General features: G+C 36.8%; 12 protein-coding genes and 1 long non-coding RNA gene across 23 annotated transcripts in view; 6 read left to right on the top strand and 7 right to left on the bottom strand.

Moving 5' to 3' along the window:
* Nucleotides 1–2,654, top strand: part of LOC125253616 — a 31,031-nt gene extending 28,377 nt beyond the window's left edge. For all 4 annotated transcript variants that reach the window (XR_007181486.1, XR_007181487.1, XR_007181489.1 and 1 more), the window contains one exon: nt 1,854–2,654. This is a non-coding gene — a long non-coding RNA (uncharacterized LOC125253616). The remainder of the gene's footprint in view (nt 1–1,853) is intronic.
* Nucleotides 2,655–10,138: 7,484 nt separating this feature from the next.
* tbca (tubulin cofactor a) lies at nt 10,139–24,817 on the top strand. The gene is made up of 4 exons (XM_048165796.1): nt 10,139–10,372; nt 17,262–17,367; nt 19,247–19,333; nt 24,493–24,817. Exons 1-4 carry the CDS (start codon nt 10,320–10,322, stop codon nt 24,571–24,573), a joined length of 327 nt encoding a protein of 108 aa, XP_048021753.1. The 5' UTR covers nt 10,139–10,319; the 3' UTR covers nt 24,574–24,817.
* Nucleotides 24,818–32,848: 8,031 nt separating this feature from the next.
* On the top strand, nt 32,849–37,968 carry otpa (orthopedia homeobox a). 2 transcript variants are annotated; one of them, XM_048165794.1, is made up of 3 exons: nt 32,849–33,387; nt 33,809–34,209; nt 36,676–37,968. In XM_048165794.1, exons 1-3 carry the CDS (start codon nt 33,312–33,314, stop codon nt 37,195–37,197), a joined length of 999 nt encoding a protein of 332 aa, XP_048021751.1. In that variant the 5' UTR covers nt 32,849–33,311; the 3' UTR covers nt 37,198–37,968. The 2 variants fall into 2 exon arrangements, with proteins under 2 accessions (XP_048021751.1, XP_048021752.1); XM_048165795.1 differs by having other exon boundaries at nt 32,851–33,348.
* A 7,394-nt stretch (nt 37,969–45,362) lies between these two features.
* Nucleotides 45,363–65,211, top strand: wdr41 (WD repeat domain 41). 2 transcript variants are annotated; one of them, XM_048167541.1, is made up of 13 exons: nt 45,363–45,889; nt 48,631–48,746; nt 49,652–49,700; nt 53,387–53,515; nt 53,588–53,650; nt 53,798–53,909; nt 55,457–55,519; nt 55,695–55,796; nt 55,922–56,106; nt 56,178–56,299; nt 56,376–56,461; nt 60,744–60,880; nt 64,504–65,211. In XM_048167541.1, the coding sequence occupies exons 1-13, from the start codon at nt 45,842–45,844 to the stop codon at nt 64,642–64,644; spliced, it is 1,353 nt and encodes a 450-aa protein (XP_048023498.1). In that variant the 5' UTR covers nt 45,363–45,841; the 3' UTR covers nt 64,645–65,211. The 2 variants fall into 2 exon arrangements, with proteins under 2 accessions (XP_048023498.1, XP_048023499.1); XM_048167542.1 differs by lacking the exon at nt 48,631–48,746.
* A 13-nt stretch (nt 65,212–65,224) lies between these two features.
* On the bottom strand, nt 65,225–131,301 carry pde8b (phosphodiesterase 8B). Of its 3 annotated transcripts, none has more exons than XM_048167539.1 (22): nt 130,854–131,301; nt 105,255–105,311; nt 100,091–100,281; nt 98,584–98,643; nt 98,429–98,486; nt 96,608–96,696; nt 96,433–96,511; nt 95,047–95,187; nt 94,804–94,892; nt 94,635–94,689; nt 91,324–91,375; nt 85,354–85,431; nt 84,965–85,041; nt 81,058–81,222; nt 78,569–78,626; nt 77,898–78,027; nt 77,577–77,775; nt 76,095–76,312; nt 75,875–76,013; nt 75,621–75,788; nt 74,650–74,779; nt 65,225–71,978 (listed from the first exon to the last, which is right to left on the bottom strand). In XM_048167539.1, the coding sequence occupies exons 1-22, from the start codon at nt 130,896–130,898 to the stop codon at nt 71,869–71,871; spliced, it is 2,388 nt and encodes a 795-aa protein (XP_048023496.1). In that variant the 5' UTR covers nt 130,899–131,301; the 3' UTR covers nt 65,225–71,868. The 3 variants fall into 3 exon arrangements, with proteins under 3 accessions (XP_048023496.1, XP_048023495.1, XP_048023497.1); XM_048167538.1 differs by lacking the exon at nt 130,854–131,301 and adding an exon at nt 122,759–123,561; XM_048167540.1 differs by lacking the exon at nt 130,854–131,301 and adding an exon at nt 105,398–106,344.
* A 1,706-nt stretch (nt 131,302–133,007) lies between these two features.
* aggf1 (angiogenic factor with G patch and FHA domains 1) lies at nt 133,008–147,086 on the bottom strand. Of its 3 annotated transcripts, none has more exons than XM_048166412.1 (16): nt 146,956–147,086; nt 146,813–146,869; nt 146,103–146,323; nt 145,877–145,976; nt 145,114–145,301; nt 143,795–143,932; nt 143,493–143,693; nt 143,075–143,141; nt 138,649–138,751; nt 138,514–138,565; nt 136,357–136,458; nt 136,092–136,257; nt 135,887–135,966; nt 133,718–133,845; nt 133,497–133,596; nt 133,008–133,406 (listed from the first exon to the last, which is right to left on the bottom strand). In XM_048166412.1, exons 3-16 carry the CDS (start codon nt 146,304–146,306, stop codon nt 133,200–133,202), a joined length of 1,836 nt encoding a protein of 611 aa, XP_048022369.1. In that variant the 5' UTR covers nt 146,307–146,323; nt 146,813–146,869; nt 146,956–147,086; the 3' UTR covers nt 133,008–133,199. The 3 variants fall into 3 exon arrangements, with proteins under 3 accessions (XP_048022369.1, XP_048022367.1, XP_048022368.1); XM_048166410.1 differs by lacking the exon at nt 143,075–143,141 and adding an exon at nt 138,920–139,430 and having other exon boundaries at nt 146,956–147,083; XM_048166411.1 differs by lacking the exon at nt 143,075–143,141 and adding an exon at nt 138,920–139,430 and having other exon boundaries at nt 146,813–147,024.
* A 26,013-nt stretch (nt 147,087–173,099) lies between these two features.
* Nucleotides 173,100–176,781, top strand: LOC125253348 (corticotropin releasing hormone binding protein). 2 transcript variants are annotated; one of them, XM_048167286.1, is made up of 7 exons: nt 173,100–173,303; nt 173,868–173,961; nt 174,205–174,362; nt 175,426–175,636; nt 175,806–175,960; nt 176,048–176,165; nt 176,252–176,781. In XM_048167286.1, exons 1-7 carry the CDS (start codon nt 173,217–173,219, stop codon nt 176,404–176,406), a joined length of 978 nt encoding a protein of 325 aa, XP_048023243.1. In that variant the 5' UTR covers nt 173,100–173,216; the 3' UTR covers nt 176,407–176,781. The 2 variants fall into 2 exon arrangements, with proteins under 2 accessions (XP_048023243.1, XP_048023244.1); XM_048167287.1 differs by having other exon boundaries at nt 173,107–173,303; nt 175,806–175,948.
* A 20,417-nt stretch (nt 176,782–197,198) lies between these two features.
* On the bottom strand, nt 197,199–220,828 carry s100z (S100 calcium binding protein Z). The gene is made up of 7 exons (XM_048165976.1): nt 220,676–220,828; nt 219,467–219,581; nt 218,092–218,196; nt 211,802–211,969; nt 204,932–205,123; nt 204,424–204,580; nt 197,199–197,703 (listed from the first exon to the last, which is right to left on the bottom strand). Exons 6-7 carry the CDS (start codon nt 204,562–204,564, stop codon nt 197,545–197,547), a joined length of 300 nt encoding a protein of 99 aa, XP_048021933.1. The 5' UTR covers nt 204,565–204,580; nt 204,932–205,123; nt 211,802–211,969; nt 218,092–218,196; nt 219,467–219,581; nt 220,676–220,828; the 3' UTR covers nt 197,199–197,544.
* ch25hl2 (cholesterol 25-hydroxylase like 2) lies at nt 215,352–217,383 on the top strand. Its single transcript, XM_048165975.1, has one exon. The coding sequence runs from the start codon at nt 216,098–216,100 to the stop codon at nt 216,968–216,970; it is 873 nt and encodes a 290-aa protein (XP_048021932.1). The 5' UTR covers nt 215,352–216,097; the 3' UTR covers nt 216,971–217,383.
* Nucleotides 220,829–241,967: 21,139 nt separating the features above from the next.
* f2rl1.2 (coagulation factor II (thrombin) receptor-like 1, tandem duplicate 2) lies at nt 241,968–243,834 on the bottom strand. Its single transcript, XM_048166611.1, has 2 exons — nt 243,592–243,834; nt 241,968–243,475 (listed from the first exon to the last, which is right to left on the bottom strand). The coding sequence occupies exons 1-2, from the start codon at nt 243,665–243,667 to the stop codon at nt 242,376–242,378; spliced, it is 1,176 nt and encodes a 391-aa protein (XP_048022568.1). The 5' UTR covers nt 243,668–243,834; the 3' UTR covers nt 241,968–242,375.
* Nucleotides 243,835–245,236: 1,402 nt separating this feature from the next.
* Nucleotides 245,237–247,884, bottom strand: f2rl1.1 (coagulation factor II (thrombin) receptor-like 1, tandem duplicate 1). Its single transcript, XM_048166613.1, has 2 exons — nt 247,598–247,884; nt 245,237–247,165 (listed from the first exon to the last, which is right to left on the bottom strand). Exons 1-2 carry the CDS (start codon nt 247,662–247,664, stop codon nt 246,099–246,101), a joined length of 1,134 nt encoding a protein of 377 aa, XP_048022570.1. The 5' UTR covers nt 247,665–247,884; the 3' UTR covers nt 245,237–246,098.
* Nucleotides 247,885–252,023: 4,139 nt separating this feature from the next.
* LOC125252937 (proteinase-activated receptor 1-like) lies at nt 252,024–254,161 on the bottom strand. Its single transcript, XM_048166616.1, has one exon. It carries the CDS (start codon nt 254,085–254,087, stop codon nt 253,026–253,028), a length of 1,062 nt encoding a protein of 353 aa, XP_048022573.1. The 5' UTR covers nt 254,088–254,161; the 3' UTR covers nt 252,024–253,025.
* A 7,278-nt stretch (nt 254,162–261,439) lies between these two features.
* LOC125252296 (proteinase-activated receptor 1-like) lies at nt 261,440–263,145 on the bottom strand. Its single transcript, XM_048165483.1, has 2 exons — nt 263,073–263,145; nt 261,440–262,649 (listed from the first exon to the last, which is right to left on the bottom strand). The coding sequence occupies exons 1-2, from the start codon at nt 263,143–263,145 to the stop codon at nt 261,589–261,591; spliced, it is 1,134 nt and encodes a 377-aa protein (XP_048021440.1). The 3' UTR covers nt 261,440–261,588.
* Nucleotides 263,146–269,086: the final 5,941 nt, after the last annotated feature.

The raw sequence follows: 269,086 nt of genomic DNA on the forward strand, positions 1-269,086 counted from the left end.
ATATATACACACACACACATACATACATATTGCAAAAATATTCAGATATTATGTAATTCATATAAAAATAAGATTATTATTATTATTATTATTATTATTATTATTATTATTATAAAACACATACCCTATTTTCCTGAAGTGCATCAAACAAAAAATGTTTTAGGCATACTTATATTTTTACATCATGGTAGTGGTTGATTCAAAATATTGCATATTAATATTTTTTTCCAAAAAATATTTATTTAGTATGTAATTCATATAAGAAAAAGAATATTATTATCATTAGCATCATGATAGTGGTTGATTCAACTTAGTGGTTGATTAACATAGTGTATATTAATATATTTTTAAAAAATATTCATATAGTATATCCTTCATATAAGATTAAGAATATTATCATTACATACATATTTTTTAACAAAAAATGTAAATATTTTTTTTAAAGATTTGTTATTCTTTGCATTGCTCTTAAACAAAGCGTCTTCATGCGACCTAAAGGCCAGGAAGGTGATCCGTGGAAAAGCGCGTTCATCTTGCTCACCTGTTCTCGGCCAACGTATGTGTGATTTGTTTAATCCGTGGAAATGGTCTCAGCGCTGTAAACAAGCCGCGCGCGGAATGAGGGCAGCCATCCACGCGTGGCAGCGCTGCCTATTTGTCAAAAAATCTTCCATAAACAAATGGTGGGCCGGGCGGGATAGGTGATGTCTCCATTTTAAACAGGGGCTTAAACTCGGAGGGCACATGAAAGAGCATCATTCAGAGGTGACTGTTTAACTCCATAAATCACGTAGATGAGGTTTGGGAACATGTATGACAGTTTCTTTTCACACGCAATCTCTTCATTTGAAAATTGGTCATTAGTGAAAATCTGTATTTTACAGCCAGTATAAAAGGCTTTGTTTTTGTCATTTTTTACAAGGGAACGCACCGAGATGGGGAGGTCCTCAGATATGTCTAATGTTTAATTCAATGCCATGGTCGCTAAGTATTTTTTAATTGACAAATTAGCGAGTTCTAATATACTGGAATTTAATCCTAATTAGTTAAGCGGCTGCTCAAGGTTTGAACATTGCACCATTTATTAAGAGGTCAATTTATTATTTGTTAAGAAGGCTTTATGAAATGAAAGGGCTATTTTTCAAATCGCTCCGCCCTTTAACCGTGTCGTGCTGTTTGCTGTAGTCATTATGAATTCACTTTGATTTCAATCCCACAATAATATGGTCACTAATGGCTCTGATATTGACGCTAATTGTAAGAGTCAATATTGAGGCACAGCGGGAAGCCTCAGTCGGGTCGGGTCTGTGCTGCAGTCCTACACACCGCTGCTGACTTGTTTCTTTATTTGCATTTATTTCATGTCATTTTTAAATACCTGTAAATTGAGACAATTAAGGCTACATCTTTTATTTTTCCTTTTATATTTTTTAGTTTAAACCAACTGCAGCCAATTAACTCAAAAAAGTTAATGTGTTTACAAAGCACACCTGCTTTATCAGATCTTTATCAGATTGCATCATTTTTAATTGTAAGTAAATTAAACACATAAGCTTGCTCTTTGGGGACTATAAATGGACTCCAAAAGTATAGTAGCTTCCAAGTAAAACCTCAAAATACTTTGTGTAGCGTAAACCAACCTTGAGACATTATTACGGCCTTTTAATTCCACAAAGACTATTTTTATTCATTTTTGTTTTATTGTTACTATTTTATTATATATTTATTTATTTATTTTGTAAAAATCTATAATTTCCAAAGAATTTAGCAAATTATTATTATTATTTAAATAAGATTTCATGTTTAAAGCAAAAACATGCATGTGTTAACCAATGCATATTTTGTGTTTACAGGACTCTCTCTCGCTCTCTCTCTCTCTCTCACACACACATATTTTAGGACACCAGTCCCTGGTTCCCTCGTCCCCCATCCGTACACAATGTCCTTCGGCTCTTGCAGGCGCATCATGTGCCGCCGGAGCGGACAGATGAAGAAGAGGATATTAAGTGACTCTATCTAACATCCAGGACACAATGGCGGTGATTGATGGAGGACAAAGTAGGAACAGCAGGACGGAGGATGGGGAGGGGGGTGTCCGTTGGGGGTCTCTGTCGAGAGCTGGTGCGCCGTCCCCGTCCGCCGTGTTTACTCACTGATGCTCTCGACAAGACAGCCATTGACACTCGGATGGATGAGTCCCGATCCGCCGCACGGAGCCAGAGGTTACCGGGGCTGGAATATAGAGCTCCTCCATGACACGCTCCCTTCACCTAATCTTCCGGCAAAATATTTATCATTATCAATTGGGGCCTGCTCTCTGACATTAGAATACCACGTATGGATAAACCTCGGGAGGATTATCGATCCGCCCGACAGCAGGCTCACACAGGCGGCCGTGAAAGACTTGGGGTCATACGGGACAATACGAATAAAAGCATGGTATATCCAGCACTCCGCTCGGGTTTATTAAGTAAAACAATGAGCCAAATCACACCTCCGTGACATACGTACGCAGCCCACAAATGCTTCTGGAGGAAGGCAGCGCTGCACATTTACTTTTTTTACACACTGGTTTACACTACCAGTCAAAAATTTTGTTCAAAAATTTATTTTTTTATGTTTTTGAAAGAAGTCTCTATGGTGCACCCTGTAAATGATTTATCACAACATTTTTTCTTTTGTCAAATCAACTTCAATAATGAATCTGGTTCAGATAACATCATATTTTAAACCAACTGCCTTCATTGTATTAACTCAGTTTTTTAATTTCAATGAACTCAAATTTTAAAGCAACCAGGTAACTTTTTTAAGTTAAACCAACAATTCTTTTTTTTTCAGTGCATTTATTTGATCAAAAATCCAGTAATATTGTGAAATATTTTTACAATTTAAAATAACTGTTTTCTATCTGAATATATGTTAAAATACAATTTATTCCTGTGGTGGAAAAGCTGAATTTTCAGCATCATTACTCCAGTCTTCAGTGTCACATGATCCTTCAGAAATCATTCTAATATGCTGATTTGCTGCTCAAGAAACATTTCTTATTATTATCAATGTTGAAAAATGTTCTTCATATTTTTGGGAAAGCCGTCATACACTACCATTCATACGTTTGGGCTGAGTAAGATTTAAAAAAGAAAAGAAAAGAAATGTAAAAAATTAATACTAATTAATGCATTAAATTGTTCAAAAGTGACAGTAAAAACATTTATAATGTTACAAAAGATTTCACAAAAGATATTTTCAAATGAATGCTGTTCTTTTGAACTGTCTTCATCAAAGAATCCTGAAAAAAAAAAAAATTAGGCCGCAAAAAAAAAATTCTACATTGATAATAAGAAGTATATTATAATTAAGAACAAACAATAATTGATAATAACTGAGCAGCAAATCAGTAATGACTGCTGAAAATTCAGCTTTGCATCACAGAAATAAATTAAGTTTTAAAATATATTTGAACAGAAACGTATTTTTTTTAAATTGTAATAATATATCACAATATTACTGTTTTTACAGTATTTTTGATCAAATAAATGCAATCTTGGTGAGCATAATAGGCTTCTTCTAATTTCAGTTATTCCAAAATGTTTGTATATCATCATCTCATTAACTGATTGTGTCAGATAAGGGGAACCCCCAAAATGTACAGCGCTGGGATGAAGCAAAACAAAATAATGTTAGAGGATGGTTGGTAAAACATTTGAAGAGGATATTTCATGTTTCCTCCTTCAGACTGAAACAGATGTAAAACCTAAATTCACATTGTGCGATGTGTATTTTGTCTCCTGTAGACCCGGTCTGGGTGGAATTGAGAAGATGGCAGGTCGATATTAGAAATGTCTGTTATGTATCTGTCATATTTCCAACTTTATTTCTTCTGAAGTGGAGAGAGAGAGAGAGAGAGAGAGAGAAACAGAGCGCTCGGGATGAATGGCAGCAGGTGCCAGCGGCTTCTCGCCTCCCGAGCGCTAATTGACCGACAGCGTTCATACACACATTCTCACTAATTTTACATTTGCTATTCCAGTGGGGTAACCAGGCACGTCTCAAGGAATACATAGTATTCACTCTTACCGTGCAGGCCATTGACGATCTTTAAAAAAAAGGGAACAAAATTAGCAGCTTTGTTTGATAACAAGGCCTCTAAGATTCAGACTCGTTTTTGCAATTTTTGCCAAACACAAACACACCAGAAAGGCTCATTCTTCTTTTTCAGAATTTGTAAATGGAAAAATTGCAACAAAGAAATCATCTGTTGATGTTTCTATGACAGGAATCTGTGATTTTATTGTGGGAACTGAGGAGAATTAAAACATTTTTTGCGGTTGTTTTGCACTTTTAGATAATATTCGGTATCTGATTCATATTAAAGCAGTTCAGAAATCTACAACTGTGCAAATTAGTGTCAAGTACAAAGAGGTAATCTGGTTACGTAACTCACATTACTTGTAATTTGTTACCCCCAAAACTGGTAACCGTACCCTATGTGTACAGTATAGGTGCACTGTAACAAGGACAACCTAAAATAAAGTGTTTTTTTGTTTGTTTTTTACAATTTTAAAAACATTTATTAAAACATACTTGTTTAGAATAATTATTATGCTATCCACCATCCACATCCCACCCCATCTAATTTTAATTTATGCATTTTAATAAAATGATACTAATAATAATTATAGTAAAATACATAGCTTTATTGGCTTAAACACTGTCCCATTTTGTTCAATTGTATGGGTCCAATAGAAGTAAGGAAAATTGGGAAATAAGTGGTGTAACAACACTTGCTGTGTGCTCAGTCATGATATGCCTATTTGGTTTTGTTTTTCATTGTGGATGATATATAGTAATAACTAAACAAGAACCTGCTGAATCGGATGATGCTAGTTCTGTCATTTAACATGTCAAATCAAATTATAATTTAGAAGTTACATTTATATTTTTATGCAGAGACTTCTGTCACTTCAGGATGGTGGTGGATATGTATGATGGTTCACAACACTCTCTGGTGTCTTTTGAATTTTTCAGTTCAATAGCTTAGGTTTTCCTTATCCTCAGCTCTAATTATTAGTGGAGTACCTCAGGGTTCTGTCCTGGGCCCGTTTCTTTTTAACTTGTATATGCTTCTACTTTGGAGAATTATTTGATAATGTTTCTTTTCATTTTTATGCTGATGATACCCAGCTTTATTTGCCATTGAAAGCTGGCGATTCCATTCACCCTTTGCTGAGTCACCTCAAACCAGTCACCTTCATTGTATTAACTCAAATTTTTATTTTCATTGAACTCAAAATTTTAAGACAACCAGGTAACTTACTTTTTTAAAGTTATACCAACAATTCTTTTTTACAGTGTACTGTAGATTGATTCTTTCATACTAAATACTATTTTTGACTGAATAAAACAGTTGATTTAGACATTACCGCATGAATCATATTTTACGAATTATATGTGCATATATTTTTCATACAGCAGATAGAATGCAGACATATGTCTGATTTGCATAACATCATCATAACATGATGTTATTGTTTTGCAATACGTATCTTTTTAATATATAATTATTTTCATGTTTATTACCCTGAAGCTGCTTTGAAACATCTGTTTCGCATATAGAAATATAGAAATAAAAAATATATTTGATTGCTTTTAAATAGCATATAATAAAACCAAGCTATATGGGTTTGCATTGATCAGTACTTTAATCCACATTTGGAGAATAGAATAGAATAGAATAGAATAGAATAGAATAGAATAGAATAGAATAGAATAGGTCAGCATTTTGTTGGTGGTTTGTATAGTCTGACTCCTACAGGCCTATTCACAGAGCCTATATAACTCATCCTCAGCTCCAATTATTAGTGGAGTACCTCAGGGTTCTATCCTGGGCCCGTTTCTTTTTAACTTGTATATGCTTCCACTTTGGAGTATTATTAGCAAGCATAATGTTTCTTTTCATTTTTATGCTGATGATACCCAGCTTTATTTGCCATTGAAAGCTGGCGATTCCATTCACCCTTTGCTGGACTGTCTTGAGGACATAAAACAGTGGCTGTAAACTTTCTCCAACTCAAAAAAAAAACAAAACTGAAATAATCATCTTTAGTCCCCCGAAATTGAGAGGTGGTCTTATCAATGTGCTCATTAATCATTTCCCTTCAATTTAGTCTCAGGAAAGAAAACTTGGTGTCTTTCTGGACTTATTTTGCTTAATTTGTTAAGAATAGCTTTTATCACTTACTAAATTAAAACATTTTTGACCTTTCAAGATTCGGAGAAGGTTATTCATGCTTATTTCATGTCTAGACTATTGTAATTCCCTTTCTTTTGGTCTTCCTCATTCATCCCTTTCACCCCTTCTGATGGTTCAAAATAAAGCTCCAAGGCTGTTGACTAGGGCAAAGAAATATAACCGTGTCAACCCAATTTTAGCACCTCTCCATTGGCTTCTGGTCCATTTTAGGATCTAACTCAAGATTTTGTTGTTTCTTTCCAAAGCTCTTAATGACCAGGCTCCATCTTATCTTAAAGATCTTCTCATCCCATATACATCTAGTAGACCTTTAAAATCTTCTGACATGGCATTATTGTACGTCCCATGATCATGTCTAAAAGCTAAGGGTGATAGAGCCTTCTGTTGGCGCCCCTTGCTTGACAGCCACCTTGCACCTTCCATTATCATTTTTAAAAGGAGTCTGAAAATGTATCTTTACTCCCAGGTATTCTTTATATTGTTTTATATTATTGTATTGTATTCTTGTATGAAATTAATTGAAATTTACTTAACTAGCAATCAACATGCCATGACATAAATTCCCACAACGAGTGCCTTTTTTGTCAAACAAACTTGAAATTCATTGCAGAACCCTTCAGGAGGAAAGAGAGAGAGCCAGCGGAGGTGTTCAGAAACAGATGCACATCACTGCTTTGTTTTATGTGAACTAGTCAGTAAACGAATTAGCCACTATCGGGTTTATGTGATCAAATATACTGTCTGGTATGACAGACATTCTTCATGCTTTAGAACATTGATTTACATTATTAAATGTTTAATTGAATATTAGAAAGGGGGGCCTTTGTTGAAAGCAAGTGCAGTTGAGACACACACACACACACTGATTTTGAAAACTCCAAAGTCATCCAGTTTGCTCTAATCACCACAATTAGTCCTGAATTATCACCGGACTCTGACAGACGTTCCTTGTAACTCTCTTTTATTTCCAGGCAGCGCTAATCAGCCGCTCTCATTACTGACGCTGATTAAACTGCAAATTAGCCAGCAGTGGCCCCGTTCAGCCTCCCCGCGACTCGCTCAATATCAATTAGGCCCAGCAGCTTGTCTGCGGCTCTCTGGGCGCTTCCAAATGCTTGATAGTGCCACTTATTAGTTTGGAAAACTAGGAAAATACCAATAATCAACGAGTCAGAGAAAGAGGGAGAGGGAAAGAAAGAAAAAACGGCTCTTTTTTTATTTTATTTCAGCTCAGGGGCCAGTTTTAGGAGGCTGTCACATCAGACCGGAGCACGGGTCGCCCCTTATCAGGGTGTCAGCAGGGAAGAAAAATGTATTAGACAAGGTAATGTCTAGGCTTTTTGAAGTCACTTTTAGATATAATGAATCGCATTAAGGCGTGACAAATCTGAAATCCTACATCATTAGGTCGTTCCGGTAGCAGTGAGAATGAATAAGTATTTTTTCTCTCCTTCTAACCTCCTGGAACTGGAGTTAATGACAGTTTATTTTATTTATTTATTTCATTAAAGTGAAATCATCTAATAAGCCCGCAATTATTTTCCTCTGGTCCCTTGTAAAAAGTGTCCAAGCAATAAAGGCAAACATAAAATGGTGGGAATTCAGAAGCCCGATGTTTTAGTTTCTCATTAAGCACGGTAATTTGTGAATGAATGGCGTATAAGCTGGAATCACAGTAAATGATTATTGCAGTAAACAATATCAATGGCGAGTATACGGCTCAATCGCAGGCAGCGCTTTGGAGCTTTGTGGAAATTTTCAGTGCATTGGATTGTGGTTAATTCACCATTCCCCTCTGATCAAAGAGTCTGAACACCATTTTATCACTTTATCAGTCAATAATATCTGACTAAATCTGTACAAAAAGCGACAGTGTGCAGTTGTATCTCAAGAAGCTATTTGACCTTCGACCTGCATGATGTAAAAATTATTTTTGTGATTTATCACAACATTTTTTTCTTTTGTCAAATCAACTTAAATAATTAATTTGGTTCAGATAACATAATATTTTGAGTTTCTGTTGATTAAACCAATCGCCTTCATTGTATTAACTCAAATTTCTAATTTCAACCATAACTTATTTTTTTAAGTTTAACCAACAATTCTTTTTTACAGTGTATTGTAGATTGATTCTTTCATACTAAATACTATTTTTGACTGAATAAAACCACTTAATTAGACATTAATGCATGAATCACATTTTAAAAATGATATGTGCAAAAATGTTTAATACAGCAGAGAGAATGCAGACATATGTCTGATTTGCGTAACATCAACATACGTGACACTATTGTTTTGCAATCTTTTCAATATATAAATATTTTCATGTTTATTACCATGAAGCTGCTTTGAAACATCTGTTTCGCATTAAGCAATTTATAAATAAAAATTACAATTGATGGCTTTTAAATAGCATAAAATATAATGTCTAATAAAACCAAACCATCTCTGACTGGGTTGAACAATATTGGTTTGCATCGATCAGTTCTTTAATCCACATTTGGATACACCCTTGAATAGAATAGAATCTTGAATAGAATAGAATAGAATAGAATAGAATAGAACCTAGCAAGGTCAGCATTTTTATTTATTTTTTTGGGTGGCGAACTAGTTTCTATAGTCTGACTCCTACAGGCCTATATATATATATATATATATATATATATATAGAATATATATATATATATATATATATATTGTTTATATATATATTGTTATAATGTATATTGTACACACACACACACATATATATACATAGAGAGAGTGATTGGAATTGGGGAGAAAAAAAAAAAAAATATATATATATATATATGTGTGTGTGTGTGTGTGTGTGTGTGTGTGTGTGTATATATATATATATATATATATATATATATATATATATATATATATATATATATATATATGTATCTGTTATTTACATGGTTTGTATTGGACTGGAGGCCAGTACAAGGGTGTTCTGTCCTGATGGCATCCAGCTTTGCTACAGCTGACCCTTTTTTATGATCAATAACCATAAATGAGTCGATTTAGCGATATGATCATGAATCACGCGCGTCTCAATCTTCACCGGACAGTACTGCTTCGCGTGCAGTCTTTCTAGGTTACCTGGGTGACAGGACCGGCATCTCTGCTCGTGGGCTCCGGTGGTGATGACATTCATCATTCCCGGCGCGTTGTCTGCAGTTTGACAACTCCTGACACGTGTGACATATCTCACTTTACCTGCTCCAGCCTAAAACATTACCTCCGGCAATCGAGGTGTCTATGATGTCCACTGTGCTTCCAGTGGCTGTGAGGAGTAGATCACACAGTCGACAGTCCAGCCCGGTCACACCACTGACCAAAGCAATGACAGTCTACTAATACAACAACAGTAATGAAGTAAAACAATAAAATATTGATGTATAAATTAATAAATGTTACTTTTTAAAGCCTAACCCACATAAATAATTAAGACAATTGTTGGCAAATAATATAATTTATGCCGTAATTAACAGGTCTGTTTACATATAGGTCTATTAAATGTTTATTTTAATTATTAATGGTAGCAACATATGATTTTGCCTACATGTAATACGAAAATAACAGATTCAGTAGGCTAATAATCAGTTGTAGAATAAAAACGAAATTATATATACCTTTATATACATTATATATAATATATATACCCGACATTATATATACCATAGTACTAAATTCATAAGCTACTGTGATATTTACATAATACTTTAGCCTACCTGTACAATTAAAAAAGCATAATATAACAATGATACCCGTATGTTTACTTTTTTAGTGTATTATTTCATTATTTTTATCAGCCTGTGTGGGCAAACAACCTATATAAATTGCATTATAAAATGTACTAAAATTAAAAACGGAGTTGATCTTTGAACTGCTGTCACATGCTCTGTTCTATCTACGCATGCGCACACTTTCTGCTGTGTGTTGGTGTGTCACTGTGCTATCAGGCTAATCTCAGCTGCGCGCTTCTGCTGTTACTATCTAATTGTTAACATATTTATCCGCTTTTCCTTCCGCTTTACTGTTTCAAACAACACGGACAATGGCGGATCCAAGAATACGACAAATAAAAATCAAGACCGGTGTGGTTAAACGGTAAGAAGGCTGAATAATCAGATTTCTTTTATGTGCGACGGGAAGGCCGCAGGTTCACCGCGCCATTCTGCAGGCATACGCAGCAGATGAGTGAGTTCTGTGGCAGAGGCTGTAAATATAGCCCGGTGCTTTGACAGCTGCAGGAACATTGTCCAGATGTCAAGTTAAAGACTCCGGTCACTTTCGGTGCAGTGAAATCTATGAATGTTATGTAATTCATAAGTGTTATTTGTTAGTTTGTATTTGTGTGTTATGAGTCCAATAGACCAAAGAATAAGTAGACAAGTAGTCAAAATGAGGTATTGAATGAAGAATAGGAGGCTTTGTTAGTGCCATGTGTAACTTAATATATATTTATTTCTGTATCATCTGGACTATAATAAAAGAGAACTCCGTTATGCTGCTTGATATTGCAAATAAAATTAATTTTTAATTTATTAACGTAGTCATACACACTAGTTTGTAGCTTACATTATTTTATCATTTACAGCATCTATCTGTCTATACACATACACACACACATTATATATATATATATAATATTATGAATATAGTATTATATATTATATAAATCAGATTTATTCAGATATTATATTGTATGAATAAGGATGGGTGATACCACTTATTTTCTTTTCGATACAATACCGATACCTTCAAGGCCAATATCGCTGATATCGATACCGATACAATACCTCTAATCTGAATTTGTGAATTTTAAAATTTCTTAAATTATTGAATTACGAAGAGTAAAATGGGTATTGATACCCACTTAACATTATATTTGAAAGTTATTTTAACATTCAATATACCATAATTGCAACTTATTCTATTGTAGTTTTGTTTAAACATGGTTAAAATGTTTATTTGTAGTGATAACCATGGAATTATACAAATACTATAGGCCTAGCTGAACTGTGATCACAGTAGTAATGCTTCATTTTCATAAGGGACTGTCAGTGACAGGCTGTTGCACCCGTAAAATACATCCTTTGTATTGTGGCAGTGTATCAACATTAGTTACAGAATATAACCAAAGTCCCTTTAAGTGTTATTCTATAGTCTTTGATAGATCATCAATATGAACTTTTAATGCTCAATTTAAATAAATGTAATTGCACTAACTATGTAGGCTACTATTTCGTTTTGTTTATTGTGAAATAACTTTACTCAAACATTTTTGGTTTGTACAACTGACAGTCCCCAGTAAGACCAGAAGCGCTTAACGAATGTTAGACTCGTATTAAAGTTGGTCATTTGTGTTCTGCGAGTGTCTCTGTTCTTGCCTCATCCTCTCTTCATCCCCTCCCTTTCTCTGCTCTCCCCTCCAATCCCCACCTGACTGCTGTTTGCATTGATTGACCAGATGAGGGGCTGATTGAGATGGGCCTGTTTGATAGGGCTGGTAATGGAAGTGTGGGAATGATTCTCAGTGGGATTGAGAAAGAGAGAGGGTTAGGAAACAACTCGCACACCATGCCAACACAGGAGACAACATCGTAATGAGCCGCGCCACGATAAGAACCCAACGTTTGGCCTGTCAAACTCAGCTGATGTTCACATGAGGGACCAATCACATCTTGGTGTCTGAATTCATTTATGCTGAATTTGCTTATTGCATCGGCACCGTTGGCGTCAATTGATTGTTTTATGATGGAACATTCCTGCTGTTAGGCCCAGCGACGGCAGACACATCGTTCGTGTCTCTTAGACATGTTTCTTCTGGATTTCCCATCTGTTTTTGGCTCTCTGTGTGGACGGTCCAGCCTTCGTATCGATTAGAGCAGTGCAAGTTGCTTTGTTTTCTTTCAGCTGGGTCTTTAGGTCCTATAGATTTCTCTCAAATTTCTCTCCCCATGCGAGCGCAGGCCTCTGTGGTTCACTCAGACCGGGGCTTCTCCGCTTCAGGTCAGATAATTGATTTTGTCCACCTTTGAACGCTGTATTGCTGAATTGCATTTCTTCATTTGTCAGGCCTGTGAGGTGTGGGCTTCTTGATGGTCACCTGGTTTACTCGCTTTAAGTCTGTCTGTTTGTATGTTTGCTCTAAGCTTGGCCTCTATGTAACAGTGTGTTTCAATGAGTGCTGAAATAGAAAGATGATTCCTGATACTGTCAATGTAGGACAGAATATCATTTTTGATGTTGGACCAATATGGAGCATTTATTTTTTTAATGTCCATCTTCTGACAAAATGCGGAGTTCAAACCAGAATTCAAAAACTCAAACAGTAGTAGAGCATGGTGCTTGCAATGCCAAGGCCATGGGTTCGATTCTCAGGGAATGCAAAAAGTGAAAAAGTGTCTACCAAATGCTTAAATGAAAACTGTAAATGTGCATTATCCATTGACAAGGCTTAAGATTTTAGGAACTGGGGTTGCATAGCCATTGACAGCTATGCAACTACCACTTTCAAGCCCAGAAAGGTAGTAAAGACATCATAAAGTACTCCATGTGACTCCAGTAGTTTACCCTCAGTTTTATGAAGCAACGCGAGTACTTTGTGCATAAAAAATATGTATAAAATCTCCAACAGTATGTTTTAAACCACTGGAGTCACATGGAGTACTTTAATGATGTATTTAATACCTTACTGGGCTTGAAAGTGGTATTTGCGTAGACTGTCAGTGTAGGGACAGAAATCACTTGGATTTCATTAAAAATATCTTAATTTGTGTTCCGAAGATGAACAAAGTTCTTACAGGTGTGGAACGACATGAGGGTGAGTAATTAATGACAGAATTTTTGGGTGAACTAACCCTTTAATGGTAAGAAATCAGCAATTTGACTGGTAATAATATTATATTTTATTGCTAATATATTGTGGCGGGCAATATGTTGGTTAAAACTATATACTGCACTTTTAAAAATATATTTTTTTTTACAAAAAAAATCCTGCAGTAAAAACCTATAAACTGATATCTTACCATATATGGTGAAACATTGTAAAAGGTTTAACATCACTTTATCCGTAATTTTACTGTACAAAACTGTGAATTTCTTTCTTTCTTTTTTTTTCTGTTTTGTTTTACCACCTGTATGGTTATCAGTATGTTTTAAGGTAAAAAGCAGATTTTTGTAGTTCAAGTAGATGATCAAAGGGTTAGTTCACCCAAAAATGAAAATTCTGTCATTAATTACTCACCCTCATGTCGTTACAAACCAGTAAGACCTTCGTTCATCTTCAGAACACAAATTAAGATATTTTTGATCATCCGAGAGCTGTCTGACCCCTCCATAGACAGCAATTTAATTATTACTTTCAAGGCCCAGAAAGGTAGTAAAGATATTGTTAAAATAGTCCATTTGAATGCAGTGGTTCAACCGTAAAGGATTAACCCCACCGAAGCCGTTTGGAGCACACATTTATGATGGATGGATGTAGATGGAAGCACTTTCTTCAGCTCATACTCATTGATCCCCATCACTGCCATTATAAAGCTCAGATGTGTCAGGATATTTATTAATATTTCTCAGATTATGTTCATCAGAAAGAAGAAAGTTTTATATACACCTAGGATGGCTTGAGGGTGAGTAAAGGTTGGGCTAATTTTCATTTTAAAGTGAATTAATCCTTTAATGTTGTGAAGCAATGAGAATACTTTTTGTGTGCAAAAAACAAACAAAAATAATGACTTTATTCTCTATCTCCTATGTTGTTCGCATAGTAAACACAGTGCAGCGCTTCCAGGTTCTACGTCAGAACCACTGTAGTCACATGGACTATTTTAATGATGTCTTTACTACCTTTCTGGGCCTTGAAAGTGTTAACATTGCAGTCTATCAGAGGTCAGAAAGCTCTCGTATTTCGTCAAAAACATCTTAATTTGTGTTCCGAAGATGAACTTCCAAAGGTCTTATGGTTACAGGTTTGATGAAGATGAAGGTCTTGCGTGTTTGGAACAACATGTGTGTGTGAGTAATTAATGACAGAATTTTCATTTCTGGATGAACTAACCCTTTAACAGTGTTGTGATGTGGTCACCCTTTCCACCAATGACAGCTGTTCACTGTTTGGTGATGCAGGGCTATGAAGAGTTATCCTGAGGTGATGTGTCAATGCTAGAAACTGTTGTACACGTGGATGCTTGTAATGTCAGTTAATTACCACCTTCGGGTCAAGCCCCTCTCATACAGCTACATCCCACGTTTTCAAAAGCCTCAAGGGGGTTCCTGAAACACCCTATGAAGAAGTGGTCAAGATCTCATGCCAAATGTTGGCTGCTCAGCCTTGGTTCTGAAAAGCATTAAGGCCAAATGTTTCTCAAAACATCCACTTTTCACCAATATATTCATTCGGTGAAGAAATTAGCTATTTTTCCAAAACTTTCTCTCCGTCTTGGCCTTGACAACTGGATGGCGTTGGTCTGAACGAACCGCCAGCCAATTTTGCATCTCGCCGTCTTCAACCATCCCTTTTTACCCTTCACTTGCCGTTTTCTTTTTTCTTTGCTTCTTTTTGGTGATGTATTCCAGTCAGTGTTTTCTGGCCTAGCTCAGCGGATGCACTTAATAAAATGACAGACGTAATTTGCTTTTGTCACCGGGTCTCGCCGCCGGCCCGCCGCCTCAAAAATACAGTATTAGAGGGGAGAGAATGTGTGTGTCGAGTCTAATTCTTTTCTCTATTTTCCAGAGAGATGCTTTTTCCATTAAGCTGAAGGAAGCAGCCCTGGCAGCCCCATTTACAGCTGCCCAGCTCCGCCCCTGCTATAAGCAGCTCCCACATCACCCTGCAGAAACAAGAAATTAACATCAGCATGACACTTTTTCATTAGCCTGTCCCTCACTTTTATTAGAATTATGCTACACCCCGATCTTTCCACCCCTCTGGCTTCCTTGCTGGTTGCACCCCCCATTCCTTTTCCTGTGGTCTAATTTTTGCGCGCGTGTCAAAGAAAGCCTTACCTTGAGCATATGTAGAGAATTGCACCATGGCGTCGTGATTGAAGCCTGTTAAAACCGCCGTAATTGACGTAAAATATGACATATTGTCGCAGGCGGAGACGGATCTTACGGCACGCGGCCCGGGCTGGCAGCGCGTTTGATTAATGGAGAAGCGTCTCGTGCTCTCCCTCTCTTTTTCTCGCTGTCTAACACACACACATACACAGCTGATTTTATGAAAAATGAATTCCGCAACGCCATGTCGTCCCGACAAGCGAGCAGGCCGCAGACGGAAAGCGGCTATTAGCTAGAATCATTATCAGTAGTGATATTTTCAAACTCCATTACGGCAATCAGGCCGTGAATTTATTCAGTGCGTTTAGTTCATTTGGCCATAATTGATAAATAATCAAAATTTATCAATGTACTCGCACTGCGTTTTCACTAACAATCAAGCAAAAGTGGCCCATTTGCCACCTGACTTAGTCCAAATTAGGGACTAAATTGATGATCAATTAATCCTAGTAGGGGCAGTACAGTGTCTTTGTGAGTGTGTGTGAGGGAGAGGGAGACAGATGCGGTTAAAAGACAGATTAGCGTAGCGATCAGGATGTTGCTGATGCAGTTTTTCACTGTGGCTAACAAGCATGCAGCTTTTCTGAGACTGACATTAAGGAAGAGAGAATTGGGAGGTAGGAAATGTTGGGATAGACGTTGTTGACAATAAGATACAGTAGAATGAATAAGTATTTGTTCATGGGTTGAAATTATGTGGGGAATCAGAAGTTTGTTAGTGGTAGTTTTGTCTAAGTGTGTTTCACCAGTTTGTTGTTTCAAAGTTAACAGTGATAACTAGTGATTTATATAGACTCGAGATGGGGTGGTATGACTGAAATATTTAATCATGATGTGAGGTGTTTTATGATTCAACACAAAAATGTTTTATATATCACATATTAACATTTTTGTTTTTTTTGGTGCAACTTGATGGACATACCAAGTTTAGCAAAGTATAAAACCACTGGTTTTGAGTTAATAGAACTGCTAGTTTCTCCTTGTATAGCGAGTTTTGTTCGTTTTGAGCAGTAAGTACAATACTAAAGGTTTGGGGTTGTTGGTACGGTTTTCTTTTTTTTTATGTTATTAAAGAAGTCTCATGCTCACCAAGGCTGCATTTATTTGATAAATACAGTAAAAAGTAATCTTGTTAAATATTTTTACTATTTAAAATAATGAAGTTATTTTAAATAGTAAAAATATTTAACAATTTTTCTTTTTACTGTTTTTTTTTAATATATATTAAAATGTAATTTATTCCTGTGATCAAAGCTGAATTTTCAGCATCATTACTCCAGTCTTCAGTGTCACATGCTCCTTCAGAAACCATTCTAATATGCTGATCTGCTGCTCAAGAAACTTTTCTTATTATTATCAGTTGAAAAAAGTTGTTCTGCTTAATATTTTTGTGGAAAATGTAATGCATACATTTAGAAAGTTCAAGAGAACATCATTTATTTAAAATAAATCTTTTGTAACATTATAAATGTATTTACTATAATTTCTGATCAATATAATGCATCCTTGCTGATTAAAAGTATTTAAAAAAAAAAAAAAAAAATCTACAAACCCCAAACTTTTGAACGGTAGTGTATTTGTTCAAATTCTGCAATATTGTCTACATCTACATCATCTTTTTATATATATTTCAACCTAATTAAAAATATACTTGCATTGTTTAAATTAATATATATTTAGATGCAATTAAAAAAGATTAGTAATGTGAAACGTCAGGACATTAGAAGTTGATTCTCTGGTTTTGGGCCCTTGTAAGTTGCTTATTTGTATTTTGAGAGATCTGAAAGTTAGCTAGTTGTTTGACTTCTTGGCGGTAAATTCCTGACAGCATCGGTTGGACAAATAAGTATTGAGATTTAAAGGGTAAAACTCACCCCTCTCTATCCATTCTCATTCTTGCTTTCTCTATCTCTCTCTCTCCCTCTCTCAGTTTGGCCAAAGAGGAGGTGTTGTACATAAAGGAGGCAAAGCAGCAGGAAGAGAAGATTGAGCGTCTCAAGGCGGAGGCAGGAGACGAGTATGTAATCAAGAAACAGGTAAGAAGAATAAACCACCTAAAATAACACACAACCTGATGAGACTCACTCATTTAAAGGACCATAAGAGTACTATGATTGGGTCCAGAACTGAGGAAATTCAAGGTTTTGTAAAACTCCAGTCAGGGACATAGTTATTTATTTTAATTTAAAATATTTTCATGTTTCTGACAGACGGCACAGTTCATTGCATATCATATGAGATGTGTTGGTCTCGTGTTTTTTTTTTTTTTTTTTGCTTTGGTAGCTTAAAGTGAGAAATATTCCACGTGTCAACAATGAAAAATACTTCAGGCATCCTAGATAAACTTTCGATGATAAATATTCCACAGAAGTGAAAGAATCACTCGTATCACTGACATCAGAATTCTGTAACATTTATTTAAAGCTGATTATGTAAGGAGTAATGTCCCTGAAAATGATTGCACACCTTAGATCTTAGATCAGATTCAAGCATTCAACAGCCCTGTATAAAGTTACCAGCCAACTGGTCAATAATACAAAGTCAATTTTAGTCACTTTTAGCACTTTGTAAGAGTTAAAGGGTTAGTTCACCCAAAAATGAAAATTCTGTCATTTATTGCTCACGCCGGAATCTTCGGAACACAAATTGAGATATTTTTGTTGAAATCCGATGGCTCAGTGAGGCCTGCATAGGGAGCAATGACATTTCCTCTCTCAAGATCCATTAATGTACTAAAAACATATTTAAATCAGTTCATGTGAGTACAGTGGTTCAATATTAATATTATAAAGCGACGAGAATATTTTTGGAGCGCCAAAAAAAAACAAAATAACAAATTATTTAGTGATGGCCAATTTCAAAACGCTTCCTCAGGAAACTTCGGAGCATAATGAATCAACGTGTCGCATCCGCATTTCGGAGCGCCAAAGTCACATGATTTCAGCAGTTTGGCGGTTTGACACGCGATCCGAATCATGATTCGATACGCTGATTCATTATGCTCCGAAGCTTCCTGAAGCAGTGTTTTGAAATCAGTCATCACTATATAAGTCGTTATTTTGTTTTGTTTTTTGGCGCACCAAAAATATTCTCGTCGCTTTATAATATTAATATTGAACCACTGTACTCACATGAACTGATTTAAATATGTTTTTAGTACATTAATGGATCTTGAGAGAGGAAATGTCATTGCTGGCTATGGAGGCCTCACCGAGTCATTGGATTTCAACACAAATACCTTAATTTGTGTTCCAAAGATCAACGAAGGTCTTACGGGTGTAAAACGGCACGAGGGTGAGTAATTCATGACAGAATTTTCATTTTTGGGTGAACTAACCCTTTAATTTTGCCCCCTGGATGTAGAACATTGTCTGACTGTAAAGAGAGTAAGTCATCAGAGTTAATATCTGAACGCTGGTACCAGTCGGTTGTTCTGCCTTAAAAGGAACAGAGCTGATTCAGTATGGCAGCGCTGTGGGTGAGATCAGGGTTAGTTTTAATGTGCTGATGCAAAATTAATGATGTTATGTAACTTTAGAGGAGTTTTGTAATTAACAACACATGCTGCTAATTTAGAGGATCTTGAGGAGTAGTGGACCATGTTCTCTCTCTGTCCTCATTCTCTACTTCATCTTCTCTCTGGAGTGAATGCATATACAGCTCTGTTTTAAAGGGATTGATCCTGTCATGATTTGTTCATCTTCATATCTGATGAGTTGAGGATGGGGCCAGTTTTTGGTTGCAGCAGCTGATCGCTCGACAAGCAGTTTTTCCATTGAGCTAGACATACAAAAGTTCTTTCTCAATCTCAGGGAGGATTTGGTTTTCTAGGTGATGTTTTTATGTGAAAGAAATAATTCTTCTGTTTTTATAATACTGCAAAATCCAGTAAAATCTCTTAAATGTCTTAAACAGTTGGAGGTGTTGCAAGAGTCAAGAATGATGATCCCAGACTGCCATCGTCGTTTAGCTATGGCCCACGCTGACCTACAACAGCTGTTGGTGAGAATATCAAATACACACACACACACTGACAAACTGAAAAGTCTGTCACACACTGACCTAGAAGTCTTATCTAGTATTCAGTTTGTCAGCTATTTTTATGTTTAGTCTTATAATCTTAGTCCTTTGTCAAATGTACTTTTAGTTTTTATCATATTTAGTCAACCTTGTCCTGTTTTTGTTTAGTCAAGTTTTAGTCGTCTAAATGATCATTTTAGTCAACGAAAACTTAGTCACACTTTCGCCATGCTGCATAATGGTTAAGTTGATAATTATGAATATTTTGCTCAATTTGAGCCAGATTGCGTAGATTAAGTAAAACATTAGCCAAAAAATTTATCCTTTTAACAGATTGGGTGATTTAAGCTTGAGATATCTATCGGAGTAGAGGCTTGTTGAGCTGTCTTTAATATTTTGTCCTTTTTTTTTTTCTACAACAATAAAGAGCTTTTGGTAATTTTTTTTATTTTTTAACTACATTTTAGTCCTGTCTCTTTTCGTCAATGATATTGCTTCTTAATATAGTCACAGTTATCGTTTAATGACGTTGGTGTCTTGCCCATGGAAAAAGGTCATTGACGAACATTTTCCGTCATACTTTTCGTTAACAAAATTAACACTAGTCCTACCTGAAAGGCTTTAAATCAATGCATTGATCATGACAACATTGGCACATCTGTATTTTACAGCAGCATTTACATTACTTGTCTGTGATTGGTTACAATGATCAACGCTTCAAAAACATGTTGTAAATAGACCTCTTTGATGCTCTTCACCGAGCGCTTACACAGATACACATAAGATCGTTTGAAAGTAGGTGTCTATCAGCAGATACCTAGTAATAAGACGGATCCGCTGATAGTGCTTGGTGAAGGGCATCAAAGATTTACAACATGTTTTTTAAAGTGTAGATCATTGTAGCCAATCACAGACATATCTGTTGAGTGCATGAACATAATGGCCAATCAGAGGTGTTTAAGAATCCTTTCCACAGCGCTCAAAATGCTAGGGGGAAATGCTGTTATCGTCACATTATTAAAATTTCAGTACTGACTTGGTACCAAAGTCCGTACTTTTGATAATTTTCTTACATTTTTGGCTGAAAACCAACAACAACAACAGCTTTATCCCATTTTTAGACAATTTACACATTAAAAAAAATCACACATTTAGAAAGTCTTCAGTGGCTAAAATGCCTGTGCATCCCGACCAAAAATGCATATAGTTTGTCTTCTCACATTCCTAGCCTTGAAAAGGATTAGCCATACAAAGCAGTAATAACAATAATACATATTGTCTAAAAAAGGGTATTCATCGACTGAATATGGGCAGAACAGGTGTTTGGATCAGTTCTAAGCACAGGGCATCATGACATGGCAGGTTTATGTGTGTGAGAAAGATGTCTGTTCATGAGATTTGCACAGGGGAGACAGTGCCATCCGCTTCCTATTTATTGACGTTTAGAGGAAGTACAGGATTACAGGGGTCACATTAATTAACAGAAAAAAGTGAGATGAAATGAAAAGCTGTGATGGCACAGGTGCGCTCCTGTTAGTGTGTTTCAATAAAAATGGTTTCTACTATTTTGTGTCAGTGTAAAACTTACTGTCAGGTGCACACCAGCTCACTGAGGCTACACACACACACACACATTTCAGTTCATTAGTAATGTTGTCACGGCAATGGCCTCCATAGAAACCGTCGTCGATCGATTAGCATTGATATGACCTACTCCTCTCAATGCCTCCATTACATTTTCACACTGTGTTACGTGTGTGAGTGTGTTTGTTTGTCTGAGGTGGTTGTGTGTGTGATTATCTGACCGGTTCACTGAGTGGATTAGCTGTATTTGGAGATGTAGTTAGTCTCTCTCATTGTGTTACTGTGATCTGATTTAAAAACTCCCACTCTATTCAGCCTCTCTGTACACTTCAGGTTTGCATGTGTTTCATGTCATTTTAAGGCTGTTATAACAGCTACAGCTACATTATCATAAAAATGTAAATATTTAATTAAATATTTGATGACTAAAATTATGCAGTTCATCAAGAAATCTGAGGTTTGGTTCAATCAGATTATTTAATATGAATTATATAAATTTTTTAGTTTTTTTTTTTTTTTATCTGAAAATGTCAATATTTTGAAAAAGAAATTGTATAATACTTAAGTATGGACTCAGTATGCAAAGACCTTTTCGTGTGCGTTTTCGTATTTGTCACGCATGGAAACCTTGCACACCGAGTCTGTTGCGTATAGCAAAATGATACAAAATGGAGTCTTCAAGCAGTGAGGATGATTTTGTTGTCCTCTCCCTTCTTAAAAAGAGAAAAAGAAAGGAAATATTGAGTCCATCCAATCCTGAGATTGCATAGAAAGGAAGGAGAGTTCCACCTCCTTAGCAAGGAGCTGCGGGATTATCCCAAAACAATCAGTGTAGGTGTAGGAAATACTGGTGTTTAAACGTATTCATAACTTTTATATTCCGTCTCTTTGTATTCCACACTTTGTTTGTCATAAAGTGCTTTGTGCTGCGAGACGAAGTGGATCAACTTTTTTTTGCCGTTCGCTTGTACAGTGGCTCTGAATTGTCGAATCACTTATGTTACCAGTAAAAAGTGGCCTACTATTATTTTAAATATATCTAGTCAGTGACAGAGTGCAAGCATATTCGTCTAAAAAAATTCTGTATTTTCAGCTTTAGAATCATGAATATTTTTGTTCTGGTGTCAACGTTGGGTTACCAGCACCAAGTCCAAGCCTATTCATTTCCACCACCAATGTAATACCAAATTTAGCATTTTAATTATTTTTTTTAACTGCCTATTTTGGGGCATCATTAACTATGCACCGATTCAGGCTGCGGCCCCTTTAAATCGGCCCCTTTAAATTGTCTCCGTGAATACAGTAATAAACGATGGTAACTTTAACCACATTTAACAGTACATTAGCAACATGCTAACGAAACATTTAGAAAGACAATTTACAAATATCACTAAAAATATCATGTAATCATGGATCATGTCAGTTATTATTGCTCCATCTGCCATTTTTTGCTATTGTCCTTGCTTGCTTACCTAGTCTGATGATTCACCTGTGCACAGATCCAGACGTTAATACTAGCTGCCCTTGTGTAATGCCTTGAACATGGGCTGGCATATGCAAATATTGGGGGCGTACATATTAAAGGTCCCGTTTTTTGTGGTTTTTTGAAGCTTTGATTGTGTTTATAGTGTGCAATATAACATGTGTTCATGTTTCGCGTGTAAAAAAACACAGTATTTTTCACATAATTTACTTATCTGTATACCGCTGTTTCCACTGTCATAAAAACGGGCTGATGACTTCCTTGTTCTATGAAGTCCCTCCTTCAGAAATACGTAACGAGTTCTGATTGTGCCAGCGGTTCCTGTGTTGTGATTCGACAGCTCTGAGCGCACCGTGCCCGGAAAGGTCACGCCTCTTACCATAACGTGGAGATGCATGCGCTCAGTGTTATTGTAAACATGTCTTTAATTTTGCCCTATCAATTTGAGCCAGAATCAGACCCGGTGATTAGACTGCGGGATGAAAATAACAGCGTTTCGACGACATGGCGACAAACACACTCTACAAACGCAACTCTTGTGTATTCCTGTGGGCGGAGGTTAGTCAAAAAACTGTTTTAGTGACGTCATTAAAGAAGGAAGTAGAGGGATGTAGTCCAAACTGGCCGTTCGATGTAGGCGACTTCTGTTAAATAAAATATCTTCGCTTGGCATTGAACTTTGAGCTTTAAAATTTTACAGATTTTATTTATACTCTAACAACAACATTACACGCTAACTAAAGTTTGAAACATGGGATCACGAAGAATGGGACCTTTAATGATCCCGACTGTTACGTAACAGTCAGTGTTATGTTGAGATTCGCCTGTTCTTCGGAGGTCTTTTAAACAAATGAGTTTTATATAAGAAGGAGGAAACAATGGAGTTTGAGACTCACTGTATGTCATTTCCATGTACTGAACTCTTGTTATTTCAACTATGCCGAGGTAAATTCAATTTTTGATTCTAGGGCACCTTTAAGAAACTCCAGTTTGGTTCTAGATCAGGGCCGTAACCACCATAGACATCGAGGGGGACAAGTCTCCCTAAATTATTAGAAATGGTCATTGTCCCTCCCAAACCAGTTTACCAGTTTAACTTTGAAAGAAAGTGAGGTAAGATGTAAATAGTAGGGGTGTAACAATATATTTTGTCACAATATATATTGCAATACAAAAATGCAACAAAATGTGTTGTGGATTGTGACAATGTGTGTTGTCCATAGTTCACCCAAAATTCAAGTTTACAGAGTTTGTTTCAGTACTTCATTAAACTACTATATATAATGTTGGATATAATGTATAAATTATGCAATGGGGGAATATTTGTGGGTCCTGATAATGCCCAGTGTCTTATGTTACCAGTAAAAAGTGGCCTACTATTATTTTAAATATATCTAGTCAGTGACAGAGTGCAAGCATATTCGTCTAAAAAAATTCTGTATTTTCAGCTTTAGAATCATGAATATTTTTGTTCTGGTGTCAACGTTGGGTTACCAGCACCAAGTCCAAGCCTATTCATTTCCACCACCAATGTAATACCAAATTTAGCATTTTAATCATGAGTTCATTTTTTTGTTAACCTTTTACCATATGTCTTGGAGTATCGCAATAATATCGTATCGAATCGTGACATGAGGGTATCGGTACACCCTTGGTAAATAGCGAAACATTTAATACATGTTTTGTGATAGAAATGTTAAACAACAGTAACATCCAGTAATGCAAACTAGTTGACTTTTTTTTTTTCTTAAATACGGCGGAATTGAAAATAGGCATTTATATGATTCATGCAGTTCCTATTCAGCGTGACGGGACACTTTTGCATTTTTGAAACATTAGGCATACAAATAAAAGTAGCCTACATGTTATGCATATTTTAATGCAAGTTAATTCAAATATTATTTGCAAATAGTTGAAAAATGTTTATTGTCCAACTAGAATTAGACCTAGAATTTCCTTCACTATTCTGTTGATTTATGCTTTATAAAAAATTGGTCCCCCCCACTCAGTGTTCAAGACATGGTTATGGCCTTGGTCTAGATAGTGACTTTAAAACTTTTTTTTTTCTTCTTAGGAAACAGAAGAGGAACTGGCTGAAATGGAAGAATACAAGGAGGCCAGAACTGTTTTAGAGTCAGTCAAGCTGGAAGGATGATGGACACAAACGAACAAACACCCACAGACGCTAACGTACACCCTGACATCCAGCTGTCCATTCCATTTCTTCTGACTTGTTCAGCATTTCAGAAGCAAGGCGATGTGTTTACTGATTGCTTATGTTTGCATTTCCATGATTTTTTTTTTTATTGATTCATAATTTAATGGCACTGTTTTTCCCCAAGCCTTCTGTGAAGAAATTTACACAATCATGAAATAAAGTTTCATTTTATTATTTCAAACCCCTGTTTCATCATTGATTATCTAGGAAAACTTAGCTAATATTAAATATTTGTGTTCTTGCTCAGCTCTGTATCTCCAGCCTATTACAGAATTTTAACTATAGATTATAGTGACATCTTTAATATCGTGTAAGCCTTTCACATTTATTCCTGCTGCAGATGCGTGTAGTTAAAGACTACACAAAGCTTAATTAATATGTAAAATGCGGGCTTGAGTTATCATATAAAATGCCATATGTTTCCCTTCTCATAGGGCTGCAGTAATTAATGCAGAAAGTGAACCTGGACGTCAGTCACATGGACAGGCTTTTGCTTTCCTGCATGCAGAGGGAGACAGGTATAGCACAAAAAAAATAATGTATGATGAGAACATATTTCCAGCTCTCCTGAAAGGACACTGACCTCCGCTGGCCAGACTCTCTCATGCAAGCACGGGACTGTTGTGCTGCACATGCATTGACCCATTTGCTGCAGTAACACTGAGTGCATAAATATATTTTGCAGTGCAACATAATTACATGATTTGAATTCGAGGTGTATTTTGTCTAGGCTATGACTGTGTCTTTTTTTAATAGCTATGAATATTTGATAATGGAGGGCCTGTTACTGGTCCTTTGGGAGAGATTGCATCAATCTTTTCTCTGTGTCTCAGATTTTGAAATCTGCATTATCAAGGTAAATCCTGAAATTGGAAGAAAAAAATGGATAAAACACCGCTTTCTGGACAGAACTATATGATAGCATACAGGGGCCAACTCTTCAGTAGTCCATATAGATGTTGTTTATAATAACTTCATGTTTCATTGGCTTTTTTTCATTTTTACAGTCATCCCAAATACTATTTAAAGGCACACTATGTAGTTTTTCGCCGCTAGAGGTTCGCTTATTCAAAATAAGCGCCTTGATTTTGAGGAATCACGGAAGGTGTTGTCTTCACGTGTACAGCCGGTGGACAGGAATCAGGACAGGACTCGGGCAGAAATCATATTTATTGATGAGATTATTAACATTACTGTAGTATGTCGCAGAGCAGGGCCAAGTGAGGTGTGAACAGAAAAGAGGCCGCTGGAGAGCAGTGGAGCTTTTATTATGCCGCAGTCGCCGCTTCCGCTTCTTCCTGTCGTGTATGTGGGGTAACGTAGCACTGTTTATCATATTAGATACATTTGTGTGTTGAAAGTTGTTATAATGCTACTCTGTGTTCGCTCTGCAGCTGCTATGAGACACTTGTTGCACACTGCAGTAAGCTAGATCGACATTAGGCATGGTAAAACACGGTAAATCAAGAAAACGAGATTTAAACAATAAGACCAAACGTGTTGAGCTATATATAACTTCAAAACAGTTGCTCACCTGTCTAATAAAACATCATATTATATTAAAGCATCTTTGGTTTTTACATGGTTTCTACAAAATAAAACCGTTTCAGAAATTGAGGGTAACGCGGGTATTATGTCATTGATAGGCGACGCACAGACACGTCCTGTCATGGTTAAAATTGCTTATTTCTCTAGATTGAAACATTGTTGGAAACATTTGGGATAATGTAAGTATACAAGTCAACAAAAAAATAACATTTGTGGTTTTTGGATATTTTAATTGAAAAATCTTACACATTGTGCCTTTAAACATATGAATATCATTGCATTAGAAAAAATATCAAACCAGGTGATGTTTATTTTTAAGAAAGATGGCATTATCACAGTTTTAAAGCAAACCACTCCACAATAAGAATTTTGTTTTAATAAAAAGATATATTGTTTAAACGAAGGCAAAAAATAAAATAAAAAATTAATTAATTAAAAAAAGGGAAAATTTTGGACACTTTGTGGTTGTCAAATGTTAGTAGAACATATTTCATGTGTAAGCATCGTCAGTGTAAACTAAAAATGATTGATCCACTATACATTTTATATATATATAATACATACACACACACACACAGTCAAACCAAAATGTATTCAGACACCTTGAACATTTCATTCATTAATACAGTTTATTCATTATAGTTAAAAAAAATGGTAATAAAATATGACAAGATCTCAGAGTTAAACTGTGTCAGAAAAAATTAATCTTCATTATGTCAGATAACACTTAATCAAAACATGGTCAGGTCAAAGTGTCTGAATAATTTTTGGTCCCAATTTTTTATCAATTTTACTGGTAGTCCACTGAATGAAGAATTTTTGGGTATAATATGTCACAGTTTACTTTATTTTACATAAATGAACTATAGTGTCCTGCACCCACTAGTAAAAATATATAAAAAATGTCTGAATAATTTTTGGTTTGACTGTGTATATATATATATATATATATATATATATATATATATATATATATATATATATATATATATATATATATAAAAGTGTGTTTATAGTATGTTATCCGATGCTGTGACATTCATTCATTTTTGTGGTATGATTAAAATACTTTTTGGGATCATAGGCCTGTATCTAAAAATGAAAAGCCACTACAACATTACTACAGTAATGTTAATAATTGAGCCACCATTTTTTGGATATCTGTATGTTTGAATATGCCTCTAAGAATAAAAAAAAAAAAAAAAAAGTTCCTTCAAAGGAAAGTATCTTATGGAACTTTTTTTGTAAGTTCTCCAAAAGGTTTCTCCTGTGTGGCAATCTGAGGAACTCCAAATGCCTCAAACTTCTTTCCATATTTGCAGTGCCCTACAACTTAAAACAAATATCTATTTAGGCATTTCCTAAAGTTGCACTGTTGTGATTAGGAGTTGTTTCAATGCTGTCCCTTTTCAAAGAGTGTTTCCTCACTGACATGATAATCAGGTTCATCCCTGAATCGCATTTCCTCTGAAGTCTATATAGTTTCGCCTAATTCGGTGTGTTTTAAAATGTGTTTTAGTTTTTTTTTTTGAAAGCCGAAGGAGCAGATGAATTCGGGTTCCATTTGGCTTGGTCTTCATTCTACAGATTTCGATAATTATCGGGTTCACCCCGAAGCCTCATTATAGCGCTAATGAGGCGCCGCCACTCCGTGACACCCAACCGCTCCATCTCGTTAAGGAAATCGCTCTTCAATGCTGATTATTTTATTTGGAGCCATAATTATATTTCTTTCGGATAAATCACGGTCTAATCGAGTCCGTTCGGAGGGCAGCGCCTCTAATTGGAGCATGAGATGCGGCGGCGGGCGCGCGCTACCTGAGCCTGCTCGCGCGACCGGAGGAACCGAGCACCTGATGGATGTTGGGGTGGGGGTGGGGTTCTTCATCACCCCCTCCTCCTCCTCCTCTTCCTCCAGCTAAAACACAACAACTTATTACCTTTAATCCCCCCGACTGTCACCGCATCACCTGCACGAAACAAGAATCTAATTTGTTAAACTGGCATTTCTGCAGATGGACGATCGATTTTCTCTTTAGAATTCTCTAATTGAGTGAATATAGACGCCCCGTGAATCACATTCCGGCGTGGAACTGCATGAGCGGAGAAAGAGGCCGTTATGCTGCATCTGTAAGGGTGTGGAGCTGGGTTTGCCTGTATTGTGTGGACCGAATGTCCCCACAAGGATAGTGAGACCTGAAATCACGAAGTAAATAGATCTTTAACACAAATCTAAACATGCAGAAATATGAGCTAGATCAGTATAAGAAGATAAGGAAAGGTCGATAATATTTGTGCGTCATTAGGAGTAAAATTGCACCTTTTGTGGTCGCCTCAGATGGAAAAGTGGTTTAAAAATATTTCCCCAAAAACTGCATGATAATAATAACAATAATAGGCTGTTACTGTTGTTGAAACGAAGTATCCCTATTTTATGGCTGAATATGCTGAAATATTACTGATATTCTAATTTAATAATAATTAAAGTCGATTGGAAGTTATTTAAATGTTCTTTACCTGAACACACTTTGAGAACAGAATTTTTTTGGTTGAACAAATCTGAATAACTCCATAATGAGTGGTTAATAAATACGCTATAATGTGTTTTGTTTTTGTTGTAGGCCTATTATTATTATTTCTAACCTAGATTTATGTAAGTATGAATGCACACAGAATGAAAAAAAAAAATCCTTTCTGGAACGTCATCTTAGGGAAAAGTTCATAAATACACGTTATTATTATTATTTTCAAATGAATGTATTTGGAGTAGTTCCATATAGTTATTATACTTGAACAATGTAGAAATTAACAAAGCGTAAGATTATGTCACAGTTTGGAGGGAAAATCGCTGAAAATGTCACTTTTTTTTACATGCACCACGTAATTTTCAATGCGACAAGTTGAGTTTGAGGAGGCCTAAATCATTTCTTTTTTATAATATATAATTTCTTTTTTATAATCTATTTTAATAGCTTTATCATAAAATTGTATCCTTATATGCGCAAATGGTCGATTGTTATTCTGTAATTATGCCCTCAAATTGACTCCTAAACGTGTTTGTATGTGTTGGTGGAGAAGGAAAATGAAGTGGACTATGTGTGGAAATGTGGAAACGGCATGTCAGTGTACCTTGTGGGACAAATGTGATGGTGGATATGAAGGCTAGATGGTGACAGTCAAACAAAAGAAAATCCCTGCACAATGAGGAGTGAGGGAGCAGAATTCTCTCAGCTCCAGACCGCGTTCAGAATTACATTTGTTTTTTCTTGTGATTTTATTAAAAGTCACTCCTCATCTCCAGAGCGCGTGAAAATGTCTACTTTCCACTCAGATGCGCCGCATTAACTTGCAGGGCGCGAGTTTGTTTGTTTGTCTATTTTTATTTATATGCAGTGTAAGATTGATGCGAGCTTGTTATCGCTATCTGGTGGGAGAGAGAGATACAACTCAGCTTTGCTTCTGAATCACCTCCCAAATTACCCTCTTCTCTCTCTCTCTCTCTCTCTCTCTCTCTCTCTCTCTCTCTCTTTCGTGTGTAGACACACACACACACACACACACACACACACACACACACACACACACACACACACACACACAGTATCACTCATGCATAACTTTTGTAATTTCTGTGCACAAAGGACTCATAAAGTAGCTTTTATTTTAGAAAATTAGTAACTATTATACATGTATTAATAATAATAATACATATTTTATAATAATATATTGTTTTGAAGTTATAAATTATTGCTGTTACAACTGTTAAATGTGTTTGTTTTAACTTTACACTGATTTATCAATACCAAATGTTCCAAATGTTTTGAACGTCTTCGAATTTATAATTTAATTCTATAGTTTTTTGTAGATATTTTCAATTATTTGGAGAAAAACAACTCTAAAGAGCTCTGTCTGCTGGCCTAATTTTTGGGTAATGCAATTATTATAATATTATATTATATTTATGTTTTATATTACATATTTACATTATTTGTAGTGTTTTGTGTGCATAAAAATCATAATATATTTAAATATCTTGTATATTATTTGTCTACATCATAATGTAAATATCTAATGGTGTTATATTACTATCAGTGTGGACGTTTTGATAATTGTTAAATACTGCTGGTACACTGTAAAAAAGAATTGTTGGTTAAACTTAAAAAAATAAGTTGGATCGCTTAAATTTTTAGTTCATTGAAATTAAAAAATTGAGTTAATACAATGAAGGCCATTGATTTAATCAACATAAACTCAAAATATTATGTTATCTGAACCACATTAATTATTGAAGTTGATTTGACAAAAGTATAAAATGTGATAAATCATGAAAAATATTTTTTTACAGTGTAGTACTATGGGTTTTTATTCTTGAACTTTAGTTATAATCGCCACCTTTTGCTGCAGCTCAGAGGACCTAGAGTTTTTTTTTTCTTTCTTCCTTTTTCATTACTGGTGAGGTCAGGAAACAGTTGTGTATCCCCCCTCAAATGCATTTAATAAAATGTTTTGCTTCGCTTCGCGTTTCACAAATAAAGCTTGAAATCCCCTTGCTGGCTTCAGGCCGGGTATTGGTGTACAGAAATTCAATCTGTACATTTTGTACGAGGTAAACAGACTGAATGAATTGCATTAGAGCAAGCCAATGTATTTTCAACCAGCCAGTTTTCAGCCCTTGCTCTGTTTGTGTGCAACAGTCTAAAACTTATTTATTAGGGAAAAAAAAAACACTTGATCCGAGGCACAAAAAAACCTCTTACAGCCGAATAAAGACAAAAGCAAGCGATATAAGGATTTTAATTGAGGGTCACACTATATTTGTTCATATTTTATGAAGTTTAGGCAGCCCTTCATTCATATGCCCCCTGAAAGCATCGTTAAGCGTCTGTCGCACTTTTAGCCCGTTAAATATGACCGTGTGCCTCCTGAAGAGTGATTCACTTCTGTTTGTACAGCTATAAAAGGACCGAGCTATTGAAAAGTCGTAAAATGAAGCGCGCTATCAATCACGCGGCCCAAACAATGTTGTAATGATCGTTATTGTTGAGGTAATGCATTTGTTTAGTTTTTTCTCGTGTGGAAAAATACACATGCGAGCAGCGATAACAAAAGTGTTCATAATTTTCATAGATATCTTAAACATCAACCGTACACTCGTAAAAATAAAGATTCCACTTTGAACCAGAAAAAAGAAGAACTTGTTTGTACTCTACAGAATCGAATAAACTGATCTTAAATGCGACATCAACAACGTTTTTAATCTATAAAGAACCAACTCAAGCTGGTAGCTATTTGAAAATAAGATGGTTCTTTGAATAGAACAATCGAGGAACCTTTATTTTTTAAGGGTGTGTAGGATAAAATTATCACAACTCCAGCAAGATAAAACAACACAACCGTGTTCGATTTATATTTACGTCTCTGGTATAAAGCCATATCCACATCCCAATTCAAAAAGCCCCGTACACAAAACAGTCTATTTCCTGGCCAAAAAAGAAAGTGTGAGATGAACACAAACCCGAGATCTTCCATTACGCGCCCGGTGCCTCGTTCGCCTTCTCTGACATTTCGGATATCAAAACGCAGCGCAAGAACAATTGTTTCCAAATTGAATCCGCACTCTCTTCCTTTCCTCATTTTCAGCGAGGCATATACATTTCCCCGGCGAGTCAAGAGTCGCATCTGACCCGGCGACTGGAGGCGAGCACTCTTGTTCTTACCAGCAGATTGGTGGCTTGTCAAAGAAAAAAAAGAGTCGAAAGTTTCTCGCTCGGACGCGTCCTTTGTGTGCAGTGAAAAGACACTATTCACTCTTGCAAATAAAGGAGTACTTTAAACCATCCCACTGACATCTGCTTAGAGTCTGTTTGCACTGATATTTTTCATCGGTTCCATGTATGACAAAAGCTATTGTGCTAATTGGAGTAAATGCAGGTTCGTTTATTGGCGGGCTACACCGGCAGTTGAGTGTTCTTTGCATGAAATAAATCAAGTTAATTTGGGGCAATTGGATGAAAAATCAATGCAACGAATACAATTTGTCAGTGTAGGGTGTTTAAAGTCTAAATGTATCTATTTTGGTGCGAAAGTCCTAGCACTCCCCCTTTCCTTTCGTGGGGGTATCCCTGTTCCTGGAAGCACATTTCTGACTGACTTTCCACCGAATTATGCACCTAATTTGCTCACATATCATTTACTCCAAGTTCCTCCCGCCGTGACAGTCGGGCCTAAACACTACTAAATCAGCCCTAATTTATACTGATCTCGCTAATAATCGTAATAAAAAGCTTATAGATTTGGGACTAATTACATAAAAGCCTAATGATGTTGAAAATTACCCTGGTTTGAGATATATGGCTAATCTAAACTTTGTTGTTGGCTGCCCCGGGCTACTAGAAACATTAGAAGAGGTTCACTTCGTCTCCAAAAGGCGAGAGTTGGACACGAAGGCCTTTTTTTCCACGAGGAAACGTGAAATTATCTCTAACGATTAAGTGACAGAAGCGGGAAATCTCGGGGCTGCGAAAGAAGAAGTTTATAATTAAAATGGCGGCGTTGTTTTTGGATCTAATAGAAGCGCATAAAAATCAAGCAAATGGCTTCATATAATAAAGAGAGCACGGTTTCATCGTTTAGTCCTGTAATAAACTTTGGGAAGCCATTACTAAACCATATGGCTTTGATAAGGATGACACGTTTATATAACAATAGTTTAATTCGCTGTTTCTCCTCAAATAATCAGGTCTCCTCAATGATTCTGGCATCACGCTCAATTAAACCAATTCTGAGGGAGTTTCTCCGAGAGATTTCTGAAAGAGGTCATTTTAAAGGTTATAATTTGGGAGTCGGGATCAAAAACGAGGAGAGATGAACTTGGGAGGGCGGCAAGAGAGGCTTCGCGCGTCTGACACCTCCAGGCTTCAACGCTGATTGGCTCTTATTTGAAGGAGCTCATGGGTTCATTCAACTATTAAGCGCCTCCCAGTTCCTCTAAAGGACATTATAATGCAAGGAACCTCCTTTTTAACCACAAACCGAATTTGCTTTCATTTAGGCCATATATATTTTTTAAATAGTTTAAAGTCATAGAGATTTTTTTGGAAAAGCATTTCGCCCTGGAGCGGTGCGCGATGCTTTCGCACGCCGACCTGCTGGATGCTCGCCTCGGTGAGTTATCAACGCCAAACTCCGGTCTGCAACTCTACTGTAAGCTGGAGGACTCTTTTTCATCTAAATCAAGCAGAGAAAATTGACAATTTGTCTCTTATTTTATCTTAATTCGATTTAAGCGAACTAATTCATTGGAAAAGTAATCATTATTATTATATTACGCAGTAATTTGATTTAGTCGTTTTCCAAGATATTGGGGGGAATCAAATGGAATTAGTTTTTTTTTTTTAAAGATGTCATTCTGTTGTGTTATTGTTCTGAGCTAGTCTTGAAAAATAACATTATTTAACATTATTTGCACGTTATGGATGTAATGATAGTAGTCTTTCTGCTTTAGAATAGTGCTTGCCCGTGACTGTCTAGGAAAATGATATTCTGCACTAACATTTCTCTCTTTTTCAGCAGTGCTTGGTGTTACTTTTGAGCTCACTCAGTTTGGCCAATTTTTTTGTTTCAGGGATGAAGGATGCCGCGGCCGAGCTTCTGGGTCACAGGGAGGCATTGAAATGCAGGCTGGGCGGCGGCGGAACTGACCCGGGCCACCCCGGAGAACTCGCCCCGGTCTCCGATGCGGTGGAAGGGGCCACCCTTCTTCCCGGAGACGATATCAACAGTGCTGGATCCAATCCGCCGGGTGTAACGGTGAACAGTAAGGAACAGGAGAAGCAACAGCAGCAGCAACAGAACCCCACCCAGTCCGGCGGGCAGCAGAGTCAGAAACAGAAACGGCACCGGACTCGCTTTACTCCGGCTCAGCTTAACGAGCTGGAACGCAGCTTCGCCAAAACCCACTATCCGGACATCTTCATGCGGGAGGAGCTCGCGCTCCGGATCGGCTTGACGGAATCACGCGTGCAGGTGAGTGGAGAATGATCATCACAGGTTTCGGATTGGTTTATTAACATTATTGAATAGACAGTAACATTGTATTAACTCTTTAAAAAATATATATAGGCCTATATATATCAATACAAAAGAAGAGTTATTGCAGGCTGCAGTTAAGTTTGAAATGAAAAAAGGTACATATAAAGCAAGATATTATTATTACTATTCGGATATGCTTACTAAAATGACATATCAAATATTGTCTGTTGTGAACACTATAATTTATGCTAAATATTGATCATAAAGGTTATTCAAATAGCCTACAAATTTTCTATTTTTGGAAATACAAAGGTTAAGAGTCCTACAAACACCAGGAAATGATAACGCGTTATAACTTAATTTTTTTTAAAAAGTACTCAACTTAATTTAAAAAAAAATACCAAATTCAGCCTTTTTTAAATTATAGAGTAACGAGAATTTGCATTTCTGTTTGTTTACACGATGAGTCGAGATTTAAAGTTTGTCAACAGAACATGAGCAAAAAAGAAATGCATGAAATAAATCGTTTAAAATGTGTTGTTTATGAAAACGCTCTTCAAGGTCGTGAAAAAATGAGCTCTATCATCACATGCATGAAAAAAAATCAAAATAATTCTAAAAATGAAAAGGAACTGTCATAACTGTTAATTCATATTGATATTCTGCGTAAACAATCACGATGCTCGGGTGTTTTAAATGAGACAGTATGTCCTATTTATTTATTTTTTCTTATCAATAGCATCGCATTTTCTCATTTTATTTTATATTTTAAAATAACATAAACATTAGATATTTTAATCCCAATCACACGAATTTGCTTTATGATTATAAAATAGTATTTATCACATCTGCAGTCCAAAATACTACCATCATATAGGTTTTATTGTATTATTATTATTATTGTATTTTATGTATTATTATTGCTGCTACATAGCTATTACTAGGCATATTTGATTCAGTTACGTTTATCAACATTTTCTTGTTTTTTGAATGTGCACCCATTTAAAACATGGAGCGATTCTCATGATTATTTAATGTTCAGGTCATCTTCCTTTTACAATAGCATTATTGTTATCCCAGCCATCGGAGCAGACCGATATCTTAATCACTTTTATAAGATTATGACTCGTGCTGCTGCTGTGATTGGTCAGTCGCAAATGCAGCGGTAAATGAACCCGAGAGATAAATGTAGGACGCAACGAGCGCGCGCGGCATTCCAGCGCTCTCTCTCTCCCTCTTTGATGTATAGAGGCTCATTATATATGTATAGCTTTTCAAGTTGATAGTGCAATAAAATCAAGACCATTATTATCAACCAATTTCAAAATTATTTATAACTTAACAGGCTTATTAAGCTCAATGCGCAAGACTGTTCTGCGTAAAATAATAATCATCATAATTAGCAGGCCCGAGCTCGGATGCAACTATTTTACTTGCATAAAAAATGAATTAGTGACACGATGACCGCGCGGTGATCTTCTATAAGCACATCTGAAACAGCACACTAGGTTTGTTTTGCGGTCTCGTGAAATAGGTCTGTCAGCGTGCACGTCTTAATGGCCTGCGCGCGGATGGTGCTCTGTCTTTTTTTAATGGTATGAGAAATTGCATTTTCTTTTATCCTCTGAAGTGTAATGCATTTGAGGCCGGATTTCACGGCTGGCTGCGTGGAGTGGGATTCGGGGATCTAATATGAACCCCTTCGCATTTTTTCTCCCCTTTTCGTTGGGTCAGAATCTGCTCGTTAATCATTGTGAGCGCGCATGAGATCTCTATAAACCTGAAGGACCTCGGGAAATAAACACCGCGTGAGCCATTTACGGTCCAGGGTGGGCCTTTTTACGCCCTGGTGTTTTAAAATCGAGCACATAATAATGGAGTCTAAATATTACGTTTCCTTATCATTTCAGTCAGAATTTATAGTGTTGATTTTGTGATGTCGAGACAAGAAAAAGACAAATAACAAAAAATCTTAATAAAAATACATTTTTGTATATATATATATATATATTACTCATGCAAACAAACAATCTATTGCATAAGTGACAAAATAATGCAAAAAAAAAAAAGTATCCGGTATGTAAAGTGTAGGTAATTTTTTTGCGTATTTATATATTTTTTAGCATCTTTAAAACAATTCGTTTTATTTTATGCGTTTTATTCTCTATATTTTAAAGTGGCCAAAAGCCAAACATTGATTAAATCATCAATAATGCGACATATAAGAACTTTTGGTTCTTGTTTTAAACACACACACACACACACAATATGTTGTGTTTTGAGATTTCTTTATTGTCTGCTTATTTTATAGTGTATATATTTTATTATATATTTTATAGTTTCTCATTGGGAAATCTTGGAGGCCATGTTAAATTTCTGTTTTATTAAACGCAGACATTCTTTCTTTTGGAATGTAAGCATAATTTTGAAAGCTCTTTTTGTTGTTCCCTCTACTTGCAGGTTTGGTTTCAGAACCGTCGCGCCAAATGGAAGAAGCGCAAGAAGACCACCAACGTGTTTCGCGCTCCGGGCACTTTGCTGCCCACTCACCACGGCCTACCGCAGTTCCCCTCCGCCGCGGCGGCCGCTGCAGCCATGGGCGACAGCTTGTGCTCTTTTCACGCTAATGACACCCGCTGGGCGGCTGCTGGGATGCCGGGAGTCTCGCAGCTGCAGTTACCGCCCGCCCTAGGCCGACAACAAGCCATGGCACAGTCTCTATCCCAGTGCAGCCTGGGCGCCGGACCGCCGCCCAACTCCATGAGCCTGTCCAACATGTCCTCCAATGGGTCCGGGCTCCAGTCCCACCTCTACCAACCCACCTTCCCCGGTATGGTGCCAGCGTCGCTCTCTGGCCCCACCAATGTGACCGGCTCGCCTCAGCTGTGTAGCTCCCCGGACACTGACGTCTGGAGAGGGACGAGCATCGCGTCCCTGCGCCGCAAAGCGCTCGAGCACACAGTGTCCATGAGTTTCACCTAATACTTTGACGTGCTGATCACCTCCTGTTTCTCGTCCACCCATCATTTCTGGCTCAGTGACGCACACGGAAGTGTAAGGATACGACTGTCCTCTAGTAAACGAACTGTGCGCGCCTGATGGAAATAAAACCTAAAGCAGTATTTATTTATTTATTTATTTACTTATTTATTTATTTCATTAGCACTTTCTTTTTGCAAATTTAATATGTCAACGCCCTGGACAGAAAATAATCTGCACTTTTGCAATGTATTTGTTTGCATTTGATCTCAGAGAAACAAGCCGAGCGACGGTGCACTCGTTTTTAGTATTCTTCTTCTTATTATTATTATTATCATCGTCATTATTATTATTATTATTATTATTATGGAAGAAATCGTTCACATTTTAAGACTGTTTTATGAAACGGTGGAAGAAAGGAAGGAAAATATCTCAAAAAGAATTAAGAAACTTGACTGCATGTGTCGACCACCAAGGTAAACAACATCATCAACATAAACAACAACAACAACAACAACAACAACGGGGAAATGTCATTTAAAAGAAAAGTATGACTTTGTTATATGCTGTTATATAGGATGTTTTGTGTAGATAAAGCATTCTTAACCTGTTCCCATTCGGTCAGTTTGTGATATGTTCTAAGTTAATGTATGTGCTTATACCAATATAAATTTCTTAAATGTTTGATCTTCTTCTTAACGGCTGTTTTGTTTCCTGAACATGTTTATAACGATTGAATGTAAATTAACGAATAAAATCATTTTCAATATGTCATTATTGACAACTCGCATCTTCTGTTGTTCTTGTGGGGGGGGGGGGGGGGGGGGACAGATCTTGTTTGTGAAACGTTTATTTGTTTTTGTTTATTATTGTGTAAAACGTCATACACCTTTTAATGTAGCTAGTAAAAATCCATATGATTGTATTAGCTGCTTAACTGACGTATGCCTAATCCATATTCAAATTAGTTAGAAATGTCGCAAAACCTTTATTTTAATATTTTCATTCGTTCATGATCTTGTCTGCTAATGGTTTATTATTGAAAGTTATTAAGTGTTTTCAAATCGACTCATTATCTCTCCCAGCACTATTTTCCAATGTTGTAGGGGTTGACATTAACTCGCTCTCTGATTGGCTCTTGGGCTCTTGGCATTATGACCTCATAGATGAGAAATCAGGACTCAGCCAAATACAATATCAAGAGCGCGCCATCACTGTCTGTCGAACAGACCGACGCGATAATAATACAATCATGTATATGGCGCAATGACTGCTGTACGAGAACTCCTGAAATAATTCATAACTCATGCATCCAGAACGCCCAAAAAAGGGATTTCTTATTGAGGCATTTTACTGTAAAAAAAAAATTCATGATTTGTTATCACAACATTTGTTCTTTTGTCAAATTAACTTATGCTATCTGAACCACATAGAATATGTGGTTCAGATAGCATAATATTTTGCGTTTCTGTTGATTAAACAAATCGCCTTCATTGTATTAACTAAAGGTTTTAATTTCAATTAACTCAAAATTTGAAGGCAACCAGGTAACTTACTTTTTTAAGTTAAACCAACAATTCTTTTTTACAATGTAGGCCTATATTCCCACATAAATATATTTTTATCTTATATACACCAATGGACAGTTATGGTGAACTGTTATTTAGGCTATTTATTATTATTAATTATTAGGCTAGGTAAAAGAAGTGAATTCCTAAAGAGACATATTTAGGCTGATGCTAAAATTATCAGCATGAAATTAATTACATTTGGTCATTAAATCATAATGTTAGAACGTTGTTGCCTACATTTATAGCTATTACAAAAATGTCCAATCTTCAGTTATACCTTGTGGCTCAAATTATATGAGGTTAAAAGCAATGACATATAACTGTGATGAGGCATTGCAAATTATAGAATATAATCAACACTCCCTGAGCTCCGCAATAACCAACCCGCAGTGGAAATAGTCATGGTAGTGTTTGAAAATCAGGAATCGTATAAAATACAAGTGGTTTACTGCATGTTTGAACGCGTAATAGTGAGGAGGCAGGTTGTATTTGTGAGCGCGTGCATGCGTCTAAAAGAGAGATCAGGTGATACGGATGTGCTCCTTGCAAACAGATGCGAAATGATATTACATAAATATTATAATTTGTCTCAGTACCTGCCGGGTTAATTAGTTTGTGGAAATGCGAAGGCCGTTCCTCGTTAGCTAATTTGTCACACGCTGACTAGAGAGGGGAACACTGACCCGCCACAATGCATTGCGGGAGAGAGCCGAGCGGAGAATGTGGCGCGGAGGCCGCCTGCTTATCTCCAATCCATCTCTTGCAAATAAATGAAATCAGTCAATAAAGCATCGGAGGGTGAATATAGCTCTCTCTGCCTGGGTTATGAATGAGAACTCATTAATTTTCCAGGCCTAAAAAGTGTGCGTGCGTGTTTGCGCGAGCGCATGTGAACGTATGTAGGCTATGTCTGAAAGAGAGACTACAGGCATGCAGTTAAGAGAGAGAGAGAGAGAGAGAGAGAGAGATAAAGAATATAAAGATCAGATTACAGGATTACATGCTAGAAATACAACATTAAATGGAAAATTCTGTCATCATTTAGCCTACTCACTCTCAAATCCGTATTAACCAAACAGTTGATGGGTCACATTGACTTCCATGGTATGGAGAGAGAGAGAGAGAAAAAAAAATCAAACCAGCTGTTTGGTTACCCGCATTCTTCCAAATATCTTCTTTTGTGTTCAGCAGAATAAAGAAACTCATACAGGTTTGGAACTACTTGAGAGTGAGTAAATGATAACAGAATTTTCATTTTTGGGTGAACTGTCCCTTTAATGCATAATTAGAAAACATGACGCATAACTTATAGACAATATATACACAACATTATGCAAAACTAGGTCTACAAATATGCTTGCATAGCTATGAAATACATAAATCTTCTTTATATGAAAGCGCCAAAAATCCGCAGCGTTCTGCAGTCTGTAAGTTTTGCCTATTTGTCGCCATCTCTGTTTGAAACCTGCAATTGCAGTTATTTGCGTAATTATTATGTTCTCAGTGTTCTCAGCGCGGATGAATCTAATGTTTTGAGGAAAATGTGTGGCTGTCAGTCACCTCACCGGTGGATACTGTACTTCGTAATCACAGATTGTAGTCTTGGAAGTATGGCCAAAATAAGAATTTTCACCGGAACAAGTAAAACACATGTCTGCCACTTTTGTTCTGACCAACTGAGAAAAAAAAGCATTACAATAAATCGCGATACCAATCCAAAGATCACTTAGCTCACACCAAACCATGCAAAGTATTATTATTGTTATACTTTGTCCTCAAATTGTTAATGTTAACAACATCAGCATTGCCTGACTATGTGCATTTAGTAGCGTTAACTGTAGGTTTCAATTTCTGTAGTCTAATCTCTAACGTCAATTTATCATACCATACAATCCGCCATCAAAGTGATGTTTAATTATTCCAGATGCTGTGAGAAAAAGCTATAAATGATCCGCTTCACATGCGAATATAGCCTACTAGCTGGGACTCATCCTTTATTTAAACAGACGTGACATAATGAGGCAAAGACCAATAGCGGTATGCTCGAATTTCCCGCGGAAATCTACCAGTACCATTCGAATGATAAAACATGTTTACAAGCTTCCCGTTTTGAATCGGGCTAAGGTAAGGAGATAGTTTTGAACACTGGCTGGTTATGTACTTGCTCAAAAATTGATTTTGGATAATTAAAAAAAAAAAAAAAAAAGTCACGGAATGCAGCTTTAAATACAATATTTATGCTAAGTTCAGTCACATACCGAAACAAGAAAACAATGTAAAATCTGTCTCGATTCTTTATATTGGAATAGCCTACATTATTATTCTATGCATATTTTCTGTATGTATGGAATATCCAGAGGACATCAGCCAAAATGTGCAATAAAAATCCAAGCTGCATTGGGTAGCCTACTATATCTCATAATGCTAAACAATCAACTTGAAATAGGCTTCTTCCAAAATCACATACTCTCTTGGTACTTATTTTGGAAAAAGTAATTAGTTCATGACCACTAAAAAAGTATGTTCTATATAGTATGAGTGTGTGTGTTATGAATGTACATGTTACCTGCCAGAGTACATTATGAGTACTTTGAATCCAGACATACTTCTTTTGTCACACTGTTTTTCGCAAAGTACCTTTTCCAGGATGATGAATGAACCGGACATAATATAATTGAATGGACTGCAAAATGTTGACATTTTTTATGCTAAATAATCACTTTTATTTCTAAGATGATACCTTGGTACCATTTGCTGAATTAATTTAACATATTGAGGTCATGGGAGACGCAATGTAGCAAACAAATTGTACAAACCGACAAAATATTTACATTTTTACATGTGCATTTTTGTTGCTGCATGCCATAGGAATGAGAAGCAACAAAATACAGTTGTTTTATCACACAACAACAGTCATGAAAGGATTGCATTCCTATGTTAGATGTGATTAATTGTGATTAATTGATTTGACTAAATTAATTAAGCAATAAAAATGATTACTTTGGTGTTTCAGAGGGGATAAAAACAAAAATAAAACTGTATAGATTTTCACATTTTCTGAAGATTTGTCATCGCCATGATGCTAGAGTGTTGTGGGTGGTTGCCAGGGTGTTGCTATGTGGTAGCTATTGTGTTCATGGTTGCTAGGGCATTGTTTGGCGCTTTCCAGAAAGTTAAGCTGATGCTTTTTTTCCAAAATGCATGTGCAATAGTGATTCAGTAGCTATATTTTGCACCTATATTTGCTTGGTAGGCGAAAAACATACACACTGCACACAAATCCCCCAAAGTGTTGCTGTTGTTTGTGTGTGTGTGTAAAGCAGAATTTAGTGTGTGGGTAATACAGGAGGACAGGGTTGTGTGTTGCTCATAAACGAGTTCGTCTTCTCTACTCCGTCTCTGTATGGGAAAGCCTTATTGAACATCACACGCATTCCCCCTACAGTTTATAGCTGAAATCAGCACCTTTTAGAATAACCATCTATTCTGCTCTCGCCGGATGGACAGACCCAGAGAGAGGAGAGGAGAAGGAATGAGAGAGAGAGAGCAGGAGGATCTTATCTTGTTCTCTTATCTCTCTGAGCAGTGAATTGATCGAGTCTGACATGATTTCACTATAGTGACCAGGTGTTTTTATATTTGTGAGCACAAAATTTAATTTTCAAAGTACTGTATTGAATTTCCTCCTATTTTTGAATACCCCCCAATTAACTTTAGTTAGTGTGTAATGTTGCTGTTTGAGCATAAACAACATCCACAAAGTTATGACGCTCAAAGTTCAATGCAAAGTGTGATATTTTCTTTTACAGAAATCGCTGTTAAGGACTATAACAAATGGCAGGTAGGGACTACAACGAGCTTGTTCCCGGGTTGGTGACATCACTAACCCCAAAATTTACATAAACCCTGCCCCCAAGAACACGCAACAAAGGGGGTGAGGCCATGTTGGGCTGCTTTAGAGAAGAGGAAGAGTTGTTGTAGTAGAGTGTTGTTACCATGCCGTCATTTAACGCCGGACTGCTTCACAAACGAGGGTCAGTTCAATGCTGGATTGGCAGAAAAAAATTAACATGACGGCACATGCGAGTCGATCAGTTGAATCAACTCCACAGCAACTGCATACATTTATCCGCTAACCATTCAGAAATGTCCAAATTCATTCTAAAAGTTGTAACTTCTTCCTGAGTCTCTCCATCAGTGTCCAACTCCGGTTTGAACAACGTAAGGCTGAACAACCGTTACTGAGTGACAATCCTCATTTTGTCTGCGTGAGATTCTCCAGCATTGTTGTTGTTGAGCAACCGAAGCGTGAGCTGTTAAAGCAATATAACAATAACGATAACTATATTCACACCAATGCACAATGATGTAGGCCTATGGTTTATGCCCTGAGTATACTTTGTTTTTTAACTCTTACGCACAGCCTTGGAAAGTATACTTCACTTGACTTGTAAACGTACACAGGCATACATTGCGCAATCTCTCACCATGAGTTACAACCCATGTAAACATCTTTGAATTCTTTCATGCTAGAGTTGTACAAATGCGGATACTTTGCACAACCTCTTCGCACAGTCTCTCTTCTATGTAGGCCTCCATTGTCACTGTAGCTTGCATGCGTTCCGGTCTGTTCTGTGTATGCAGTTTTTCTTTGACTTCGTTGCCACCTAGTGGATAAACTAATTACTGCAAAAAAAATTAAATTAAATGCGCATGTGTTACCTGCACGTGGTTACAAAAATCCGACAGTGCATACTCTTCTGAGTCATGCACACTGTACACTGTCGAATCATGATTAGGTTTGCATGTCAAACTGCTGAAAACATGTGACTTTGGCGCTCCGATCCGCTGATTCGACACTAAAGATTCATAACGCTCCGAAGCTTCATGAAGCATTGTTTTGAAATAGGCCATCACTATATAAGTCATTATTTAGTTTTTTTTTGGCGAACCAAAAATATTCTCATCTCTTTATAATATTAATATTGAACCACTGTACTCACATGAACTGATTTAAATATGTTTTTAGTACATTAATGGATCTTGAGAGAGGAAATGTCATTGCTGGCTATGCAGGCCTCACTGAGCCATCGGATTTCAACAAAAATATCTTAATTTGTGTTCTGAAGATGAATGAATGAATCGTTGTAATCACTTTCAGAACGATTTTTTTTTTACCAGCTGATGAACAATAAAAACTTTGACAGCCAATCAGAATCCATAAGACTTTAAAGCGCTCGAGCATTTAAAGTGACAGACGATAAAACTGCGGCACAAGCTTAGAATAAACAGAACGAAAAAGTCCTAGTATCGTTATATCTTTATAGTTATCGTTCTTGGTGTGAATGTTCTTCAGGAAATGTAAATTAACTTTTATTGCCAAAATTTCTCTACTTTAATTTCTTGTGCATTTTGACATTTCTGTTGTTTCGTGGCCCTTGTTCAGATAACCATAGTTACATCTCCCTCCATCTCCTCCCCTCCCCTCTCTCTCTGCCCTTGAGTTTTTCTATTACCTTGTGGAAAGCACCTCGCCTGGCATGACAAGCGCAGCGGATTGACACTAAATCAGAAATCAACGCTAGAGCTCAGCATGAAGGTCACACTCGCTCACACACTCGTCTCTATCTGAGAACACACGCGATTCGCTCATCTGTGAGTGTGAGCCTGTATCTCTCTCTCTCTCTCTGTCTGTGTGTGTGTGTGTGTGTGTGTGTGTGTGTGCGTGCGCGCGTGCCCTGTGGGATTTTGAGAGGGGCCACATCTCTGTAAGGTGAAGAGGTGATGGTAATCCTCAAATAATTACTCAGCATATACACACAGAGTCCATCACTCTCACTCTTTTGAAGACCTGAGGCAGAGAGAACTTTAATCCGTTTACTTGATTATTCACTAGATGGCATACTGTAGCCAAATGCCATACTATTGCCTTTATGCGTGTGAATAATACATTTGGGAAGATATCATAGACATTTATGATCGAATATACTGAATTTAATCCCTGAAGCTGTGGATAACCTCGTTAGACTCTCAGTGTACAGGGATGTACGGCCTCAACAACAGGGTTTTCGAGTTGGTTCATACTGCCATCTAGCGGTTCCGTGATGAACCACAAGAACAGAAATATTTAAAATAGACCTAATAATAACATACATTTAATTTCAGTTTTCTGCTAGAATGTTCTTACAGAACAATTACACAGTATTGCAGATAATGTTTTGTTTTATAAATATACAAAACCAGCAATAGCCTACATTTTTAAATTATTATTAATAATAATAATAATATAAAAATAACAAAATATCAATTCTCTAAAAGAATTTGCATGCAGAAAAAATACAGGTACTATGACTGATTATGTTTTGTTTTTATAAAAACAATGAAATCATGATGATAAAAACACAACAAATAATAATTTAAAGCATAAAAAATGATGATGAGTTTGCTTGCAGGAAAAAAAAAAAAAATATGCACACATAATATCACAGATTGTGTTTGTTTTTATATGCTGCTTAATTTGTTTTAATTTGAGACTGTTACATCCAGAAACCAACTTGAATGATCAAATGTAGAGCTTTGGCGTTTTTCACTTCGAAAACACTGCGGGTCACGTGTGTCCCTTCGAAGCTTCCGTAGTTAGTCACATGAGTTCGCAGATTGTTTGCAGCAGCAGCTGATTCGAAGCTGTCATAGATCAGTGACAAATCTCTCAGAGTGATATAAAAGATGATTTTATGTGAACGTTTCCGAACATCGACAGTGATTTGACTCCTTTATCCGCTCTAACTGTAGAGTTTTTAGATCAAAAGCAGAACCGGAGCAAAACATTGTATCAGACGCGACGCGTGACGCGTCCTGTCAATCAAATCTCGCTACAATGTTTCGATGTGTTACAGTTGTAAATATATCACAGTAGAGATTCAGTTGAGGAGACTGATTTTGTGTTTTAATTAATAAAGAGTATCAACAGAACGCAGCGCGCGTCTCTGTCAGGCGGTTTCGCAACATGCAGCTACACTGATTTGTCTTATTATTTATTTGCATGTAAAATCAGTGGCTCTTTTTAAAGGACCAACATGCTGCGATGGATTTTGGGGGGTCGAGAGGCTCAGGGGACAGTGGAGGTGAGTACAAGCCACAATAAACCACAGCTAGAGTATGTGGGTGTCTCTATGAAAGTGCTGTCTTATTCATTTCCAAAACAGATTTCTTTAAGACTCACATAGAGAATGTCGTTAAGTGTTCATAAATTGCATTGTAACATCTATTAATATATGTAAAGATACAGCTGTACCCGGATTGACAGTTCAGACATGCTAGTTGTCCATAAAGTCTCAGAAAGTGGTTTATTAAAACATAATTGCAAGTAGGCCTGTTACAGTAGCCTATATATATAGTGCTGTCAGATCAATTAATCACGATTAATCATCTAACATAAAAGCACTATATATATATATATTAGTGCTGTCAAATCAATTAATCATGATTAATCGCAACTAACAAAAGTTTTTAATATACAGTACTGATCAAAAGTTTGGAAACATTACTATTTTTAATGTTTTTTAAAGAAGGATGCATTGGATCAAAAACAGTAAAAACTGTAATATTGTGAAATATTATTACTATTTAAAATAATGGTTTTCTATTTTAATATACTTTAAAATATTTATTCCTGTTATCAAAGCTGAATTTTCAGCATTATTACTCCAGCCTTCAGTGTCACATGATCTTTCAGAAATCATAATATGCTGATTTATTATCAATGTTGGAAATAGTTGTGCTGCTTAACAATTTTATAACATGTGATACTATTATTAGGATACTCTGATGAATAAAAAGTTAAAGGTACCATCGAACGTTTTTTTTTACAAGATGTAATATAAGTCTAAGGTGTCCCCTGAATGTGTCTGTGAAGTTTCAGCTCAAAATACCCCATAGATTTTTTTTAAATAATTTTTTTTTAACTGCCTATTTTGGGGCATAATTAGAAATGCGCCGATTCATGCTGCGGCCCCTTTAAATCAGCCCCTTTAAAACCCCCTGCTACACTGTTAGAGAGATTTATAAAGAATGAAGTTGTGTTTATGAATTATACAGACTGCAAGTGTTTAAAAATGAAAATAGCGACGGCTCTTGTCTCCGTGAATACAGTAATAAACGATGGTAACTTTAACAACATTTAACAGTACATTAGCAATGTGCTAATGAAACATTTAGAAAGATAATTTACAAATATCACTAAAAATATCATGATATCAATGATCATGTCAGTTATTATTGCTCCATCTGCCATTTTTCACTATTGTTCTTGCTTGCTTACCTAGTCTGATGATTCAGCTGTGCACATCCAGACGTTAATACTGGCTGCCCTTGTGTAATGCCTTGAACATGAGCTGGCATGTGCAAATATTGGGGGTGTACATATTAATGATCCCGACTGTTACGTAACAGTCGATGTTATGTTGAAATTTGCCTGTTCTTCAGAGGTCGTTTAAACAAATGAGATTTATATAAGAATGAGGAAACAATGGAGTTTGAGACTCACTGTATGTCATTTCCATGTACTGAACTCTTGTTATTCAACTATGCCGAAGTAAATTAAATTTTCAATTCGATGGCACCTTTAAAAAAGAACAACATTTTTTAAAATAGAAATCTTTTGTAACAATACACACTACCGTTCAAAAGTTTGGGTTCAGTAGTTTTTTCCCTTTCTATTTTTTTTTTTTTTAAAGAAATTAATACTTTTATACAGCAAATACATTTTAAATTGATAAAAAAATGATAGTAAACACTTATATTGTTATAAAAGATTATTTTGAATAAATAATGGCTGATGAAAATTCATCTTTGCATCACAGAAATAAATTATATTTTAAATTATATAAAATTAGAAAAGCGTTAATTTAAATTGTAATAATATTTCACAATATTTCTGTTTATTCTGTATTTTTTATCAAATAAATGCAGCCTTGAGACTTCTTTCAATGCATATATATATATATATATATATATATATATATATATATATATATATATATATATATATATATATATATATATGTAATGAGTCAAACAAAATTTTTTTCAGAAAATTAAACATTTCATTCATTAATACAATTTATTCACTCTAGTTTAAAAAATGGTAATAAAATATGACACTTCAGCAAAACATGGTCAGGTCAAAGTGTCTGAATAATTTTTGGTTCCAAATTTTTATCAGTTTTACTGGTAGTCCACTGTTTGAAGAATTTTTGGGTATAATATGTCACAGTTTACTTTATTTTGCTATCCTCACTTACATAAATGAACTATAGTGTCCTGCACCCACTAGTAAAAATATATCAAAAATGTCTGAATAATTTTTGGTTTGACTGTATATATATATATATATACATACACACACACACACACACACACACACACACACACACACACACACACACACACACACACTAGTGCTTTTATGTTAGATGCAATTAATTGTGATTAATCGATTTGACAGCACTAATGTATATATAGTTAAAATGTATTTTATTTAATACAGTAAGGAAAAGTTAGGCTGGACAAAAAAGACTGAAAAAAAAGAAGCTGGTATCAGCCATACATGATAAAAGTCACAAAAAGTCCAGTTTTGCAACATAAGCCATGTCCATTTTGTTTCCATTATTTACCAATAAGCAGAAGATAAGAAGCAAGTTTCAGTGTCCAGTTCTCCTAAAGACTGGTCTTATAGTTGCACGAGTGCAGAGCATGTATCAGAGAGACAAGCCGACGCAGTCGAGCAAACAGCAGTCATTTCAGCACATTCTGTGCTAGATTGAAGCAATGATTCGTTTGTCTATTATATTCGCTCCGTGGGCAGAAGAGCGCGGCGCTGTTCATTGGCGAGGAACAGCCCAAAAACTGTTTCACGGAGATGCAGGTGCTGAAAGGACACTTTGACATTGTTCGATTTCTGGTGCAGATTGATGACTTAAGGTAAGCAATCCTCTTCTCCTCTTCTTCTGCCTCTGACCAGTGATTGACAGCTAAGACTGAGCCAGATCCTCTCCAAAAGCAAACTTACAGAGCGTGACAAGAGCTTAATCATCACAGCTTGAGGGAGTTTGGTGTGTGTGCACTTCAACATCCACTTGATAGTGTCCATCAGTTCTGGGCCTGTCCGCATTAACCGCCGCTTTAAAAAAGCTCATGTATATACAAACACGCAGCACAGGGCAGTGTAACGCAGGGTTTATTTCTCTTGAAGTGTGTGTGTGTGTGTGTGTGTGTGTGTGTGTGTGTGTTACGGCTGGCTGCTCCCGGTGATCTCGTTGCAGTAGGAGAGTTTCAGGTGAGGGCAGTGTGCAGAACGTCGCTGATTGCTTTTAGAGTCCTGAGTCCTGTTTCTCTTCTGTGAGCCCTTCCATACTTCCTGGTCTCATCCCTTTATCATAGTTTCATTCTCCTGTTCTTCCTGCAGACAATTCATTTCTGAGCTCAAGAGGTCAAAGGTGACCTCTGCAATTGTTAAAATCCAATCAGAAGAGAAAAACTGTCATAGTGCATGCTTTTTATTTCACCCAGGCAATGTTGGTGGTAGCACTTTATTTTACAGTCCTGTTTCACATGTACATACTATGTACTTATTGTAGTAATGACACTGAGTAATAAATAGATACTATCCCTTAAAGCTAACCTTAATCCATGTAGTTACCTTACATTACTCAGTAGTTTTGTGGGTAAGTAAGTACACTGTAAGTACATTGAAAGTGCATGTACTGTAAAATAAATTGCAACTGCGATGTTTGATACATTTTGTGCTTTATTGTTTGATTTAACCATTCAAATAGTCAATGCAAAAAAAAAGTAACATGCCATCTGTGTGTTTTTGTGATTGGCAGGTTTGCATCTGCAGGAGACGACGGTCTGGTGCTGATTTGGAATGTTGAGGTGAGCAGAACGGAACTTTATGAATATGCTAATCGTTTGTTAATGATATGGTAAATACATGAAATAGGTCAGCCTGGTGCAGGTTGATATTCTTTTGGCATAAATAGTGTAATAAATAAAATTACTAATAATATTATTAGTATAATAATATTAGAATTAATAATAATTGATTGTTATTAATAATGCCTAATTTTAAGACCTTTGCATTGTGACACCACAGTTCTGTATACACATACACAAACTTTTATGTTAGATGCAATTAATCGCGAATAATCGATTCGACAGCACTAATATGTGTGTACACGCATACACATATATTATATATTTACAAACTTTTATGTTAGATGTGATTAATCACGATTAATCGAGACGACAGCACTAATATAAATACACACTATATATTTACATTTTTGTTAGATGCAATTAATAATTAATTGATTTGACAGTACTAACACACATACATTATATATTTACAGACTTTTATTAGATGCAGTTAATCACGATTAATCGATTTGACAGCACTAATATATACACACACATATCTTTATAAACTTTTGTTTAGATGCAAGTAATCATGATTAATCGATTTGACAGCATTAACACACACACACACACACACACACACACACACACACACACACACACACACACACACACACACTAGATATTTACAAACTTTTATGTTAGATGTGATTAATCACGATTAATCGAGACGACAGCACTAATATAAATACACACACTATATATTTACATTTTTGTTAGATGCAATTAATCACAATTAATTGATTTGACAGTACTAACACACATACATTATATATTTACAGACTTTTATTAGATGCAGTTAATCACGATTAATCGATTTGACAGCACTAATATATACACACACATATCTTTATAAACTTTTGTTTAGATGCAAGTAATCATGATTAATCGATTTGACAGCATTAACACACACACACACACACACACACACACACACACACACACACACACACACACACACACACACACACACACACACACACACACTAGATATTTACAAACTTTTATGTTAGATGCGATTAATCACGATTAATTGAGACGACAGCACTAATATAAATACACACACTATATATTTACATTTTTGTTAGATGCAATTAATCACAATTAATTGATTTGACAGTACTAACACACATACATTATATATTACAGACTTTTATTAGATGCAGTTAATCGCGATTAATTGATTTGACAGCACTAATATATACACACACACATCTTTATAAACTTTTGTTTAGATGCAAGTAATCATGATTAATCGATTTGACAGCATTAACACACACACACACACACACACACTAGATATTTACAAACTTTTATGTCGGATGCTATTAATCACGATTAATCAAGTTGACAGCACTAATTTAAACACATATTTACAGACTTATGTTAGATGCAATTAATTGCGATTAATCAAGTTGACAGCACTATTTTAAGCACACACATATTATATATTTACAGACTTTTGTTTGATGCAGTTAATTGCGATTAATCAAGTTGACAGCACTATTTTAAGCACACACATATTATATATTTACAGACTTTTGTTTGATGCAGTTAATCGCGATTAATCAAGTCGACTGCACTAATTTAAACACACATATATTTACAAACTTTTGTTAGATGCAATTGATCACGATAAATCGATTTGACACCACTAATATAGATGCAATTAATCGCGAATAATCGATTCGACAGCACTAATATGTGTGTACACGCGTACACATATATTATATATTTACAAACTTTTATGTTAGATGTGATTAATCATGATTAATCGAGACGACAGCACTAATATAAATACACACTATATATTTACATTTTTGTTAGATGCAATTCATAATTAATTGATTTGACAGTACTAACACACATACATTATATATTTACAGACTTTTATTAGATGCAGTTAATCGCGATTAATCGATTTGACAGCACTAATATATACACACACACACATATCTTTATAAACTTTTGTTTAGATGCAAGTAATCATGATTAATCGATTTGACAGCATTAACAAACACACACACACACACACACACACACACACACACACACACACACACACACACACACACACACTAGATATTTACAAACTTTTATGTTAGATGCGATTAATCATGATTAATCCAGTCAACAGCACTAATTTAAACACATATATTTACAAACTTTTATGTCGGATGCTATTAATCACGATTAATCAAGTTGACAGCACTAATTTAAACACATATTTACAGACTTATGTTAGATGCAATTAATTGCGATTAATCAAGTTGACAGCACTATTTTAAGCACACACATATTATATATTTACAGACTTTTGTTTGATGCAGTTAATCGCGATTAATCAAGTCGACTGCACTAATTTAAACACACATATATTTACAAACTTTTGTTAGATGCAATTGATCATGATAAATTGATTTGACACCACTAATATAGACACACATTATATATTTACAAACTTTTATGTTAGATGCTATTAATCACGATTAATCAAGTTGACAGCACTAATTTAAACGCATATTTACAGACTTTTGTTTGATGCAGTTAATCGCGATTAATCAAGTCGACAGCAGACTTTTATGTTGGATGCAATTAGTCACAATTAATCGATTTGACAGCACTAATATACAAGCATATTTACAAACTTTTATGTTAGATGCGATTAATCATGATTAATCCAGTCAGCAGCACTAATTTAAACACACATATATTTACAAACTTTTGTTAGATGCAATTGATCACGATTAATCAAGTTGACAGCACTAATTTAAACATATTTACAGACTTATGTTAGATGCAATTAATTGCGATTAATCAAGTCGACAGCACTATTTTAAGCAAACACATATATATTTACAGACTTTTGTTTGATGCAGTTAATCGCGATTAATCAAGTCGACAGCACTAATTTAAACACACACATACTATATATTTACAGACTTTTATGTTAGATGCAATTAGTCACAATTAATCGATTTGACAGCACTAATATACAAACATATATATTTACAAACTTTTATGTTATATGCGATTAATCACAATGAATCAAGTCAACAGCGCTAATTTAAACACAAACTTTTATGTTAGATGCAATTAATTGCAATTAATCGATTCGATAGCACTAATATAGACATATATTTACATTCTTTTATGTTAGATGTGATTAATCACGATTAATCGAGTCAACAGCACTAATTTAAACACACACACACACACACACACACACACACACACACACACACACACACACACACACAAATTTACAAACTTTTATGTTAGATGCAATTATCATGATTAATCGATTTATATATATATATATATATATATATATATATATATATATATATACACACACACATACATACATAATATACTGAAACTAGTAACAATTTAATTAACAATGTACATTATTAATTAAATAGTATATTAGTATATTTTCAAATATTCATCAATACTGAAGCTTTTCTGTTCACAATATTGAGTTGTATGTATTCATATTTTGCAGCTGGTGTTATTCTTTGTTCACACATTAATAAAATAAAGAAAAATGTACTTTTTAATCGATTGCTGCCATATTACTATATAACTGTATTTACTCTGACCTCAAGCTCAATATCAGCATTTGTTTGTGTGTGTTTCAGACTGGTGAATGTTTGTTGGAGTTGCGCGGCCATACGCAGCAGATCACTGCAATGACATCATATACCTTCATCAGAGGCGGAACCGCACACACGGCGCTCATCACAGCCTCATCAGACCGAACACTCAGTGTATCCTTCTACACACATGTGCTGAAGTGTATGTGCGCTTTGTGTTGACGGTTGTCCTTAATTCTACAGCAGTTATGGGATCCAGATTCAGGAAACCGAGTGCAGAATATATCTGATCTCCAGTCCTCTGTGAAGGTACAGTATGTGAAGCGGGTTTGTGGCCACCTTCCTGTTTCAGTGTGCAGTGGTTTGGATTGTGTGTGTAAACAGGTCTGTTCCTCTTTCAGTGTGTGTCGGTGGATTCTGTGTGTTTGCACACTGATTAATGTGTCTGTTTTTCAGTGTTTGCTGGTGTTGGATCGGTTGAACGTTTGGCTCTCGGGAGGAAATGAACTGTGTGTTTGGAACAGAGACTTTGAGCTGCAGTGTAAAATGGTTCATCACAGTGATGCAGGTACACACACACACACACACATACGTTTGTTTTTGTGAATTGTGGGGTCATTCCATAGTTGTAATGGTTTTTATACTGTGCAAACCGTATTTTCTATCCCCCTACACTACCCCTACCCCTACCCCTAAACCTACCCATCACAGGAAACTGTGCACATTTTTACTTTCTCAAAAAAACTCATTCTGTATGATTTATAAGCCTTTTGAAAAGTGGGGACATGGGGAATGTCCTCATAAGTCACCTCTTTTTGTAATACCTATGTCATACCCATGTCATTATACACATTTGTGTCCTGATATGTCACAAAAACATGCGCACACACACACACACACACACACACACACACACACACACACACACACACACACACACACACACACAAACACACACACACACGAATGAGGTTCATGCAAAACAAAGACAACACAGACAGGAACTTCTGTCAAAGACCTGAAACTGTCTACATAACACACAATAACTTTAATGCAGCACATATTACTAGTATTTTTATGAACTTAAAGTGGCAACATGTAATTTCTGCAACACCGCATGTGACCCTGGACCACAAAACCAGTCATAAGTCGCACGGGTATATTTGTAGCAATAGCCAACAATACATTTGTATGGGTCAAAATGAATGAATTATCGAAGTAAAGATGAAGATACTTTGTAAATTTCATACTGTAAATATATAAAAAAATGTATTTTTGTGAGTGGATATGCATTGCTAAGGACTTCGTTTGTACAACTTTAAAGGTGATTTTCTCAATATTCTGATTTTTTTTTTTTTTTGCGCCCTCACATTCCAGATTTTCAAATAATTTTCAAATCTCTGCCAAACATTGTCCTATCCTAACAAACCATACATCAATGGAAACCTTTTTTATTCAGCTTTCAGATGATGTATACCTCTCAATTTTTAATGACCCTTATGACTGGTTTTGAACTGCCAAAATAATTGTTTTCAAACTACTTTAAAAATGTCTATTCTGCTCACCAAGGCTGCATTTTTTTTATATCTAAAATACAGTAAAAATAGTAATATTGTTAAGATATTATTACTGTTTAAAATAACTGTTTTCTATTTGAATAGATTTTCAAATGTAATTTATTCCTGTGATGTAAAGCAGAATTTTCAGCATCATTACTCCAGTCTTCAGTGTCACATGATCCTTTGAAATCATTCTAATATGCTGATTTACTGCTCAAAAAAAAAAAAACATTTTTTTATTATGATCAATGTTGAAAACAGTTGTGCTGCTTAATATTTTTTTTGTGTGAAAACTGTGATACATTCAGATTTTCAGGATTCTTTGATGAAATGAAAGATCTTTTGAATAGTAATAGAAATAGATGAATAGAAATCTTTTGTAATGCTATACATGTCTTAACTGTCACTTTAGACCAATTTAATGCACTCTTGCTGAATAAAAGTGTTAATTTCTTAAAAAAAAAAAAAAAAATCTTACTGACCCCAGTCTTTCAAACAGTATATGTACAGTGTATTTAAAGAATTATTTTAATACATCTTCTGCTTCATTCTGAAGGAATCTCAGCCATGGTGGAGTTACCGAAGAACTTCATTGCAGCTGCCATGGATAAAGAGATTGGTAACTGAAAAATAATTTTATATCTAAAATAAATTAATGGTACATTCAACAAATATGTTTCAAAAGATTTACACTCAAGTACAGTTCAGTTTAAAAATCCTCTGAGTAGTAAAAACTTTTATGTTTTAGCTAAAGCTATTTTTTTTAGTTAAATGAATGATTTCTGATGTTTCAGTGATTTTTAAGTTGAACATGTCTGGCTCAGACATTGCGGTTATGGCCATGCGTCATCTAGCTGACCATCACGACACCATCCATTCTCTCATCAACATCAACGGTGAGACATTTGATAGCAATCAATACCAATTTTCATTTCTCATACACACATTAAGATCGTTTTGTATCTACTACCAGCTTGTGTTGAGTATTGTTGTGCTTAGTGCTGGTTATTGTTCATCTCAGACGGCTTGTTTGCGAGTGGCTCTCATATCGGTGAGCTCATCATCTGGGATTCAGTTGATTGGACGATCCAGGCTTATGAGCTCATTCTGTGGGAGGAGCCAGCAGGAGAAAGCCAATCGGAGGTCAGACTGACTCACCAGAAACAGATCGAGAGGTCGATTCAACACATGAGCTCAGATGGAGAGGTAAAGGAGCGTTTACCTTCCATTGCATTTATGTATGATAATTTGCCTTACATAGTTCAAACCTCTTTCAGTTTATAGTGGCAGCTGTAGGCAGTGGTCTGTTTGTTTATAATGTGCCGATGAAGAGTGTGGTGGCGTACAGGAAGATGGCCCACGATTCGAATGTCTTGCACACCATGCTGCAGGAGGACGGGTATGAAAGGCATCAAATACTTTCTCAAATACATCTTTCATGAAGCATTTCAAAGTGTTTTATATTTGTTTTGCAGGCACTTGATGTCGTGCTCCGAGGACGGTAGTGTGAGAATGTGGGAGTTACAGGACCTCCCCCTCCCTGCTGAACCCGCCTCCTCAGGTGAGCAGGACACGCCTCCTTTTGACAGCGCAAACACCTTCAGATCTCATTTCAGCTTCTGTTTTATCTCTTAAAGGACCCCCATGTCATCCAAGATGTCTTTCTTTCTTCAGTCGAAAAGAAATTAAGGTTTTTGAGGAACATATGCCAGGATTTTTCTCCATATAGTGGATTTCACTGGGGTTTAGTGTTGTTTTTGGCGGCCTGTTTTAATTTTAGTCTCTTTAGTCTGATTTTAGTCAATGAAAATTGTATTTTAGTCTCTTTTTAGTAATGCAATTCTATTTAACACAGTCAATATAGTATAAGTACTTAATAATACAGACAAAACCAAAATTTTCTTTTAGCCAAATCCATTTTAAACAGTTATCTTATTATATTATTGTTACCTTATAGATAATACCTTATAATGCCTTGAGATGTCTCTTAACCCTTTAAGACCCGAAGGCTTTTTAGAGTGTTTTTTTGTTTTTTTTTCTGAGCGACAAACACAAAAGTAAAGACTCATAACTCAAAAGGTCAAAAGGTAGGTATCATTTGATAGAACACTTTTTAATTTTTTAGAAAATATAAATTACATTACATTTAGACATTTTCATGCTGAAAAACTGCTGATAAAAGACAAAAAAATATATATATATTTTTATAATTTTTATTTTTTTGTTTGACATGGAATAACTCAGGAAAGCAATAAGATCAGAGAAAAATAATTTTTTGACCATTGGATACACACTGCATCCCGGAAAGATGAGACACGTTTTTAGCCAAGTATGTTAAATCATTTCCTGTGTAATATCTTGTGAACAACGCAATATATTATGTTGAGTTTGGATTCATTTCGTAAGAATCTGCTTTAAATAATGATGTGCATTTTCTATGATCTGTGCATTTTTTATGAAGTTATGAGCACGTGAAATCTACATATTTCCCTACATATCGGTCCCTTTCTCTGTGTCAGACTTAACTTTGTTTGTTGTCATTTATGCTAAACTCACCGCAGCTACATCTTCTAAATAATGCCGCAAATCGGGCTTGAGAAAGTGACGTCGCCTGCGTCTGCGCAGTGCGACCTGATGCAGCTCCTGAAGTGAGACACAGGAAACAAATACTGCAAAATAATAATAATAACGTAACTAAACGAGACGAAATAACGTTATAACATTTCGTCTCATCTCATCTCGTTTTGGTCAACGAAAATTAAGAGACATTTTAGCATAGTTTTTATTTTGTAAACCACATTTAGTCTCGTTTTTATTCGTCAACAGTATTGCATTATACGTTTAATTATAGTCATCGTCACATGACCAGCATTCACTCCGCGTCTCTTTTTCGTCACGTGATAAAGGTTCGTTGACGACGATATTTAGTCATAATTTTCGTTGACGAAAGCAACACTACTGCCCACTGAGCAAATTACGTCCAGAAGACGTCTTTTTGAGGTCTTGTCTCAGGTTGAAAAGACGTCCACTGAGGGGCCAGAATGAAAGTTTTTATGACGTCTTTTTTTGACGTCTTCTGGACATCCGATATAGACGAACACGCGGAATCACCAAAGGAGAAAAATCAAAATTTTTAAGCCACCATCGTGGAGATGAGTCTTTAGTTGGGCTCTTGACCCTTGCCTTATTAATATTAGAGTTTGTTTGGGCAGTTAACTGAGTCATAACAAGGGATTGAAGGTCCAAATGTCAGTTTCAGTGCAGCTTCAAAGAGCTCTACACGATCCTAGATGAGGAATAGGAGTCTTATCTAGCAAAACGATCATTTAAAAAAAAAAATGACATACTTTTTAACCACAAAATGCTTGTCTTGCACGTGTGACATTGGGCAAAAAACATCTCATTTTCTCCTCCAACTTCAAAATCGTCCGTCATCTTTGTTTTACCTTTTTTGTAAAGGCCGTTTGACTTAGTCTTTGCATGATCACTTTGTAAACACTGGATCGGTACTTCCGTCCACGTCACAAGTGACCTTTCCAACACGATTACGTAATGCGTGGAGCATCGCAGAGCAGTGCACGATGAGCATTTGTGGTTAAAAAGTATATAAAAATGTATTTTCTTTACAAAATGACCAATCGTTTCACTAGATAAGACCCTTATTCCTCGGCTGGGATCGTGTGGAGTCCTTTGAAGCTGCACTTCGGACCTTCAACCCGTTGGTAGCCGGTGAAGTCCACTATATGGAGACAAAATCCAGGAATGTTTTCCTCAAAAACCTTAATTTCGTTTCAACTGAAGAAAAACAGACATAAAAATTTTGGATGACATGGGGGTGAGTAAATGATCAGGTCCTAATCCTAATCCTTTAAATACCTTCTCACCCCTTTCCCCGTACCATCACAAGCCACATCCTTCCTTCCCTCTTTCTGAAATTGATCCAGATGTTCTCGTATCATCATTTGTTTCATCATCCTGTGTGGAGAATGTGTGTGTTTGTGTGGGTGGTTCAGTCCAGCTGCTGTAAAATTATTACCTGAGTACAAACACCAATATTTAAATAGCCAATAGAAAAACAGCTTTATATCTTTCTGATGTTCTTAAATTGCACATAATTCAAATGCTATTAATAATAAACTATGATAATAAATGTTATTATAATATAATAAATGATAGTATAAAATATTATACTATTTATATTTATTAATCTGGGATGCTTGATTCTGATTGGTCTATTGCAGAAATTGTAATTTGGGGATAATGTCTATCTGACTGTATCCTTTGCTTATAAATTGTAAATATACCTTTTAATATTATAATTATTTAGTTATAATAGTTAGACTTTACAATAAGGTTTCATTAGTTAACTACATTAGTTAACATGAACTGAGAATGAAGAATACTTCTACAGCATTTATTAATCTTAGTTAATGTTAATTTCAAAATTTACTAATACATTTTTAAAATCAAAAGTTGTATTTGTTAAAGGGTTAGTTCACCCAAAAATGAAAATGATGTCATTAATGACTCGCCCTCATGTCGTTCCAAACCCGTAAGACCTCCGTTCATCTTCGGAACACAGTTTAAGATATTTTAGATTTAGTCCGAGAGCTTTCTGTCCCTCCATTGAAAGTGTATGTACGGTATACTGTCCATGTCCAGAAAGGTAATAAAAACATCATCAAAGTAGTCCATGTGACATCAGTGGGTTAGTTAGAAGTTTTTGAAGCATCAAAAATACATTTTGGTCCAAAAATAACAAAAACTACGACTTTATTCAGCATTGTATTCTCTTCCGGGTCTGTTGTCAATCCGGGTTCACGACTCCGCAGTGATGCTGCTGACGTAAGACGCTGCTGACGCGTTATCTGGTGCTCCCGAGCTTCGTTTACAGTCTGAGGGAGACGCACGCTGTATTCAAGCTATTCTACATTGTTTGTATTTTGGTATTGCTATATTTTTTTAAAATGGTGCATAAGTGTGCATGTCGCACATGTCCTAATCGCCAAAAACAACTACGTAAAAGTGCATTACCAGCGCCGACAGATGAAAGGATTCAATGGAATCAATTCAATGGAATCAATTCAATAGAAAGGATTCCGGAAGAGAAGAAAATGCTGAATAAAGTCGTAGTTTTTGTTATTTTTGGACCAAAATGTATTTTAGATGCTTCAAAAACTTCTAACTAACCCACTGATGTCACATGGACTACTTTGATGATGTTTTTATTACCTTTCTGGACATGGACAGTCTACCGTACATACATTTTCAATGGAGGGACAGAAAGCTCTCGGACTAAATCTAAAATATCTTAAACTGTGTTCAGAAGATGAACGAAGGTCTTACGGGTTTGGAACGACATGAGGGTGAGTCATTAATGACATCGTTTTCATTTTTGGGTGAACTAACCCTTTAACATGAGTTAATGAAATGTGAACTAACATGATAATGAACATTTTTATTAACTAACATTAACAAAGATTAATAATTGTAAAAAGATATAATGCTCATAGCTGGTTCATCTTAGTTAATACATGAATGTTAACAAATGCGACCTTATTTTGCCCGTTTTATGTATGCAAAATAAATTATATCTCATATAAGAGCCAGCGGCAAATCCCCGTAGCACTGGCCGAAATGAAGCTGTTCTCGGCGGGTACACGAGCACTGAACGGCCGCTACATATATATTTAATGTGTGACAGTCTCTCATTGAATGAAATGATTTATGACTGAAAACAGATGCTTGTGGGTTTCTTTTAAAGTTAAATACATTATTATGATATTACATTATCACCAGTTTTGGGTGGTTTGGGCAATTCAGATGTTTGCTTTCTCTTTCAGGGTTTTTTGGCATGTTTGGCACTTTTGGCAGGTCCAGTAAGCAGTCATGCCCTCCTGCCAAAAAAATCCCAGAAGTCCCTGGTCTGCGCTCACTGGAACTGACCGGTGATCTGATTGGTCACTCTGGAGCTGTGCAGGTACAGTAATGTGGCATGGATGATTTTTCTTTGACTAGTGTAATTGAGTGTTTTTCTCGACCTAGTTTCATGAACTAGTTTTAGATGAAAGCTTTTGATCTTATGAGTAGAAATAGTGTCTTATTAGAAGTCATCGATCCTGGATGGAGCAGAGAATCGTTCTGACCTGCAGTTTAATTAAACTTTCTGACAGAGTGAAGGATGTGATCTACATACAAGTCAACTTTCGCATCGATCATCTGACATGTAGTCTGTTTCGCCAGCACACCCATCACATTAGCATTACGTTATTATTCATATTGCATGTTTCTATCAACTTCAGCGAGTTTTATTATTTGCTTATCTCAATGTGATTTAGGCATGCATATAAAAACAAGTCGGTGAGTAACTGATAACTGTTCTTTTAAGGCATGTACAATGTCTTATACATTCCCATCTGAGTTTGACAGAACTTTTCTTTTTCTTTAATTTTTTTTTTATTTGACCTAAAAACCTCTTCTCTGACAATAAAGGTTTGTTTGGCCAAGGCAGTGTAGGCTAACAGGAGCCCTGATTTGACTTACAGTAGCATTTTTAACCCTGAAACATAGAAACGCCGGAAGAAAGAGGATGAGAGGGGTGGAGGACAGGAAAAGAGGCGAATAGAGACTTCATCTAATGACCTACACTTCTATTATTAGTTCTGTGTATAAAGTTTAAGAATGTTGTAGTTCCTGTAGCTGGTAGAGATTCGGCTCCAGCAATGCCAAGGTCATGGGTTCAACTCTCAGGGAGCTCACATACTGATCAAATGTTTGCTGGATTTCTTGCTCAGTGGTATTTTTTTAGTCATGTTTTAGTCATGGTTTTTGTCTTTAACTGAAATGAATGACAAGATAATACTGAATAAAATAAAGTTTATTTTTATGTAGTTTCCACCTTACTCAGTATTTTTTTTCTTTCTTTCCAGTGCAAATAAACTTTCTTAAATAATGATACTTTTACTTGAGATGCAAAATGATAAGTGAGTTTATGCTTAAAACATGAACAAATATCTGCCAGTGGTGTCAGAAAAAATAATCTTGTTTTCCCTTTGAATTAAAGGGATAGTTCACCCAAAAATGAAAATTATCCCATGATTTAGTCATCCTCAAGTCATCCTAGGTGTATATGACTATGTTCTTTCAGACGAACACAGTAGGAGATATATTATAAAATATCCTGGCTCTTCTAAGCTTAAAATGGTAATGAATGGGGCTCCTGATTTTGAAGTTTAAAAAAGTGCATCCATCCATCATAAAAATAATCCCTACAGCTCCAAAGGGTTAAAGGGATAGTTCAGCCAAAAATGTAAATTGGATGTTTATCTGCTTACCTCCAGGGCATCCAAGATATATGTGACTTTGTTTCTTCAGCAGAACACAAATGATGATTTTTAACCCCAACCGTTGCCGTCTGTCAGTCAACTAATGGGAGTGAATGGGAACTCTATCAATAAGAGTTGAAAAAACACGCACAGACAAATCCAAATTAAACCCTGCGACTCGTGACGACACATTGATGTCCTAAGACATGAAACGATCGGTTTGTGCGAGAAACCGAACAGTATTTATAGCATTTTTTACCTCTAATACACCACTATGTCCAACTGCGTTCAGCATTCGCTTAGTTAGGTCTGATCGCACTCTGACAGCGGAAGTGATGTCTCGCGCATATACTTCAATGAGTGCGTCTTCAGTTTCGTGTCTTAGTACATCAATGTGTCGTCACGAGCCGCAGGGTTTAATTTGGATTTGTCTGTGCATGTTTTTTCGACTAATTTTCGACAGATAAACATCAAATTTTCATTTTTGGGTGAACTATCCCTTTTTATAAAGGCCTTCTGAAGAGAAGCGATTGGTTTTTGTAAGAAAAATATCCATATTTAAAACTTTCTTGTTTTAGACTTCTAATTTGTGACCGGTGTTTTGTTTTGCTCTATCACTTCCGCTTTTATCATACGTCAGGTCAGAGGTTAGTCTTTTGGCGTAAGTCGATTTGTGTTCGCCATCTGCCGGAAGCTAGTTATTTTAGTTTATAAAGATTTAAATATGGATATTTTTCTTACAAAAACCCATCAATTCACTTTGGAAGGCCTTTTTTTTAACCCCCTGGAGCCGTATGGATTACTTTTATGATGGATGGATGCACTTTTATGGACTTCAAAATCTTGAGCACCATTCACTCCCATTATAAAGCTTGAAAGAGCCAGGATATTTTATAATATAACTCTGTCTAAAAAAAGAGATATACACCTAGGATGGCTTGAGGATGTGTAAATTATGGGATCATTTTCATTTTTGGGTGAACTATCCCTTTTAAGTTTATTTTTCTGACCCTATTAGTAAAAGATATTTGTTCTGGTTTAAGTATAAATTCACTTGATTTTAATCAACTTTTACAGAAAACAAGACTATAATATAAAGTAATTTTGCTTCTCAAGTAAATGCCTTCATTTAAGAATTTTTAGATATTTGTACTGAAACACAAGATAAAAATACTAAGATAATCTTTACTTGCAGTGTAATCTAATTTTAGTCAATTTTAGCTGTTGTGAAATTTCAAACCAAATATTCAAACATGTCAATTCTTTCTGCTTTAGTTATACTAAAGACTGTAGAATAACACAAGACGCGTGACTCGTACTGTTTTGAATGGAAGAAAGTGCAACGCACAATATGGCGGAATAAGTCCCGCCTGAATAAGAGCCAATCGCCGATTGGTAAAGTCATCGCGTCACTGCAGCGGCCGTTAGAATCACCGGAAACAGTCAGACACGCGCCTCCGAAATGAGGCACAAGAGACACGCATTTAGGACTGCGTGTGAGAATTAGCTTGAGCCAGCATGAAAAATACAGTTTTTTGTCATGATTTGAGTGTTTAGAAACAAAATTTATGAGACAGTTGTTGTCAGATTTCATTGGTGATTTCAAATATGAAATTTAATCGAAAGCTTGGCGAACAGTTTTGGAGAATTTGGTGTTTCCCCATTCAAAGAGAGAGGAGCTGCGCTTGCATGACTGAGAGGCGTTTCAAATATGGTCGGCGAGTGAAATGACTTGTCTTAAAGGGACTTTGGTTATACTCACTGTAAGTTATGTAAAAACAAGTATTTTATGAAGTGACAATGAAACTTACAATTTTTAGAAAAAATGTAAGCATGAAGGTCCAATCCTAAACCTAATTATCAGTGAGAATATTGAGATCTTATTATAACTTAAGATTCTACGAATTAGCCACCATTTCGCTAAAAACATAAAATAGTGTGTTGGAAAGAACTTACGTAATTTTTCTGATCCTGGAACAACATTCCTGTCCAAAAATGTATTCCTACCCCTAAACCTAACCCTACCTGTTTGTTATTCCTAAAATCAAAGGGAAATGATGTGTGAATAACACTAATGTAGAAGCTCCTAACCCTGCTTTTAAGCCTAAACTTGAAGCAAACTGTAAACTTGGAGCGTTGTTCCAGGATCAACAGAGATGTTGATACAGGAACGTGTTGTATATGGTGAAATCAAGTTACTAAAAAGGCTTTTAGTAATGTGGATACGTTATGATGGAGGTCTCTGTAAATAAAGGACTCATTGTGGCTTGTGTTCCAGATGTTTCTGAGTTTTAAGGAGAAGGGTCTGGTCACCTGCTCCACGGATCACCTGCTCATCGTGTGGAAGGATGGAGAGCTGCAGTCTCAACTCCGCAGTCTCGCCGTCTTCCAGAAACTGGAGGAAAACCAGGAACTGTGATCTAAGCCGCAAAAGGTTGTGTTTTAAATATGAACACCTTTCTTTGCCTTACTAAACATTTGCAAAGCCGCATCACATCAATGTTTTAACTTTGATTGTTTCAGTATGATAAAATGCGTACAATGTTGTGATTTTAATTTGTTGGTTTTATGAGTGGCTGTTAAATCTGTTGATTTGTATATATTGTGTGATTGATGTGAGTTTGTCATTTTAAAACTGAATTTTTAAAAGTGCAATGATGACAATAAAGTCTTATTTGTTAACGTTAGTTAATTCGGAACTAATGAGGATCTTTTTGTTACCGCATGTATTAACCTTTGTTAATGTTAGTTAATATAAATAGTTGTTCATGTTAGTTCACAGTGCATGAACTGATGCATACAACTTTTGATTTGAATGTATTAGTAAATGTTGAAATACGCAGAATTGCTCATTTTTGGTTGATGTTATTGAATCTAGATAACTTAAATGAAAGCAAAATAGTGTTTTCAGTGTGATTCTTGAACGTATGCTTCCTTTTTGACGAAAGCGCAGTTGATTAAAGCTTGGCGTGTCCAAGTAAATTCAGATCACAGACATGTTATTGCAAATTTTTATTTTTTATATGTGTCTTACAAACACAATGGTTTCAGAGTTGGAGTGACATCTCCAAATGACAGCAGATGTAGAGACAGAATCAAACCATAGTTTTATGCTATTTTCTATACAACTGACGACAAAAACCTGTTGAATGGCATGTGACCACTTTTACTTTCAGTGATGTATTTGTTCAATAAAAAATAATTCATATACATTTGCGCAAGGATAATGCTCGTGTGCACTCCCAGAACTTCAAAAATACAGTAATTGGCACAGAATCTGCACCCATCGATACAGTTCACGCGTGCTAATCGACCAGGCTGCGTCTCATCCGGTTCTCAGAGCAAGACCCGCCCCCGGCTATGATGTCACTGTGAGGTCATAATGGTGTGCCAATAAGAGAGCCCTTTGATCGTGAGGGTGAAGTGTGAAGGATGAGACGTTGAAAAGATTCACAGCAACGTTCAAATATGACCACGGACTGATCCGCCACGAAATATTTAAATTAATACTTTAGGTAGTTAGGTAAAGTTGTTTTATAACACAACATGATGCTGTACTGACAGTAGCTATGTTTCCATCCAAAGTTGTGAATTTAACTACATTTGAATATTGCGTAAAACATCTGCGAATAAAGCACCGTTTCCATGTGTTCAAGAAAACAAAACTGAAAATTGCCGCAAAATATCCAACTAAAATGGAAGTTGCTACAATCAGGGAAGCCACTGTGGCTCCTTTTTCCGCCATCATAAATTGACTCGGAGCGAGCAGACGAACGTAATAAACGCTGTCATGTGATCTTGCGTTCAGATACCTGGTGTGTATAAACACAATCATGTGAGATGCTTCTCGGAGAGAATTAAACCAAATCATTTTACTGACAGACTTTCCCAGACAGCAACATAGTGTTGGCACACGTGAATTCCACACCAGTTGTGGCCCGGATCTGGGCCGACATTATGTTGCTGTCTGGGTTGGCTTAGGCATTTCAGAATGATCAAACCAACATTTGAGATACTGTGTGATGCGATTGGTCCACTGGTTAGTCCAGTTATCCAATCACATCCACTGTTGAGGCAAAGTCACGTGAGTCTGTTGTTGCGCATCAAGGGATTTATTCGGTAAATGTGTTTCCGTCGTAGTTTAAGCGCATGTCTTCTTATCGATAAAAAGGTATCCGCCTCAATCGAGCTCATACATTTTTAATATTTCTGCGCATAAAAACAGGTGGATGGAAACATAGCTAGCGATAATGGATGGAGCATGAGCACTTCCCAAAAGCCTGAGCGTTTCTATTACTTAACATAGAGATTCTCAATTTAAATCTGAAATAAGATGCAAAAATAAGATACAGCTGAAATGAACACAACAAACGAATGAACACAACCATATCTAATCATATCTAATATCTAATAGAAATATTTTGCCTCAATTTCTCAACAGCACTGATGTCCTAATATTGACTTCAAAGCAAAAATAATTGTGACTTATGCCTCTCTTAAAAAAAAAGGAAGGATTGTTAAAATATGCATAAGGAGACCAAAAATCAATCACAAAAATGACATTGGTAATACTCAAATAGATGTTCATCCACCTATAAAGTAGTTCCAGCTGGAAAAGCATGACTTACAGTTTTACAGGTACAATAATATTATAAATCATCATAAATTTATTTAAAAAAATAAATATTATAAATCATAAATATGAGCTGTATGTTTCTGATTTTAAACTAGGGGTGCATGATATATCGGCCACCATATCGGTATCAGCCGCTATATTCATTTTTAATTAGAGATGCACCGATAATAATGGTTAACGGCTGATAGTGTGAAAATTTGCTTTTATCGACCAATATCGGTTACTGGCCGATATATCAGTGCCTCTCTAATTAAAAATGAATATAGCGATATATCGATAGGTTAAAAACAGCCGATAATCAGGGACGATATATCCTGTCAATCAAAAGGACAGGAAAATGCACTGAATTTGTGCTTTGTAAAAAGAAAATGCTAAGAAACCAGTTTGATGTTCAATATTAATAGTATTTATATGAATTAATAACATTCAGAAAGACATTAATTTAATCTTCAGAATTTAGTTAATGCGTGTCAATATTAATTTGAGTAATGTGTTTGTTTATAACTGATACCAGTTACTCTGAAAGTTGGATAGAATGGACAGAATAAAGTTTTTATTTGCATTTCTTTCAAAATATAATTCAAATATAATGATTAATTATTACTTATAATGAAATTATCATTAATTTAAAAGAAGGTATAAAATGCAGAACCCCCAAACTATCGGTATCGTTATTGGTATCGGCAGATATCACTCTGAATCATCAGTATCGGTGGAGAAATGTAGTATCTGTGCATCTTTATTTTTAATGTTATTGTTTGAATTGCTTGAAATATGATTGAAATAATAAAGTCTGTCATATAGGCTTCATAAAATTATAATGCGAATGTAATAATTGTGTGCTTGGGACTTTGGTGAAACTAATCAGCCTCTCAAAAATTATATACAAATTTTGATTTAAACTTATTAGCCAATATATCGGTTATCGGCTTTCAAATATAAAGAGTTATCGGCCAAAATTTTCATATCGGTGCATCCCTATTTTAAACCCTTTGTAACTTTTAAGTACACTACTGTATATGGGATATTTGCTTTGCTTTTTAAAAAAAAATAAATACAGAGAGACGAGTCAAAATAATTTTCTATTGTAATCGAAATTATGCCCCAAATACTGTTGATAAAACTTGTACATCATCACTAAACATTCAACAATAAACAATAACTAAATTATCCAACAACCTCCGGAACAACTAATAATCCTCATGTTAATATTACAATGGATCACATGGTCTCGTCATATTTTAAATCTGCTGTAGAATCTCATCATCAGTGCTGAGTGAATGAGGGCCGGTTTAACCCACCGCATGTCTATAACAGAGATTAAGGCATGAACCTGAATACGCTCTCTAAACTCTACATAGTAATATCTGTAAAAGAGTCCATAAAAATTCATAGTCAAAACATCTGAGCTTAAAAAGGGACTTTCCCTGGAACATTTTGTACTTTAAATTACCTATAAAGCCTGTGTGTGACAACGCAATGAAATGTTTTGTTACAAAGCAGGATAATGCAGGCCTACAGTAGTCAGGAAGAGAGAGGATGAGCGGGGTGGAGGACAGGAAAAGAGGGAATAGATACATCATCTTCTGACCTACACTTCCATTATTAGTTCTAAAATGGTCTATGGCTTATCTCTGTCGGCTCCAATCCCAAAATCACACCAGATCAAGACTCGCCTGAGATTATCGAAATTCTTTGTTCACTGAGCGAATCTCATTTTAAACCATGTCGTTTGATTTCGCACTACAGGATGTCAAAACTGTCAGTGACATATAGCTAACCACTAATATTATACCCTGAACATCTACATGACAGAACATCACTGAATAAAATTTACTATTACACAATAAATGAAAGCATGTCCTGTCCATAAAGTGTACTCTACCAGTCAAAAGTTTGGACAAGTTCAAGTGTGTCCAAGCATTTGACTGGTAGTGTCATGAGAAACTTTGTTTGTTGTACTTTTTTTGGCTACTGATCACAAGGACCTTAGGGAACATGATTATAATGCTATAAAAAAAAATCAACAAAGCAATTTTTCCTAAGAAATAAACAAACACGAGCTCATAGTTACGCAAAATGCAAATACAAAACACCATCAATGGAGTTAAAGGGATAGTTCATCCAAAACTCATCATTTACTCACCCTCAAATTGGTCCCTACACTGTAAAAAAGAATTGTTGGCTTAACTTAAAAAAATAAGTTTTGAGTTCATTGAAAATTGAAAATTTGAGTTAATACAATGAAGGCGATTGAAACTCAAAATATTATGTTATCTGAACCACATTAATTATCTAAGCTAATTTGACAAAAGAACAAATGTTGTGATAAGAATTTTTTTTTTTACAGTGCATTGACTTCCATAGTATGGAAAAAAAATACTATGTAACTCAATGGGGACCATCAACTGTTTGTTACACAAATTCCCAAAAATATCTTCTTTTGTGTTCAGCAAATGAAATAAATTCATACAGGTTTGGAACAACTTGAGGGTGAGTAAATGACAGAATTTTAATTTATGGGTGAACTATCCCTTTAAATAATGTGTACGGTTCTTTAGATTTACCACTAGATGGTGACAAGAGCATCCGCCATAATTTGTACTGCAGCATTAATATCTGAAGAGCTGTAAATAATAAAAAAAAATGGGTGAAAGAAAATAGTATAATATCTATTAAGCATGCATATATAGTATATTATAAAAGAATTCTTAATGCATTTATATAATACATCAGTTGTAGGTTCTTGTACAAAATTGTAACTACAGTTGCAATATAAATTACAGTTATACCTTTAAAAAGTATAATGCCTTAAAAATTCCTAATCATAACCCAATTTCAGAGTTTTTTTTTTAAAGTGCAAAAATAATCCTTGACATTATCTGCTAAAAAATATTGTCTGATTTAGCTCAATAATTTAAAAATGTCAATATTAAGCAATACCCACTGATATAGCATGCATTCAGAATACTTTATATAATACATTACATATACAGGCTTCAAAAGTGCTACCAAAACCACTGTTCTACCCTTGTGACCACATAAAAGCAACAAGAAAAAAGGGAGGGAAACAGATAGAATCAGGAAGGATGAGAGAACAGGAAAGAGGAAAATCAAAACCCTGCGAGCTGCTGAATGTGCACCGCATGCCTTTAACTGCACAAGCGCTTAAAAACAGTCACTGTGATGCACTGCCAACCGAAGAACAACAAAAACAGCTGCTGCCATTCTTACGAGGGCATTGTAGAATCAGAACTGTTGATGTCATAATGATGTCATCACAGTCGGAACACTCGTGCTGGTGGGTTCTAGAACTAGAACGGTCGCTGTGAAGTCATCGTGAAGACGAAGCTCTCAAGAGCTTCTTTCCAATCACGTCTACACAATGTGTAAAGAGTAAAAGGGCGTCAACCGAGTTATAAACATTCCTACTAAGCCTGTCCGTGAGCCAATGCAGTTCAGCTACGCGTCCAACTGTAATCCGGCAAAAATGAGGTGCCATGACACTAACAGCTACGCTTAATAAAACATATGGGTTAAAAAAAACAAACTTCTCAGCGATCGGTCAGCGTGACTGATTTCAAGAAATCTAAACTAGGTCTTTTTTTTCAGTCGGAACGGCTTCAGCCAAACATCTGTTTAAAACTCATCATCGTGCTTGATTATAAACGCACCTTTGGCACTGGATGCTTTTTGGCCTACAAAAGGTGAACGTTTGAAGCTTGTCGGCGATGTGCGTCTATGGTAAAGCAGACCCGCGATTATGGAAGCGATATACAGCCGAGCTCATTTTGTAAATAAATAATACTTAAAAATGGTGTAACACTTACAATACGTGCGAGTTCACCAGTCAGCATGAGCAAACGTGTCAGTGGTCTCGTCATGAGGCTGTGCTGGAGTTTAGGTTTACACATAGATTAGGGAATGTCGCATCCGTACGGACCATTGCGTGAAGTAGGAATGTTAACTGCCATGTGTAAAATACATTTAACACTAAGCAAATCATATCACACACTCGCTCTCTCGCTCTCACACACACACGTCGTCAAGCTTCACGTTATTACAGTATGTGTCTGGATATACAGTGTTTCTGAGAAATATATTCTTTGTTATTATTGGCTATTTATATCAAAATTATTGATTATTATACACCAGTCCTTGGAGTCTGAGAAAGGCTTCTGATACAGAAAACGCTGGAATAATGACAGCCCGCGGCGGGCTGATCCGTTGCAGTTTTTACATTCTCACACACTGAATCGTTTTCAGTGCTGGTCAATACCAATTCATTGTCCGAATACTTCAGTTCTTCCGGTTTGGCAACTTGACATTTGTTTCTCGTGACAACATTCTGTCAAAATATTCCATCTGCACTGATCAAATCAATAAGGGGGAAGATGTGGCAGGACCGAAGGGAGTGCCTCAGGGCTCCCTACTGGGTCCTTTTTGTGGTTTCCAAAGTAGTTTAGTCCCACTGACACACAGTTTTCCTCCTTATAACTGCTTCAGAGTCCAAATAAAGCCCTTTTCGCATTTGGATCTACAATCCCACATGTCTGTTAATATTATATGTGCATGTGTATAGTTACAGACCTCTCTGAGCATACACGTTTCAGTCCCAGTGTATATCCCATAGTTTAGCGCATATAGTATATACAGTCCTCTGCTGGACTAAGATCAGTCTTTATCTTCTTGTGTCAGACATTAAAAAAAAAAAATCGCTGTCCAGAAATCACTAAAAACAGCTGAAAGAACACAGAGGATTTAAAAAAAGAGAAGAGAAGAAAGTGAAAAGATGCTGGAAGAGGATTGTATGATGATAAAGTGCATTCATTTTGTCGTTGGTTTGTATTTTACCCTCGTTACCGGGCGATTGTCGCTAGGGGTGGAGCGTCGTTGGAAAAACAGGGCTGCTGATCTGTGTTCAGTGGATGGAATCTTTGAGGACCGGCAGAGATGCTACATTCAACCTCTGATCTTTGACCTCGAGGGTAAGGGGGTCATGAGGGTTCACGGAGGAGGTGGAGGCCGCAGGCTTTTACATTTCATCTCATCCAAGTTCTTCCAGTATTTGTAGTTCTCCGCCAAATGCTCCATCAGACCTGGCAAACTGGCAAATGCTTGAGAGAGAGAGAGAGAGAGAGAGTACAAAATTAAGTCTATGCAATTAACAATAATTGACAGCCTGTAATTTAAAAAAAATGAATACTTTTATTCAGCTTGCATCAAAGTGATTATTAGTGACAGTAAAGACATGGTACAAAATATTTCTATTTCAAATAAATTGATGTTCTTTTGAACTTTATATTCTTTAAAGAATCATGAAAAAATTAAGGATTGCGCAGCACAACTGTTTTCAACATTGATAATAATAAGAAATGCTTCCTGAGCAGCAAATCAGCATATTAGAATGATTTCTGAAGGATCATGTGACACTGAAGACTGGAGTAATGATGCTGAAAATTCAGCTTTGATCACAGGAATAAATTACTTTTTAAAATGTATTCAAATAGAAAAAAGTTGTTTTAAATTGTAATAACATCCCACAACATTACTCTTTTTACTGTCTTTTTGATCAAATAAATGCAGCCTTGGTGAGCAGAATGAAGTCTTTTTTCATAACAGTAAGCAAATGTTGTTCATTCTGATGTTTTTCTTTTTCCTCATATTACCATCTGTTTGGTTGCATTGGTTTCTGGCAGACGGACTACAGACGGTAGACTGTGTGTGTTTTTGTTTGCATGAGTGTAAATATGGCAATTTGTATGTTCACACATATGCACACACTCTCAGATTTCTAGTACATCTTCTTGAGGATGTTTTCAGTGCCCCCCGCTGAATCTGTCACACACACACACACACACACACACACACACACACACACACACACACACACACACACACACACACACATTTGTTTTTGTGAATTGTGGGGACATTCCATAGACGTAATGGTTTTTATACTGTACAAACTGTATTTTCTATCGCCCCACACCAACCCTACCCCTAAACCTACCCATCACAGGAAACTGCACACTTTTACTTTCTCAAAAAATCTCATTCTGTATGATTTATAAGCCTTTTGAAAAATAGGGACATGGGGTAATGTCCTCATAAGGCACCCTCTCCTTGTAATACCTATGTCATACCCATGTCATTCTACAAATTTGTGTCCTGATATGTCACAAAAACACGCACGCACGCACGCGCACACACACACACACACACACACACACAAGCAGCTCCTCTATGATAAACTGACCTGATCGTGACCTTGGGAACTAAATCTGTGGAGAGCTCAAGAGATTCTGCTTCACTGCATCCTGACCCCAGACTACGGAAATCAAAGACACACACACAGATGCACATTCTTTCTCTCTCTCTCTCTCTCTCTCGCACACACACACACACACACACACACAAAATCACCCCTGCCCCTCTCCATCATTTTTAAAGTTTCCGTGACATCATGGCTGTTGTGTGTTGACAGTAAGCAGGTTTATTCTCTGGGGTTCAGCTCAGTGGGAAACAGAACCTAAAGTTTCCAAAGCTCACCACAATCAACTCAACCTCTGGATAACATTATCACAACCTCTCAGCAACCATCTAATAGACCCCCGTGCTTCACCCCTCCAGTCCAACATCTTCTGCTGCTAATGGACCATTTCATCTCTTTTAGGAGAACCAGATGAGTCAAAAGATGCCTGGGAAAGTATTCTCGCTCGCTCTCTCTCAAACTCAGACAAACATACTGTACGTAATACTTCTTCATTATTATGTACCAGAATGATCATTTTTACTCAGTGTTTGGTGAATTTTTCCCATATTTCTAGTGCCTGGATTTTTCATAGAGCCGAGTGAAATATGTGATATTTATGTTATATATTTATCACAATCAATATTTATGTCCGTTACTTATAATAAAATAAACATTAACTGAAATAAAATATAAAAACCTTTGAAGTATTTTATTTCAGCTAGTTGCCAAGGAAACATTGTTCATGTTCATTTAGTTTATCTTGACATATTAAAAATATACCAAAAGTATAACTGATATGAAAATGAATAAAACTATAGAAACTAACTAAACTAAACTACTAAAAATGATGAAAAAAACAGCAAATAATTTAAAATTTTAACTGAAATTACAATGAAAGTAAGAAAATATAAAACTAAAAACGATTCAAAATATTAATAAAAATCATAACAGTATTTCAGTAATACTAAAATAACACACTACTGTTGCTAAAAGCAAATACATTTATATTGAGATAAATATCAAAATATTGTCAAAAGGCTAAATAATAATTATATATATTTTTTGATCTATACAGCACAACCCTAATATTTGTGAAAATGGTAAGAAGCAGGGACGCAAACAGATGAGGAGGAAAAAAGGTGAGAACATTGCGCGGGGCGGAGGCATGCCGTGCACGTAATTTTTTAAAAAGTTATTTGCTTTACATGCTCATTTGTAGTTACTTACAGGGTAATAAATAATAAATGTAAAAATCCCTTAAATGTTCAAAACTGCAATTTTTCTTGCAAAAAATTAACATATTGTTGCAACATTTGACCAAAAATCAACATTTGGTTAAAATCTCATGTTATAAATAACGAAATGCTATGCAGGATACCCTTGTAAGACCCCCCCCTACCCCCCATAAAACACTTTCTCATTAGATATATGCAAATCCTATAGGTGACCTATTTTGATCTCAAAAAGGTGAGGAGTTTGCATCTATGAAGAAATCACCAATGTATTGCATATGGGAATATGTTTATATTTACCATCCCAGGCATCAAACATGTCCGTGATGAAATAGTCGATAAATGAGATCTGGGATTTAGGAATACTGCAGGTATTCCGGTCAAACACTGGCATGACAACCGGCAAACCTTGTCTTTTCTCCTCATCAGTCTAGGGAAAGAGGGAGATCGCAAACACAGAAAGCATACGATTAAAGAGTGGAAATATTTGTAAAAAATATTTCAACATTTTACTTTAGTCGAATATATATATATATATATATACTACTGTTCAAAAGTATGATTTTTTTAATGTTTTGAGATTTTTTCTCACCAAGTCTGCATTGATTTGATCACAAATACAGTAAAAACAGTAATGTTGTGGAATATTATTACAATTTAAAAGAATCATTTTTTATTTGAATACATTTTAAAATGTAATTTGTTGGTATAATGGTAAAGCTGAATTTTCAGCATCATTCCTCCAGTCTTCAGTGTCACATGATCCTTCAGAAATCATTCTAATATGCTGATTTGCTGCTCAAGAAATTATTATCAGTGCTGAAAACAGTTGTGCTGATTAATATTTTTATGGAAACCATGATACGTTTTTTTTCTCCAGGATTCTTTGATGAATAGAAAGTTCAAAAGAACAGCATTTATTTGAAATAGAAATGTTTTGTAACATTATAAATGCTTTACTGTCACTTTTGATCAATTTAACGCATCCTTGAAGAATAAAAATATGAATTTCTTTCAAAAAAATTAAAGCACAAAACATACTGACCCCAAACTGCTGAAAGGTATTGTATATATATATATATATATATATATATATATATATATATATATATACACACACAATATACATATACATATATTCACACCATATATATCAAAATGCAGTAACTTCTTAACACTTCATTTGAAAATACATTGCGTTATGAAAGTTAAATGACATTGTAAGCATGTGCATGACGGAATGAAGTGCATATGTGACTGAATGTGTTTACCTGAGCAAAGTACTCCTCTGAAATGCGACCAGCCCATTCGATGCAGAGCTCCAGAGGTCTGCAGGGATTGGCCACATCAGCACATTTAATCAGCATCCGTTTAATCAACAGACGGTTCTCAGGAGAGTTGCGAATACTGGCCTGTCCCTCACAATCACTGCCTTCACTCTGTTTCACATGCAGATCAGCAGTGGTTAGATTTCACTCTTACATACAGTAAGTACAGTATGGAAACACAGTAACGTGTGTCTTACATTGGAGCTCGTCTCCTCAATGGCACTCATGGGTTTATTGATGCTGTTTACGAACTTATTGACGTGTTCAAAGTGTCGAGTCATTTCTGTTGCCAACACCATGTCAATTATGGCCTGCCGTAGGGTCCGAAACTGAGTCCTGAATATTGAGAGGTTGAGAGAGTTTAGTACTGGACCAATGTGAGTCATGTAAAATGCATGATTAAGCAGACACTGATACCTTTCCATGTTTTTGAAGATGTTGCACTTGCTGTCTCGTACAGTAAGCTGGAAAGCAAGAGCGGCGTGGTGGCTCTCCAGGACGGCTGTGTCGTTGTACAGAATCGCTAGCTCACTCCCTGCATTGCATAGGAATGAGTTGGTACGGCCCGGGTGATCGACGTCATGGACCGTGGCTGCCAATAGTGCTGCAACTTCATCTAACTGGTCAAGACTGCCCTGCAAACACAGCAGAGACACTGTTGGTGAAGGCAAGTTCTAAAAGTGACCCAAAATGGTTTAGCTCAATATTAGTGACTGTGCGTTTAATAATCATTCATTCTGAGATTAACAGCATCAGTCAATAACTGAGGAAACTTAACTGGCTTCATCAATAAATACTGTACAAATTCTGTTTCAAATATTTTAGAGTGAATTTTGAATAATTATTAAGGTTTAATTACTATTAAATGTTACAAATTGATGTTAAATATGAATATTAAATGTATGATTTTAATTTCAGCACTTGTACTTGAAATTCTATTTGGCATTTATTTAACATTTATTAAAAAGAAATGTTTTAAAACAGTTAAATTTGTATTTTATATTAATTTTATTTTATTTTAATATTTAATATCAATTTCTTTCAAAAAAAACCCAAAACAAAACAAACATACTGTATTTGGAATTTGAATAATCAATGAATATTTTTTGTATGTCATATCAAATATAATATACTAATATAATATAATAAAATAAAATATACTATAATAATAAAAGTATATTTTTAATTTTTATTAAAAATAATACTTCAATTTTGATAAAATTCTGTTTCAATCCATTTTACATTTTGATTTTATTTGGCAACTGTAACAGTTTATTTAACATTTATTTATAAAGACATTTTTAAAACAGTTAAAATTGTATTTTATATTAATTTCATATTATTTTAATACTTAATATAATTTAATAATTTTTTTAAGAAATGTTTAACAATGTATTTGAATAATCAAATCATATTATTTTTGCATACTATAATATAATATAACAATTATATTGATATTATTTAGAAAAAAATATATGCATAAAATGATTAATTATTGAGAAATATAAGTCAACCACTATTTGACATAATTCAGTCTGGATAGTTTTGATAAAAGTCAGATTCGATCCAGTTTATATTTTGATTTCATCTGGCAACTTTAACAGTATGGCACAACGTTATTATTATATTTAATTTGTAGAATTATATTATAAATGATACATTTATTTATAAAAAAAATATTTTAGAATAATATAGTACTTAATATAATTTAACAAATCATTTATTTATTTAGAAATTTATAACAATGTACAATATACTCTTGAATCTGTGCAAGTAAACAAAATAAGTCTAAGCACTTCTGGAAGGCTCTCCTTACCTTTGACCATATTTTTCAATTTTGGATGAAAGTATGAATTTAGACATTTCTGTTTCTGTGTTCTGATTGGTTGTCAGGGTTACCTTGACTCTGTCCTTGCGCAGGAAGTAGGCTGTGGCGTGCAGAACGTCTGCGGCGTGTGTTGAGTTGTGGTAGGAGTTGGAGGCGTGGTAATTAGCCTCGATCACCTGCAGCCACGAGCGCAACGTGGCCTCTGTGCAGTTCAGGAACTCACACACACCAAAAGCAGAGAAAATCTTCAGACCCAGGTATGACAGCGGCCTGCACACACACACACACACACACACACACACACACACACACACACACACACACTAAAGCATTCAGAAAAATAAAGTTTTACACAAAGAAATAAACAGAATAATGATCAAACTTTCTGGTACCTCTTGTGTGTAGCTGCTTCCAGCTCCAGGATATTGAATTCCCAGCGTTCCTCCTCGTTGAGCAGCTCTGCGATGGATGGCGGGATGTCGTTTAATGGCACAGGTACTGCCAGCTGACTCTGACTCATATCTGAGGGGTCAAAGGTTCAAGTTCAAGATGGAATATGGCAGAAAGACACAAAAACATAATTCAGAAACTTTAAAAAGCTATGAGAGAAAACGTTTTTACTTGCATTATCACCCAAAAATGTACAACAAACACAGTGTGTGGCATTTTACGTATCAAGTAAAACAGATATTTAATATTAATTTGTAATATTTGATAGTAATATCTTTATAGTAAAAAGTCACCTCAAAAATATTTTATGTATTTTGAAATTTATTCTTTGTATATCAAATAATATAACAAACTTTTTAACTATATGTAGCTTTTCATTTTCTTTCTGTTAAACATTTTCTAGCCTTTTTCTGCATGATCTAATTGCAATTAATAATGTTTAAGTGAGTATTATATCCTATGATACTATATCATATAAGGTATGATCAAAGAAGGTAAATAGGGTGAATTTTAAATCCATACTGTCTTTAATAACAGTTTATTCAAAGTTAGTTTACAACGTCCAACTTTTCATCCGACCTGTATAATAACAATTTTTAAGGCTAGAACTTACTGTGTAAAGCACTTTTGGAGAAGACATACTCATTCCCAGAGAGCCTTCTGAGTCCATCCTGAATTAAAGAAAAATACACATCAATACATCTGACTGAAATGAAAGAAAAAAAAAAAAAGACTTGAGGAAGCCAAAATATTGTTTCCAGCCAACATAATCATAACAACAGACTTAAGCACAGCACTACCACGCTACCCATAACTCACTCAAGCTTGCTCTCATGAGAAAAGCCGTTTATCAGGCCTGGAGGATATTAAACACACAGAAAACAGATCCAGATTCAAATAGACTCATCCAGTACTTAAAACAAACTCTGTCTGAGATGTTGCAGGCGTAGGATAATAGAACTGTACATGCATAAATATGACACACACACACATCCCGTCTGTAATGATCACAGGCTTCCAGCTGCACTATCTCAACTCGGATATTTCACTGCGTGATTGACCTCTGACCTCTCCCTCAAAAGGTCACCCACCAAAAAGGTCATTTAAACTCTTGAGGTTTGTGCATCGCATCCGCTTGACCTTCATGTAACAGAAAAAAAGTGACATTACAAAAGGAAGCAGCCTGAATCTAGCTTGTAGTTAATTTGAATTTTTAAGATTCTACCATTTAAAGGTTTGGGGTCAGTAAGATTTTTAAATGTTTTTCAAAGAAGTCTCTAGGCATTTATTTTTAAAATTTAGTGGTGAAAACAAGCTTCCATATAATACAGCGGTTATGGGAGTGAAGGTAAAAATAACAACTTTCTCTCTTCTGACTGCCGTTATCAATCTCTCTCTATTTTTTTTCCTCTTTTTGAAAGTTGTGGAAACACTATTGTGGAGTTTTTCTTTTGCTATTTGAGCAAATTAGAATACAAAAAATAGCCAACTATGATGACTTCCGCTTCTGACAAACCCGGAAATGTGAAAAGGGTCAGTAAAAGCATTAATTACTTTCACAAAAAATTTTTACTGACCCACATTTTTGAACAGTACTGTGGAAATGATTCAAATCTGCCTCAAATGAATATTCCAGATTAAATACAACTCTGTTTACAGCATCTTGCTGAGTCAAATGTTGATTACCATAGAAAATAATTCCATAATTTAATTTGTGTAACCATGTGTTTACAGTAAAAGCCTTTTGTTTACAACAAAAGTAAAAATAATGTAAAAAACATAAAAATATGCTTCTATCATACTATTTTAAACGTTTATCACAGTTTTGAAAGTATAAAAATGTACATATATTCAATGTTATCTCTCAATTAATAGGTCATAAACATTCCTACATAATAACTATAAAATAATTAGCAAAATGCTGTTTTACTCGATGTACAGCATATTTTTCCCCACACTAGTGACTTTTCCACGACTTTTCCCAGTTGTGATGACTAGAATTAGAATTAGAATTAGAACTAGAAGATCAGAATTTTAAAAAATCTTCTTTGCATAATTCATAGAAAGAAATAGTTTGGAACTAAGTATAATTAGAAATTTCAAATTTATTTCCATGATTTGTCCTGGCCTGATATCGCTAAGCTTTCAAGGACTGTGGGAACCCTGCCAAATAACAATCTTCTAACTCGTGTTTGCAGCCAAAAAGTTAACCTTTTAAACTTCTTGGTATTTGTATCCAACTATATCAGGAAGACGGATAATTTAAGCTCGACTGCACGGTAGTCACTGCATCACTATGCATTGACATACTGCTCAACATACTGCTCAACTGCACCAACTCTCAAATCAGTGCCTTCTGTTCTGCGTGTCCCTGCAAATCTCTCTCTGTGTGAAGACTCCTTCAGTCTAACAACTCTTTTCTTGTCTAAAACATTTTAAATCTGGTTTAAAAGTGGAATACTTTCAAAGGGGGAGACGTGGAGATGGCAGACAGCGAGACCGCTGTGTAAACAAGTGCGGCACTGTCGTCACAGACGGCTGGCTAACTGTGAAACACCCCGTGCCAGGCAGCATGGAGCTTAATGCATCTGTGCCACAAAAACAAGAGCATTCACATCTACTGACTGCTACTGACATACAGTCACACACTGTAGATAAGAACTCTTTCCTGGCAGAGCACGTCTGAAAATCTCCCGTAATGATGATTCTCTGCTGAAAAAATCTGCTCTAGTTTTTGTTTACGTACAGGAAATCAGTCTGTGGAATTTCTCGGCTGTTTGATATTGATTTGTACAGTTTATGATGTTTTTGTACTGTATGTGTTTGAAGAGGATTTTAAAGCTATTTCTGTGTATCATGTGGTTTGAGATGACTTGTAGTCTGTTGTGCCATTTAATTCCAAACAGGAGTCATATGATGGAATCAAGCTTGCCTTGCTCTTTTGACATAAAAATATAAAATAAAACAGTTTTTTCTTAGTAATTAAATTTTATTTTAGTACTAAATTAGTTAGTAATAAAATAAAATTAAATAGCTTTGAGAATAAACGGTGAATGCTTGGAAGTAAGAGACATGCCGAATGACCCCTGAACCTTCACTTACACTCATGAGACCCCCCACCAGGTCATTGGTGTGAGGGTCGTCTTCTTTTGAGGCCAGTTGGGGTGAGTACAGTTCGGTGGTCCGCAAAATCTCCAGAACACGATCCAGAGCTTCCGCTACTGTCACGGGACTGCTCTCCTGTGCTGCGTTAATGATATTTATCACCTATAAAGGCAACAAAATACAGGAAGACTGAAGACAGAGGGTGAGAGACAACAACAAACCACTAATCAAAGGTTTAGATCCATAAATATTTTGGTAAAGAATTTCCTCTTTTGGCATCTGTTTTGCTTCCATTGTCACAAAAAAATCCTGAGTCATGACCAAATAATCATAAATATACAACCGCAGACAGACAAAGGTGTTTGGTGTGTATCTCAGGGATGTGTGCCAGCTGAACTGAATTAGAATTGAGGTGGCAGACAGGATTCAAAGTTTGCATTTGAATTTGAATGGATGGATGTGACATTTAAATTAATTGAAATTTGACAATATTTTTTAACTAGAAAAGCAAAGTTTGTAAAGACTGAATAATAGCTTGATAGGCTTGTTTGAAAGTTTGAAAAGTTTAAAAAGCCTTGAAACTTAAATTTACTAAGTTTATAGACCTTAGGTATGAAGAAAATGAGAGTTAGATAGATAGTCAGAAAGACAGATAGTCAGACAGACAGATGGAAAGACATACATATAGATAGACAGACAGATAAACAGTCAGTCAGACTGATGGACAGACAGACAGCTAGTTAGACAGATAGACAGACAGATAGATAGACAGACAGACAGGCGGACAAACAGATAGACAGACAGACAGACAGACAGACAGACAGATAGATAGATAGATAGATAGAGAGACAGATAAATAGATAGATAGTCAGAAAGACAGATAGACAGATAGTCAGACAGACAGATGGAAAGACATACATATAGATAGACAGACAGATAAACAGTCAGTCAGACTGATGGACAGACAGACAGCTAGTTAGACAGATAGACAGACAGATAGATAGACAGACAGACAGTCAGGCGGACAAACAGATAGACAGACAGACAGACAGATAGATAGATAGATAGATAGATAGATAGACAGAGAGACAGATAATTAGATAGATAGATGGACAGATAGACAGTCAGACAGACAGATGGACAGACAGTCAGACAGACAGACAGACATAGATAGTCAGACAGACAGACAGACAGACAGATAGTCAGAAAGACATATAGATAGTCAGAAAGGCAGACAGATAGACAGACAGACAGACAGATAGTCAGACAGACCGATAGATAGTCTGACAGACCAATAGATAGTCAGAAAGACAGATAGTCAGACAGACAGATGGAAAGACATACATATAGATAGACAGACAGATAAACAGTCAGTCAGACTGATGGACAGACAGACAGATAGATAGATAGACAGAGAGACAGATAAATAGATAGATAGATGGACAGATAGACAGTCAGACAGACAGATGGACAGACAGTCAGACAGACAGACAGACATAGATAGTCAGACAGACAGACAGACAGACAGATAGTCAGAAAGACATATAGATAGTCAGAAAGGCAGACAGATAGACAGACAGACAGACAGATAGTCAGACAGACCGATAGATAGTCTGACAGACCAATAGATAGTCAGAAAGACAGATAGTCAGACAGACAGATGGAAAGACATACATATAGATAGACAGACAGATAAACAGTCAGTCAGACTGATGGACAGACAGACAGCTAGTTAGACAGATAGACAGACAGATAGATAGACAGACAGACAGTCAGGCGGACAAACAGATAGACAGACAGACAGACAGACAGATAGATAGATAGATAGATAGATAGATAGATAGATAGATAGATAGATAGATAGATAGATAGATAGACAGAGAGACAGATAAATAGATAGATAGATGGACAGATAGACAGTCAGACAGACAGATGGACAGACAGTCAGACAGACAGACAGACATAGATAGTCAGACAGACAGACAGACAGACAGATAGTCAGAAAGACATATAGATAGATAGATAGATAGATAGATAGATAGATAGATAGATAGATAGATAGATAGATAGATAGTCAGAAAGACAGATAGATAGATAGTCAGAAAGACAGATGGACAGTCAGACAGACAGACATAGATAGTCAGACAGACAGACAGACAGATAGTCAGAAAGACATATAGATAGATAGATAGATAGATAGTCAGACAGACCGATAGATAGTCTGACAGACCAATAGATAGTCAGAAAGACAGATAGATAGACAGACAGACAGATAGTCAGAAAGGCAGACAGATAGACAGACAGACAGACAGACAGATAGTCAGACAGACCGATAGATAGTCTGACAGACCAATAGATAGTCAGAAAGACAGATAGTCAGACAGACAGATGGAAAGACATACATATAGATAGACAGACAGACAGATAAACAGTCAGTCAGACTGATGGACAGACAGACAGCTAGTTAGACAGATAGACAGACAGATAGATAGACAGACAGACAGGCGGACAAACAGATAGACAGACAGACAGACAGACAGACAGATAGATAGATAGATAGATAGATAGATAGATAGATAGATAGAGAGACAGATAAATAGATAGATAGTCAGAAAGACAGATAGACAGATAGTCAGACAGACAGATGGAAAGACATACATATAGATAGACAGACAGATAAACAGTCAGTCAGACTGATGGACAGACAGACAGCTAGTTAGACAGATAGACAGACAGATAGATAGACAGACAGACAGTCAGGCGGACAAACAGATAGACAGACAGACAGACAGACAGACAGACAGATAGATAGATAGATAGATAGATAGATAGACAGAGAGACAGATAAATAGATAGATAGATGGACAGATAGACAGATAGACAGTCAGACAGACAGATGGACAGACAGTCAGACAGACAGACATAGATAGTCAGACAGACAGACAGACAGACAGACAGATAGTCAGAAAGACATATAGATAGATAGATAGATAGATAGATAGATAGATAGATAGATAGTCAGAAAGACAGATAGATAGATAGTCAGAAAGACAGATGGACAGTCAGACAGACAGACATAGATAGTCAGACAGACAGACAGATAGTCAGAAAGACATATAGATAGATAGATAGATAGATAGATAGATAGTCAGACAGACCGATAGATAGTCTGACAGACCAATAGATAGTCAGAAAGACAGATAGATAGACAGACAGACAGATAGTCAGAAAGGCAGACAGATAGACAGACAGACAGACAGATAGTCAGACAGACCGATAGATAGTCTGACAGACCAATAGATAGTCAGAAAGACAGATAGATAGTCAGACAGACAGACAGATAGTCAGAAAGGCAGACAGATAGACAGACAGACAGACAGATAGTCAGACAGACAGACCGATAGATAGTCTGACAGACCAATAGATAGTCAGAAAGACAGATAGTCAGACAGACTGATAGATAGTCAGACAGACCAATAGATAGTCAGACAGACCAATAGATAGTCAGAAAGACAGATAGATAGACAGACAGATAGATAGGCAGATAGATAGATAGTCAGAAAGGCATACAGATAGACAGACAGACAGACAGACAGATAGATAGATAGATAGATAGTCAGACAGATGGAAAGAGACAGATAGATAGACAGACAGACAGATAAACAATCAGTCAGACAGACAGACAGACAGACAGATAGACAGTCAGATGGACAGAGAGACAGACAGACAGACAGACAGACAGACAGATAGATAGATAGATAGATAGATAGATAGATAGATAGATAGATAGATAGATAGATAGTGGCTTATAAAGGTCAGAGTGTATAAGTGGTTGTTATCTTCAGTAAAGCAAGGGGTTACAAAGGTCTTTGGGCATTTTGTATTCATGATAATGCAGGTGTACCTTAGTGATCGGAGCCTCAATAGTCATGGAGTGGATTCGGGCCATAGAGGAATATCTGCGATTCTGTAGACTGGGAGCTGAAAGAGAGAAAGAGAGAGAAGAAAAGAGCTCTTTAAATAGCTCCGTCTGCGTCAGAGTGCACTGAGGCTGTGGGTGTGCTGATGTCATCAAACTACGTCACAAAAAGCCCCTCTTAGCCGGAGCTCACACACACACTGACTCAATAACAAATACATTATAAACACACACACGCATAGACACACACACACAAGCACAAATCTCTCGTTTTTGTTTCCATTTCTCTTCATAATTACTTCTAAACTGTTAAAGTGATTCACTTTCCATCATTAGAGTGTATTCTGATGAAACACATCCTCTCTTCCTCTTACCATCGCTGCTGTGAGAGCTGATAGATCTGACGTCCACAGACTCTTTCCTCCGGTCCTTGTGACGCAAGGAATTGCACTCTGGATAAAGACAAAGAGGAATGAGTGCACATATACATAAAGACGTAACTACATTAATAATCTCTTATCTAAACACAGCCAATCACTATTTTTACCTGCATCATCATTATTATTATGATCAACATCATCACAAGCAAAGCAGTAATTTCATGAAGCAACTGAGACAAATCACACACTTTCCTTTCTCAGAATAATAAAAAAGACTAGATGCTCATGAAAAAAATAAATAAAAAGCTGCCAAGTATTGGGTGGCTGCCAGGGTGTTGTTATGCAGTTGCTAAGGTGTATTATGTAGGTTTTTATTGCATTGCTATACAGCTGATAAGGTCTACAAGGTTACAGGGTGTTGCCAAGTGGTTGCTATGGTGCTCTGGGTTGTTGCTAGGTTGCTAAGTAATTGCTTACTCTGATGTTTTGGTATGTTGAAATCTGCAAAACAAAAATTGTAAGTCTGATCGCTTAGAAAAGGGATAGCACACATTTCCTCAATAAGTTTCAAGATTTAAGGTGTAATTCATGTCCACACATTTTTCTGCAATTAATCGCGATTAATCGCACCTAACATTAGTTTTTAAAATAATTTTATATAGTAATAATTTCACATTTAATCACCAAATTAATGTAGAAAAAAACATGGATATATATATATATATATATATATATATATATATATATATATATATACACAGGTGCTGGTCATATAATTAGAATATCATCAAAAAGATGATTTATTTCACTAATTCCATTCAAAAAGTCAAACATTCATTTTTTACACACAGACTGATATATTTCAAATGTTTATTTCTTTTAATTTTGATGATTATAACTGACAACTAAGGAAAATCCCAAATTCAGTATCTCAGAAAATTTGAATATTGTGAAAAGGTTCAATATTGAAGACACCTGGTGCCACACTCTAATCAGCTAATTAACTCAGTCTAGTTCTGTAGGCTACACAATCATGGGGAAGACTGCTGACTTGACAGTTGTCCAAAAGGCGAACATTGACACCCTGCACAAGGAGGGCAAGTGACAAAAGGTCATTGCAAAAGAGGCTGGCTGTTCACAGAGCTCTGTGTCCAAGCACATTAATAGAGAGGCGAAGGGAAGGAAAAGATGTGGTAGAAAAAAGTGTACAACAATAGGGATAACCGCACCCTGGAGAGGATTGTGAAACAAAACTCATTCAAAAATGTGGGGGAGATTCACAAAGAGTGGACTGCAGCTGGAGTCAGTGCTTCAAGAACCACTACACACAGACGTATGCAAGACATGGGTTTCAGCTGTCGCATTCCTTGGGTCAAGCCACTCTTGACCAACAGACAGCGTCAGAAGCGTCTCGCCTGGGCTAAAGACAAAAAGGACTGGACCGCTGCTGAGTGGTCCAAAGTTACGTTCTCTGATGAAAGCAAATTTTGCATTTCCTTTGGAAATCAGGGTCCCAGAGTCTGGAGGAAGAGAGGGGAGGCACACAATCCACGTTGCTTGAGGTCCAGTGTAAAGTTTCCACAGTCAGTGATGGTTTGGGGTGCCATGTCATCTGCTGCTGTTGGTCCACTGTGTTTTCTGAAGTCCAAGGTCAATGCAGCCGTATACCAGGAAGTTTTAGAGCACTCCATGCTTCCTGCTGCTGACCAACTTTATGGAGATGCAGATTTCATTTTCCAACAGGACTTGGCACCTGCACACAGTGCCAAAGCTACCAGAACCTGGTTTAAGGACCATGGTATCCCTGTTCTTAATTGGCCAGCAAACTCGCCCTAACCTTAACCCCATAGAAAATCTATGGGGTATTGTGAAGAGGAAGATGCGATATGCCAGACCCAACAATGCAGAAGAGCTGAAGGCCACTATCAGAGCAACCTGGGCTCTCATAACACCTGAGCAGTGCCACAGACTGATCGACTCCATGCCACGCCGCATTGCTGCAGTAATTCAGGCAAAAGAAGCCCCAACTAAGTATTGAGTGCTGTACATGCTCATACTTTTCATGTTCATACTTTTCAGTTGGCCAAGATTTCTAAAAATCCTTTCTTTGTATTGGTCTTAAGTAATAATTATATGACCAGCACCTGTATGTATATATATATATATATATATATATATATATATATATATATATATACACACACACCGATCAGGCATAACATTAATATTCCTAATATTGTGTTGGTCCCCTTTTGCTGCCAAAACAGCCCTGACCCGTTGAGGCATGGACTCCACTAGACCCCTGAAGGTGTGCTGTGGTATCTGCACCAAGATGTTAGCAAATCCTTTAAGTCCTGTAAGTTGCAAGGTGGGGCCTCCATGGATCGGGCTTGTTTGTTCAGCACATCCCACAGATGCTCGATTTGATTGAGATCTGGGGAATTTGGAGGCCAACTTAACACCTCAAACATTTTGTTGTGCTACTCAAACCATTCCTGAACCATATTTGCTTTGTGGCAGGGTGCAATATCCTGCTGAAAGAGGCCACAGACACCAAGGAATACCGTTTCCATGAAAGGGTGTACACGGTCTGTAACAATGCTTAGGTAGGTGGTACGTGTCAAAGTAACATACACATGGATGCCAGGACCCCAAGGTTTCCCAGCAGAACATTGCCCAAAGCATCACACCTCCACCAGCTTGCCTTCTTCCCATAGTGCATCCTGGTGCAATGTGTTCACCAGGTATGTGACGCACACGTACCCGGCCATCCACGTCATGTAAAAGAAAACGTGATTCATCAGACCAGGCCACCTTCTTCCATTGCTCCATGGTCCAATTCTGAAACTGCAATGCACTGTGTATTCTGGCACCTTTCTATCAGAACCAGCATTAACTATTTGAGCTACAGTAGCTCGTCTGTTGGATTGGACCACACAGGCCAGCCTTCGCTCCCCACGTGCATCAATGAGCCTTGGCCACCCATGACCCTGTCACCGGTTCACCACTGTTCGTTCCTTGGACCACTTTTGATAGATTCTGAAGATTCTGACTGCAGACCGGGAACACCCCACAAGAGCTGCAGTTTTGGAGATGCTCTGCCCCAGTCGTCTAGCCTTGTCAAACTTGCTCAAATCCTTACACTTGCCCATTTTTACTGGACAACTTTGAGGACAAAATGTTCTCTTGCTGCCTAATATATCCCACCCACTAACAGGTGCCGTGATGAAGAGATAATCAGTGTTATTCACTTCAGCTGTCAGTGGTCATAATGCTATGTCTGATCGGTATATATATATATATATATATATATATATATATATATATATATATATATATATATATACACTATATTGCCAAAAGTATTCAGACACCCCTCCTAATCATTGAATTCAGGTATTCCAATCACTTCCATGGCCACAGATGTATAAAATCAAGCACCTAGGCATGCAGACTGCTTCTACAAACATTAGTGAAAGAATGGGTCGCTCTCAGGAGCTCAGTGAATTCAAGCGTGGTACCGTGATAGGTTGCCACCTGTGCAATAAGTCCATTCGTGAAATTTCCTCACTACTAAATATTCCACGGTCAACTGTTAGTGGTATCATAACAAAGTGGAAGCAATTGGGAACAACAGCAACTCAGCCACGAAGTGGTCGGCCACGTAAAATCACAGAGCGGGGTCAGCGCATGCTGATGCAGACAGTGCGCAGAAGGCGCCAACTTTCTGCAGAGTCAATAGCTACAGACCTCCAAACTTGGCGTGGCCTTCAGATTAGCTCAAGAACAGTGCGTAGAGAGCTTCATGGAATGGGTTTCCATGGCCGAGCAGCTGCATCCAAGTCTTACATCATCAAGTGCAATGCAAAGCGTCGGATGCAGTGGTGTAAAGCACGCCACCACTGGACATGTTCTCTGGATGAATCATGCTTCTCTGTCTGGCAATCTGATGGTCGAGTCTGGGTTTGGCGGTTGCCAGTAGAATGGTACTTGGCTGACTGCATTGTGCCAAGTGTAAAGTTTGTTTGAGGGGGGATTATGGTGTGGGGTTGTTTTTCAGGGGTTGGGCTTTCCGCCCCTTAGTTGCAGTGAAAGGAACTCTTAATGCTTCATCATACCAAGACATTTTGGACAATTTCATGCTCCCAACTTTGTGGGAACAGTTTGGGGATGGTCCCTTCCTGTTCCAACATGACTGTGCACCAGTGCACAAAGCAAGGTCCATAAAGACATGGATGAGCGAGTTTGGTATGGAGGAACTTGACTGGCCTGCACAGAGTCCTGACCTCAACCCCATAGAACACCTTTGGGATGAATTAGAGCGTAGACTGCGAGCCAGGCCTTCTTGTCCAACATCACTGCCTGACCTCAAAAAAGCGCTTCTAGAAGAATGGTCAAAAATTCCCATAAACACACTCCTAAACCTTGTGGAAAGCCTTCCCAGAAGATTTGAAGCTGTAATAGCTGCAAAGGGTGGGCCAACTCCATATTAAACCCTACGGATTAAGAATGGGATGTCATTAATGTTCATGTGCATGTAAAGGAAGGCATCCCAAAACTTTTGGCTAGGGATGCACCAGTATCGGTATTGGGCCCGATAACACACAACTGCATGCAAATCGCGCTGAATGACACAGACTAAAAGCGTGCTCTCTCTCTTCTTGCGCACGATCCCAGTTCCAGACAGCGCGCAATCCCAGTTCTCATCAGACAGCGCACGATCAGTTCTCCTTGCGCCTGAATGGTCAAATGCACAAATAGTTGTCAAAATGTCCATTGTGAGCATTTCACGTAAATACAGTCGGTTATGGCTTAAGTGGATGTAAACAGGTGGGTGAAAACAGGATATGTGTCAGTATAAAGTGACAGTAGCCTAATAAAATATTTGTCTGTTATTAATGTTAATAAAACAACAAGATGTTAAATGAATGTATATATACAGATATCATGAAATAAAATTTCTCATATCGTGGTCATATTGTCCACTCGTCCTGTATTCCACCATGAGAAATCTGGTCACCCTAGGTTGTGTTTACATTGGTTTACAGTGTTATGTTATAAACATTTGTTCTGTAATATTTGTTTAGCACTTTTTGAAAGGCAGGTTAAAAAAGACAATTTTTTTAGTTAGTTTTTTATTATGAATTTGGTAATTATGCCCTTTGAAGGTTATTGGACACTGTGAAATTTGTGCTTTAAGTTTGTGACAAGCACATAAAAATGATTACTTTTTCATTGGAAAAGATGTGGAAAGCACATTGTGTTGTGCTTGGAAAACTGCCACATCATCATCAAAAAAAAAAAAAAAATAAAATAAAATGTGATAATAAATGTATAGGCATCGGTATTGGCCAGTACCAGAAAAAAAATATTGGTACTCGCACTCTGTCCTTAAAAAATGGTATCGGTGCATCCCTACTTTTGGCAATATAGTGTATATATGAGAGATTTACATTTTTTACATTTAAATGATACATTTTTTATTTGAATTAAACACTCTTTAATAAACATTTTCTCTTTCATTTTAGACCATTTTTAATGTAGTATGAACAAAAGTAATTGTGATTCTTAGCCCTAGAAAACTGCATGTGAAATGGGGACTGCTGATACTTTTATTGTGTCACGTAACATATGCACATGCACGCAAATATATTGGCAGGCAAATTATTATGGCTAATTTTACCAGTCTGACAGTCCCAGGGTGCACTGCAGCCATCTGTCTGTTGTGCAGCATGACGTATCTCTGTCTCTTCTCTCGACTTCTCAATACTGCATTGATCTATGCATTTTCAGTCACGCTTTTGTTTGCTTCACAGCATGTCACACAAACTAAATCTATAAAGATCTATTATGGGTTACAGTGTGCTAATTAAGCAATAGTGCATGAGGGATTCAAACACAAACAGTAAACAAACAAACAAACAAACAAACAAACAGATAAAGACAGACGGTCTGGTACTGTACCTGATTGTGAATGTTCACCAGAGCATTTGTCTTCTTTGCTCAACTTATGAACCTGCAAACACAGATTTCTGATCAGTGCTCTCTCTCTCTCTCTCTCTCTCTCACACACACGCACGCAGGCACACACGCACGCACACACATGTTAAGTTTTTATGTTTTATGGGGATTTTCCATAGACATAATGATTTTTATACTGTAAAACTGGTATATTCTGTCCCCTAACCCTAAACCTCCCCATCACAGAAAACTTTCTGCATTTTTAAATTTTCAAAAAACATCAGTTAGTATGATTTATAAGCCTCATGGGACCAAAAAAATGTCATACAAGGACAAGGATTTCGGATATTGCCATCTATGTGGGGAATTTTTTTGTCCCTATAGCGTAGGGTTTACCAGGACCACATAAACACACACACACACACACACACACACACACACACACACACACTGATCTCCACTTGTTTCAGCTCTCACTGATCTCTAGCAACAATACAACAATAGCAAATGTGCAAATAATGTCAGGTGACAATTAGAGGGTGATTATCTTTTGTGTGGAATAAAGAAGGTAAATTTAGAGAGTTTTCAGACAATTCCCAGCTTCAGACATGCTTGGTTGTTAAAATATTGGTCAGATGTCCCCTTCTTCTCTAAGTGGGTGGTTCTTGGCCAGAATAAGCCACAATATGCCATGGAGTTGACACAATACCAACATTTTAGTAGCCCATACCAATGCCAGTCAATACTTATTACTAATTTCAATACCACAGAAATGCTATTGAACAAACTCTTCTATTTAAAAAGTGAAATATTAAAAATAAATATGAATGCATTAAATATGATTAAATATAATATTTAATTAAATGACTAAATTGTTAAATGTAATTAAATATAAATGTAATTTTGAGGTACAATATACACTACCATTCAAAAGTTTTAAGTCAGTAAGTTTTTTTATTCAGCAAAGATGCCTTAAATTGACTAAAAGTGACAGTAAAGACATTTATACTGTTACAAAATAATTAATGAGTCTAGCCTTGGTGAGCAAAAGAGACTTCTTACTGACCCCAAACATTTAAATGGGTGTGTAAATATTAATATAAATCCTTTTACAATGAAAAAACATATTTGATGTTCAATCACACATTGTGACTGAAAACCAAGTAACTAACAAAATGTCTTGTTGCCTGTCATTTGTTGCGGCTGGTCAGGATAGAGATTCAGATAAACTTTGAACAGACAGGATTTATCCTCTTGTCACTATATGTCGAGTTTGTGCCTGCTCAGAACATGGGTTAAGCATTTGTTAAGTTCACCTAGGTGGAAGTCCTGCAAACCGCAATCCATTTAATCCTTTTAACATGATCAAGTTTTGAATGAATGAACCAGGATTTTAAGTCTTAGATTAGAGATTAGAGAGCATTGCCAAAAAATGAATCTATGCAGGGTAATGGTAAAATTACGTGCTATGACAGAAACAGAATATGGCTATATTGCATGTACTTTCACACTTATACATGTGCACAAACACACACTCAAAAATAGAAGCCATGTAGGTAAGAGGATAAAAGAGCCCAGTTACATGGTCCTGAAAGATGAGGTCACAAAATCTGATTAACCGAGACCACAGGTTTTATAACAAACACTCTCAATGCACCACAGGAGAAGATTTACAGCATGGCATCTGATAATTAGTGCATTACTTTCTTCTTGGTTAATTCGGCGGAATTTTGTAATGTGCATTTAATTTCATTAAAGGGGATCTATTATTCCCCTTTTACAAGATGTAATATAAGTCTGTGGTGTCTCCAGAATGTGTCTGTGAAGTTTCAGCTCAAAATACCCCACAGATCATTTATTATAGCTTGTCAAATTTGCCCCTATTTGGGTGTGAGCAAAAACATGCCGTTTTTGTGTGTGTCCCTTTAAATACAAATGAGCTCCAAAAGAGGGCGGAGCTTTAACAGCTCACGCTTCAGTTGCTCAACAACAACAAAACTGGAAAATCTCACGCAGCCAAAATGAGGATTGTCAGTAACGGTGTTCAGCCTTACATTGTTCAAACCGGAGTCGACACTGATGGAGAGACTCAGGAAGAAGTTACAACTTTAGAATGTAACTGGACGTTTCTGAACGGTTAGTGGATAAATTTATGTAGTTGCTGTGGAGTTGATTCAACTCATCGACTAGCATGTGCCGTCATGTTAATCTTTTTCTGCCAATCCAGCGTTGAATTGACCCTCGTTTGTGAAGCAGTCCGGCGTAAAATGACGGCATGGTAACAACACTCTACTACAACAACTCTTCCTCTTCTCTAAAGCAGCCCAACATGGCCTCACAGCCTTTGTTGCGTGTTCTCGGGGGCGGGGTTTATGTAAATTTTAGGGTTTGTGATGTCACTAACCCGGGAAGAAGCTCATTGTAGTCCCTACCAGATGTTTGTTGTGGCCCTTAAAAAGCGATTTCTTTAAAAGAAAATATCTCCGTTTGCATTGAACTTTGAGCGTCGTAACTTTGCAGATGTTGTTTATGCTCAAACAGCAACATTACACACTAACTAAAGTTAAAAAAGTGAAATCATAATCAAGGACCCCTTTAATATCTCTGTCATGTTTTCCAGTAAAAATATCTTGTTACCAAAAAAAAAGCATTTGCTAATAAGGTAAATTATATTCTCTGACCACAAGCCATATTATTTTTGTTTTTCAAATAAATGTATCTTGTGTTTAGTATAAATGTATTTCGTGTGTATTTTTGTTGAATAACAAGACAAAAACACTTTCTAAATGCCTCATGAAAGCTACTTAACAAAAGCTTCCATTGACCCAATTGGCCTAGTCTAGTCTAGTATCCACTGCATTTTGACAGAAACTATGGTTAGTTACCATGGTCGATTTTTGTAAGGCTTGTAACAGACACAGATGCGAGTGAGTGTGCGAACAGTAATACTAACACCAGTGAGTAAAGCTACAGCTATTTCACACACGCGTCAGTGTGTCTGTTTCTCACAGGCCTTTCTGATCAGCAGCTCCACCTAATGCTAGAACTAACAGCAGGGTTTAGACTTGAGCCTGTGGAGGGTTATTAATAACCCTGACGCCCGTCTGGCTCTCTGACACCGGCCTGTCAGGATGGATGGTTTAGCGTAGCAAACATTTCTGCCCGGTGCCGTCCCCACGAGCCTTGCACACTTTAAGTTTTGGTGCTAATTTGGGAGCTCAATTGATAGCTTGCTCAATATTTATTGGATACTCACGGATTAAAAAAGGAATCTTAATGAAAAAATCACCTGGAAAAGCAGATAAGAAATGTACCTGTCTGTGGTTGTCACTGTAAGGCCTCTTGATGGACACAAAATGGCGAATTTTTCTAGAAGAGAAGATAACAGTTTACTTATTTATTGTAACTGATTTGTACATATAATAAAAACAGCAAAAATATTATTTACATTTCTATCACTTTTTTTACAATCACGTGACTTACCCTCCCTGGCCAATCACAGGAGTGATTCTGACATATTGCTGAATACTGTCCCCTGATTTCCTCCGTGAGAAATAGATCCCCTGCCATTCCTAAGCAAGCAAGCAAACACATACATATTTTTCTTTTTTTTTAAATCAGCTAATAATTGAACTAATGAATAAGTATTATAATGCTTATAAAAAGTGGCACATTACTAATCTAATATTATGACCCTCATAAATCAGTGTGCTATGGCCGGCTGACCTTTCCTTTCTTGATGCAGGTGTTGATGGTGTCCAGCAGGTCGGCGCTGTTCTTGTCACTCTTGGGTAGTTCAGTCAACTCTTTACCGATCAGTTCGCCTCTATGATAGCCCATCATCTTTTCAAATGCTGGATTTACATACTAAAAACACACAGAACAATAAATATAATCATATAACCAAGGGGAAAGCATCATTATATTGTATTCTTATTTCATGATCTTTTTGTCACAATACACAGATGAGAAGTTTGACATGTGACATGAACGTTCAAGAGTTTAAACGGCCTGCCTTAAAATGCATAAGAGTGAAAAGAAAATTAGAATAGGAATACACTACTATTAAAGGTCCCATTTTTCATGTTTTTTTGAAGCTTTGATTGTGTTTATAGTGTGCAATATAACATGTGTTCATGTTTCGCGTGTAAAAAAACACAGTATTTTTCACATAATTTACTTATCTGTATACCGCTGTTTCCACTGTCATAAAAACGGGCTGATGACTTCCTTGTTCTATGAAGTCCCTCCTTCAGAAATACGTAACGAGTTCTGATTGTGCCAGCGGTTCATGTGTTGTGATTCGACAGCAGCTTAGCGAACCTTGCCCGGAAAGGTCACGTCTCTTACCATAACGTGGAGATGCATGCGCTCAGTGGATTATAATTTTCGGGAACCGAGTTAAACATAAATTGTAACCATTGATCTCTAAGTACAGCGTCCCTGGGAAGGCCAAACAAAGGTGATTGGACTGCGGGATGAAAATAACAGCGTTTCGACGACATGGTGACAAACACACTCTACAAACGCAACTCTTGCTCTTCTCAGTGGGAGCGCAACAAGACCACGCCCCTTTTTTGTGTATTCCTGTGGGCGGAGGTTAGTCAAAAAAACTGTTTTAGTGACGTCATTAAAGAAGGAAGTAGAGGGATGTAGTCCAAACTGGCCGTTCGATGTAGGCGACTTCTGTTAAATAAAATATCTCGCTTGGCATTGAACTTTGAGCTTTAAAATTTTACAGATTTTATTTATACTCTAACAACAACATTACACACTAACTAAAGTTTGAAACTTGGGATCACGAAGAACGGGACCTTTAAATGAATCCTGTTAATCTCAATTATTTTTATGACAATTAATCAGAAGCAAAATAACTGTGAAAATAAAGTTATAACTGTGACAACCTTACACAATCATTTTGGATTTACAAAACATCAAAAATCAAAGTCATGAAAATCTTGCTGTCAAAAATGACGTGGGTTCACTTTAGTTTCAGGCCACTTCACTGTTCTCTAGAGGGCGGTCCTTGAAGGATGTTGATTTGAACAAAAAGAGCCTGCTTAAATGTAACCAGAGCCCTGTGGGATGATCTGTTTGGATACCAAAACTCACTTGAATGACATGATCTTCACTGCTGATCTCCACAGCTTCCTGACACTGTTCTAATGCAGTAAACAAAGAGTTACAAGCCCTGCAACAACAGAAACACAAACAAATATTATATATATATATATATCTTACACAATCTTCTTCAGTTCTGGAATTGAAGCTGAAGCTTGAGACTTACCTCAGTTTGAACTGAGCTCGAACCTCTCCGTGTTCTAATTGGATTAACTCATTATAGCAGGCCGACACACTGCTGTTCTCCAGGTACCTCTGAAAGACAGAGAGGCATATAGCTGTCTCATACAGCACTGCATATATCACACAGTATGCATGCTGTCCTATTTTTCTACTGCCTGCTAAAGTTGAGTCAAGATTTTCCGGCAGGGATCAGTAAACAAACTTATCTGCTCTGGATATTTATATTGAGGAACATCTGGGAAGTCTATGGGACATGACATTGAACTGAGATGAATGTTAAAATGCACATTGTTAATTGTGAGAGTAATCACTTAACAACTTTGTCTGAGCAAAATGATATCCAAATCATGACCATGAGCAAACTACAGTTACAATTATTCAAATTGGAAGCACAAATAATAATTTATTTTTATATTGTATAATTAAAAAAAGGGACAAGTAAAAAAATTCTGTGGTAATCAACAGTAAAAATGCTGCCGAAAGCAGTCCTTTAAGAAATATTTGGTACATCTTAGCCTGAACATGAAACGCCCACAGCCATATATGTTCAGCCCTGCCCTCTGCTTGCCCCGCCTATGTAGAAGAGCAGATATCCCCGTTTTAAGGCCCCAACATACTTCAAGCGGAACTGAAGAACAAACTGGTGTGACATCATTTTGAACAAAATCAGGCCAAAACGAAGTTAGTTTTGGGAGTTTGAAACAGCTTGCCAAAGTGAAGTTTGCTCTGGCTAGTAAACTGTCTGTGGTGATTCTGCACACTAAAAAATAATTTGTTCACCCAAAAAAAAAAAAAAAAAAAAAAAAATTAAGGCAACAATTTGCATCAATTTTTTAAGTTACGAAAACTTTACGTTTAAATTTACGTTCAACCAGCATGCTACATTGAGTTAGAGGAACTTAATAATTTGTAGCATAAACACAAACCTTTAAGTTGATTACTCAAAAAAAATTAAGTTTCTCCAACTACCAGAGTTGTAGCCCTGGAACCAATTAATCTTATCTATTTCAGTTCAAATCAACAGCAATCATAGCACATGCTAAATGTAACTTATTTAAGATGTATATTTAATGAACAAGATATTACTTGTCACATATTTCAAACTTATTTTCACACCTAAGCGAAGAACGAAAAAGAACTTTGCAATAGAGCTGCATGATTTTGCATGATTTTTGGTTTCAAATAGAGATCACGATTCTCTCACGATTCTGAATAGACAACTAAACAAAATAATGTAATTTACTAAAGGTTCTGACAAAATATTAATTGCTGGACTTTAATTGCTGAAAAATGTTTGAATGAATTATTTAAAAATGGTTTTGAATTAATTCAATGACTCATTAATATATACTTGTTTCATTACAGGATGAAGCAGTGTTTTTCAACGAATCTTTTGAATGAATGATTCAATGACAAATACATTTTTTAACAGTCACTTGTCGCCACCTAGTGGCATAAGATGTAACTGATACAACCGTTCATACAACCGTGTACAACAGTGACGTGCCGAGTTCGTTTCAAAAAGTGGGTTGCTCTATTTTGATCGCTATCGCAGACATCAGTGTTTATACGCTAACTTTAAACTTTTATATCAGTACTTCTGTGATAATTTGGATATTTGTAACACAGAAATAACTACGGTGTGGTTCAAAACTGTTCTCCCTGGCTTTGGGTGGGTGAATTGTTGTCATTAATAAAATAAGATAGCGTGGGTGCTTGAATCGAGATCGCGATCTTTTATAAATTAATCGTACAGCTCTACTTCGCAATAAGTATATCGGGGCCTTTAGAGTAAAATACTCACTCTGGAAAAGCCAGCAGAGAGAAGAGGAAGGACAGATGGTTCCTCCTGATCTGAGGGACTGCAAGAGAGAGGAGAGAGCAAGAGCAGTAGGAGAAATATGATGGACATCCGTAACACATGGATAATAGATAAAAGTGTTCTGAGGTAAACCTTACGTTTGTGGCATCACTGCCAAAATAACAGTGTGTTCAGAAGGCTTGGTCGCTCGAATCATCCTGTTTAAAAACACATACAATAATATAAATAGGTTTTTATATTTTCTATCATGACAAATGCAACAGTGAAATCAAGCATCTCGTACACATTTCTCTCTGTCTTGCACACACACAACTCCAAGAGACTCTCCCGCACACACTCAGACGTCTACTGGGAAAAAAGTGATTTGGCAACAACTAGATTTGGCAGAGAGTTGCCAGCTTTGAATGTGTGTGTGTGTGTGTGTGTGTGTGCACGTGCATTTAAACCTCTGTGCAGGAATTAAACCCGCCACCAATAAAATGCAGGCCACTTCCTCCGCAGTTGAGAGTAGTTTTCCCTTATTTACCTGCCAGCCACTGTGTTGGGCAACATGTAACTGGTCTTAAAGTGTTCTTAAAGATTGACAAATTATTGATTCTAATTAACCCATTTTTTTTTTTAGTTAAGCAAAAACATACAGTTGCAGCCCAATTTTTTTCACACACAACCATTCAAAAGTTTGGGGTCTGTAAGATTTTTTTAATGAAAGAAGTTTCTTTTGAAATTCTTATCAAGGCTGCATTTATTTGATCAAAAAATATAGTAAAAACGGTAATATTATGAAATATTATTACAATTTAAAAGAGTTATTTTCTATTTGAATATATTTTAAAATGCTATTTATTCCTGTGATGCAAAGCTGAATTTTCAGCATCATTACTCCAGTCTTCAGTGTCACATGATCCCTAAGAAATCATTCTAATATGCTGATCTGCTGCTCAAGAAATTATCATCAATGTTGTTTATTATTATCAATGATTATCAACAGTGTGCTGCTTAATATTTTTGTGGAAACCATGATATTTTTTTCAGCATTCGTTGATGAATAGAAAGTTAAAAAGTACAGCATTTGAAATAAAAATGTTTTCTAACATTATAAATGTCTGTGACTTTTGATCAATTTACTGCATTCTTGCTGAATAAAAGTATTAATTTCTTAATAAAAAAAGCATTAATTTCTTAATAATAAAAAAAAATAATTTCTTAATAAAAAATCATTTTGGCCCCAGACTTTTGAAGAGTAGTGTAAGCAAAATGCACATTATAACTAAAAATATACCCAAATGAATTAGAATCAAATCGAAATGAATCAAATTTGGAATTCTGTACTTTCAACCCTAGTGAAAACATTAAGTATTTGTATAATTTCATATATATAATGAGTTATTTTACACTCCTTTTCCCCATGTACATACTATGTACTTACTTATTATAGTAATTGCAGTAACTGAGTGATAACTAGGTACTGAACCAACCCCTAAACCTAACCTTAACCCATGTAGTTACCTTATATTACCCAGTACTTTCTTAGGTAAGTACATGTACTGTAAAGTAAAGTACAACCAAGTTATTAATTGCATTGAAAAAATGTCTATCTAACTGTGTATAAGAGAGAGAGATGATGGATGGTTTGCTTGTACCCACCTGCAGACGGCTTCAGCCTCAAAGTACCGTGAGTGCCGCCCATCAATGATGACGATCTCGTGGTGTTTATCCAAGAAACACTCCACCGCAGACTCAGGTGTTCGTGCGATGTTACACCTGAAGCCCGCCCGCTCACACGCCCACCAGAACGCATCGCTCTGACTGTCCTCTTTAGCGAAGACCAGTAACACCTGAGCGAGAGAGAGACGGAGAGAGAGAGAGAGGTGCTGTTGTTGGTTGCGTGTGAAAGGTCAACAGTCTTTCATCCTTTTGAGCATTGTGTAACCATGGAGCTGCGATGTGAAATTCCACATGGCCCAGGTCGTTCAGGACGCCTCTGCCGCCGCTACCTCACTCTAGAGGCCTACTGTGCAGCGTCGCATGTCCACCTACAGGGGGCGGAGTGACCTCACCCGCTCACACACTAATGCTGCATCCCAATTCACCTACTTATGCTATGCCCTACTCTTTTTGTGAAGAAAAAGTAGATTTTTTTGGAGTGTGTAGCAGAAGAATAGGTAAGCTTTGGGAGATTTAGTCAGTTAGCTTTGGGCATTTTGTCACATAGTTTACATGCATTCTGTCACCGTAATCCGGAATGTCAATCTTCCAGTCACAGTTAACATCCTCATAGCTCACACAGCAACAGAATATGGTTGATACAGTTGACCATGTGTCCAGTGTTTCCCCTACATTGATTTATTTGTGGCAGCCCGCCACAATATCAACAATGACCGCCACAAATAGATTTCAGTCCTTCCCTTTCATTAATTAGACTATAGTGGCCGGAAAATATATTTAAACGGTTAGTTCACCCAAAAATGAAATTTCTGTCATTAAGTACTCGCCCTCATGTCATTCCACATTTGTAAGACCTTCGTTCATCTTCAGAACACAAATTAAGATATTTTTTGATGAAATCCATTTTTTATGCCCCATAGAAAGCAACGTAATTACCACATTCAAGGTCCAGAAAAGTAGTAAAAACATTGTTAAAATAGTCCATGTGACTAAACTGGTTCAACCTTAATGTTATGAAGGGATGAGAATACTTTTAGTATGCAAAAACAAAAAAATAACAACTTTATTCAACAAATTTGGGTCTTCCTTGTCATACCGTTATGCTATTTTCGTTGTAGAGTTTTAGTGTTTACGTCCAAACGGCGGCTCAGTATTGGCCAGGGACAGACAAATTTGTTGAATAAAGTTATTTTTGTTTTGTTTTTGCACACAAAAAGTATTCTCGTCACCTCTGTAGTCACGTCGATGGTTTTAATGTCTTTAGTACCTTTCTGGACCTCAAAAGGTACAATGATGTTACTGCCTATATTTGCTTCAGAAACCCTCAGATTTCATCAAAAATATCTTAATTTGTGTTCTGAAGATGAACGAAGGTTTTACTGGTTTGGGATGACACGAGGGTGAGCAATTAATGACAGAAATTTCATTTTTGGGTGAACTAACCCTTTAACTAAAATTAAAGTGAAAACAGAAAATATAAAAATAAAAATATTAACAAAAACTATAATAGTATTTCAATGATACTAAAATAACACTGGAACTCAGAGAGTGTGTAAGCGGGTGGATTTGTTTCTAAAGTCAATTCAATTTCAAAAGACTCTAAAAAAGGATGACAGGTGATTAATTTGTAAAATCAATCTTGATTGATTTCCACAGTTACATTAGCTGAATCTGACTCACAGAAACAGAGATTACATAAACGGCCTAAGTTTACCGTGACTGACAAGCGGCAGTCAGTCATTAGGTTAACATTACATACACTTTCTTTCACAATTCCACTTCTAGTTAACCATAATTCCCACTAATACCACACACTAATACACACACATGCCAATGCACACACACACACAAGCACACAGGATAATCTCTGTGTCAATCCCCTGAGACATCTCAAGATTATCCCAGAGGTCCCAAGTCCAGGTTAAAGGGATAGCTCACCCCAAAATGAAAATTTTGTCATCACTCACCCTCATGTTTACCCAAACTTGTAATATTTTCTTTCTTCTAAATTAGATATTTACACAAATATCTTAACAAAAGAATATATTTAAAAGAATTTTGGTAATCAAACAGTTGACGGTAGCCATTGACTTCCATAGTAGAAAAAAAAAAAATCTGCAATTTTAACGAAACTACCACTGATAAAGGTGTTGTGTTTTGTTTACAGCTGCTTTGCATTGTGTGCTCTTGAAGTGTTGCCACGTCCTCTTAATTTAAGCGTTTTTGGGCTTGTTATGCTGTGTTTTTTTTTAAGTGGGTAGATAAAGGTTGTGATATTTTGGTGTTATTTTCAATATAAAAAAAATGTTTTTATTTCAGTTTATTATGTGCTTGTTCTTGTTTGCTGTTTTATTTCAAGATCTGGCAACACGTATGAGTCAATGCTTATACCTCTTTCCCTGTGATTGCTTGCACTGCACATAAAAAAGAGAGAAAGATTCTAAATATGTTATTAACAACTAGTAGTTCAGTTCCGCAAACACTGTATAGAGTTTTTGTAAATGTGGTTGTCACTAACGGCATTTTCCAGGAGTTTGGGTTGTAGAATGTTACAATCATTATATTCAGTAAACCTCACTGCAAAACTATGCTAACATGGAATAATGACAAAATTGCTATAAGCTATGTATTTTATAGTGTTTATCCAATTTGTTTATGTTTTTAATGGTTGGTGCAGACATTTAGAGAGTGCTAACAAATTGCTGAAATCAAATTAATTTACTGAATATATTTACTTAATATTCACATTAAAAATTGTATTATCCATTGACAAGGTCGAAACAGGAGAATCCAACACTTCTGATGTTTGCCAAGCTAGAACAGTGCACATGATATACTAATTTGTTCCCTCGATTTACATTTCGTGCACATGATTTAGCAAATCGAGGGAATAAATTAGTAAATCGTGCACATGACTCAGTAAATCGAGGGAATGAAATAGTAAATCATAGGGCCCTACATTTATTTCGCATACCCCCTGGCTATGGATTTTTTTAACTGCCTATTTTGAGGCATAATTAGAAATGCGCCGATTCAGGCTGCGGCCCCTTTAATTGCTCGCGGTCTCCGCCCCCTCCCGAGCTCTCGACTCTATCATTGCATAAACAAAGTTCACACAGCTAATATAACCCTCAAAATGGATCTTTACAAAGTGTTCATCATGCAGCATGTCGAATCGCGTAAGTATGGTATTTATTTGGATGTTTACATTTGATTCTGAATGAGTTTGATAGTGCTCCGTGGCTAACGGCTAATGCTACACTGTTGGAGAGATTTATAAAGAATGAAGTTGTGTTTATGAATTATACAGACTGCAAGTGTTTAAAAATGAAAATAGCGACGGCTCTTGTCTCCGTGAATACAGTAAGAAATGATGGTAACTTTAACCACATTTAACAGTACATTAGCAACATGCTAATGAAACATTTAGAAAGACAATTCACAAATATGACTAAAAATATCATGTTATCATGGATCATGTCAGTTATTATTGCTTCATCTGCCATTTTTCGCTGTTGTCCTTGCTTGCTTACCTAGTCTGATGATTCAGCTGTGCACATCCAGATGTTAATACTGGCTGCCCTTGTGTAATGCCTTGAACATGAGCTGGCATATGCAAATATTGGGGGCGTACATATTAATGATCCTGATACGTAACAGTCGGTGTTATGTTGAGATTCGCCTGTTCTTTGGAGGTCTTTTAAACAAATGAGATTTATATGAGGAAACAATGGTGTTTGAGACTCACTGTATGTCATTTCCATGTACTGAACTCTTGTTATTTAAGTATGCCAAGGTAAATTCAATTTTCAATTTGATGGCACCTTTGAGTCTTTTATTTAGCTGCAGTCCGTAAGTTTTGCCTCTTTGTCGCCATCACTGTTTGAAATCTGCAAATGCAGTTATTTGCGAAATCATCTTCTTTACGTGGGTTGTGCATCTGCACGGCTCCTCCGCGCGGATGAATCTACCGTTTTGAGGAGAAATTGTGGCTGTCAGTCACTGCACCGGTGGATACTGTACAGGTACTTCGGAATCGCACATTGTAGTCTTGGAAGTGTGACCAAAATAAGAATTTCACTGGAAAATGTTTTTTGAACAAGTAACAAATCTGCCAGTTTTGTTCGGACCAACTGAGAAAAAAGCATAACAATAAACCATGCTACCAATGGTGATTAAATCTAATGATCACTTAGCTCAAATCACATCAAACCGTGCAAATGATTATTATTGTTATACTTTGTTTTCAAATTGTTAATGTTAACAACATCAGTATTGCGTGACTATGTGTATTTAGTATGTATTAGCGTCTGAAATCTTTTGACTATGGGTGAATCTCCACTTGTCACTTATGATTGTCGTTTGGACCTTTCTGGATTATAATCCGCCATCAAAATGACAAGTTTAATTACTCCAGCTGCTGTGAGAAAAGGCTATAAATAATCCGCCACCTGCAGCATCCAGGACTCCTTCTTCTTTATGTATACAGAACTCATATTTCCCACGGAAACCTACCAGTACCACTCAAATTAAAAAAAACATTATTAAAAGCTTACCGTTGTGAATCGGGCTAAGGTAAAGAGATAGTTTTGAACACTGGCTGGTTATGTACTTGCTCAAAATTTGATTTTGGATCATTTTTAACCAAAAAAAGTTATGGACCGCAGCTTTAAATTGATCAGAAGTGACAGTAAAGACATTTATAATGTTACAAAAGATTTCTATTTCAAATAAATACGGTTCTTATGAAATTTCTATTCATCAAAGAATCCTAAAAAAGAAAGTGTCACGGTTTCCACAAAAATATTAAGCAGCATTCAATAATTTCTTTTGCACTAAATCATCATATCAGAATGATTTCTGAAGGATCATGTGACACTGAAGACTGGAGTAATTCAGCTTTGCATCACAAAAATAAATTACATTTTAGAATATATTACAATAGAAAATAGCTCTTTTAAATTGTAATAATATTTCACAATTTAACAGTTTGTACTGTTTTTTTGATCAAATAAACGCAGCCTTAATGAGCAGAAGAGACTTCTTTCAAAAACACAAAAAAAAACGTACCGACTCCAAACTTTTGAATGCACAGGCATTCATTTTCCAGCAATCACACAATGATTAAACATCAGGACTATACCTGAATGGGCTCCTGTGTCAGTCGCATCGGCCCCAGACGCTCTTCTGCAGCAGACACCTGGGAGAGATTGAGAAAAACAGGTAAATTTTGTTTTCAAATGAGGTTACAAAGGGAAACAAATTTAAGAATGTATTCGGTTTTACCATTTCAGAGCCCTGAAGCAACATTTTGACATGCCTAGCCTGTTTTTAATCACACATTGTTTGCACATGTGCTTGAATGTCCACCAGTTCAACCATTTACGCAAACTAGACGAGACAATGTCAATCCACTGAAGAAATAACGTTTCACAGATTGAACTAATGTCGATGTGATCGCAAGACAGATTTAGCCATCCTGATCAGCATGAACTCCAATCCAACCGTGTTATCCAGCTGATTTGAGCATGGTTATCCATATTCCTATTGTCAAACAGTTTTAAGCACTGTTTTAAAGCTATGATGTAGATATGATGTACATTGTAAAAAAAGTAAAAGGCTATTTTTTATAGCGTTGTCCAAATGGTACGGCAGCATTGTTGCAATGACAGAGAGCAGGTGGCTCAAAGCCTTCTGCGTCATCCACTTTAACACTACACATAAGCCTCTCAGCAGGAATAAACACACTCACACACAAACACACATGTACAAAAAGCCTTCACAAGCTAAATACGGATCAAAATCACTATAAAAGCACCATATGTAATTCACATTTTATTTTGCAAGAAGGCTAAAGAAATGAGTAAAGAAATTTAGATGCACTGCAAAAACTGAATTCTTTGTTTTGATTGTTTTTCAGTAAAAAGATCTATTTTTTTTAAACAAAATCAATTTTCTCTCTTTCACTCTTTTGTAAATTGCAAAGCATAAATTTGCTTTGGTTATCTTCCTGTTTTATGTTAATTTTGCCCATTGAGAGGTCATCTACACTCAAGAGCTTCTATTCCTGACAACACACACACACACACACACATACACTGTTTATTTGGACAGACCTACAGTCGCAATGTAATCACTATCTCTGAAGAGACACAATTACAGTTTCAACAACTGCAATTAACAATTACAAACATCACAGGTAGTAAAACACACTGAGGGTACATTTACACAACAATTATGTAGCCTACTAAAAACTGAAAAAGTTTTCGTGTTTTTTTGGCGTACAGACTACAACATTGTCAAAACGAAATGATTAAAACAGCTGTATTATTCATGCTAGGCCAGTAGTTGTCACCATTTTCACAAATCCACGTTTTGTAGTTTACACAGAGATGATAATGGTGTCCTTTTCAAAAGCTTGCACTTTGAAACCCGTTTTCAAAAGTTTGCATTTTCAGGCCCTCAAATCGCCATTGTCGTGTAAATGAACGGCCAAACGCATAAAACGTTTTCCGTTTTTAGTTGAAAACGGTGTCGTGTAAATTTCTGCAGGTTCCTTAGTTGAGCCTCTGAAGTCCATCTAGTTTTCTATGAAACCATTTGGGTCCACTTATAATATTATTATTTTTATAATATAACATAATATTAATTGTTATAACACTCTACATTTTAATTACAGAATTTAATGTTGGGTTATTTTGTTTTTCAAGACCACTTTACACTTTCCTAAGTTTTGAAGTCTGAAAGTTACACTATGTTTACTTGGTACTTCAAACTATTAGTTGAAGAGATTAAGGAAATGCTACAACCCCTTTAAAAGAGAGAAAGACACTGGCACTCCAATTCTTGACAAATAAAGCTGAAATGTGCTGCAGTAGTAACTAGCTTTAATTCACTCCAGAGACAATCGGCATCAACACTGCTCCCTATTTTCCAGCCAAAGGGCATTACTGGAACCAGTTACACAAGACAACACAAGACAAAAAAAGTAAAGAACGTTTGAACCTGTGTTTAAATCCATTATAATACAATTTAAAAATGAAACACTTCCTACATTGTCTCGTAATTGATAATTGATGTTTTTTAACTCTCATGAACACACACACACACACAGCCAGCAGCTAAAGCCTGAGCATTAAGTCCACAAAATTCCTATTCAATTAGCTAAATCTACCATGCAGAATTTACTGTCACTCTTTACACTTAACCTAACAGCTGCCGTCAGATTGAATATTAAGTATGACGCATCTAAGTGAACCAATAACTGCACAAATACAGAATTAACGAGTTTGTTTGCCCATATAATCTTTAAAGGTCCCGTTTTTCGTGGTTTTTTGAAGCTTTGATTGTGTTTATAGTGTGGAATATAACATGTGTTCATGTTTCGCGTGTAAAAAAAACACAGTATTTTTCACATAATTTACTTATCTGTATACCGCTGTTTCCACTGTCATAAAAACGGGCTGATGACTTCCTTGTTCTATGAAGTCCCTCCTTCAGAAATACGTAACGAGTTCTGATTGTGCCAGCGGTTCCTGTGTTGTGATTCGACAGCAGCTTAGCGAACGAACCTTGCCCGGAAAGGTCACGCCTCTTACCATAACGTGGAGATGCACGCGCTCAGTGTTATTGTAAACATGTCTTTAATTTTACCCTATCAATTTGAGCCGGAATCAGACCCGGTGATTGGACTGCGGGATGAAAATAACAGCGTTTCGACGACATGGCGACAAACACACTCTACAAACGCAACTCTTGTGTATTCCTGTGGGTGGGGGTCAGTCAAAAAACTGTTTTAGTGACGTCATTAAAGAAGGAAGTAGAGGGATGTAGTCCAAACTGGCCGTTCGATGTAGGCGACTTCTGTTAAATAAAATATCTCGCTTGGCATTGAACTTTGAGCTTTAAAATTGTACAGATTTTATTTATACTCTAACAACAACATTACACACTAACTAAAGTTTGAAACTTGGGATCACGAAGAACAGGACCTTTAAAATATTAGATTAAACTTATTTGGCTTGCTGTCCACTGATGAGGGGCTCGATGAAGCAGCTTCAACTCAAGCTCTGATAAACCCCCACACTGACTAAATATAGGATTAGGATATGATTACATAGGGCAAGGTACCTAAGATGGAGGTGGAGGGATGCTGGAACAGCTGAGACTGAAGAGAGGTAAGCAGCTGTTTATATACTCTGGCTGTTGATTGAAAGATTAGATGGGCTCGCTCCTCCCTAACTTACGTTTAGGAACTTCATTTGCAAAAAATGTACTTAAGAAAAGTTCAAAACCCATTTTGATGGTTGCCCGGGTGTTGCTAGGTGTTTGCATACTGGTCTAAAAAAATGTATGGGATCTATTTTTTGCCTGTTTTATTATCTGCCAGGCAAAAATAGGTATGTGTAATAGCACACCTCCTACGGACTTAATGTCCGTACAGTAAAAACAGTGCTGGAAAAATTACACATCTGAAGTCTAATAACAGGTTTCCCAAACACCCCTTTTAGGTCATCCTGTCTCAGAGTTAAAAGACTCTTTCAAACACTCCCATGTGTATCATTGTAAGCGCTCGGTGAAGATCATCACTGATGTCTATTTACAACATGTTTTTGAAGCGTTGATCATTGTAGCCAATCACAGACATATCTGATGAGCCGTGAACACAATGGCCAATCAGAGGTGTTTACGAATCCACTCAACAGCGCTCAAAGCATCACATTTTTTAAATTTCAGTACTGACTTGGTATCGCAGTCGGTACTGTTGACAACACTAATTAGTAAAACGAATTGTTAATTCATTGCCACCATAAACATTTTGTTTATGCGCGGGGCTACATATCGTGACTTATATCTGAGTGAAACGGCTTCTTAAATTAGACAAAATGTAGGGTGGGACTTAATTTTGACTACTGGGAATTGGTTGGATGATTGTGATTTGCTATTGGTGGATCTCATGTGATTGACAGGTTGTCCCGCCCTCGCGCCAGTAAACACATCATCAGAGAAGAGAAGAGATGTCACTTCAAGAGGGAGGGGAAGTTATTTTGATAAATGATTACGATGACACAATGTGCACAGATGAATCATTTATAATAAATAGTTGACAAATGACATACTTTACCTTTAAGGAATGACAAATGCAGTAAAATGATGTGATGGTCAGTAGTGATACAGAGATCATAAAGCGTTTGATGGCTGTGTCAATAAACAAACCAAGCATTTTACTTCTTCAAATTTCTCTTAATTATCTTTAAGTGACTCCACACGCTTCATTTCAGTCTCTCTCTCGTCGTGAGCTCTTCAAAGAGAGACGGTAGCTTTCAGCTCCTCTCATGCTGCAGATCTCTCCAGGATAAAAGATCTGTGCTACTCTCCTAGATTTTAAACACACACACACACACACACACACATGATTTCTGACACTAAAACAGAGGTGCTGAATGAATTCTGGGCTCATCTGAGGTCTTTAGAAACTAATCTTTGAAGTATCTGACTATCACTGTCAAGGACCTCCAACCTGATCCTATGATTTCTGCCAAATTTACCACAGTTATAAATATAAAACTTAAATCAATGAATAGAGGACTCCTTAGTGACTCTTATTGAACTTATTTTATTTGAATTTATTGAGAGGAAAGCCCCTTGAGATGTAACATCTCATTTTCAAGGGGGTCCTAAAAACACATAAACAGAATATTTCAACACAAACAAAACAAATTCACAAAAATATACACACTACAAATATACAAAACAAATGAAATGCTCAACCTGTCCCCCACAAACGAAAACTGAATTACAAGAACTCAACATCATACATCAGTAACATCCACATTAGACCAATTATTAACAGAAAATCCTCAAATTCAAGTTATTTTAAGATGAGAAAATAAAGATAGCCTAAAGCGATTAAAAGAGGTAAAAGATCTCAAAGAAAGAGGAAGATTATTCCAAACAAAAGAAGCTTTATACTGAAATGACCTGCGACCAACTTCCCTGAAAATGTTAGGAGCAAGAAAAAAAGGATATTGCATAAGTGAATAAGAAGATCTATATGGAATCAAAAACTATTTCAAATAAAAAGGTCAATCAAAATAAACACATTTAAAAATAAACAGAAACCAATGAAATTGTCTTCTAGATTTAGGATGCAACCAGTTAAGCAATTCAATTTTATTAAGGACATTGGTGGCTAATATTAAGATTTTATTGTGGTACAAACTATTGGAGTGAGTGAATGGAGGTATCTTGGCGGAATCTATGGTTACCATGATAAATATCTCTAAGGGCCATTTCTAGAGATGTGACATTATAAAAAGTGTTAATATCCAGACCAATGTAGAGCAAATCTAGGCAATGATATGCAGTAGTCAGTTTTAATAGCTGATGACAATATCAACATCTACAAAACAAAGTAGCTATAAAATAAAGTGTCCACTACTGTTCAAAAGTTTTTATTCTTTTGATTAAGAAGTCTCTTTTGTCATCTTAATCTTATTTTAAACTCTTTCATCTCTTGTATTTTCAAGCATCCCGAGTCTCTCTCTCTATTTCTCTCCTGGTGTGTTCCTCTTCCCAGCACATTGTGTGTGTTTTGACTCAGTCATGTGCTTTTATTGAGGACAACGAACACACACACACACACACCGAGAGACATAAAACCACATACAGAACAAAGGCCTTCCTTCACAGAGTATGGGGTCACGATAAAATATGATCCCCGCTATATTTAGAACCCCCAGATGACAGTAGGCAAGCAGCACTGCTGCTTTATTGATTCAGATTTTCTTATCACGTGTTACATAAGATATCACCTAGATAGTGTTTCTGTCCTATTACCTCAGAGGAATCACACGGTAGATTGACTTGAAGATGGAAGAATCAAATCACATTCTCATGGGTGCAAACTTGAGGTGGACAATACAAGTTTTTTTATTTAAGAAAAAGTATATATTAATATATTATTTATAACAATGGCGCTTTAACATGCTTAGCTTTAGCTTTGGACATTTTGAACAATAACCACGAAAAAGTTATCTCATCTTGTTGCAAGCGTCCTACTTTTTAGTATATATATATTTTTATGTAATGTTTTGTATTTTAAGGTGACACAAATTAATGCATTTTAAATTATACTTAACCTTATATAAGAAAAGCTATAAATGGTCGATCTAAAAATATGTTATATGTGTTGTCAGTTTGTTTTTGTTTAATACCACCAACCCATCATATTCTATGTGCTACACTCCATACATTTTACGTATCTTAATGGGTGCAAGTTAGAGACTTTTATTTCATGTATAAAGCTCATCATACTACTCAATAACCCTAGAAAAAGAAATATGTAAAATATATAAAAAATATTAATATATACACACACTGTAAAAAAAAAAACCCTCAACTCCTTACATTTTTTCTCCTTATTTTCATGAGATTTTGAGAAGTGTTTCATTTTATCAGATCAAATACACTGGAAAAATCAGTTGGATAAACACAGTAAATTAAGTTAAGTTTACTAAAACCAAAAGTTACAGTATATATATATATATATATATATATATATATATATATATATATATATATATATATATACCAGTCAATCAAATGGCAGCAACTCAATATATTTATGCATGTAGACATGGTCAAGAACTATTGAAGTTCAAACTGAGCATCAGAATGGGGAAGAAAGGTGATTTAAGTGACTTTGAAAACTTTGAATGTGGCATGGTTGTTGGTCTGGTCTGATTATTTCAGAAACTGCTGTTCTACTGGGATTTTCACACACAACCATCTCTAGGATTTGCAGAGAATGGTCTGAAAAAGAAAAACTATCCAGTGAGTGGCAGTTCTGTGGGCAAAAAATGCCTTGTTGATGCCAGAGGTCAGAGGAGAATGGCCAGACTGGTTTGAGCTGATAGAAAGGCAACAGAAGGACAATAGAAGATTGGGAAAAAAGTCGCCTGGTCTGATGAGTCTCAATTTCTGCTGCAGCATTCAGACGGTAGGGTCAGAATTTGGGGTGAACAACATAAAAGCATGGCTCCATCCTGCCTTGTATCAACAGCAATTGTGTGATGCTATTATGTCAATATAGACCCAAATCTCAGAGGACGCTTTTCAGCACCTTGTTGAATCTATGCCACTGAAGAATTAGGGCAGTTCGAAAGGCAAAAGGGGCTCTAACCCGGTACTAGCAAGGGGTATGTATGTATGTATCTATCTATAACTTATTTATAAATTATATGAATGTATGTTTTCCAATTGAAGATGTCTCTGTAAGTCTCCAAAGGACAGTTTTGTCAAATTTAGCTCACTTCTTCTGTGGACAAATTTGGCTACAGAGTGTAGCTAAGTGAACACACACACACACACACACGCACATGCATGCACACACACACACATATACACACACACAATGTATGCAAGTGTATGACTGCGATCTTAAGACCGCGTGTGATGCAGTGTGCTGCTTTTATCAGTGGTGTCCATCAGTACAGGGTCATTAGGCAATCATTCAAAGATCTCTTTAAAGTCTTCACTCACTGACACCAACAAAAAGGTCAAATAGATTTGCGTGTAGCCAACACAACAAGAACATCTCTTACGGCAAGTTACCATAGTTCTTTACATGGTGACCACAGTTAACTCCTCTTTACCAAGCTTTTTAAAGATTATTTGTTATGATATTTGATATGAAAAATAGTATACTGCACAGTTAGAAACTGTTGTTTACCTGTTCTGAAGCAAAAATCAAATGTAAAATTGTTAAAGGGTTAGTTAGTTCACCCCAAAATGAAAACGATCCCATGATTTACTCAACCTCAAGCCATAGGTGTATATGACTATCTTCTTAGTTCTTTCAGATGAACAACTTTTTTTAAAAACTTTATTAACTATAATAACTAGCTTCCAGTAGACAGCCGTACGCATGGATTTGCGGTGCAAGAGAGACCTCTAACCCAACGCATGACATAATGATGAGCGCGGAAACACAGATGATAGAGCAAAACAAAACGCCGGTCACGAATTAGAAGTCTAAAATGAGAGTTTTTAAAGAGAAATTTCAGAGGATTTTGAAATAAGAGAAGAGAAGCTTGAGTTTGTTGTCCAGCCCTATTTGTTTAAACCATGAGAGGCGTCTAAACTTATGATACTGCTACATCCTACGTCATACACTGCGTCAGGGGTTACTCATTTGGCGCAAGTCGACTTGCGCAGTATGCGTACGGTCGTCCATTGGAAGCTTGTTATTTGAATTTATAAAGTTTTAAATATGGATATTTTTCTTACAAAAACACATCGCTTCACTTCAAAAGGCCTTTATTAATTTTATTATCCTATAGTACTATAGTAAATATAGTCGGTTATGTCAAGTGAACGTAAGCGTTCGAGAAAGACAAGACCTGTTTAACAGTATTAGTGTGTTGGATCCGTGCATTATGACTTAAAGTGACAGCAGCCTAATATTCCTGCTACTGTCTGTGTTTTTAATGTTAATCAAACAACAAACTCACTGCAAAAAAATCACTTAATGCTCTTGACTGAATGACTTTTGTAACTTTAATAAGGATTTGTCTATATGAATTTTATACAGTGAAGACTAGATTACTTTATTCAATTTGTGTACATAAACTACTGTTAGATCTTCCTGAAAACCCCAAAAAGCACTGTTCCTTTAATTTGCATCTTTGTTCTATTGTGTGTAATTGTGCTATTGCTTGTAGTTTATTTGTTTGTATTTTATTACAGACTGTTTATTTATATTGTATTATTTATATATATATAAAAAAATTTCTTTCATTTGCAGTGTTCTTGCATTTCATGGAAGAAGTCTAATGTGTCCATAGAGGGTTTTTCTGCCTAAATCCCCTTGGATTGCTTTCAACTCTCATGATTCCACGCTCGTTCATGGCGCCATCAAGCTATGCCTGTGTTATTGGTTTTGAATAAGTGACAGCTAGCGGCCAAACTTACATAGTGTGCCTTGTTTCTTGTATGTTATGTGTGCACAAGCAATAAGTTGCTGAAAAAATACCCTGAAAAAATGCGATAATGCCCACCTAATATGTCAATGCCACATTCAAAAATGCCTTAGTGAAGGATATAAAATACATTTGCCACTGCAGAAACAGACTGAAGTAAATGACAGGTTATGTGAGCACAAAAAAAAAAGCTCATTAGCACAGGCTATATTAAAACATGATATAATTGGCAAGTCTGAAACATTTTTCAGCATTTCAACAAGACATACATGCTCTCTGAAGGACAAACTGAGGACTGTGAAACGCAAAGTAACTATGAATCAATTTGGGTTGAAAAAATAAATACTTAAAAATCACATCATGCTGGAATGTGCAACATTGTCAAAGTTTTTAGATGACTTTTTTCTTGTTTACTTTCAAATTGTTACTTCAAGATCCCCTAATCATGTTCAGCAGCTACATTTTTCCCCTGAGCCAATCGTGCTTATTTTTTCATTGTAAATAGTAAATACATGAAATATTCACAAAAATAAGACCACAAACAAAGCGGTTTATGAACTGAATATCTATCATTCAATAACCACTGATAAGAGCTTCCCGATACAGATATAATTCAAAGTGTCAATACTGGTGTAAAACGAGAGTTTTCTCTCGTGAGTTCCTCTAAACTGGGCTATAAATAACCTCATAAAACAGAGTGTTATCTATGAATATACAACTTGCCAGCTGAGTGACTAATCAGTTCATCTTCCTGAAGTTGTAACTCAACATGCACAGCTAAGGCAACCAGAAGAGGTCAAGATGTACACAAATTCACTTCAAGCCATATACACCGAAAGTAAACAACAAAATCTATAAATCTTCACAATGGTATATAAGAATATGTCTAATCTATCTGTTGTAAAACTATAAATCATACAAATTAGATCAAGTTTATCCCTTCATAGTGACCTTTTCATGACTTTCCAGTTGTATGTAATTGCAACTCACAAAGAGAATTTTCTAATCCAGTCTGTAGCTATCTATCCAAAGATGCGAATTTAACTTGGAATATCACATAAAATATTTGTGAATAAAGCAACGTTTATCCCATGTCTTCATGAGAACGAAATAGTCACCTCCTGGGAATTTGGCGCAAAATACCTGTACTAAAATGTGTTGCTTTTTCTACATCATAATGACCTTATTCAACTTACGGAACGAACGCGGCGCCAGTTCCGTTTTTTCCGTAAGTAGAATAGGAAAGGGTAGGACATACAGCATAAGCTTTTTGAAGAATACAGAAAGCAGAAGCACATGCAGGGTGATCATTTTTTGTCTATAAATTATAAACATTTGCATTTTTGTAGAAAATGACAGATCGTTTCGCTAGATAAGACCCTCATTCCTCATCTGGTATCGTTTAAAGCCCTTTGAAGCTGCACTGAAACTGTCATTTTGACCTTCAGCCATATGGAGGCCATTGAAGTCCACTATAAGGAGAATAATCCTGGAATTTTCATCAAAAACCTTAATTTCTTTTCGACCGAAGAAAGAAAGACATGAACATCTTGTATGACATGGGGGTGAGTAAATTGTCAGGAAAATTTTATTTGAAAGTGGATTAATCCTTTAAACTACGCCAGAGCGCGTACACACCTCATGCACCGGATGCCGTGCGCAATGCAGTTGGACATAGTGGTGTGTTAGAGGTAAAAAATTATATAAATACTGTTCGGTTTCTCGCACAAACCAATCGTTTTGTGTCTTAGGACATCAATGTGTCGTCACGAGCCGCAGGGTTTAATTTGGATTTATCTGTGTGTTTTTTTTTACTCTTATAGATTGTGTTTCCTTTGACATGCATTATATGACTGACAGACAGCAACAGTTGGAATTAAAAATCATCATTTGTGTTCTACTGAAGAAACAAAGTCACATACATCTTGGATGCCCTGGGGGTAAGCAGATAAACATCAAATTTTCTTTTTTGGGTGAACTATCCCTTTAAAAACTGACCGAGAGAATGAGACAGAGGGGGAGGAGAGAGGGAGAGAGAGATGCTGGTTGAGGGAGAAACGGATGGTCATTAGTAGATAAACAGGCACAATAAGATGTCTGATGACACAGACAGAGTAATAAATTGTAAGTGGGAATATGTGATAAAAATGAGAGGTTCGTGATTCTTTAGCTGTGGGTAGCAGTTATGACTTGTGTTAACGTCAACACTACAGCAAAACCAATATCCTAGTGACACCTCAGTGTCACAAATCAAATACATCACCATAACTGTATTTGGGAGAAATGTTATTTTTAAAGTCCCCCTGTGGTGAAAGTCAAGTATTAATGTTGTTTATATGTCTATATGTGGTGTTTTTATATTCTTTTTATGTGCTTTAAGACAAACCATGTGCAAATTCATAAGTCAGTGCCATTGCTGAGTATTTTCTATTTAAAACTGCAGTGATCTAAATACAGTTTCAAAAACGCAGTTTGAAATCGTTGGTGTCTGTGACGTCACAAACTACCTTGTAACCAATCACGTCATGCGTCGGCGGGCTTTAGCATATCATTAACAATGACCAATCTAATGCAGGGGAGTCTCAAGAGAAGGTTATCCCGGTATATTTTTGGTAGATTTAGCAATATAGCAGGTTTATGATGTATATTACAATGTTATGATGAACTATATGCCTTTCTCCACTGACGTTCTGAGTTGTTTAAAGCATTTCTAAGGATACTGATTTTTAGAAGACAGCTGCCGGACTTGCAAATGGGAATATGGTTTGTGTAACATTAGCAACACATTATTAGCTGTTAGTGATGCCGTCACATATCACATACCCAACACTTGATTAGTTCTCCTTTTTTTTTTTAATTTCTCACGGATTTGTTGTGCCTTCATTGCTGCTTAACAGGTGAACCCCACAATTGCGTCTGCAAATTAGTGCCTGACGAAAAATTACAATAAGTATTAAGCTATTAAGCAATATCTCATGTACATTTTCTTCCTTTGTGTTCTATAATGTCCACTAGGTGTTGCTCTCAGCAAATGTTTTTCTTTATTGGTTTTCCCTTTATTGTTTTTGAAAACGAAAGTAAGCATGATGCACGTTCATTGCGTCTTACCGTAAAATGAGAGTTTGTGTCTTTATTAAAATCAACACATTCATGGTTTATCTCTCATCTGCCCGCGACCCACCCGTAATTAATTGAATGTTATTTTTTATCACCTGACCCACGGGTTATCCGTGGCGCCCGCGGATATAACATATGATAAAAAAATCATATGTTTTTTTTTTTTTTTTTTTTTTTGAGTTTAAAGAGTAGCTTGTAGCTTGGGAAAGTAAAGTTTCAGAGCATCTCCACCAATCTTGCATCCTAATAAAACGAATAAACTCAACATTATAGCTCTTGCTGTCTGTTAGCAGAGCTCCTCTTTGTGCGTCCAGCTTGTAAACCAGAATGTTTCACATTTAAACATATTTCAAACAATCTGTTCCCATCCTGTAAGACCCTACATACTCCCACGATGCTTTCAAGTGTTTACAAAAAACTCCCAGATGATAAACAACGTTACTAATGCCACCATCATGGACTACTTTGGAGTTCTGTTGCTCTCGCTGACTGAGAGAACACAGTCTGTAACACAACTTCACACACACACACACACACACACACACACACAGAAATGAAAGGAAAGCACTCACACGTGAACAAACAGAGAAAAAATGTCTAATTTTAGTTTCCTGTCAAACCTGAAAAACTCACTATTTGGCACCAGTTAGTAATTTTCATACTAGAACCGACAGCAGTATCCCACACATGTAGCAGATGCACCATAATCAAGCTAGTCAATGCTATCAGTCATGGTATGGGGAATCTGAGGTCACAACCTCAGAGCATGACAGGAAAATGATCTTGTGTATCATGTTAACCTTGTGTACATGTCTTATGATTGGTTCTGACAATGAAAGCCATCATGAAGCAATATTTTATTTTACTCTACTCTTATTAGAATAAAACAGCTTTCTCTGGATCTGGTAAAAATAGATATCAGCCAAGCTGATAAATTAGACAGTATTGGCTATTTTCTTGTCTGCCCCCAATGAATCAGTTCCATCTACAGCCTTATTTTATCAATATATCATTTTAGTTTATGGTGAACTGTACAAATATTATGTGCATACTATTTACTGAAATTAAATTATAGTATGTGTACTACCATTCAAGTTTGGGGTGGGTAAGATTTTTTTTTTGGGATATTTTTAAAGTATCTTATTCAAAAATAGAGTAATAATGGTACAATTGTGAAATATTATTACAATTTAAAATAACTGTCTTCTATTTGAATATATTTTAAAATGTAATTTATTTTTGAATGATAAAAAGTAAATGCTGATATCTAGTGTATATATATATATATATATATATATATATATGGGTCACTGAGGAATAAGGTTTTTAAAAGTGCAAAAAAAAACAATGGAGATATAATTAATTTTGAAGTTTTATTGAGTGTTCACAGTGATATTATGTGATTTTATAATCAATTAACACTGCTTTTGTCATTTTTTACAAGATGGACAAAATTTGTCACCAAATTTTTTTTAAATGCTCATTTACTGAAAACCTTCTGGGGTTTACACAGGACACATGATCTTTTTCTAATGGAGAGGACAGAACATCTTCAGATACGCTGGAGAATAACGTCACTGCATTACTACTACAGAGATAAATAAAAGCAGCCATCTGAGGGATAGATTCATATCTTCATCTTTATTTGGTACAAATGTGTCCTAATGTGTCCCCTGTTAGCAAACGCAAAGAATTCTGCTATAAGTAGATGATGAAAACTCATGGGACAGACGCTGTAGGATGGCACTTATCAGCGGGGAGAGATTTCATGCTGTTATCTAAATGTTCCTGACCTCCCGAGGGAAGCCGCGGCCAATCAGATTGTACTTTGCGTTAGGCTACATTGTGACAGTGATTTGTCCCTATGTCAGTCGAGACCGCGGATGCCCTGCTACATGTCTCAGGGCATCTCTTGCCGCGATGCCTCACTCTAACCATGTGTGTGTATCTGGTCTGAGATTCATCAGCCTTTTTGCATGTGATAGTTCACACCGTGCAGAGCTCACAGCCAGAGGGGTAAACAAACTCAGTGGCCTGAACACACACAAATGCATACAAAGAAACACAAAATCGCTCTTTCTTTAACACAGGGCCTCTATCTCTTGCAAAGACGTTGAGATGCACAGACACACAGAAGTGAGCAGGACCGCTCTCTCACACGCATATTCAATTCAATTCACTGATATCGGCTCTGTTGCTGTCAACACAATGAGAATGTGTGTGAGTGATAGAGAGCCGTACAGAGTTACACGCACTTCAATGGCATCATTGAGTTTCTCGCCAGTCTAGCAGAGTGTACCAAAATCGCTACGTCTCCTTTCATACTGACAGATGACCAAAATACAGCTGGCCACACACACAAAGTGCCCTCTAAAAGTCATTATATAAATCTATCCACAGATCTATAAACTGTCCTTGTAGGATTTTAAAATTACATTAGTAATTGATTTGTGTTGCGTAACACAAATACCATCGATTTGGCTGGTTTTAAAATCCCATTGATTTGGCAGGTTTTATTTGGACGAATCAGTCCAAGTAAACCGCTGACCATGATTTTATCATTCTCTGACAGGAAAAATGTAATCATTCTTCGACAAAACTAACAAAAAAGTGTGTGTTTATTACAGGTCTAAGAGAGTGCGCTCACCTGCAGTGTGAGAACGTTTCTAATATTCTACATGCGATCTGACTGTAAACACTTTAACTCAGATAAGGCTGATGGTCATTCTAAACATGGCAGGAATTACGGCGTTCCGGTCAACAGCCTTCCAACATCATCTCCAGAATGTAAGCAAACTGTAAAGGAAAGATATCCCAGAAAGAGACAAAAAATAAAGATACATTTTTCAACAATAAATCTCAATGCTACATTCAAGCACTCTGAAGCAGATGGTGAAGAGTCTAGCCTTGCAAAAAAATACTATAGTGTAGGAGGGCTCACTGTATGTAGCTCAAAAGAGATGAAAAAGACGACATGTTTACGAACAAAATTTTTGTAGGGGGATCTGGAGACATCCTCCCCCAGGAGAACATTTTTAGTAAAATATGTAGCTTCCGTCAGACCGCCTTCCATACTCAAGTTACCAAGAAAGTGTAAACTGGCTAAAGTTGAATAGGGATGGCGTAGGACGTAGCATAAGCTTTTTGAACTGGAAAAGTTTTACACTTTCTTTGTATGTTGAATACGGAAGGCGGTCTGGTGGAAGCTAGATATTTTCCTACACAGACACATTGCTTCGCTTCAGAAGGCCTTTATTAACTCCCTGGAGCCGAGTATGTTTATGATGGATGGAAGCACTTTCTTCAGCTCATACTCGTGACCCCTGTTCACTGCCATTATAAAGCTTGGATGCATCAGGATATTTATTAAAATATCTCAGATTCTGTCAGAAAGAAGAAAGTCATATACACTTAGGATGGCTTGAGGGTGAGTAAAGCTTGGGATAATTTACAGCATTCATAATTTGAAGTGGATCAAAACCTTCTTCTTAGGACATCTTTGATTAACTTTTTTGATCTACTTCAAATGTTGACTACTATATTTAGCAAAATGCTCCTCTCTAAGTTCATTTTTGTAGCTGACTAATGAGTTTTTAGACATTGAATGGCTTTTCTAAAGTAAATGTGAGGTAAACACAAGCTGTTTTATTGATGCCTTTCCGTGGGTGAACACTGATTTATCGATTACACGGTAAGTTGTACTGTATCTTTCAACATGCCTTCGGATGTTCATTCATGGTTATTTCGTGTTGTAACTAGTAAAGCCGCAAAGATGATGGGTTGAACTGAACCGCGACAACGATCTGTCGTGCCACCCCCTCCCTCCTCTTCAGATCTACACGATTCACATAAAATCGAGACCCAGATTTTACTTTAATTGCCTGGTGACCCAAATCAGTAACAAAATTGTTTATCATGTAAAATGTCAACAAAAACGTCCATAAAATCAAACATAAAACAATATGCCAAATTTTATTAGCATGCATGGTCCTGTTCGATAAATCCGGTCTGACTCGTTTAATACAAAGGCTGTGATCCGAACCAGGCACACATTAAAATAAATCTACTACATAAGGTAGAGCAAAACTGATACACTGTAAAAAATGATTATTTTCATGATTTGTTATCACAACATTTTTTCTTTTGTCAAATCAACTTAGATAATTAATGTGGTTCAGATAACATAATATTTTGAGTTTCTGTTGATTAAACCAATCGTCTTCATTGTATTAACTCAAATTTTTAATTTCAATGAACTCAAAATTAAGGCAACCAGGTAACTTACTTTTTTAAGTTAAACCAACAATTATTTTTTACAGTGTGGTTTTGCAGTGCGGAAATTACATGCGTCATGTTCACAGATGCAGGACATTTAATGAGTTTGAAAGGTGTATAAAGGTGCATAAAAGGATTAAATAAACTAATATAACAAATGAACATTTGGCATTTGAAAATACAGTGCTGTATTTTCATACCAAACTAAAGCAGTTTGACTGGACGCACTGCCTTTGAAGTAAAAAAAACTAAATGTGTTTTCTCCGTCCTATATAAATTTGAAAAGCTACCATGAGTTAATATTTCACTGTCATAAAAAAATGATGTTGTTAGTTGCATTTTATGTAACTTGTTTTCTTCTCTGCTGACCATTAGCATATACCTTTTACTGTAGAGCATGATGCTAGCAACACCAAGGTCATGGGTTCGATTCCCAGGGAAGCATGAACAGTTACTGAAATTATGAAACTGTATACCTTGAATGCATTTTAGGTCTGCCAAATTCATAAATGTAAATGTGACTATATCAAAACAAACCTGAGGGCCATTTTTAGTTGCGACCCACCAGTTGAACATACCTGCTATAAGGACCATCATGGTATACAAACTATGTTCCCACACATCAGCTCCCAGCAGGGTCAAAAACATAAGGGTTCAGAGCAAAAATGCTCCACATACTTTCCTCCTTTTTATCTGTTATCTAACATTTGATATAATATTCAATACCTAAATGGGTTTAGTGCCTCTGCACACACCATAGTGACATTATCATCCATCTTTAGATCAAAATCTGCTCTGACTGCTGCTGAGAGATCAGCCAGTCATGTAAACACCAGCAACAGATTACAACATCTGGCACATCAACAATATCTACTTTATATTTAATATTCATTACATAAGCAACAGCAACAACTGTTCATCAATACACTGATTCAATTGAAATATTTGACATAAATAGATGGCATGATGTGGTTTACCGCATAAAGGTAAATAATGCCCCTTAAAATCACATCCACAGGGCAAAAATTCTGGCTCCCACCTGTTTGAAGTTTGAGAATGAGCAAAACTCATTCACTTAACCTACATTTGTACAGTATAGGAAGTGTAATCCATAAACATCAAACAATAAGCATATGGCAGCAATAAGCATCCAGCTGATGATTCACAACAACATGCAGGAATGACACTAAAACACTGAATGAATGACAAGATGGTGGAAATAAATAATGCGAGATAAAGATCTAAAATTTTGCCATTCATTCATTCCTCGTACCTTGACGCTGGTTCTGCTGGTTTGAGTCTCGGCCTCTGTGCACATGTGTCCGCCGCTGTTCTCTTTCCGCTCCCGATGAGAGCTGGTCCGTGTGTGCCTGCTCTGGTACGCGATCACGGAGGGGATGGTGTCCGCCGCGTCGGTCTTGATGAAGAGGCCGTGCAGGGTGGTCGCCGTGCCCTGCGAGATGGTGGTGGTCTGGTGCGGCGAGTTGGACTCGTCCGAGTCGCGGCAGTAGATCACCCCGCTCTGCGAGACGTGGATGCTGGGAGCGCAGCCCATCGTTCCCCGCGCCTCGCTGCGTAAAACCCGGAGGAACTGATCTCAAGACCGCCGCCGCCGCCGCCGCTGCCGCTGCCGGGCCGCTGTCACGCCGCCGTTCCCCCGGTACATTGGCCGATGTTCGCGCTGCTCAGTTCCGCCTGCCTCCCGCGCGCGTCAAGGAAAAAACGTAGAGGAGATCCATCTCGCCGCGTTATTTATCAGTGATCATATCAGATCAGATCAATGACACCTCGGCTGTCCAACCGTGAGCCCGTTGCGCTTGTGCCATGACACATTTTGGATAAATTAAATTACACCCTCATTTCACCTCGGCGTAAGAGACTACAGGTTCAGGCTGCTCGATACGATCCATTTTCTCTCGGTATTGATAATCTGTATGTTCATCACGACGCCGGGGCTCTTAAATAACAGGCGCAAAGTATCAGACTCCCAGAATATGTCTCAAACTTAACTTATGGTCCTTTAAGACACACGAGCGTCATCAGTGACAGACACGAACATCAATGACTCCCTCTTCCCATGAAACACACACACACACACACACACACACACACACACACACACACACACACACACACACACACACACACTCTCTCTCTCTCTCTCTCTCTCTCTGTCTGCCTATTAATTCAGTCTGGAATAATGCTGGATTCATCTTTTGCTGTTTGCAGAGTTTAGACGATGAACTTGAGCAGAGAGACACTGATATTCATGACTAATCCCATTTAATAGCATGCAAATGCACAAACAAGACTAGTGATTGACTCAACAAATGATACCATGGAGATATCTGGACAGCAGGGTGGCCGATAAATGCAGATATAATTGAATGAAAGCAATTAAAGTATGCAATGTTGCTTAACACTTACAAGTCCTGAAAATAAAAGTTCCAAAAATGGGTTTTCACAGCAATGTAATAGAAAATTGTGTGCCATTGAAGAATCTTTCAGTGAACAGCTCTTGAAAGATCCATTTTAATAATCTAAAGAACCTTTTTCCACAAAAGAAGCTTTTGTGCATTTAAAAGCTTCCATGGATATTAAAAGGTTCTTCACACAATATTTATTTATAATTCACTCAAAAAGAAACAGAAAATATGTTATAAATCCATGCAGCTGGAGGAAATACAACTCAAGTGGGCACGCTTATCAGACGATAATTTAAAAAAGGCCATACTTTAGGTCTATCACTAAAAAAGATCATGCAATTGACCTTCACATTGACTCATCAAAAATGCTTTGAACATTCTGAATGTTCATAAACTATGGAAGCTTGTTTCTGCCATGAAATTAAAATAAAAAAGGTAATTGTGACTTTTTTCCTCACAATTGTGTGTTTATATCTCACAATTCAGACTTTTCTTAGAATTGCGATATAAACTCACTATTGCGATTTATAAATACAGAATTACATGATATAAAGTCAGAATTGCGTGTTATAAAGTCAGAATTGAGTGTTATAAAGTCAGAATTGCGTGATATAAAGTCAGAATTGAGTGATATAAAGTCAGAATTGAGTGATATAAAGTCAGAATTGCTTGTTATAAAGTCAGAATTGCGTGTTATAAAGTCAGAATTGAGTGATATAAAGTCTTGCGTGATATAAAGTCAGAATTGCGTGTTATAAAGTCAGAATTGAGTGATATAAAGTCAGAATTGAGTGATATAAAGTCAGAATTGCTTGTTATAACGTCAGAATTGCATGTTATAAAGTCAGAATTGAGTGATATAAAGTCAGAATCGCTTGTTATAAAGTCAGAATTGCGTGATATAAAGTCAGAATTGCGTGTTATAAAGTCAGAATTGAGTGATATAAAGTCAGAATTGCGTGATATAAAGTCAGAATTGCGAGATATAAAGTCAGAATTGTGAGATATAAAGTCAGAATTGCGTGATATAAAGTCAGAATTGCGTGTTATAAAGTCAGAATTGAGTGATATAAAGTCAGAATTGCATGTTATAAAGTCAGAATTGCGTGTTATAAAGTCAGAATTGAGTGATATAAAGTCAGAATTGCGTGATATAAAGTCAGAATTGTGAGATATAAAGTCAGAATTGCGTGTTATAAAGTCAGAATTGCGTGTTATAAAATCAGAATTGAGTGATATAAAGTCAGAATTGCGTGTTATAAAGTCAGAATTGCGTGATATAAAGTCAGAATTGCGTGATATAAAGTCAGAATTGCGTTATAAAGTCAGAATTGCTTGTTATAAAGTCAGAATTGCGTGTTATAAAGTCAAAATTGCTTGTTATAAAGTCAGAATTGCGTGATATAAAGTCAGAATTGAGTGATATAAAGTCAGAATTGAGTGCTATAAAGTCAGAATTGAGTGATATAAAGTCAGAACTGCGTGATATAAAGTCAGAATTGAGTGATATAAAGTCAGAATTGCTTGTTATAAAGTCAGAATTGCGTGTTATAAAGTCAGAATTGAGTGATATAAAGTCTTGCGTGATATAAAGTCAGAATTGAGTGATATAAAGTCTTGCGTGATATAAAGTCAGAATTGCGTGTTATAAAGTCAGAATTGCTTGTTATAAAGTCAGAATTGCGTGTTATAAAGTCAGAATTGCGTGATATAAAGTCAGAATTGCGTGTTATAAAGTCAGAATTGAGTGATATAAAGTCAGAATTGAGTGATATAAAGTCAGAATTGCTTGTTATAACGTCAGAATTGCATGTTATAAAGTCAGAATTGAGTGATATAAAGTCAGAATCGTTGTTATAAAGTCAGAATTGCATGTTATAAAGTCAGAATTGCGTGTTATAAAGTCAGAATTGAGTGATATAAAGTCAGAATTGCGTGATATAAAGTCAGAATTGTGAGATATAAAGTCAGAATTGCGTGTTATAAAGTCAGAATTGCTTGTTATAAAGTCAGAATTGCGTGATATAAAGTCAGAATTGAGTGATATAAAGTCAGAATTGAGTGTTATAAAGTCAGAATTGAGTGATATAAAGTCAGAATTGAGTGATATAAAGTCAGAATTGCTTGTTATAAAGTCAGAATTGCTTGTTATAAAGTCAGAATTGCGTGTTATAAAGTCAGAATTGAGTGTTATAAAGTCAGAATTGCGTGTTATAAAGTCAGAATTGCGTGTTATAAAGTCAGAATTGTGAGATATAAAGTCAGAATTGCGTGTTATAAAGTCAGAATTGAGTGTTATAAAGTCAGAATTGCGTGTTATAAAGTCAGAATTGCGTGTTATAAAGTCAGAATTGAGTGTTATAAAGTCAGAATTGCGTGATATAAAGTCAGAATTGAGTGATATAAAGTCAGAATTGAGTGATATAAAGTCAGAATTGCTTGTTATAAAGTCAGAATTGCGTGTTATAAAGTCAGAATTGAGTGATATAAAGTCTTGCGTGATATAAAGTCAGAATTGCGTGTTATAAAGTCAGAATTGCTTGTTATAAAGTCAGAATTGCGTGTTATAAAGTCAGAATTGCGTGATATAAAGTCAGAATTGAGTGATATAAAGTCAGAATTGAGTGATATAAAGTCAGAATTGCTTGTTATAACGTCAGAATTGCATGTTATAAAGTCAGAATTGAGTGATATAAAGTCAGAATCGCTTGTTATAAAGTCAGAATTGCGTGATATAAAGTCAGAATTGCGTGTTATAAAGTCAGAATTGAGTGATATAAAGTCAGAATTGCGTGATATAAAGTCAGAATTGCGAGATATAAAGTCAGAATTGTGAGATATAAAGTCAGAATTGCGTGATATAAAGTCAGAATTGCGTGTTATAAAGTCAGAATTGAGTGATATAAAGTCAGAATTGCATGTTATAAAGTCAGAATTGCGTGTTATAAAGTCAGAATTGAGTGATATAAAGTCAGAATTGCGTGATATAAAGTCAGAATTGTGAGATATAAAGTCAGAATTGCGTGTTATAAAGTCAGAATTGCTTGTTATAAAGTCAGAATTGCGTGATATAAAGTCAGAATTGAGTGATATAAAGTCAGAATTGAGTGTTATAAAGTCAGAATTGAGTGATATAAAGTCAGAATTGAGTGATATAAAGTCAGAATTGCTTGTTATAAAGTCAGAATTGCTTGTTATAAAGTCAGAATTGCGTGTTATAAAGTCAGAATTGAGTGTTATAAAGTCAGAATTGCGTGTTATAAAGTCAGAATTGTGAGATATAAAGTCAGAATTGCGTGTTATAAAGTCAGAATTGCGTGTTATAAAGTCAGAATTGCGTGTTATAAAGTCAGAATTGCATGTTATAAAGTCAGAATTGAGTGTTATAAAGTCAGAATTGCGTGTTATAAAGTCAGAATTGCGTGTTATAAAGTCAGAATTGCGTGTTATAAAGTCAGAAATGCTTGTTATAAAGTCAGAATTGCGTGTTATAAAGTCAGAATTGCGTGTTATAAAGTCAGAATTGAGTGTTATAAAGTCAGAATTGAGTGTTATAAAGTCAGAATTGCGTGTTATAAAGTCAGAATTGAGTGTTATAAAGTCAGAATTGCGTGTTATAAAGTCAGAATTGCGTGTTATAAAGTCAGAATTGAGTGTTATAAAGTCAGAATTGCGTGTTATAAAGTCAGAATTGAGTGTTATAAAGTCAGAATTGCGTGTTATAAAGTCAGAATTGCGTGTTATAAAGTCAGAATTGAGTGTTATAAAGTCAGAAATGCTTGTTATAAAGTCAGAATTGCTTGTTATAAAGTCAGAATTGCGTGTTATAAAGTCAGAATTGAGTGTTATAAAGTCAGAATTGCGTGTTATAAAGTCAGAATTGTGAGATATAAAGTCAGAATTGAGTGATATAAAGTCAGAATTGAGTGTTATAAAGTCAGAATTGCGTGTTATAAAGTCAGAATTGTGAGTTATAAATTCAGAATTGCAAGATATAAAGTCATATTCTGACTTTTTTCTCGAAATTGAGAGTTTTTAATCACGTAATTCTGACTTTATAACATGCAATTCTGACTTTTTTTCTCAGAATTGTGAGATAGAAACTTGCAACTGTGTGTTATAATGTTCAACTGTGAGAGGAAAAGACTGATGTTTTTTCTCAGAGTTGCAAGGTTATATCTCCCAATTCTGAGAAAGTCAGAATTACGTAATAAAAACTCACAATTTCGAGAAAAAATTTTAGAATTGTGACTTTATATCTCCCAATTCTGAATTTATATCACGCAATTCTGAGGAAAAAAAGTCAGAATTGTGAGATAAAAAGTCGCAATTACCTTTTTTATTTAGTGGCGTAAACAAGCTTTCATAATAAATAATGACTTCAAAGCTCTTCAAAGATTAGAATGGTAGAGCATGGCCAAGGGTTCAATTCCCAGAGAGTGCATGAACCAATAAAATATGAATGTAATAAGTCACTTACAGCAAATGCCAAATGCATAAAATGTACAGTGTAAGACTCCAGGATCAGTGATAGCACATCTGGGTTTCCAAATGTTTGCATATTACAGATCCAAGCTGTAAAATCTTCCAAACATCTTTAAATGACTGATAAGCCCATATGATTTTATAGGACTAAAGTGACCTTTTATCGTACTGGAGTTTACTTAACAGATTCTTGCTTGGGTGGGAAAAAATGTTTTTGGCCCAAGTCACTCTGCACACGTGCCATCCATATGTATGCAAAATAATCAATAGTCATAATGCAATTGTGTTTGACATTGCATATTCTGGAAATGCCAATAATTTCTCAGATGCGCTATTCTGATAAACTAAATACACAGCAGTTAAACATTTACATAACCAGCGGGAAATTCTACTCACAGGGAGTGCGCTTTACTATGGTTTGAATTTTGCACTATACCCAAATTACATGTAGTGCATACAGATTTTTGAATGAAGATGATTTGTGTCTTTAAAAAAATTATTTAGTGCAATTATTGTAGACACATTTTTTGGTCAGTCCAATTGAGTCACGCCTTCCACAGATTGTTTACTTAAACTGAAAAATCTACCCACCCTTATATATCTCGAAACTCATGTGACTTTCCCCCCATGAAACACAAACTAAGTTATTACCAAAATGTCCATTCAAAGAAAACACGTGACATTGCATTGCAAAAAATGTACCATGTTGTTATTAATGTTTTCTGGACAAAATACAGTAAATCAGACACCATGTAAATGCCATGTTATATAAATATGGTAATCATCCAGTACCAAGGTATAAATCAAAAATACAAAGGCAGTAATAAAACAGGCAGTGGTTAAACATTTATATAACCAGTGGGAAATCTTCAGGTTGTCAACTCATGCTGAATAGAGCAATTAAAAGTGATTTTTTTTTTTTTTTCCCCAGGTTGCAATGCTACATTTTTACACCTCTTCAGCTTGTAGCAGATTCATTATGCATCAACTGTCAATGTGATTGTTAAGTATGCTTTAATCACCTATTCTTAATGGAATTGCACAGCGCTACAGTGCAATTACAAAATGAAAAATGTGGATTAGATTAGCTGTGAAAATTATCCTTTGAAATATCTTATAAGGGTTGTAGCTGGAAGCTTCGGCTGAGGTATTTGCTGTAATCTTTGCTTTAAACAAAACACCTAATCTCTCCAGCAGCCTGTGGAGTTCAACAGATTACAACACCCCACCTTTATCAAAGAAATAAAACTTTCTACCGTACCCCAGCATGTGACTGTTGACCTGACCTTCTGCTCTATAATACACAAACCACCCATGACCGCCCTCTGCTGGAGAACTTAATTACTGTCCAGGTGAAATGACGGCAATTGTAATCTCCTGACACTTAACATGTAGAATGTAACGGGAATGCTTACTTAGTGTAACATTCGCGTAACGCTTCAATTACTAATAATGACAGCAATGAGAAGTGAAAGAACAAACACAACTACTTTAAAGAACAAACGGTGGGCAAAATGATCGATGCTCATCGTTAAGCCACTATTAATTTGCACATACAATTAAAAGAGCCTTATGCTAGGAAAATGCACAATAATATTAAGACAGAGCCAATCAAAGCTACTTGTGGTTAAATAGGCTGATAAACATTTTTTTTTTTTTTTTTTTTGCCAAAAACATTATTAAATTTACATTTTTATAGTACATTAAATACCTTAACTTATTATTTAATTTACATGACATTTTACGTGGCAAATAAATAAGTTTTATGTCAAAGCAAATGTATTCTGGTCTCTGTATATTTAATATATTATGCTGGTGATTCACCGATGTATAAAAATTTGTATAAATCATTTTAATAATCCTGACCAGATATTCAGATTTGTATTTAAAATGCACATTTCTCAAGCATTCCCCAGTGACTTAACCTAAACACTGGTCAAGTTCACTTCACTTTTTTTTTTTTTTTTGGCAGTGTCATATTTTTAGGGCCCTAAATAGGGACTTTAATTTCAAGTCAAGACATATTTTATTGCCTTTATTTCAGTAGATAACAAATAACTGAAATATATTTGGGTGTAGCCTATTAGTGCTATTTCTGTCACTTCTCTTTGCCTAAAGTGTCCCAACTTACCCCACTCCCCCATACTGTGAACGAACTGAAAGCTGTCATGAAGAGCACAGACTAACGGACTAAGCAGAACAGGTCAAATTAATTATTCAGCCATTTAAACTTCTCATAAACTGATTCTTTCACATGCAGAGTCGAGTTATTCCCTGTTGCCGTTTCAAAACGGTCACATTGCTTGAACTTAATCTAGTTAAACTACTCTTTTTAAAACGACAAACACATAGTTATGAAACGACCTTCGACAGCCAGATAAAAAGCTAAGCCGTGTTTTATAAGAAACCTATAAACGTTGGATCCGAAGGTTGCGAAGCGATCAAAGTGAATCTCACCTCTCTCCTTGGTCCGTTGGACAGCAGCTGTGTGCTCGCGCTCATCTCTGTCGGTCCGAACTAACCTGAGAGGTTCGGTTACATGAAATCCCGCCTATTTAGAGGTAAAACCTCGCGGAAAGCACATTTTGACAGCATTCTCTCCACCACATCACATCGATAGGCAAAGCTGTCTGGGAAGTTTTTGAGGTTTTAGGTAGGCGACGTTTCTCTGAACTTTTTCACCCACACGAACAAGAACGGACAACTGCGCGGTCCTAGCGCCGCCGGATCTGCGCGCTCTGCTGCGAAGTAAGAGAAATCTCGCGGTCACATTTCAACTCAAAATAATATAAAAACAATTTTCATAAAGATCATTTATTAATTTGGAGAATTACCGATTATTTGCCGAGTTGTTTGTAATTCTCAATTACTGTTACATGATTCCAGACTTTAGTTATTGCTAACTAAAACAAAGCCATAAAACATTTTCATTACTTGAAATAAAATAGAATATATATTTTTTGCAGGTAGCTGCCAAGGCAACATTTCTCATTTTCGTTATGTTGAAGTACTGAATACAACTAAAACATAATTACATATTTAAAAACAAAAAAAAAATTAAAATAATGACAAACACATAACGAAATTACTAAAACTTTAAAGGGTTAGTTCACCCAAAAATGAAAATTCTGTCATTAATTACTCACCCTCATGCCGTTTCACACCCGATGAGATACTGAGATATTTTTTGTTGAAATCTGATGACTCTGTGAGGCCTGCATAGGAAGCAGTGACATTTCCTTTCTCAAGATCCATAAAGGTACTAAAACACATCTAAATCAGTTCATGTGAGTACAGTGGTTCAATATTAATATTATAAAGCGAAGAGAATATTTTTGGTGCGGCAAAAAAACAAAATAACGACTTATATAGTGATGGCCGATTTCAAAACACTGCTTCAGGAAGCATCGGAGCGTTATGAATCAGCTTATCAAATCATGATTCGGACCGCGCGTCAAACTGCCAAACGGCTGAAATCACGTGACTTTGACGGTCCGAACAGCAGATTCGATACACTGATTCATTTATGCTCCGATGCTTCCTGAAGCAGTATTTTGAATCGGCCATCACTATACAAGTCGTTATTTCGTTTTTTTGGCGTACCAAAAATATTGTCGTCGATTTATAATATTAATATTGAACCACTGTACTCACATGAACTGATTTAAAAATGTTTTTAGTACATTAATGGATCTTGAGAGATGAAATGTCATTGCTGGCTATGAAGGCCTCACTGAGCCATCGGATTTCAACTAAAATATCTTAATTACGGGTGTGGAACGACATGAGGGTGAGTAATAAATGACAGAATTTTAATTTTTGGGTGAACTAACCCTTTAACTAAAACAGAAAATATAAAAAAATTAATTCAAAATATTAACAAAACCATAATAACAAATCAGTGATACTAAAATAACACTGTTCCAGACATTTTGGCTTGTTTTAATTTAGTATAAGGGCAATGATTGTTAACATATATGTTTCCTAATTTAAACACATTTTTGGGAATGCTTATAATAAAGATTTTAATTCTAATGCTAATAATAACAACAATAACTATTATTATTTTAATAAACATCATGTTTTAACAGGTGATCTGATGATAATCACCACTGAGAATGAGAATTACAAAGAACACCAAAAGTAAAACATCAAGGTCCATTACGTTATTGAGAATTTGGGGAAAAATAGTGTCCTAATGCAACAAACTTCTAGCCTAAAAATATCCTTTTGCAATGCTTTCTCTTTTGATTTTGAGCAGAGATGTGACGCAAACATGAGGTTGATACAATAAAGACAAACAAACTGGCCACAACCACTTTATGTGTAGACCAATATGTGTTGATACCAAGGTAACTGCTTCACAATAACAACACATGGGTTTTTGTTTCCTATTCCGTAACTGATTATTTGTTGTCCGTAGACAAGCAGCAGTAGCAAAACTATAAGACTATAAAAGCAGTTGCACAACTAGTTTTGCTACAACATGATCCACAAAACGTGACTACTATATGGCAACCTTTTGCACATATGCAACCTTTAGCAAGCATCTTACAGAGCAATTTAATTTTATAGCGAACACTAATATAAATGTATAAACTGGAAAGCATGTATTGTTTTGTATTGTTTATTTGTCCAAGATATTCATCATTATTGAATTTCACTGTAAACAAAAAACCAGCAATCTTTAAAACAAACTTATGTCTATTTACAAACCTTTTAAGAATAAGGTCTTCCACTGAAATGATTAAAAAAAGTTAACCAAAATAATGCCCGGAATCAGACCAAATTATCACTAAGAAGTCACTCTGTATCCTGACTTTTGACCCAGGCTTTAGGCGATTGGCTCGTTTCAGGATGGGCGGAGTCAGCCTGGCAGGCTCCAGAGAAGCGTTCCCGTGCACGTTCCCAGTTCCTCTGGGTTTTGGTTCTGGCGAGTGAGGCGTCCTCTACTGACACGGCAGCTCCAGAACCAAGACCAGACTGGGCCTTGCGCACATGCAGCTGAATCTACGACGCACACACAAAGGGAAGTAAGCGTAAATCTCATGCGCTTGCGTACATGACACTGCGTAAACAAATGGGGAGAAATTATATTACCGGATCCTTCATTCCAGCTCCGTCCTTGCCGAGTCCTTCTCCTCGTTTCCAGCCCATCTTCTCCAGCATCTGTCTACCCTTATTCTCATCTCCGATTTCACTATATACAAACAAACACGGTGAGAAAAAGCATCTTTAAAATTCCATTTTGTTATGCAAGAACGCTACTGCAGTTCAGATCTGTTTACAGGTGTAAATGTTTGACTGAAAAGGTTACGTACACATGAACAGAAGCAGGAGCATCGTCTCTCTGGAACGTTCCCTCGCTTCCGACTGTCTGCCGGCGGTTTTCTGCTCTATCCTTATACCTGCTGTTCTTCAGGGCCTTCTGCTCCTCATAATCACTGCTCTGAAACACACACGCAAGTCTTCGTGTAAAACAAGAATCCTTTTATTATGATTTCACTATTTTAACTTGATGTTTCTGTTTGAGCATAAACAACATCTGCAAATTTACAACACTCAAAGTTCAATGCAAAGTGAGATATTTTCTTTTATAGGAATCACTTTTTAAGGACTACAACGAGCTTCTCCCCAGGCTGGTGACATCACAAACCCTAAAATTTACATAAACCCCGCCCCCGAGAACACGCAACAAAGGCTGTGAGGCCATGTTGGGCTGCTTTAGAGAAGAGGAAGAGTTGTTGTAGTAGAGTGTTGTTGCCATGCCGTCATTTTACACCGGACTGCTTCACAAACGAGGGTCAATTCAACGCTGGATTTGCACAAAAGATTAACATGACGGCACAAGCTAGTCGATGAGTTGAATCAACTCCACAGCAACTACATAAATTCATCCACTAACCATTCAGAAATGTCCAGATTCATTCTAAAAGTTGTAACTTCTTCCTGCATCTCTCCATCAGTGTCCGACTCCGGTTTGAGCAATGTAAGGTTGAACAGCGTTACTGACAATGATAATTTTGGCTGCGTGAGATTCTCCAGCTTTGTTGTTGTTGAGAAACCGAAGCGTGAGCTGTTAAATCTCGGCCCTCTTCTAGAAAGTGGGCCGGGAGCAGCAGCTCATTTGCATTTAAAGGGACACACACAAAAAACGGCATGTTTTTGCTCACACCCAAATAAAGGCGAATTTGACAAGCTATAAGAAATGATCTGTGGGGTATTTTGAGCTGAAACTTCACAGACACATTCTGGAGACACCAGAGACTTATATTACATCTTGTGAAAGAGGCATTATATATATCACCTTTAAAGTCACAACCAGTAGACCAATAGCAGTGCTGAAATTATAAACGTCTTTAAACAAAACAACAACAAAATGAAGAACATTTTCTGAATTATGCCTATGAAATATATAATACAACAACCACCAAAAAGCAATGGCATTGTAACAATACTTAAACACTTATTGGTTATTACTAGGGTGTTACTAAGCAGTTGCTTCCTGTAAGTAATAAAGTATCATTCATTTTATAAATAATCTAACTCTAATAAAAATTTCAATGCTAAATAATATATAAAATCAAGATATGAAATCATTCCCCTGAACTGAAGAACATGCAAAATGCCTGAAACCACAAACTGAATTCTGGTTAATTAATTTATTATATTAATATGCTTAGTTTTTGGTGAAAGTTTGAAAAGCAGTTGTCAATTACAGCAGAAATATCACTAATATTTTAGACTATATGAGATGGGTCACTGAATATTGTGTTGGACACAGGGTTATTATCGTTAACTAAAACTAAAACCAAAACCACAAAATACATTTCCATTACTTGAAATAAAATAAACATTAACTGAAACTTTTTTTTTTTTTTTAAATCATCAAGTTGCCAAAGCAACACTTCTCATTTTCATCTAGTTTTAGTTAAAAGAACTAAAACAAAATAAAATAAAACATAAAAACTATACAGAAAAAAAAAAATAAATAAAAAATGACAAAACCACTAAAACTTTAAAATTAAAATGAAAACAGAAAATCTGATCCAAAAATATTAACAAAAATTATAGCATACCAGTGATCATTTAAAAAAAAACAAAAAACAAAAAAAACTGGCTGGACAACAGGGTGCCTTCAAGTTAAAAAAAGTCAAGAACCACTGAGTAGCACAAATATTGCAGGAAGTTATGCGCCAATGTTCAATACTTGGCGTTAATGATTTAAAATAAACCCTTGGACAGAGTAGACAATAATAATAGTGATGCTTGTCATAGCATGATTTCTTGGATGACAGGAGCATTGTTTTAGTGGTTAAATATTGTACCTGTTATAGCTTGCAATTTGCAACACCCAGGAATAGTGTGATTGTCTACTTGCTGACCAGAAGAGGGCAGCACACAATTAGCAAACCAAATTAACACACCTGACTTGAGCTTTAAAACATAATTCATCACCAAAAGAGCTTGTACATGATATAAAAACTTACTTTAAGACCATATTTAACCTTCATCATCTTCAGTTCCTTCTGTCTTTGAACCTCCTTGTCTTCTTTACTCAGAACAGTTCCTGAAACACACATGCATTCACATGTATTGCAAAAGAATGTAAGCTGCAACTGATTCACAGTAAAGCAGTTCAAAGATGTGCATAAGATAGCAGAAGAAGTTGTTTTTGTCAATGTGAATGCATACCAGAGGTCTCATCTCTCTTATGGCGGCTCAGGTGTGCTATGATCTGTCCTGGTTCACAGCCGTCACATGTGTCTGTTCCTGTGTGGATGTGGAAGGACAACACCGTTTCTCCCATCTTCACTTCATCCCCGTGAGTCAGAGGGCAAGGGTCACAGCGAACTTTGGGCTGTAGGGACACAGAAAACACTTTTTACAATTCCATTAAACATCTTTATATTGAGATATGTTCAAAAGGATGCTGGGAAACAACAGTTGTTTGTGTTACCTGTAGTATTCTGTTCCCGTTGAGGACGGTGCCATTCTGACTGCCCTGATCTATTAACATATAACACTGCTGGTCCTGGTCAAAATAAACTTCTGCATGGGACTATATACACACACACACACACACACACACACACACACACACACACACACACACACACACAGAGTCAGGGAGAAATAGAAAAAAAATTAACGATTAGTTAATATGCCGTTAAAATTCATTAAAATTGGGCTCATTTACTTTTTTATACATGTTCCTGGTCTTATTATTACTACCCTATTTCACTCAGAAATACACTGATCAGTGTTGCCAAGTCCGCAGTTTTGGGCTAGCAATTGGGCGGGTTTTGTTGTGAAAACCTGGCAACCCTGACACTGATGTTCAAAAGTTTGAGATCAGTAAGATTTTTTTGGAAAAGAAATTAAAAATTTTATTCAGCAAGGTGCATTAAATTGATCAAAAATGACAGTGGAGAATAATTTCAAATAAATGCTTAAATGTTTATTTAAAGAATCCTAAAAAAAAAAAAAAAAAAAAAAAAAAAAAAAAAAAAAGGATTTGTTTTCAACATTGATAAATATAAAAAAATGTTTCTTGAGCAGCAAATCAGCATATTACAATGATTTCTGAAGGATCATGTGACACTGAAGACACTGATGCTGAAAATTCAGCTTTGCATCACAGAAATTAAAAATATATTAAAAATGTAAATTATGTAAAAAGTCTTATTACAAAAGCAAAATGTTATGCAATTGATGTTTTAAAATACTTAGACAAAATATTTTTAAAAATAAATATATAGAAATAAAAAAAAAAAATTGAACTAAAATAAAATATATAAAAAAAAAACTATTTGAGCTAGTAATAAGAAAACATCTCCCATTTTGTAAAAAAAATAAAAAATAAAATAAAAGTGTAGACATTTTAAAGAAAAGCAAAAACTGATTAAAAAACAATACTAGAGAAAAATGACAATAGCTGGCATTTGGATGTAAACACGGTAGCGCTGCATTATTTACTACGTCAACAGCGTAAAAAACTGACATAAAAGAGAAGAAATTGTTGAATAAATTTGTTATTTTTGTTGTGTTATAGCACAATAAGTATTCTCATCGCATCTTAATATTAAGGTTGAACCACTGCAGTCACATGGACTATTTTAATGGCGTCTTTAAAGGATAAGTTCACTTTCAAATGAAAATTAGCCCAAGCTTTACTCGTGCCCTCAAGCCATCCTAGGTGTATATGACTTTCTTCTTTCTGATGAACATAAAGAAATATTAATAAATATCCTGATGCATCTGAGCTTTATAATGGCAGTGAACGGGACCCACGAGTATGAGCTGAAGAAAGTGCTTCCATCCACATCCATCCATCATAAACGTGTATTCCACACGGCTCTGGGGGGTTAATAAAGGCCTTCTGAAGCGAAGTGATGCGTTTGAATAAAAAAATATCCATATTTAAACAAGTTATGAAATCAAATATCGACCTTCCGCCAGATCGCCTTCCGTATTCAAATTATGGAAAAACGGAACTGGCGCCGCGTTAATTCTGTAAGTTGAATAGTGAAGGTGTAGCACACGGAAGGCGGTCTGGCGGAAGCACTTGTAAGGTGAGCATGTGTGTTTATAAACCATATACATTTTTATTTTTTTTCGAAAATGACCGATCATGTCGCTAGATAAGACCCTTATTCCTCGTCTGGTATCGTTTAAAGCCCTTTTAAGCTGCACTGAAACTGTAATTTTGACCTTCAACTGTTTGGAGGCCATTGAAGTCCACTATAAGGAGAAGAATCCTGGAATGTTTTCATCAAAAACCTTAATTTCTTTTCGACTGACAAACATCTTGGATGACATGGGGGTGAGTAAATTGTCAGGAAATTTTAAATCTGAAGTAAACTAATCCTAATACTTTCTGGACCTTATGTTGCTCAGAAACCTCTTGGATTTCATCAAAAATATCTTAATTTGTGTTCCGAAGATGAACGAAGGTCTTACGGGTCTAACTGAAAACCATCACCAATAAGACATTAGGCCACAAAAAAGTCTCAGTACTTTAGATTGTTTAATGTCATAGTAAAGTGAGTGCTTTTGGTCAAGAATGTGCGTTTGATTTGAGTGTTTTTGTATAGTTTGTTTAGTTTTGTTTTACCTTACTGACTCCCATCTCAGGGATCCTGATGGCATGATTCATGTCCTTCTCTCTGCGAACAAATACACAAACATGTTAAAGAACACAACAGATGAAGAGAACCACACACACACACACACAGCAAACTATACCGACCGGCCGATAGTGGCAACCGTGTCAGCCGTGAGGATGAAGAGCGTTCCGGTCTGCAGAACAGGAGAGCGAACCACAGTTACCCGAACACATGGCGGCCAGGCTTCTGAAATATAAAAATCGCACAAATTACGGATACACAAAAATAAAATCATACAGTAGTGTGCGCATTGACCTGACACACATTCCATTTAACACTGCATCTACAAACGACCAATAACAAACAGCCACCCGGGGGCGTAGTGTTCACTTCCCTCTGAATGTGTCTCCTCACCTTCCTCCTGTATCTGCATTTCCAGTTCTCTTTCAGGACTGTCATGTGCTGGTTGGACAGGAGATGTAACCGAGGATGATGAAGAAGGTTCGTTCCCTCCATCCGACTCTGTGATCTCGCCCTCTTCCGGCTCACTCTCACCGCTCATGTTATCGGAGCGTGACTTCCTGTCTCTGCAAGTCACGGAACGTGACCTCTTCCTCTCTCTCCTCTTCTTCTTCCTCTTCCCGCTGTGCGTGTCATCCGAATGCGACCCGTTCTCTCTCCGCCTCCTGCTGTGAGAGTCATCAGAATGCGATCCGCTCCGCCTCCGGGTTTTCTTTCTGTTCGTAGAGCGCTCTCTGCTTCTGTCTCGGCTCTTGGTCCGTCTGGGTCGTTCTGTACCACTGGGTCTCTGGGGGCTTCGGGACCGAGACTTTCGTCCTTTTTTAAGTGATGACGCATCATCCTTCTTACCTCTGTTGTGGTTTTCAGACTGTCTGTCAATCTCAGACCCCGCCTCTTTATGGTCCTGTCAGTGAGCAAACACTTAGCCAATCAGGACGTCGCCAATAGTGTCTCCACATTGTTTTGATGTGAAAATATAAGATTTGTTTTGGCTTTCAAGGTTCATTTGAGTCTCAGTTTTGAGTTAGTTCAAGAAAATGTAATATATGATGCAAAACCACCAACATCCCAACAGCGCTTTCCAGTCTTGCTCAAGCCTGGATGTTTATATAATTCTTGTCGTTTTCACCACTTTATTGACAAAATTCAGGTAGAGAAGAGTTCGGCATGGGATAAGAAAATCAGATTTGAGGAAACAAGCATGTGCGCAAACTGCTAGGCCACAGCTCTGACACCACATGTCCTGGCCCAGTCAAAACACAACCAATAAATAAACAGACGAGATCCAATAGGGTCCTCGCACTTTGGTGCTCGGGCCCATATATATATATATATATATATATATATATATATATAAAATTCATTCCTGTGATGCAAAGCAGAATTTTCAGCATCATTACTCCAGTCTTCAGTGTCACATGATCCTTTAGAAATAATTCTAATATGCTGATTTGCTGCTCAAGAAAGTTCAAAAGGACAGCATTTATTCAAAATAGATGTTTTTGTAACAATATAAATCTCTTTAATGGTCAATTTAATGCATTCTTGCTGAATACAAGTATTAATACCTTAAAAAGAATTAACTGACCCCAAACCTTTGAACAGTAGTGTATTTAGTCAAAGCGGCCCTGACTGACTTTAGTTTGTTATAACTAGGGCTGTCACTAACGATTATTTTGGTAACTGAGTAATCAATCGATTATTTTGACGATTAATCAATTAGATTTTTTTTGTGGTAATAAAAATAGAAAGTGCATTATGTATTATAACAATTGCCTGCAGAGGGCGCCAACGACCTAGTGATGATTGTTGTTACGCAGCAGATCAAATTCTTAATATTGGCCAAATGTTTAATATTTGGCCACTTCTTTACAACGTAAATGCTACAGCTACTGTGATTTCTTGAATAAGAACATGTGGACATCAAAACATGCAAACTTTTCTTTTGAAATCGTGATTAACAGTTTGCATATTTAGAAACATATGTATTCTCCTGTGTTTGCTTAGGTTTACAAGTGATTTACGCTACAAATCTGATGAAATGGTGCACATTGCTTTCCCAGATGAACGTTATAAGTAGACATGTGCCGATATTCGGTAATGCGATATATCACGATAATGAATATGCACAATATTGTTATCGTGGGCACTTCGAAATACCGTAAATAATAATTTATTACCAATTATTAAAATATGCATTTAAGAATACTTTCCCCATCAACCGTATAAAATGCACAACTGTATTCTGCGTCAAAGGGACGCACTCAGATGTAAACAAACCCAACATGCATGAGAAGCACATGGCAGAACGAGTGAAGGAAACGCGCTGAATGAAAGTACACGTTCACTCTCTGAAAGCAGAGGCCGCTGATGGAACAGCAAAATGCAGCGGTTACCCCGGAAAAGCATTAATTATTCTTAGTTAATGTTAATTTCTTAGTTACTGTTTAATAATATTACTAAAATCAAAAGAACTTATTTAATGGACCTGAGATAAAACCAATGATCAGTTGTATTTCTTAACTAACATTAACAAAAAATAATACTTTCTGTAACAAATGTAGCCATTGCTTAATCTTAGTTAATGCATTAAATAATGAGACCTTATTGTAAAGTGTTACCTGTTGTTCTTTATAGCCTAATTCTTTTGCACTTTAATCTGTTTGAAAATTTTACTTTATATATTTGTGTATTGTGTTATTGTATTTAAACATTCAGAGTTCTTTTTGTTATTACAAAAAGAGTTCTTAAACCTGTTATACTATGACAACACTTTTTTTGCAACTTATTTCAATATCGTGATAATACCGTATACTAGAGCTGTAACAATATGCGATATGAAACTGAAATCGCGATACGCAGGTCCACGAACCTGTATCGCGATGTGAGAAGGCAGAATCGCGACACACACACCTTCCAACTTCCAGAGTTATCCTTCCTGTCCAGATCCAATGCTACCACATTTTTAAATTACTATAAGTATTAGGGGTGTAACGATTTATCGTAGATGGTGTGTCTCAATCAAAAGTGTTTCGGGCACACATTGAATCTTGCAAGCAGGTTTAAACGTTTCTCATGTCAGTCTCTTGCATGGTCGCGTGAGAAAAGTCGTGGCTTTCTTTCACCGCAGTGCACAGCAACAGCTGTGCTCACAGAAAAGCAAAAGACGCTTGCGATACTTTGCTTTAAGCTAGGGGCTGTTCACATATTGCGTCTTTTCCGCGTGCAAGTCAGTTATTATTTTCAAATGTAGCCGGGCGGCAGGCGCGCTCATAATGGGATCAACGCGGTCGCGACGCGCATGCAATTCTCAACTTCTCAGAATGCCGCAAGCGCACCGCAGGTCGTGTGACAAGAATCAACTGATCAGCTATGGCCTTTCCGTAACAAAACATCAAAAGCTCAGCCGAACAGCTGATCATAGCTGATCATAGCTGTTCATGGTAGTTTTTATATCTTATCTCCATCAATATATCTCGTAGTAAAACTAATGCAAGGGCTAGAAATCATTTATCCTTTGCAGAAACATCCTGATCCTCTTGGAGAGCTCAGTTCATGGTTGCATAGCAACGACCGACGCCACAGGAGCGCAAGCGCTTTGGAAAGAAGGAGAAGAGGTGCGGCCGCGCCTTCCACGCGTTGTTAGACGCGATATGTGAACGGCCCCTATTCATAATTCATGTTAAAAGTTCATGTTAAATTTAAAAAATTTTTTCAGTGACAGACAGCCCTATTCAACTGTTAATTTGAATACAGAAGGTTTTTATTAAAATTGTATATTTATTTATTTTATTGAAATGTGATCTTGTATGTACAAGGAAAATTATTGAAATTTGTTCATGTTTTTTTAATAAATCTTGTTTGAATTTCAGTTTCATTTTGTTCAAAATATCGTGATACGTATCGTATCGTGAACTCTGTATCGAGATACGTACCGTATCGTGACCTGAGCGTATCGTTACACCCCTACCGTATACCGTGATATAAGCTTCAGTAATTAATTGCAACATGAAAATTTGATACCGTCACATGCCTACTTATAAGCAACCCAAACTCACAGAATATGTAGAAATGGAGAAGCACTCCTTGAATGTAAAACAGTGCAACACTTCGTATGAAACACAAAGCATGTCAGACGTTACGCATTCCCAAAAGCATGTTATTGGAAACCCAAACAAACAAACAGCACATGCAGAGATCAAGTTTCTATGAAACTAACAACCTGCACGCGTTTAAATAAAGCGTCACGCTTCACCCTCAGTGCATATATTTAATGGAATTCGCAGTCTTTATGATTTCACAATAGCACAATACTATATTATCATTTTTAAATGGTTTTAATGCATTGTGCAGCCTTCAAAAATGGTCTAATAATGCGGTTCATGGATTCTCATCCGAGGAATCCACTTCCGGTATTTTGCTGGTTACTCAACACAAATTGCAACACTCGAATTGAATCGAGGAATCGTGACAGCCCTAGTTATGACCATTTAGGGGGAAAAAATACTAAAATTCTATATAACTTTAAAGCTATAAACAAGTGCGTACCTCTTACTCCAACCAGTCTCAAATGTTCTATCTTCAACTGAGCCATTGAGCAAGTCAAATCCTGAACCTACAGCGAAAGGAAGAGCACACGGTCAGCTCCACCAGGCATCAAATCTTCAGAATTGCTCGACGGACCCCCTTCTAAGACCCCAGACTGTTCTACGGACCCTCACAATCATCAATTGCTATTCAATGAGAGCAAGAACCAGACACCAAAAAGTTGAAACAATACTGAAAACTGAGACTCAAGATGGTAAAAAAAAGAAAGAAAGAAAAAAAAAAGGTTTAATTGAAAAACTGAATTTGAACTTGAAATGGAAAATCAAGTTGAGGAAGGTAAGAGGGATTCAGAGTTAACCACTAAATCTCTGTGATTACAAAACTATGTAAAGACAGTGTGTGTCTGTGTGCATCTCACCCCTCCATCGGGACAGGAAGCTCTATCTGTGTTCTTCACCGACTTCCTGTTTTTCCAATCTTTGGTCTTCCTCTGTGGCGTCTGCTCCACTTCGGGGTGTGCTGTAGGCACCTCTATCCTAGAGTGGAACTGGTATTTTCCGCTTTCTGGATCGTAGTAATAGTACATGCCTGTGTTGGCATCATAGTACAGCTGACTGGACTGGGGGAAGAGGAAAAAACACATTAACACAGGCGATTAAGATTACACATGTCGATTACACAATAACAGTAGTCAAACGTCCCCAGAGAAGAACAACTTACAGAGTCGTAGTAAAATCCAGTGCCGTGGTCGTAGTACATGCCGGAACTTTCATCAAACACAAAGTTGGTCTGGTTCAATGCTTCCTCTGCTGTTGCTCTCAGCATGTCTGCTATAGAGCCGCCTTCTCCAGAGGCCTCCTGAGAACAAATACAGTGTTTACACAGCCAAGAAACTGGCTAATAATTATATAAACATTATATGTTTGAAAAATTTGGCCATATTTTATACTGTTTTGGCTGAAAGTTGGGCTACTGTGGCCTCATTTGAAACTTCTGCCAATGTGTTAGATTAACACATTGGCTATAATTTAGATTATTTTAGATTATTTTGGCCTTATTTTAGATTTCTGGTGATATGTTAGAATAACTTAATTATATTTTATTCTATTTTGGCTATATTTTGGCCATATTTCAATTGGTTTGTGATAAGTTGTATTATATAAAATAACTAAAATTTAAATGATATAAAATATATATATATATGAGCCATATTTAGATTCTTGTGCACTAGTCAAAGAGATCAAGTTTAATCCATTTATATATAAAAACAGATTTTTTCTATATTTTATTATATTGGCCATATTTTAGACATTGGCCTTAATTTGGCTTTTAGTAATGTTCAATTATGTAACCTTTATTTTATTCTGCTTTAGCTAAATGTTGAATTATTTTTTGCCAAAAAAAAAAAAAAAAAAATGTGTTAGCAAATTTTGGCCATTTTTCACATTTTTTTTTGGTGATGTTACATTATTTTAGCCATAATATAGATTGTTTTGTTATGACTATATTTCAGATTATGTTGTCCATATTTCAGACATTCTGCAATAGGTTGGATTAATTTGGCCTTGGTTTTATTTTGCATAGTGCCGTTTTATTTTGGCCATATTTTAGGCTGTTTTGGCTATATTTTGGCCATATTTTGATGCTTTGTGAAATATTATCTTAGCAATAATATAAATAGCTTTGGCAATATTTCAGATTATATTGGCCATATTTTAGACATATTTGTTGATGTGTTGGATGAATCTGGTTTTAATATAAACTACCCGAGTTATATTTTACACTGTGCTGGATTATTTTAGCCATATTTTTTTGCTAGACATTGGAGTTTGACTGAACTAGCCAGCAGAGAGAAGACATCATTCACATTTTAAACACTTTTTAGAAACTAAATTTCTGAATGACATACAACAACAGGTTTTGTAGAATTCATTTGAATATGCAACACATACAAACCAGGTCAATACCCACATTAATAAACACCTAGATCTGTTATCAGAATTAAAAAACACTTAAATAATTACTAACATTTTTCATACCTCTGTTTGTGGAAAGTCACTTGATTCATTTGGTTGCTCAGGATTGGCTGGTGCCATCTCAGCTGTTATGGGATGCTCCTCATTGTGTTCAGAACACTCTTGAGATTCCATGACAACATTCTCCTGTGTTTCTACTGTCGTCTCTGTTCCTGACTGGTAGTATCCGCCATAGTAATAATTATAATAATCTGTTTCAGGAAGAAAAAAAAACATTTAAACCTCACAAACATTCTAGATGATTGGTATATTTCAGGGTTAGTTCACCCAAAAATGAAAATTCTGTCATCATTTACTCACTCTCATGTTGTTCCACACCCAGAAGACTTTAGTTCATCTTCAGAACACAAATTTAAAATATTTTTAATAAAATCTGAGAGATTTCTGTCTCAGAAAGTCTGCTCACCCAATACTCTGATGCTTTAAAACTTTCATAAAGAGACAAGCAAATCTGACTGAGCTTCTGTTTATGTTTGTTGATCATTAGTTATATGAGAATAAAAGCCTAAATTACATCTGTTCATCATATAAAGTGATCATGTCTCTTCAGGAGATTTGGACTAACGGCTCAATCCAGTGTAGACATGCTGTGAATGGACTTTCAATGGAGGGACAGAAATGTCTCAGATTTCATTAAAATATCTTTGTATTCCAAAAATGAACTGAAGTCTTATGGGTTTGGAACGACTTGATGGTGAGTAAATAATGAAAAAATTTTAATTTTTGCGTGAACTATCCCTTTAACAGTAAAATAAAAGAGGTTAACCTGTCTCTGTCCAGGTATACTCCTCTGTCTGAGTCTCAGCATCCACTTTCTCCCTCTCTCTTTTCTTTCGCTCATGGATTTCTGCACTCAGTTTGTCAACCTAAATCACAGAGATCAAAAGCAACATATTTATCATAATGTTATCAACAATGTTCTTGTGCTGGCAAGTTTTGAGAGTACACCAATCATAAAAAATAGCCTAAAAATGTAACCGTCATGTTTTCACCTGCTGTCTGAGATCTTCATTGTAGCTTTCTGTGGTCTTTTGAAGTCGTTCGCTTTGGCTGAGCTGTTTCTGTAACTTCTGAAGTTCATCCTTACATGCCTTCAGCTCCTGTCGCAGCGCCTCTGCTTGTGATTTCAAAGACACAAGTTCTGCTTGCAAACCCTGATCATTGGGTTCAGAGTCTGGTTTTCCTTCTGCAGCCATTGCTGAGGATGTTCTACCTAAAATGTAGATTAGAATAAGAAAGTACAGTTGACTAAAAATAAAATATTCTCATTTTTTAGATTCAAATCACCATGTAATACATGTTACATATAGTAATACACCACAGAAGTTTTTACCAATTAAGTTTTTCTCTTACAGGTCATTTAATTTGTCTCTATATTCAATCTAAATCTGAGAAAAAAATAATTCTTAAAAACAGGCCTTTAAACGTGAAAATATAGCTACATTTATATAGTTCAGGAAGTGAGCTCTTATCATATTTGGGCATCAAAAGATTTGAAAAATAACTAGATCAACCAATCAGTGAAGGACACGGTGAATATGCATAAACTGAAAAAATTAAACGACCATAAGCAAAACAATCAAACAAATGACTCCTCTAATTTTATATTCAGCATAAGAAGATATAACAATAGTATGTTAATAAACAGATAAGTTATGTTTTGTATTAGGAAACGTGTGATTTTATTGCACATTATCCTCACCGATTTAAACCACCCGTTTTCTCTGCGCGTTCCCAGATTTCCTGCGCGCGCGTCAATCTGCAAATCAAAGATAAACATCATATGACCAGCTTGCATTGGACACATATTCGTGTAGAAGTTTGTGTTATCGTAAAGTGCGTTACAGGGAACAAACGCGATGAACTTTAGTCCCACTTCAACGGACGCTGCCATACTTTCACTTTGTGATGTCATGGCTTACTTACTACTGCGTCACTTCCGCTTTTTCTAGAGCACCACAGCACCCCTAGTGTAGAACTCTGTCACCAAAATGTTTGGCTAATACAGCTTTTTCTTTTTCAATATGCGAATAAATAAACCATTTAAAGACTTACAGTTGCCCATGATTTACAATCAAAATGTGTAAGTATGCTTATGTAGCCTATAATATAAACAAAACCATTCTGTAAGAGCTGCAAATACAAATACAACACATTAAAATAATTTGTAAAGATCTGTTTCAACCTTAATCGGTTACAAAGTGTCTAAGAAGAAAATTAGTCTGAAACCTAAAGGACTGCATGAGGCCTGATTCAATAAAATATAAATATATAAATAAATTCACCTTTTTTTCCCTCAAGTGACCCCTTTAAAGGGTTAGTTCACCCAAAAATGAAAATTCTGTCATTAATTACTCTCCCTCATGCCGTTCCACACCCAGAAGACCTTCGTTAATCTTCAGAACACAAATTAAGATATTTCAGTTGAAATCTGATGGCTCCGTGAGGCCTGCATAGCCAGCAATGACATTTCCTCTCTCAAGATCCATTAATGTACTAAAAACATATTTAAATCAGTTCATGTGAGTACAGTGGTTCAATATTTATATTATAAAGCGACGAGAATATTTTTGGTGCGGCAAAAAAACAAAATAACGACTTATATAGTGATGGCCGATTTCAAGCTTCGGAGCGCTTTGAATCAGTGTATCGAATCATGATTCAGATCGCGTGTCAAACTGCCAACGGCTGAAATCACGTGACTTTGGTGCTCCGAACAGCAGATTCGATACACTGATTCATCTGTGCTCCGAAGCTTCATGAAGCAGTGTTTTGAAATCGGCCATCACTATATAAGTTGTTATTTTGTTTTTTTTGGCGCTCCAAAAATATTCTCGTCGCTTTATAATATTAATATTGAACCACTGTACTCACATGAACTGATTTAAATATGTTTTTTAGTACCTTTATGGATCTTGAGAGAGGAAGTGTCATTGCTCCCCACATGGAAAGAACCTATATGTGGATATATGCGCATATATGAAACCTATATGCAGTGTATATGTACATATATGCTGCATATATGCACATATATGATAATATATATGCTGCATATATGCGCATATATACTGCATATATGCTATATATATGCTGCATATATGCGTATATATACTGCATATATGTGTATATGCAGTATATATAAATAAAAAAATAAAAAGTATATATGCCACATATAGGCAAAATTGAGGTGCATATATGTGCATATACAGGAAATATAGGTCTCCTGTATTGCTTCTTCATATCCATATATATGCCCTATACATACAAGATATGTCTTCTATATAGCTAATGGCAGGATCTGGTCATTTTGTAGCTCATATCTCATTTTTGACTGTCATACATGATGCCTAGCTCATATTTTCTATTATCAAGGCAAAAACTAAGAATTAACGAAAAAAATTATGCAAGAACTTATGTATGTGCGAATGTAGCAGTTATGTATTTAGGCAATTATTTTGTGATTCCACTTGCCATGACCATATTTGGGGTTTCCTGCCGCCATGCTGACTTGGGGTGTTGACGCACTTTGCTGCTTCCCAGTCTGCATGAGACATCACAGCGGTAGGTCGCACAAAGTTTTTGCGGTGATTCAATTAAGGCCATGTTTCATGTAACAGCTGAATTCACATGATATATTAGTATGATTGTAATCCAAAACCCCTCTGTGATGTACATTCAGATGTTTCGTTGATTATTTTTCTTTACTTAAGTTACTTTTAATATCTCTCTTTCTCAGCGTTGTGCGTTGCTGCCGCATGCTGTTTGTATGCTGCACAAGTCCTCATATATTGCCATTTGTGTTATACAGAATAAAGTGAGGACCTGATGGCAAGATTTTTCGCAGTCTGTCTTTGATTACGACAAAACGCAGAAAACACACCGCTACACGAACACGTGAAATTGGTCCCACATGGAAAAAAACCTATATAAACATATATGTTTCAATATAGGTTTTGATATAGGTTTTACATATATGTGACATATATAAAATTGGCCGTTTTCCTATATTATGTGTACATATATGTGTATATATATATGTGTGTACATATATGTGTACATATATGTGTACATATATGTGTGCATATATGTACATATATGTACATATATGTACATATAATATAGGAAAACGGCCAATTTTATATATGTCACACATATGTAAAACCTATATCAAAACCTATATTGAAACATATATGTTTATATAGGTTTTTTCCATGTGGGTCCCTATGGAGGCCTCACGGAGCCATCGGATTTCAACAAAAATATCTTAATTTGTGTTACGAAGATTAGCGAAGGTCTTACGGGTGTGGAACGGCATCTGGGTGAGAAATAAATGACATTATTTTCATTTTTGGGTGAACTTACCCTTTAAATTGGCCTCTGTGTTGTTTTAAATAAAGCATCTACTTTATTGGCTAAGAAACATATCTGAAATATTGATTTGATTTTGGGCAGCAGAGGGCAGTACAGGCAAGTAAAATTACACTCCATCTTTAGTTTCAGAGAGAAGTTTAAAAATCTTCTGAACAAACTGATTTCTCTGTGTTGAATGTCACCATCTTCCAGTCTAAAAAGTTCTGAGTTTGGAAGCCAAACTGTCTGTGACGTCCCTCATTAAGCACTTCTATTCAGGATATGAGACTAAATCAAATTAAAACTGCGTTTATTCTAACACCTGTGTCAGGCAGCAAGGTGAAGAAGATGAGGCCACAGGTGCATTTAATATGAAAGAAGCTTAGCGCCGTAATAGACAGGAAATAAAAGAGTGACAGCTTGAGGAAATCAAGGGGGAAGGGTTTGCTTTCCCTCTCACCGCTTACATGCTTCTGTCGCCTAAGGCGTTAGCTAATTGGCATTTGCATCAAGAGCATAAGAAGGCTTAACGGAAGTACTGACACATTCCTTGTTAGACAAAACTGCAAACTTCATGTAAACAAGATCTGTGAGACAGAAACTTAATAATTTACAAAAGCAGGATGTTCATCACATAAAGGAAGTGTTTATTAGATTACTCCACTACAGTCAGAGTTGTAACTTCATTACGTTGACAGGTTGAGAACTTGTCATGAGTGTCACGCAGATAAGCACATACACACTCATTCAGCGCACACACTAACAGCTGACACTGATGACAGAATGTGTGAGTGTCATGATGACCCACAAGTAAACCCTTCCCGTAAACAGTACATTACAGTAAACCATCCATCTCTCTTAACTTATGCAATATTTGCATATCATTTTACTTTGTAGCATTAGCTATGAGCATAAAAGTGGTATTTGTTAAGTCAAAATTCGACACAACACCAGAAGTAATTTTTCCATTCATTTCTCCCATAAGGATTTTTAAAAAAGACTTCATTAAAGCATTTTAAAACATGAACCAAACCCACCAGCTATGAGGTGAATCATAACATTACAAACTTTGATTTGAATCAAAAAAAAAAAAAAAAAAGCCAATTTGAAAATTGGACAAAAATAGAAAGATAGCCTACAAGACAAGGCTTTGGGAAAAACTACAATCCCATGAAGCATTGTGAACCGCATAATCGAATAAAAAAACGATGGTGAAATATGAAACTACTAATTTACAAATTTTGAATTTTAAAACAATACATTTTAAGTTTATCGCAAAATATGCACATATATGTATGTTTTTTCAGAGTATGGGGGAACGACTTGAGCCACGTCCTTTGAGGTGCTTCACGGGAGTGGGCGGAGCAAACAAGATCTTTTGGCAGGTTTTGCTTGTTTCGACTCTGATTGGTGGAATTTTCTGTACAGCACCATGGGTAATGTAGTTTTTCACCACAAATTCCACCGTTAATTATTTTAAAACTAAGTTGAAATAATGCGGGCTAAGGCCTTCAAGAGAAGCAAATGTTATTGATTAATAACCTAGAAAAGCCTCGTACACACCGGGACAAATATCGCGCACACTTGTCGCCAGCGTTTTTCAAGACGTTTTTCGTGTTCATACCCAATCGATTTTCATGGCAATGCGCCGAGTGAACGTGCAAATTCACTCCCTGACAGTATATGGTGCTTGTGCTGAACGGTAGTGCAAATAAACATATTTATGATATAAAATTAAAGATATAAAATGGCATATGGCATATACACGACATGAGAAGATGGTAGTCAGAAACGGTAGTGCAAATAAGTCACAATGAGAGTAGTGCAAGTGAACGGTAGTGCAAAGAAACATATTTATGAAATAGACATTCTCAACTATATTTCTTGAAATGTAAAAGAAAAAAAAAAACAATAAAAATACAGAAATAAAATGTAAATAAATATAATACACATCTAGTATTGGTGTGGCCAAGAACTGGCAGAGCACCCATAGTTTGTAGGGGTCTTCTTCGTCTACTTACTTCCTCAATGTGTGCTCGGCAAGACCGTTTTGTGCTTGAGCGCCACCAAGTCATGTTTACCTGTAACTTCAGCAGCTCCAGGCACGTGAACAAAAGCGGCAATCTCATTGGTCGGCCAGTTTTAAACGCGGTGTCAAACACAAAAAAAGAATGTTTTTTTTAAAAAATGGCGCTTTTACGCCTGCCGTTTTTCGCGTCGGAGCCCTTTGTTTAGTCATGAGGCGTTAAACGGCGCCGATAGTTGCGCGCGATATTCGTCCCGGTGTGTACAGGCCTTAAGGCTGTCTTTAAAGGTTCATAAATTATTGTTAAAAATAGTTTAAAAAAGGATTTTTTATTTTTATTGTCCTGCCCTCACACAACATCTCAGAGAAGAGATGTCATTTTGAATGTCATTTTTGATTAATAATAAAAATAATAATAATAATATGAGCACATCATTTATAATAAACACTGCAGTATTCAAAAAACAAGAATTGTTTTGATTTCATGACTTTAAACCACCACTAACCCTAAATATTGACCTTTATGCATAAATCAACATGCTTTGTTTGTGCTACAAACATGAATAATACCTCAAACCATACAGTTATATTTTTCTAAACAATCACACTTACATTTTATCCCTTAAGGTGCAGTCACATTTAGCGAAGTTTCATTGTAATTTCGTGGGCAAAAAAAGATCCGCTGTCAATTTTAAATAATGTATCAATGAATTCTCTATGAATTTCCATCAACGACCCACTGAGAAATCTTTAGCTCTAATGCAAAATCCCAGATAGTGTGGCTTCCTATTAAAATGACCTGATTTTGCCTGCAAAAAAATGTTACCCCACCTAATGGGCGAAACAAAATATCATAGAGACATGGAGGTGGGCTATTTTAGGTCAGTAAGGAGCAACCACACAGAACACCTTAGCAACCAGATAGCAATGCCCTAGCAACCACCTACAACTTTTGGACAGGCAAAAATCACTCAAGTTTTCTTCGTTATATAAAAATTGAGTTAATTGCTTTACCATGTTTGATACATCTGAACTTCTACTACATCATGTACATGATTGCAACCATGAAACGAGAGGGAATGGACATGGCTGCATAAATGTCACCAGTGCCATTTGAAAACTATAAAATAATGTAAAGATTTTTGCATCATTGAGTCAGAGGTCAAAATGTGCTTGCATCCAAGATAAACCCTGCAGTGTTTGTGTGACCTCAGGTCTCTAAACACTAGATCAACTACCAGCCATCTGAGATAAATCTCAGCAATGGATAACGGATTAATTTTTTTTTTTTTTTTCCAAGATTGTGCTATCAAATAAACAATTACAAAAAGAAATAAGGGAAGCCGCAGGGATAAACATAGACACAGATCAGATATGATCTGCCTCATTCTCATATTCCGCGCACCAAGAATTCAATCAGCGTTTGTTTGTGCATGGAATTGCTGCTTGTTGTAGTGTCATAAATGACAAAAGATTCCTGTTGTGCACTCGGATTCAAAATGCAAATGCCCTTTCTGATGAGCTCAGCGCGTCGGGGCTGTTGCACCGTTTTGCAGAGAAGAGATTAGCCTGTGTGTGTTTGTGAGGAAGAGTGTGAATGGGTTTGTCGGTGCAAGGCATGTGTATGTGTGTAGGGAGAATATGTTTATTCTGCTCTGAGCCAAGCATATCATGCTTCTGTGAATGTGTGTGTGTGTGTCTCTGTGTGTGTGAAGTATCATACACACAAGGGAAAGCTCTGCAGGACTTGCATTATGATGACATGGAGTTGTGCGTAACAACAACGTCATCCTGGCGAGGAACAGCTCTCCAAAAAACACAAAGCGTTAAGAGATAATATCACACCATACAGCTCATATTCCCCACTATCAGAACTTACATCAGTTTTTCCAGTCCCTCTCTAATATTTGTTATTTGAGAATACTGTAGGGTTATTATAGTTAACTAAACATAAAATCATAAAAAAAAACATTTTTGTAAAAAAAATTAAATAAGATCAAATAAACTTATTTTATTTCTGCTTGTTGCTAAAGCAATTCATTGATGTGCTAAAATTACTAAAACTGAAATAAAAAATGGATAAAAACTGTACAGACATTTAAAAAAAAAAAAAAAAAAAACAGTAACTAATAAAAATGACAAAAGCACACAACAATGACTAAAACTTTAACAAAAAGTAAAAAGAAAACAGAAAATACAAAAATAAAAACCTAATAATAGTATCTCAATGATACTGAAATAACACTGTAGAGCCATTATCAGATCTCTTCATGGCTTAAATTTCAGCAACAAATTTCGCAAATAAAAAAGGTTATTCTTATAGCTCAGTTTCATGTTTATAACAATAAAAAATATCAGTATTTTTTGTAGTAGTATTCTTTTGTTTTTACCTGAGAAGCACAACTACTTGGGCTCAAACACTAAAGGGAGCCGATTACACAACAGCGTTTTCAACTAAAATGTAAAGCTTTTTATGCGTTTTGGCCGTTCGTTTACACGACAATGACGTTTTGTTTTGGGGGCCTGAAAAATCAAACTGAAAACGGGTTTCTCCGTGTACACTACAAAAGTGTGAATTAGTGAAAACGGGGTGTTGCTGTACACGTCCTCAAAAGTGAAGCCAAAGCATTTCGATCGCTCCTGGTGGCTGGATGCAGTATAGGTCATAAACTCCGCCCTTTCTATGTAAACAAATGGCACGTGAGACAAACTAAACAACTAAATTACACTTCAAAATAAATTTGTTCCAAAGATGGTTTCTGTCGTTTAGGCAGTTCAAGGGTTCGTTTTTAAATAAGTTTGGTTTTAGTTAGTTATTTGATGCCGTAAAACTGGGTGTGACGTCGTGATATGTGCTTAGTAGTTGCATTTACCTTAACAAGCCTTATGTTGTACTACAATCAGCAGACATTAAAATTGGAGCAGTCAGGGCACTTAAAAAAAGTTGAGGGGCATGTGGTGGCGAGTATATCCAAGAGCTTCAGCTCATACTACGCAGACTCGGGCTCCGAACAATGTAATTAGCGCAATATGTCACTTCTCTACAATGGAAGAGAGTAAAGGTGAGTCGTCCATTTTTTTTTCTATTGCCTTTAAAGGTGCCATAGAATGCTAAGGTGTCCCCTGAATGTGTCTGTGAAGTTTCAGCTCAAAATACCCCATAGATTTTTTTTTAACTGCCTATTTTGGGGCATAATTAAAGGGATAGTTCACCCAAAAATGAAAATTTGATATTTATCTGCTTACCCCCAGCGCATCCAAGATGTAGGTAACTTTGTTTCTTCAGTAGAACAAAAAAGATGATTTTTAACTCCAACCGTTGCCATCTGTCAGTCAAATAATGCGAGTGGATGGGAACTTCTACTATAAGAGCAAATAAAACTTGCATAGACAAGTCCAAATTAAACCCTGCGGCTCGTGACGACACATTGATGTCCTAAGACACGAAACGATCGGTTTGTGTGATAAACCGAACAGTATTTATATCATTTTTTAACTGTAATACACCACTATGTCCAACTGCATTCAGCACTCGTTAGTAAGGTCTGAGCGCGCTCTGACAGCGGCAGTGATGTCTCGTGCATAGACTTCAAAGAGAGCGAGACATCACTTTTTGAAGAATGCGGAAAGCGGAAGTACATGCAAGGGCGATAATATGTGTTTATAAAGCATATACAGTTGTATTTTTTCGAAAATGACAGATGGTTTCACTAGATAAGACCCTTATTCCTCGCCTGGTATCATTTAAAGCCCTTTGAAGCTGCACTGAAACTGTCATTTTGACCTTCAACCGTCTGGAGGCCATTGAAGTCCACTATAAGGAGAATAATCCTGGAATGTTTTCATCAAAAACCTTAATTTCTTTTCGACTGAAGAAGGAAAGACACGAACATCTTGGATGACATGGGGTTGAGTAAATTATCATGAAATTTTTATTTAAAAGTGGACTAATCCTTTAAGCTCACATTTGTCTAAGTTGAATGATGATACTGACTTGAGGAAGGATCCTGGATCTCATTCATAAGCCTTCTGCTTCATCAGACGCTCAGGATGCTCAGGCTGATGGACACAGCAGATGAAGTGCCAGAGGGCAAAGATGCTACAGCCAGAATCAGACCTGAATATCGCGAAGGATCTATATTTAGAGATCGCATTAGAGCCTTTTTGGATGCATGGAGAAGACATGCACCAAACACACACACACACACACACACACACACACACACACACACACACACACACACACACACACACATCAAAACTCACTGACGCCTCTGTGAGTGTGTGTTTCTGAAGATACGTTCTGCATCACAACAACCTGTCATTGTCCTTTGGCTTATTTCCTGTCTGGCCTCATTTTTTCCCTCTTTCTTTTTCAGTGTTTCATCTTTTTCTCCCTTTGGCTGTTTATGCTGTTGGTTTTTATGTTGGTAAGGTGTCAGACTGAATGAAGCATCTCGCTGTGGGGAAGCTCGGGGCTGATGAATGTGCTGTGGTGTTACTATGGCTGATGTTAATGCCAGATTCAAGTCAATCACAGGTGTTTCTTCTCCTGTTTTAACCGGGGGGTCAGTGAAACCGAACGGATACACCGCTCAAACGTTTGCGGTCATTTAGGGTGTTTTAGAAAGAAGCTCACCAAGGCTGCGTTTATTTGATCAAAATACAGTAAAACAGTAATATTGTGAAATATAATATTATTACAATTTAAAATAACTGTTTTATATTTTAATATATTGGTTAAAATGTAATTTATTCCTGTGATGAAACGCTGAATCAGCATCATTACTGATGCTCACGATCCAACAGAAATCATTCTGATATGCTGATTTGCTGCTCAAGAAAAATGTATTATTTTCAATGTTGAAACAGTTGTGCTGCTTAATATTTTTGTGATACTTTTTTCAGGACTCTTTGATGAATAGTTCAAAGCATTTATTTAAGAGCGACATGGACACACAAATCGGATCTGAACAGTTGCGATACACAACAGCTACGTTCACACTCTCAGTCCAAATCGGATTATTTGCGTATCTGATTGGAATCCGATCTAAAATAATTGACTGTCCACATTGTGTATCGCAACTGTTCAGATCCGATTTGTGTGTTCATGCCGCTCTTTCGTTTTCCTGCATTGGTTTCTATAACAATGACGTTGCATTGGTAGACATACGCCAACAGCAACTGCAACATGGAGGGGTTTGCAATACAGATGTTGTCTTATTTAAAAAATGTCAATGTGTAGATGCAGCGCTGGACTAGGCAGTGGCAGAAACATAGGAAACTTTATTCATCTCCGTTGGTTTCAAAACGTCTCCGTTATATTGTCATTTTCTGCACTTTGCAACAACCCAACACTGTTTCTGCAGCGACTTTCAAGGTCAAGGTCAAAGTTTATATAGCACCTTAAAACATGAATGTTGACCAAAGTGCTTCACAAACAGAGAAAAATACACACATAGTAAAACAGAAACATGAGTATTCAATCCAAAAACTTAAAAGAATAAAAAACAGAATTAATAATAGTCAAAAAAATAGCCATAACTTAAAAGGACTTAGAAGGCGATCATTTGTTTATATACATTTACATTTTTTTCGAAAATGACCGATGGTTTCGCTAGATAAGACCCTTATTCCTCGTCTGGTATCGTTTAAAGCCCTTTGAAGCAGCACTGAAACTGTAATTTTGACCTTCAAGGCCATTGAAGTCCACTATAAGGAGAATATTCCTGGAATGTTTTCATCAAAAACCTTAATATCTTTTCGACTGAAGAAATAAGGACATGAACATCTTGGATGACATGGGGGTGAGTAAATTATCAGGAAATTTTTATTTGAAACTGGACTAATCCTTTAAAGCTCTAATGTCTTCATTTAGCCAGGGCTGCTTATTTCGTTTGGTTTTCTTAACTTTGAGAGGAGCAACTGCATTTAATACTTCAGTACAAGAAGCATTAAAACGAATAACCATATCCTCAACATCCATGCCTTGTGTTTCAGCATGTTTCCTATAACAATGTCTGACGATTTTTACGTGCTGTGAGAAACAGATTTCCAGAAACGTGATTTGAATAGGATTTCAAACCACATATGAATGTGGCTTGAAACAGATTTGTAAAAAATGCATTTTGTCTGTTCACACTTTCTAAATCTAATTGGATTTCAATCTGATATGCCCAAAAATCGCATTTGGACAGTCTGAACGTAGCCAATGAGGGCCGTCAATAATTTTAGATCAGATTCCAATCGGATATACAAATAATTGGATTTGGACTGAGAGAGTGAACGTAGCATAAGACACTCCATGCCATGTAGAAAAACAATTATCTAAGTCTGTTTGCAGAATCTCTACAGTGCCCTCAGGTGAAGCATATGAAGTCTTGATTTGCTCTGAATGACTCTCAGATTAGCTTCAGCTTTGGGCCATGTCGATGTTTCATGCAAGCTTGATTTTCTCTGGTTTGAGCTCTGATTGGTGAATACACGTGTGTGACACATGCTCACAGATTCAGAGCATTGATCAAAATCTCCTCTGAGATGAGATGGACGCCAACAGACAGAAAAGCGTGTAAACTGCAGTGATTTGTTTAGGTGTGCATTGATTTCTCATCAATCCTGACAGCATGGCATGCGTTTGTGACTCGCAGAGCGCTAGTGTGGAGAGATCACTGAAGAGTGTCAGTGAATTTGTTCCTCACATGTAACAGCAGCACAGAAGAGCTCAACAGATGAACGGTTAGATGTGTGTTTTATTGACGGTTGTGTGATTCAATCTGGCTCCAAATATGTTTGACATCTGAGACCAGAAAACGGCTCCTTTGAGCACGGTCAGATCGACGTCATCAATAATTAGGACGATGCGTGGTTCATCTGAGTGATTTTCCTACAAATATAACAGCGCATGCACTGCTGACTCCTCACGTTCATAAATGACTGATATCTCTGAGGGCTGTGTGGATCACTTCCCCATGAGCCGCTCCATTAAACAAATTACAGCTATTACGTCTCTGCAGCGCTCATGTTTATTTATCTCTTCTTTTATACGAGGAGCAAAATACAGAGCTCAAGAAAGACAACATGTTGTCTGATGAGTTATGTTAGTATACGGCAAAGTTGGCCATCTGGAAAACTAGGAAAAATAAGGTACTGGCAATGTTCCCTCTAATTTTTTTTCTCACTGAGCAAAACTTTTCTCTGTTGAGCGCACATTTTGACCACCTGAGCAAAAACATACTTTATATCAGACCTGTACAATGAACGTAAACACACTCACACAAAAAATGGTTTTATCATAACTGTAACATTTAACTTTAATGTGCCGTTTCTATTTTATTTGACCCTTGATGTAACTTAGTGATTTATTAAATAATATGTTTGAAAACAAGCAGTTCAGTCACTAAATTAAGGTGACTAAATTAGGTTACCTGAGATGTTTTCACATTGCTGTATTAACTGTACCAGTCTTTACCAAGAAATTCTATTAAAAAATTATTTCTGTCCTCCTGCAGGACAGTTCAATTCTTTATAATCATATAATATGAGCAGTTACAATGATGGTTTGGGACAACCATAATGTGTTTTTGTACAGTCAATTATTAGCAACAGACAGTGTTAAACCATCAAAATTACATGTTTATTGCTTATGAATTTCCCAGATTTTATATACCAGGACGTTAAGATTTTTTGTGGCAAGGAGCCCTAAACAATCCCCTTGTGAGATCAATTTTTTATTAGGCTTACATTATGATATAATAAAATATAATATTTAAATATTTAAACTGATATACAGTATTATATCAGTTTAAATGCTTCCATTTGTTTTAATATATTATATAGTGAAAACAAACTTAAGCACTTAGATCTGATGGCTAAATATTTTTAAGAAAAGTGAATGTTAACTCTTTTATAGTTATCTAAACACCCCACCTCACCACCACACACACAAATCTATTTAAACTGAGGTATATCACTGATGTATTTTGAGTTTGCATGCTACACATGTGGTGGGAGTGTAATTGTAAATGTCTCAGAGTTTTGTTAGCATTCTGTGCCATTATTTCCACCACTTTTCATTAAAACATGACGTTTTATTTCTTTTCGTTTCGCGTTGCCTCTCGTATTGATGTATTTAGTCCGCAAACATGACAGTATTCTTACCGCGACTGTTTTGGCTCAGGGCCAGCCAGCTCACACGCGCTCAATCGTTCTCTTTCTATGAAAACTGTAAACCGCATTCACCGGTTCCAACTCTATAGCGACAATAACTCTATAGCGGTTGTCCAGAGCACTGCAATTATTTCTCATTTAAACTACTACAATCATTTTCATGTCTGTTCTCTGCGCGGCGATTATTTTTTCTGCGCGGCCGCGCACGCGCGCAGCTTAGAGGGAACATTGGGTACTGGGGACAGATGATGAAACTTTTAGAGAAAATTTGTGCTTTTTTTGATGAAAAACATTTTTATTTTTATTTAAAAATGCATATGCAATATACCATTCAAATATTTGGGGTCAGTAAGATTTCTGTTTGAAAGAAATTAAGTCTTTTAATTCAATTGTTCAAAAGTGACAGTAAAGACATTTCCATGTCTCTATTTCAAATAAATGCTGTTCTTTGAACTTTCTATGAATCAATAAATCCTGAATTTTTTTTATCTTGGTTTGCATAAAAATATTAAGCAGCACAATGGTTTTCAACATTGATAATAAAAAGAAGTTTCTTGAGCAGCAAATCAGCATATTAGAATGATTTCTGAAGGATCATGTGACACTGAAGACTGGAGTAATGATGCTGAAAATTCAGCTTTGACCACAGGAATAAATTTGAGAATAAATCAGGCCTGTGTAAGTGTGTGTACTTGGTATTCCCTACGTTATAGGGACCATATGTCCCCTAAAGGATAGTAATACTGGTAATTTTTGACCTTGTGGACATTTTTTTGGTCCCCATTGTAATGGTCTGGGTATGTTACTTTAAGACCCATGTTTGGGGTTTCCCCGAGTCTTGCATTCGGAGGCGAATGCTGTGCCATTCTGTTCTGCTTTGTGATTTTTCTTCGTTAATGGTAACCTGTGTCATGTGGATCATTTACAGTGCACTATAGGTTACACCATGAGGAAAACAGCTTATGAATCATACAAAATATAAGTTTTTTGAAAATCTAAAAATGTAAAAAGTTTTCTGTGATGGTAGGTTTAGGAGTAGGGGATAGAATATACAGTTTGTTCAGTATAAAAATAATTATGTCTATGGAAAATCCCCATAAAACATGGAAACCTGTGTGTGTGTGTGTGTGTGCATTTTTGTGACATATCATGACACAAATTTGTAGAATGACATGGGTATGACATAGGTAATACAAGGAGAGGGTGACTTATGTCCCCATTTTTCAAAAGGCTTATAAATCATACAGAATGAGTTTCCTGTGATGGGTAAGTTTAGGGGTAGGGGTAGTGTAGAGGGATAGAAAATATGGTTAAAACAGTATAAAAAACATTACGCCCATGGAATGTCCCCACAATTCACAAAAACAAACCTGTGTGTGTGTGTGTGTGTGTGTGTGAGTGTGTGTGTGTGAACCTCAGGCACTTTGGCTATGTGTCTCCTGATTCCAGTTGCATTCGTTTTATGAAAAGCAGCTTCAGCGTCACATTACGTTATCATTAAGCTAATATTATATTAGCATTACATTAGTATTTCTAGAGTAATTCAGTGCTGGAGGCTTTCAGACGCTGAATATGTACGTTTATAAAACATAACGTCTCAAACGAACAGCCTCTCCATAAAGGCGAGCGGGTCTGTGTGTTCCATTATTGACCGTGAAACACTGAACCATTAAAATGTGTAATTCCATGTCTGCCAGTTATGAAAAGCCATCTACCCCTCATTTACCAAAGGGCATTGCTTTATTTACTTCTGCATGCAGATACTGGCCTCTGTTTATACAGCCTTTTTCCCTCTCTTTCGGTCGCCTCTCTCTCTGGTTGAAGTGTTCAAGAGAGCCTCTTGTACAAATTCTCTCTTTCCGTTGTCACACATGTACACACGCACGTCATTCTGAGTGTGTGAAGGCCTCTCAAAGAGAAATCACTCATGTTCGTCATTATTACATGAAGAGTTGGTGTGTGACCTCGTCCAGCAGTCCCTCATCAAACGCTCCACTTTATATGTCAGGATGAGCGTTTTAAAGAGAATCGAGCACAAACCGTCACATGGAGCATCCGAGCCTTTTTACGGTTCCCGAGCGTATATTGTGATGAAATACTTTATGGAATTAATGACACATTTTACAATTATAGAAACCATTCCCCCTTATTTTTGTGAGAAAAAGACTGGAATTTAAGTCATTGCTTGCTGAAAATCATCTGCAGTGCATTTTTTATGGGCAAATTACCTAAGCCACTTTTGTGTGCAATATTTCATTTATTCAATAGGTGGTCAAAAGATGTTTTTGTATAGTTTATTTTGATCATAACTAAATCAAACAATATTTGAACATTTTCAGCAAATAATGACATTTTGTTACTTTTGTTTCATTTTATTGAAATGTAAAGTACTGTTCAAAAGTCTAGGGTTAGTAATATTTTTGTGAACATTTTTTAATACTTTTTAATCAGCAAGGATGCATTAAAATGATCACACGTGATAATAAATACATTAATAATGTTACAAATACATCACAATTTGCACAAAAATATTAAGCAGCACACCTGTTTTCAACACTGATAATAAGAAGAAATGTTTCTTGAGCAGCAAATCTGAATGATTTGAAGAACTGTGTGACACTGAAAAGAGCTTCAGCTTTGCATCACATACATTGCATTAAAAATGTATTACAACAGTTATTTAAAATTATAATAATATTTCACGATATTAGTGGTTTTACTGTATTTTTAATCAAATAAACACAGCCTTGGTGAGCATAAAACTACTTTCAAAACATTAAAAACATTTACTGACCCCAAACCTTTGACCAGTAGTTTATTTTAGAGTAAATACTATATAAATGTGAGTATTGTAGCATATCTCCATACTGTCATGATGAGTAAGTTCTCTTCAACTGTTTCATAATAAACACATGGCTATATTTTTCTGCCATCATCAAACAATTCAAGAATGTCTCATAAGCACATCCATCATATTTATCCTGACAAACAGGACGCTGGAGCCAAAAGCTCCATGTGTTGTACACACGTGTGTTTGTTTCCCTCACAGCTGAATGATTGCTTTCTACTTCTATCGGTTTATCTGTGTAAACGGATGCTGTGTATTCCACAAAGCAAGGTTAACTTACCGTCACATTTATCCTGAACTCTCGGTTGATTAACCCAAACATTGCTTACTCGTGCAGGTTCCAAAACCCGCGGTATGGAGTAGGTTTAGTCAATGGAGTCACCATGGAAACGAACGCTAAGAAAAAGCGTGCCAATACAAAGCCACTTTAATGCGAGCCTACAAAGTTAGCAAAAGTTAGCAAAAACTAGCGCTGCGGTAGGCAGAGAAGGAGACCGGGGCCATTTTTTTTTTTTTTTTTTTTTTTTTGAATGGATGTCAATGGAAGAGAGGCTTCACTACGCTGAATAAACTACTTTTGTGGGAAAACGGATGATTCGACAGCCCATCGGCTAATCTTCAACATTTTGGATTTATCTATTTTTAGACTTTACACTAAAAAAATGCTTTTTTTTTTTTCTGTCACGGACAATTGACGGTATTCAGTTTTCTACACTTTTCATTTCAGCGCAAACAGTGATTGACTGTCGCACAATTCTGAACGAAACTCGATGTCAAGAATGAAATTGGTTATTCGTCCGCTTGTTAAAGGATTAGGCCACTTTTAAATAAACTTTTCCTGATAATTTACTCACCCCCATGTCCAAGATGTTCATGTCTTTCTTTCGTCAGTCGAAACGAAATTAAGGTTTTTGAAACATTCCAGGATTATTCTCCATAGTGGATTTCAACGGCTACCAGGTTGAAGGTCCAAATTGCAGTTTCAGTGCAGCTTCAAATGGCTTTAAACGATACCAGACGAGGGATAAGGGTCTTATCTAGTGAAACGATCGGTCATTTTTTTTTAAATACAACCGTTTATGCTTTATAAACACAAAATATCTCCTTGAACGTAGGCTACTTCCCGTTTTCGCATTCTTCAAAACGCTTACGCTAAATATTTTAAGCCTTTCCTATTCTACTTACGGAACAAACACGCGCCAGTTTAGTTTTTTTCCGTAAGTAGAATTCAGCGACGCGGTTTCTGGGTCCAAGCCTCGACTCGTTTCACTTGAGAATGGCATCTCCACAGCCGTTTATGAGTGCTATTTATTCATATTAAACATTTAACATTTAAAGTTAAACATTTAAAATACTTACAGTCTACACAACAGTCTCTGTGCTCACAGCGTCACAGACATTAATATATTAACGATTTATAAAAGAAGAATCACTGTCTGGCCATCTGGGATTTTTTTGTAGGCAAAACCCGGAAGCAACTTAGCATTTTAGGACTTCCTGTTCCATCGCCCTAAAGTCTATGGGTTTTTTGAATGGGTTTTTGCTAAATCGCCTGAAATAAGGTCTGTGGTTAACAAAGCCTCTAAGTATTTTCACGTTTTGATCTATGACATAAAACACATCAGTTATAACCCGCTTGTGATTTTTTTTAAATCGGCGGGGACTTTAGACATCATGACAAACAGGTCATTTGGACAGCATTTCTCATGAAAAAGTAGATTAGTATTCATACACAGCGCAGATCATAATCAGCAAGCATGTTTTTAAATAAAGTTGTTTTTTAAATACAGTTTGAGGAAGCTTGGTGGTGGTGACGTTGATCCACGGTCCATGGTGTGCTGTAGTCCGTTTATAGCCTACTGTTAGCTTTTTATATCTGACGACTTTATTTAGGCTTCAAAATCTATAAATGTTGTGTTAACTTGTAAAAATTATCTTGATAGACAAAACGTGTAAGTTTCATAACCCTTTGTTAAACACAGAGCTTATTTTTTGCGATTTTCCAAAAGTCTATGGGAAAAATGCATAGGCTTTCGATCGAGGCAACCACTAACTTCCGGGTTGTCCTACAAAAACACGTCATCTCTGAGGTACAGTAGGCCAGCCCGGAAGTAAGCGGCACACGGGTTCCCTCGATCGAAAGCCTATGCATTTTTGTCATGATGACATCTAAACTCCCCGCCAAAGGAAGTAGTCCCTTTTAGCAACTTGTTAGCAACGTTTTTAAATGGAAACGGTGGTGCGTTGAACAGCCTGTTCTGATGACGCAAGAGTTGCAACTGTGGCAGCTGTGAAGGCCATTCTTTGTGTTCTTTTTGAAGGATTGATATGCTGTATTTTTACTATAAAAGTCTTATGACAAACTTGTCTTCTAATATCTTTTATCAACCAATTGTTGCATGTACCGAGCTGCAGCGGACACATTTGTAAACGACTTTACTTGGACCCAATGTGCGAGCTGTCTCTTTAATACCGCGTGGTTTATATACATGTTGCTGCTGATTGGGCTGACATTTTTGACACACCCACCAAACAAGACAAAACATATCTAAAACCCGTTGCACACTGTTTCCAGGAAACATGTCGTTCAACCTGGAAACCATAGCAAAACGTTGTGCGCTGGTTTGAGCTTGAACATGCCCCAGAAGTGATGCAACTGACGTTGGTAGGTCATGTGACAGTAACAACATGGCAGATGTAGTTCTGGATTTCATTCATACTACCCATATTCATACTATATAAACTGCTCCGGAGCAGGTTATGTTCAGAGAGAATGTTGCTATGTCTACTTGCATACCCTGAAATTTACTTCAGGTTTTGGAACTGAAAGTTACAGTAATGCATTTATAATGGAAAAATCTAATTTGCCTTGATATTTTGACACATAAGAGGTCTTTGTACCATAAAAACATCCTGCAAGTTTCATAGCTTAAACAAAGCATTTATTTAATAAAGCTCCAAAGCAGCTTGTTTGGATATTGTGGGATTTGTGACATTGCACAGGCAAATATCTTTGCATATGACTGCCTCCAGAGCAAGGCATCGACGAATAGTTTTACATTATCGCATCATAGGTCCCGCCCAGTGGTGTTCAGTCGATTAACAGCTGACTTTTGCCCACACCGGTTGCAAGTGGTGCATCTCACCATGTCAAAAGCAAATATAATTTCTTATAATCACTGATGCTTTCTATATGTTCACTTTCTTACATCTTCCACGTCAAGAGCACAAATGGAAGCATAAAGGAAGGCTCGCTTTGATGTGTCCAGTTTAAACAGCTTGTGTGTGTCTCTGTACAGACTTCAGAAGGATATACCAGCGTCAGGAACAATTAAGAGGTTTATTTTTAATGGTGTCATGGATCGCGTCGAGAAGATTATTTGATTATTCAAATAATTTGACTGCAGATAGTTTTGTAAAGAGGCACAGTATAATGGCGAGTTTGTGTTTTGTGGAGAGTAATGTTTTTTAAACACTCGTGTGCCATAGCAAGTGGGCGTTGCTACTGTTTCCTATGCATATATTAGTGTCCACACTAATAGTTTGGTGGATACTGATTAGCTGTCAATGTTTTTATCGTTCATAAGCTGGAAAAAAATCGTTCTGAAAGTGTTTACAACAATATTGGTTCTCTGTGCCATTATCATTGTAGTTGTGGTGTGGACTCTGCTATTCTTTTATATTTAGAACAATTTTAAGAACTATATCTATCGTTATCGTTATAGTTAACGTACTTGGTGTGAGGTCCCACTGCTAAAAGGATCATTTAGACAACATATTTTAGTAGAGGAAATAAAAAAAGTGCATTTCTGCCCTTGCATTTCTCTCATTTCCCCATTGACTTCCATTGCAAGTGCATTGCTGTAAACACAATTTTTGTTTTTGCAAACAGAGAAAAATTTTCTGTGGTCATCAACAGCATGTCACAGATTCTGTCAATAGAGCTTAACTTGTATTGAACCTAAAACATTCCTTTAATCCATATAAAATCTCAATAAGTCACTCTTGAAACACAAAGAGGCCACAGAAAGACACACAAGAGACTCTCCTGTCGCTTATACCGTAGCAATTTCAACATCTCGATCTGAGCGCACTGGTTAGAGGGCCAACGGAAATACATTCCTGTTCAGACAAGTTAATACGTCTGTGTGTGCGAATGATATCCTCGGAGAAATGGAAGATTAATGCTACAACAGTGGCCTCCTATCTGCCAAAGTGCGTCATTCTTTCTTCTCTCCCGCTGTACTCTCCACTGCATGGATGCAGGAATGAAATAAACGAAGCAGGGGGGACGCCACACAGTTAGCCGGGATCAGTCAGAAATTTGGGTCGGATTCCAATAAATACATATCACACAGCTTATAGTAGGTTGTAAAATAACGAACAAAGACATAGCGCACTATATTAGGTTTCATAGAGTTCTACAGGTTGAGTTCAAGTGAACAAACATTCACACACACACAGGTGCATATATGAGTGAGAGGATGTTTTTGCTTAAATGACTCATTTAAGTTGTGTGGCTGTATTATTAATAATTTATAATATAAATATAATTAGTAATAAAAAATTTGATTTCTAAAACTACATTTAACAAATGTAAAAAATAATAAAATAAAATAAAATAAAAATACACCATAATGGGTATCAGGTTAAGTTTCAACCAGCCTGACACAGCAATACTTGCTCAACCAATGGCATGAGTTGGGGGCGGGAATATCTGTATGTTTGACCAACAGTTGGGTTCCTGAAATAAAAACTCTATTCATTTTCTCCATAGGGAAATTGATTTTTAATGATAACTAACGACGAGGTTGTTAATCGATAGTATTTGCTTCAATTAAAGACGTCAGCCCACATTATTTCAACTTATTTTTTCAAAATAACCGTGTTTAACAGTGGGATTCGTGGCGAAAAACTACATTACCCATGATGCTGTATAGAAAATTCCACCAATCAGATTCGAAACAAGCAAACCGCACCAAAAAAGCTATTTAGCTCCGCCCACTCCCATGAAGCGTTGCAAATTATGTAATCAAGATGGCCTCCCTGGTCTCTCAAAATACTTAAATATTTGCATATTTTGCAATAAACTTAAAATATATTGTTCTTATATAATCAACATTTTTAAATGAGTAGTTTTATAGTTCTCCATCATTTTTAATTCCATTATGCTGTTCGCAATGCTTAAAATAATCGTATTTAACAGGGGAATTCGTGGTGAAAAACTACATTACCCATGATGCTGTACAGAAAATTCCACCAATCAGAGTCGAAACAAGCAAACTGCACTAAAGGAGCTATATAGCTCCGCCCACTCCCATGAAGCATTGCGAATTATGTAATCAAGACGGCCTTCCTGGTCTCCCAAAATACCTAAATATTTGCATATATATGCATATTTTGCAATAAACTTAAAATATATTGTTCTTATATATATAATATATATATATAATCAACAAGTTTTATATTTCTCCATTTTTCATTGTTCGCAGTGCTTCATGGGATTGTAGTTCTTTCTGTTACTAAAGCCATTAAGTACCCAGTCTTGTACCTTTTTTTTGTCTGCTTTTCAAATACTTTTTTGTTTCCTCAGAGTTTGCAATATGATTCACCCCGTAGCTGGTTGGTTTGGTTCATTGCTTATACCGCTTTTAACAAAGACTTTTCAAAATCCCTATAGGAGAAATGAATGGGAAAAAAAAACTTCCAGAACCAATGCTGCTAATAAAGTGGGCGGGCAGTGTTGCACTCTATGGCAGATAGGAGGAGTGATCAAGAAACCTGTTTGGGGTCCATCAGAAGTATGTTTATTTTGCAGTTTTAATTTTTTTTTTTAACTTGTGGCAGTCTGATGAAGTAAAGAGTCAAGACAGGGATATTTCTTCACGAAACACAAAATATGGAAGGTCAAGTGCAAACGGTTTTAAATGCAACATGCTCAGGTTGTATACTGAATATTGAAAAAAATATATTTCAGATCATACAACACATACAAAAAACTTCTCATACTGCACACATACATATGCATACTGCACAAGTACCATAGTATGCCATTCTGAATATATCCATTCGCATTCTGCCAGAAGTCACAAAGGTGTACTGGCCCTATAGTTCACAAGAGGCAAATGTCCCCTGATTCCAGAGTGGGAGTGTGAGAAAGACAGCTGACCTTTCAGTTCACCCGGGGCAGGTAAGACTCTGATAGAAGCGGACACCCGAGCAAAAGCCGGCTTTAAAAAACCAGAACAGGGTGTTTGATGGGTAGGAACGTCTGCAGCTCCCTGAAGATGATAGTACACACTGGGTAAGGACAAACACAAACAGCAAGCGATCGGTTTCATTGGAATGTGTTAGAAAGCCCTTAAAAAACCTCAGTACACATTAGGGGCGTAACGGTTCTCTTAAAAAAAAAATGAACCGTACAGTTCTCCATACGCGGTTCATCTCAAACAACGCATACACATCTATAATATGGTTTGTTGAAAATAAATAAAACAGACAAAGTTAGGCTAATATATGTTTCTGTCGATGGATACGCATTCTGGCTTCCCCTAAACTTTGTTCAGTGCGAGTGCCATAGTCTATGCTCGAATATGACCAGTCATTTATGCCGTCATCACCCGGGTGTTGACCTGAACAGCACACGTTGCTATTTGTGCTTAAACTAAACTAATTTAATCCTTGCCAATTTAAACATTCGAGCGCAAGGCGCGAAAGAGAACTCGCTCATGCACTAAAGATTTGTGCACTCATTCGAAGCGCGTATACAGCGTGCAAATGTTGAGGTCTCTTTCAAGTCTTGAGCTTGAACTGACAAATTCACAAAAAAAATTTCAGCATACCCGTCTTGGCGAGTATCCTATCAAACATAATAGGTTATGTCTTAAGTGAACTTAAACACTCGAGAAAGAACGCATTTGTTTAGTATCAGTGTACTGTATCAGTGCATTGTATCTGATTTGTTGTTTAAATGGAGACCCTTTTCAAAAACGTAAACTTTGAAATCCTTTTTCAAAAGTTTGAGTTTTCAGGCTACCAAAACGCCGTTGTGGTGTAAATGAACGACCAAAACGCATAAAAAGTTTTCCGTTTTTAGTTGAAAACAGTGTCGTGTAAACAGCCCCTTAAAGTGAGAGCCGCCTAATTTACCTGCTGTCTGTTTGTAATGTTAATCAAAGGTGCCCAAGAATGCTTTTTCACAAGATGTAATATAAGTCTAAGGTGTCCCCTGAATGTGTCTGTGAAGTTTCAGCTCAAAATACCCCATAGATTTTTTTAAATTAATTTTTTTAACTGCCTATTTTGGGGCATCATTAACTATGCACTGATTTTTTCAGCGCGCCGCCCCTTTAAATCGCGTGCTCCCTGCCACACGAGCTCTCGATTATATTACAGCACATTTACAAAGTTCACACAGCTAATATAACCCTCAAATGGATCTTTACAAGATGTTCGTCATGCATGCTGTATGCATGCTTCGAATTATGTGAGTAAAGTATTTATTTTGATGTTTATATTTGATTCTGAATGAGTTTGAGGCTATATACTCTGTGGCTAACGGCTAATGCTACACTGTTGGAGAGATTTATAAAGAATGAAGTTGTGTTTATGAATTATACAGACTGCAAGTGTTTACAAATGAAAATAGCGACGGCTCTTGTCTCCGTGAATACAGTAAGAAACGATGGTAACTTTAATCACATTTAACAGTACATTAGCAACATGATAACGAAACATTTAGATAGACAATTTACAAATATCACTAAAAATATCATGCTATCATGGATCATGTCAGTTATTATTGCTCCATCTGCCATTTTTCGCTATTGTTCTTGCTTGCTTACCTAGTCTGATGATTCAGCTGTGCAGATCCAGACTTTACTGGCTGCCCTTGTCTAATGCCTTTCATAATGTTGGGATCATGGGCTGGCATATGCAAATATTGGGGCGTACACCCCGACTGTTACGGTGTTATGTTGAGATCCGCGTGTTTTCCGGAAGTCTTTTAAACAAATGAGATTTACATAAGAAAGAGAAAGCAACGGTGTTTGAGACTCACTGTATGTCATTTCCATGTACTGAACTCTTGTTATTCAACTATGCCAAGGTAAATTCAAATTTTGAATCTAGGGCACCTTTAACCAAACAACAAAAGACATGGAAATTACTCACTGCTCTTGATTGAATTGCTTTTGTAACTTTAATAATGAGTCATCTTTATTTAATTAGTAAATATTATATGCAATGTTGTTTTTACATTTGATTAGCTATTTTATTTAATTTCTGTAAGCCTGAAAACTACTGATACCTGAAAAGCACTGTTTATTTTATTTGTATCTTTACTGTATTTTTTTGTGCTGTTGCTTGTAGTTTGATTATTTGTTCTTATTTTATTTATTTTTGTTTGACAGTATAGTCCTTCCCCCCCTGAACATACCACATACCGAATCGTACAGAAACCGTGACCATACCATGATAAAAACCGTGAGTAATTTGAATCATTGCACCCCTAGTACACATACACGGCACATTTTACATTAACAGAATGAACATCATTTTTAAGGATCAGATCATGAGATAATAGAGAGAGAAAAAAAAACATCTACTATAAAAGTTCACTGCAACTTCCAACAAGAACATTTACTGAACTACAGCAAAAATGACTCATCTATACTTTCCCACAATTTCCTGACGTCACACAGATAAATACATGTTGCTGTTTGAGCAGCAAACTCAAGCACAGCACACAAAGGGGGCGTTCCTTAAACAGACCGCTTAGAGAGAGGCTGAAAAATAGTCACGAAACACAGAATAAATAAATATAAGCATAACAATGCTTGATATGACTGCATTAAATCTTTATACTGTGTTCGGGACCTGACTCCTGAAATAATAGTTACTACACTCTAAAACACTCTGACATCTTTTGACATTTGAGACATTATTCAGTTTTCTTATGAAGCTATTTTCAAGGAACCACACATGCACACACACACATTCTGACTGGGTTTTGTCCTGCAGGTGACTTTCTCAAAGACCTTCAAGCTGAGAGCAATTAGGTTTAAGAGCAGTGAATCTCTGTTTTACTAAGGTGAAAGGCTGTTATTCAGCTCACCTAACACAGTTGGTTCACTGTAGGTGTAAGAAAATAACACCAGTCTGAGACAATTAGTGGACAGTAATATTAATATGCAAGTGAAAAGTTCACCTGCCTCATTATATTACAATAAATAAATGTTAAAAGGTTAGTTTACCCAAAAGTAAAAAAAAAAAAAAAAACTGATATTATTTACTCCCATTCATGTTGTTCCACACCGACTGTATAACACAAAATACTTTTTTTTTTTTTTTAAAGGCTGTTCATGTTGGGGTTTTTTTATTTGCACAGAAGGAAGCAACTCATACAAGTATGAAATGACGTGATGGTGAGTAAATGACAGAATTTTCTTTTTTTAGTTGAACTATTTCTTTAAAGCACCCAATCATACCTCACTGACTCACTGTGACATTCATTACTTCAATCAGTCCACCTTACCATCCTCCCACTGCAGTGAAATTCCCTCATGTTTCCCTGCGCTGACAATCAGGAGTGCACATCTTCACTATAGATGAAGATAAGAAGTCAATCTCAAAGAAATAAAAAAACAACAACAACCCCATATGGGTTTGTTTTGGAGGTTGAAGATGTGCACAAGAGTCTTTTGGTGTGTTTTTAAGCTGATGTTTTAACATGTGAATTTAAATGTATGTATATATTTAATGAATATATATTTAAAATGATTAAAAAAACACTTATGTTTTGTTTATAGTACTTATTTTGAATATTATATACTGCATATACTATATATATATATATATATATATATACACACACACACATATCATATATATACATATACATCCATACACATATCATATATATATATATATACACACACATATACAGTATTGTATATACAGTATATAATATTCAAAATAAGTGAATCTAATAAGTACTAGTAAGGAATATGCAGTGATTATTAACTGATTATGTTCTAGTCACTATTAGAATACATATTAGTAGGCTTTCTAATGAATACAAGAGACATACAAAATAGAGATGTAAATTATTATTGTGTGTGTGTATATATATATATATATATATGATATGTGTATGGATGTATATATATATATATATATATATATATATATATATATATATATATATATATATATATATATATATATACACACACACACACACACATACATACATACACACAATAATTTACATCTCTATTTTTCATGTCTCTTGTATTCATTAGAAAGCCTACTAATATGTATTCTAATAGTGACTAGAACATAATCAGTTAATAATCACTGCATATTCCTTACTAGTACTTATTAGATGCCTATTTATGAGGCAAAAATCTAATTTGTTTAATTTACTACTGTGAATGCTTTCATAGTTTTAAAAAAAAGTTTCTAAAGTCTATGTTTTACTAGTAGTCTATTCAATTAAATTAATAAACTAGAATAAACACTAGGCATCTGTCATGCTCTTTCTCTCTTTCTTTCTCACTCACTCACTCGAGCTCGCGGACTCACATCAATTGATCCATACAGGCAGCCCCCCCTCTTCTATTTATGTGAGGGGGTATAAAAGGAGCAGTCTGGTCGGGAGCTCTCGGAATTTTTCTCTTTTTGCTCAAATCCACGCGGACAGACGGCACGGAGATGTCGGGCACTTCGCGCGCACAGCTGTGTTTCCTCCTGTTGAGCGTCACGGCTCTCCGAGGACACGCGCGCTTTCTGGACATACAGGTGAGATATTCACACCTGCTCACACACATAGACACAATCATTAGAGTAGATTTATACAACTTCTGATGTGTATATCCTTTACTGTGACCTCAATATGTTGTTTTTTTTTAATTAGTACTTTGGCATTTAACATTCATTATACAATGTAATGTTTGTATATGATAAATAATATATATGATAGCCTATATATTTATAGCTAAATGATGTGTATGTACAATTTGTATTATACCATTCATTGTGAGTGTATGCACTGTAAAATATGTACTTAAAGCATTTCTTTAACATCTAAATTGAAAGGCTTGATTCAATGCAAAACCATTGTTTAATATGACTAAAGCATGGTGAAAGTAGTGCACATAAATATGTATGATTAAATATATGCTTTTGTATATTATAATGTATTTTGTATAATATTTTAGAGCCTTTTATGAAACTTTCAAGCTCTTTCCAACCATTTTGGAAAAATCCTATTGTTATTTTCTTGAGCACAACTGATTGAAATGCAATCCTAATTTATTAATATTGCTTGTTTTTACCATGTCCTGTTTCTTGTTGTTTTATCAGGATAACGAGATCAGCCCAGAAGGATTATTATCTCTGCTGAGCTCTGAATTAAAGCGAGAGTTACCAGAGGAGTTTGTGTACCGCAGAGCGCTGAGTGAGTGACAACCTCTGGGATTTTATTTGCCAAAAAAACACACGTCTCACAATGACGTATCATGATGTTGACTTCAGATTTGTTTTAATAAACACATTTTTTTACTGTCCAATTGATATGGTTGCACAATATGGCACTGCTTAATATTTAAAGAGTGGTTATTCATCACATATACTATGTATATTTTCATTGGGTACAGCCCTTTCACCTTTTCTTGTCTTTATCTTCCTCCGTGTCTCTCAGGATGTCTGGATATGGTGGCCATAGAGGGTCAGTTTACGTTTACAGCAGAACGTCCACAGTTAAACTGTGCCGTGTTTTTCATTGGCGAGCCTAGTGACATCATTAGCATCGAGTATGATTCGGTCAACATCGACTGCAGAGGAGGAGACTTCATAAAGGTGAAATGTTCACACATGCACTGTAAAAAAGAATTGTTGGTTTAACTTAAAAAAGTAAGTTACCTGATTACCTTGAAATCGAGTTCATTGAAATTAAAAATTTGAGTTAATGCGATGAAGGCGACTGGTTTAATCGACGGAAACCCAAATTTATTATGTTATCTGAACCATGAGTTGATTTGACAAAAGAAAAAATGTGATAACAAATCATGAAGATAATTTTTGCACATACACAATTCATTACCCATAACAACTTACATGCTTGTTGTTTTTCTGTCTTGATTACAAAATGTGATTTAATTGTATTACAGACACTTATTTTATTATACATATAGAGAAAAACAGCAGGTGTGTTTGGGTGTATTTCTGTACCTGTGCATTGTACACTAAGCATCACATGTGATGTCATTTTAAGCCAAACCGTACACAAACAACCTTATTTACATTGATCAAACACATTCTGCTCTAAAAAAATTTAATAAAAGATCCAGTTAAGCAAAACTGCAAAAGTAAATCCAAACTAATTTCGTCATACATTCGGAAAAAGTTCAGCTTTCATGGACTGTGCAAGGTTTATGCTAATTAAATGCAGTTTAATTGGACTGAAAAACGCACACGGGATATTGTTACAGTTAATGTGCTGAATTAATTCCTGTTCAATGGAACGGACATGAAATAAACGGAAATTCATTACAATTTATTAGCACTGAAACAAAACTGGCATGAACTCAACTGACCTGGAACTATTGCAGTCGGGTTTGAACTGAAGGGAATTATGTAAACCGAACCTGACCTGAACTAAATTGAGTTCAACACAGTTAACTTGAACTGAAAAGAACTACACTGGGGAAAAAGGATGGCTTTACAGCAATTTTCACTCAGAAATTGCTTGTATATTTGAAAATGGAAAGTAACACATTGAATCAAACATTATATTTTAAAGTAGTATTTTCTTGTAAAATGTTCCCCAATAATCATCTTTGAACAATCATTTTTATAGTACACTGAATGCAGTAGATGCTGTTAAATGCAAACTTTTTTTTTTTTTTTTTTAATCTTGAAGGTATTTGATGGCTGGGTTATGAAGGGCGAGAAGTTTCCCAGCACACAGGACCATCTTCTTCCTCTGTACGAGCGTTATTCTGATTACTGCGAAACCGGAGTGTCTCGACCAATCACACGGTCATCTCAGAATGTCGCCATGCTGTTCTTCAGACTCCACCAATCAGGAAGCAGCTTCACAGTAACATTCCGCAAACTCATCAACCCGTTCCGTAAGTGCACGTGTTTTTTTTTAAACGTGGCATTTTGCAAGTACTAATGAACTTTTGGTTTCGTCCCAAAGGGTTCAGAGCATGGCTCATGCCTCATGCAGAATCCATGCTCAAAGCTTAACTTGTAAAATACTGATGGTTAACCATCTGTCTCTCTCTCTTTTTGTAGCCTGTAATGTTGTCTCTCAGACCCCAGAGGGCAGTTTCACCATGGTCATTCCACAGCAGCACAGGAACTGCAGTTTCTCCATAATCTATCCAGTTGAGATCCAGATTGGAGAGCTCAGTCTTGGTCAACACAATGATCTCAAGGTGAGCATACAGGTACATCTCATTTCCGGTCAAGAATCATAGCATTTACACAAAATATATCTGTATGATGAGTTTGAGACTTCTGCTTTATCTACGTAGCGGTCCGTTCTCGGCTGTGCTGGTTCTGGAGACTTTGTCGAGCTTCTGGGCGGAAACGGCATGGACACATCCAAGATGTTCCCTATGGCAGATCTCTGCTACTCCTTTAATGGACCAGGTGAGAATTCCCTCTTTATCTCTTGTGCATCTTCATTTAGAGTGCAAAGAATCGTATAAACCTGCCCATATCTCTCTTCCCTTCAGCTCAAATGAAGGTCGGCTGTGATAACACTGTGGTCAGAATGGTGTCGAGCGGGAAGTTTGTAAATCGAGTTAGTTTCCGATATCGGCTACTGGGCCACCAAGAGCTTCAGCAGATGAAGGGCAACAGCGTTGAAGACGTGTGTTTAAGAGCATAAGACCCTCTCCCTGTTCCCTGCTCTTGTTAGGGGGGGGATGCCAAACTGACTTGAGTTTGAGCCTGTATATTTTCCTTATTAAAAAATTATTTATTTTTTGCCTCATCTTTTCATTTGACTCTTCTGTTCTTTTTAATATCATGAACTTGTAAGATCTGTGGCTGATGTTAAATAAAAACATGTACTTGTATTGGTGCACATCACTGTTTTGTTCAGCATGTTTCATTTTGAAGTGCCCAAATTAAAACTGGAATCTAGCGAGCGGTACCGCACAAGTATTAAAATACAGTCTGTACGAAAAATGTAATTGTCTTTATTTATTTATCTGTATTAAAGAACTTTTGTAATAAAATCAGTCGACATGAGCAAAGCAAACTCTGGTTACAGTAATTATTAATTTTACATCAGAAAACACTGACATTTACTCATCAAATTATGTCACAAATTACTTGGTGACCAAGCTCGAACTTACAGTGCAAAAGGTGAATATAAACACATCGCTTTATATATATATATATATATATATATATATATAATGAATTTGCAATGCTTTTTGTTTTTTTTTCAGTGCCATTAAAACAGCAGAATCTAATTATCTCACGGTATGTAATTTTTGTTACCCAATGTCAGCAGTCATCATGCGCTAAAAAGCAATTATTGCTTGAGAATATCAATGCTTATTTATGAATGCAAAGCAAAATGTCAAAGCACTCTAGTATACATCAGCTGCATTGTAATTAAGCCCTTTTATCAAAAAATGTAATCACATCTAAAACTCTACACGCCAGAACAAGATACACGACTATCCTTTTAATGAGCTCAAGTCATTTGGGCCTCTTCATGAAAATTGCTGCCCTGAATTCAATAGACTGCAATTAATCACTATTGTTAAATCAACAGATCGATTAATGTTTTATCGTCACACTCTTGTACTGCAAATGCTTGCCATTATCGCTGACAAAGTGCTCACATCATGACCGCATAGGAGATCAGTTTTGCCTTATCCTGTCAAATCTGTCCTATGATGGAGGGCACGTCTTTCTTGTGCATGCGCCAGGCGTCGTCAAGGTCCCCTCAACATCTTGACTGTCCCCCAACATGACGCAGACACTAAAAGAAGTGGTGGTACTTAAAGGAATAGTTCACCCAAAAGTTATTATTATATACTGCTATTTAAAAATGGGTTATATAAACTTTTCTTGCTAGTTATGTTAAACACATTACGTTCTTGGTCCATGCAATAAACGCATGTCCCTGAATGAACATGGTTTTATAGCATATTTTTTAACTGCTCGAGTAATGTTAATGGGTGTGAAATCGTGTTCCATCGCCAGGCTGTGCTGGGGAGGAGGGAGGGGGCATGAGATCATTGCAGGGAGGGATAAGCCCCCCCTTGACACCAGGCCTGAGTTGGATGCATTTAGCCTAAATTAAATTCTTTTTGTGCCAGATAAATACTGATCTTTTTGTAACTGAATTATATAATGTAGCTGCTCCTTTAAAGTCCCCCTGTGGTAAAAATCAGGATTTTAATGTTGTTTATACATCTGTGTGGTGTTTTTAATATACTTTAATACAAACCATGTGCAAATTCATAAGTCAACACCATTGTGAGTATTTTCTATTTAAAATTGCGGTGATCTGGAAGGCGGTTTGAAATTGCTGACGTCAATTGTAACCAATCGTGTCAACGTGCCGGTGGGCTTTAGCATGTCATTAACTTGAACTGCTCTCTGAAGCGGGAGAGTTTCAAGAAGCCAGGTTATCCTGGCATATTTTTCTGTTGATATGAAAAATCAGGTATATTAGCAATATAACGGGTGTATATTACGATGTTATGATAAACTATATTCCTTTCTCCACTGACTTTCTGAGTTGTTCAGAGCGTTTCTAAGGTTGCTGATTCGCAAACGGGAGCATGGTTTGTAACGTTAGCAACACATTATTAGCAGCTGTTTGATGACGTAGCCAAGCAAAAGGCTAATCATGTTAATTAGTCATGTATCCGACATTGTAAAAAGCGATACAATTGTGCAGTTTTTTACCTCAGTAAGTTGACCAAGTGAATCTCTGAGCTTGTGCATGTGAGTGGAGGCGGAGCTAATTAGCATATTCATAGATCCGCGTATAATTAATGAAGCAAGTGTGTAGTTACATTCAGGATTTTTTTTTAAATGTGTCATTTTGGTGATCAAAGATGAGTTTTAAAGGTGCCCTAGAACCAGATTTTACAAGATGTAATATAAGTCTAAGGTGTCCCCTGAATGTGTCTGTCAAGTTTCAGCTCAAAATACCCCATAGATTTTTTTAAATTAATTTTTTTAACTGCCTATTTTGGGGCATCATTACCTATGCACCGATTCAGGCTGCGGCCCCTTTAAATCGCACGCTCCCTGCCCCCCGAACTCTCGACTATAACACAGTGCATTTACAAAGTTCACACAGCTAATATAACCCTCAAATAGATCTTTACAAGATGTTCGTCATGCATACTGCATGTATGCGTCGGATCATGTGAGTATAGTATTTATTTGGATGTTTACATTTGATTCTGAATGAGTTTGAGGCTGTGCTCCGTGGCTAAAGCTAACATTACACACTGTTGGAGAGATTTATAAAGAATGAAGTTGTGTTTATGAATTATACAGACTGCAAGTGTTTAAAAATGAAAATAGCGACGGCTCTTGTCTCCGTGAATACAGTAAGAAACGATGGTAACTTTAACCACATTTAATAGTACATTAGCAACATGCTAACGAAACATTTAGAAAGACAATTCACAAATATCACTAAAAATATCATGTAATCATGGATCATGTTAGTTATTATTGCTCCATCTGCCATTTATTGATTAGAGGGGGACTTTAAACTGCTTTAGTATAGTCGGTAGCTTGCAGTTTAGCAAGCTACAGTTGTTTAGTTTTTTAGTTTCCAACGCTGCTTTGCTGTAAAATCATTAAGCACCTAAAATTTAAAAAAAAAAAATTTACACAATAAATCAGACTTAAACTTGACATGAAAAACACAATGTACTCACATTAAACATTTTTGAGTGTTGTAACACCTCGATAAAACCAACTTACAAACTTACCTTGTTTTTTTGTAAACATAAAAACATAAATAGTTATTAACATGCAAGGCACAAAAGCACCTAAAATATGGTGCTGCACCCTTGACAGAGGGTGAGAGAAAACAAGTACAACAGACGCCTGCATTGACAAGCGCTTGTGTGAGGGGGTTATGAGATAGCCGCAACTTTAGTTTAAAAGAATACAAAGACTTTTTTATCCGTCATAACTTCTGGAGAAAAATAGCGCAGACACTGGACAAAGATGAAACTTTCTAGAGTGCATGTGTCAACCGCCTGCATTCTCGCACACTATCGAATGGAGTATACTTTGAAAGGCCACGTGTTCGAATATACTCATACGCTAGCGTAAGCATAAAAAAACTAAAGCCGCGATCACACTAGACTTTGAGCTTGTGAAATTTGTTTGGACACTGCAAAGGTCATGATGTGACGTCACACTCGGCAGTATCTTTTTTATAAACACTATTACATTCAGAATGTAAAAATATACAATCTACTTGACTTTAATGCAAAAATATTGGTTTTTAATTCAGCCAAGAGGTCACGCCTTGATGAATCGATCTTCTACTGGTCACATGTCTTCCTGTGATGCGAATTCGCAGGTCAGAGTTCATCAAATTTGAACTCTGGAATGTAGTGAAATGCAAATCTTTATGCATGAGCTTTCATATGAATGGAAGTCAATGGAATGAAACGTGTAGTGTGACCACCCCTTTAAGTGTACTTTGGGGTTAAGGGATAGTTCACCCAAAAATGAAAATTCTATCATTTTCAATTCTATCACTCACCCTCAGGTTGTTCCATTGTCAGAAACCAAACATGGATTTCCATAGTATTGTTTTTCCATACTATGGAAGTCAGTGGGGCACATCAACTGTTTGGTTCATACGCAATAAGACCAATAACATATAGCCTACCTGTATGAAGAAAGTATAAAGATATTATATAGATCTAGATCGAGTAGCCTAAGAAATCAAAATCATTTGACAACAACAACAAAAACAAAAAGTTTACGCTATTTAGTATGTTGTGTGAAACATTCATACAGAATGTTTTATGAATGAAATGTGTGTGTTTGCACGTGTGTGTGTTTGAGAAACTACGACTCTTATTTCGTCTCTGTGGGATTTGATGAGACGGGTCGCCTCGCGCTTGATTAAAGGTTGGCGTTCACATTATCCCGGTCGGAACCACGCGCTCCAGAGAGAGTTTAGCAGAATAATTGATAACGAACTGAGAATCCCAGCAGGCCGTGCAAAGAGGTAAGCACAGCTGCGCTAGTCCCCTACTGCGCACATCAGCGCAGAAATCAGCCAACGGTGGAAATTACACCACCACTGCCACACGTGGGACTGTTAGTGAGAATAAGCAAGAGAGGAAGACAAAAAAGGAGAAAGAGAGACATTGAGATTGAGGGAGAGGGTTGCGTCATGAGATGTTTGAGCACAGCCTAGCTGAGTTTCACAATAACACGCTCATAAAGTAACCTATTGCAAAACATGTCAAAGTGATCAAATCAAGATGTAAAATGACAACTGAATTTGAGAGCTTTATTAAACAGATTTAATTTCCTCCAATAGAATCACATTAATGAGAGGCGTTAAAATGTATTAGCTAATAATTGTTAATTTGCTAACAATGTTGAAGATCTGGGGTTGTAACTGAAAGTTTAAAACTTTAAAAATCTCAAAAATATTGTTTCCAGGCCTTTCGTTTTTTTTCTTTGAATAAAACTATTTCTATGCAACTACAATAAATGGCTTTTCAGCTTTAAAAAGAATACGGGTTCACATTTACATATAATTGAATAGAGTAAAGCGTATGCATATTTGGCATGCTGTCTGGACTCGGAATGTGGCCTGAATCCAGAGTATTACCCCCCCTTCCCCCTTCTCCCATCCCTATCCCTGGCTGGGATAGGAAAAGTTGAGAATGAGGAGCTGGGGTAGAGGAAGGATGCTGAAAAACTGCCATGGCACAGAGGTGAGTCTGCTTTTTATATATAGGCCTCCTTGCGCTGATTGGGTAGATTATCTGAAAGTGCTCCTCTCAAACTTTGTTAATTAATCCTCTTAATGTTTAATTAAAAAGTCAACTGAGTCTTCTGGTGAAAACAACAGACTTCTGTCTAGTGACAGGACCGATGCCTGACTTCTCCAATCATTTAGTCCACTTTAACCCTGTCCCTGCAAAATCATGTTCATCCGCCTCTTTTGAGTGCCACGCCCACAACTCGACATCCAATCAACAAGCGAAGCGTAGAGGAAGTCCCAGCCCTACATTTTTTTCTTTTTTGACAATCCTTTACACTTGGATGTACAACACAATACAGAAGAATATTCTGTTGCTACTTCCATTTCATTGTGACTTTAAAACATCTGAATATCAATATTCTTTAAGGGTTACTTCACCCAAAAATAAAAATTATCCCATGATTTACTCACCCTCAAGCCATCCTAGGTGTATATGACTATCTTCTTTCAGACGAACACAATCAGAGTTATGTTAAAAAAATATCCTGGCTCCTCCAAGCTTTATAATAGTAGTGAATGGGGCTTTTAAGATTTTAAGCCCAAAAAAGTGCATCCATCCATCATAAAAGTAATCCATATGGCTCCAGAGGGTTAAAGGTGTCATCGAATGTTTTTTTACAAGGTGTAATATAAGTCTAAGGTGTCCCCTGAATGTGTCTGTGAAGTTTCAGCTCAAAATACCCCATAGATTTTTTTAAATTAATTTTTTTAACTGCCTATTTTGGGGCATAATTAGAAATGCACCGATTCAGGGCTGCTGGCCCTTTAATTGCTTGTGCTCCATGCCCCAAGAGCTCGTGCTTGCCTTTAACAGTGCATAAACAAAGTTTACTCAGCTAATATAACCCTCAAAATGGATCTTTACAAAGTGTTCATCATGCATACTGCATGCATACGTCGGATTATGTGAGTATAGTATTTATTTGGCTGTTTACATTTGATTTTGAATGAATTTGAGGCTGTGCTCCGTGGCTAACGGCTAATGCTACACTGTTGGAGAGATTTATAAAGAATGAAGTTGTGTTTATGCATTATACAGACTGCAAGTGTTTAAAAATGAAAATAACGACAGTCTTGTCTCCGTGAATACAGTAAGAAACGATGGTAACTTTAACCACATTTAACAGTACATTAGCAACATGCTAACAAAACATTTAGAAAGACAGTTTACAAATATCATTAAAAATATCATGTTATGGATCATGTCAGTTATTATTGCTCCATCTGCCATTTTTCGCTATTGTCCTTGCTTGCTTCTTCGGAGGTCGTTTAAACAAATGAGATTTACATAAGAAGGAGGAAACAATGGAGTTTTAGACTCACTGTATGTCATTTCCATGTACTGAACTCTTGTTATTTAACTATGCCGACGTAAATTCAATTTTTGAATCTAGGGCACCTTTAATAATGGCCTTCTGAAGCAAAGCGATGGGTTTTTGTAAGAAAAATATCCATATTTAAAACTTTATAAACTATAATAACTGGCTTCCGGCAATGGCCGTACGCGAGTATGGTTCCGGTGTTAGAGTGACCTCTGACCCGACGCATGATGTAGGAGTAGTGTAAGTTTAGACGCCTCTCAAGGTTTAAACAAATAGGGCTGGGCAACAAACTCAAGGTCCTCTTCTCTTATAATGAAATCCTCCAGCGTTTCTCTTTAAAAATTTTCGTTTTAGACTTCTAATTCATGACCAGTGTTTTGTTTTGCTCTCTCCTCTGCACTTCTGCATTCATCAATACGTCATGCGTTGGGTCAGAGGTCACTCTTTCGCCTGAATTCGACTTGCTTACGGCTGTTTCTGGAAGCCAGTTAGTTTATAAAGTTTTAAATATGGATATTTTTCTTGCAAAAACCCATTGCTTTGCTTTAGAAGGCCATTATTAACCCACTAGAGCCGTGTGGATTATTTTTATGATGGATGGATGCACTTTTTTGGGCTTCAAAATCTTGAGTCCCATTATAAATCTTGGAAGAGCCAAGATATTATTTAACATAACTTTGATTGTGTTCGGCTGAAAGAAGAAAGTCGTATACACAGGATGTCTTGAGGGTGAGTAAATTATGGGATAATTTTCATTTTTGGGTGAACTATCCCTTTAAAATAGTTATTATGAATGTAAATTCAAACAACAAGAAAAATCCCAATAAAATGTCAAAAATAATCTTCTTCAAACCTAATCTAATTTCATACCCAACATTTATATCTAAAGATTCCATTCCCGTTCTTAACTTATGCCCAAGCTCCATTATTCACCACAATGGTAACCCCTAAAACTACACCACAACAGAAACTCTTCTTAATCCTCACAAAACAGAATATTAAACACTACAGCTCCCCCACTTTACTCAAAAACACTTCATTTCAACATCTAAGCTGCTTCTCATTTCTTATTTGTGCATACTCACTTCCTTTCCTCTCTTCCTAACTCCACCCCCCTTAGGATGTGAAGGAAAAAAGGATGCAAGGGAAAAAATGAGGATGAGGGAATCGAAGGAAGGCTTATTTGTACAGTACACTGGAATATTCTTGATCACTCAAGCATCACTTCAAAGCGTCATCACTTGCGCTCAAGGGATCAGCCCTTATGTTGTTCACGACACTCTCTGTCTGGGGATGACAGTCTGTTAAAGTCGGCATGAAATGGATAAACTTTTCTTCCCTATTGTGTTGTATATCTGAGTGAAACTGCTTATCAAACAAACAAAAAAAAAACAGCTTGATCTTGTTCATCAGGAATTGATTGGATGGTTGTGGTTTGCTACTCGTGGATCTCATGTGAGTGACAGGTCGCCCCACCTTCATGCCAATAAACACGTCATCACTTGTCGCTGCAAGTGGGATGGGAATTTTGTTTAAAGATTACGAGGGCATGAATTTAACAAAAAATAATGATGTGCACGGATAAATAATTTATAATAAAGACTGCAATATTTCATAAAAAAACAAGAATTGTCCATTGTGATTTCATGGTGACTTTATCTGATTCTCTCCAACAGCTTTTTCACACAGCTCTGTTTAAGCAACATCTGACATATCTTAGATGGGAATCAAATGAACATCTGAGAATCTGATTAGAGAGGTTTTTGTAGGCTACAGAATGTGATTTACGTCAGCCGGACAGATGCACAGCCACAATAACAATCAGAAGTGCCACCCTTGCGACCACCTGACCAAGTCTCACAAGCGAATGCATATGTTCTTAGAAATACTTCAGAGATCAGAGGGCCGTCTGATACAACAGTACTAACGGATGTACCAAACTTTGAACTTATTTTGTTCTTGGGTTTGCCTTATGAAAGTCTTCATTTCAAAGAAATCTTGAATCTAAAAGGGCAATTTTATAAAATGGCTGAAATTCAGTATGAGCTCTCAGCCGGCTAATGCCACAAAACAGATGCAGGAGATTCTGCGTGGACAAAGAGAAAGAAGAAAAAAGATGAAAAGATGCCTTATTTGTGTGTGATTAGGCTAATGACCTGTATCCTGTTTATCAGACTGGAACAATCGACACTAATGTTAACACTATGACGATAACATGCAGGGTTAATGATGTCACGTACACACCGCAATCATGGTTCCCTGTAAGGTATTGTGGGTAGCAGGTCTACCTAATGGATTCAAAACACTGAGATGGGAGACTGAAAAGGGCAATCAGAACGTCTTTGTTCTTGACGTAGAGCCTCTTGCACGTGTGCGAGGAAGATATTCACGGTTGTGCGTAATGAGAGACCACTTCTTTAAGCGTGAAACTCACCATTAGAGGTCTCGCCGTCTAAGCCACATAAAATCTGTCAGAGGAGAAACAGAAGAATGTTCGTGGACTTGTCAACACGCTTTGAAATAAAAGTTCCAAAAGGGGGGATTCACAGCAGTGCCATAGAAGAACCATTTTTGGTTCCCCAAAGAACCTTTCACTGAACAGTTCTTAAAACTATTGAATCTATTGAACCCTTTTTCACTATAAAGAGCCTTTTATGCGATGGAAAAGGTTCCATGGATGTTAAAGGTTCTTCATGTAACCATCAATGCCAATAAAGAACCTTTATTTTTTAAGAATGAAGAACATGCCTGGGTTCATTTTCAACACAAAAATAAAGAAATAAGAACTATGTTCTACTTAATAGCGAACCCTTTGACAGTTTTACAGTAAAACATTACTTAAGAGCTGGGACGATACATCTATTCTCGATTTTCAATACAATTAATATGGATTGATCCTGATATTTTCTCTCTCGAATCGATTCTGAGCTTAGTTTTAACAGCAGATGGCGCTCTAGGGTAATTTTTAACAGCACACTCAAATGCTCACGAAGAAGTATACTGGACAGCTATCGTGCGTTTGGGCAAAGACTATAGAATAACACAAGACGCGTCACTCGTACTGTTTTGAATGGGAGAAAGAGAAATGCGCAATATGGCGGAATAAATCCCGTATTTAAAAATAAGAGCCAATCGCCGACTGGTAAAGTCATCGAGTCACTGCAGCGGCCGTTAAAAGCTCTGGTTTCTATAGAAACAGTCAGACTCGCGCCTCCGAAATGATACACAAGAGACGCGCATTTAGGACTGCGCATGCGCATTAGCTTGATCTACCCTGAAATATACATTTTTTTGTCATGATTCGAGCGTTTATTTATGAGACAGTTGTTGTCAGATTTCATTGGTGATTTCAAATATGAAATTTAATCGAAAGCTTGGCAAACAGCTTTGGAGAATTTGATGTTTCGCCATTCAAAGAGATAGGAGCTGCACTTGAATGCCCCAGAGGCGTTTCAAAGATGGTCGCTGACGGTGCGTTCCAAACGGGATATATCGCCCTCCGAAGGGCACTTCGGAGTGAAAATAATCATGGCCGCCATATTGAAGGGTCGTTCCAAACCGAAGTGCTCAAAACTGGCCACTTCAAAGGGCCCTTTGGAATGAAGGATTTCGAAGGGAACAACTGATGGACACTTCTGGCCCCCATGATCCTTTGCACAGGGAAGTTTGACGTCACAGAATGGGTACAGGAGGCTAGGAGTTCGATTTTAACTATAAAGGTATGTATAATATTTTTATGTACTACTGTAATATTTATACGAGTTAGATTTGGTACATTATTATGGTCAAAACGACATTGTACTATAACAAAACAACTTTACAGCTCCCTTTATCAGTCCATTCAAATGTTTAAAATACATATATACAATATAGCCTACATGCGATAAACCTAAAATAAATAAATAAATAAATAAACTAACGTTAAACAAAGGGCGCAGCTTGCACAATCTACTCCTCCTTGATTGTCTCGTTAAGATGACGCAGAAGTGCGTTCCAAAAAAAAGAGTTTTTTTGACCCCTACACCCTTCATCCCTTCGAAGCTCTCACTCCGGAGGGTAAACCCTTTGAAGGGATTAGGGCATAGGGATGAGCCCTTCCGAATGGAACGCAGGGTGAGTGTCTTAAAGGGACTTTGGTTCGGGTGAGTCATGTAAGTGGTTTAATATACTTGCACCTCGGCTCGGAATTTTTTTATAACGCAAAATAATGTAAACACAGCCCATCTCGAACACCCTTGTAATTTGCATCAACCTTTTCGAACTTAATGAATGATTATTTTAGGTTTAAGTGGTGTTTGTAAAGGAACCGGAAGCAAGCAGAGGTCTTACTAAAACACGTAGCGCCATTAGCGTCGTCAGTTATTGAAATAAATCTTAAATAAAATAAAATATAAATATTTAGATGAAAAACTTAAAAATATTTAATTTGAAAATTATAAATGTTCTGTTCTAAAACCTCAGAATATTAACAAGTCTCCCATGCAAAGTATGCTGGGAACTAGCAAAAAATGGCTATATTTTACATAAAACATGCTGCAAAATAATATAATTTCTTATTTTTTTTCCTTGTGACATTGGTGTGAACATGTTTTTGTAAGATTAAATACATTTTGTGTCTTCTTTATCATTTAAAGCCTAATTTTGTAAGGTAACACACTATTTTAAGGATCTATTTATGTCCATTATTGAAGTATGTGTCCTATCAAGTGGATAAATTCACTGCTGCAGGTTTTTTGGGGATGCAGAGCTTGTTTTCCCAGTATCTTATCAGTCTTGGTCGTGCACGCTTCTCTGTTTATTCCCGTTTGCTGTTCCTATCTCCACCTCCACCTCCACGTATATCCTAACACACACTCTCACACACACCTAAACAAACAGTAACACACCGACTCTTTCCTGCCGGTTGAATGAAGCAACATTCATTGTGTGCTCTTATCGGTGCGGTAAGCTGCATCTTCCTATCTGAGTCACTGGGGGAATAAAGTTTGTGTCTAAACCGCAGTGAGTACACACAAATGTAACAAATACACTCTTAAACACTCACTTTGTCTCAGATGTGTTTGCTAAAAGAAATAAAAACAGAAAGAAATGAGACAATTGTTGCCATAGCACTAATTTGAATGTGGAGTTGGCTAGATATTTTTGAAAGAAGTCTCTTATGCTCAGCAAGGCTGAATTTATTTGATTAGAAATAGTAAAAACAGTAATGTGAAATATTATTACAATTTAAATTGAAATCAAATCGCCTTCATTGTCACACCACCAAAACACATAAGTGTAGTGGAGGGTGAAAGTCTCCCTTTAGCTGAATGAGCAGTCAAATGGTTTCCCTAAACAAATAACAATCTGTTCCTCAGAAATCACTTGAGTTGAGAAGGTCCTTCTCAAAATCCTGCTGAGAAAGCAGCAGACGCATAAGCCGCAGGTGTGTCTGTGTGTTTTCAAGGATATTGGTGTGATGTCCGCTCATGTCCAAAGAATGGGATTCTGAGCATAACATTGGACACTCAGTCAATTGTGCAAGAGCTATAAGTGATGCAAAGCCTTTCTGAGTGGTTTAGCTTCAGCATGACAAACACACACACATTCTTCTGCAGTCCACCTGCTGTGAAAGTCTATAAAGGTGTGAAAGACACTGGTACTAACTCAGGGTGACGTGACGTTGTTGGCGCTGATAAGCGCTTTCATCTCTTGCCACTGGAGGGCAAACCCCACAGAGACGGGCGTCATCCTCTTCGTCACACTCATCATCCTCACGTCACTTGACAAGTTTTCAGAGTTTTTAGAGGACGTTTGAAAGTTGTCAATTACAGTGCATTCATACACAAATGTTCTGCTTCTTCGCTATAGGCAGATGAAATTATAGGGATTGAGGAGATCTCATCCATTGAAACTGACCTCATATGATTCAATTTGGGAAGCAAATCAGCAGATTTGTTTCAGCTCAAATGCAAAGAATCAGATTCATCTGCTGTTTCTCAGAAATGAATGGAACTTCGGATGCAGATAAACACTCAATAGAAAATGGTTCCAAATGATGTAATATTTAGTGCATAGCATAGTCGAGATTATACATTATTGATATATATATATATATATATATATATATGACCTTGATACATACACGGAAACCGTGATACATTTTTTTCAGTTTTTTTTTTTTTCTTTTTTTTTGATGAATAGAAAGTTCAAAAGAACAGCATTTAATTAATATTAATTAGAAATGTCTTTACAGTCACTTTTGATCAATGTAATGCATCTTTGTTGAATAAAAGTATACATTTCTTTAAAAAAAAAAAATTGTACTGACCCCAAATGTTTTAACACTAATGTAAGAACTTTTTTCATTGCTGATAAACCTAAAAATAAATTAATAAAATGTGACTGCCAAATAACGATGAACATTTAAATAACATTCAACTTAATTCATTTGAAAAAGGTTATAGTTCAATTTCATACTTACATAAGAAATACATTTACCATTTATAGTCCAAAGTCATGCGTAAATTATGTTTCGAAGGTCAGAGGTCATAAATCACCAAAAAGTTGATTTAGGAATAGTTTTTAGATCACATCATCTGAACTTATTTCATAATAAGGTCCAAAAGGTTAAGAAAGTATCATTAGATTTACTAAAAATAGTCTGATTCTATTTAAAGGAGTCCTATAATGCCCCTTTTACAAGATCTAATATAAGTCTCTGGAGTCTCCAGAATGTGTCTGTGAAGTTTCAGCTCAAAATACCCCACAGATAATTTATTATAGCTTGTCAAATTTGGTAAAATTTGGGTGTGAGCAAAAACATGTCATTTTTGTGTGTGTCCCTTTAAATGCAAATGAGCTGCTGCTCCCGGCCCACTTTCTAGAAGAGGGCGGAGCTTTAACAGCTCACACTTCAGTTGCTCAACAACAACAAAGCTGGAGAATCTCACGCAGTCAAAATGAGGATTGTCAGTAACGGTGTTCAGCCTTACATTGTTCAAACCGGAGTCGGACACTGATGGAGAGACTCAGGAAGAAGTTCCAATTTTTAGGATGAATTTGGACATTTCTGAATGGTTAGTGGATAATTTTATGTAGTTTCTGTGGAGCTGATTCAACTCATCGACTAGCATGTGCCGTCATGTTAATCTTTTTCTGCCAATCCAGTGTTGAATTGACCCTCGTTTGTGAAGCAGTCCGGCGTAAAATGACGGCATGGTAACAACACTCTACTACAACAACTCTTCCTCTTCTCTAAAGCAGCCCAACATGGCCTCACCCCCTTTGTTGTGTGTTTTCAAGGGCAGGGTTTATGTAAATTTTAGCGTTAGTGATGAAGAAGAAGCTCGTTGTAGTCCCTAACAGCCATTTGTTGTAGTTCTTAAACAGTGAATTCTGTAAAAGAAAGTATCTCCCTTTGCATTGAACTTTGAGCGTCGTAACTTTGCAGATGTTGTTTATGCTCAAACAGCAACATTACACACTAACTAAAGTTAAAAAAGTGAAATCATAATCAACCATTCCTTTAAGAAAGTTTCCTCAAATTTACTAAAAATAGTCTGATTCTATTTAAAAGAGAGAGAGAGAAAGAATTGTGTTATGCACATCATTACTTTTATTCCATATTCCATATGATTATTTTCAGTCAATCTCAGTGTAATCAGCTGCGTTCTGACTCAGGTACATTATTCTTGTATATTCTCTGATGACGTTACTTCTGGTGAGCTACAGGGGCTCGTCTGCTCTTCAAATAGCATGTAAGTGAATAATCCTCATTATTTCCGGCTATAAATACCATTTCTCTCACAGCGTAATGACCCATCTGTGCAGTCTAGTGTGCGTACGGCCGCTGAGTGAGTTTTACCAGGGCCTGCTCTTCTTTAGATAGAGCGGCGGGCCGTAACTCAGGTCTAAAACAGATTACAGATGTCCGGAAGGATGGGCGTGGGCAAGATGGATGAAACCGCCCAGCCCTCCGACATATCACTCACTTCTAATGAAGAGTCGGTGGATGGTGGGAGTGACGCAATGCCTGACGGAGGAGTGGAGGTGTAGAGGGAGTGTGCTAGGAGAGATAAGGAGGTAGTGAGGTGTCTGAAAGTCTCTTAGATAAGGCCGAATGAGGGGTGGTGATTGTGATTATCCTGCGGGAACACGCCGGAAATGGATCTCGGAGTGGAGTTTTAATGGGGCCGTGCACACACTCCTTCGTGCACCTCTCTTTTTCCCCTTTAAAGCACACCGTGACTTCTCCTCCTCCTCTTCTTTGACCCTTGTGTCTGTGGAGCCCGGTGATAAATGGCAGGTTCGGTGGGAAGGAGAGCGAGAGGGAGCGTAATCGCTTCCTCTCCTCGTCCTTGTTTCGTCTAGTTTTCTCTTATCGTTGTCACTGGTAAACAGACGGAGCTTCACAGGGCTGGATTTGTCTTTGTGAAGGCCGCTGTTGACGCGAGCATCTCTCTTCTGCAGACAGCTGGAGAGTGATGCAGAGGTCTAATCTCAGACACCATCTCCCCGAACTCATTCACAGATAGCAGTCTCGATGAACAACCTGAAACAGCAACAAAACCAGCAGGATTATACCAGAGCACAGTGGTAAAATAATGGCTCTTTGCAGCACCGCAGGTTCAATAAAGGACCCTCTTTTTATCAAGAACCATATTGTGGTATATAAAAAGAACTGCCAATTTGAATCAGTTCTCCTGTTGTGTCAAAGGACAATGTATTTAACATCAAAATTTAATGTTTTTAAAGGCACAGTATGTAATATTTTGGATTAAAATATCCATAAAGCACTAGAACAATGTTATATTTTTTGTTGACTTCTGTACTTGTGGGCGCCTGCCTTTACATGCACATGAACATTAATGACATCCCATTCTTAATCCGTAGGGTTTAATATGGAGTTGGCCCACCCTTTGCAGTTATAACAGCTTCAACTCTTCTGGGAAGGCTTTTCACAAGGTTTAGGAGTGTGTTTATGGGAATTTGTGACCATTCTTCTAGAAGTGCATTTGTGAGGTCAGGCAGTGATGTTGGAGAGAAGGCCTGGCTCACAGTCTCCGCTCTAATTCATCCCAAAGGTGTTCTATCGGGTTGAGGTCAGGACTCTGTGCAGGCCAGTCAAGTTCCTCCACACCAAACTCGCTCATCCATGTCTTTATTGACTTTGCTTTGTGCACTGGTGCGCAGTCATGTTGGAACAGGAAGGGGCCATCCCCAAACTGTTCCCACAAAATGAAGAGCATGAAATTGTCCAAAATGTCTTGGTATGCTGAAGCATTAAGAGTCCCTTTCACTGGAACTAAGGGGCCAAGCCCAACCCCTCCACCAAGCTTTACACTTGGCACAATGCAGACAGGCAAGTACCATCCTCCTGGCAACCGCCAAACCCAGACTCGTCCATCAGATTGCCAGACAGAGAAGCGTGATTCTTCACTCCAGAGAACACGTCTCCACTGCTCCAGAGTCCAGTGGCGGCATGCTTTACACCACTGCATCCGACGATTTGCATTGCACTTGGTGATGTAAGGCTTGGATGCAGCTGCTCGGCCATGGAAACCCATTCCATGAAGCTCTCTATGCACTGTTCTTGAGCTAATCGCCACATGAAGTTTGGAGGTCTGTAGCTATTGACTCTGCAGAAAGTTGGTGACTTCTGCACACTGTGTGCCTCAGCATGCGCTGACCCCGCTCTGTGATTTTACATGGCCTGCCACTTCGTGTCTGAGTTGCTGTTGTTCCCAATTGCTTCACTTTGTTATGATACCACTAACAGTTGACTGTGGAATATTTAGTAATGAGGAAATTTCATGAATGGACTTATTGCACAGGTGGCAACCTATCACGGTACCACGCTTGAATTCACTGAGCTCCTGAGAGCGACCCATTCTTTCACAAATGTTTGTAGAATCAGTCTGCATGCCTAGGTGCTTGATTTTATACACCTGTGGCCATGGAAGTGATTGGAACACCTGAATTAAATGATTTGGAGGGGTGTCACAATAATTTTGGCAATATAGTGTATATTATCCCAAATGTTTCCAAGAATATTTTAATCCAGATAACTAAGCAATTTTAACCAGGACACAGACTGTCAGTGCGTTCCAAACGGGATATATCGCCCTCCGAAGGGCACTTCGGAGTGAAAATAATCATGGCCGCCATATTGAAGGGTCGTTCCAAACCGAAGTGCTCAAAACTGGCCACTTCAAAGGGCCCTTCGGAATTAAGGATTTCGAAGGGAACAACTGATGGACACTTCGGGCCCCCATGATCCTTTGCACAGGGAAGTTTGATGTCACAGAATGGGTACAGGAGGCTCAGAGTTCGATTAACTATAAAGGTAGGCCTATGTATAATATTTTATACATATTTTAAATATATAATATTTTTCTGTACTACTGTAGCCTAATATTTATATGAGTTAGATTTGGTACATTATTATGGTCAAAACGACTTTCTACTTCAACAAAAATACTTTACAGCTCCCTTTATCAGTCCATTCAAATGTTTAAAATACATAAATACAATATAACCTACATGCGATAAACCTAAAATAAATAAATAAATAAATAAACTAACGTTAAATAAAGGCCGCAGCTTGCACAATCTACTCCTCTTTGATTGTCTTGTTAAGATGACGCAGAAGTGCGTTCCAAAAGAAGTGTTTTTTTGATCCCTTCACCCTTCATCCCTTCGAAGCTCTCACTCCGGAGGGTAAACCCTTTGAAGGGATTAGGGCATAGGGATGAGCCCTTCTGAATGGAACGCAGGGTGTGTCTGTGCGTCTTTTTATTTTGTAGAAACCATGGAAACACCAAAGACGCTTTAAAATATTATATGTTTTATTAGACAAGGTGAGCAACTGCTTGGATACATCCATCGACAGATAACTAATCATTGTTGTATAGCTCAACACAGTAAGTATTATTGTTTAAATCTTGTTTTCTTGATTTACCGCGAGTACCATGCCTAATATTATTCTAGCTTTCTGCAGTGTGCAGTTCTTGTTAATGTATGGTGTCATTTTTGTTCCTGAGATTATTCTGGTGTTTGTTCTGAGTTGGTAAAGTTTAATAAAGACTGTTATTGTTATCTCCTTCATCTTCATCGTGCGCTGCTACCACAAAAAACTGTGACACCATGGCATATCAGATTTTTTTGCAAGAGTGCAGCTCATAAAATCCAAACTTACTACTTCATCCTGCTGTTTCTACCATCCAGACAACTGTGAGACACACTCTAAATCAGCCGCAGACTAAGACCTGTGGTTTGAAAAAGCAAAGGTTTTAATGATTTTGCTGCTGGATGTTTTGGATGAAGTTTATGTCTGTACGTTTTTAATAGAATATTTTAATAAGCAAACCTTGATGACCCTGCGTGAAATGAATTGATGGAAGAGGCTTTCTACGCATAATAGAGAATATGTACTACAATCTAAACAACAACATTAAGGCATTAATGTGCCATTTACTAGCAAGACCTTTCACTCAGGTGTAATGGAAGAGGATAGGAATGGAAGGGGGATGATGAATCACCAAAGAGAAAAAGACAAATAGAATTACAAGCCATTAAGAGACAACAGATAATTATCACATCTTACCCATCACTGTCAATCACGACTGATTTATCCAAAGAAAAAGGAACCAGAGAGAGAGAATGTGCACTCGTGGAGCATTTATTTATTTATTATCACTCTGAAATGTCTCAGGTAACACTGATCGTCCGGCTACTGAAGGACGTTTCATAAATAGCAGCATTCTGGCAGTTTATCACAATGAACCGTGATATTACAGGTCGTGTCTCCGCGCTCAGGTTTGCAGTCACGCTCCTCTGCTGAGATCTTCATTTGTCCTTTATAAAAATACCCAGGTTGATTGACAGCACCTGGAAATGAGGTCGTGTATCATTCTTACATCACATCGCATCATCGCCGACATCACAAGCTCTCCCAAGTGTGAAACATTAACCGTCCGTTAGAAGACACTAGAAGTCAATTCCAGTCAAAGAGGACGGAGGACAAACTGGGAAACACGTCAAACGCAGACAGTTTAACCTTCATAACCTTTATTTGACCGGAGCGAGATCCAGAAACAAGTCTCTTTTACAGGAGTGTCTTCACAGTCAAACCATAATATGCAGATGGTGAATTATAATGTACAAAGTAGTAGGAAAATAATAAAATACACACACTCTAACTAAATAAAATGTGTTCAGTCAACATCATTGAAACACAATTTTATGAATAAATAAAATACTATTTTATCATTTAAAGGGGACAAGATGTAAAATAAGTCTCTCATATCCCCAGAATTTGTCTGTGAAATTTCAGCTCAGAATACCCCCAAATAATTTATTAATAGCTTGTTAAATTTTGCCCCTATTTTGGTGTGAGCAAAAACACACCGTTTTTGTTTGTACCTTTAAATGCAAATGAGCTGCTGCTCCCGGCCCCCTTTCCAGAAGAGGGCGGAGCTTTAATAGCTCGCACTTCGGTTGCTCAATAACAACAAAACTGGACAATCTCACACAGCCAAAATGACAATTGTTAGTAACGGTGTTCAGCTTTACATTGTTCAAACTGAGTCGACACTGATGGAGAGACTCAACACTTTTAGAATGAATCTGGATGTTTCTGAATGGTTAGTGGATAAATTTATGTAGTTGCTGTGGAGTTGATTCAACTCATCGACTAGCATGTGCCGTCATGTTAATCTTTTGTGCAAATCGTGTTGAATTGACCCTCGTTTGTGAAGCAGTCCGGCGTAAAATGACGGCATATCTTCTCTAAAGCAGCCCAACATGGCCTCACCGCCTTTGTTGCATGTTCTCAGGGGGCAGGGTTTATGTAAATTTTGGGGTTTGTGATGTAGCCAATCCGGAAGCTCGTTGTAGTCCCTACCAGATGTTTGTTGTGGTCCTTTAAATGCAATTTCTTTAAAAGAAAATATCTCCCTTTGCATTTAACTTTGAGCGTCGTAACTTTGCAGATGTTGTTTATGCTCAAACAGCAACATTACACACTAACTAAAGTTAAAAAAGTGAAATCATAATCAAGGACCCCATTAAAGTCCATAAAGTGTACATTATATTTAAAATGGAATTAATAAAACAAGTTTGGCTAATCTTGTTTACATTTGCTATTGAAACAAGTTGGTGCATAGATAGATAGATAGATAGATAGATAGATAGATCTCATATGGGGGAAAAACTGTGCACTTAAAAGTCTTTTAAGTCTTTCATCCCTGTTATCCATTTATGACATAATGCAATTAAAATATGGTGCATGTTAATTAAAATGACATTTTACACAGCGAGCTTCCTTTCTAACACACTACACTTCTCACTGATAGTGCATGGGGTAGAGACGGCAAATGCTCAGGAGAAAATGCGTCATACAGTGAGCTGAGCTCTGGAGAGAATATCAAGTGCTCTATAGAGAGATACTGTGCTGAGGGACAGGCAACGGAAATGAAATGTTTTTGAAGCCGTTACTGAAGCACAGCAGTGTTTCACGGGAAAACAAGACTTCTGGTAAATAACGTGTCTTTTGTCTGATGTATTCCCCAATACAGACACTTTAAGATGGACTATAAACCACAAGAACACATGGTCATCTAGTGCACGATTGAACTTTATAGAGCAGAGAGCAGGGTGATAAAATAGGTTGTGTTCCTGGACCAACATCTTCTAAATACTCTTCCCAGAACAACATTCCAGTCAAACAGACATCCCAAACTCCATAATTCACACAAAGATGAAAATTATGTCCTTATTTACTCACCCTCATGCCATTCCAAACCTTTATGAATTTCTTCTGATAAATTTCTAAGATAAATTATGTGAAACAGAACAACAGCACACAGAAGTGCATTTGAATTAACCTTCCATTTCCAGTGCGATTAATAAAATGGATGTTGTTTCTGCTGTAATTTTGGAAAAATTCACAGAAGTAAAATTAGCATTTTTAATAATAACTGGACACACTACAGTTTGAAATATAGTAGCAGACTGTTTCACATACCAAAATAGTAAGCAGTATGCAGTGCAAGTTGTGATAGTCTTATTTTCCATATGAATATCCAAGTTAAATTGCTTTTCAAACAAGAATAAATGTAGGGCGGGACTTGATTTTATCTATTGGGAATTGATTGGATGGTTGTGGTTTGCTATTGGTGGATCTCATGTGAGTGACAGTTTGCCCCGCCCTCATGTCAGTAAACATCATCAAAGAACAGAAGAGAGATGTCACTGCAAGAAGGAATTGCGTGATAACATGAATTTAAAAAAAATAATGTAGTGCATGAATAAATCATTTATAACAAACACTGCAATATTCTATAAAAAACAAGACATCGTAAATTTTTGATTTCATGGTGACTTTAATAATTTAACGAATGAAAAAAGACTAACATAGAAGCAGAGCTCACAGAGACAGAATTCAGAACCATTGTATTCTACAGGCAAAAGATAGTAAAGTCAGCAATCAGCTTATGATAAATACATTCCTTTCATTTCAGAAAAATGTCATTTTAAATAATTGAAATTTATATAAAAAATGTTATTTAATATTCAGTTTGCTTTTGGAAAGAAATCAAGGAAATGACAGCTGCTAACATAAGGACATGAGGACTCATAACATGGTTCATAACAAATGGTTTAATGCATCATAGAGCATTACACATGCAGGGACTTTCATGCATCCGTTTCATTTGCCTTTCTTCTTCTGCTGTTCCTGGAAGAAGTCATTGCACGCGACCGTCAGCGCCGCCACCAGCACGACAAACTCGTTAAAGTCGACTTCATTATCTTTGTTGGAGTCCAGATCGTTCATGATCTTTTCCACCAGCATGGGGTCTTTCTGAGACTAAACAAAGAGAGGATAAACAAAACAACTCAGCACAGTATGTAATATATCAGTTTTATTTTGTGCATTTACAAACCAATTGTTCTGGTACTGGATGCTGATTGGTCAAATCAACATTCCAGGCATGCTAAAATAAAATGTATAATATTTTGTTTTAAAATATTTTATTTGATGTATGTAAGCAATAAGGTACGAGAGGCCGTGCTGTATCGTGAATAAATCACGGTTGAAGTGAATTCTTCTTATTCACGATACAGCACTAGCCTCGAGTACCTTATTGCTTTTATAAAACAGTTACCACACATTACAAATATTAAAGCCAAAAATATATAACAATGCAACTTTCATGAAGTAAACTCTTACTAAAAGCCTTCCTTCCGCCGAAAAAAAATAGTCCCTGACCGAGAACAGCAACAGAAGTAACATTATTACTCCATTAGATGGCGGCAAAGACTGTCTGTATGAGTGTGTCAGTCAGTAGCGAAGACTTTTACATTGAAAAGATTGAATTGTTGTGAACACGGAACAAGACGTAACTGACAAGTGCTTTGACTAGCGCTGTCAGTCACGGGAAAACCCCTTAACTGTTAAAAGGACAAGATAATACATTGGACATTTAAACTGATTTTTTATTATGAACATAGGACTGACCTGAAGGAAAATACTAAATCTGAACACAGATAATAAACTCGCTCAATCGATTTCTTTCTCACAATACTCTTCTACATAATACAGTAAGCTTCAATGAACAATATCATCTGGTTGCTAAGGGTGTTGTGAAGTGATACACAGAACCATTGGGTGAAGCGGTCATAGCCGTGTTTTATCGTGAATAAAACAGCTATTGACCAATCAGAATCAAGGATAGGAACTGATTTATAAAATATAATAAAATATATAAAATAATATTATATTATAATATTATAAACATATTTATTATAATAAATAAACATATTTAGTAATTTATATATATATATATATATATATATATATATATATATATATATATATATATATACTGTACACACAGAAACATATTTGTGCTATCAAATCGATTAATCACAATTTTGATCGATTAATTGATTCATGATCAATCGATTAATCGTGTCGGGTCAAAACGATTAATCATGATAGCACACGTACACACAAACACGTGCTGTCAAAATGATTAGTTAATCAAATTTTGATTGGTTAATCAATTCATGGTCAATCGGTTGTGTCGAGTCAAATCGATTAATCGTGATCGTATATGTGTATATATACAGTATATATATATATTTAAAAATACTATACATACACATATATATTTGTGCTGTCAAATCGATTAATTGCATCTAACAAAAGTTTGTATATATATATTGGAACACCTGAATTCAGTGATTTGGAGGGGTGTCCCAATACTTTTGGCAATATAGTGTATATATATATATATATATATATATATATATATATATACACTATATTGCCAAAAGTATTGGGACACCCCTCCAAATCACTGAATCACTTCCATGGCCACAGGTGTATAAAATCAAGCACCTAGGCATGCAGACTGCTTCTACAAACATTTGTGAAAGAATGGGTCGCTCTCAGGAGCTCAGTGAATTCAAGCATGGTACTGTGATAGGTTGCCACCTGTGCAATAATTCCATTCGTGAAATTTCCTCATTACTAAATATTCCACGGTAAACTGTTAGTGGTATCATAACAAAGTGAAGCAACTGGGAACAACAGCAACTCAGCCACGAAGTGGTAGGACATGTAAAATCACAGAGCGGGGTCAGCGCATGCAGAAGTCACCGACTTCAATAGCTACAGACCTCCAAACTTCATGTGTCCTTCAGATTAGCTCAAGAACAGTGTGTAGAGAGCCTCATGGAATGGGTTTCCATGGCCGAACAGCTGCATCCAAGCCTTACATCACCAAGTGCAATGCAAAGCGTCGGATGCAGTGGTGTAAAGCACGCCGCCACTGGACTCGAGAGCAGTGGAGACGTGTTCTCTGGAGTGACGAATCACACTTCTCTCTCTGGTAATCTGATGGACGAGTCTGGGTTTGGCGGTTGCCAGAAGAACGGTACTTGCCTGTCTGCATTGTGCCAAGTGTAAAGTTTGGTGGAGGGGTTGGGCTTGGCCCCTTAGTTCCAGTGAAAGGAACTCTTTCACAAGACATTTTGGATAATTTCATGCTCCCAACTTTGTGGGAACAGTTTGGGGATGGCCCCTTCCTGTTCCAAAATGACTGCGCACCAGTGCACAAAGCAAGGTCCACAAAGACATGGATGAGCAAGTTTGGTGTGGAGGAGCATCAGTGCCTGACCTCACAAATGCGCTTCTAGAAGAATGGTCAAAAATTCCCATAAACACACTCCTAAACCTTGTGGAAAGCCTTCCCAGAAGAGTTTTTGTTCACATTTTATGTTGCAGCCTTTAAAATTTATTTAAAAAAATAAATATATTTTATTTAGTAAAATATTTTGGTAAATATTTATATATTTTTTTCTTTGAAGAACTGTTTCATTTGAAGTTTTTCTTCAGTCTGGATTAAGATTTGTTGTATTGTATTGTTGTATTAAGCCCTTACAATGCAGGCCCCTTGGGGCCAATAATATATCACACACTGATAAAATCTGAGAGACTTGTTGTTAAAATGCATTGCTTTCTTACAGAAATTGCTTAAGGTTGTGTATGTTTGTTTTGATATGAGCACTAACTCTATGTCAATGATCCTGTTGCAATAGCCTATTTCCAGACCATCCAAAAAAGATCATCAGATCAGTCTCATGGATGTCCATCCGTCTTTCCTGACATTCGTTCCACATGAGCAGGATTGGGCAAAACCCAGTGGCCATGTGTCCACCCCAGTAGTGACAATGGTAACCATTGAGCCGTGACCGTAAAACCATCAGTAACGTCAGTCCATCAGACTGTGGCTACACCATATGATTGACTATCTGTGTGTGTGCGGTTAACACATTAAGCCACCATACACAGTTTAACATCTCACTCATTACTCTTTCTGCCTCCTAATGTTACAGTACACACTCCCGAGAGAGAGAGCGAGTGTGTAGTGGCGAGGGAGAGGTGAGAATCTATATCGGGCTGTGTTCCAGCCAGTAATTGATGATGCGTAAGCAACAGCCTCCTTCTGATGATGCGTACACAGCTGAGACCCACATCTCACGAAAACACATCCAGCTCATATTTCACCCAAAAATTTAAATGAAGAAAATGAATAATTATGTTATGTAAGGGGAAAAAATGCCTGTTTTTGAATCATTAAAATTTTGCATTGAGACATTATTTGCATGGCAATTATGCACATTTGTCCCCATAATTATAATGCAATCATAACATTCTTTACAGTTTTTACTTTTTTCAGTTGTATTCAACTGTTTAAATTAGTATAAATCAGCATAATGTATTTAAATCACAACAAATGAAGATCTACTAACCTAACCTATATCATACATATATACAAACCCGATTCCAAAAAAGTTGGGACACTGTACAAATTGTGAATAAAAACAGAATTCAATGATGTGGAAGTTTCAAATTTCAATATTTTATTCAGAATACAACATAGATGACACATCAAATGTTTAAACTGAGAAAATGTATAATTTTAAGGGAAAAATAAGTTGATTTTAAATTTCATGGCATCAACACATCTCAAAAAAGTTGGGACAAGGCCATGTTTACCACTGTGTGGCATCCCCTCTTCTTTTTATAACAGTCTGCAAACGTCTGGGGACTGAGGAGACAAGTTGCTCAAGTTTAGGAATAGGAATGTTGTCCCATTCTTGTCTAATACAGGCTTCTAGTTGCTCAACTGTCTTAGGTCTTCTTTGTCGCATCTTCCTCTTTATGATGCGCCAAATGTTTTCTATGGGTGAAAGATCTGGGCTGCAGGCTGGCCATTTCAGTACCCGGATCCTTCTTCTACGCAGCCATGATGTTGTAATTGATGCAGTATGTGGTCTGACATTGTCATGTTGGAAAATGCAAGGTCTTCCCTGAAAGAGACGACGTCTGGATGGGAGCATATGTTGTTCTAGAACTTGAATATACCTTTCAGCATTGATGGTGCCTTTCCAGATGTGTAAGCTGCCCATGCCACACGCACTCATGCAACCCCATACCATCAGAGATGCAGGCTTCTGAACTGAGCGCTGATAACAACTTGGGTTGTCCTTGTCCTCTTTAGTCCGGATGACATGGCGTCCCAGTTTTCCAAAAAGAAATTTTGATTCGTCTGACCACAGAACAGTTTTCCACTTTGCCACAGTCCAGCCTTGGCCCAGAGAAAACGCCTGCGCTTCTGGATCATGTTTAGATATGGCTTCTTTTTTGACCTATAGAGTTTTAGCCGGCAACGGCGAATGGCACAGTGGATTGTGTTCACCGACAATGTTTTCTGGAAGTATTCCTGAGCCCATGTTGTGATTTCCATTACAGTAGCATTCCTGTATGTGATGCAGTGCCGTCTAAGGGCCCGAAGATCACGGGCATCCAGTTTTGGTTTTCCGGCCTTGACCCTTACGCACAGAGATTGTTCCATATTCTCTGAATCTTTGGATGATATTATGCACTGTAGATGATGATAACTTCAAACTTTTTGCAATTTTTCTCGGAGAAACTCCTTTCTGATATTGCTCCACTATTTTTTGCCGCAGCATTAGGGGAATTGGTGATCCTCTGCCCATCTTGACTTCTGAGAGACACTGCCACTCTGAGAGGCTCTTTTTTATTGCTACCTGTCCCAACTTTTTTGGAATGTGTAGTTCTCATGAAATCCAAAATGAGCCAATATTTGGCATGACATTTCAAAATGTCTCACTTTCAACATTTGATATGTTATCTATATTCTATTGTGAATAAAATATAAGTTTATGAGAATTGTAAATTATTGCATTCCTTTTTTATTCACAATTTGTACAGCGTCCCAACTGTTTTGGAATCGGGTTTGTGTATATATATATATATATATATATATATATATATATAATTACGTTAAATACTATATAGACGCGCACACACACACACACACACAGCTCAAACACCCAAATGCGAAAAGGATCTGTGTGGATACCCTGCTTCATCAGAGAGACACACCAGGACTCGGTTTGACCCAAGCTCTGTTTTCATGAACTTCGTCTCATTAATATTCAGATTAAGTTTCCTAATTATGAATGGGGTTAGTTTTATGTAACGATAATGTATCTGATGGGAAAGAAATAATTCATTTAATTCATTTCCTCAGATTTGCAGCCAGCTCAGCAAGAGGTCTGTCCCAGTGTGAGAGCTGGAATTACACGCCTGTGTACACAGGAAATGAATTCAACGCAAACTGTAAACAAGATGAAAAGTTCATGGAGAAATTAACCAAATCATTATCACTAATCAACACACCAGAGCCAAAAACTCACTCACATGAAAAAGAGCGGGGATATGCGCTGGATGTCAAGATGAAATCTTAAATCTTAATAGATGGAATTAAAGGATTATTTAGGGTTGATTAAGCAGTCAGTGAGGTGATGTTATGGGCTGTTTTCCTGAAGGAAAGACAGCGCTTTGAACTTTTCCCTCTTGCTCTGTGTGTGTGTGTGTGTGAGTGTGTTCATATAACAGCTCTCATATGACATGAGGTCAAAAGATTATTTAATTCTCATTATTTGAATTCACGTCCTGATAAGGAAACCAAAATGAACCTCAATTTCAATACTCGCAAGAAACAGGCTGCAAAGAAATTCATAAATATCCAAAGTGTAATAAACTTGACTTCTATACGCACTGTCAAAATCCAATATAAATCTTGATTGGTAGGTAACTTCTTGCCTTAACTTGTACTGTAAATATATATATATATATATATACAGCTCTGGAAAAAAATAAGAGACCACTTAACATTGATTTCTGTACTTGGAGTGGTCTCTTAATTTTTTCCAGAGCTGTATATATATATATATATATATATATATATATATATATATCAAATATATTTAAATGACTGAATCAACCTGACTCTCAACCAAGTTATTTTTAAAAGTCAGAATTATTTCCTTATGCAAAACAAATTCACTTTTAAAACATGTTTATATATATATATATATATATATATTAAATATATTTAAATGACTGAATCAACCTGACTCTCAACCAAGTTATTTTTAAAAGTCAGAATTATTTCCTTATGCAAAACAAATTCACTTTTAAAACATGTTTATAATATATATAAAATATCAATTTTTATAAATGAATACATTAAATTTATTAATACATAAATAGAAAAATGTACAGTATTTATATAGTTTTCTAAATGTAATTTTTTATATATATATATATATATATATATATATATATATATATATAGTATAAATTCTATTTAATAATAAATATAGAAAAATGTATAATATATTTATATAAATTCTTATATATATTGTATAAATGTTAATAAATTCAATTTTATATATATATATATATATATATATATATATAAACATTTGTATATTTTCTGAATGTGCATATATAAATAGTATAAATTCTGTTAAATATAATTCTGTTAAATGATAAATATAATTTCCCAGTGTGGATTAAGATTCGTTTATTTCAGTCTTTATAATGCAGGCCCTTGGGGCCAGTAACATACCATATTCTGATAAAAGCTAGAATGATCTAAGCAAATGATCAAGCTAAAGCAGAGACTGTGTGAAGATTGCTAACCGTGAGAAAGTCGGTGAGTTCGCTGTTTAGAAGTTCCTTCAACTCTCCTTTACTGAGCTTGTATTTGTCTCCCTCGCTCCCCGAGTAGTTGTGGAAGACTGTGATGAGGGCATCCATGGCTCCCTCCAGTTTACTGGGCATGGCTGCAGCAGAGCACCTGTGGAGCGGAGAGGAGACACGTCCAGTTCGACCCGACCCGACCCGACCGCTGCTGGTCATGCATTATAATACTTTCAATGTTGTTCTAACTTAAAGGTTACTTTTGAGCTTACAATTTGGTGGCCATATTCACTAATAAACACTTCAAAAATATCCTGATATCTTTCTGGACATGGTACCATGAAATTACTTTGGCACATGAATTTGATAATCATTCTGTACCATGATGTATATCAAAGTACCATCACTATATTGTGGTACTTTCACAGTAAATAACAGTTCAGAATCATTTATTAGCCTTCTTTCAAATATCAGATAATGTTTGTTGGCTAAGAGAAAAGTGTCTTACCTTGTTCAGAGCAGAGAAGTGAACTTCTGAGTGCGTTTGCGAACAAATTGTTTTCTGGAGCGGGTGAAGTTGTTTATGAGGTAACCCATGCAGGAAAACACCCTCCTCTGTTGTCGTGACGATGTGTCGTAGCTCAGGTGTTGCACCATAGTAACCCTGTGATCTTGATCCGCACCCTGCCACACACCTGCACTGAAAACACACTCGAAATAAAAGAACAGCGGCCTCCTGAGAGCCCTCGATACAGACGGACACACACACACACACACACACATATGCAGAACTAACTTCACTTTTATGAGCCATTTATGCTCTGCTATAATCTACTGGTGTTTTGGTGATTTTCAGTGGATGCATGAAGTCAGTTTTCCTCAAGTTCACAGGTGGCATATTCATCAGATCAACTATGACCATGATCCACTAAAGCATCACAAACACAAAGTCTGCAAGTTTGTTTTCTTCATCTTGAACAGCATGTCTACTTTTAATCATTTAAAACTTAACACAAGTCATATTTGTGATATATTTCATTTGAAAGCTGTGCTTGTGCCATTTTCCTTCAAAATAAATGGCCTTATTCATTTTTTATATAATGCAATGACATTCTACTGTTCAAAAGTCTAGGGTCAGTATGATGTATTATATTGCAAGGATGTATTAAATTGATCAAAAACAACAGTCAAGACATTTATGATGTCATAAAAGCATTCTATTTCACCAAATCATTTCTGAAGGATCATGTGACACTGAAGACTGGAGTAATGATGCTGAAAATTCAGCTTTGATCACAGGAATAAATTACATTTTAACTTATAATATATTATAATAGAAAACAGTTATTTTAATCTGTATAATATTTCACCATATTACTGTTTTGCAATTTCAACCTGGTGAGCAAATGAAACTTCTTTCAAAAACATTATAAAAAAGCCCCAAACTTTTACTATAGGCTGATTAAACTAGCTTATCCAGCAAGACGTTCTTGATCAACCTGCTTCACCAGAAATATTATGCTGGTTGACCAACCAGACCAACACCAAAACAAGCAAGCATAAACCAGCCTGGATCATATAGAAATCCATGCATTCATTAATAAGCTACAGTGGAAATGAAGCTAGAAAAATGCAAAGCAGTGAAAGAGAAAACAAAGAACCATTTATTCATAGAATTAGAATTATAGTATGATGATAGAGATGCATGGCAAGACAATTTCCCATGTCTCTAAGGCATTTTGGTGCCTAGATATGGCAAAGGCCCCCTGGGCTGTACACTGCCTGCCCCACGTCAAAAGGGCCACCCACTTGTCTCAATACGGCTGGAGCACAAAAGGGTTCAGAGTCATGGAATCTAACATCACACATGACTCAATTTAATTCATGTCCGCAGCACAAATGGAAGGCTACGTGTTTAACAAAATTAATAAGGTACAGTTAGAAGAATTATAATGATGCTTGCCTTATCAAGCCCCTCTAAAAGCAGTCTATCAGACATCAGCATCTGTCCTTGATGCATACAAAAAGGCTAATTTTGGTCATTAAGTCACTGCAATGAATCAAATAACAAGGCCTATTACCGCCTGGGGAATGAGAGAGAAGATAAGAGACTATTATTAAGGTTCATCACTTGACTGGAGCTCATTTATTTAATCATGTGATTATAAGTGATTCATAGTACTAGAAGTCCAGATCTAGAATATGAATACAGTTGGAGAGAGAGAGAAACATGAAGGTTGTTGCCTGGTTGTGTTTCATTTATGATATAGCCTACTACAGTATGTGGCTTAATTAATTAAAGGCTCATTCACACCAAGAACGATAAAGATAACTTTCTGATTATTATAAGCAGGCGCTGCACTTTTGTCATTTGCAGCTTTAAATGCTCAAGCTCTTTTAAGTCACTTGATTCTGATTGGCTGGGAATGTTTTTATCGTTCATCCGCTGGAAAATCGTTTTCGTTATTGTGGAGTGGACGTCTCTTTACTCATGGAATTATTAAAACATTTATTAAACGATTATTAAAACTTTATCGTCCTCGGTGTGAACTCTAGTTGTTTTTGTTCTATTGTGTCTGGTTCTGCATGTTCAGAAAGGTTCAGTGCTTCGATTGGAAACACCAGCATCATCCTCCGAGCAAAAGCGTTTACGTCACGACTATTATTGCTCAAAGGAACGGGACATGATGACGTACGTGGCGTTCTTGTTTTCCTAAATCCCATGGAGTTTGCTCCTATATGTTTAAAAATAAAGGACATCGTAATTATTTAATTACTATTTATTTAATTATATAAAAAAACGAAAATGCAGACTTAATAAAGTGTCGTCGTGTTTCGAGACCTATCTCTCAAAGGATCAAGACGAGTCTATTTTTTACCTACTGATTTTACCTGAGGGAGAGAGCAGAGGGGGGTCAGGATGAGGCTCAGGTGTGTTTCACCCCCAACCCTCCAAGCTAAAAGTGTTTTCCGTTCATTAAGATGATGAAACGTTTCCCTTCGAACTGCTGTGTGAATTAGAGTGAGAGAACCTATTGAACTTGTATTATGAGCAATGAGTGACAATAGTCACGCAAAAATTGTTCATTTTTCATGTAAATTCTCAGTATTCATACTACTTTAATTGTCTAAACATCATTAAAGAAGACAGCAAAATGCAGCACATGTTAGTTTCATCATCTTGTGACGGCTCGTTTCTGCTTGCTGTTTTAATGGCGATGTGTTTCTGACCTCTAGTGGCTCAACTTTGACAGTGTCATTTTAGTAGGCTATCGAGATATTACAGTTTTTCACAATTGCTAAGACACTAAACCCCATTCTCTGAAGCAAATTAAACGCATTTGTCGAATAAATCACTCTTTCTGCAAAACCTTAAAAAGGTTCAGGTAGTTATACACCATTTGCAAATCTCATGCACTGTTTTTGCAAAACAAAGATGGGTCATTTTTTGTCCAAAGGCCTTAATAATAATAAAAAAAACAAAGATATGACATCCAAAGTATGTAAGGTAGTACAACTAGATCTCTTTTACTGAATCAAAAAGGTTCTACATATAAATGTATTTTAAAGATTTTGAAGAGTCAAAAGGTCATTCGGTTTAACCGTCCAAAGGCCAATACAGCCATTTCATTTGTGATTAAAATATCTTAAAATGTAATAAATGTATATATTTTTTTATTCTGGCATGATTTTATATCATCATATATCAACATAGTGCAAAATGGTATTAAAATTATGTGTAGAAGTTGTTGCTTAGTTACGAGAAAGAATGCCCGGAAAAATGAATTTCATTCGGAGTAACCAATATAAAGGGACCGTTCTGGATCAAGTCATGCGGTCATTATCAAAACTGAGCCCAAAACTTAAGCCTTATAGCCCAATATGCAATTGCCAACACAGAATATTAATATTTAGTATTGTTATATTGTATTTATCTTATTTGCCATTATTAGTTTTGTGTAATAATGTTTTGGCAATACTGTATGTACACATAATCATGGCAATTAAGTACCAAATTGGAAACAGCCATAAAATCCACAATTCATGTACCTGTAGAATAATAATAAAAAAATTGTATATAAATCAAAACTGGTCTCATTTACGTAAGTATTCATATGTAACATTTACAGGTAGAAAAATGTACTTTTATGTTTAGATAGGTACAAAAACAAGCTAACCATTTTATACATGCATACAATCTAAAGAAACATGTAACAGACAGACAACTGTAATCAACAACAAAATGTATTAAAGGTACACTATGTAACTTTTGTCCCTCTAGTGGTAAAAAAACAAAACTGAAACTGAATTTAATTTTCTAATCTTTTATCTTAAACATTATTTAATGTCCCCCTTTTGATCACCAAAATAACATATTTAACCGTTTTTTTTCCTGTGGAAAAAAATTTCTTCATGCTATAAAATAGCTTGAATATAACTACACTAGGGGTGTGACGAGACAGGTATCTCACGAGGCTGAGTTCACGAGAATGAGACGAGACAAGATTTTTACACACTATTTTTAAGAAATCCTCAATGGTGAAATACATGACTAGAAAAAATATTCTGTAGGTGTATTTGAAATGTTTTAACTAATCATCTTGTAATGAATGTCATTTCAGTTCTACTTTCTGAGTATGAATTATCATGTGCAGTAAAAGACAACAATACTCAAGTACTGTAAAAGGTTTTGCCATTAACTCAACTGACTGACTTCTCTTCTGTATGATTTCAGTCTCTTTAGGCCTTACTGTACATGATTTATGAGCTTCTACAACTTTTGACCTCCTAACTGAACTCCTTTTTAGAAATAAAAACAGTATGAATAAAAATGGTAACACTTTACAATAAGGTCTCATTTATTAACATTAATGTATTAACCAACATCAGCTAACAATGAGCAATATATTTGCTACAGTATTTATTAATCTTTGTTTATGTTAGTTAATAAAAATAGTCATTCATTGTTAGTTCATGACAGTTCACAGTGCATTTACTAATGTTAAAGGTGCCCAAGAATGCTTTTTCACAAGATGTAATATAAGTCTAAGGTGTCCCCTGAATGTGTCTGTGTAGTTTCAGCTCAAAATACCTCATAGATTTTTTTTTAATAAATTTTTTTAACTGCCTATTTTGGGGCATCATTAACTATGCACTGATTTTTTCAGCGCGCCGCCCCTTTAATTCGCGTACTCCCTGCCACATGAGCTCTCGATTGTATTACAGCACATTTACAAAGTTCACACAGCTAATATAACCCTCAAATGGATCTTTACAAGATGTTTGTCATGCATGCTGTATGCATGCTTCAAATTATGTGAGTAAAGTATTTATTTTGATGTTTATATTTGATTCTCTATGAGTTTGAGGCTATATACTCTGTGGCTAACGGCTAATGCTACACTGTTGGAGAGATTTATAAAGAATGAAGTTGTGTTTGTGAATTATACAGACTGCAAGTGTTTAAAATGAAAATAGCGATGGCTCTTGTCTCTGTGAATTCAGTAAGAAACGATGGTAACTTTAACCACATTTAACAGTACATTAGCAACATGCTAACGAAACATTTAGAAAGACAATTTACAAATATCACTAAAAATATCATGTTATCATGAATCATGTCAGTTATTATTGCTCCATCTGCCATTTTCGCTGTTGTTCTTGCTTACCTAGTCTGTTGATTCACCTGTGCAGATCCAGACGTTAATACTGCCTTTCCTTGTCTAATGCTTGAACATGGGCTGGCATATATGCAAATATTGGGGGCGTACACCCCGACTGTTACGTAACAGTCGGTGTTATGTTGAGATCCGCGTGTTTTCCGGAAGTCTTTTAAACAAATGAGATTTACATAAGAAAGAGAAAGCAATGGAGTTTGAAACTCAATGTATGTCATTTCCATGTACTGAACTCTTGTTATTCAACTATGCTGAGGTAAATTCAAATTTTGAATCTAGGGCACCTTTAACAAATGAAACCTTACTGTTTGTGCTTAATAAGATTAAGAGAAAACTGTTATTCATTTTTTATGGTAACACTTTACAATAAGTGCAACCAAAGTGCAAATAAGACCAAATTTTTCTTTGATACAGAGCTAAGAGATGGTTACAACTACGCTGCCCAGCCTAAAATAGCTTTCATATTGAGAGATATTTGCATTCATCAGAGCCGCTTTCAAAATGCGGGTATTGAAATCGCGTTTGAATGCGTGCTCGCGTTTACTTTCACTTTTAGCGATCGCGCGTAACTCTGTAAATATGGAGCGGTGGCAACCGTTATCCAACTGAATTAAATGTTTTTTATTTAAATGCAAAGCAAAACGACAGGCGTAATGGAGGCGTAATGTAAACATAGCGGTGGCATATTCTATCCTAATCATCCAAACACTCTGTCATGGCAACAACATCACGAGACTACTTTTCGCCTCGACGAGAAATCTCGTCACATATTAGTCTCGCGAGATCTCATGCCACGAGATCTCGTCACACCCCTAAACTACACCCTTGCTGGATCTATGAATATGCTAATTAGCCCCGCCTCCACTCACTTGCAGGAGCTCAGAGATCCACTCGGTCAACTTACTGAGGTAAATGCTGCACAGTGGTATCATTTTTTTTTACAACATTGGACACATTACTGTAATTAATATTATTAGCCTTTTGCTTGACTACATTATCAAACGGCTAATAATGTTTTGCTAATGTTACACAAACTATGTTCCCGTTCGCCATCTCAGAGTCAGACTGCTGCCTTCTACAAAAATCAGCATCCTTAGAAACGCTTTGAAGAACTCAGAACGTCAGTGGAGAAAGGCATATAGTTCATCATAACATCGTAATATACATCATACACCCGCTATATTGCTAAATCTACACGATTTTCCATATCAACAGAAAAATATACTGGGATAACCTGGCTTCTTGAGACTCCCCTGCTTCAGAGCAGTTATAGTTAATGATATGCTAAAGCCTGTCGGCGTGATGATTACAAGGTTATAAGGTAGTTTGTGATGTAAGAAACACCAGCGATTTCAAACAGTGTTTTTGAAACTGTCTTTAGATCACTGCAGTTTTAAAGAGAACATACTCAGCAATGGTGTCGACATGAATTTGCACATGGTTTGTCTTAAAGCATATTAAAAACACCACATAGACACAACATTAAAAACTTGATTTTCACCACAGGGGGACTTTAAATGATCATTTTTAACACAAAAAGTTACATAGTGTACCTTTCATTAAAACTAAATCCATAAAATGATCCCATGATGGGCACCTATAAAAAGTTCCATATGAAACACCTGATAGAAACCTTTAAGTTTCTATATAGAACCTTTCCTTCCAAGAGTGTAAACTCCAGAATAGTAAAGATGAAATACCTGGAGGCCTCACGTCTGTGAAAGCTGCAGGCTAGAAATCATCGACAACTCACTGCAACCAGATGATGATGAGCAACTACAGGAGCAGACAGCTAATCCTTGTGCTCTTCGCAGCAAGTGAACTGGGCTAAAAACCTCCGTCAAGCTGTAGTGGCTTTGATTGAGCATCTGTGATGAGAAACAATGCCAGTTCAAGTCTCACCAGATCACAAAAATGCTGAAAACACTTTTATGCTAATGAAAAAACAAATACACATTGTTATGCAATAGAAAGATGCGAATGGGAACAGCTCACTTGAAAAGGAAAATTATCATCATTTACTCACTTCAAACCTGTATGCATTTTGTTATTCTGTGAAACAAGAAAGATATATATTTGGGAAAATTGTTGTGGGTGTTTTTTTTGTTTTGTTTTTTTGTCCATGCAATTCAAACCCGGAAGCGCTGCACTGTGTTTACAACATCAACGGCGAAAGAGAGAAGAAATTGTTGAATGAAGTCGTTATTTTTGTTTTGTTTTTGTGCACAAAAAATTTTCTCATCACTTCATAACATTAAAGTTGAACCACTGCAGTCACATGAACTATTTTAATGATGTCTTTACTACCTTTCTGGACCTTGAAATTGGCTATGACATTGCTGTGTATAGGGAGGTCAGAAAACTCTTGGATTTCATCAAAAATATCTTAATTTGTGTTTCAAAGATGAATGAAGGTCTCACGGGTGTGGAACGACATGACGGTGAGTACTAAATGACAGAAATTTCATTTTTTGGGTGAACTAACCCTTTAAGGTAACTGGTGTTCAGCCAGTCTTCACATACTTGAAATACTGTCAATCTAAAATGTCACATTCTGGAATATAAAGTCAAGTCAATTTTATATCAATGCTATTTTTTTTATGTATTGATATGAATATCTTATACGTAGACTACTTACAAATTGTAATCAGTTACTGATTCCAAACTATATGACAAATATTTTAGTTAGTAACATAATCCATTACATTACACATTTTAGGTATAATCTGACTACTTTTTGATTACTTTTAACATAACTCATTTATTACATTGAATTTAATAGGATACTATTGTACCATATTGATATAAAAATACGGTTGCACTTTATTTTACAGTCCTATATTCAGCATGTACATACTATATACTTATTATAGCAATTACAATAACTGGGTTATAACAAGGTGCTAACTCTGAACCAACCCCTAAACCTAACCTTAACCCATGTAGTTACCTTATATTACCGGTATATTCTTGGGTAAATAGCCTACACTGTAAGTACACATACTGTAAAATAAAGTGTATATATATATATATATATATATATATATATATATATATATATATATATATATATATAAATAAAGAGCAAGAAATATATTCTTTATCATCATCAAAGACATAGCAATACAAGGTTAAATGACTTACTGAAAGATAATTCAAATAATAATTAATGTTTAAAACATGAAAAAAGAAGAATTAAGGATATTCACTAAATTACACTGTAAAAATTATTTTCATGATTTGTTATCACAACATTTTTTCTTTTGTCAAATCAACTTAGATAATTAATGTAGTTCAGATAACATACTATTTTGAGTTTCTGTTGATTAAATCAATCGCCTTCATTGTATTAACTCAAATTTGTAATTTCAATAAACTCAAAATTTTAAGCCGGCAACTTGCTTTTTTTAAGTTAAACCAACAATTCTTTTTTACAGTGTATGAACGATTTACTGCCATTGTGTGAATAATATGTAATCATGTAATCAATAAAAAGTAATTGTAGTCTGATTATGATAGATTATATAATCTAATTACAAGTACTTCATTTTTGAAATCTGATTATGCAATCCAGATTACATATAATCAGTTACTACCCAGTACATTAATAGCTTAAAACCATGACACACTTCACCTTTAAGCATTAAGCATGTCTATCAGCCACTAAATGACTCATAAGTGATTCATATTTTTATTTAATAGTTGTATCCAGGCTTTATTCCACCATTTTCTATGATTTATTTATACGTCCTGTGCTAGTTTACAGATATATATCCTTAAAACAAATCACACAAATCAAAGAACAATGTCGTCCCTATCATTAAGGATGTTTTTTTGTTTTTTTTTTGCGTGAGAAGTGGATCATTACTGACTCTATAGAGAGTGGCTCAGTGGCTGTCTGCCCTCTCCTACTCTCAGCTTTTTTTCTGTTTGAACAAACAACTTTATTCTGTTAAAATATTTATGCATGACCACAGTGACACCCAACTGCAACTTCCTGGTCTGAAAACATCAAAATATAAACAAGGGCTTTTCATCTCAGTGAAGGACTGACAGAAAAGCTATGATTAATGAGAGACAGAAGACAAAGAGAGAAAGAGAAAACTGGGCTGTACAGGCCTACTCATCCTTATACAGAGATGGGTTGTTCAAGATGCATTTTCTACTCAAGTCTAGCCAAACAAACATATGAATATTAATGAAAATGTTGTATAATGTCAGTTTATGTAAATGTCATGCTAATTCATTTATATTAATAGAAGGTTTTGGAAGGTGCAACGGGAAATGAGACGATGTGGTAAAAAAAATCTGCTGTAATGCTGAGGTCAGTTGCTCTACAGTATATGTTTCAACATTTGTCTGTTACACAAACACAACTTAAAGCAGTTAAAGAAATAGTTCACCTTGTCATGTCACATATGACAAATATGGAACAAAAATTGAGAAATATTGTGTTTCTCCCCCTTTGCAATTACAATGAATGGGAACTGGAGCCTAAAAAAGGATGCAAAAGCACCATAAAACTAGTCAAAAAAGCCTAGTTTATAATAAATGTTTATTTTAAGAGTGTAAGCGTTCTGAAGTCATAAAATAGCTTTTAGTGAGACACCGTGAGTGAATGTAGCACTAATTCGTGAACAAATCGTTATTTGATTCAGGTCCTTTTTGTTACTTATGTCATGAATGTGACAGCAAAAGCTAGGACAAATGACAAGATTTTCAGTAAATAATGACTAAAATGTTATGTTTCCTACAAAAAGCTGTCATTTGACTTCAGAAGTTATGGACCACCACTTTTGAGGTGCATTTTTGACACTTAAAACTTTTATCACAATTTGTTGCAATTTCATAAAAAGAGCAATCCATGCATCAATAAAATAAATAAAATAAATAAAAACACCTTTTGCTTTCCAAGGAAGAAAGAAAGTCATACAGGTTTAGAAGAACATGAGTAAATAGTGCCAAAATTTTTAAGTGCGCTATAACTCACACTCCAATTCCAAAATAATTTATGGTTTCTGATGCAAGTCTATTTTTTTTTTTACAAACAGTATTATTTTAGTATAATTTATATTATAGTATTTATTTTTATGCATTTTTATTTCTCATTTATATTTTAGTTTTCCGTTTTAATAATTTTGTTATATTTATTTCTTCAAGAATTTTAGTACTTATTTTATTTTATTTAAGATAAACTTTTATTTTAGCTTTATTTCAATTAACCAAAAAAAGTTATATAGTTATAAAAGTTATATATTAAATTATACAGTTATAAAAAGTTTTAGTTAACAATATCAACGTTTACAAACATTATAGGGGCACAAATCTGCTAAGTCTTATGCAAACCTGTACCAATATATATCTGATCTGACATGGAAAAAGAAACAGAATAAGTTGGTATCACAGCCTTAAACTATGTTATTATCAGTTATCGGCTGTGCACTTTTAAGTGTATGATTCTTGCACACTGAACACATTTACACCACCTCATTCAGCAGAATTAACAATGACATTTCAATTCTGAATATGCATTTTTGTGCATCGTTTGAGACAGAATTACAATGCATCATTTTGATCTCCATAGTAATTTGTGTGCAATACAGATCTCTCTTCTTTCTCTCCATTTCTAGGTCAGAAATGAGTGGTGCAGGGACTTAACAGTTTGGCTGGTCAAATGTTGGATCATCCTCGAACTACCAATGAAAGAGCGTTCACACAGACACACACCATACCAAGAGAAGGGGAGCATGGTGGGGGGGTGTGAGAGAGAGAGAGAGAGAGAGAGAGAGAGACGCTACAGATGCAGGAGGTGGTGCTTGGACACATTTTAGAGGCGTAAAGGCCTGCCTCATTTGGTGCAGATCAGATCATTTACAAAAAGCCACATCCACCACTCAAAACAAGAGAAAGTCGCCGCCGGCCGCTGCCAGCATCCTCACCATCCTGCAGCAGCAGTAACAGCCGCCGGCTGTTGCATCAACAACACGTAGCTGGCCATGAGTCCCGGCAGTATGCACGGCATGCTGGACATCAGCAACGCGACCTGGGCTCTGTCGGAGCGCTCCGTGCTGCAGCCCATGTGGGATTACCTCCAGCAGAACCACGAGAGCAGCCTGCGCTCGCCGCTGTTTCCCGTCATCATCTCGGTGTCCATGTACCTGGTGCTGGTGTTCTTCTACACCGTGCTGGACCTGCTGGCGCCCACCTGGCCCTCCATCCGCCGCTACCAGATCCACCAGGACCGCACCGTCACCTGGTCCAACATCGGATCCACTTTGGCGCTCACCACGTACAACCATCTGCTCTACATCTTCCCCGCCGCCGTGGCCCAGTGGCTCTGGCGGCCGCCCGTGCCGCTGCCCCGCGAGGCGCCCACGCTCACCGCCTTCCTGCTGGGCATCGTGGGCTGCACGGTGGTGTTCGACTTCCAGTACTACCTGTGGCACCTTCTGCATCACCGCGTGGGCTGGCTGTACCGCACCTTCCACGCGCTCCACCATCAGTACCGGCAAACCTTCAGCCTGGTCACGCAGTACCTGTCCGCCTGGGAGCTCTTCAGCGTGGGCTTCTGGACCACCGTGGATCCTCTTCTTCTCCAGTGTCACTGTCTCACCACCTGGGCGTTCATGCTGTTCAACATCTGGGTGTCCACCGAGGACCACTGCGGGTACGACTTCCCTTGGGCGATGCACCGTCTGGTTCCCTTCGGCCTTTGGGGCGGCGCGCTGCGGCACGACGCTCACCATCAGCAGCCGGGCACCAACTTTGCGCCTTTCTTCGCTCACTGGGACTGGCTGGGGGGCACGGCGACCATGCCGGCTCCCGTGAAGACAAAAACACAGAGAGAAAAGGACGAAAAGGAAGCCTGAGGCTCGCTTTCCCTTTCACACCCTCGCTCTCATCTCTCTCCTTTCGCTCCATCTGTCCCGCCCTGTCTCACACATTCCCCGCCGCTATTCATCTTCTCCCCGAACTGCAGATCAAGTGTCTTACTAACAAACCGGTAGAGGAGAAGCAGAGCTAAACATTCCCAATGGTTCTTGAATGTATAAAAGTGTCTTTTCTTGCAAATCTATCTATTTTTCTAAAATGAAAAAAAAAACCTCTTCAGCATTGGCCAATTTATGGAGGTTTTGTGGGATATCTCAGGTTAGTAGTTTTGGCCTTATGTTTTGCGATGTCTTTTTAAAGAGGTTACTTGTGTTCAAAATGGCTTGTGTTCCAATGCTTGTTATTGTATTTTTCACTAAACTTCAGTCAATAAAATGCTGTTGTTTGTTAAGTTTGCCTTCAGCTGTGTTGATGTGCATTTGAGGACCTTTGCAACCTTTGGATTTCACTAAAAAAACACTGACCGTTACAATCGTTAGAGGAGAGAACCGCATGAAGTAACATTGTGGGTACACACGGGCATGTTGGCTAACAGTGATTGCTAGAAAGCTCTAAGACTACTTACATCATCACTGGTGCTGCTTGCATTTGCTAATATAAATAAAAATTGCTTTTCAAGACAATATGAGCTTGGTAAGTAGGTTGACACAGCTATTGTAAAGTTTAAAGGTACAGATCACTCAAAAATGAGAGTTTTATCAATTTAATCGGACTTATGTCATTCCAAATTCATATTATTGTCTTTTTTCCATGAGACAAAAAAATCAGATGTTCAGCAGAATGTCTGAGCTGCTCTTCCAGTGAAAGTGGATGGTGATTTATACAGCCAAGCAGTAAAAAAAGACAAAAAGCACCAAAGAATGAGAGTTCAAAGTCATCTAAAGCCCCCCCAAAAATTGTCTATGCTCATTTGTTTTTGTGTCAAAAATAGCATTTATCAAGCCAAGTTGGGCATCTCTGAGGACAAACTATATTGGTTCTCACGTCACATGACCGAACATGATGCGACAAGTTGCGACTGTCAATGACACTTGAGAATTGCATAAGGCTTAAAGGGACAGTTCATCCTAAAATGAGAATTCTGTCAGAATTTACTCACCTTCATGTCATTCCCAGTCCATATTATATTCTCTTGAGAAACACAACATGAGATGTTTGGTAGAATGTCCGAGCTGCTCTTCCAGTGGGTGGTTATTTAGCCAAGCTGTAAAAAAAAGACAAAAAGCACCATAAAATGAGAGTTGTCCACCATATTACAAGACTTTTGAAGCCATATGATAGACTTGTGTAAGAAACAGATAAAAAAATTAAAGGTGCCATCAAATTGAAAATTGAATTTACCTCGGCATAGTTGAATAACAAGAGTTCAGTACATGGAAATGACATACAGTAAGTCTCAAACTCCATTGTTTCCTCCTTCTTATATAAATCTCATTTGTTTAAAAGACCTCTGAAGAACAGGCGAATCTCAACATAACACCGACTGTTACGTAACAGTCGGGATCATTAATATGTACGCCCCAATATTTGCATATGCCAGCCCATATTCAAGGCATTACACAAGGGCAGCCAGTATTAACGTCTGGATGTGCACAGCTGAATCATCAGACTAGGTAAGCAAGCAAGGACAACAGCAAAAAATGGCAGATGGAGCAATAATAACTGACATGATCCATGATATCATGATATTTTTAGTGATATTTGTTAACTGTCTTTCTAAATGTTTCGTTAGCATGTTGCTAATGTACTGTTAAATGTGGTTAAAGTTACCATCGTTTATTACTGTATTCACGGAGACAAGAGAGCCGTCGCTATTTTCATTTTTAAACACTTGCAGTCTGTATTCATAATTCATAATTCATAATTCATAAACACAACTTCATTCTTTATAAATCTCTCCAACAGTGTAGCATTAGCCGTTAGCCACGGAGCACTATCAAACTCATTCAGAATCAAATGTAAACATCCAAATAAATACTATACTCACATAATCCGATGTATGCATGCAGCATGCATGACGAACACTTTGTAAAGATCCATTTTGAGGGTTATATTAGCTGCGTGAACTTTGTTTATGCAGTGATAGAGTCGAGAGCCCGGAAGGGGGCGGAGAGCGTGTGATTTAAAGGGGCCGCAGCCTGAATCGGCGCATTTCTAATTATGCCTCAAAATAGGCAGTTATTTTGTTCAGTTAATTGGGGTATTTTGAGCTGCAACTTCACAGACACATTCAGGGGTCATCTTAGACTTATATTACATCTTGTAAAAAAACGTTCGATGGCACCTTTAAGCCACCAGATCTCACGCCAGGATGGACGTCACTGAGCCCAAACGCTATTGGTTCTCGCATGTCACATGACCAATCGTGATATGGAAAGTTGAAAAAAATGTGTCTGTAAAAGACATTTGAGAACTACATAAGGCTTAAAGGGACAGTTTGTCCAAAAATGAGAATTCTGTCAGAATTTACTCACCTTCATGTCATTCCCAGTCCATATTATATTCTCTCTTTTGTGAAGCGCAACATGAGATGTTCGATAGAATGCCCAAGCTGCTTTTCCAGCAAAAGTGGGTGGATATTTAGCCAAGCTGTAAAAAAAGACAAAAAAGCACCATAAAATGAGAGTTGTGCACCATATGACAAGACAAGAAACAGATAAAAAATTAAGCCATCAGATCTCACGCCAGGATGGACGTCACTGAGCCCAAAAGCTATTGGTTTTTCGCATATCACATGACCAATAGTGATATGGAAAGTTTACTGTAAAAGACATTTCAGAACTGCATAAGGCTTAAAGGGACAGTTTGTCCAAAAATAAAATTTCTGTCATCATGATAATTAGTTATTTTGATATTTTTCACAAAAGAAGATATTTTGAAGAACGTCAGATTCAAATTGCACATACAAAAACTGTTGAAACAAAATATTTTTCATCATGTTCTGCAGAAGAATAACATGAGGGTAAGTAAATAATATAAGAATTTTCTATTTTGCGTGAACTGTCTCTTTAAATTTTGGTCTGTTTCTCATACGAAGCTATCTAATCAGAAGCTTCAGAAAACTGAGTATAGAGTATGAGTCGAATGGACTACTTTAGTGGATTGAAACGACCTAAGGGGAAGGTAAAAGATTACAAAAATGATGTACTATAAGAACAATGTGTTTACACTTCAGGATATGGATGTCCAACCGGCCTGAACATACGCCACAGCATGCAGTGTTTGTTTTCTGCCATCGTTCGGTTCTATGCCACACTATGTTATTCGACAGTTTTACATAAGAGAAGCCCGCAGAGGATCTGGGCTGAGATCAGTCTACAGCCAAAGCGGAGAGGCAATGCTAATTAATCATCTTCTCTTTCAGCCTCCTACTGATCCCTCTGGCACATGGAGAATAGCTCCCCATGCTTTAAAAGAGAGAGAGAGAGAGAGACAGATAGAGAGAGAGAGAGAAATTCAGATAAAGTTGGCTTATGACACCAGGAACTGAACAATTTCAGATATGATTCTGATTTTTTCACATTAAGATGCCAGCATGCAGTGTCATATAAAACGGAAGACCTTTAGCAAAGGGGGCGGAGGTGCTATCTGTAACCTTTGACTAGCTCGGAGGAGGCCAAACAAACAAACAAACATAAAAATCTGAGCTTTGCTGCGTTTGTGCATGCGAGGCTGAGCAGTACCTGGCTCTCGTCCAGCAGCTCAGTATCTCTGAAGACCTCAGGCTGAGCTCTCTAAACAGTAAGTTGTTATCTGCAGCTCAGCACAGGAAACCCTGGACCATTTCCCATCAGGCACTGTTGTGGACGCCTCCCCCTCTGGCACTGCAACAGAGGGGTCCTTTAGGAATGTGGAAACTGGGAGAAAATGTGGACTGTGTTTTAAGCAAGTAGTTATGCAGGAGAGATAAGATAATACTGAGACACACAAACGGTTTAAATGTGTACATCTGAGTGATATGACATGATATAATCCCCTACATGCTCATTAGAATAATCTATGATCTATTATAAATGATAAGCAGAAACATTTTCACCTTCCATTTACATTTGTGTTGAACAATGAGAGACATTGATCACCCAAACTGACATTAAAATACCAAGAAATAAACTTACTTCTGAATACAAAATTGGTCTATATCTCAGAATAATCATCACAGTTCACTAATATGATTGGCTAATGTATAATGCAAAATGTTACATTATGCAAATATTCTGTATGCAACACCCATATGACCTACTACATCTGCCAAAATCTGCAACAAACAGCAGAGCACACTACACTCCAACAATGCAATGTGTTTGAATTGAATGTTCTCTTTCTCTCTCTGACTGCCAATAGTGGCACATTTTTACTCAAAAACTGGATTAAGGATGCAAAATAACTATTTCTGGTATGATAACTAGACAAAGTTTAAATTAACAATTAACCATGCAACACTGGTCATGGGACAACCGTGCAGCATATTGTTTAATATTGCATATTTTACATATTATTTTAAAAACAGTAGGTAGTATACAGTATATACTGTGCAGTACACTGGTCCTCCATTCTGAACAGCGACTTAATACATACATGAAAAATCAAGTGCTGCACTTACCAGATCTGTACTGTAGATGTCGCTGTGTTCAATACTCATCCATCGACGTGACTGAGAGATAATTGTAATCATTCATAGTAAAATATACAATTGAGAAAGTTATTTTAGTATGATTCAGATACTATTATAGTTTTAACTGATAGTTTGAATTAGTTTTTATTTTCATATTTTTGTTTTATTTTTAATTTCAAGGTTTTAGTAATTTTGTTGTGTTTTTGACATTTTTTATAGTTTTTTTTTTTTTTATGTCTATATGTCTTTTATTATTTTCTTTTTTCAGTTTTAGTTGTAGTTATTTTAGTACATCAAGTTAAACTAAATGAAAATAAGAAATATTGCCTTGGCAACTAGCTGAAATTGTGTTTTTTAAAGATTTATTTATATATTTTATTTCAGTTAATGTTCTTTTTTTTCAAGTAACAAAAATTATTTTTATGGTTTTGTTTTTAGTTATAGATAACTGTAATATAGTACAAAACACTGTTACTCTATTTTAACCTCAATAAATTTCAAATTATTCCACATTATATTAAGGTAATTTGTCCAGTTGCATTGTACTTTATATACACAGTTAGGTAAAAAAAAGAAAAGTAAAAAAAGACTGCACTAACATTTCATGTTGAATGATGAAATGGTGCAATGTCTTGCAAAAGTCATGAAAACAACTAATATTTTGTGAAAACTGAATAGAGATTGTGGAACTATCAAAAGATTTGTGAATGATTTAGCAGAACCTGGTCTGATAAAGGCTTATTAAAGGGTTAGTTCTGTCATTTATTACTCACCCTCATGTCGTTACACACCCGTAAGAACTTCGTTCATCTTCAGAACACAAATTAAGATATTTTTGATGAAATCCGATGGCTCAGTGAGGCCTCCGTTGCCAGAGGTGGGTAGATTTACTTAGTTACATTTACATTACGCAGAATTCTCTGTTAAACCGCAGATATCAGATCAAACAGTGACGACGTGGAAACTGCTTGATCTGATATCTGAGGTTTACCAGAGAATTCTGCAATGAAGGTAAATACTTCTCACAAGATTTCACAGCGATGTTATTAACTCCGTGGTAGGGATGGGCGATATTATCGTTTGCGATATATACCGTTGAAAATTGTCCTCACGATAAAAATTTGTCTCCTCGCGATAATTACGATAAGTCTAGTTGTTGACGTAGTTTCGTGCGCGACCGATTCACTGTTCAAGTGCGGAGTGAAACAAGCATGACGGAAGGCAGACGTGAGGCTGAGGAGCAGCTTGTTGTTAAGCGAGGAGCTACCTCTACAATTTGGAACTGGTTTGGCTATAGAAAATCAGATGCGGAGCAAACTACCATAATCACTATAAACAAATGTTCAATAAATGAGCCGTATGTTATTCACGCCGTCATCACCCGGGTGTAGATAGCGCGAGTCCTGGTGAGACCTGAACATCTCACGTTGCTACTGTGTTTAAACTAAACTCATTTAAACCTTGCCACTTTAAACATTCAACTGTAAGACGCTAAGGAGAACTCGCGCGTGCTGTGAGGAGATTTGTGTGTACTCATCCGAAGCGCGTACATGGAGAGCTGCGTGACGGCTGTATTTTGTAAACTATCTGAAGACATAGTTGGGATTGTTACTTTTTGATACAGGGCTGTTACGGTCGGCATGACAACCGTGCCACCGCGGTCATGTGACATTGAGATATGTATAAATATGAGATATGTTTATATATCTCAGAGGTCGCGTTAACCGATTTTTTTTTTTTTTTTTTTTTTGCAATGACGGAAAAAATATGTAGGCCGTCCGTCATTTTGACAGATTACTGAGGCTGATGTAGCCTGTAAATGTAATTCCCACTCTTGTCCAGTAGGTGGTGAGTGCGCTCCAGTGTGGCAGCAGAGCGCGAGTTCAGTCTCCAGAATAAAATGATGCGTTTGATTACAGTCTATGGATTACACACGGGCAAGCACTCAGTTTAGGTATATTTTATAATAATAAAGTTATGATACTTATACTTGCATAATTCAGTTTCTAATCCAGTTCTTTTTTTTTTTTAATTGTTCATTTTGTTATTTTGCTTGCTGACTATCAAGTTTATGGTCAACGAATTCTGATGTATTGCCTAAGTTAACGTAATGTTAAGTGAAATAGTTTGCAACACTGACTGAACTGATGATTTCGGTAAGCTACTGTGTCTTTCAACATATTATCGTGTATTTCGTTCTGCAAAGAGGAAAGGATGATCAAGCTGTTCAAGATGAAAACTGAGAAGTGACACAGTCTTTGTTCAACTTTCTTTTCATAATATAAATAAAGGCATAGCCTAGGCCTATTAACTTATCCTGCAAGTTCATGAATAAAAATGAAAATGTGGACGAAATCAGAAGCTATTAAATGTCGTATCATTATAATATAAAAATTAAAATGACGGGTAATAATTGATTATGACAGATTTTTTACTGTTCGTCAAAATTATATATATTATCGTCATTGGTATCGTTATTGCAATAAATACCTGAAATTATCGTGATAATTTTTTTAGGCCATATCGCCCATCCCTACTCCGTGGTGAATTCAAGCGCTTCCTTCACAGCACTGTGCAGTCTGGAAACCATGAGAAACATTGTGCCACTAACACTAACAGAAATAACTTGTGGCAGAAATTATATAATGTTTTCGAATGCTTTTCCTAGCAATTCGAAGCTTTAACTCTATACCGCACGCATTATGATAGAGCTATAGAAAAAAATATTTGACTCTTTTTCTTTTCTTAGTATGGCTTAACTTGAAGTGCTGTAAAAAAAAAAAAAAAAAAAAAAAATTGGAAAAAATATTATTTTAAGGTACTTTATGATATGTTGCCTTAAGGCAACAACATACAATAGTGGACATAACTTAGAATAAGTGTAAGTTTACTTATAGTTAATATTTTTCCTCAGAAATTTTGTTTTTATTGATTTAACTGGTGCTATTATATGTAACAGTAATTATAAACAACACCTTATACATACTTTCCAACATCTTGTGCTTTTATTTATTGCATTCTTTTTTGCTGAATAATGCTTTATATTCTTTGAATTTCATTACATTTTTCATAAATATTATTTAAATTGCAAAGCAGTTATGAGTGCGAGCACGTCAAGAGTTTTTTCTTTCTTCTTTCAAATGTAGCTGTATAAGTTATTATTATACAAAGCAAAGGACATGCAGTGATATTTGGGCTTCAGATGCCAGAAATAATAATAATAATAATAATTAATAATAATAATAATCTTGTCTCTTCTGTGTTCAGTGCAAAGATATCTAATTATGATAATAATTTAAATATCTACCTAAATAATAACTATTGTATAATTTGATTGTATTGTTGTATCCTATATATATTATTGTATATATAACGAAGGTCTTACGGGTGTGGAACGACATGAGGGTGAGTAATTAATGACAGAATTTTCATTTTTTTTTTTTGGGTGAACTAACCCTTTAAGGAAAGTTTGTAGGAAACAAATCAACTGTATGAAAACAAATCAACTGTATGAATCTCAGGAGATTAGGAGAAAGAGAGTGTGTGTGAAATGTGAATTCTCTCACTGACCAACAACAAACCTGCTTCAACATGCTCAGCTGAACCGGTTTGACCAGTTGCTGTGTTTATAATACACAAGACACAAAGACATTCGCAGACTGGTCCTATTTTTAAAATATAGGACAACACACACTCATAAAAGATTCAAGACCCCAACACACACAGCTGTAAACAGTCCGTGATTGTGCGTTGAGAAATTACCCTGAATATTAAATAGCAGGTGTCGGCATAGTCTGTATGTGTTCAAACAGCCAACTGAGAGATGTTGAGACTATTTTGTGTTGTTTGCACTTAAAACCACATACATTTCAATAGTTTCTCCCATTTAAATCAGTCAGGAAATGATCCGAAATGTCAATACTTACTTCCTACAGTCAAATCTGACTCACCAACGCTCTTTAATTCACAGGTTATGACATATATCTGTCCATCACAGATTCATTTTCTCTCACTCTAGTTTATTTACCTCTGAACTCTGTTCTTCCAGGGAAAATGCAAAGCTGAATAACAGGTTGTTAGACACAGCGAGGCTGGAAAGAGAGAGTGCAGAGACAAAGAAAGAGAGGACAGAGAGAGGGAGAGAGAGATGAGAGAAAGATAAATAACGTCTTCCTCTCTGTGCTGTCAGTGTTATGCAATAGGAACTTCGCTCGCTTTAAACACTGCTGGTCTCTTATAAACAGCAAAGTCCAAAGTTCACAATCTTTCTGTCTTTTAAAAGAGCTAGATGTTTGCTTTTTACCTTAAAATATCTATACAGGAAAACCTAAAAGTAGCATTTGCTAAGGCAAGTGTCACTATTACTCATACTTCAAGTTAGAGATTTGAACAAACATCTAACCTATAAGTATTAAACTTGCATCCTGCTTTGTTTACGTTACTGACATTAATTACTTAAAATTGTAATTGTGTAATTTTTGAGGAAATGTTTGCTATTACTTTCCTAAAGCCCTGGGTATACTTCATTTTTTTACGCACGGTCAAACGCATAGCCATGCAAAGTATACTTCACTTGACTCGTACGTGTACCAAAGTCCCTTTAAGACAAGTCATTTCACTCGGCGGCCATCTTTGAAACGCCTCTCGGGCATCATGGGCATCATGCAATCTCTTTGAATGGGGAAACATCAAATTCTCCAAAACTGTTCGCCAACCTTACGATTAAATTTCATATTCGAAATCACCAATGAAATCTAACAACAACCGGCTCATAAATTTAGTTTCTAAACGCTCGAATCATGACAAAAAAAATGTATTTTTCAGGCTGGTTCAAGCTAATGCGCAGACCTAAATGCGCGTCTCTTCGGAGGCGCGAGTCTGGCTGTTTCTATAGAAACCGGTGATTCTAACGGCCGCTGAAGTGACGCGATGACTTTACCAGTCGGCGATTGGCTCTTATTTAGAAGGCGGGACTTATTCCGCCATATTGCGCGTTACACTTTCTCCCATTCAAAACAATACGACGTCTTGCACGTCTTGTGTTATTCTATAGACCAGGGGTCATCAACTATATTTGTCCAAGGGCCAGAATTTTTCACTGCAGACACTGTAAGGGCCAGATACTCGTAATATAAAATAAAATTTGAATTGTATCCTAATATGTTATTATTTGATATACTAATTCTAATTCCAAATTTATGTTATTTTTTACATATTACCTACTGCAGCAAGCCACCAGGGGGCGATAGCGATATTTTAGGCTTCATATTTGTGAGGCTGTCAAGCTGTCCATCACTGTCACGCAATTGTGCGAAAATCCCAGGCAAGGAAAATTTTGACATTTGTGAAAAAATGAGCACGTGAAACAATAAAAGATGTCCAATGAGAGAACGCGTTTATCATCATTCTTGACTGAAGGCAGGCTATGGCACAAGCTGTAACAGCCCGGTTGAAATAATAAAGGATTTAGCTCCTCCACTGATGTTGTACTATTTCTTCTCTTTGTTTATTGTTCTTATTAATTCCACAACACCCACAACACCGTCACAACACCGTAAGAGCTAGAACAGATGAATAAACAATATTGTAATTTGTAAATAATTCACATTCATGTAAATGAAACAAAACAATTGACCATATAGCAAAAAAATTACGAAATTAATACTAACATTTATCCTAAACAACATAAAATTACTCATAAATCAAGCAAATACATATAAAACAATAAAAAAGACAAAGTACACTATATCTATGTAAGTATAAATATACATGGATACCTTGTTCTCCTTTCCAACCAGGTACTAAACAATAAAGAAAGATACTACAAAAATAAAACAACAAATAGAGACTAGATGCCTAATTTACTTTAAAGTATCCTTAATACTATTATCACGCTCCGTGAATCCGTAACCGCATGGTTCCGTGTCTCCGTCTGTCTGCGATCTTCCGTGTATGCGCCTGTTCACTCAAGCGGTCAGTTTTTTCATTTCCGCCAAGCCGCCTTTCAAAGTAAAGGTCTCTAGGCATAATAACTTAAAGCGGGGAAAATAACATTCCAAAATAAAATAAACCAAACTATTATTAATTAAAATATAGAATTACTATAAATATCAGAATTATGTATTAATCTGCAAAACTAATTAAAATAACTGAGGGTTAGTTACACTCCCACCAAATCATGAGGGACTAAATTGTTAAACTTTAATCATGAATGATTTCTCTCCTTTTTTTTAATGAATTAGCCATTGTTACTTAGCCTAGATTTAAGGAAAACAAAGAACCAAGCATATTCTATTATGAACTGTTTTACTCAAAGGATATGTCAAGGAGTTTAAGCTGCTTCCAGCAACAGGACCAGCTTCTGCACTGGCCGCTCAACTATTGATGGCTTGTGCAGACGTTTACCATCCTTCCCCAGTTTTCTGTCACCAAAACGTATCTTCACTCTTCTCACCAAACCATCCTTGTCAACGACAGTCTCAATAACTTCTGCCAAACGCCACTCATTCCTGGGCAGATCGTCTGCCTTCTCCAGAACTATATCCCCAACTTGCATGTTCCTTCTTGGTGTAAGCCAGCATTGTCTTGTTGCAATGTTAGACACATATTCCTTCTGCCAACGGCCCCAAAATTGCTCAGCTAAGTATTGGACATGTCGCCATCTCTTGCGAGCATATATATCTTCTCTGACAAACTTGCCAGGAGGTGGTAAGGCTTGGGTAGTTTTCAGTGTGAGAAGGTGATTTGGGGTAAGGGGTTCAGGACTTTTAGGATCATTCAGATTGTCTACTGTGAGCGGTCGGCTATTTACAATTGCCATTGCTTCGTAGAAGAAGGTCCGAAGGGAAGAATCATCAAGCCTTCCAGAAGATAGGGACAGAATGGAATGTAGAACATTTCTCACAGTTCTAATCTGTCTCTCCCAAACTCCTCCTGTGTGACTTGAGTGGGGTGCGTTAAAGACAAAGTCACATTGTTTTTCTGCTAAGAATGTTACCAGACGGTTGGTGTCAATCTCTTTCATGGCCTTAGCAAACTCATTTTTGGCGCCAATGAAATTACTGCCTTGGTCGCACCTTATTTGACGGACTGATCCTCTGATAGCGATGAAACAACGCAGGCCATTGATAAACGTATCCGTGGACATGTCATCCAGCATCTCAATATGGATGGCTCTGCAACAGAAACAGGTAAAGAGAAGTCCATACCTCTTGAATGATTTACGACCTTGTCTGGTATTAAAAGGGCCAAAAACATCCATTCCGCAGTACGTGAATGGAGGAGATGGATCTATACGCTCGGAGGGCAGGTTAGCCATTTTTTGCTCTTCTGTGGGCCTGCGCAACTTGCGACATCTCACACACTGTCGTACAAAGGAGGCTACAGTCCTATTTACTCCTGTTATCCAAAATCCTCTTGATCTGATCTCATTTATAGTCAAGCCCTTTCCTTGATGCTCAGTTTTTTCATGACAATCAGCGATCAGAAGTTTTGTAAGATGGTGTTCCTTTGGAATTATCACTGGATGTTTAACTGAGTTAGAGAGAGAAGCATTGCAAAGTCTTCCTCCCACCTTGAGCAATCCGTCATGGTCGACAAAGGCGTCTAGATTGTATAGCCTGTTGCTGTGTGGGAGTTGCTTGCCCTTACGGAGTAAGGCTATTTCTTCTGCATACATCTGATTCTGTAAATCCTTAATGATAATGCACTTTGCATTCTCACGTTCTGCCACGGTACTGTGGTCACTTGATTTGTCCTTCCTGACTCTACGAATTAGACGTGCTACTGCCTGAATGACTTTGGACCATGAGGACAACTTTATGAGACGGTTGGATAAGCAGGAATACTGTACTGTTTGGGTGTTCAGTGACTGAGCCTTCTTGACCTCTGGATCTCCAATAGGAAGTTGTGTGTTCACATCCACAGGCGGAGGTATTTGCCTTTCCCACAAGACATTCGGTCCTCTGAACCAGCTGGAAGTAACCAGATCATTAACACTCATACCTCGTGATGCATAGTCGGCTGGATTTTCATCAGAGGAAATGTATCGCCACTGTTCAGGAGTTGTACTGCGATGAATTCTCTGAACTCGATTTGCAACGAACGTATGGAAGCGGCGAGCTTCGTTGTTTATGTAGCCTAACACCACTTGAGAGTCAGTCCAGAAATATGCCTCTGCATCTGCAAGGTTCATTTCTTCCTTAAGCATATCATTCACAGCAACTGACACAACCGCAGCAGTCAACTCTAACCGAGGGATTGTTGTGACCTTAAGTGGGGCTACTCTAGATTTTGCCATGAGCAAAGAACAATGGATGTCACCTTGTTCGTTCTCAAGCCTAAGGTATGAGCACTGGCCATATCCTCTCGTGCTAGCATCCGAGAAGTGATGAATCTCTCTTGTTGTGATTCTCCCAAACCCAGCAGGCACAATACAACGAGGCACCTCGATCTTATCTAAGTTAACAAGATCAGCCTTCCACTGCTCCCACCTTGGCTGCAAACCATCAGGTAAAGGATCATCCCAGCCCATGCCATTTCTGCACATTTCTTGAAGAACAGCCTTTCCTTTGAGCAAGAATGGCGCAAGAAACCCCAAGGGGTCGAATAACGAGGCCACTGTAGACAGTATGCCTCTACGGGTTGCTGGCTGGTCCTTTAGATTGACACGAAATCTGAAGTTATCCTGTTCCAGATGCCAGTAAATGCCCAAGGCTCTTTCCAAAGGCTGGTCAGTGAGGGAAAGATTGACAGCTGTAACATCTACAGCACACTCAGAGGGTGGCATGCTCTCCAAAACTGCCCTATCGTTAGACACAAACTTATGCAACCTTAAACCTCCTAGTGCACAAAGCTGGCGAGCTTCTTGAGCCAACTGGATGGCCTTCTCTGCACTTTCAGTGCTGGAGACTCCATCATCCATGTAGAAATCTCGCATAATGAATTGCGAACCAAGGGGGTACAGATGTTCACCTTCTCTCGCAAGATGTTTTAGTCCGTAGTTTGCGCACCCAGGGGACGACGAGGCACCAAACAGATGTACTCTCATACGGAATGTTTGAGGCTGTGAGTCGAAATCTCCATTTCTCCACCAAAGAAATCGTAAATAATCTCGATCTGCTTTGTCAACATGGAACTGGTGGAACATCCTCTCAATATCACACATTAAGGCCACTGGATACTGTCTAAACCGCAAAAGAATGCCAGTCAGGCTGTTCATCAGGTCAGGGCCTGTAAGAAGATGATCGTTCAAGCTGGTTCCCTTGTATCTGGCAGAGCAGTCGAAAACCACTCGCAGTTTACCTGGCTTCTTTGAGTGATATACTCCATGATGAGGGATGTACCATTTTTCTCCCTTCCTTCCTTCATCAATGACTCTTTCAGCTTCACCGTTCCCTATTACTTCTTCCATGAACTTCACGTAATGCTCTCTGTACTCCTGGTCCTTCATTAATTTACTCTTTAGATGTTGAAGTCTTATGACAGCAAGAGGCTCATTATCTGGAAGACAGGGTCTTTTCTTGAATGGAAGGGGCATTTCCAAGTGGCTGTCCTTGTTCATTCTGATTTTTTCTTCCAGTTTATTCAAGAACATAATGTCCTCTTGAGACACCACTCTTGTGTTTTCTTCAGTACTCTTGAAATCTGACTCCAGCACTTTGATCACATCAGCTGGCGTTACAGAAGGAATTTCCTTAATTGATACTCTGTGACATATGCTTACACTTTGTGTCTCATGATGTGTCGAGGAAGGGCCCACAATGCTCCATCCGAGATCTGTGCGAACAGCATATGGCTCGTTGTCTGCTCCAAGAATCACTTCTCTGGGCGCTAAAGCTCTAGAACAATTATATCCTATTAATAGACCAACCTCACAATCTTGAAGTGGGGGAATTATGTCTGTTAAAGGAGCAAGATGTTTCCAACACCTGGCAGTCTCACTTGTAGGGATGTGTGCGCGGTCCACAGGGATACATTCCTTAGTGTATGCAGGGGGTAGCTCTAGAACTATTGGGGAATTGAAGCCTCTGACTCTAAGACCAGAAACTCGTTCACTAGATATCAATGAATCCTTCCCAATCATAGTAGTGAGCTTAAGTGTCACTGGGCATGAATCAACCTTTAGACCTTGACTTACTGCATATTCAATGAAGACAGTGTCACTTTGTGTGTCTAACAGAGCATAGACAAGTTTCTCAGAAACTGGGTCATTTTGTGAGGACAACCACACTGGCACGATCATTGAGGTGTTAACAGATGTGCATCCAGATTCTACACTTAAAGATGCTGTCACGACCCTCTCATGAGCATTCTCTGGGCTTTGAACAGAGGAGGACTTCACCTTTCTAATGAAGCTGTCATCATGTAAGCAGGTAGGATGTCTTCCCTTGCAGGTATCACAGCTATGTCTGGAACGACAGTCTCTGGCACTGTGACCGAGCTTTAAACATCCGTAGCACAGCTTAGTATCCTTTATAAACTTTCTCCGTTCTTCAAGAGACTTTGCAAAGAACTTAGAACAATTATGAATTTGATGTTCACTGCTTTGACAGAACAGACATGGTTTAGAGACTTTACTAGTGGGCTTCGGATTATCATGCTGTGTGACTAACTTTGTGTGGAAGACATTGGCTTTGTTCTTACCAACCTTGAGGTTATGTTTCTCCTTATTAGCTTCAGAAGCATGAAGAGCATAGAAGGAAGTGACTGGATTGCAGGCTACCTCGGCCTCAACTGACATGAAGTTAGCAAAATCGCAGAAAGTTGGGAAATCTTGAGTCTCACTCAGCATTTGCGTAGCTTGACGATTCCAACGGGCAGCCGCCCAGTCAGGAAGTTTGTTTACAAGTTTCCTATTTTCCTCGCAGTCATTCAGTATTTCCAGTCCCTTAACATGAGGTATAGCGTCTTTACATGCATTCAGGAAATCTGAGAAATTTCGGAGTCCTTCAGCGTCCTTGGGCTGGATTCTGGGCCAGTTTGCGAGCTTCTCTCTGAATGTTCTTTGTATAATGAATGGCTGTCCATAGCGATCTTGAAGTCTTTTCCATGCATCGGTGTAAGCTTCTTCATCGTTTCTGTAAAAGATGCCTTCTAGAGTTTTCCGAGCAGAACCAGTGACATACTTCTTCAAGTAGTATAACTTATCTGCTGAGGAGATATGTCTTTTGTCAATGAGTGATTGGAATGAAGCTTTCCACTCAATAAAGTGAATGGGGTCACCACTGAAGACTGTAGGCTCTGGCATAGGAAGCCTGTTCAGAGTTATACTGTCTTGGACAGCCTGCACGAGGTAAGACACATCAGCATTGGGAGGTAGTGATGATGCTTTTTCATTGAGTGTTGGCTTATTCGAGGATGAATGCACAGGTTCTTGTGTGGGAATGCTTACAGGTCGCTGCAGCCCATCGTTATGGTTAGCAGAGTGAATGGTTTCTTCCTTGTCATACACTTCTAGTCTTGCTCTTGCTGCTCTTACCTCCTTTACTGCTTGTAGTCTTTCAAACTCACTCTTTTGAGCATCAAGTTCTCTCCTTTGCCTTTCTTCTAGAAGTTGTATTCTTTCCCTTTGTTCCTTTTCCTCCAGTATCGTTGCATATTCTGCTTCCTTAGCTGCAAGCTCTGCTGCTGCCTCTATTCGTTTGGCCATCAGGATGGAGTTCAGTGAAGGTTGACTTATGGGCGTACTTGGCTTGGAGCTGACACGTGAGACCGTAGAACCGTAGACAGAGCGAGCATAATCTCTATCAAGCAATTCACGAAGACGCTCTCTTACTCTTTCACCGTCGAAGTCCCCATCAACACCTGAAATCCTCTCATAAGCAATCTTAACGATGTCTTTTGTCACAGCATCGCATGCATCAATTCGCCTTCTTGTATCAGTAGATGGAGTAACATAACTTCGAACTTTCATGTATGCATTCATCACACCGTCTCTTTCCCTTTCCAATGTGTCTATAAGTGTTGCTAGTTGAGTGTCTGAAATGTCTGTTTTCAGCTGCCCTCTTGCCTTTCGCGCCTCAGCTTTCCATTTTTCATATGCCTGCATAAGCTTTCTCTCTGCCTTTTGTGACTCCTCCTTTTGATATGAGAGCATCCTTTCTGTTGGAATTCGTTCACGGACAGAACGACGTACTTCATCTGTCTTTACAACTTCAGATTCATCTTCTATCTCATCATCTGTATCTTTGTTTTGTGCAGTTTTTAATACTTCAGTTTCTCTCACAGGAGTGCACAACTTGGATTCTTGGTCTGTCATCCTTTACATCAGCAAATGGAATCAAGCTCTTACTGTAACAGCCCGGTTGAAATAATAAAGGATTTAGCTCCTCCACTGATGTTGTACTATTTCTTCTCTTTGTTTATTGTTCTTATTAATCCACAACACCGTCCACAACACCGTCACAACACCGTAAGAGCTAGAACAGATGAATAAACAATATTGTAATTTGTAAATAATTCACATTCATGTAAATGAAACAAAACAATTGACCATATAGCAAAAAAATTACGAAATTAATACTAACATTTATCCTAAACAACATAAAATTACTCATAAATCAAGCAAATACATATAAAACAATAAAAAAGACAAAGTACACTATATCTATGTAAGTATAAATATACATGGATACCTTGTTCTCCTTTCCAACCAGGTGCTAAACAATAAAGAAAGATACTACAAAAATAAAACAACAAATAGAGACTAGATGCCTAATTTACTTTAAAGTATCCTTAATACTATTATCACGCTCCGTGAATCCGTAACCGCATGGTTCCGTGTCTCCGTCTGTCTGCGATCTTCCGTGTATGCGCCTGTTCACTCAAGCGGTCAGTTTTTTCATTTCCGCCAAGCCGCCTTTCAAAGTAAAGGTCTCTAGGCATAATAACTTAAAGCGGGGAAAATAACATTCCAAAATAAAATAAACCAAACTATTATTAATTAAAATATAGAATTACTATAAATATCAGAATTATGTATTAATCTGCAAAACTAATTAAAATAACTGAGGGTTAGTTACACAAGCTACTTTTCAGAAGGCTTTTTTTTCGTTAGATTTAAAAATAAAAAACGGTTCTCATTCCCCCTTGAATAAGGCCGGCGACACACTGGCTGCGTGAGCGTCTCACCTGCGTGGCGTGTCCGTTTTTTTTCCGGCTCCCATATTTAACAGGTTGGAGTTTGCACACTGAGACGCGCGTCTCAGGCGGCTCGAGCCACGCAGAAAACGCGTGCATGCTAGAAATAGAACCGACGCGTGTTCCAGCCCTATGGTTCCAGCAACGGGAGTGTTCTCTGGCTAGAGCGCAGAACAGTGGAGTTTGTATGGACCGAAGTGCATGTCTGAACTTGTGTTTTGTTGCTTTGACATTGTGTAAAATAGAATAATAGAAACAAAATGTATTAGCATTTTTACCCGTTATTATCAATCTAAATTGATCTCGTTTTTAATTTAACTTAATTTCGTTTTTCTTTATTTAAATTTCGTTTTTTCTTTATTTAAATTTCGTTTTTCTTTATTTAAATTTCGTTTTTTCTTTATTTAAATTTCGTTTTTTCTTTATTTAAATTTCGTTTTTCTTTATTTAAATCTACCCTTACTGTGCCAATTTGTTAGTCAGAAAAATATTAGACTACCTTAAAAGTATTGCTTAATTTAACAGACCTGTGTGTGCGTTTTATATCACTAGTGCAGTGTCCGTTCACGGAGCATAAGCCCTGCCCGCGTGAGGTGCGCCGCTTCCCGCTGTCTCGCGTGTCCATCTATATTGCACCAAATTCGACACTGCACTCCCTTGTGAAGTCGATTGGATGAACGGTTCTCGAAATAATATAAATGCAAACGGACATACAGACACAGATTCCTGCCTTTATTAGAGAGAAAAATATGTTCAGCCCCTCTCTCCGAAGCTTCGAATAGTCGATGTTCATCAAAAATGGTATTCGGACAAGCCCTAAACTTTTTCCTCTTACAAGGCTATTCCTGATTTCAGTATTATTCTGGGGGCCGGATGGAAATCTCTGGCGGGCCGGATTTGGCCCGCGGGCCGCCAGTTGACGTTGCATGCTATAGACCTTATGTAGCCCCGCCCCTTTTCAGCGCTGCGCTCGTTGTCTTTTGACTTCCGGCTTGTATTTCCACAGCTATCTTATGTATTTATGAATTAACTGCTCATTTTAAAATCTTCCCGGTCTACTGACATTTGTTAAGACATCTGCTTTAAACATAACAATGCTCATGATAACTTTCATTAACTCTACAACACGTAAATCCACTTCACCAGCTAATTATTCTTCAACAGCGATGCCATAGAAATATACAGGGCTACCGCAAAAACGGAAGTTCAAAGACAATATTCTAAAGATGGCGGCGCGCATGTTTCTCTGGAAAATAAGGTCTATCCACAAGTTTCCTACGCCCCATGAGGCCTTGCGTCAAACGTGGGAGCGTCTTCCGGTTCGAAGTAAACAAGCTGGACGTGACACTCATTCATTCAACATTTGACAGTCATTCAAGATTTAACGATCCAAACTTGCGAACGTTTGTTTTTTACTTAAAGATTTAAGATTCCAGCATCAATATTTGAACAATGTTTTACAATAAAAAAGTGTTACATTAATAGTAATGTATTAATTTATGTCAGGAGTGCACATCAATCATGCTTAATCTAACAGACCTATTCAGTTGCGCCTGCTTCCATTTATTTACGATCACGAGAATGCACAAAACAACTCCACTAAGGCTTTTAAATCCAAAGGCTTACACATTTAGAAATATATTGATAACATACTCTATGTTTACGTCACTTTTCTGAGCATTTATTTTCCTCTAAATTATGCGATGATTGCAATCCGAGGATGTTTGCGCGATCTCTTGTCTATCTATCCTGATCCTTTCAACCAGAGCAACAGAGGGAGCTCATGAGAAGGCAACAGGAGTTATGAGTTATACGAGTTAACCGGAGTGTGTGAATCTGTGAAAGATATGCATTTGTCAGGAATCAACAGGCACAGGGAAGAGAGGGATAAAACATTAAACTAAATAAATACACGATTATAATCATATTGTCTTCGTTCCTCAAGCAGTCTTTGATATTTTCCATAAACGTGTATATTTATCGCAATGGTTAACATCAGTAGCCTTTAGCATCGCATACAGTGGAAACGCGACTGGCTCTGGCACGCACGACACGTTAGGAGTAAAATATAACATCATAAGGCTTTGGTGCATCAGTGACAGGTGAAGTACAGACAGCAGGTTGTTCATGTATTGCAGGGTCAGGATGCTCTAGTCATGCAGCAGCACTTTTGTGGAAGGTCAGTAAAGTAAAGGGCAATTAAGGGCACAGAAACTGTTTATTGTATTGTGATATTATTAACTAATAAATGTACTAAACTGAAATGTTGTCCCTGAGCGCCGTAACGACATCTCTCATAAAGATTTGCAACTTTGCAAAGTAAACAATGACCAAAAAAACACGTAGCCTCTTCGCTAATTAGCACACTAAATACCATTGGTATGCTACTTCCGCCGCCTCACCGGAAGTTGTACCCACGTTCTCTTTTACAGTAGCGGCCCGCGGAAACAGGTGGATAGTCTTTGCGCGTACGCAGACGTTCGACGCATGCGCAGTTTTGAGCAATCTCTCGCCACGAGTTACAAGCCATGTAAACATTGCTAGAGTTGTACAAATGAGGGTACTTTCTAATCTCTTCGCACAAACTCTCATCTATATAGGCCTTCATTGTCATTGTAGCTTGTTTATGCAGTTTTTCTTTGACTACCTTGTGAATCGACGCCCTTAGGGCACGGTTGCCACCTTGTGGATAAACTAATTATTGCGCACGTGCGACAAAATCCGGCGGTGCGCGTACTCTTCTGATGACGAAATTCGCGTCACGCGCACTGTACCCTGACCTAAGCGTACGCGTAAAAAGTGAAGTATACTTTGGCCTTTAGACATCCGATTTACAGTTTTCATCTGGTTGATGATAAAATGGGTGAAAACAATCTCATAAATTTACACTGAAGGAGGGGCATGCTGTGTCTACAGACCATAATATCATAAAGACAGGGCTATTCTACATATTCATATTCTGTCTATAGAGGGCAGGTTCTACATTGGCAAAACAACTCAAATTTTCTGTAAAAATCTAAACTCATTTGAATTATTCTCTTCAAACTAAAGCCAAAAAATGGGGAAAAAAATTAAATCATGGCCCAATGTTAAATTCAGACAAATTTGCATAATAGGCCTATAAATCTACATGACAGTGTCACTGAGTTTATCTTCATCCACACTACAAAAAACACTTACATGCAAATGCATCCTTCTATCACACAGTCTAATAATTATTCCAATGATGCCAGTGAGAAACTGCAACCTAAATGGCATGAACAAGACCAGTGCTGTATCCATAGCAACATCAAAAGACAAACACATCTAGAAATGGTCAGAAAGCTGTGAAGTCAAGAATCAAGAATCTGCTCATGTGAAATTGGATCATCAGAGAGTGAGACAGCGTGAGAAAAGGAGTGAGCGGGAGAAAGAGAGAGAGTTTGTATATCTTATTTGAGACTGTGGTTGTTCACAGCCCAGCCTGGAGGCTACATATATCTGACTGACCAAACACAATAGTCACCTGAGACTGAGGGAAGTGTAAATGAATGAGATGAATGTGCACTTTCAATTCTTCCATCAATCGATGCGACCTGAGGGGCTGATAGATATGGAAGCGCAGTTCAGAAGAGTACAAAGGTAACTAGATAAAAAAGTTTGTAGACAAACTTTAAGTTGGCTTGAAAAAGTTGGTCCAGAAATTTTAAAGTAGTTTATAAAGTTTAGTTTTAAAGTTATGAGTTTGAATGAGTTTTAGTAGATAGATAGATTTGATGAGTTTGAGTTCATAAGTTTGAATGAGTTTTAATAGATAGACAGATAAAGTACTCGGGGTGGTTGCTAGGGTGTTGCTATGCGGTTGCTAGGGTACTCGGGGTGGTTGCTAAGGTGTTGCTATGCGGTTGCTAGGGTACTCGGGGTGGTTGCTAGGGTGTTGCTATGCGGTTGCTAGGGTACTCGGGCGGTTGCTAAGGTGTTGCTATGCGGTTGCTAGGGTACTCGGGCGGTTGCTAGGGTGTTGCTATGCGGTTGCTAGAGACTCTATACTCTGGAGTGATAAGACCAAGATAAATGTTTTTGGAAGTGATGGCTTCAAATGGCGCTGCAAAGGTGAGGAATACAAAGAAAAATGCATGGTGCCTACAGTGAAACATGGTGGTGGCAGAGTCCTTATGTGGGGCTGCATGAGTGCTGCTGGTGTCGGGGAGCTGCATTTCATTGATGGCATCATGAATTCACAGATGTACTGCTCTATTCTGAAAGAGAAGATGCTACCATCACTCCGTGCCCTTGGTTGTAATGCACTTTTCCAACATGCAATGATCCTAAACATACATCTAAGGCCACTGTTGGATTTCTGAAGAAGAACAGGGTGAAAGTGATTCAGTGGCTCCTGATCTGAACCCAATCGAACACCTATGGGGAATTCTGAAGTTGAGCATCACTCTCCATCCAGCATCCAGTCTCTAAAAGAGGTCATTCTTGAAGAATGGAAAAAGATAGATGTTGCAAAATGTCGCCAACTTGTTCATTCCATTCCTAGAAGATTTGGTGCTGTCATTAAAAATCATGGAGGCCATACAAACTACTAGATGTAGTAGTTTTTGTTGTGGGGTGTACTCATTTTTGCATCACCCTAATTTGAGCAAAACTGAAAAATGTGTAATCAAAGTTATATTATTGACCTTACTTTCATGTTATAAGTTAAACAGATGTTATATTAAACTTAGTCTTGTCAACATTTTGGAAATTGTTTTTGTGTTCATTGAGATATTGTTACTTTTCAAAGGGGGTGTACTCATTTACGCTAAGCTCTGTTACATTTGCATTAAAAGATATAAAGTCACAATAAGGGGAAACAAAATGACATTTGTGAGATATAAAGTCATTGTAAGATATCATATAAGACATAACATTCAAAAGTTTGGGGACAGTAAAATGTTTTTTGAAAAAAAAAAAGAATACTTTTATTCAGAAAGGATGCATTAAATTAATCAAAAGCGACAGAAAACACATTTATAATGTTACAAAAGATTTCTATTCCAAAATAATGATGTATTTGGAACTTTATATTTATCAAAGAATCCTGAAAAAAATGTAGCACAACTTTTTTCAACAAAGATAAAAATCATAAATGTATCTTGAGCAGCAAATCAACATATTAAAATGATATCTGAGGGATTATGTGACACTGAAGACTGGAGTAATGATGTTAAAAAATCAGCTTTAATCACAGGAATAAATTACATTTTAAAAATATCTCACAATAAATACGTTATTTGAAATAATTTTCATTTCATAATATTACTGTTTTTTACTGTATTTCTGGTCACATAAATGCTGCCTTGGTGACCGTAAAAATCTTACCGTCCCCAAACCTTTGAACAGTACATTAAATTTACAATGAAAAGAAATAAATTGTGAACTTTTTTTTTTTTTTTTTACTATAAATGGGCTTTTATAAGTAGAAGTCAACTCAAGCCAATAAAGTAGTTAATCAGTATTCATTATAGTAGCTGGCTTCACTTGCATGAAGTGCAGAAATTAATAAGTAATAACTGCTTGCTGAGCAGAAGTGTGCTAGAATTTTTTTTAAGAAATTTGACTCATACATTTCACCTGGTAGATGATGAAAATGTAAAAAGAAAGAAAAAAATCTTTAAAAAAATAAATTCTATTTAAGTTGTTTTGTCCAAAAAGTCACTCCCCCCCCCTTAAAAAAAACAGTACAAACCTGAATTCAAGTCAAGTTCAGTTAAAAGACTATAGCTAGTTGAACAGGTTTAGAGGGTTTCTGTAGACACAGACAGAATTGTTAGTGGAATGCTAAATATTTGCTAAACCAGGGAGTGGACAGTTGTACTATCTCTAATCAAAGGAGCAGTGAATTCACAAGAGCAGCAGTTTCACAGATACAGTGAGACGTGCCATCATAGAGAGATTTTTCGATATGAAACATGATCATAATCAAAACTGCATAGACCTGCACATTTAAAAGTGTTATTATAGTTATTAGTTATTCATTAACTAATTTGTGTATCATTGTGTAAATGGTTTTACCTGTAATTAGGTGATGTTTTATCCAAAGCAATTTTGTCTCCCCAAAACAGTTACTAAAAGTGTTCAACCAATTGAACATTAACATTTTGTAGCCTCAAAGATACCTTCATGAAGTCTTATGTCATGTTGTCGGCAAGTTTCATAGTTTGTGATGATGACATTTGTCAGTTTCTAGCAACAATATATGACTCACCTATAGACATACTCCACAGGTGACTAAGGAACACAGTTATAGAAAACGATTCAATTATTCATAGGAAATGAACAATTCATCTCAAAGCAAAACATTTATTTAAAAAGGCATGTTGCCTAGAGGGGTATAGCGGGATACATGTTTTAATAGCTACATTTTCTGGGAAGAGGTACAGTGATGTATGATTTTAAAAAAAGGATTGTGATATATATGATCCCAGGTGAAAAAAGTACACTTTTATAATGCATTTAAAGTGTTCTATTTTCGCACACTAATTTTGTACTTAATACACTAAAAATCCTTCTTTAGTACTTCTTAAGATCATCTTAAGAACATCTAAGTGTACTCAACTGTGCTATTTTGAGACAGTATGAAATAAGAACTCAAATGTGCTTTTAATATACTATCTCTGTATTTAAAAAATATATTTAGCTACCACTTGTAGTACACTATGGGTTCAAACATACTATAAGTAGTTTATAAATACATTTTTTAAATACAGAGATAGTATATTAAAAGCAACTTTTAGTTCATATTTCATACTGTCTCAAAATAGCACAATTACAAGTACACTTAGATGTTCTTAAGAAGTACTAAAGAAGAATTTTTAGTATATTAAGTACAAAACTAGTGCACGAAAATAGAGCACTTTAAGTATATTATAGAAATGTACTTTTTTTTTTCCACCTGAGATATGACACATAACACGGAATTCTAGAGTTTGGTTCCCTTTATAGATATAATAAAGGTTTGGTACCAGAGATACAGCCGTTTTGTTTTAAACTGTTAAAAATGTATGTATGAATTTAGGAACATAACATTCAAATGTGCATCACACACACACACACACAAGTATAGCGGCTGACCTAATTATGGCTATATAATACACTGAGGTATAAAAAAAATATATTCATTTTGACTAACTAAAGATTGTTGCTAATCAGGTTTGATGCAGTAGAAAAAAATAAAAGACAAAGTTAAAACATACTTAAATTTTAAAGCATATATTTAATCCATCACGGGCTGACAAATTCACATTAAATATCATTTCGCCTGGCCCATCTATACAACATCAAATGTAACAACAGAAAAACCTGGCTCGGATGCTTCTCTTCAAGTTTTACGAATCTGCTTTGGCTTTACGGCCCTGAGCTTTAGACTGAACATTGCAGTCATGTGATGCAGAATCAGGTTCAAACTCTTTGTGGCTCCTTCAGCTTTGGGTTTACAAAGGTCTCACAGTTGAAAAAATATCTTCACAACCAGCTTCATGTGGTTTCTGACAGTTTCAATGTTATTCAGTGAAGAAACACGGAGCATGAATGTAAAGTAAAATCCACAGTGCTGCCACTCAATACACAAACGCTTGTCCATCATGGTCCATGTCCATCTGCTCTCAACAGGTGCTGCTCTCCGTTTTGCTGGAAGTATACGTGTTGGTGCTTTTAGAGTACTTCATCGATCTGAAAGACACCCTCATCCTCTCCACCGTGCGACTGCTGCGGCACAGCAGCGTGTTTTTGACGTGCTCCCTGAACTCTTCTGAGACATAATAGTAGATGAAAGGGTCCAAGCAGCTGTTGAGGCTGGCCAGGCACAGCGTGGTGATGTAGAAGCCGTAGCCGTTATTGAACAAACCTTTTCGCAGTAGAGAATAGTGCACCACCAACATCACATTACTGGGGATGAAGCAGACCAGGAACGTTATGAGCACAGTGACAATGAGGACCACAGCTCGTTGGCGGCTTTTTCCGGCACTGCCCTCGATTGTAGAGTTCCCAAGCGAGCGAAGGAGAAGAATGTAAGCCGCTATGATGATCAACATTGGGATGAAGAACACAAGACCTGCCATCACCATGAAATAGTAATAGGGCAGCTGAACGTCCAGGAACATGTTGCCCGACAGGAAGTTCTCCCGACTGATAACGTTGACATCATGGCAGGTGGTGATGTTGAGGTCTGAGAGTTCAACTGTTTGCTTGTCGAGGTACAAAGGTGTAGTGCTGACCCCAATGAAGATCCAGATACACACTGACACGATGATAGCAAACTTGTTGTTTTTCCTCTGCTGGGAGAGCGGGTGAGCGCAGACCCAGTACCGCTGGACGCTTAAACAAGTGATGAAGAGGATGGAGCAATACATGTTGCCGTAGAAGAAACCCACCAACACTTTGCACATCCCTTCTCCGAAAGTCCAATTATTTCCTTTTAAATGGTAAGCGATCTTGAGAGGCGTCCAGATAACAAACATTAGGTCAGCCAGCGCCAAGTTTCCCATGTAAATGGCAGCAGGGTGAAGTTTCTTTGACCTGAACAGCAAGACCCATATCGCCATTGCATTGCTTGGCAACCCCAATGCAAAAACGATTATGTAAATAATTGGCAGGAAGACGGTTGTGAGACTGCTCTTTAGTGTATCTGTGACGACCTGCTCAGTGAATAATTTGCCTGTATCTGGATCCAGCACGACAGGTAAACCTCGTCCTTTGCCTTTAGCTGAAACAAAACACATTGATTCATATTTAAAAGAGTGAATTACAAACAAAAGTGCATCAGAAAAACAAGTAAATTCAAAATACGGACGAATTTAAAGCGAGTTTAAAGCGACTCACCTGTCACTGCCTCCGCCGACGCAAAAAACATAAATACGGAAAAAAACAAGATCCGGCAAGTCGCAGTGACAGCCATAATCCTTGTTTCTCAAACTTTTAGTTATTTCCTAAGTTGAATAGCAGTCTGTCTCTTGAAGCGGTGTATGAGCGTTTCCTCTCCGCGAAATGTTTTTAGTCGACCTGAAAGAATGAAGGACACACCTTAACTCTCTAAGTAATCAAAGCGCGTCGAGTTTCCTTACCTGCGTGACGTCACACGCATGACGCATTTCGGTCAGATCCTGTAAGCGCGTGAGTTTCGAGATTTGATCTTCTTGATGAAAAATCAACAACATGAGCTTGCGCGTGGGAGGAGAGAGACTGAGACGGTATATGGGTCATATCGAAACCATTCATTTTTCTGTATCAACACTAATAGTACTGTTTAAAGGGTATTTTCGTGCCATTCGTTTTTTTTTAAGTATAGCCTAACTTAGAGAGCAACATTCTTAACAACATATTCTTTCAAGATTCAAGATATTCTTTATTGTCATCGGTACGTTATAGGAAAATGAAATTCTTATATTGTTCATTCCTCTGAAGAACGATGGGGCAGAAGGGCATAATAAACAATAAAATACAAAGACATTAAAATAAGAGTATATAGGCTACACAATAAAGGGCAACAATACACAATACAGTAAGAGTCAATACACAATAGAGTCACAGTATGGTTATCTTTATTTGATCAAAATGACATTACATTATCACTACCTTGTTCTCAGATCACAAGGTGCATTGTTAATTGTTACCTAAAACCAAAACTAAAGTGTAGACAATTAAATTTCAAAAAACAATTAAATTGAAATAAAGCTGAAATAAAATAAAATAAAACATAAATATTAAAAGAAAACCTGAAACTTAGAAATGTTGCCTTGTCAACTAATTGATTAAGTTTAACTTAATTGGTTAACTTAACTAGCCTAATACTACTAAAAAAAATCAGAAATAAAAATAAACCTATAAGGAAATAATTTAAAAAACCTAATAGAAATCAAAACAAAAACTTGAAAGGATATGAAAGCATATAAACTTATAACTTATATATAAATAAATACTAAAATAACACTGAACATAACTCAAAACAATATATTAATCTTCAGAAAATCATTATAAATATGAGACAAACACTACTGACATTTAAAAAAATAAAATGGCTATACCTCTTTGATAAAGTTGCACAACTGATACATCAGATATATATATATAGCAATAAATCCTTTATCCTGAAGGTCCTTTTTTTCTCCATATTTCACCAACTATGATTTCATCAAGGTCACAGAGGCTCTGGATTTTTGTAGTTTTGTCATTTTAGGTAATTGTGCTTTATTCTCTATCTTATGTTCAAACACCATTACTAATATAATTTCTTTGAATGGTTTATTCAAAAAAAAATTTTTGTGCTTATATCTTGCTTTTTCTGTCTCAAAAATCAATGAAAGGTAAATATTAAAAAGGGCAATGAACCGGTGTGTGTGTCAAACAACTGCAAACAGAATTTATGATTTGACTCGTCAAATAAAAAGTTGATCTGTGGACTTTGGCCATATTCTACCTCCTGTCTGTCTTGTTTAGAGGACAAGATCAACGCATACAGAGCAAATCATAAGGAACATGGAAAGACAAATTTATTGATAAATACATTCAGACAACTCTTTAAAAAAACCCAAAAACAAATACAAAATACACTCATCACAACATTAAACCATAAATGTGCTTTGAAATCAAGTGGGGGCATGAGTGTGCAAGAGACAGGAAAATGTCTACAAGAAAACATTGTCTACACAATCATGCATGGTGAATGGTGCTACCACTTCAGCATTTAGTGCTTTAGAGCAAATCAAAATGAGGTTATTCCTGCTGGTTATACATTCACACATCTAAAATTGGTCGCTTATGGTGTGATTGGCAGAACACAGTCTTTCGGTGCTCCTTCTACACGCGTCTACAGTATGTAAATAGGAATAAATGCAAAATGGTTTCTGTAACAGGTGCTCAAAATCTAATACAGCTTCAGTCATTCAGTCAACTACTCTACTTTCACAGAACTGGATTAAAGGTCATTTCAGAGAAGATTCTGAGAAATCCCATTAACACAGACAGACAAAACAAAAAGCACAAAATTCCAGGCCTCCAATCTCAACTTAAGGCAACCTGTATCTTGTGACACAATGGCAAACACTTCAACATCTCTATGGTGACTATGTCATCAAACAGGAGGCCAATTTGGAGTTCCAAGAAATGCTGGTTTGAAACCCATTTGGGTTTCCTTTTAAGAGCCTAAGATTTTAGATATGGGCAAAATTTCATTTAGTTTACATATTAACTCAGTGCATGTTTCAGAAGCTTGTCCCTCCAGCCGTTACAACATTTTATAATAAAATAACAAGAGCTCCTATAGTATTCAAGAGGTATTGTAGAGCATATCACAGATTTTAAAAACAGTTTATAGTTGTCGAACATCATTCTTAGTAGGAAGTACTCTGCGTGTTTCCAGAGTCTGACGTGTAGGTACTGTTTTTCTTCGAATACTTCAGTGCACTGAAGGAAACTCGCATCCGCTGTGCAGTGCGCTCGCTGCGACAACGAAATGTGTTTCTGACATGTTCTCTGAACTCATCTGAGATGAAATAATATACAAAGGGGTCGACGCAGCTGTTCAGGCTGGCCAGGCATAGCGTGGTAATGTAGAAGCCGTAACCGCTTTCCTGTACTCCGGCAAAGAGCAAGGAGTAATGCACCATAACCATGATGTTACTGGGGGTGAAACACACCAAGAACATCACCAGCACTGTGACGATGAGGATGACAGCCTTCCTCCGCTTCTGAACGATGGTAGCATCTGTCATCGAGCTCTTCAAGGAACGCAGCATCTGCACATTCGCCACTACACATACTATGCAGGGAACTACGAATCCCACAACTCCCATAATCAGGAAGTAGATAGAAGGGTAGCGTGATTGGCTAGGACGTGTGACATCATGGCAGGTGACAATATCAAGGTTGGTGACCTTCACAGTCTGGTCATAAAGATAGAGAGGTACCGTAATAACCCACACAACCAGCCACACACACACAGACACACCCGCCGCCAATTTGTTGTTCCTTTTCTGCTGGGAAAGAGGATGTACTATGGCCCAATACCTCTGGACACTAATACACATAATGAAAGCAGTTGAACAATACATGTTCCCATAGAAAAAGCCCACCAGCACTTTGCACATGGCTTCGCCGAAGATCCAGTGATTCCCGTTAAAATGGTATGCAATCTTAAGAGGAATCCAGATTACGAACAACAGGTCCGCCAGTGCAAGGTTGGCCATGAAAATGGATGAGGGATGTTTCTTCTTCGTCCTAAAGAGGAACACCCAGATGGCCATAGCGTTGGCCGGCAGGCCCACAATGAAGACGATGATGTAGACCACTGGGAAGAAGATCTGGGTGAGCTTGCTGTTCAGTACATCAAGAGCAGTGTCTGTCACCGCAACACCCTCCTTAGTTTCAACACCAGTAAAGCCTCTGTCCAAGTTAGAATCTAGATAGATAGACAGATAGATACTCATTACAGTCTGCATCAGCATGTAAGTTATGAAATCTGTCTACTGTAAAGGAACAAAATGACTGTTGTGTTCAACACTATTATTACTCATAGCAAAGGCTAAATATTGCAACAGAAAACATACATTATAAACCTCAGGCATATACTTTGAGGCAGGTTTAAACAATGTGAAATCAAATACCTAACTGCATGGTCCTTTTTATTTTATATTATAAAAATATATTTATATAATTATTATTTTTAGACAAATCAAAAAGTAAATCTCAGTATAACCCTTTACATTTGTAACATTTATAAGTGGTTCTCAATAGGAAATAATCAAATAAAACGTTTTCGTAGGCAATATGAATGTATTGGGTTGGGCTGAGACAATTCTCTGACAATTTAAACAAGAAAACAAATTCTTACTTTGACTAGACACGTTCACGCTGTCTAACAGAAGCACAGCGTAAATCCAGATCAATCGGAGAGCCATTATTCCTGCGAAATTGACTGGAACGACTGTAATTAGTTGAGCTTGACTGTTTTCGTCCTGAATGTCAACAGAATCAGCTCTTTATAGACAGGTGCGGAGCTCCGTCAAACACAGTCATATGACCTGCTGGGATACGCCCTTCACGAGTTCACACAAGTAATGCATTTACATAGGTATTATGTGGGCAGTTTTAAATATTATCTATATATTTCCTCAGTTACATGCTGCAAATGCATAATTCCAGTGTACATGAAAACAAAACCAAATTCGCTCTTCCCCTTTATGAATGGGAACCTTTTTTACAGTCTATGATGGGAACTAGCATTCCGCTGTGTCATATGAGGCTATGAGGCGATACCGTTAAAAAAAAAAAAGAAAAACATCCGCGCCGTCAGCTGCTGAGGTGATTAAAACGACGAACAAGTCTCACTAAGTCGAGTAGCTACACAGAAAGTTAACCAACTGAGCGATTACTTCTTTTCTCCTCACACAGTACGCTCGCCAGAAATCTTTAAAAACATAACGTAAAGTAGGCTAGTACGTTACTTCCACAGTTCAAAGATTATTAAGAATTTATGTAGGCCTAGTATCAGTAGTAGAAGTGATGACAGTCTACTAAGAAGGTAGGGTAAGTGAATTCCTTACAATGAATCACTTGATAGACCTATTGTTACAGCAGTCAAAATATCTATAGATATAGTTTCTATCACCCTCGTTAACCTTGGTTTCTGCAAAAATGCTACACAGCATTGTTTCTACGCATACAATTATAGGCTACGATTTAATTAATTTAGTACCACCTTCAAAATGTGTAAGAGGCTTTTGAATGTAAATAACAATGGACTAGTCATTGTTTGGGGTATTTTAGTATTTTGGTTACTTGATCTAGACAGCATTAAATACAGCATATGTAGTTTGCCAGTTGTGGTGTATACATTGGGTAGACATATGGATAAACACCGCCACCTAGAGGATTACTTAATCACAGCCTCTGTGTCATGTTAAAAATGTTTAAAAGAAAGAAACGATCAAGTGTTATCAAATTCAAAGATAGATAGATAGATAGATAGATAGATAGATAGATAGATAGATAGATAGATAGATAGATAGATAGATAGATCCTTCATTAGCACAGCATAAATCTAGCCTACCATATGCATATATTTGTAGTTAAAGAATATAATAGGCTACAGTAATCTATACATGCATCTCACATGCAGAGCCACTAAATGCATACAGTTCATATATTGATTAAAACCGGCAAATGAATACATTGTGGTGAATCTGTTAAATGCAGGATGGACCTCACCTCTGAAGATGATAATTATATCCAGAGTCATTTAATGCTTAAGTGCAGCTTTCATTAGTGCACTGAAGGTGCGTATGCAGCTATTAAAATCATTGGCGTTCTTCTTCTTCTTATTATTCTTCCGCTCTGGGAGTCTATGGCAGCCTATAGAACCGTTTGGTAAAAAGTTGTAAAATTTGGCACGCTGATAGAGAGCAGTTGGAACTGTCACCATAGCAAATTTGGAGTCTCTAGCTCAATCCATATAGTGCCACTACCTGTCCAAAATTTCACTAAGGTTTATGCTAATAAGTTTTGAACCGTAGTGGCTAGAAACAAAATTCTTTTTGGCTCAAGATGATTCAATTGCACCCTATGACGTCATTTTTCGTCATGAACATTCTTCTATCATTTTGAATTTTCTGAAAAACCTACTTTTATTAACTCCTCCTAGGCCGTTGCTCCGATTTTCATGGAATTCAGTTATGGAATTAAAGTTGATTTGTAAAGCAGTTTTCGTAAAATGCAGAAACAAATTTGCGTAGTGCATGCGAAAATAGACTTGAGGCTGTATCTCCCTAATGCTTAATTGACCGTTTTCAAAACCTTGCACTTTGAAACTCGTTTTCAAAAGTTTGCGTTTTCAGGCACCCAAAACGCCGTTGTCATGTAAATGACTGGCCAAAATGGCCAAAATGGCTGGTTGTGTAAACAGCCTCTCAGACATGAACTGGGGGGTATTCCAGAAAGCAGGTTATGTGACATACCGTATGTTTAAGAATAAGTAAGCAGATAACTTCAACTTTCGGTTCCAGAAACGGAGGTAACTTTCAGGGTATGTAGGTAGCCATAGCAACTTACTTTCTGAACATAACCTGAGAACATAACATCCAGAGCTCCAGGTTATTGCTTAAGAGGTAATCTGCATGTTATAAATAGTTATAAATTTGTTAAATAATATACAAAATTATACTATAAAATATAATATATATATATATATATATATATATATATATATATATATATATATATATATATATATATATATATATATATTATAAAGCACTATTAATACAAGGTATTATTTAAATGTTTATTCAATTCTAATTTCTAATATTATCTTATCGTCATCTCACACATCTGCATTGAATTTCCTGCATTTTTTTCCTTTTTGTGATCTTATTAAATAATTAGCATCAAACATACAATATAATTCTTATTCTTAGTGAATAAAGATTACTAATTAAATAAAAAGATTGAAAAAAATGATTGCACAACCACCAAATAGGTGGCGATGTCTGCTAAGTAAGTAGGCTAAATCGCCATTAAACAAAAAAAGGAGGAAGTAGAATGGCACGCTTTTTCTTAGCGTCTGTTTACATGGTGAATCATTGATTCGTCACTTTGTTGAGAATGTCTTGTGTGTTAACCAGGAACATATTCTGGTTTGGCTGAATTTACTCTTGAACGCGTTTTTGTAACCAGCATACCTCGAGTAAGCATGGTTTGGGTTAATCAACCGAGAGTTCAAGGTGACGTTAAGTTAACCTTGCTTTCTGGGATACAGAATACAAAACACAGACTCTAAACATGAACAAAACTCAAACGTGACAATTAGCCTTTGTTATTTCTAGTTAAAATATCCATGTTCATATTAGTTCACAGTGAATTAACCAATGTTAACAAATAAAACTTTTGATCGTAATAATGTATTAGTAAATGCTGAAATTAACATTTACTAAGATTAATAAATGCTTTAGAAGTATTGTTCACTGTTAATGTTAAATAATGTAGTTAACTAATGTTAACAATTGAAACCTTATTGTAAAGTGTATATATATAAATAGGAGAATATACAATGCAGGGTTTTGCGGACTGAAGCATTGTACTCTCCAAATTATGGAGTGATGCATGTGGTTAGGACACAAATCTCTACAGAATGTGTAAGTGATGTTGCCAGTAAAGTGCAGATCTATAAATTACACTTATAACTGTTTCTTTGAGGATCCATTATTGTGTGATGGGATTTGGGGCTTCCTAAAGTGATCTGCACATTCACCTCATCTGCATATTAAGACAAATCAGATATACATGAAAATAGTATCTTACTTTGACTACAAATGTTCACTCTCATCAACAAAAGTGCAGCATAAGTCCTAAATCCCGTGGCCTGTTGCACAAAGCCGGATTCAGTTTCTACCCAGGTAAGTTCAAGATTAATTTGAGCAAACTCTGTTTTTTCGGGCTCATGAAGGTGGATTGGTTTTCAGCGGGTTTCATTGCTATGGTAACTTACGCTACACGACTAACCTGCTCCGGAGCAGGTTTTATTCTGGGTTTGAGATCGCAAACCAAAACTCGACCAATCAGCTGTGAGGAAAGTGACCTGTATCTGATGCAATAAAGCCACCCCTCCTGTATCTCTCACTCCAAATTGAATCACTTTATAGTGAAAACAATTTAGAGACAAAATTGTTCATCTTTTGTTCATCTGCTAATTATTTATTATATTTATATTATATGAATTATAATTATGGATAATCAAAGTCCCTTTAAGACAAGTCATTTCACTCGGTGGCCATCTTAGAAATGCCTCTCGGGCATTCAAGTGCAACTCCTATCTCTGTGAATGGGATACATCAGATTCTCTAAAGCTGTTTGCCAAGCTTTCGATTAAATTTCATATTTTAAATCACCAATGAAATCTGACAACTGTCTCATAAATTTTGTTTCTAAACGCTCAAATCATGACAAAAAACGTTATTTGTCAGGCTGGATCAAGCTTATGCGCAGTCCTATAGGAAACGTGCATCTGACTGTTTCTATAGGAACCGGAGCTTCTAATGGCCACTGCAGTGACGCGATGACTTTACCAATCACCGATTGGCTCTTATTTAGAAGCTGGGACTTATTCTGCCATATTGCGCGTTGTACTTTCTCCCATTCAAAACAATACGAGTGACACATCTTGTGTTATTCTATAGTTTTTGGTATAATTCATATATTAATTTACAATATTAAACTTTGCTTTTAAATTAAAATAAATATAATACATGCATTAATATATAAATTTAAAACAGGTAAGCTTACATGTATTCTTTTGAGGTCTTTGTGATAAAGACTGCGTTTATATTTGATTCACATGCATTGGTTAGTCAGATATTTTCTTTCATTTGCCTTCTCAAACATTAACTGCAGCAGCAGTGTTTATTCCTGCTTTGTAAATGCATTTAATTTTTCATTTTGTCATTTTTCATAACGATCTCTTAATCTTAAGAAGAGTAGTGAATTGCGTGGCTCTCTCGCGAGAAGTGAATCAGACAGATGCTCTCCATGATCGGTGTGATTGGCTGTTCGCACGTGTCACACTTTCAGGAGCACGCGCTTTAAGCGGGTAGGTTTAATGGATATGTAAATATGTGAGTTGGATCCAGATCCAAACACCGCCACCTAGAGGATTGCTTAATCACAGCCTCTCTGTGTCATGTTAAAAAAAATGTTTAAAAGAAATAATCAAACTTTATTACAGTTTTTATTGATTATTTTATTGCAGAATCACATAAATTCATAGATAGAGAGATCCTTCATTAGCACAGCATGATATTATAAATGTAGCCTACTGTATGCACGTAGTTGTAGTTAAAGATTATAATACAGCACTTTATACATGCATCTCACATGCAGAGCCACTAAATACATACACTCCATATATTGATTAATACTGGCAAATGAATACATTGTGGTGAATCTGTTAAATGCAGGACAAACCTCACCTCTGACGATGATAATGATGTTGAAGTTATATCCAGAGTCATTTAATGCTTAAGTACAGCTTTTTATTTGAGTTGATTTTGTTCTTATGAAGAATTTTTTTTAGAAAATGTACTTTTCTGTTCTGATAATTAAAACTTTTCAGAATGTAATTTTTGTTTTAAATGTCTAATTTAATTTAATTATTTAATTTTTTCAGGTTTCATGGCATCTCTATCATGTGTTTATATATGTGTGAATAGATGTGTGAAGATAATGTATTACAACAATGATAAAATGGTAAAGTCTTGTTCCAGTTCATTTTACAGTGCAGCTAAGGTAAGTGTCTGTGTGTTTGTGCTTAATTGAGGGTTTGCTCTTTCTGCCTTCCTGCCCCACAACACAGAGCTGATCTGCTGTCTGTACTGAGACGAGCCGTAATAGTACAGCAGAGGGTCCAGGAAAACACTTGAGCTCCCCAAACACACAGCCAACAGGTAAGCAGCATAGGTATCTACTGCTTTGTTTCCTCCAGTATTTAAATAAACACAGCGGTACAACAGGATGGCATTGGATGGTGCAAAACAGATTACAAACTCAATCAACACAGCAGTAGCCATAATCACAGCTCTTCTTTCCTTGTGTGGGGAAGAAGATGATGTTGTTAAATGAGTAGGTTTGACACAGAGCACATATATGATGATAGAGTAGCTCACCAAGATGACAACCAGCGGCAGGAAGAAGTAGATGCAGGGAATGATGGTGAAAAAGTACAAGTAAAACTGCAATGAAAAGCCATGTCTTTCCAGCACATCAAAGCAGGTGATCCCCACATTCTTGACATTGGCCGTTTGTCTCACTAAGAGAGTTGGCACCATACCAGCGAGCGCCAGCAGCCAGACCAGCACGCATACGCACGTGGCTTTCCTTGGGCTCCTCCAGGTTAGAGAGGTGACGGGAAACACCACGGCCAGCAGTCTGTCCACACTTATGCACATCATCAGCAGTATGGAGCAGTAGATGTTGCAGTAGTACGCTACACTGAGTACACGGCACGCCACCTCACCGAACACCCAATCTGAAGCGTTCAGCTGGTAGTGGATCTTCAGAGGCAGCAGCAGGGTGAAGAGCAGGTCCACACACGCCAGGTGAGACATGTAGATCACCGCTGGTTTCTTCACTCGAGTCTTACAGGTGAACGTCACCAAGGCCAAAGCGTTCAGTGGCAAACTAAAGAGCATTACAATGATGTAGAACGAGGGCATGAAGCGTGTGACCATCAAGCCTTTAAATAGCATGACTGCCTCCTTTGATATGGCCAGTTTCTCAGAGTATTGCATAGTTTGGTTATTGTATTTCTCTGCACTATTATTTCTGTTAAACATCTCATTTGTTTGGTTAAGGAAGTCAAATGGACAGCCAGAATCTGTATTCAAAACACAACACAATCAGTGCTTTAATTGACAAAAAATTGTCATCTGACAAAAAATAAAAAAATAAAAAATAAAAATCCATTCTCTGTTGCACTACTTTACCTAATACAGTACATAAATTGAAATTCATCGCATTAGCAAAACACAAGTGAAAGTCATGACACTCATGAGATCACGGATGTACTTACCATTTAATCCACTGAACGTTTGATTAAATGTATTTATGTACTCCATGAATTCAGATCAGCTGTCAGATTCGAACTCTAAAGTATTTCACAACTTTAACTTAAACTATGGATGGACGTGGACGTACAGTGGTGTTCTTCTTCACTAATGAGTGAGTTGTTCTGTGTGAAAAGGACAGGATATGGTTTAACGTGGTGACATCACCAAAGCCTTCAGCCTCAATAGAGTGAGATGAGAAGTATGGGTGTGTCTTGTCAATTTGTTTACCATTACAAAATGGTGAATTTTTTTCTTTTCATATATAGGAATATATCAGAACTTAGTATTTTACTAGGTCTGTAGAGCAAATTACAGACTGTAATACTTTACTGCAAATACTGAAAATACAGGCTGAAAGTATGATAAAAAAAAAAAAACGTCATAATATGCACTTCTGTTAAAAAAAACAACTGAAAATAATATATGGTAACACTTTACAAAAAGGTCTCATTTGTTAACATTAGTTAATGCACTAAATGACATGAACTAACAATATATGAACAATATATTACAGCATTTATTAGCATTTATGTTCATATTAGTTCACAGTGAATTAACTAATGTACAACTTTTGATCTTAATAATGTATTAGTGAATGTTGAAATTAACATTTACTAAGATTAATAAATGTTTTAGAAGTATTCACTGTTAGTTAATGTTGACTAATGTTAACAATTGAAACTATATCATATATAAATGGGAGAATATACAACGCAGGGTTTTGCGGACTGAAGCATTGCACTCTCCACTTTACAGTGATGCATGTGGTTAGGACATAAATCTCCACAGAATGTGTAGTAAGAGCTCAAGTGATTTTGCCAGTAAAGTGCAGATCTATAAATTATGCTTATAACTGTTTTTTTGAGGATCCATTGTGTAGTGGGATTTGGGGACTTCCTAAAGTGGTTCACATCCTCTGCATATTAAATATTGGGAAATGTTTCATACACCGTTAGAAACTTTACGCTCCCAGAACATTCTCAGAACATCCCCACTAGTGGTAAGAACGTTTCCTAGTAACGTTCCCTGTACGTTCCGAGACGGTCACGATGTGGAGTTCTTTTAAGGGTTGGGGGACGTTATTTGGCCGACCTTCACAGAACATTCTCTAAAGCTTTTAGGTCATTATGCAGAAATTATTCAGACAGGATCATGTTGACTCACACAGACTTCAAGATGAATCGGGACACTCCATGATGATTAAATCACCATCACTAAACAACCAAATTCATCTGATCAGAATTTCTCTTGCAATTTTTGCATAACAAGCGTGTTTTGGAAACAAGCAGCCAGAGAAAATCTAACGTTAAAATATCAAGAATCAAGAGCCCATCTAAAGCAAATGCTCAACTCCAGAACAGTGACTTCAAACTTTATTATTTTCTATAACTCCTCAACATCTAACCTGTCGTTTGGTAACGTTCCCAGAACGTTCAGAGATGGTCACAATGTGGAGTTCTTTTAAGGGCTGGAGGACGTTATTTGGTGAACATTCAGGATGTTCTGGAAATGTTTAGGGGACTATTACTATAGGACGTACTGTTAACTTCCCAAATGTCCTCTTTGTAATGTTCTTATGTGACCACATAATAACCAAAATGGAACGTCCCCCTAAACTCATATAAGGAACCTTGAACTGCAGCACTTTCATTACCAAAAGAAGACGTTTTATGTTCTGTAAAGGTTCAAAATTTTCATCACACTAACCCCAAGAGCAAGGAATACTTCATACACACTGTAAACAATATTAAGCACTTCAATTAACACATACTGAAAACAATCAATAAATAACAATAAATAGGAGAGCAAATTGAGGTAAAATGCGGTCTGAACCATTGCACTCATCATACAGTGATGCATGTGGTTGGGCTCTTACTGCACTTTCTCCACAGAATGTGCCGTAAGAGCCCATCGTTGTGCAAGTGCATGGCCGATTTCAAAACACTGCTTCAGGAAGATTCGGAGCACAAATGAATCAGTGTATCAAATCATGATTCGGATCGCGTGTCAAACTGCCAACGGCTGAAATCACGTGACTTTGGCGCTCCGAACAGCAGATTCGATACACTGATTCATTATGCTCCGAATCTTCCTGAAGCAGTGTTTTGAAATCGGGCATCACTAAATAAGTTGTTGTTTTGTTTTTTAACATATTTTTGTCACTTTATAATATTAATATTGAACCACTGTACTCACATGAACCGATTTAAATATGTTTTTAGTACCTTTATGGATCTTGAGAGAGGAAATGTCATTGCTCCCTACGGAGGCCTCACGAAGCCATCGGATTTCAACTAAAATATCTTAATTTGTGTTCTGAAGATGAACAAAGGTCTTACAGGTGTGGAACGGCATGAGGGTAAGTAATAAATGACAGAATTTTCATTTCTGGGTGAACTAACCCTTCGAGGTTTATGACACTCTTTAAAGATCCATTAATGTGTAGTGGGAGATGGTCGATTTGGGACGTTCTGAAATGATTTGCACACATCCTCTGTGCACCATTAAGACAAAGAAATAAAGTCAATGCACAATCAAAAGATTTAGAATAATAGTACTGTTTCATAGTTATTGCAGTTAATAATAACTGCCAGTAATGTCAAGTATTTGTATACTCAAAATGTAGGCTACTAATGAAGTACATTTCTGAAAGGTGTTTGTCTTGTGATACACCAAATGTTTAAAGCTTCAGTATTATCTGAGGGTAAATCACAGTTTCTGCCATGTTTCATCTCATGTTAATCTTGAGTACATATAGAGTAACAATGCATCCTCCATATCTCTGATATCTCCGTTTAGTTTTGTCATATTTATAAAAGATAGATACGCTAAACCGAGTCTTTCCGAAAAAAGGTGAGCTCCTGGAGGCGTGCCTGCCGTCAGTGCCGTGGGCGGAGCTTAAGTGTCACGAGCGTGCACAGCTTCTGTGTAGAGCTCGCATGCTAGGTGCGGCATCATTATAAATAAAAAGGGAACAAAAATGTTCGTATAGTTTACATTATATGCACTTGCACACCGATTGCCAACAAAACACAGACATCTGATGCAGCTTTACTCACCGCCCCCGATCTGCAAATCCAGCACCGAACTGGGACTTGTTTACAAAGCATTCATCACTGAAATCCCAGGAGCAAACAAACATACGTGCACAACTCCGTTGCTGCCCCAGAAATACAAACTTCATCTACTGTTCCCTTAACGCTGGGTTCTTTGGGAAGCTGAAAAAGTGCATGCTCTTGCTCTGGGTGATGGGTAAGTGCCGCTCTCTTTTGACGTCATACAGGACACACTCGAAAAAAACCTAATTTAATTTACATACAGTGGGTACGGAAAGTATTCAGACCCCCTTAAATTTTTCACTTTTTGTTATATTGCAGCCATTTGCTAAAATCATTTAAGTTCATTTTTTTTCCTCATTAATGTACACACAGCACCCTATATTGACAGAAAAACACAGAATTGTTGACATTTTTGCAGATTTATTAAAAAGAAAAACTGAAATATCACATGGTCCTAAGTATTCAGACCCTTTGCTCAGTATTTAGTAGAAGCACCCTTTTGATCTAATACAGCCATGAGTCTTTTTGGGAAAGATGCAACAAGTTTTTCACACCTGGATTTGGGGATCCTCTTCCAGTCCTCCTTGCAGATCCTCTCCAGTTCTGTCAGGTTGGATGGTAAACTTTGGTGGACAGCCATTTTTAGGTCTCTCCAGAGATGCTCAATTGGGTTTAAGTCAGGGCTCTGGCTGGGCCATTCAAGAACAGTCACGGAGTTGTTGTGAAGCCACTCCTTTGTTATTTTAGCTGTGTGCTTAGGGTCATCGTCTTGTTGGAAGGTAAACCTTCGGCCCAGTCTGAGGTCCTGAGCACTCTGGAGAAGGTTTTCGTCCAGGATATCCCTGTACTTGGCCGTATTCATCTTTCCCTCGATTGCAGCCAGTCGTCCTGTCCCTGCAGCTGAAAAACACCCCCACAGCATGATGCTGCCACCACCATGCTTCACTGTTGGGACTGTATTGGACAGGTGATGAGCAGTGCCTGGTTTTCTCCACACATACCGCTTAGAATTAAGGCCAAAAAGTTCTATCTTGGTCTCATCAGACCAGAGAATCTTATTTCTCACCATCTTGGAGTCCTTCAGGTGTTTTTTAGCAAACTCCATGCGGGCTTTCATGTGTCTTGCACTGAGGAGAGGCTTCCGTCGGGCCACTCTGCAATAAAGCCCCGACTGGTGTAGGGCTGTAGTGATGGTTGACTTTCTACAACTTTCTCCCATCTCCCGACTGCATCTCTGGAGCTCAGCCACAGTGATCTTTGGGTTCTTCTTTACCTCTCTCACCAAGGCTCCTCTCCCCCGATAGCTCAGTTTGGCCGGGCGGCCAGCTCTAGGAAGGGTTCTGGTCATCCCAAACGTCTTCCATTTAAGGAATATGGAGGCCACTGTGCTCTTAGGAACCTTAAGTGCAGCAGAATTTTTTTGTAACCTTGGCCAGATCTGTGCCTTGCCACAATTCTGTCTCTGAGCTCTTCAGGCAGTTCCTTTGACCTCATTATTCTCATTTGCTCTGACATGCACTGTGAGCTGTAAGGTCTTATATAGACAGGTGTGTGGCTTTCCTAATCAAGTCCAATCAGTATAATCAAACACAGCTGGACTCAGAGGAAGGTGTAGAACCATCTCAAGGATGATCAGAAGAAATGGACAGCACCTGAGTTAAATATATGAGTGTCACAGCAAAGGGTCTGAATACTTAGGACCATGTGATATTTCAGTTTTTCTTTTTTAATAAATCTGCAAAAATGTCAACAATTGTGTGTTTTTCTGTCAATATGGGGTGCTGTGTGTACATTTAATGAGGAAAAAAAATGAACTTAAATGATTTTAGCAAATGGCTGCAATATAATAAAGAGTGAAAAATTTAAGGGGGTCTGAATACTTTCCGTACCAACTGTATATTCTATATATACTCTTATATGTTTGATTATTCTGCAATTTAAGATCTTTTGTGTCTCTTCTGTGCTGTAAAATCAAGGGGTTCACCCTGTTAACCGGGGACGTTTTCCATCAGAATTGATTATGTGATGTACCTTGGTATCAAAAATATATCTATTGTAATATAGAACCTATTATGCTCATTTGTAATATGTAATGTAAGTCTCAGGTTTTCCCAGAATAGTCGACTCGCCTTTTTCGACAGTTTTCAGCATTCCTCCACCACCCTGACTCCTCACTCTTGGCTTGTTCCTACCACAGCCAGGAATACGGGAGGAGCACTCTGGGTTCGGGCCAAATACCGAGCAGAACAGAAAAGGTTTTCAGAGCACACACATCAGAGGCTATAACAAGTTTTATTTATTATTATTATTTTATTTATTAACATAGATGGAAATGGGTGACAAATATGCATATGTATGATAATACACAGATAATATATTATGCATCATAAACACTGCTCCAAAACCTTCAATGACATAACACGGTAGCTATAGATTTTGTCAATATATTGCATGCATACAGGGAGTGCAGAATTATTAGGCAAGTTGATTTTTTTATCATATTTTTTTTCCAAGTACATTTTACCAATTCCAATCCACATCAATCATAATAACTACTATTAATATTGTTTTTAATCATTTATAAGTGATACATAATTGTTCATGAAGGCTGGAAATGAAAAATGCCTTATATTCAGGTGTGCAGAATTATTAGGCAGGTTTTCTTTTACAGGCCAAATGAGCCAAAAAAGAGATTTAACTCAGACTGAAAAGTCAAAAATGATTAAATACTCATGAGAAGGACGCAATACTAATGCAATACTAGAAATTGCAAAGTTAAAGCATGACCAATGGACAGCAAAATGCTCATTGGGTCAGCGGGGTCATACAAAAACAGGTGGAAAAGAAAAGACGCATGTTAACTGCAAAAGATTGAAGAATTAAGGTGAAGAATTAAGTGTGAAACCATCAGGAACCCTTTAGTCTCCAGCGCCACCATTTTCCAGAACTGCAACCTACCTGGAGTCTCCAGAAGTGTGAGAATCGAGATTAACGACTTAAGAATCCTAAAAAATGACCTGCTCTTAATAAAAATCACAAGCTGAAGTGTTAGAAAATACATTAAGACTGGGTTTTTATAGGCCTTATAGACAGACAGATTGAGAGTGACTCTTGAAGGACCAGCACCACATCCTCTTGTACCACCATTTGAAGAATTTATCTTCCAGAATCTGGCAGTAAGATGTGGGAGTTCACTTTTAGTCCATCTCTTATCCTGAAATGTCCGTCTTGCAGATATGGACTAAAAATGATCTTCTAAAACTTACTGTCAGATTTTGGAAGATGAATTCTTCAAACGGTGGTACAAGAGGATGTGGTGCTGGTCCTTCAAGAGTCACTCTCAAGCCGTCTGTCTATAAGGCCTATAAAAACCCAGTCTTCATGTATTTTCTAACACTTCAGCTTGTGATTTTTATTAAGAGCGGGTCATTTTTTAGGATTCTTTAGCTAGCCTAAGTCTCTGAGATCCTGACACCTCACACTTCTGGAGACTCCAGGTAGGTTGCAGTTCTGGAAAATGGTGGCGCTGGAGACTAAAGGGTTCCTGATGGTTTCACACTTAATTCTTCACCTTAATTCTTAATTCTTTTGCAGTTAACATGCGTCTTTTCTTTTCCACCTGTTTTTGTATGACCCCGCTGACCCAATGAGCGTTTTGCTGTCCATTGGTCATGCTTTAACTTTGCAATTTCTAGTATTGCATTAGTATTGCGTCCTTCTCATGAGTATTTAATCATTTTTGACTTTTCAGTCTGAGTTAAATCTCTTTTTTGGCTCATTTGGCCTGTAAAAGAAAACCTGCCTAATAATTCTGCACACCTGAATAATAGGCGTTTTTCATTTCCAGCCTTCATGAACTATTATGTATCACTTATAAATGATTAAAAACAATATTAATGGTAGTTATTAAGATTGATGTGGATTGGAATTGGTAAAATGTACTTGGAAAAAAAATATGATCAGAAAATCAACTTGCCTAATAATTCTGCACTCCCTGTATAGTAGTAAAATAGAATAATATGTGTGTGCATACACTTCATTCCATGTTGGTTAATACTGGCAGATAAATACAGTGTAGTGAACTTGGCAAGCAAGAATATGCCATTTGTTGTTTTAAGAGAGATCCACTTAATTTTTGTTTTGTAATGTGCAGCTGTAGTGAGAGTATTTCATGTGTTTGTTGGTGTTTTTGCTCTTTTTGCCTTTCTGCACCAAAACACAGATCTGATCTGCTGTCTGCACTGAGACGAGCCATAGTAATACAGAAGAGGATCTAGAAAAACACTTGTGCTCCCCAAACACACAGCCACCAGGTAAGCAGCATATGATGAATCTCCCTCCCCGCTGTTTCCTCCAGCTAAATGAACACAGTGGTACAACAAGATGCCATTGGTTGGAGCGAAACACACCACAAACTCAATCAGCACAGCGATAGCCATAATCACAGCTCTCCTTCGGTTGTCTGAAGATGATGTTGCTAAGCGGTTAGACTTTACACTGAGCACATATATTATGGTAAAGTAGCTCACTAAGGTGACGACTAGCGGCAAGAAGAAGTAGAGACAGGAGAGGATGGAGAACAGGTACACATAATTCAGCACTGTAGGGTCATTGTGATGCAGTACGTCATGACAAGTGACGCCCACATCCTTAATATTAGCCGTTTGTCTCATTGAGAGAAGTGGCACCGTACCAGCGAGCGCCAGCAGCCAGACCAGCACACACCCACATGTGGCTTTCCTTGCACTCCTCCAGGTTAGAGAGGTGACGGGAAGCGCCACGGCCAGCAGTCTGTCCACACTCATGCACATCATCAGCAGTATGGAGCAGTACATGTAGCAGTAGTAAGCTGCACTGATCACACGACACGCCACCTCACCGAACACCCAATCTGAAGAGTTCAGCTGGTAGTGGATCTTCAGAGGCAGCAGCAGGGTGAAGAGCAGGTCCACACACGCCAGGTGAGACATGAAGATCACCGCTGGTTTCTTCGCTTGAATCTTACAGGTGAACGTCAACAATGCCAAAGCATTCAGGGGCAAACTAAAGAGGATGATGAAGATGTAGAACAAGGGCATAATGCGTGTGACCAGCAGGCCTTTAAGAAAGACAGCAGACTTGACTGCGATGTTTAATGTCTCGGGGATGTGGTTTGTAGTGGTGTGACTATATGCTGCTGCATTTTCCCTAGAATGGGTTAAAAAACCACCTAGACCAGGGCATTCAGAATCTGCAACCAGCACAAAACACAATGAGTGAAAGTCACTAAAAAAATGCAAGCATGAGATCCACCTCTAAACATAACGATCACTGAGATGAAGCCCATCAGGCGCCTTGATATCAATTTGAAATGTTAGTCAAGACTTGATCAAGATGCTGCATAACATCATTTTAAGGTCAGTTTGGACGCCAATTTCTTCCAGTGGCAATTGGGTGAAAAGAAACTGGAACTGGTTTAATGTATATGCAGGCCAATATGTTTGCATTCAGTTTACATCAGTTATTAGCCCCTTTCACACAGCAATCCCGGTAAATTCCTGTAAAATTACCAGAATGACTTTACCGGTAAATAAACAAATATGCTTTTCACACAAGCAACAGCGTTCTGGCTTTTTACCATTAAGAAACCATTCACGCATCGGCACCAAAATACCGGTAAATTCTGTGATGTCAGTCATCATGAAATGATCTTTAAATGCTGCGCCGTTGTTTTCATCCACCCACATGAGGAGAAGCACTTTAGTTTCAGTATCTGTTCAATTTGACAACATTTTTTGATGTCTGAGTGACGGGCATAACAGATGATCAAACGGGGCGTGTGTTTGCTCTTAAAAAGATGTGCATAATAGTATCCAACTGCAGAGCTGCAGTGCTGAAGAATGGAAATGAAGGCTGGGTTTGCCAGAACCAAGTTACCGGTATTTTTGAAAAGGTCCTGTTCACACATGATCTCTTACTGGTAATTTACCAGTATGTGACTTTATGTGTGAAAGGGGCTATTGACAGCAATGATTTGTGTTTTTTCAACATCAAGGTGCCTGCAGTGAAGTGTATCGTACAAAAACTTTACAAATGAAATTTATATGAATAAGCCACCAATTCTGTAAAACGTAAATAGTTACAAATGAGATTGATGAGATTGTGTTGCATATTACTGTTATTTGTTGTTGAAGAGTTGAGATTAATGCTGATTCTGTAAGGCGGAAGAGGCGGAACACAGTCTGTAATTAAAAAGACCATTAGTGAAAGCTCTCATAATACCACCAGAGAATAATTAAGAGAATCTGGACACATTTTTTTAAAAAGGCTTTGATGGAGATAATTATATTGGAGGAATTTCATTTCAAACTTGGATATATTTATATTGCATGAATGATGCACATTACATGCAGATAAACACAGAACCTCCACACACAGACACACATATTCACTCGTGCCCATTAAAAGGCTGCTTATGAGACTTTTGTGAAATACACTTCCTTAAATGTTGCGATCCTATCAGATTTATGATAGCAACCTGATTCGTAACAAAGCACTGTTCGCCAGAGGAGAACTGGCCCCCCGACTAAGCCTGGTTTCTCCCAAGGTTTTTTTTTTCTCCATTTTAACACCTATTTGCCACTTGTTTGCCACCTGATGTCACCTGTTGGAGTTTGGGTTCCTTGCCGCTGTCGCCTTTGGCTTGCTTAGTTGGGGACACTTGACATTTGACTTGACATTTGATATTCAAAAGTATTCTTGACATTTATTCAACAGTGCTTTGATCTGCCTGCATTGACACTATTCTTGAAGAGCTGCTGTGCAGCAAAAATTATGTACCAGTTATCACTGTAAAGCTGCTTTGATTCAATCTGCATTGTAAAAAGTGCTATATAAATAAAGGTGACTTGACTTGACTTAAATGTAATAATCCATCAAGCAATATTTTATACATTGACAACTACAGATCACCTCACAGTCCAACCCATACATAGCTGTTACTCTCATATGATAAAATAAGTTTTTTTCTATCACCCATCTGTATTATATACAGCACAGTGTTATCATTAACTAAAAATAAAATTAAATTAAAAACTGTTAAATTTTATAAAAAAATGTTAAAAACTAAAATAAAATATAAACATTAGATGAAAATGTAAACTTAAAAAACCTAAACAAAAATTAGACTGAAGTAAAATAAGTTGAAGTACTAAAATGGAAAAAAAATAAAAGCTAAATAGAAATTAAAAAAAAGACATAAGGCAAGAGCACTTAACAAAATTACTAAAACTTAAGCTTAAAATGGAAATATAAAAATAAAAGCTATACAACAAATTTTATATTAGTATGTAAATACCAGTACAGCAATTCAGTGAGACATAACTGACAAATGTCTTGGAATTCAAAATGATCAGATTATGTTGGTTGAGTTGATGTACTTACCACTGCGTGTCTGCGCAACTATAATTAAAAGCAAGACAGTTTTCACTCCCATGATTACAGATCAGATAGCAGTTTCTGTAAAATGTACTTTTGAACAACTTAAAATGGTCAAATTTCTGAATCCTAAGATTTGATTTTCCTCCTAAGACAAAAACTGAGATCAAGTGCCCTGCAATAAAGGAGAGAAGATCTCAAAGAAATAGGACACCGCCTTGCCCAAACTCTTCTCACTCATGTATGCAACCCCCCTCCCCCCCTTTCATGTTCATGTTTTTTTCCCTTTCATGTTTGGTATCATTTTAAATGTCTCAGTGCGATCGGTAAAATGGTCTCAATTTTACAGCAGTCACATGAGTTATGAAAAAGATTGAAAACTCAGGAGAATTCTGTTCTCCTTTTGGGTGATGTCTCTTCGAGATAACTGATAACCTTCTTATCTCCCCCGAAACCAGGAGCCGGTGTAGTACATTTTTACATTTCTTTTGTTCTGCTCTGAGTATTTAAGGGAAAGTGCAAATCAGTCATGTGGGACATTCTGCAAACAGAACCACCAGTGATGGGTGAATTATTAGAAATATTTATCCACCACTGTATGCATTTCTTACTCTTAGAGTCATCTTTGAGCAATTAATGTTATGTTTATTAATTTGAATTGGCTTCTAATTGTCTAACTATGTAATTGGCATGATACATTTTTACCTGACAAATAAATGTTATTCTTGATTTTTTCTGCATTATTCTTAAATCATTATTTCTAGTAGATTATCGTGAGTTTGGTATTACCGCAAATCAGTGTCCAGGATAGGTCATACGGGAAGGCTCAATGAACGGAGCATGGGGCACATCATTTGAGACTTTTTCGATTTCTGTCTATCACTGACTTAGTAAGTTGCAGTTTTCGTAAATATACAAAACTATGCTTTTTGTTACAAGTGAGCAGAGCGCAACTGACTTAAAGGTACAGTACAGTCCAAAAGTTTGGAACCACTAAGATTTTTAATGTTTTTAAAAGAAGTTTCGTCTGCTCACCAAGGCTACATTTATTTAATTAAAAATAGTAAAAACAGTAATATTGGAAATATTATTACAATTTAAAATAAAGTAAAGTAATTTATTCCTGTGATCAAAGCTGAATTTTCAGCATCATTACTCCAGTCTTCAGTGTCACATGATCATCTAATCATTCTAATATGCTGATTTGCTGCTCAATAAACATTTAATGTGTACAATTGTACAAAATATTTGTGTACAATATTTTTTTTTTCAGGATTATTTGATGAATAGAAAGTTCAAAAGAACAGTGTTTATCTGAAATCTAATCTTTTGTAACATTATAAATGTCTTTACTGCCACTTTTGATTGATTTAATGCATCCTTGCTGAATAAAAGTATTCATTTCTTTAATTTCTTTTCAAAAAAATAAAAATAAAAATTCTTACTGACCCCAAACTTTTGAACGGTAGTGTATAATGCTACAGAAGCTTTGTATTTCAGATAAATTATGTTCTTTTGAACTTTCTATTCATCAAGGAATCCTGAAAAAAAAAGTACACAACTGTTTTCAACATTGAAAATAATCATAAATGTTTATTGAGCAGCAGATCAGCATATTAGATTGATTTCTGAAGGATCACGTGACACTGAAGACTGGAGTAACGATGCTGAAAATTCAGCTTTGCATCACAGGAATAAATTACTTTGTCAAATATATTTAAATAGTACACAGTTATTTTAAATGTAATAATATTTCACAATATTACTGTTTTTTACTGTATTTTTAATTAAATAAATGTAGCCTTGGTGAGCAGACGAAACTTCTTTTAAAAACATTAAAAATCTTAGTGGTTCCAAACTTTTGGACTGTACTGTAGATATTTATCCTCTGTCTAAGAATCAGATCTGGCGTGTCTGGGATCAAGGAAGTACATAATAGGCCGATGTAACTTCCTGTGTGATACCAAGTCCATAACGTATGAATAATTGAAAGCACGAGATACCCAGAATAATCAAATATCTAAATTAATACATAATCAATCATTATGATTATTTCATAATTAGAAAAACAATCTAGAAAATATAGCTGCGAGCAGCGATGGCGGGCCCAAGCCCGGTGGCACCGCCACCCCGGTGGCTTCAGGGCAACTGTGCACAGCGGGCAATAGGCACTTAAAACGGTTAAACATCAAAGGACTATGTCAAATTCACTCCACATTTACTGCACTACAAGGTGCCACTATAGAGCCCCTCCTCCCTGCCCATTTTCAAAGGATTACATGTGCCAAGTTTTAACATTATTCTGATGAATTTTGAAGCAAATCAGGTAAAAATAAGAGGGTGATCTCAATGTATGCTGAAAGTGACACATTTTCTGCTTCCAGTTGGTGGCGCTATGACTTTGAATCACAATAGTCACATCCATGTGATCAGCCTTGTACAACGAAGACTAAGCCGAAGTTTCATCAAAATCAATTAATGTATGCAGAAGTTATAACACTTTGTTTCCCTTTTCTTGCCATAAATTCGTTGCCTCGCCACGGCCAAACCGTTTGAGATATCCAAAATCCGTTTGCAATTAAACAACTTCAATGTGTTAGCAACAAGTTAAAAAAAGCTTGGTGTAAATTGGATAAACCCTGTAGGAGTAGTAGTATAAAATTCATAGCCTGTTTTTTCAAAAAATTAACATTCAAACCAAAATAGCTGACTTCCTGTTGGTCGGAGCTAATGAATGTAAATTAGAAAATTGTCCGGCTTGATGAGAACAATATGTGTACCAAGTTTGGTGACTGTAGGAAAAACAAACCCCCCCACTTTTGTCAAAAGGTGGCGCTACTGAGCCCCTCCACCACGCCCATTTCTATGGCTTTGTCCATGTCTACTGGTTGACAATATTGATGTGTGTGTCGAGTTTCATGCAATTTGAAGCATGTTAAGAGCCTCAAAAACACTCAAGAATATTATTACAGTTTGACCTGTTGCCATGGCAACAATATTTCAAATATCAAAAATCCTGTCATAGGTCTACATCTGCTGTGTATTGACATTACACTGATGAAGTTTGAAGCAAATCAGGTAAAAATAAGAGGGTGATCTCAAAACATTTCAAAAAGTGATACACTTCCTGCTGCCAGTTGGTGGCGCTATAACTTTGACTCACAATAGTCACATACATGTGATCAGACTCCTATAACGAACACACTTGTGAAGTTTCATAAAGATCAATATATGTATGCAGACGTTATAACACATTTCCTGTTTCCTTTTTCTCGCCATAAATTCGTTGCCTCGCCACGGACAAACCGTTCGAGATATCAAAAATCCCCTGGCAATTTTAATCATCAGTGTCTTGACTTCATGCTGACCGAGTTTGGTGGCGATCGGATTAATCGTCTAGGAGGAGTATATCAAATTCCAGAGCATGCGTTTTTCAAACAACCCTTAATAGCTGACTTCCTGTTGGCGTGACGTTTAACTTAGAGCACGAAAGTTGTTCGGCCCGATGAGGTCTATATGTGTACCGAGTTTCAGACTAATACGTGCAAGCGTGTTTAATATATGGACCAAATTTTCAGACCTTTTTCAAGGGGGCGCTGTTGAGCCCCCCTGCCACGCCCGGGTACCAGCTTCTGCCCGGCCCTGTTGGCCGCGGATTCCAATGTGTGTGCCAATTTTCAAGAGTTTTTGAGCATGTTAAGGCCCCCAAAAAGCCCCGGAAGACGGAAAAAAAAAAAAAAAAAAAAAAAAAAAAAAAAAAATATAGCTGCGAGCAGCGATGGCGGGCCCAAGCCCGGTGGCACCGCCACCCCGGTGGCTTCAGGGCAACTGTGCACAGCGGGCAATAGGCACTTAAAACGGTTAAACATCAAAGGACTATGTCAAATTCACTCCACATTTACTGCACTACAAGGTGCCACTATAGAGCCCCTCCTCCCTGCCCATTTTCAAAGGATTACATGTGCCAAGTTTTAACATTATTCTGATGAATTTTGAAGCAAATCAGGTAAAAATAAGAGGGTGATCTCAATGTATGCTGAAAGTGACACATTTTCTGCTTCCAGTTGGTGGCGCTATGACTTTGAATCACAATAGTCACATCCATGTGATCAGCCTTGTACAACGAAGACTAAGCCGAAGTTTCATCAAAATCAATTAATGTATGCAGAAGTTATAACACTTTGTTTCCCTTTTCTTGCCATAAATTCGTTGCCTCGCCACGGCCAAACCGTTTGAGATATCCAAAATCCG

This window comes from Megalobrama amblycephala, linkage group LG18, assembly GCF_018812025.1.
Source record: "Megalobrama amblycephala isolate DHTTF-2021 linkage group LG18, ASM1881202v1, whole genome shotgun sequence".
NCBI classification, from domain to species: Eukaryota; Metazoa; Chordata; class Actinopteri; order Cypriniformes; family Xenocyprididae; genus Megalobrama; species Megalobrama amblycephala.

Bases quoted from the DNA above. Each gene is read 5' to 3' on its own strand.
- tbca (XM_048165796.1), top strand. From the start codon at position 10,320: ATGGCGGATCCAAGAATACGACAAATAAAAATCAAGACCGGTGTGGTT. The intron at 10,373-17,261 runs GTAAGAAGGCTG...TCCCTCTCTCAG, and splicing joins AAGACCGGTGTGGTTAAACG to TTTGGCCAAAGAGGAGGTGT. The intron at 19,334-24,492 runs GTGAGAATATCA...TTTTCTTCTTAG, and splicing joins CTGACCTACAACAGCTGTTG to GAAACAGAAGAGGAACTGGC.
- otpa (XM_048165794.1), top strand. From the start codon at position 33,312: ATGCTTTCGCACGCCGACCTGCTGGATGCTCGCCTCGGTGAGTTATCA. The intron at 33,388-33,808 runs GTAAGCTGGAGG...TTTTTGTTTCAG, and splicing joins CTCCGGTCTGCAACTCTACT to GGATGAAGGATGCCGCGGCC. The intron at 34,210-36,675 runs GTGAGTGGAGAA...CTCTACTTGCAG, and splicing joins TGACGGAATCACGCGTGCAG to GTTTGGTTTCAGAACCGTCG.
- wdr41 (XM_048167541.1), top strand. From the start codon at position 45,842: ATGCTGCGATGGATTTTGGGGGGTCGAGAGGCTCAGGGGACAGTGGAG. The intron at 53,516-53,587 runs GTATCCTTCTAC...ATTCTACAGCAG, and splicing joins CATCAGACCGAACACTCAGT to TTATGGGATCCAGATTCAGG. The intron at 55,520-55,694 runs GTAACTGAAAAA...CTGATGTTTCAG, and splicing joins TGCCATGGATAAAGAGATTG to TGATTTTTAAGTTGAACATG.
- pde8b (XM_048167538.1), bottom strand. From the start codon at position 123,040: ATGGGCTGCGCTCCCAGCATCCACGTCTCGCAGAGCGGGGTGATCTAC. The intron at 98,487-98,583 runs GTAAGGTTTACC...TCTCTCTTGCAG, and splicing joins TTGGCAGTGATGCCACAAAC to TCCCTCAGATCAGGAGGAAC. The intron at 91,376-94,634 runs GTACATTTCTTA...CTGTGTTTGCAG, and splicing joins ACAGTGACAACCACAGACAG to GTTCATAAGTTGAGCAAAGA.
- aggf1 (XM_048166410.1), bottom strand. From the start codon at position 146,306: ATGGCTGCAGAAGGAAAACCAGACTCTGAACCCAATGATCAGGGTTTG. The intron at 136,258-136,356 runs GTAACACAAACA...GTGTCCCTACAG, and splicing joins ACGGGAACAGAATACTACAG to CCCAAAGTTCGCTGTGACCC. The intron at 133,597-133,717 runs GTACGTAACCTT...GTTTGTATATAG, and splicing joins GCTCCTGCTTCTGTTCATGT to TGAAATCGGAGATGAGAATA.
- LOC125253348 (XM_048167286.1), top strand. From the start codon at position 173,217: ATGTCGGGCACTTCGCGCGCACAGCTGTGTTTCCTCCTGTTGAGCGTC. The intron at 173,304-173,867 runs GTGAGATATTCA...TTGTTTTATCAG, and splicing joins CGCGCTTTCTGGACATACAG to GATAACGAGATCAGCCCAGA. The intron at 173,962-174,204 runs GTGAGTGACAAC...CGTGTCTCTCAG, and splicing joins TGTGTACCGCAGAGCGCTGA to GATGTCTGGATATGGTGGCC.
- s100z (XM_048165976.1), bottom strand. From the start codon at position 204,564: ATGCCCAGTAAACTGGAGGGAGCCATGGATGCCCTCATCACAGTCTTC. The intron at 197,704-204,423 runs GTTAGCAATCTT...CTCTTTGTTTAG, and splicing joins AACTCACCGACTTTCTCACG to TCTCAGAAAGACCCCATGCT.
- ch25hl2 (XM_048165975.1), top strand. From the start codon at position 216,098: ATGAGTCCCGGCAGTATGCACGGCATGCTGGACATCAGCAACGCGACC.
- f2rl1.2 (XM_048166611.1), bottom strand. From the start codon at position 243,667: ATGGCTGTCACTGCGACTTGCCGGATCTTGTTTTTTTCCGTATTTATG. The intron at 243,476-243,591 runs GTGAGTCGCTTT...GTTTTGTTTCAG, and splicing joins GTCGGCGGAGGCAGTGACAG to CTAAAGGCAAAGGACGAGGT.
- f2rl1.1 (XM_048166613.1), bottom strand. From the start codon at position 247,664: ATGGCTCTCCGATTGATCTGGATTTACGCTGTGCTTCTGTTAGACAGC. The intron at 247,166-247,597 runs GTAAGAATTTGT...CTATCTATCTAG, and splicing joins CGTGAACGTGTCTAGTCAAA to ATTCTAACTTGGACAGAGGC.
- LOC125252937 (XM_048166616.1), bottom strand. From the start codon at position 254,087: ATGTTTAACAGAAATAATAGTGCAGAGAAATACAATAACCAAACTATG.
- LOC125252296 (XM_048165483.1), bottom strand. From the start codon at position 263,145: ATGTGGGTGGATGAAAACAACGGCGCAGCATTTAAAGATCATTTCATG. The intron at 262,650-263,072 runs GTATTTTGGTGC...TGCTGGTTGCAG, and splicing joins TGACATCACAGAATTTACCG to ATTCTGAATGCCCTGGTCTA.